Source organism: Elgaria multicarinata, chromosome 16 (genome assembly GCF_023053635.1).
Source record: "Elgaria multicarinata webbii isolate HBS135686 ecotype San Diego chromosome 16, rElgMul1.1.pri, whole genome shotgun sequence".
Lineage (NCBI taxonomy): Eukaryota > Metazoa > Chordata > Lepidosauria > Squamata > Anguidae > Elgaria > Elgaria multicarinata.
Window position 1 is genome coordinate 22,811,779 of NC_086186.1, and position 251,001 is coordinate 23,062,779.

Here is a 251,001-nt window from a genome sequence, read left to right on the forward strand (position 1 = left end):
TTGGCAATGAGATGTTGGAGGGATGGGCATTTTCAGTTTTGCCTAAAGCTCTGGAGATGCTATCGGTGCCCTTGCTGGTTGGCTCAAGAAAACCACCACAACAGCAACTATGGCATCAGTTACGGTTTATTGAGTCTTTTACTTTAGAAAGCAGGATTTTCTACTAACATCAGGGCTGAGTCAGAGGCAGCAGTTAGAGGAGATCCAGGCAATCAGAGGTGAGGGACCAAGCCTAGGAGTCAGGGTCAAGGAACTTAAGGAAAATGGGTGTGGTTAAAGGCAAACAGGCAAGTCCAAAATTGCCAGCATAGTTTGGCTTAGAGCTTTTCCTGCTAGCAATTGGGCCACCGGAGGGGTGTTTCAACCTTTTAGAATGGTGGAAAGAGTGCGCAAAAGCCAAGAAACCCCTTGAAGACCAGTGGCCAGGGGAAAGGGAGCCGAGCTAGGAGAAGGAAGCATGGCCTTGAAGGTTAGACTTGGTACCACAGGTGGGTTGAGGTTCAACATCCCTGATGCAGCGAGTTCATTCTGGAGAGCCTTGATGGATCACAGCCTGCATTGCCTCTCTCTCTCTCTCTCTCTCTCTCTCTCATCATTTCTGCCTAGGGGGAATTGCATGCAGTTGTCAGATGAAATAATTGTCAGCTAAGAAGCCCATTGATGAAGCCCAACAGGAAATTCAAGTTTCTTGTTGTCTTTATTCTAGGGTGACCATATGAAAAGGAGGACAGGGCTCTTGTACCTTTAACCGTTGTATTGAAAAGGGAAATTCAGTAGGTGCCATTTGTATGCATGCAGCCCCCTCTTCATTACAACAGTTCAAGCTGCAGGAGCCCTGCTCTCCTTTGTAAATGGTTCCTCTAGTATAGCTCTTGCAGCTTTACCTGTTGTGACAAAGAGGGAATGTCACCAGGTGCTGCATGCATTCAAATGAATTTCCCTTTTCAATACAACTGTTAAAGATACAAGAGCCCTGTCCTCCTTTTCATATGGTCACCCTACTTCATTCCAGTGTTTCATAGTAGGTGTCTTTCGGAGCCTCCTCCTTGCCCCTAGCTGGAAATCTGTCTCCTTGTCTAAGGAAATCAAGTAGCAACTCTGGAATCTATGGGTGCCTGTCTTCTAAGTTGGCACACAGAATTCCTAGTACAGCATCTTTCCACAGCGTTGAAAGGTTAAGGCATGTTTAACTTCTACCCACTGTAAAAGTTCCATGGGTGTGCATGTCTTTTGCTACCCATCTCCTGTCTGCATCTCTCCTATTGTCTGGACTGGGCTGGTGAGCCAAATGTGAATTCCAGGCTGACCATTTCCCATCCCTGCCTTACTCGAAAGGATATCACTTAGGGATATTTCAGATTGTTAGAATCTGTTGCAAGGCAACTGGCAACCTGACCAGGAGGTGACTTCACATACATTGGAGCTAGTAGAATACTTGGGAGCCCAAGCTTTTTTTCACTTCCTGGTAGGAATTAGGGGGCTGTATGGCCCTGCAGATGTAGTTGGACTGCAATTCCCATCAGCCCTAGCCACGATGGCCAATGGTGAGGCATGATGGGAGTTGTAGCTCAACTTCTGGAAGGCTGGACGTTCGCCATCTCTGCCTTACTGATTCCCTTCTCCTAATTGACCTCTGAATTTGCATTGTCTCTCCTCAAAAGATTTTTTTTTAATCCTTTGTGAATCAGAAACAGTGATGCTGAGGTTAGAGACAGAACAGGAGGGCCAAAGAAATCCAGGATCCAGTTCAGGTGTGGGAAGAGTGTACAAATGCTATTATATGTTTACAGAACAAACACATCCAGGTCATTAAACTTATGTTTCTAGTAAAGAAACCAGTTTTTCAGTAAACATATGTAAAGCTTGTACACATCCTCTAATCTTCTCAGTGTTGAATCAATTTCATTATAATGGTAATATCTCACTTTACTTGAGGCCCATTTTCATCTTCAAAGTAATTGCAAGAGCACATGTTCAAGAAGTTATGAATTCCATGTTGCACCAGGCCTTTCCAGTAGGGTGACCATATGAAAAGGAAGACAGGGCTCCTGTATGTCTAACTGTTGCATAGAAAAGGGAATTTCAGCAGGTGTCATTTGTATATATGGAGAACCTGGTGAAATTCCCTCTTCATCACAACAGTTAAAGATGCAGGAGCTATATTAGAGTGACCAGATTTAAAAGAGGGCAGGGCAGCTGCAGCTTTAACTGTTGTGATGAAGAGGAAATTTCACCAGGTTCCCCATATATACAAATGACACCTGCTGAAATTTCCTTTTCAATACAACTGTTAAAGATGCAGGAGCTCTGTCCTCCTTTTCATATGGTCACCCTACTTTCCAGTGTTGTCAGTTGCAGGATCAAGCAAATGGTGTTTCTATATGAGACTTTTAACCCACACCTTTGCCAAGCCTCCTGCTTCCAGAGTTTTTGCAGGATTAAGATTGACTCCTCTACATGTGTTTCCCCCACCCCCCAAGGGTTTTTCTTTCTCTGCCTTTCCATATGTTCCATTAGATAACCACTAGGTGGTGCTGTGGTGTAGCAGAATTGTGCAAATACACAATGTTTCTATAATGTCAATTCGAAAAATACCAGACTTTCCTCATTAGGAAAACAACAACCCACGGTAGTGATTGTGAAGCACAGGTGAGTCTCTGGAGGATTATGATGTTGTGTAAAGGACCAGCAAACTACCGTGAGTATGGAATCACAAGCAACAATAAAAAGCCTCATGTAAAAAGACTAACAATTTCCAAACACACCATATCCTAACTGCAAGTAGCTTCTCATTCCAAAATTTCTGTGTTCATAGCTATTATCATTTGCCACTGTATATGAAAAAATAAATCACAGAATCTTCTGTTACAGCTTGCACTGTGACAGAAGAAAGGAAGCAAACTTTGGGGTCTAATACTGTAGCAAGCTGGTTTAGCCATAGGGAAGCAGTTGCTGCAGTTCCTGCTTCTGACACCATGACACCTCCAGAAAGAGCTTATGGTGCCTCTAATGAACTTCAACCCTACAAAATAGAGAATCAAATCTTGCCCTGCAGTCCAGTTAATTGAACTAAGATGAAGAATCCATGGATTTATCATCCCATGTCTGTATGTATATATGTATATGTATGTGCTCAAAACCAAAATAAATGTGGTTTTTGGCTGTGTGCACGTTGCAAACTGTGAAGAAAGGAGGGGGGGGGAGAACCCTGCATTTTGCTGATTTTGAAAGAAAAACATGGGCTCCACAGGCATTGCTGCCCAGTTCCTTCAGCTGCAGATGCTCAGCACAGTTGATGATCCACAATCGGAAGTTGTTGGTTTTTTAAAACAACAACAACCCCTCTAGGAACAGAAAACCACTGTGGATGCATGAACCAATGGAAGCCCAGTCTGTATGGAAAAGCCACAGGGGAGTGACCAGCTGTGACTATAAGTTTATCCTAGGATTTTAAGATAGTCTTAGTTTTGGTAACAATTAAGGCACGTCATTTGACACACTCATGCACTGAAAAAGCATGGAAATGGTTGACCATGACGCCCGCCTTAACTTTTGCATGATGCGAACATTCAACATGTTTTACAGTCTCAGATTAAACAAGGTGACGTGGTACATTGTTCTCATAGCACAGGGGTTGTGCTGGATGTGCCCAGGCACACCCTAATGTCTCAAGTAATAAGCGCTGAATTGAGAGGGCCATTGAGCGGGGATCCAAAGGGCTATCCACACGCTGTGGGAACGGCTGCTCTGCCACCACGCCAAAGAACTGAGAGAGCATTTTTGCTCCCAGCAGTAGGTGAGAAAAGGAATCGCTTTTCTGGGAGCCTTTTTGCTGGGAGCTTCACTCCAAAGACGACATTCAAGCAAACAACTCAGAGTAGGGCATCAGTGTCCGCGATGTTTAATAAATAAATGAATAAAATTATGTCCTTTGTGACTGAGTATTTATTAAATGATCAGCTTTAAAAAATAATTATCCCTGGGTGCATCCCCTAATGAAATGTGCTGCACATTAGTTGTAATATCCAAGACTTTGCCTCCACGCGCCCACAGTTTCCTTCGCTCTTTCAACCTCATCATCGTCTTCCTCAATTCAAACTGTGCCTTCTGTTCAATACTGGTGACCGGGACTTTTACTTCGATGGTAACTATATAATACAGGCCTTCACGGTAGAACAAAAGTGGTGATGGGAGGTGGGGAGACGCACCACTCAAAACGGCTGACTTGGATTGCAGAGATGAGATTGGGGTGGGGGTGGGAAAGGGGGATTTGGCCAGAACTCTAGAACACCTGCAAGGTGGTGGTGGTGGATGGAATAAACCTACAACCCTTTTTGCTTTCCACCCTGTCATCTAAGCCAGCCCTACATCTTAAGCAGCAGAGAGGAAGTGAAGACCTCAACCTTAATCCCTTGTCAAAGAATGAGATTCCCAATCAAAGCGCTGGGGAGATCAAAGGCGGCTAATCTCCCTTTTTGCTCACCATGGAGGGCTCCAGTAGGATTCCGAGAGTTGATTTAACTGACAGCCCCCCTTGGCAGGAGGTTGGGGGCTTATTAGAAAGCAAAGCCAAACAAACCAGTCTGAGCTTCAACATACAATTTCTTTCTTTCTTTGCTTCCACCTCCATCCTTCCACACATAAAGTCATAGCAGGCTGTTTTAGGGCCTATGTGTTGTTGATGTTAAGTTGCTCTTGACGTGTGTGTGTGTGTGTGTGTGTGTGTAAGTAAGTGTAAGAAACCTATTTACTCAGATGGAATCGTCCATGTTCTCTTTGAGTTTTCAAACACAAAAGGTAGGGTGACCATATGGAAAGGAGAGCAGGGCTCCTGTATCTCTAACAGTTGCATTGAAAAAGGAATCCCAGCAAGTGTCATTTGTATGCATGCACAGCACCTGCTGAAATTTTCTCTCCATCAAACAGTTAAAGCTGCAGGAGCCCTGCCCTCTTTTGTATCTGGTCACTCTACAAAAGAGGACAGAGCTCCTGCAGCTTTAACTGTTGTGATGAAGAGGGAATTTCACCAGGTGCTGTGCATGCATACAAATGACACCTGCTGAAATTCCCTTTTCTAGACAACTGTTAAAGACACAGGAGCCCTGCCCACCTTTTCATATGGTCACCCTACAAAAGGCATCTCACGGAAGTGGAGGGCTGATCCAAAACTGTTTTAAATAAGGAAGGAAGGAACATAAGAAGAGCCATGCTGGATCAGACCAAGGCTCCATCTAGTCCAGCATTCTGTTTACCTAGGGTGACCATATGAAAAGGAGGACAGGGCTCCTGTATCTTTAACAGTTGCGTAAAAAAAGAAAATTTCAGCAGGTGTCATTTGTATATATGGGGAACCTGGTGAAATTCCCTCTTCATCACAACAGTTAAAGCTGCAGGTGCCCTGCCCTCTTTTAAATCTGGTCACTCTATATAGCTCCTGCACCTTTCCATGTACATTGGTGGTGCTATATAAATAAATAAATAAATAAATAAATAAATAAATAATAATCTGTTGTGATGAAGAGGGAATTTCACCAGATTCTCCATATATACAAAGGACACCTGCTGAAATTCCCTTTTCTATGCAACTGTTAAACATACAGGAGCCCTGACCTCCTTTTCATATGGTCACCCTAGTTTACCCAGAAGCCAATCAGCTGCCTATGGGAAACCCACAAGCCAGACATGAGCTCAACAGCACTCTTCTGTTCCTTAGCCACTGGTGTATGTAGGCTTACTGCCTCTGATGCTCCCTTCTGTTTCCCTTCCTTCCTTCTTGCCAAGTGAGCTGCTGGGGGAAGGACAGACTGCTTGCCGAGGGCTTTTGGACTTCGACTGAGGGCTGCGTGAAATCCGTCCAAGGGCCAGATACAGCCACAGGCTTGAATGCCCACCTTTGATTTAGACATTCTGTCTGTGAATGCTGTGTCATCGCAGAAGCTCAGCCAATCAGTATAAGAGGCTCCATTGCCAAAATAGATTGTGCTTTTAGTATCCGGCTCGACGGAGAATTTTAGCAGCGTTCAGAATATCTAATAAGTACACTTGTTAAATCACCCGTTACTTCTTAGTAACTGTTTGGGTATTGCTGAAAATGACCACCAGGTGGTGGTAGAATTGCACTTCTCTGCATAGGGGAAGCTGAATACCTTGACCACTGCATTTAAGAAAGAAATGCCCTCTTTACTTTGTAGCAAATAGCAAGCAGGGTGGGTGGGGTGACGTGTGGGATGGAATTTGCCATGTTACCCCAAAGACCCTGAAGCGGTGCCTTTTCCTAGGGGACTAATTGCACATAAAATATATTTTGTTGTTTATCGTGCAGTCACTACTGCATCTGGACTTCTCTTTTGGACACACATTTTTTTAAAACAGATGACAAATTATGCAAACCTCAGTGAATATGTGCAATGTTCACATTCGATACGATTTCCCTTGATTTGCACAGCTTATTTTGAAACCAAGAACTTGAGAGTTTGCAAAATTATGATGGGGGGGGGGGCGGGCAGAAGGGTGCTGCTGAGTAATGAGACAGGTGGGATGAGATAGAGGAGGAGAGATATAAGTCAACATAGGCATTTAAACAGCACTGATATGGAAATGGGTAAGTGGAGACTCTGAAGTCTTTCAGACAGTGGAAAATTGTGTTTCCTTACTGTCGCTCTGCTTCCTGCTTCTCTTCCACATTTGAAACATGCTGAATTACACAAGAAGAGAGCAGTGACCACATGGCCTGTAATTTAAAACCTCCCAGCTCATATAGTCCAATGGGACAGTGCCCTCTGGTGGGCGTTTTATAGCGTGACTTTGACTGCACTCAGCAGGAAATCCCGACATGTTTCAGAAGAATCGGGTTTTCTGGGGTTTATTTTTAAATGGATTAACTGGGGAAAGCAGTGGGAGACATGCAGGAGACTCATGATGTCATCAAAATGACCTGCAAACTTCCATGAGTGGCCAGTCACAAGCATGCTATAAATCACTCATTTAAAGATGAACCAGGAGACAGGAACAGACCGATAGCATGGCCAGGCACCAAAACTCGGAATTCACTGGAGAATCTTACTTGTATATCCATAAGGACTAGAAACTAGATTAAATAAAATAAACTGTAACACAGCAGCTCCCAAAATCTGATTAGGTTCCTAAACATTCACGAATGGACTACTCAGATTATAGGATTGATTCTTCTGTTATTATGGACAAATCTGTCACAACTACTTTATAGGTAGGTATTAGCAACACTTAGTATACAGTTAATTAGAGTTTGAGCTAATTTTTTAAAATCGTGTTATATTTTTAATCCTCCCAATAACCAATGTTCTCTTAATTGGGACATTAACAATTTTCTTTAATTCTTGATTCAGAGTTTCTCTTAAAGGCGTGCCTAGTAGTCAAGCTATTGAAATGCGGAAATAATAATAATAATAATAATAATAATAATAATAATAATAACAATAATAATAATTTAAGAAGCAGCAGCAGAGAATATAAAAAATAGGGAAAAAATAGAAAAGTAAAATACAAATTTCCCATTCTCACAGTATCTTCCTGAGCCAATCATTTACACACAAGAAGCTTCCTCTGGAGATATACTCCACCCTCCCTAGAATACTTCAACCCTCACCCCAATTAGCCATGGCACCAATTTCTGGCATTACATTCTAAGTTCTGGCTAAACATTTTCTCCTTGCTGTCAGCAAATCTAATCACAGGCACCTAACCACTGGGGGTGGGCTAGCGGGCGGGGGGGGGTCAGACGGAAAAGGGAATCCATGACTGTAAACACTTCTTTAATCTCACACTTAATAACTGTTCTGCATCCCGGAGCTGAATTATAACTCTGTATAGACAATCAGGAACTCTAAAGCTTTGATCTCAAAAAGACACGAGACACTTCCTTGTTTATATACACACACAAGCAGACGAAAGGTACCTGCCTACTAGGCAGACCATATGCTAGTCTCAGGGCATGAAACATTTCTGAATGGAATTTAAAAACACACACACATTGCATTGGTTTATGTTCATTGCAGGGTGGACACCCCTCTTTTTGTTATCATATGAAAAGGTGATGGGCATTTTCTATCACATGTACATGGTTCAGTGTTTGGATCTAGGGATACCATGCCTGTGTAATCTTGTTAGGTAGTTAGACGTAGTCTCCGCACAAACTCCTGATCAGGTATTCTACACAAAAAGAGTTGAAAGATACATAAATAATCAACTATGGTGTCGTGTTTTAAACAAAGATGAACCAGGTAACATTTGAAGACATCTATGATGCTGAAGTGTTGGTTAATGGGAAGCACTGGGTTGCCCAGTGTGCTTGGGATGATGATGAGCAATTGATTTTATTATAATTATTAATGAAAACCAAAGACGGGCTCCAATTGGTGGCTTCTCTTCCTCCTCCTCTTCCTTCTTCGCCAGGTGCCTGGCTGAAATGACCAGAGCATCCAAAATAGGTGTGTGCTGTGCTCCACCCCATTGCCTCTGTGGAATTTGGTGGGGTGTGGGTGAAAGAGAGCAAGGAAAACACAATCCATGCTGAGGTAGGCCCTGGAGATGTGGAGGCCACTAGTCCCCATCACACACCTGACGATGTCACCAAGTGCACGCTGTCCACCGTTCGTGCAACCTTCTTCCATTTTCCCACTATTTACTACAGGTGGTGGAAGAAGCCCAATTTGTTCTGGGATAATCACAGGGCACAGTCACACAACCACCTGGTCAGTTATCAACTCTTATGCATGCATGGTGTATCTGGGGTGGTTGGGCACATGGTTGGCATGAGGGTAATCATGACCGGCCACCTGTCAAGGGTCTGTCGTGTTTCTCCAAACCTCCTGCCTTCTTGGGAGACAATAACGAGATCTGCTAAGTAATCTACAAAGCTTTATTCAAACAATAAACATCTCTTCCCACCTGAAGGGAGTCTAATCTCTAGGAACTTTCCTCTAGGCAAAACTATGCAAACTAAGTGAGACAATTGTCTTTTCAAGAAAAATTGAAAGTTCTTTCCCAAAATGCATTAACTTCAGAGAGACTGATTGTGAGGCAGCTTCTGATGAGATGCCATCCAGGCTGACTTTCTCTCACCTTCCTTTAGCTCCATCTATTTTAGTCTGTGGCGTACTCTAGGATCAGCTAACCTCTCTGTGCCCTCCCCTTTGGGAGAAAAATGGCTTCCCACTGGCTGTGTATTGTTTACCCTTGAGGAGATAAGCTCTGGAGGAGGTTCATTCCCAGCTGGTGAAGAGCTCGTGAGAGCTGCCTCCTCCACTGGTATAATCTGGCATGTTTCTGGCACCGTCTCCTCTACTTCAGAGTCTGATTCTGATTGAACGCCTTCCCCCAACCCAAGGAGAGCAAAGCTAGATATGACAGGGCCTGTACCGCAGTAGTGACCTACTGACAAGGGACAACTGGATTTGCTGTTCTTCTTCACCATTGCAACCTGTGTGTTCACCGGCCTCTTGCTCTGGTCCAGGCAACAGTGGTGGTCAGAAAGAGGAGCAGGAGATCGCTCCACCAACTTGCACCCTGGCTCGCTGTGTGTCAAGCAAGCAAGTGGGAGCAACGATGAGAGAGACCCGCGGTGGTTAAGCATGTTGAACTAAACGTTATGGCTTAGCATGTCGTGTGAACCATTCCTAACCATGGTGGCTACATAACCACAGTTTAAACACGCTCACTAACCATTTATTGCAAAGGGGTTAGCGGCCCAACCATGGCTTAGTGTGTTGTCTGGACCGGCCCAAAGAGAAGGAGAAAGAGCAGCTGGTGACCATGGTGGTGAGAAAGTAGTTTCACTGTAGGAGGGTATCTTGCTTAATTGCCATTGAGAGCTAAGGCAAATGTAGCTGGTTAGAATGTGGAAGTTGAGGCCCATGAAGTTATAGAGTGTCATCACATGGGGGTAAATCATGTTTCCTTACCATCGCTTCTCCGCCCACGCGTTTGTCCCTCATTAGAATCATAGCATCATAGAATAGCAGAGTTGGAAGGAGCCTACAAGGCCATCTAGTCCAACCCTCTGCTCAATGCAGGAATCCACCCTAAAGCATCCCTGACAGATGGTTGTCCAGCTGCCTCTTGAATGCTTCTAGTGTGGGAGAGCCCACAACCTCCCTAGGTAACTGATTCCATTGTCATACTGCTCTAACAGTCAGGAAGTTTTTCCTGATGTCCAGCTGGAATCTGGCTTCCTTTAACTTGAGCCCGTTATTCCGTGTCCTGCACTCTGAAGAGATCCTGGCCCTCCTCTGTGTGATAACCTTTTAAGTATTTGAAGACTTCTCCAGGCCCAGTTCTTCCAGTCTCTCTTCATAGGGCTTTGTTTCTAGACCCCTGATCATCCTGGTTCCTCATTGTAAGGGAGAGGAAAGTGGAAGTAAACAACATGCACATGGCCCATTTAGTGGTCTGTTTTGATCGCGCCACTTCTCCTGCACACAGCAGGAGACAGCAGCAAGTTCCGTCTCAAAAAATAAATCGGACTTACTGTGGTGTTTTTTTGTTGCTCAAAGAAGGCTGGAAGGGGTGGGAGGCAGATGACGTCATGAGAGGGACCCGTGAAAACCCGTGAGTGCCCAGTAACAAGCGTGCAATGAAACGGTCATCTGATGGAGCTCATAGACTCCCTATATGTCTTTTAAATCCCACTGGGAAACCAAAGCTATACCGCTAACGAATTAGCTGCTCTGCTCAAATCAGTATATGAAATCGAGCACCTCTGCCCTTTTCCACAACCCTCTTTCTACTTCACGTCCTCTTCCCTTGAGTCACTGCTTCTCAGTTCATTGCAGACTTCCTTCAGTCATCATGTCTCTGCCTCCTTGCCTTATCAGATTTTGAGCTCCTGGGAGCCCTTTCTAAGCTATCAGTCCTTACCGCCACCCCTTTGGTCTGTGCAAGATTTTAATCTCAGCCAAACTGACAACTTTCCCTTCCCTCAGAGAAACTGGACAGCAACTCCACTCGTTGGTTTCGGAAGCTTCACTGTCACAAGCACAATACAAATATAGTTATCCTCTTGAGAGAAAGCCAAAGATGCTATCTGGAAGAGGGAAAGGGATGTAGAGGAAAAGTACTTTGATTTGCATCCAAGTTAACCCTTAGTTTCCAGGCCAACAGCCAAAAAGCTTCTCCTTGCAAAATGTCTATAACATATGTCCGGTGTCTCTGAAGGATTATTAACTTTGCAATAACGGTTGCAAAACTTGGCTTCTCTAGTGAGCATTTAAAATGACAAGAGAGAGAGAGAATAAAATGGGACATGGTAAAATGAGACAAGGGTGTGTTTCCTATAAAGTGCCTAGCAGTAATCAAGTGGTCCAAACAAGGTACCCAGATGAGAGTACAAGGCTGGAAGAGAAAGAAATGACTTTGAGGTTGCACCTGGATGTCTATAGTAGCCACTTTAAGCAGGGGTGGACTGGACCGAGAGCAGATGAAATGCCTCTACATCCAGGGAACATGGAGTTTGTTCCCATGCTAACATAAGAACACAAGAAGAGCCATGCTGGGTCAGACCAAGGGTCCATCTATTCCAGCATTCTCGTCACACAGTGGCCATCCAGCTGTGCAACAGCACTCCCCCCCATGTTCCCCAGCAACTGGTATACACAGGCATATTGCCTCTAAGACTGGAAGGAAAGGAAAGGAACCTCTCATGCAAGCACTTGAGTCATTGCTGACTCCTAGAGGGACACCTACTATCGCTGACGTTTTCTTGGCAGACTTAGTAGTGGGGTGGTTTGCCATTGCCTTCCCCAGTCGCAGTTACCTTTCCCCCAGCTAGCTGGGTACTCTTTTTACTGACCTCGGAAGGATGGAAGGCTGAGTCGACCTGAGCTGGCTGCCTTGAGAACCAGCTTCCGCTGGGATCGAACTCAGGCTGTGGGGAGAGTTTCGGCTGCAGTAACTGCCGCTTACCACTCTGCGCCACACGAGGCTTGTGACTGAGACTGGAGGTAGCACACATCCACGACCCATTCCTTCTCTTCCAGGAATTTTTCCACACACCCCTTTTAAAGCCATCCAAATTGGTAGCCATCACTACATCTTGTGGCAGTGAGTTCCATAGTTTGACTATGCACTGGGTGAAGAAATCCTGTTCACATCCTTCACACACCATGCATAATTTTCTACACCTCCGCCATGTCTCCTGTTACCGTATTTCTTCGATTGTAAGATGCCATCGATTGTAAGACGCACACTAATTTCAGTACCACCAACAGAAAAAAAACCCTAAGACACACCTGCGATTCTAAGACGCACCCCATTTTTAGAGATGTATATATGAGGAAAAAAGTGTGTCTTAGATTTGAAGAAATAGGGTACTTGCCTTCCCCCCAAAGCTAAACAATCCCAGCTGTTGTAACCTTTCTTCATAGGGGAGATGCCCCCCTTGCTCATTCTGCCTTTTCTCCAGCCCTACAGCACCTTAGTGAGAAGTCAAGAAAGCCTATTCAGTCAATGAGGATTACTCTCAAGCCTGCCCAAGCCGCAGCTCTACTGGATGGCTTTAGGATTAATCTATTCCCTCCACCCTGGAGCTATGTCAATTGAACGCTACAATCCTATTACGGGGAGGGAGCCCCTGTTTTTAGAAAGCTTTCGAAGGGGGCATACTTTGGCTAAAGTTGGGCAGAATTAAGGGGCTGGTGGATTTCTTTAAAGACCTCCTACTTCCCCCCCCTCCATTAGAATCATAGAATCATAGAATAGTAGAGTTGGAAGGGGCCTAAAAGGCCATCAAGTCCAACCCCCTGCTCAATGCAGGAATCCACCCTACAGCATACCTGACAGATGGTTGTCCAGCTGCCTCTTAAATGCCTCTAGTGTGGGAGAGCCCACAACCTCCCTAGGTAACTGGTTCCATTGTCGTACTGCTCGAACAGTCAGGAAGCTTTTCCTGATGTCCAGCCGGAATCTGGCTTCCTGTAACTTGAGCCCGTTATTCCGTGTCCTGCACTCTGGGAGGATTGAGAAGAGATCCTGGCCCTCCTCTGTGTGACAACCTTTCAAGTATTTGAAGAGTGCTCTCATGTCTCCCCTCAATCTTTTCTTCTCCAGGCTAAACATGCCCAGTTCTTTCAGTCTCTCTTCATAGGGCTTTGTTTCCATTATTTGAGCACTGAATAAATCTTTGTGAACGTAGAAAGCTCTGTCACTTAATAAAGCTGCATAGGATCAGGCTGCAAGCCCACAACCCTGACGCTCATGTCTCCGGAAGTAAATCCCATTTAACCCAAAAAGGCTTACTTCTAACTAAGTGTTGCATAAGATCAGAATGCAATGTAAACTTTGGAACGAAGACTGGGGTGCCCAAATAAGTAACAAATAAATAAATTGTTAATATTTTAAAAATAATCCCACGACCATACACTTACCGTCTTTTAAAAACAGGTTTCAGTCAGACCTAGTCATAACTCTAAAGGAGTGTCATACCTTGGATAGCTCCTTTAGAGTTCTGATTGATTCTAATGGAAACACACAGAGTGGATTCACAGCCCCACTGACATCAGAGCCACCAGCCTTCACTAGCAGCTGTTGTGAGCTTCTTCCTGTCCTAATGCAAAGTATTTTGGGGTGGCTTGGTTTTAAATGGACAATTAAGACCCGGTAGCTCTATGGAAGAAGACCTGCTCGTGATAGAGATGAAAATGTGCTAGAACTGCTTCGTTGATATGAATCATCATGGCTGCCTGCATGTTTGGAGTGTCCTCGGGGGTACCGTCACAGGGACTGTCACTTCAAGATTGACCAGTTCATCGCTGCTCTGCTCTGTGTGACCAACCTGCACAGGGCCGGCCCAGCCATAAGGCAGAGTGAAGCAGTTGCCTCAGGCGGCAGATGCTTGGAGGCGACAGCAAAGTGTTAAAAGAGAGAGCTATATGCCAAGTGTCCTGCCCAGTTGCCCTTAAGCGAGCTATCTTACCTTCAGGTGCAGCAGAGGAACTTTTCCACATGAGGCTTTTGTTGTGCACTCATGATTGCTCACTCACAGTAGTTTGTGGCTCCTTTGCACATTGTTGTCATCCTCCAGGACCTCTCCTGTGGGTTGCAATATTATCGCAGGTGGTTTATTTTTCCTAATGAGGAAAGTCTGCTATTATTTAGAAATGGAGGAATGAGAGTTTTGTGTAATTGCACAATTCCTATCTTTCCTCTCTCATCTCACACTATTGCCCCGCTCGTGCTCTTCACTCCTCTAATGCCATGTTTCTCACCTGCCCAAGGGTCTCTACTTCCCTTGCTCGGCTTCGTCCATTTTCTTACGCTGCCCCTTACGCCTGGAACGCTCTTCCAGAACATTTGCGAACTACAAGTTCAATCGCAGCTTTTAAAGCTCAGCTAAAAACTTTTCTTTTTTCTAAAGCTTTTAAAACTTGATTTTGATCTGACTTTTATACTGTTAGTTTTACTCTACCCTGTGCCTGTTTGGTGCATTCTCTTCCCCTTCTTATTGTTTTATTATGATTTTATTAGAATGTAAGCCTATGTGGCAGGGTTTTGCTATTTTATTATTTTACTCTGTACAGCACCATGTACACTGATGGTGCTATATAAATAAATTAATAATAATGATGATAATAATAATAATTCTGCTATACCACATCACCATCTAGTGGTGGTGTAGTGAAACATATAGAAAGGCAGAGAAAGAAAAAACCCAGGGAAAAAAAGCACATGGAAAGGAGCTGATCTTAATCCCACAAAGATGCAGGATAAAAACCTCATGTAGACATACCTAACGTATTGACGAAACAGTCCAGTTGGCTTTTGTACATGGAATGGGAGAGGGCACCATCTTGTTCTTAGCTTGAGGCAGGAGAATGTCTTGGAGCTGCCTTGAGGCTACAGACTCGCCAGCATCCCTTCTGGTCTACCATTCAAACAAGACCCACAGGGCACCTGTCCTTTGCGGCTGTTGAACCCCCTATAGATATCCCTCACCTCTTAGCAGAGGCGAAAAAGCCAAAATTCAGCCAGTGGATTCCTTGTCAAGGAGAGTGGGGTCGCCAACTTGATTCCACCTCAGACACAGACACACAGGAGGTCAAATCAAAGGCTCATTACGTGATGTGGCAGGTCAGAGTTGATTTCATCATTACGTTTCCAGCTGTCTGTTCTTCTGTCTTGCAAGGAAAACCCATGGTGACTTACATGGTCCTCTTCCTCTCCATCTTATCCTCACAACAACCCTGAGAGGTAGGTTAGGGTGAGAGAGTCAGTGACCGGCCCACCCAGTGAGCTTCCATGGCCAAGTGGGGACTAGAACCCTGATCTCCTGAGTCCTAACCCAACCTTCTAACCACTACACCACACTGACTCTCGATACCCTGCACTGTCCTGGTGCCAATGAAACTTTCTCCTGCAGAACCTCTGCAGGTCAAGCCGGTTCCTGAAAGCAAACCCTGCCTGGGTGGGGGGTGGGGTGGGGGGTAACTCCCCTCCCCTCCCCTCAAGCACACCTGGACCCACCCCGTCCCCCCCACCCCAACCAGCCCGCATCCGTCTCTCTAGCGCCACCTGCTGGCGGCCCTTTCCCTGTCGCCCGCAACCCACGTGTACCGCTTCTCATTTTACAACCTCGCTATTTACCCGAGTGTGTTAATTCCGACGACCAATCAGCGGGCAGGAGGTGTAGCTCCGCGAGGTTCAGCTCCAATCAGCACCTGCGATTGGAGAAGGGAGGAGATGCACTCCTCCCTCACTCCTTCTTCTCTCCTCTCCCCCCCCTTTCCTTTCCTCCCTTTCTGTAAACCACGTTGAGTTTGTCTGTGGCGCTAATTAATTTTTCCAAAGTCTGGGAGGGCTTCGCTGCAAGCCGGGATCCTGTTGCTGCCGCTGCCATCGACGGCTCTTCACCCTCCTCCTTGTTCTCCTCTTCCTCCTCCTCCTCCTCCTCTCCTTCTCCTCTTTGCATTGCACAGCCCGGTTGCTGGGGCCCCCTCGACTGCAATAAAATGTTTGACGGCTCCTTCCTGTCTCTTATATCGCCCGTTCTGTTACTGCTGCTGCTTTGCGAACCGGGCATCAATACAGGTAGGGCGGCTCTCGGTTCCCCCTTCTCTCTCCCCCCCCCTCTCCTCCACGACCCCCACCCCAGCCCCCGATCTCCAGCCTTTTCGCCACATTGGAGTGAATTTGACATTTGGGGGGGTGGGGGGGAACCTGCAGGACTGACCGACTGCAAAAATGCATTGAAAAGCACACCCACCCAACAACCCTGAAAAGAAAATAAAGAAAAGCAGGAGACAAGAAATTTTGGGGAAAGCTTCCCCCTCCCTTCCCCCTGTTAACAAGATGCAAGAGTTTGCAAAGCCAAATTGCATGTTGCTTCCTCCTCCTCTTGCTCCCCCACCTTGGCTTGTATGGCCGGGATCCCAGATTTTTTCTTATCCAGAAAGGATGTATCTGCTTCCAGGCTTGTATACTCCTCATTCCAGGCTGGTCGTGTTGTAAAAGTTGCAGGACAAAAGCTGCTCGCGTTAACTCTGCGGCTCCCTTCCCCCCTCCTTCCCCGCAGACTTTGTATGCCTTTCTTTTTAGGAGGATGATAGTTTGGGTGAAATGTGATTCTGGGTGAAATGTGTGCTCTTCCTGCCTCTCTCTCTCTCTCTCTCTCTGTATATGCCTAATAGGAAATATTTTCTCCAACCGTGCAAGAAGCGCTAGCGTTGCGTTTGCTTTCTTCCCATCTTTGCTGCACCAATTTTGGCTTGCCCAAAACCAGAGGCGAAATGTTGGAGTGGCTGAGAGTTGCAGAGAAGGAGAATCTCTCTTCTCTCCATCTGCAGCCTGCTCAAAACTTCCAGGGCGTCTGATCTCCTTGAGGGGGGGCTAGCTGGAGGGTGTGGGGGTAGGAATCGGAGCAGGTAGCGTGTCCTTTGCCTTTGTCGACACCGGAGCCTCAAAACTTGGGCGTACATGGCTCTCGTAATTATTATTTTTAAAACGGTTCATTTGACGGCGCTCGGGACACAGGCGTGGGGTTTGTGATGGGCTTGTGAAAGACAGGTCTGCCTGCCGATTGGGATAGCGGAGTAGAACCTCCGTGTTCCATGGTAGTTTACCTCTTGAGTGCCAGGATGCTGGAGTGGAAACCACCAGGTAGGGCTGTTCCCTTTGTACCTTGCTTGTCAGTGCCCAGAGGCACCTGGCTGGAAAAAGCGATGCTGGGTGAACTGGCCCTTGGCCTGAACTAGGAAAGCCCCTGAATGTGTGTGATTCTCAGTGATTCCGAGGTCTCCTTCGTGAAGTTGGATTGCTTTTCTAGGCTTGGCAGATCAACCCATTGACAATGAATGAGCATGCTAAATTACAGGCGGATGTGTACGGACCGCTGGCCTTAAGAATATGAGATGCAGCCCTGCTGTTTCAAGCCAAGGTCCGCCTAGTTGAACACCCTGCTTCCAGCAATGTCTAGCCACGTGCCTTTCGGAAGCAAACAGCAACCAGGGCATGGAGAGAGCAGCTGTGCCTTCCTGTTTTCCTGGTATTCGGCTCCTGTTCTGCCTGAGCAGACTTCAGCTGTTCCACATCCGAGGGGTCTTGAGCGATCTGAAATAATTCTGTCCTGATCCGGGGGGGGGGGGGGCAGTGAGATTGCAAACCATACGAAAAACCCAGAGCATCTTCTGAAGTGAACGGTATCAACGTACATAGCAGCGATTGGTACTCAAAGCTTGTCTTTGGATTTATTTATTTATTTATTTATTTATTACATTTTTATACCGCCCAATAGCCGAAGCTCTCTGGGCGGTTCACAAATGGATGAGTGGGTCAGTGGATAAGGATGCGCTCGTTGGAGGATGCTGGGAGTTGTAGTACAATGTGTATGGACAGCCCCAGGTGTGTGTGTGTGTGGGAAAGGCTGACCTAACCTAATGTAACATTAAGGGGGGACGTAGCTCAGGGTTGGAGCACATGTTTTGCATGCAAAAGTTCCAGGTTCAAACACCAGCATCTGCAGCAGCTTAAGGAAAAGTATCACATAACAGAGACCTAGAAACACCGGGAGCTGCCTTGTGTTGATCTCCAGTTCTGCATTGCTTTGTATAGTCAGGCTGTCTATCCCAGATCCACCCAGGTTATGACTCTTTAAACATGAGGCTTTTATTGTGCAGCCATGATTACTTGCTCGTGGTAGTTTGCGGGTCCTTTACATGATGTTGTCATCCTTCAGGGCCTCTCCTGTACTTTGCATACATTGACGCAGGTTTTTTTCCTAGCAAGGAAAGTCTGGTATTATTTAGAAATGGCGGAATGAGAGTCTCGGGTAATTGTTCCATTCCACTATATCACAGCGCCATCTAGTGGTTGTGTAATGAAGCATATAGAAAGGCAGAAAAAGACACACACACCCAAAAAGCATGAGCTGATCTTAATCTCGTGACGAATCAGAAGCCTCGGTAATGGTGTGGGTTAAACGCCTCATGTAGAAAGCTCTATGTCCCCTGGCGCAATCTCTCTTTGTCTTTGACTTTCTGCCTCCCCTCCTCCCTGTCCCAAATCCATTTCTTTTGGTCAGTTTCTCCCTCCGGTCAAGTCAGAGGTTCTAAGGCCCATGGCAGCCTCCCCCAACCTGTTGACTGCTAGATGTTTTGGACTACAACTCCCATTGTTCCTGGCCATTGACCATGCTGGCTGGGACTGATGGGATTTGATGTCCTAAACACTTGGAGGGCCCCAGGTGGGGAAGGCTGCCTCAGGCTACAATCCTATACCCACATACCTGGGAGTACGCCCCAAATAATTCAGTGAGGCTTACATGTGAGTAGGATTGCAATGTTAAGAGTCTCTGCTCACTGGCTGAGGGAATTTTCCTGTCAAAACAGCCTCACTAACTGCATTGAAATCTGCCTTGGAAACATTGCAAGCTTCCTTATAGCCAGGGCTTTTTTACATGAGGTTTTTAACCCACACCTGTATCGAGGCTTCTGCTTCCAGATTCTTTGTGGGATTAAAATTGGCCCCTTTACACATGTTTCCCCCCCTCCAGGTTTTTTTCTTTCTTTCTCTGCCTTTCTATACACAACCACTAGATGGTGTTGTGGTACTGCGGAATCGTGCAAATACGTGAGCATCTCTTCTAAATAATACCGCACTTTCCTCAATCTAAGAAAAGCCAGGGAAATGGTTGCAAAGAGTGGGAGAGGCCCTGGAGGATGACAACACTGTGTGAGGGTGCAATCACAAATGCATAATAAAAGCTTCATGTAGAAAGGCTCCAGTCTGGTCCATGTAGCTCAGTATTGTCGCCACTGACGGGCAGCAAGGGCTCTCCAGGGTTTCAGCAAGGAACCCTTCCTTAGCCCTACCTGGAGATGTGCAGGGATCGAACCTGAGACCTTCTGCGCTTAAAGCAGGTGCTCTTGCCCCAAGCCACAGCATGTTCTAGAGCAGTGGTTCTCAACCTGGGGCGCTCCAGATGTGTTGGACTGCATCTCCCAGAATGCCCCAGCCAGCTGGCTGGGGCATTCTGGGAGTTGTAGTCCAACACATCTGGAGCGCCCCAGGTTGAGAAAGGCTGTTCTAGAGCCTCTGCCACCGTCAGAGTAGACCATTCTAAGATGGATGGAGAAATAGTTGGGCTTGCTATGAAACAGCTTGACGTGTTCCTTCCTGTGGGCCTTTCAGCATGTGCAGAGTGCTTTTCCTGGCTACTGAGAGTGGAGCCATCACTGCCCCCTACACGTTTTGTATTAGGGGAAAGGGTATCAGGTAGGAAGGGTGTGATTTCTAAGCATATTTATTTGAATGCCACACTCCCCTTTTTAGAAATTGCAGTGGCTCAGCCCTTGCAGTGCAAAAGCAGCTTCTATAATTCTGATAAAGTCAGTGAAGGCTGGTGGCTCCAACGCCAGTGGGGCAGCGAATACACTCTGGGTTTTGCACCTGGAACAGCTCCTTTAGAGTTCTGACTGAAATCTGGAGCGGATTCACCGCTCCACTGATGCCAGAGCCACCAGCAAAGCACCTTGGCGAGTTTGTTTAACGTTCTGACTGAAACCCGGAGAACCTATACATAAATCGGATGAAAGCCCCGCCCCTTTTTTAAAGGAGAGGTACTGGACCGGGTTCACACAACACTCATTGGCTGAGTGTGGGTTGTTGTTGAACCGTGGCTTGCGTGTTGACCTGTGGGTTAGCATGTCGTCAGAACCCAGGATATTTTCCGCAGTGTGGTTTGTTAAGCAACCATGGGTTTTCAAGGTGTTCGAGGGGAAAATAAGCCACGTTGCATGGTTAACAAGCCACCCTATGGGAAATGCCCTGGGTTCAGATGACATGCTCACCAACGGTTCGACAAGCAGCCAAAGGTTCAACAAACAACCCACACTAAATCATTGAGTGTGGGTTAGCGTGTTGTGCGAATCCAGTTAGAATAAGGCAGCATCTTACGTTCCTATGTTTTCGTTGTTTGTTTATTCTGGGATATCTGGACGGTGTGCCCAGTATTGCTGATATAACCCTGACTTTTCTCTCTCTGGTTCCCCTTTGCAGCCGGTGCAGAGCTGGCCGTGGTGATCCCGGAACAGGTGCCCCTTGAACGGATCCGTTTCCTGCAGGGCAAAGGGAGGAGCACCGAGGAAGGCCGGAGACGACGCTCTGCGTTTCTGCAGCCAGCAGCAGCGGAGGCATTGATCGTCCGCCTTCCTGCGGGTATTGGCCCTGATCCGGGTTCCGACCTCTACCTGAACCTTCACCGGAACGTGCAGTTTTTGGCCCCGGGTTTCTCCGTGGAGGAGATTGGCGTGGACCAGAGCAGCCGCCGAGTGGACGTAGATCAGCTCTGCTTCTACACGGGCCACGTGCTGAACCGTAGCCACGACTCCTTTGCTTCGCTCAGCGCCTGCGGCGGTCTGGTACTTGTCTGTGCGAATCTGACCTTCTTGGGGTCAGGGTGGCAGGGATGTGGGGAGGTTGTGTTTAGGGCAGATGGCGGCACAGCCTGAGGAAGTGCGTGGGTGGACGGGACACTGTTGGGACAGGGCCTTAAGGGAGCCAAGGGTCAGGACCTGTATTTATTTATTACATTTCTATCCTGCATTTTCCCCCTTCCAAAGAACCCAAACCAGCTCACGTAGTCCTCCATGTTATCCTCACAACAACCCTGTGAGGTAGGGTAGCCTGAGAATCAGTGGCTAGCCAAAGTTGCCCGGTGAGCTTCAGGATTATGTGGGGTCTGTAACCCGAGTCTCCCCTGTCCCCATCTGACATTCTAACCACTGCACCACACTGTCTCTCGATGTGTGAACATGAGGAGAAGGGTGAATACCCTCCCTGGCTGGAGATATTAGAAGATGGAGCAGGGGCAAGGAGAATCGGGATGTGGTGGTCCAAATTTCTGTGCTCTATGAACAGATACAAACCTGTGTGAGTTTGATGCTGGTGCGAATAAGATATGCAACAAAAAGTTGCAGTGCAACACGCTCCTGTTCAGGATGCCAGCCAAGCCCTTTTTCAAGGTTCTCCATTCTATCCCCCACCCCAGTCTCTCACTTTTCTCCCTTCAACAGTCATCCAAGCCTTATGGGGCTGCTTTTTACACATCCACCCCATCCCACCCCTTGGAATTTCTATAAGTGTTAGGATACCTCTACACCACCTGAAACCTTCTTGAGTTGGGAGAAGGGAGCCATTTTGCCTACATAAAGATTTATACTCAGAGAAGGAGTTTGTTACTGAGGATGCTGGATAGTTCTCATGGTTTCTCTTCTCCACACGCCCACCTCAAAGAATCCGGTGGAGTTGCAGACTGTTCCGTAAGTGTGCTGAGAAGACGTTAACTCTTAGCAGAACTCTCATTCCAGAGTTACATTTCCCAGGGCTTCCTGGGATCAAGGAATTACTATTGATAGCAGTCTATAGTGCAAATCTGGGAGATATTAGAAGATGGAGCAGGGACAAGGAGAATCAGGATGTGGTGGTCCAAATTTCTATGCTCTATGAATCTTTATTTATTTATTATTACATTTTTATCCTCCCTTTTCTCCCTTTTGTGAGCTTATCTGGTCCTCCTCCTGCCCTCCATTTTATCCTCACAACAACAACCCTGTGAGGTAGGTTAGGCTGAGAGTCAGCGACTGGCCAAAAGTCACCCAGTGAGCTTCACGGTTGAGTGGGAACTAGAAGCTGGATCTCCTGTGTCCCAGTCCAACACTCTAGCCACTGCACCACCCTGGTTCTCATATAGCTGCATCTGTCGTAGAAACCAGTGCTTATTGCAGGAGGTACAATAAACCAGTGCTTATTGCATGCTTCTAGGGTGTGTTCTCAGTTTGTTCTGCTGTTGGCCAGGTCCGTTGGGTCTCGCCATCCCTCTCATGAAGGGAGTGTGCACCCTAGACGGCCCCTGACCTTCCAATGCTCCTTTCCATTGCAGGCAAAGATGGCAGACAGGTTGCATTTCAGCCAGCTCGTGTGCTATCATGGATCTTATTGCTGAGGAATCCCTGATAAGTTTCTGAGGAACTTAAGAGGCAGCGGACTTCAAATTCTCCAGCCCACAGGACCCCTGGCCTCCTTTGCACCTGCCACTCTACTAGTCCATAATGAGGAACCCTGCTCTGTTTTTCTTCCTTTGGTCTTGTCCCAACGTAGGCCTAATCTGTTTCCTTCCTGCCCTGTTTGTTGTGACTCCATAGGAAAGCTGAGGAAATGGAATTCCCCCTGCTTATCGCAGACTCTTTACCCGCCCCTCCGGATAGGAGCAGAGGGGAATGTAGTTAGGAAAGCTGTAGTGTAAACTGTCCTTAAGGAAAGGGAGGGCATTATATATGCTGTGCCTCAGGTGAGCACCTGCAGCCAGGTAATGGAAACCCGACAGCCTTTGTGATTGATGTCAGAAGCCAAGCCGAATACCACCAAAGGTTTCTTTGCGGCTTAAAAGGGATCGTGCTGTTTCCCCTTCTGAAATGCTGACAGCCGCAAAGCATGTTTTCTTAATCTCATTCATGAATCGCTGAGCTCTTCAAGCTGCCTCTTCTAGGCCAGCTGAAAAGGGGAGTACCCACAGACAGGGAGAAAGGACCCTCAGCTGAAGAAACAAAACAAGACAGGAATTCATTTGCAGAGGCAACATTTATTGCTTGAGACAAGATGATGGTGGAGCGGGGAATTAGTAACACTGCTGGGAGTAGCAGTGGGAAAAGTGAGATGGCTTAAGCTACATTCTAATAATAATAATAATAATAATAATAATAATAATAATAATAATAATAATAGCAATACCCAGTGACAAAACTGTTGTTGAAAAGGAAAGGGAAAAGAGATTAAAAAATATACACTGCTGGCTTATCAAAGTTAAAGAAGGTCACACAATTATTCTGTTAGTCATATCAGTCACAGGCATCACATCAAAAAACTATATGGAAAACCGGCAGAAACTGGGCCTACCAAACTACATCCATAGCAACATCCAGGAAGCAGTCATACTTAAAACATGTTCAATAGTCAGGAAATTCCTGAATCAGTAAAAGACAACATGACAACAAGCGCTTTAAAGCTCTTTATAACATTATTATTATTTATTTATATAGCACCGTCAATGTACATGGTGCTGTACAGATTTTTTGACAACTGTATATGGAGTGTGTCCTGGGCCCCAACGGTTGTCAAAACTGTTATAAAGAGCTTTAAAGCACTTTAAACCAGTAGTGTAGATCCTGCCTTAGCAAAGCCCGTCATATTCATTTAGAAAAACTGTCAGAAGTGAAAAAAGAGATTATGATGATGATTAGAACACAAGAGCCCTGTTGGATCAGACCAAGGGTCCATCTAATTCAGCACTCTGTTCACACAGTGGCTATCCAGCTGCTGAGGAGGAACTCACAAGCAGGACTCGGGTGCAACAGCACCCTCCCGCCCATGTTCCCCAGCAGTTGGTGTAAATACGCTTACGGCCTCTGATACTGGCCATCACATAGCCATCAGGACTAGCAGCCACTGATAGCCTTCTCCTCCAGGATCAGCACATTGGGATGGGTTCAGGCATTCTACTCCCTTTGAGCTTCAGCTATTATTATTATTGCATTTATATCCTGCCTTTTTTCCTGCAAGGAACCCAAGGCGGCATACATAATCCTCCTCCTCTCCACTTTGTCCTCTCAACAACCACCCTGTGAGGTGGGTTCGGCTGAGAGTCTGTGACTGGCCCAAAGTCACCCAGTGGGTTTCCATGGCTGAGTGGGGACTAGAACCCGGATCTCCCGACTCCCAGTCTGACACTTTAGCCACTAACCCTATCCCTTCCCTCCTAGGGATATCGTATAGGAATCTGTTTGGTGGGCTGGACTGGGTCTAGCCCAGACTTCGGCTCACTCCCTCGTGAGCTGGTCCGACGCAACCTTCAGTGAGATGGTCCAGATCATGTATTTTTCAAAGTTTTTAATTTTCATAAATAGAAATAGATGCAAATTTTGGCCATAATTTCATAATTTACACAAATAACAGTGGCAATTCGTGTGCACTACGGAAATGGCGGCTGCAATTTGCTCAAATTTCTACTTAAAGAAATTTAAAAAAACAAGCAAACGAAAAGTGTTCCCAGATTTTTTTGGGGGGAAACGCAGCTCAGCTCACAAATGCAAGGTGAGCTGTGGGTGCTGTGGGAATACAGCGAGCCCCCCAAAAAAGGGCTCAAAAGGGCCAGATTTCCCAGCAACGCACATCTCTTTTTCCTCTCGGCTTTGCTGGAAAATTGCGCTGGTCTACCTTACAGGGTGGATGTAATTATGACTGGGGTCTGGCTTTCATGCAGCTGAATGAGGCAGTAGAGAGGACTCTACCTCTTCAGGATGCAAGTGGAGTGGATACTGTTTTTGAATCTTCTATGTGTAAAAATAAAAAGCCAAACAAAGCCCAGCATATTGTATCAGGGAGGAAGATTTTATCGCATTCGCTTTGCTAATTTTCTTCTTGCAGGGGGTTGGTTTTTAATTTAGGAGAGGATTTAAAAACTGTCACCCTTTCAGCTTGAAGTGGGGTGGTCTATTTTACCATCCCATTCTGCTGCACGGCTATAGACCAGGTTTGAGTTGATGGTATGTGATGTTATTTGACCAGTCAAAAGTGCTGTTGAAATTGATTAGGGGGAGAGGCGGTATTTCCTGGGGCAAATTGAAACCATAGTGCCTCTCTTCCACGCTCCATGAGCAGGAAGTCTGTCGCCATTGGCTTTCCTTCGCACCCATCCTTTCTGGTCCTAGGGCTCTCTTAGGAAGAGTGCCATCAATGCTTCAATTATGGGAAGAAACGTAGAGGGCCCCAAAATGAAATCCGCAAGCCAACCGCCTGACAACCTTGCCAATGTTTATAGCCAGCTGTAGCTTCCCTGTAGCCTTCTGGTGTTTGGGGTATTTTGCCGACACGCCTTTGGCCTGGACTCATTTTGGTCAAAGGCAAAAGGAGTGTCGGCAAAATACCAAAACCACTAGCTCTGTTCACCACTGGAATGCAGTCCCCAAGTGCTTCTCTGAAACTGAATTTGGCCTTCGGAATGAAAGATGTTCAGCATTGCTCCTTCTGAGATATTTTTTTCATCATACAAAACACACAAAGCTGCCTTATATTGATCCCCTTCGCATGTAATTGTGTTACGTCGCTTCCAAGCAGCAACCCATGGGTGATTATTGGGTTAACTCTGGGTTGTTTAAGCCCTGTACAACCCAGAGTTCTTGGGTTCGGATGTTACAATACGTGATTGAAACCAAAAGTGATGAGCGTGTGGAAGGCAGCACGCTATTAATATATTTCTAGTGTCCAATAGCCAAAGCTAGCTTGTTCCCGCTTGGCCATGGCAATGCCTGGGTTAAAGAACCAGGAATTGCCCTTACGCATGAAACCAACTCATTGAGTCAGATGGAGAATGTCAACTCGGACTGCCAGTAGACCTCTGGGGAAGTGGGGGAGGGTTGCTTTAGGTTTGGGGGCTGAACTGGCCCCCTGGACCACGCTGGTGGGCTGGATGACATCTGAAGCCCTGCTGCTACTTGTGACGTAATCTGGCCCAATCTACTTTTTGTTTTTATTTATTTATTTACAGTATTTATATACCGCTCCCCATTGAAAATTTCAGAGCGGTGTACAAGATAAAACAAAAATAAAAACAGAATAAAACACTTAAAACAGATCTTAAAAGAAGCAGATACATGCCTGGCTGGACATTAAGGAAAGGCTTCCTGGAATAATGATGTTTTTAGGAGGTGCCAAAAAGAGTACAAAGTTGGTGCCTGAACTCCAGAGGCAGGGAATTCCACAGGAGGGGAGCCACAACGCTGAAGGCTCTTCCCCTGGTGGACTCCAGTCGGAGGATGGATCTATGTGGGACCACCAGGAGCAGACCCTGGGATGACCTCAGTGACCAGGGAGGTTGGTAGGGGAGAAGGTGCTCTCTCAGGTATCCTGGTCCCAAGTTGTTTAGGGCTTTGTACACAAGTACAAGAACCTTCAACCTGGCCCGGTAGCGAATAGGCGGCCAGTGCAGAGAGAGGCACAGAGCTCCGTGGGCTAAAAGTTGTCATCCCCTGCTCCAGGGTCTACCCTAGCCCTGCTTCCTGCGGTCATGTTAACCGGTGACACCAGGGACATGCAAAGCATACAACCTAGCACTGAACTGTGACCCTGAAGGGCATTTCCCCATGCCTGCAAGGACACTGGCGCTCGCCTGTTCCTTGACTTCGAAATAGCGCCGCTGTGATTGCTTGGCAGTCCTCTATCTCCAAAGAATTGGTGTACGTTTTAATGCAAATCCCATCTGTGGGAGAACAAAAATGCGGGTTGTTTGTGAGCAGCAGTTACATTTATGACATCTGTACGCCATACATAAGTAAAATACCGTGGACTAGGCAATAAACTAACCACAATAGATAGGAACACAGGCCATCTCCCATCACGGGTCTCTTTCCAGCCTTGTTCACTGTTGGCAGAGAACAGATTGTGGGAAGAACGACATATCCTGCAAAAGCACTATCAGACACATGGGATGGAGGAGCAAAGAACAAGATATTCTAACTATGCCCAGCTGCTGGCGCTGGGAAGACCAATCCAGATGTTCGACAGGGAGACTGCCTTAATAATATGGGCAGTAGGGGAACCAGGAAGTATTGAGACACTAGAGTTTGAGGTGCATTCCACTAGCTAGGTTATGAAGTAGGGCTCCTCTGATAGTTTTCCCCTCCTCTGAACTTATTGTTCATTTGTAAAAAAATATGCTAAAAAAAACCCTCATTACTTTTTGTGAACGCACTTGCTGAGGGATGCTTGTCAGGGGAGCAGTTCTAGTCTGGCCTTCCTGAGATGCTAGTTCTCTAAGTCCAAGGAATCATTTTGTATGGAGGAAGCATTCAGGCACAGGAACACCCTGCCTAAAGTATGAAGCAGTATAGTCCTGACCTTGGTTTACAACCACTGGAAGAGCTAGGCCAAAGCCTACATCTATTTACACCATATACATTGATGGTGCTATATAAATAAATAAATAAATAAATAAATAATAATAATAGATATTCAGTGGTTGTAGAGCTACAGGCAGGTGTTCCGTGGAGCATACCTGGGCAACTAAACTCTATATTTGCATGCTGCCCTCATGGGAGCCCTTTAACAAAGAAATTTCTTACAGGTGAGTTAATTATACAATAGCGCCATCTGCTGGCAGTGGAAAGAAACAACCACCCAAAGTACCGCAATGCATTTGGGGGCAGTTGAGTTACCTCTAATTCACTGTGAAGGAGCTCTCAGAGACTGGTCCTCTTCTGATCCTCTAGAGCAGCCCTAAATAATTCGCTGACTCCCCTTTGGTTTTCCATTCCCAACTGGGAAGCAGAAAAAGGAGACCTACCGAGACCAGAGTGGGCTGTATTTTGGCTTGCTGTGTCACAGCTGTTCAGATCTGCCATAGAAGGTACCTCGTCTGATCAAATGCAATCCAAGGTACCTCATTCAGCCAGGTCTCTGTAATATTCGCCATCACACCTCCCTGTGTCACAGACTGCAAGAAAAAAGGATTGCCTAGCAAATGCGAAACAGGCATTCCTCAAGGGCTCCTGTAACAGCCTGCCAGGGCTCACAGGGCCAAGTCATATTCCTTCCGTGGCTGAAGACTCCCAGGCAGAGAGGCAACAAGCATAGAATTAAAAGGGAGCCCTGTTTGAGAACGGCTAGAGCTGATAAGGGCATCCCAGCCCAGCTGTGTGAGAATGAAGCCTGAGCAGCAACAGCTGGGTCTCATTGAGGTGCTGCTACAAAGCTGGGGGGATGAGCAGAAGAAGAGGAAGGAGGCAGGTGTGTGTGTAAGAAAGCCAACAGGCCCTCTCTGCCAAGGTGGGTGCTGGAGCTGCTCCCAAGGCTTCCTTTGCTGGGAAACTGGGAAACTCCCAGCTGGCAACCCCAGGAAGGCCTCAGGCATATTCAAGCCCGGGGGTTAGCATTTTTCTCCGAGGCACTTGAAGAACTCAACCAGCTGCTTGGACAAGCTCCTGTGAAGGAAAACTGGGAACAGTTGGCAACCCAAAGGCCAGTACTTAAAAAGGGGAGACTTGGGACGTTTTTGTAATTTAAAGCCAGAAAGGGAGGGAAGAAAGTGCAATTCCTTGTCCTGATTTGGAAGTCTATATGCTTGCTTTGCCTCGGTGCAATGTTTGTCTCCGTTACAAATAAAAGCTGCCTGCACTTATTGGTGAGGCTATGGATGAAGGCGGTTTCAATGTACCCCTTCCAGAGGACCTGTGCACAGCTCCTTTTAAATGTGTTTAAATTTCTTTGGCCTTCAGGTGAGGGGATGATGATACTGGCTCCCCGCTGCCCATCCTGATGTATATTTGGTCCAAAAGTAAATAAATGGCTGATGCACTTTCAGCTGCTGCATCTATTTGACTTTTTCATACCAGATTTACAGACCTTTTGCTAAATAGTTAAAACTAACTTCTTAAAGGAAAATGAGTGGTGGATGGATCAGGGGTGGAGGAGAGAGGGTTTATTTAATAAAAACAACAAAATCACCAAAGGTGTTCCTGCTAGGTAGAGAAAACAAGCCTGGGCTGTCTCATCCATGCCTACAAAAATGGGCAAATCCCCCAATGGGAGAAATACATTTTGGGCATTTTTATTATGTATTTTTCTATGATTCAATTTGTATAAATTTCTGGAAAGTAAACAAAACAAATCAGGCTGTAAGTTTGCGGAATCCATGTGACTTGGGAAAAGCTGATCCCCTGTCAAATCTCAGGTTAGACCCATAGAAATCCAAATGCATTTGATTCTGTTTCAGATTTCTGCAACATCCTTTGCTATACCTGGCCCTGCTTTGGTGGATCCTGCTAGCCCGCAACACTGACTACCTGATAGGCAGCTAGTGAGCATTTGTCTCCCCTTGACATAGTTATGGTTTATAAACTTTAAGGTTCTCCCATTGCTGCTTGCAGTAGACTTAAAGAACCAAGAGGTTGCCTTAGGCAAACTGCTCCCTCTCTCAGCCTCAGCTCCCCACCTGCAGTAGGATGCTAATACTGACCTACCTTGCAGGGTTGTTGTAAGGATTACAACAATATATTGTATGCAATATATTGCTCAAGGTGTGGCAAGTACTTTATTTATTGTGACAAGCCAGTCTTCCCAATGAGAGTTTTATTCTTCAGCAACTTACAAAATTGAGATTGGGCCTGGATTAGATGGGTGCATTTATTCCTGGAGTACCAAAGCACTTTAGAATGTAAATGACAGGCCAATCAGGTTTACCAAGGGTACTTCCAACAGTTAAATTTAGAAATTCTAATTATTTCCTACCCAAAAAATGTTAATTAAATAGAAATGAGAGAGGGTCTCTTAATTTTAGTTGTGATGGTGGTGAATCCTCTCTGGGTTTTCGTCAGAACTCTAAAAGAGCTATCCAAGATGCAGATTTACCATGCCACTGACATGGGAACCACCAGCCTCCACTGAATTTTAGTCTGTAATCTTCTGTGCAACTAAATTATGTTACCGAAACTGCCTGGGTGTAAACGAAAACAAAGCCTGGCGTGTTGCATGTGGGGGGTCTGTGTAATTTATAACACATATGTAATGTAGATTGTAAATCACTTTAATGCAGTCAGCTGTTTGCCATCCCAGCATTCATATGTATGTGCAGAGAATTTATTTGGGTGGCTGCCTGGCTGGCATAGGACTCAGTTGTTAAAAAAGAAAGAAAAAATAAATATACACCCACCCAAACACTCACACACACCACCCTGTTTTGAAATTTTTGCCTTTGCTCTCAATTTGTAGCCATCTGATGGGTTTGCATACAGTTGTACAGAAAAACGAGAGGAATGAACCCCCTTTGAAACATTGGCATATTTCTTTTATTTATTAATTATTAAATTTATATACCGCCCTATAGCCGAAGCTCTCTGGGCGGTTTACAAAAGTTTAAAACAGTAAACATTAAAAAAAAAGTATACAAAATTTAAAACCATCAAAAATATTTAAAAAAAACAGTATAAAACAGTTTAAACAACAACAGTTCTGGGGTCCATTAAAAAACAAATTTAGCATATGTTGTTAAATGCTGTTAAATGGCTGAGAGAAGAGAAAGGTCTTGACCTGGCGCTGAAAAGATAATGTTGGTGTCAGGCAAGCTTTGTCGGGGAGATCATTCCATAATTGGGGGGCCACCACTGAAAAGGCCCCTTCCTAAACAGGTATTGAAGGTCCACTGAAACATTACTAAAGCTTGTAAGTGTGAGATAGGAGTGGCAGAGCCGGCATCAGGGGCAGGCATGGTTAGGAATCTGACAAGGGTCCACACCTCAGCAGGGGCCAACTGATGGAAGGCCCTGCGGTTGCTCCTCCTCTTCACCACTGCCACCTTCTTGTTCACCTGCCTCTTGCTCCGGCCAGCCAAAGGTGGCATGAGAAGGAAGGAGCAGCAGATGCCCCTGCCTGCTTGCTTCCTGGCTCTCTGCCTGTCCAGCAAGCAAGATGTAGAAATGGGGAGAAAGAACAGCGGGTGACCATGGCGGCGAGAAGATGGACTCACTGAGGGAGGGGTGATTGGGGGTGTCTTACCCAAGAGCCATCAAAAACCTGGAGCCAGCACAAAGAAATAAACAACCTGGTGCCCTTGGGATGTTTTGGGCTACAGCTCCCATAATGCCTGAACATGGGCCATGCTGGTTCAGGCTCATAGGAGTTGTAGTCCAAAACATCTGGAGGGTGCCAGGTTGCCTGTCACGGAGCGAAAGTTTGTTTGTTTTGTTACGTTTATACCTCACCGTTTCTTCCAAGGAGCCCGCGGCGGCGCAAATGAGACTGCTCTCCGTTTCCATCCTCACAACATCCCTGTGAGGTAGGCTAGGCTAAGATTCGGTGACTGGCTCAAAGTCAGTTTCAGGTTTATTAGATTGTAAGCCTATGCGGCAGGGTCTTGCTATTTACTGTTTTACTCTGTACAGCACCATGTACATTGATGGTGCTATATAAATAAATAATAATAATAATAATAATAATAATAATAATAATAATAGGTCCAAAGGGGGATCTGATCCCGGGCCTCCCAAATCCCAGTCGCACTGTCTTAACCACTGCATCCTACTGGCTCTCAACCATCTGTTCTGTTTAGATCAGTCCAGCAAGAGCACAGGCAACATGTTTAATCACGCCTCTAACGGCTGGGATTTTGTTTTTCTGACAGTCGTGAGTGTTGGGATTCTCTTGGTAGATGTAATCCAAAGCGTTTCTTTTGTGCTGGACAGGTGGGCTACATCCAGATTGGATCGGAACAGGTGCAGATCCAGCCGGTGAACGTTTCCGAGACCTCGTTCGATGGGAAGGAGCACATTGTCAGGCGCAAACGGTCTGCCCGATCAGCCCGTCCTGGCAAGGCGGAGGAGAGCCCAACTGAACGCTGCAGGGTGGTAGCAGGTGGGTACATGGGAATTGGGGTGTGGACAAGCAGCCTCCATGGCTCAACAGTGGTCACGGTAATTGGAGTTGGCTTTGGCTGTTAAGGGACTAGAGATGGAGTGTTAACATTGATTGATTACATTTATACCCCCTTTCCCCCTTGCAAGGATCCCAAGGCAGTTAACCACCTCCTCTTCCTCCTCTCCATTTTATCCTCACAACAACAACAACCCTGTGAGGTAGGTTAAGCTGAGAGTCAATGACTGGCCCAAAGTCATCCAGTGAGCTTCCATAACCAAGGCAGAACTAGAACCCAGTTCTCTCAAGTCCCAGTCCAACACCCCAACCACTACGCCATACTCTATTAACATTTATTTATTTATAGTAGTTTTCTAACATGCTCTGGAGCCAAGAAGAAAAACCTCCCAGGGCAGCTTACAAAGATGAAAAATGACATCAGCCCCTGCCCACAGGCTTAAAATCGAAAAGACACGACACAAAAGGAGAAGGGATAGGGAAGGAGGAGGAAAAAGCAAAATCCAGTTCTTAGTGTCAATGTTCTTATAGGAGTACTTTCTGGCAGGGAAGGGTGAAAACACGCTCCCTGTGGCTGTTCCTACTCTGGCCAATGTAAGAAGCTAGGTTAGCCTCCCAGTTGCTGTGATGTTCTTCCTAGAGGCAGGGTCTGCAGCCTCCCCATGGCCCTTGGTTCTCTGGCTGATGGATGAGGCTAGAGTCTGTAGTCCTGGGATTGGCTCTCCAAGATCACCTGATCTCCAGGAGCAAGCGGATTCTGCTCTGTGGTGTTTATATCCTGACACAAACTCCCTGCTCTGATGCAGGAAGAAGGGAAGCGATGCCAGGTTTCTGTGCCTCACACTGTATTCCGAAGCAATGCCATTATTTAGTAACGATGCCGCCTGCTAGAAAGGCAACTGGCAGAGAAAACAGACGAAGAGGCAAAACAGTGTGAGCATTTACTAGTCCCACCTGCACACAGGCTATCTTAGCACAATAAAGGAGACCATGCCTTTCTTCAGTGAAGGAAAGAAAAACAGCTTTACTCACAAATCTTGCATATACAACGCAGGTACAACAAAGTCTTTTCAATCAATTTTTGTGTTCCATTACACAGGATGGAGAGAGAGAGCAAACACAAGTGTGTTTAGCAATGGTGGAAGTCAGAGAGAGGGAGAGAGGTGGGGAGAGAGAGAGAAAGAGAGGAGCAGCAAAAGGGCAAAACCACAGGAAACAGAAATTCTAATACTACCTGTGGGCAAAATTCCCATGAAACCACTAACTGTAACACTGCCCCCTACCAGTAACTTGCAGACAAGGTTGCAATATTCCCAACAGTAAGAAACTGCTTTCTACCATGTGAGGACAGATTATTTGTCCATTTACCCGGTAAGGTCTGTTCTGACTGGTAATGGCTCCCTAGAATCTCAGGCAAATCTCTCTCTCTCAACACTTGCTACCTGACCCTTTTTAAACTGAAGATACGAGGGCTGAACCCAGGACTTCATACCTGCAAAGCGTGTGTACAGCGAGTTTGCTCAGGTCCATGCCTGCAAGTCCTGCCGATTTTGGTGCACTTTGTTGAGCGAGTACATTCGCCTGCAAACACTGCAAAGGTGCAAGACGTAGCCGTGTGCCTGGTGCCCACGCTCACTATACAGGTGTCACTTAATGGGTACCTAGGTCCAGGGTTACTGGAAGACAAGACAAGGGTCTCTCCAAAATGAGACGATGGGCATCAAAATGGCCAATGTGGTTCAAAGTAAGCAACTGTAAAGTGATGCACATTGGAGCAATATATATATATATCTCACAACTTCACATATACGCTCATGGGATTTGAGCTAGCAGTGACGGAACAAAGAAGAGATCTTGAGGTTGTGGTGGGCAGCAGCTGTTGTGAAAAAGGCAAATTCCATGTTAGGCATAATTAGGAAAGGAAAATAAAATTACCAAGTTCATACTTCCCTTATACAAATCTGTGGTGTGACCACACTTGGAATACTACGTATATGGTAGTTCTGATCACCACACCTAAGAAAGATTACTGTAGAGTTTAGAAAGGGGCAACTAAAATCTTCAAGAGACTGGAGCAACTCCCCTGTGATGTAAGGTGACAATGTCTGGGACACTTTAGCTTGGAAAAAAGAGTAAGGGGTGACGTGATCGAGGTGTATAAAATTATGCATAGTATGACGAATGTGGATAGGGAGACATTTTTCTCCTCTCATAATACTGGAACCCAGGGTCAGCCATGAAGCTGATTGGTGGGAGATTCAGGACGGACAAAAGGAAGGACTTCTTCACACAGCGCAGAATTAAACTGTGGAATTTGCTACCATGGGATATAGTGATGGACACCAACTTGGATGGCTTTAAAAAGCAATTGGACAAATTGATGGAGGAGAAGGCTATCAATGGCTACTTGATGGCTATATATTTCCCTCCACAATCGGAAGCAGTAAGCCTATGTAACTCTCTGTACCACACTTCCCAAATGTGGTGCTGTCCAGATGTTTTAGACTTCAAATCCTATCAGCCCTAACTAGCAAGGCCGGAGGTCAGGAATGCTGAGAGAAGCCTGTGCGATACGGCGAGTAAACATTGCCCAGGTATAAGACTAGAATTGCTATCCAGTTTGGCTGAAAGTGGAATTTCAGGGTGAAATTGGGAAGTTCCTCCTTTGGACAAACACCTGAAGTAGTTTTTTTAAAAAATGATGAACAACATTTTGGTGGGGTGAGATGTTCCACACATCCTTATCACAGACTTTGAATTAGTGTGTCAGTTGCTGTGTTCCCTTACTAAGTATGTCCTGGCCAGCTTAGTAAGCCTGAAAATTACTCATGGGTTGCCCTTAGGTCATTTCCTAATGTTATTAAAAGAAAACAATCATGATTGTTTTTCGTTCTCTTTGCTGCAAGAAAGATGCGAAGCCATGGCTTCTGATAGCCGTAAGGTGCAATCCTATGTGTGTTTAGACAGAAAAAAATGTCCCCACATTCCAACAGGCTGGGGAAGGTCAGGAGTTTTAGGACTTTTCTCTCTGTCTAAACACACATAGCATTGCACCCTGTGGCCCCATTCAGAAGACACGTTAAACCATGCCTTTAACCATGGTGGTTAAGCCAGAAAGCCAGGTCGTGTTCAGAAGACACCTTAAACCATGACTTTAACCATGGTGAATAAACTTATTCACCATGGTTAAAGCCATGGTTTAAGGTGTCTTCTGAACACGGCCTGGCTTTCTGGCTTAACCTGCATGGTTAGAGACATGGTTTAAGGTGTCTTCTGAACAGGCCCTTAGTGTGTTAATGACCTGACTCATGTCTTGTTTGGATTGGCATCTTTGTGTGTGTACAGAAGGAGTTTAGAAATAAGAGGGTGGGAAAACCTTAATTGGCTATTGACACACAACAGTGTCTATTCCTTTTGACACGTTATGGGACCAGGAGCATCATCAGATGAGGAGGGGGAAATCACATTTCCCTACCGTCACTTTGGCCTCCTGCTGCTGTCCCACAATAGCGATGACAGGTTCCTCTTTCTTTACCTGGGGAAGAAAGAGGAAGCAGCAACTACCACGTGACCCCTTCGGTGGGCATTTTTATCATGCTGCTTTTTCTTCACACAGCAGGAAATGGTGGCAAGTTTTGCCTCATAAAGAAATCGGATTTACGGGGGGCTTATTTTGTCATGGGAAAAAGACCAGAAAGAGCAGAAGGGGGGGGGAAGGCGCGTGGCGTTGTCAAAAGGACCTGCGAAAAACCGTGAGTGGCCAGTAACAGGCATGCGATAAAACGCTCATCTGATGATGCACCAAATGATCTCATAGCAGCTTTCCATGGATTCTTATGAGAATCAAAGGCCTAATTAGAGTGGCACCCATCAGCGCGAGCAGAAGGAAGGAGTTGCCCAGGGTTTTCTACGACACCTTCACTTCCAGCATTAGGCTGACTAATTTCATCCAGGCATAAGCTAAGCGATCCGGGACAGTAGCTGAAACCATGTGTGAGGACGTGCTTTTCATGCTATCACAGTGAACGGGTGCTTCATTTGTAGAGATGCCACTGAGATTTTGGATTCCGCTTTAGACAAGAATCTCAAGAATTTCGAGGGAAGCCGAAAGCGTTTTGAAAAGACTAGCAAACATTTTTCTGAGCGGCTTTGCCTAGATTTCCTTGTGATGTACGTCTGAAAATATTTGCACGGCAAGTGTGAATCAAGCAGTCTTTAGTGATTATACTGGGATGTTATATTGGGGAAATATGTTTAAAGGCTCTACAAAAAGGAAAATCAAGGAACGACCGAATATGGTGGAAAGCCTCGCCTGGAAATATATTGATTGAGTCGTAGCTTGTAGCGGTGAAACTTTGAGGTACAAACCATAGTTATGTGTGCATGTATATTGTGGGTGGGGGAGTGGAGAGCGGAGATTTATTTATAGATTTGTGGATGACAGAAATTTTTGAAACAGTTGCAATCCTTAATGGACAGAGAAGCTCTTAAATTATTTTATTATAATATTTTTAAAACACCTTTCCCCCCTTGCAAGGAGGCAGCTTACATAATCTTCCTCCTCTCCATTTCATCCTCACGACAACCCTGTGTGGTAGGACAGGTGGGGAGTCAGTGACTGGCCCAAAATCATCCAGTGAGCTTCATGGCCAAGTGGGGACTCAGATGTCCCAAGTCTCAGTCCAGCACCCTAACTACTGCATCAGACTGAGTGCACTCTCTAACCACTGTACCACACTATCTCTTATAACATGCAAAGTGGCCCTGGCCTAACCTGATTTGCTTTTTGAAAAATACACTAGTTATGTGATCAGTGCTTTCCCCATGGTTTATGACACATGTTCTCCATATTAAAGCTAAATATTGGGGTTATTTCATTTTGAGATAACGAAACACAATGTAACCTTAAACTGGTTGAAAATGTGATATTTTTTTCTGTGACATGATGTTCCTTTCTTAATCGGTTTTCCAAAGGTCTCAGGTGATGGTTTAAACTCCTATTACCTATAGAAAGGACCTGATATAAAATACAGCTCCAGACCACAAAACAAGGCAAATCGTATTGAGAAGAAAGATGATAATTTCATGCTTATGACACCAAGCTCATAAATTTCTCAAAATGTGTAACTGTCTTAAATTTGGCTCAAGTGCACCACATTCTTCACTCGAAGCCTGGAGTCATACTCCACAGAGAGATAGGAATGTATTACAATGAAGTTACCTCTTTTTTTCTTTTTTAAAACTGAATTTAACATACCCTCCATATAAACAAATATAAACACTATCAATGTCTGTCCATCCTAGGGAACCTAATGCTTTTTTTAAAGTTTAAAATAGGCTTCTCTTTGGAACAGGCTTCGTTGAAAGTTTATAACTTAAGAGCCATGCTGGATCCAACCAAGGGTCCACCTAGTCCAGCACTCTATTCACACAGTGGCCCATCAGTATGGCCAAGGACCTACAAGTAGGACACGGTACAACAGCACCGTCCCATCCATGTTCTCCAGCAACTGTTGTATATAGGCTTACTGCCTCTGATAGTGGAGGCAGCACATAGCCTTCTGGACTAGTAGCCACTGATAGCCTTCTCCTCCAGGAACTCATACTTTTAAAGCAATCCGAATTGGTGGCCATTACCAGTCCTTCCTTTTATGGGATGACCCCGGGTTTTCCTATTATAGTCCATCAGCACATCAGCAGTGGAGTAAGTAGCAAAGGCAGTAATGGCTTCCATGCCCACAATAGGGAGGTGGCAAAGGCAGACCTCTTTCTCTGTCCACAGACTGCCCTCCATCTCCTATGGACAATAGTATTGTGCCCATATTCAACTGCAGTAACCAAGCAAACAGTTTAACAGTTCTGTAAATAATTCTGTAGTAATTAAACTAGTTGAGAAATAGATTATAAAATGCGCACAGGACTTCTCCGAGGCCATCCGATAGGATGGAGCACTCCAACATTGGAACGCTCCAAAATCCTGTGGTGTGCTGGCAGATATCCAGGGCCAGTTCTACACCTTGTGACAAATCATTAAGAATGTGGAATAAAAAGCCGGATATAACACATTGGCCCCGTTCAGAAGACACCTTAAACCACGGCTTTAACCATGGTGAATAAAGCAAAAAAGCCTTCTTCACTGTGGTTAAAGCCATGGTTTAAGGTGGGCTTTTTCAGAAGACACCTTAAACCATGGCTTTAACCACAGTGGTTAAGCCAGAAAGCCGGGCCGTGTTCAGAAGACACCTTAAACCACAGCTTTAACTATGGTGAATAAGGCCTTTTGCTTTATTCACCATGGTTAAAGCCATGGTTTAAGGTGTCTTCTGAACACAGCCTGGCTTTCTGGCTTAACCACTATGGTTAAAGCCATAGTTTAGGGTGTCTTCTGAATGGGCCCTATGAAAGCAGTATGTGGATTGTGCCCCAACAGTTATCAGTGCGCTTCAATACCACTATAAAGCAGTAGTGTAGATCCAGACCAGCCCTCTTTACTCTCCCTTCTCCTTTCTGATGGCATTCCACTGCACACTCTTCTGAGCACATCTAGGTGCGAGGATCGGCGGATCTTTGGCACTTGCCCGCTGTAATGATAACAGTTTATACTTCAGTGACACTCCTTTAGCTCCTTCAGATGGCTCCTTTAGAGTTCTGACTGAAACCTGGAGTGGATTTACCACCCCACTGACACTGTAGCCACCACCCTTCACTTTTGGTAACTTAAAGGTTTGCCCCAAAGTCCCATCACCTGGGCAATTCCAGAGGCTTGTAGGTTGTTGTACGAGAGTTTCTTAGATGCTCCTTAAAATAAACTTATGTTTTGAGATACTCCTTTTTCCTCTTGCCTGTTTTGGTAGCCAGAAACAATAAATCCTCATTTGCATCCTCACCTGAGGTCAGGTGAGGAAGCTGCCATGGTGCTCTTTGTGTCAGCTGCAAAGGATTGGAATGGGGGAAATCCCCATTTTGGTTCCTGATACTGAGGTTGCAACAGTGTCTACAACCTTGGAGGGGGAACTTAGCAGCACCCTTTTGTCCCTAGGAGACTCTCCCAGGGGGCATAGGACAGCTTTCTTAATATATTGGCCTATCACTCCATTTCTGCTGGATTGTCACGTGTTCTTTAACCAGAAAACTAGGATTTAAAACTCCCATAGTGGTTTTAGTATTTAGCTGTGTTTTTACCTGGGAGCTAAGTACACATGTTCAGGTATCAACTGTGGGCCCCATGAGTTATAAATTCTAACCACATGTTATTCTGGCTCTGGATTTTTCTCCCCTGTACCTTTAATGATCGTCACTCCACCATGTTATTTTTTTTCTCTCCTGAAGGTTTAACTTGGCTTGAAAACCCCATTGTTATGGCCAAAGACTGTGCATGCTAAAAATAGTGAGCAATGCCATGAAAACTCTGTTATCCCATATTAGGAAGTATCTGTTGAAATATTAACAAGTGCATTTTTTATGACAGCTTTTGTTAGATAAATTGCAAACTCAAAAAGTTACAGGCTGTCTACCATCCCGCATGCCCACCTGATGATCCTTTACCCCATACTAATTCATTTAAAATTTAATAACAGGAAGGTAAGCTTTCGAACAACTTCCTTCTCCCCAAATCCCATTTGGTCTTTTATTATGGGACACTTTGGCCCTGTTCAGAAGACACCATAATAATAATAATAATAATAATAATGCGGCAGGGCCTTGCTATTTACTGTTTTACTCTGTACAGCACCATGTACATTGATGGTGCTATATAAATAAATAAATAATAATAATAATAATAATTAATAATTATAATTTTTCTTACCTGCCTCTCCATCCTGATTGAAGCAGGGAACAACAATAAACAGTAAAATACATAAAACTGAATGAAAACATAATATACATTGTTAAAAACATCCTAAAAATGTCTTAAAATTCCACTGGATAGGCCTGCCTGAAGAGATCAATCTTTACAGCTTTCTTGAATGATAGTAGACTGTTAAGTTGACGAGTCTCCTCCAGCAGGCCATTCTACAGTCTGGGAGCAGCAGAAGAGAAGGTCCTCTGGGTAACAGTTGTTAATCTAGTTTTTGTTAGGTGAAGTAGATTTTTCCCAGAGGACCTGAGTGTGCGGGGAGGATTGTATGGGAGAAGGCGATCCCGCAGGTAGCCTGGACCCAAACCATGTAGGGCTTTAAATATGATAACCGACACTTTATACTTTGCTCGGAAACTAATTGGCAGCCAGTGAAGAGATTGTAAGACTGGTGTAATGTGGTCACCCCTAGGTGTACCAGTGACCAGCTTGGCTGCCATATTTTGAACTAGTTGAAGTTTCCAGACTAGGCACAAAGGTAGCCCTATGTAGAGCGCATTGCAGAAGTCGAGCCTCGAAGTTACCAGTGCGTGCACTACCGTCTTTAGGTCTTCCGACTCTAGGAAGGGGAGCAGCTGGCATATCAGACGATGGCTTTAACCACGGTGGTTAAGCCAGAAACCTGGGCTGTGTTCAGAAGACACCATAAACCACAGCTTTAACCATGGTGAATAAAGCCAAAAGCCTTATTCACCATAGTTAAAGTTGTGGTTTAAGGTGTCTTCTGAACACAGCCCAGGTTTCTGGCTTAACCACCATGACTATTAAGAACTTGGGGATGAAGCACAATATTTTGTATTCTTTGCATCATTCTGCAGATAGTGTCCCATGTGCTTAACATGTAATTTGCCACACAATACAACTCCTGTGGGGGCAATTGGAAGAACCCGTGTGGTGTAGTGGGTAGTGTTGGCTCAAATGTCCACTTGCCATGAGGGTCAGCAGATGATCTTAGACAAGTCACCATCTCTCAGCCTAATCTATCCACAAGGTTGTTCTGAAGATAAAATGGAAGGGGAGGGGAGAGCCAAAGCATTAGATGCTTGGCTTAACCATACTTCTGCCAAGAACTTACTAGATAGTCTTCATAGAATCATAGAATAGTAGAGTTGGAAGGGGCCTATAAGGCCATCAAGTCCAACCCCCTGCTCAATGCAGGAATCCACCCTAAAGCATCCCTGACAGATGGTTGTCCAGCTGCCTCTTGAAGGCCTCTAGTGTGGGAGAGACCATAACCTCCCTAGGTAACTGGTTCCATTGTCATACTGCTCTAACAGTCAGGAAGTTTTTCCTGATGTCCAGACGGAATCTGGCTTCCTGTAACTTCAGCCCATTATTCCGTGTCCTGCCATCTGGGATGATCGAGAAGTGATCCTGGGCAAGTCAGTCTCGGTAAGCCTTCCTCCAGCAGGGAGTCTACCTTCTCACTGCCATTCCCACCAGCTGCTCTTGCTCTTCTGCCTCTTTCTCATCATGGCTACCCCTTCCTTGCTTGGCCGGCAGAGAACCAGGGAGCAAGGATGCAGTGACATTTCTTGTCCTCCTTCTCACCACTACTGTTGTCCAGGCCAGAGCAAGAGGCAGGTGAAGATGCAGGAGGCAATACTGAGGAGGAGGAGCAACTCCAGGGGACTCTTGTCATTGGGCTCCTACTGGGACATGGACCCTCAGCAGGTGCCCAACCATCCCTACCTTTGATTCTGGCCTTGGTTCTAGGCAGCCAGTCCAGAGAGATGCAGGTGAACAAGTAGGTTGCAATAGTGAAGAGAAGTAACTCCAGAGGGCTCTTGTCTTTGGGCCCCTACTGGGGCGTGGGCCCTCAGCAGGTGCCCAACCATGCCTATCCATGACGCTGTCCTTGCAACCTCACAATGGACTCCCGACAGGTTCCAGACCTGCACCGATCTCTTCCTACACACATATCTCTTGAGGTGTGTGTGTGTGTGTGTGTGTGTGTGTGTGTGTGTGTGTGTGCGCGCAGGGTGGGTGGGTAGATTTGGCAACTCGGGGCAGTCGTTACTCATCCCTGCTGCAGCCCTTCTGATTGCTAGGTGTTCTTAAGCCATGTGAGAGCATGTCTTGATTTATCCCCAGTAGAGACACCCCTCTGCCTCTCTCCATTTCATGGTAGAAGAATGCTGAACTTGCAGGGCTGGTGGGAGCTTAATACTCTGGCTTGGCTGTGTAAATTGGCAGCTCCTTACTCAGCAAATCTGCTGCCTGGTATTTGCTTATATTACTAGGGATTACACTGGAGACTACTTGTTATACTGCACTGGGGGCAACACGGCGGAGTCTGCCCGTTCATAGAAGCGGCAGATGCTTTCCCTTCAGGCAGTGGAGGTTGGAGGCAGGGTGCTAAATCCGCTCCAGGCTTGAGCCAGAACTCTCAAGGAGCTATTCATGGTGCTGAACCTTCTGCACCTTGGACAGCTCCTTTAGAGTTCTGGCTAGTTCAAACTAAAACCCAGAATGGATTCACAGCTCCACCGAAATTGGAGCCGCCACCTTCAATGCCTTTTCGGGCATCTCCTCTGCATCTCCTTCCACACCCTCTGAGCAGAAGGGCCGTCACCAGCCAGTCATCCCGCAGGTTCCCAAATTCCAAACAGCTCACTTGGTCCTTGGATTAGGAAGGCACTTTTCTCATCACTGAGAGTGCTCTGCTCTACTCAGTGCTGCAAAATCTCCCAATGCAGGTCCACGTTGCAGACTCTCTTGCCTGTGCATTCAATTTCCCCTCCATCTTCAGCACCTGCGCAGTGGACCGGTGCAGCTAGCCAATCACCTTCTCCCTTGCCTTTTGGGCTCCTCCCTTATCATAGCTAATTGGCCGACGGCTCCTATGTTCTCCTCTCCCCGTTCCAACCCACCTTACAGCTGATGAACGACAGGTGTCCTGACTCCCCACCCTTGAAGTCTTCTCCAGTAGCCCAGATCACAGCAGCCTGCCTGCCTGCCTGCCTGCCACTAAAGCAAACTATACAGCTCCTAATGTGAGTGAAGAGCTACTGGCATGAAAGACAGAGGGGGGCAGGGAGTGATTAGGAGCTCTTAAGCCACCAGTGGTCTTTGGTGAAGAACACTGTGCTGATGCTGGTGTGGTGAGCCATGGTTAGGGTGTTGGGGTGAGCTAAGAGCTCACCAGAACCTCTCCTCCACTTCCTGCCCCAGTTTGTAAAGAACTGGACCATCTGTGGTTTGTACAACCATAGTTTCATAGTATTGTATCAGCTAGGGTGACCATATGAAAAGGAGGACAGGGCTCCTGTATCTTTAACAGTTTAGAAAATCTTTGTAAACTGCCCAGAGAGCTTCGGCTATGGGGCAGAATATAAATGTAAATACTAATACTAATACTAATAATAATAAATAATAATAATAAATAATAAAATAATAATAGGGAATTTTAGCAGGTGTCATTTGTAGGCCTGCAGAACCTGGTGAAACTCCCTCTTCATCAGAACAGTTAAAGCTGCAGGAGCCTTGCCCTCTTTTGTAGAGTGACCAGATACAAAAGAGGGCAAGGCTCCTGCAGCTTTAACTATTGTGATGAAGAGGGAGTTTCACCAGGTGCTGCAGGCCTACAAATGACACCTGCTGAAATTCCCTCTTCATCACTACTATTAAAGATACGGGAGCCCCGTCCTCCTTTTCATATGGTCACCCTAGTATGAGCAGGTACAAAGTAACCACTGCTAATTCTGGGCAATTTATGAACTCATATCCTTGCAGACCAGCTGCTTAGCAAATGAAGACACCAGAGTGCTACGGCTTTAGCACCCCCTCCTCAGAGCCCAATGCACGAGGATTATTTATTTATTTATTTATTACATTTTTATACCGCCCAATAGCCAAAGATCTCTGGGCGGTTCACAAAAATTATTTTCTCTCTCCCTCCTTGACCTTCAATTAGCTTCATTTTCCAACAGAAGCAAGGAAACAAAGGTAAAAGCTTGAGTTTTCTGGCTTTCTTCCTTTCTTTTTATTTGACATTTTTCATGCCAAAATAAAGGCGCAGATTATAATTTTTAAAAAAACAAAACAAAGCATTTTTTACTTGTATCCAGCTGCAGCCCTACTTAATTGTGGTTTCTCTGGGTTATGAGGCAGGGAGGACCATCCTTCCTTTTCTTTTTTCTTTTTAATAAAAGGAAAGAGAACGGAAGGTTTTAGCCATGGAGAATAGGCTGGAAGGAGAAGGAGGAAGGAGAAGACAAGTGACTGAAGGAACGTTTTGAAACGTTCCACAGAACTCTCTTCACACTTGCATCATCTGGTGAGGAACAACAAAGCCCTGCCCTCTTGGGCTTCTGGTGACACTAGGCAGGGCTCCTGCAGCTTTAACTGAAGTGATGAAGAGGGAATTTTACCAGGTGCTGCATGCATACATATAGAATCATAGAATAGTAGAGTTGGAAGGGGCCTATAAGGCCATCAAGTCCAACCCCCTGCTCAATGCAGGAATCCACCCGAAAGCATCCCTGACAGATGGTTGTCCAGCTGCCTCTTGAAGGCCTCTAGTGTGGGAGAGCCCACAACCTCCCTAGGTAACTGATTCCACCGTCGCACTGCTCTAACAGTTAGGAAGTTTTTCCTGATGTCCAGCCGGAATCTGGCTTCCTTTAACTTGAGCCCGTTATTCCGTGTCCTGCACTCTGGGAGGATCGAGAAGAGATCCTGGCCCTCCTCTGACATGTGCTGAAATTCCTTTTTCTATACAACTGTTAAAGATATAGGAGCCCTGTCCTCCTATTCATACGGCCACTCTATGAAAAACAAAATATTCATATTAATATAACAAAGCAGATTAACTGAAGTAGCGGGTGATTTTGTCACAGGCTCAAATGTAGCTTCAAACAAGCTAATTTTAACCCTTTTGGCACTCCATAGCCACTACAGATGCCTTTTTTTCTTTCCCCGATTTCGCAGGGTAATGAGGGACCATATGTGGGCTGCAGGCCATGCCTGCTTTAGTCTGTCTTGAGCTGCTGACCTGAGGGATATTTGGTGGGAATCCACATATGTGCCACTACCCAGCTGTATCTAAAGGAAGGAACTGTAGAGAAACGAGCTTAAAACGAACTTGATAGGCCAAAATGAGTTGGAAGATACTCGATGATCCTTATCAAATCTTCCAGGTCAGGTTTGATAGTCAGCCTGAGCAACTAGCGGACGTGCTTTGGCTGACTGGAAATCTGCCTTGCTCCCCCTTAACTTTGGACAAACTGGTTCTGGCAGTGATTTGGATGGGGCAGGTCTTGCTAATGAGTTCTGATGGGACCAGATTGCAGACCGTGTGTAGATAGAATCCTTTCAACTTTCAACTATGAGATAAATGAAATTGTAGGAATGGAGATTGAAGAGACACCTATAGTGGCATTGTTATCATTATATGGAGAATTAAACTGTAATAAAGAGACAAAAGAATTGATAACGAATTTGCTGACGGCAGCAAGGTTAATGATATCTAGGAACTGGAAGGTTCAAGGGGATCACCATATAGAAGATTGGTATAAAGAGATTTGGGATATTGCTATTAATGATAAATGAACATGTAATATAAAAGTGAGACGAGGAATAACTAAAACGAATGATTTTGAGGGAATATGGAAACAGTTCCTAGAATATGTTTTATCTAAGGGGAGTAGGAAACCACCTCCAGAAGAAACAATGGGATTTTGGAACGAGGAATAAGATCCCCTGGTGGCGGGTGCACTTTTATGTTAAGTATGATTATGTTAACAGGTTAAACTAGAAAATATGCTATTAAGGTTATTCAACATTTATGTATTATGTTATTTTTTTCTTATTTTATTGATGTATGATTAAGTATTGGAAAAATAAAAAAACCCATATATATATATATATATATATATATATATATATATATATATTCCTATATTCCTTTCAATTTTATAGAAAATTGCTGATACCCACCCTAAGCCTTTGGGAATGGGGCGGGTGGTATGTATGGCTTAATAGTAATCTGCATCCTGTTTTTGAACACACATGCACAGACTGTGCAGATGGATGGGGGTTTGCCCAGGCAAGCCCAGTGGGATTTTAGCCACCAATGCAAAACTTGCTACTATTCATTATCATCTCAAAATTAAGACTAACTTCTTCTTTTTTCCTGCGCGTAGATGGCTGATCTTTATCTCGATAGGGTATTTCCACCTTGTGTGTAATTGCTCTTTGTTTGAGGGTGGGTTTTTTTTGTGGTTTTGTGTGTGTGTGTGTGTGTGTGTGTGTGTGTGTGTTCTTTTTCAGGAGAAAGGTGAGGGTTGGGGGCTCCCATTTTTCATCTGTTGTTTCAGTTTAGGAAGGGGGTGGGGGGAGAAGAAAGCAATACCGAGTGGTGATAGCTGGTGCCTCAGGCAGAAAAGCAATATAGCAGAACGGCTGCCAGAGAACTTGAGAGAGGAGGGCCTGGACGTGAATGAATGTGCACACACTGGTGAGATAGAATGGAGATATGAACAAGCAAAGGGGCTGGTACCAATTGCAGAAGGTCTGTTTTAATTGCGTTTTAATGCATTGCTTTATTCTTTAATCAAGTTTTATTTATGATGTTAGGTCACTTTGAGTGCCATTTCTGCATTGAGTGCAGAAAGGTGGAGTGCAATGCAAATCAATCAATCAAATTGATACAATCGAATCCATCAATGCAATCAGTACCCCACAAAAAAGGGTACACTTTACTGCTGCCTTGAGATCCAGAGCACCTGAGCCAAGCTGCAACCCCATTACCATGAAAGGGGAGGGGGGAACTGAAGCTAAAATTAGGCTTGAGAATGTTTAAGGAAACTTATTTTCCTGTCTCTATGGGCCTGCTGTCCAGAACGTGTGTGATTTGCTGGAGCCAATCAGAAGCAGGTTAGCTACTTATGATTGGCAGAATGGCTGCTTATGAATGGACTAAAAAGAAGAAGAAGGAAATGCGTCACCCCCCCCCAAAAAAAAGACTAAAAGAGGGCATAGATTTGCATAAAACCTGCATATACAAATTTAGAAATAATTATTATAATTGACAGAGCCTCGTGTGGCGCAGAGTGGTAAGCGGCAGTTACTGCAGCCGAAACTCTCCCCACGGCCTGAGTTCGATCCCAGCGGAAGCTGGTTCTCAGGCAGCCGGCTCAGGTCGACTCAGCCTTCCATCCTTCCGAGGTTGGTAAAATGAGTACCCAGCTAGCTGGGGGAAAGGGAACCATGACTGGGGAAGGCAATGGCAAACCACCCCGCTACGAAGTCTGCCAAGAAAATGTCAGCGAAAGCAGGCGTCCCTCTAGGAGTCAGTAATGACTCAAGTGCTTTGCACTAAAGGTTCCTTTCCTTTCCTATTATAATGGTGGCTACTAGGAGGAGGGCTTTCTCTGCTGTGGCACCCCAGCTGTGGAACGAGCTCCCCAGAGAGGTTCGCTTGGCGCCTACATTGTTTTCCTTTCGTTGCCAGCTGAAGACCTTTTTATTTTCTCAGTATTTTAACACCGAATTTAACTTAAATTTAAACTCTGCTGTTTTAATTTCATATTTTAACCTATATCAATTTTTGCTGTGTGTTTTTATCCTGCTCGTGCTTTTTATATTGTATTTTGTATTTGTGTTTTTAAATTGTTGGTTGTTTTATTATGCTCTTCATGGTTTTAATTTTTGTGAACCGCCCAGAGAGCTTCGGCTATTGGGCGGTATAAAAATGAAATAAATAAATGAAATTGAAATGCAGTGCATCTCACCATATTGTGGAAGACTGTAACCAGTTGACTTTTGTGTACCTGCTTGTTCCACCTGTTGTCCTAAGGGTTGATGGGCAAGAGTTCTTATGGTTCTTTCTCTTTAAACTGGAATTGGACACCATAGTGCTTCAAATGAAGGACAGTCCCCTGGCAGTGCTTTAAATAGAGAGGACTATCTTCTGTAAAAGAGGACACATGGCCACCCTAAATTCTGAAGACTGAATTGCTGACTCAGACTCATCTTTAGAACGGAGAGGTGTGCTTCTGCAGTTAGGACATCATTTCAAAGAAAGATTTCTGCTTTCCTATGTTGCACGCTCTCTCAAGAACTACTAGTCCCAGAGTCCCTTGTGTATAGGCAGTGGGGAGGGGCTGCAGATGGACAAAGCACTATAATAATTAGGTCCAGAGGGGAGCACATGCACTATTGCCACCTTTGAGGCATGATAGAGAAGCCCCAGCATAGGACCTGATTAGGGAGGTACAAAAATTTCGGATTTGCTTGCAAAACATGCAGTCATGCTCCATTCAAACTTAGCCCTGAACATGTGTCTCTCAAAAATATTCTCCAATTATCGAACAGGTACTCACGTTTGTCTCGTTCCCAATTCCAAGTTCGATTTGCGCACATTTCCTCAGTAGACTGAGTCAGCCCCACTTTTGTCTGTGGAAGAAATTTGCGCAAATTAGGGAGAAATTTGTGCATTTTTCAGGAGATTTGTGCAAATCTCCCGTTCAGTCATGCTCGATTGGTGCACGTTTCCCGTTCGTGCAAAGTGAGCAGAAATGGGAATCAGGCATGAGATGAGCAACAAGACAATGTTCAGAGAAATGTAGAGATTTTGAATATTGCTTGTTCGCTCATTCCGAGCCATGATGGGCTTTCAGAAATGTAAAAACCTGATACTTTCAGAAGTAAAATATAATTGTTTCGTAATTTGTGTGATTTTGTATATGGGCGAAGATTGTAGTGTGTGAGAGACGGGGCCCATGTTACAACTTTGTACTGCTCCCCCATCATGCTTTTGGGTCCTGACAAGTTGTTGTTATTTAAGAGATTTATTTAAGAGAAGTAGACAGTTTGTTTTGAGGCAAAGAATGCTTTGCTACTCTGGTTAGGAAGGGGAAATTCAGGCTATCTTATGTAAGAGAACTAGTAAACAGCCTGTGGAAAAACTGGGATCATCACAGTATAAACTCTGCAAATCAAGATCTCCAAGCTGCAGAAGGTTTATTTCCAAAGCTTTCGCTCTGTGGTCTTTTAACTTTTGTGCAGCTAAACAGAAACTGCCCGTTTTGCAAAGTGAAAGACGGTGCCATAGGTGATTGGTTCTCTTGGTCCAGAAAAATTAAATCTTGGGTACTAATGAAATCCTATTGAAGAATCACATTGTAAGCAGAACTACAGAGTCTAAGCCAGGGTTAGCCCCTGAACCTATTTTTAATTACGGGGTTTAGTCTATCAGATGCAATTCAGTGCATTTTATTGGTTGCGTTTTACTAACGAAAGACTTCCAAACACTTTTAAAAGATGGTTTGCTGCTGGGTTTTACGTGGTAGTTTTACACTTTTAATGTTTTGTATTGCATCTTTTCATGTTGTACTTTATGGTTTTTATTGTGAACTGCCCAGAGAGCCTCTGCTATTGGGCAGTATAAAAATGTAATCAATCTATCTAACAAAAATATAATTTATGATGTGATATTCTCTAAATTCACTTGCCCAAATACATACACATGTATGTATGTATTTGATTTATATCCCACCTTTCCATCAAAAAAATGGCCCTCAAGGCCAAGAATAAAGCAAATTAATTAAATCAACCATAAAAACAAATACAATGGAAGCACAATTAAAACTATAACATTAAACGAAACAAACGGCATCCACTAATTAAAACCCTTTCCAGCAATGATCAGATTATATGCCTCCGGCCTGCCTGAATAAAAATGTCTTTGCTTGCCAGCGGACAACAGAGAGGGAGCCAACCTAGCCTCCCTCAGCAGGGAGTTCCAGAGGCTGGGAGCAGCCACCAAGAAGGCCCTTTCTCATGTCCCCAACTAATAGAACTCTGATGGAGGTAGGACCAACAGAAGGGCTTCCTTGGAAGATTTTAAAACCCAGGCAGGCTCATATGAGAGAATACAGTCCCAAACAACCCCAGGAACCAAATCCAGCCCTCTGGGGGGTTGTCCCACCCCCTTATTTTGCAATCACCAATTGTCTGGTTTCCGGATCTTTCATGCAGTTTTCCCCTCCATTCTCAAAGGTAGAAATGCCTCCCCTAAGGTTTAGTTCTTGGCAGTAAGAGCTTTAAGCAATAATAGGCTGGTATATTTTATGCTTTTGCCCCCGCCCATGTTGCTTTCGGCCCCACCCACTGCTGGAGTGTGCCCCCCCAAGAGCTTCTCCAAAATTGAATCCAGCCCTTGGGCGAAAGGAGGTTCTCCACCGCTGAGCTCAAGCATCGAAGGAAAAAATGATGATGTTGCTAGAAGGGGCCTTTGAATATGTTCTTTCCTTTCTAGAAAAGAAGAGGCAAAAGAAGACCAAGCTTACCAATGACTGGAGAGAACGAAGGAATGCTATTCGACTCACAAATGAATACACCGTGGAAACGCTGGTGGTGGCAGACTCAGATATGGTCCAGTACCACGGGGCTGACGCTGCCCAAAGGTTCATTCTCACCGTGATGAACATGGTAGGTGCTCATTTCGTTCCTGAAGTTGTGACTGGATTCAAAACTAGTAGGGTTTTCGTGAATGTCTGACCGGGTCTGGGAGGCCGACACCCACACCCCAGTGTCCAGCCCCCTGGTTCCAGGTGGACGCACCTGGTGCGAGCACTGACCTGTGCCCGACTGCTCATGAGGCCCTCACAAGCTACCCCGCCCTGTCTGCTGACATCGTGCACTCCACACCCCGTGTTAATGGCGGCCACCATTAATACAGCAGGGGGCAGAGCACAATTTACCCTTGCGTTAATGGGGCCTTTATGGCCGCCATTGACACAGTGGGCTGAAGTGCGCGATTTCTGGAAGCTCCGAAAATTATGCACTTTCCCCTGCTGTGTTGATGGAAGCTGCCATTAACACCGGGGTGTACAGAACTTACAATTTCAAAGAAGAATAAAACAAAGAGATGATTTTAAGAAGGATTAGCAAAAATATATAGAATATATGAAGAAAGAAAAGAATTGAACGACTCTGGCAGAAGCCTATAGGACTCTCTGGGACTCCTGAAAAGAAGTAGTGCTATAAAAATATATGAAATAAAATGGAAGAGATAAAGAAAAATGATGTGCCATCTTAGAAAGAGAAATGGGGCAATCTATGTGAGACGGACAGGGAATAGGGTAAGGGGATAAAAGCTGAAACTTGAAAGGAAAGTAATTTCACTATAACTTTTGGTTGTAAAAAGTTTACTGCATAGTGTGTGTGTGTGAGTATATATATATATAGATGAAAACTAATAAGAATATATAATAACTAGCTGTACCCGGTGTAACATCTGCCGTTGTAGCATATCTTAAAGTTTATTAATTAAATATCATCACGGGGGCGCAGGCTGCTTGGAGGCTGCCGATACAGCGCTGTCTTGCAGACCTGGGGGGCAGGGAGGTTGGGGGGAGGGGAGCAGGTGTCCCCCTCTCCCCAGAGTTCCTGTCAGCCTTGGGCCGCCCGCCCAGCTTGCATGAGATTAGGCCGGGGCCTGGGCTCACAGCAGGCAAGCGGCCTCCCACCCCACCACCAAGGGCCCCAGCCGTGCCTCGCTCATGCTCCGGACCATGGTGCTGCCCCCTTTGTGTGTGGGGGGGAAGCGAAGAGGCAGAAAGGGGGGTTGGATTACCTTGGAAAGCCAGGAGGAGTCGGGCGAGGGGCTTAGCAACCTGTATCAGCTGACGTTACACAGTGTTACTGTTGCTTAGCAACCTGTATCAGCTGAAGCCTTTATGGAAACATGCCTAAGCATTTTATATATAGATAGATAATAATTAATAAATAAATACACCGGAGAGGAGAGAGTGCATGGTTTCGACAGCCAGGGTGACCAGGGGGCACATTGCAGCAGTGACGAGTGGGCACAAGCAATTTCTGCCACTCCTAAAAACTAGCCTGGTATCGATGTTCAGCTTTTGTATTGGCCAACCTCTCATCTTCATTTCAACGTGGAATGGTGGAAGGATTTTTATTATTATTATTATTGCATTTATATGCCTCCTTTTTTCCACCAAGGAACCCAAGAGCTTCCAACTTCCTCAGCCAGCACCTTAAACTAGCCTATGTCAGGGAACCATTTCTATCTTGCAGGCAGTAGTTCCGTGTCAGTCCAGTGCTCCAGGGGACCCATTGAGTTCTAATGGACAGAATGGGCTTTTGAAACACAGAGTACTTCCTTGAGTTAACAAACCTTGAGTTAACAATTGCAATTATGAAAATGTTCTCCTATTCTTGTCTAACCAGTGGTGGCCCAAGACAGTTTGCTGCCTGAGGTAAAGCACAAGATGGTGTCCCCTCCCATTGGATGTACAAAAGCCTACTGGGGTGGCAGTTGAATCCTACTTCAACACTGACAATGGAATAGCACCTTCCATTACACCTGAAGGCAGCAGGCCCATTTAGGGGGCACAGGACAGGCTGTATGTCACACAGGTCTCTCCTCCAGGACCTTGCTGCCGTCTCCCAACAACTGCCACCTGAAGCAACTGCTTCACTCTGCCTAATGGTAGGGCTGGCCCTGTGTCTAACCAAAGCCCATCCTGACCAATTCATTTCTGTGCTGTTGGCATGGTACAGTTCTTTACCAAGGAGATTAATCTTAGTTTCCTCTAGCTCAAACTTCCCCAACCTGGTGTCCCTCCGAAGTAACGGACTACAATGCCCAATATTCCCAGCCACTATGGCTGGCTGGGGGGATGCTGGGAGTTGTACTGGGTTGTACTCAACAACAAACCATGGGTTAATTCTAGGTTGTTTAACACTTAAACACCCCAGAGTTTCCAAATTTGAACAACGGGATTCTTGGGTTGTTAATTGAAAGCAGAAGTGACAAGCATGCGGGGAGGCAGTGCACTTGCTCATTCCCTGCTGCTGGGCCCCAACAGCCTATGTCTTAAGCAGCCCATGGGTTGTCATTACGTGCAGACTGGGCCAGTGTCTCTTCTCCTTCAGCTAGCATGGCAGGATGAACAGCTGTCTCTAAAAGAAACCAGAATGTTAATTTTGGCATGTGTGCCAGGATTTAAGCACATTGCCCTTGGTGGGGGGGCAGGGGGATTTATTAATTTGGCTTTTTGCTATAAGGCATTACATTTACTGTCAAACCGCAAAGTAAAATGGCTTATTAGCACACACATTATATTTATAGTTGTTTTAAAGTTGGGATCTGCTTAAAGCAATTTAATATCTGTTTGTCAAGAGAGAAAGCCAGCATGACAAAATATGGTTATATTTTTGCAGCTGCTGAATGAGGATTTGCATTTAAAAAAGAAAAGAAAAGATTCAACCCGAAATAAAATAAAATCCCTTTCAAAAGGCACAGATTGGATGATGGACCCTCGAAGCCAAATCTCTGCTTTGAATGTAGTTTTCAAGCTTTGATCCTGTGCCCTAAACTAGCATTAACTTATGAATATATTATTACAATGCTTAAATTATGCCCCAGAATATCTTTTATGGAGAGCTGTGTATGTACGTGCAAGACGTATGGGTTCCAGGTGTGGTGGTGAGTTTTAGCTATGGAAGAACCAGGGGTTCAGAAGAATATGATCTACATGTTTGGGGAGAATTATATGGTGCCTCCCTCCTAGGGTTGGTACCACTTCAGAATGAAGACCAAGGTTATAATTATTGTAAACACTCCTTGCTTGCAAAACACTAACATGTGCGGAGAAGAGTTTGAATTTAGCTCTCTCCTTGACTTGCTAATTCTCTATGTGAAGGGAGTGTCCTTTTTGCTTTTTAACATAGGCTAGCATTCACGCTGAAATCCTACATGCACTTATCTTAATAGGACTTAAACTTAGTGGGACTTACTTTTGACTAGATATGCATCGCATTGCACTGTGACATAGTAGTTCCCTTGTATTCTGCAGTGGTGCAATCCCAAGAAGACTATACCATGTGACGTTTGGCTGTCTCAAATGCATTACTTGGCTTTGAGTTGCCTGGCCCGCGGGCCTTCATAGAGCTAGGGATGTCTGTTCTGCAACACATGATTTCGTAAGGAGAAAATGTGGTGGGAGGCAGGGGAGACTTCCTATCTCATGTAGTCTAAGGCACTTGAACACGTTCCCCTGCAAAATTTGTAGGCAACGGCTCTTGAAAACCATTGCAGGCCAGGCTAGGACAGAAATATGGGGTGACAATTGCTGACTTCGTAAGAGTAGTGAGGGATCGCTTTACAACAACTACAGGCACTTGAGAGGTAGATATGGGAGAAGACATTCTGAAATGATATTTGATTGATTGATTGATTGATATCCTGCCCTTCCTCAAAAACAGCCCAGGGCAGCAAACAACCTTTATAAAATACATCACACCACATAAAGAACATTCAAATCCTGTGGTTAAAAATCACAAATCTACAATAAAGACTCAATAAAACCATACCATGTAAAACAATACAATACAACCATCCGCACCATCAATGTGGCTTTGTAAATAATTGGTCATAGCTCATCCACTTTCGAGTCTCTCAGCTTGTCTTGTCTCCAAAGCTGGTGTCAAGGGTAGGCATGATTGGGCACCGGGCCAGGGTCCACACTTTATCAGGGGGCTACTGACAAGAGCCCCCTGCAGTAGCTCCTCCTCTTCATCATTGCAACCTACTTGTTCACCTGCCCCTGGTTCAGGCCCAGACAAAGGTGGTGGTGGTTAGAAGGAGCAGTCGAAGCCATGGTCTATTCAGTTCCTGGCTCTCTGCCTGTCAAGCAGGCAAGTGGTAACAAAAATGAGGAAGAAGAGGAAGAGCAAGAACAGCTGATGACAATGATGGCATGCCAATGTAGGTGTCGTGTTTTCCCAAGATCTCCTGCCTTCTTGGGAGACAATGACAAGGCCTGCTAAGTAATTCCCACCTGAAGAGAGTCTAATCACTAGGAACTTCCTCCTACGCAAAACTATGCAAACTAAGTGAGACAATTGTCTTTTCCAGAAGAATGGAAAGCCCTTTCCTTAATTTCAGAGAGACTGGTTGTGATGCAGCTTCTGATGGGATGCCAGCCGGGCCAACTTTCTCTTGACTTCCTTTAGCACCGCTTGTTTTAGTCTGCAGTGCAGCGTACTCTAGGATTGGCTAACCTGTCTGTGCTCTTGGCTTCCCACTGTCTGTGTATTGTTTGTCCTTGAGGAGATAAGCTCTGGAGAGGGTTCACTCCCAACTGGTGAAGAGCCCATGAGGGCTTTTTCCCCCACTGGTATAGCTTGGCATGTTTCTGGCGCTGACTCCTCTACTTCAGAGTCTGATTGATCACTTGAAACACCTTCTTCCAACCCAGGAAGAGCAGGGTTAGACATGATATTAGGCTCACTGAAGTTCTGGGTGTCTTGGCCAAGGCCCTCAAAAACCTGGAGCTGTCACGACTGGTCTCCAATGCTTTTTTTTCCTCCTCACTCCCCCATTTTCATTTAGACTGTCTCCAACCCATCACCGCTGTCATTCACTCCTATTCCGTGCTCCTCATCACCCCATCTAGAAAGAATTCTGCATGACAATTGCAACTCCTTCTCCTTCCCCTCTGAAGCTGGGAGCGGTTCCCGGGACAGTTTTCTCCCCCTTGGCCTGAGGAAAAATGCTACGCTCGCCTTCCTTAGGTTGGAAAGATCACAACAAACTAATCGCCTGGTTGTCCTGGCTTGAAAGGTTTGAGAGAGGCATTAGGGAGAGGCAGCCCATGACGTCTTGCTGCCTGAGGCGGGACAACAAATGCTCCCCAACCAAGTCAAGAATCAAAGTATCCAAGGGTGGGGCAGGGGGCAAGTTATTTTGACACCCGAGGCAGGAAATCCCACAAGCACCTGGGCATAAAAATACAATCGTAAATCAAGGGACTCATAACTTGTATCCCTTTCCTTCTAACCTCTTGGTTTGTTGTTCTCTTCACTGTCTAAATTAGATTTTACAAACCTTGGGGGAAGTTTGTGCCCTTTTTTGCTTGCATTAAACTGTAATGCCCCATATACATTGATGCTCAATAAAATGATGCATATATAAAAAATTAAATGAACACATAAAATAATGGAATAATAATAATAATAATAATCCCACATCATTTTAATTTAGCCATCCAGGAATACAGGTTTACTAGTGGTGAACAAAGTGTTTAGAATCCTTCTCCACATTATTATTATTGTTGTTGTTGTTGTTGTTGTTGTTGTTGTTATTTACATTTATATACCACCCCATAGCCAAAGCTCTCTGGGTGGCTTACAAAGAATAAAAGGCTGAACATTAAAAAAATCAATATACAAAATTTAAAAGCAGCTAACATGTAAAACAATTTTAAAACTCAGCCAGGCCAAAGATAGTTCTGGAGTCAGTTAAAACTCCACATATGCTGTTAAATGCCTGAGATAAAAGAAAAGTCTTGACCTGGCACCAAAAAGATAACAATGTTGGCAGCAGACAGGTGGGCCTCATCGAGGAGATCATTCCATAATTAGGGGGCCACCACAGAAAAGGCTCTCTCCCTGTTAACCTGGATGTTCACCAGATATGTGAGAAAAGGATCTGAATCTCTCTCCAAATGTTGCCCTCGGGAATATGGATGTTGTGGGAGTCTGAAAGGGTGTGTGGAGTCCAGTGGAATCTGGATCCGGTAGCTGGGTCTTGTCAGGCGCTCATGGATCACCTGGGTGGTGTGGCGGTGAGCAGGGTCCGGCAGCCACTGAGGGGCTTGGTGAGAACCCAGCGATCTGGATAGAGGAGAGTCCATTCATCCCCACTCAGGAATCAAAACGCAGTCCCCAAAATGAAGATCAATGTCATTTAGAAGAAAATTGCAATTATTTCTCCATATGATGCTGTCTCTAAGAAGCATCTGCAGGTGGGAAGACCAGGCTTAATGGGGTGTTTTAGAATCCAAAACGAAATGACAAAAGGAAATCTAGGGATGTGCACATCAGCAAAATATTTCATTGTACACATCAGCTGTGGACATCATTGAAATCTACACAATCTTTTCCCACTGATTAAAGTGTATTTATGCATGTTTTTCAAAAGTACGTGTTTTTTAATGAGCATTTTTCAAATGTTCGCAACCTGTCAAACGACTTTTCGGGGGATCCGCTAACCACATTGTAAGCTCAGAAATGCTTGTTCCGAAATGAGCAAACTGAGAGGGCCTTTTCAGTGGTGGCCCCTCAATTATGGAATGATCTCCCCATCAAGGCTCACCTGGCACCAACATTGTTATCTTTTCAGCGCCAGGTCAAGACTTTTCTCTTCTCCAAGGCATTTAACAGCATTTAACAGCATATGCTGAGTTCTTTAACTGACCCCCAGAATAGTTGTTTTTAAATGGATATTGTCTGTTTTTGTTTGTGTTTTATGCTTTTTAAGGTTTTAAATTTTGTATATTTCTTTTTAATGTTCACTGTTTTTAACTTTGTAAACTGCCCAGAGAGCTTCAGCTATGGGGCGGTATATAAATGTTAATAATAATAGTAATAATAATCAGCAAAAATGAACTGAAACTAATTTCTCATACATCCCTAGGGAAAACCAACTTTATTCCAAAGGACTAAAATTTCTTTTTTTAATAACGTTCAAGGGATCACTAATTTCATGTTACTGCTTGCTGCTTCAGGAGGGTTTTAAATTAATCACATGGTTTAGCAACAGCTGCAGCAGAACTAAGAACATACGTTTACAGTTGTCAGCCTGTGGTCTTTCCTGAAATAGAGGCAAGTCCATTTCAAAACCAACAAGAAAGTATTCATCTATTTTAAAAAGTAATTATTTAGGTCAGCCGGACATCAGATTACAGAGGGGTGGTTGTTTTTTTAACATCACTGTTTCATGCTCCTGTTCCTGCAAAGGCATAGGAGTTGGAAAGCCACTTTTAAATTGTAGGTTGGTTCTCCTAATTTGAACATTTAAAGATGATTGAAGTTTCGTATTACTGAGTATACTAATTGCTACTTGGGTTGTCATTTCACAAGTGAAGATTCTTATTCACCGTTTTGTGAAGGGCAGGGTTTTTCTTCTGGGCCAGATCTACACTACTGCTTTAAAGCGCTTTATAACAGGTTTGACAACTTTATATGGAGTGTGTCCTGGGCCCCAACAGTGGTCAAAACTGTTATAAAGTGTTTTAAAGTGCTTTAAAGCAGTAGTGTAGATCCTGGTTGCTCAGACAAGTTACAAAGTACAGAGCAGAAATTACAGAGCCACTACACCACATGGTGAACCAGTGTGGTGTAGTAGCTAACGTGTTGGCCTGGGAGTCAGGAGATCTGGGTTCTAGTTCCAACTCGGCCCTGGAAACCCACTGGTTGACTTTGGGTTAGTCACAGACTCTCAGCCCAACCCACCTCACAGGGTGGTTGTTGTGAGGATAAAATGGAGATGGGGATTATGTATGCTGTCTTGGGTTCCTTGGAGGAAAAAAGGCAGGATATAAATGCAAAAACAAACAAATAAATAAAATTGCAAGACCTGAGTAGTCCTGTGTAGGATTGTCCACTTTTTCAAAAATACGAACTTTCTGAGTAGGGCGAAGGTGTAGAGCCTGGGGTAATCTGGTTACTTGGAGATGGAGCTGAGGTTAAAGAGGCCTTATATTGAGTCAGATCATCTAGCTATGTCATTGAGTCAGGTCATTGTTGGCATTGACTGACAGCAACTCTCCAGGATTTCACCAGGGGGATCTCCAGCTTTACCTGGAGATGCCGGAGATTGAACCTGGGACCTTCTGCAGGCCAAGCATGTGCTCTACCACTAAGCTATGGGTTCTGGGTAATTCTGTAGTCGACTGGCTTTTCTGACTGGTGACCAGGAGGTCTTCCACACACAGCCTTCTTCCGCCGAGCTCTCCAACCCAGGTGGCTCTTTCGCCGGCAGGAGGAGGAGGCCAGCGGGGAGTTGGGCTTGGCGGCAAGGAAGCCGCCGAGCCCTGGGAACTTTTCACCGCCGCCGCTGCCTCTTCCTCCATCTCTTCTGACCAGGTAGCTACACTAGAAGTTTCGGGGTGCCCTGAAGTGCTTTCGGGGCTCCCCGAAGACTGTGTGTGGAAGCCCTCCAGAACACCTTTTTACTGGGCAGACCAGTAAAATCCTGGCTGGTTGGCAAACTTCCACATGATTCTCCTTTTAACTTCATTGTCCCAGGGCATGAAGGCACATGATGCAAGAACTTTGTTGAAGTTCCTTTGAAGGGCTGGGTGTGTTCAGTGCCAGGCCAGCGCAAGACCTCCTACCCAGTGGATGGTGGCAGCTCCAACATCGGTGGGGTGGTGAATCTGCTCTGGGTTTCAGTCAAAACCAGTCAGAACCTGAAAGGAGGTATCCAAATAGCTGATCCCAGTTAACATGTCTCTGAGCCCAGGCTGGCATGTGGTCAGATGTCCTGCTGATACTTTGTGAATACAAGACACCATGGCGAGTTAAGGAGGCACAGGAGAAATGGGTTTGTTTACCTGTGCCAGGTCAAGTTATACACTTTCCCGTGGGGCTTCCTCCTTCCTCAAGCTAGAGGAAATTCCACAAGCAGCTTCTGTATTTGTTTCTTTGTTAGGAGAGATTTATGTCAGAAGGGATATTGGTTAGGGATGTGCTCTGCTTCTCTTCGGTTCAGAGAAGCAGGAGCGAGGCGGCCTAATTCGCCTCCGGAAAAGGCGGAGGCGAAGAGAGTCAGGGGGGCTGCGGATCGAGGGGAAGAGGATCGCCTCAATCCGGAGCTTCGCCTGAAGGTAAGTGGGGGGGGAGGGGGACTAATCTGGCGCTGCCACCATCCCTGTGGCGGCGGCAGCACCAGGTAAGGGAGCAAGGAGGAGGGACGCTTACCTTCCTACATCACGGGCTTCAATTGAGGCCCCGGTTGAAGCTGCCGGGGCCTCAATTGAAGCCTGCGACAGAGGAAGGTAAGGGGGTGGGGTGCCAGCATCCACAGAGACAGTGATAGTCTTGACAACAGTAGCCATCTCCCAAAAGCAAACAGTATGTACTTGGAGTCAGTTCCTCCTACTTTCTAGCCAGCTGCAAAATGTAGACTGTTACCCTCCTTGCTGGCTACATTTCAGCTGCCAAACTGTTTCTTTCCAGTCTCCACACCAGCAGGTGAGGTGGATCCACTAACTGGCAGCCATTACCTAACAGCAGCCATCATTGCTCATGTAGTCTTCTAGTCTTCAATGCCCGTTGAAGAAATATCTTCAGAGATTAGCTGTCTCTGAGATGGCTCAACTTCTGAATCTTGAGGGGCTGCTCTCTTCTCCTAACAGTTGTTCAGGAGTCAAAAAATTATTTTGCTCCCCAAAGCTAGTAGGCATCTGTGCTGTTCTAGCCATAAAAAGCCATTGAGCAACCATTGTGAGCTAGCTCTACAAGCATCACTTTCTACAAGTAATCAATGGAGTTATGGAAAATGTGGGTGTGACTTGATGCCACGCTATAATATTGCCGTTATACTGTTTGTGCTTTGAATTTACATATAATTTGCAAAGAGCCAAATGACTCCAGTAGGGATGGGCGAACTCACCCAGGTCCACCTCAACGGATGCACACCCCATCACTGCTGCCGTCCACCCCCGCTCACTGGGCTGAACTTTTACCTTTCTGTAAATGGGGGCATTATGTCTGCCAATAACACAGCAGAGGGGAGGGAATCGGGGGAGGGAAAGTGCTAAATTTCAGCGCAGGCAACTGCGAAGTGCTCTAAGGGCCTTGTGGGATCCATGCTCATGCCAGAGGACTTGACTGGGTCCGGGAGGTGGGGTGGACCAAGGGGGATCCGCTAGACCCCAGACCCAGTTGTGTGCTCGTAACATCCCTACCCCTGAGTCCTCTTTGTTGTTGGAAAAGAGCGCTGACCCACTGGTACAGAAAATCCCAAAGCTTTAAAAACATTTCTTCCTCACCCACCTGTGAAAAGTTGTTTTGATACCGCCCGGTATGAGTCAGCTGTGCAACCAAAGAATGAGAAAGACCATTCTGGGCTGCATTAAATATCTGCCAGAGCAGTGAACTATCTAGGCTGGAATGTACAATCTGAAGATAACCATATAAACTAGTTTCCTGCAGTGTCTTTGTCCTTCCCAACATAAGACATGTGCCATTCTGTACTTGCTCAGATTTCTGTTCTGTTATACAGCACATGTATAACACAAGGAAATTGCTTTTCTATTCTATTTCCTGAAGCCCAAAATACACCATTATTTTGTTTTGCTCTCTCACAGCAGTGATGTTCCCAATGTCTTCTGACCTGGAAAAGCCACAGTCTTTCAAATTATCTCAATGAGTTTAAAATGATACTTTGACTTCTGTGTTCCCTCTGATTACAGTTCCCAACCATCCATTTCCTCCAGAAGATGGATATTTTCCTTTTGCAGCCTTTTTAATGTCTGGTTTTTAAAAACCATATTTTTTATTTTATTTTAAGTCCTTGGAGACTGTCTTTAAAAATATATATCCTTTTTGCTAAATTTTAAAGTTTATCTGCTCAAGGATATGAGCAAGGCCCAATTCAAAGTGCTGGTATTAACCTACAAGCTGCTAAACAGACCCTAGGATCACCCTCAGAGGCCTTTCTCTGGGTACTTCTGCTGAATGAAGTGAGGCAGGAGGCTAATAAGGAAGAGGGCCTTTTCAATGGTGTCACCTCAGTTGTGAAATGCCCTCCCTAGAGAGGTTCACTTGGCATCTTACACTGTGGTCTTTTTAACACCATATGAATATTACACACACACACATACACACAGACTTGTTAGTATGTAGCAACTGAAAGATACTGGGAAATTGTTGATTCAAATCTCATCTTAGCCAGGCACTCACTAGATGTCCTTAGGCAAGTCACACCTAGGGATGTCCATCACTGGGAAATCATGTTCTTTTTTTCATTTGATGGAATTCCACAGTGTGTAAGAGTCAATTTGCATTTGTGAGCTGAGCTGCAGGCTTTCCGCTGAACTCTGGGAACGTTTTGCACTTTTCTGAGCAGTTTGCGCAAATTCGGCTGTAATCCACACAACATTGCTCAGAAATGTGTGCAAATTGAGGAACCTGTGGGAAAGAAAAAAGTGCAAAATGCCCAGAAAATCTGCAAACTGCCCCAACACTGCTGGCAGTATTGCAGTGGAGATTGGAACAAAGTTGGGGCCGGGTGAACTCATCAAACTCCATCCCAAAATGAATTTCTCTGTGACCCTTAATCACATCTTCTACCCTATTTGTAACAATACCAACCTACTTTATAAGGCGGTTGTAAGGCTTCCTGAAATAATGTGCAACTACTTGAAAAGTATGATATCAATTATTAAGTATTGTTGATAGTGAATCGTACCTTGCATTTGCAACTTAGTGGTCCAGGGTTTTAGTTGAATAATATGTGGGGAGAGAAAGAAGCAACTGCGTCTGTGGCCGTTGCTAGACCAGGGGTTAGCGCGGTGCAAGGCCCAAGCTCGGCCCTGTGCGTCCAGACGATGCACAGGGGATCCCGGCCTCGAGCCGCCCTGGCACCGCGCTAACAGGAACCGCTTGTAGCGTGGTTCTTCCCGCGGTCCCGGCCTCAGGTCATACTGAGGCCGGGACCGCGGGCATGTGGACAGTTCCACCACTTTTCCCGGCTGCACTTACGTGTGAGTAGCCGGGAAAAGCAGTGGACGGGTTGCAGCGCTCCCGTCCCCCTGCCCCCGATTCCCCCCCACGGCCTCCCCTGGCCTCCAATCCCTCCCTGTCCCCACCTGCCCTGTCCCGTTGCTGCCGCCGATGTCCCCAGCTGCCCTGTCCCGCTGCCGATGTCCCCAGCCGCCCTGTCCCGCTGCCGCCACTGTCCCCAGCCAGCTTTTCCTGTTGTCACCATGTCCGGCCTGCAGGACATGGCGATCCCTGCCGGACATGGCAACAACAGGAAAAGCTGGCTAAGGACGGTGGCGGCAGCGGGACAGGGCAGCTGGGGATATTTGCGGCAGCAGCGGGACAGGGTGGCTGGGGACATCGGTGGTGGCAGCAGGACACAGCAGGTGGGAACAGGGAGGGATTGGAGACCAGGAGAGGTCGTGGGGGGGTAATTGGGGGCAGGAGTTCCTATTTTTTTAAAAAAAAAACCACACACACCCTACCTTTTCCGGTGGTACTCTCCTGCGCATGCGGCCCCTTTAAGGAAAAAAAAATGCCGGATGCGACGGGGCTTCCCTCGGCCCCGTCGCGTCTTACGTATGGACGGGGCCTACAGGCTGCGCTACTTCTAGCGCGGCCTGGCCCCTCCTCCCACACGGATTATCAGGTAGGTCTAGCAAGGCCCTGTGTGTTTAATTCCAAGTTTTCCCTTTAGTTAACCATGTTCAGTGGTATGATATTCTGAGCTTATTGTCTTTTGCTCCCTTTGATCAGGTGTACAACATGTTCCAACATCAGAGTCTTGGAGTTAAAGTCAATATTCGAGTGACTAAGCTAGTCCTGCTTCGAAGACGTCCTGTAAGTTGCTGACAAGTCTTGATTCAAGTGCGGTTTTGGTGGATTGATTTTGCTCACAGCAACTGCTTGAAATAGCTACTTAATGCGTGGATTAAATAAAGGAGAAGTGGACGGATTGCAGAGTCCCACAAGCCAGCTGTTTCAATGCTGCGCATACATGGATGTTATCCTTGTTGGAAGAATCAAGATAAATGGTAGTGGCAGTCCACCTAAAATTGAGCTTAGGTCCACAGGTGGACTGCAATTAATATCCTGCCCCAATGTTGGTAGATCACATCCTTATATTGTGACCTCACACCAGTGACTCCGATTTCGGTAGGGCTGTATTAGTCCGAACCAGCCATAACGCTAAAGAGCCATCCAAGATGCTGAACCGTTTTTTGGTGTAGGTTGTAGCACCTTGGGGGGCTCCTTTAGAGTTCTGGCAGGTTCTGAAACCTAGAATGGATTCACAGACCCACTGAAATCAGAGCCACCAGCCTCCATGGCCTCACACCTGAACTAACTTGTGATCCCCATTTTCTAGACTCGCCTTCCTGTCATGCTTTGAATTGACAACTTAAATGCTGACCCGCCCTGGGCCAGAGCCTGGAAGAATCTCATGGGTGAGGGTTTGAATTTGGAGGAATCTATCACAGGACAGAGGCAGAGCCTGGTGGATGAGGATAGCTAGCACACCACCTTCCTTTATACATTATACATACCCTTTAAGATCTTTAAAAGGTGTGTATATTCCTTGGGAGATAATTTATTTATAGCCCAGGGAAAGCCTGCATGAACAAGTATGTTTTCAGGAAGCAGTTAAATGATGTCACATTTTCTGCATCCCGAACTACGCGAGGGAGGGTTTTCCAGAGGGTGGGTGCCACTACAGAGAAGGCCCTACGTTGAGGTTCTGCATGGCAACATTCCATTCATTTTGGAATGACCAGAAAAAGCTCTTCATTGGCTGCCAGTCCAGGTGCGTGCCCGATTCAAAGTGCTGGTATTAACATTTAAAGCCCTAAAAGACTTGGGGCCAGGCTATCTGAAGGAACGCCTCCTCCCATATGTACCTGCCCGGACCCTAAGGTCATCCTCAGGGGTCCTTCTCTGTGAGCCCCTGCCAAAGGAGGTGAGGCAGGTGGCTACCAGGAGGAGGGCCTTCTCTGCTGTGGCACCCCGGGTGTGGAATGAGCTCCCTAAGGAGAGTCGCTTGGCACCTACATTATATGCTTTTAGTCGCCAGGTGAAGACCTTTTTATTCTCCCAGCATTTTAACAGTCTATAAATAAATGTTAACTTTGTGTTTTAAATTTGTAATTTTGCATTGCTGCTGTTTTTATCTGGTTGAGCTTTTATATTGTATTTTATATTATGGTTTTATACTGTTGTTTTATACTTTGAATGTTTTTTAATTTTTGTGAACCGCCCAGAGAGCTCCGGCTATTGGGCGGTATAGAAATGTAATAAATAAATAAATAAATAAATAAATAAATTTGAGTATGTATAACAGAAGGCGGTCTGCTAGGTATCCTGGTCCCAAGTTGTTTAGGGCTTTATATGACAACAGCATAACCTATACGGGGCTTGGTAGCTGATATGCAGCCATTGTAGTTCTATTAACAAAGGTGTTATATGAGCATAGCTCGGTGTCCCAGTGAGTACCTTGTTTTCTGCCCTTGTGCAAAGGGAAACCACATCCCACGTGCTGCTGCAGCAGAATTTCCTTCCCTTGTAACGTCTTCCTCTAGGCAGGCACATTGGTCAAAGCCAGCCCTGATAGAGATAGTTCTTCACTCAGTTCAAGGTGTCAAAGGATTTTGGTTTGTCATTTAAGATCCTTGGTTTCATATTCTACTGATAGCCCGAGGTGTGCTTCATTTCCTGCAGATTTGCCACCTGGCTTGACCCCACCTCTCTCTCTCTTCAATTCCTGTTTGTTTCCTGAAGGCCAAGCTATCCATTGGTCACCATGGAGAGAGGTCCCTGGAGAGCTTTTGCCACTGGCAAAATGAAGAGTTTGGGGGTGCAAAATACCTTGGAAATAACCAGGTTCCGGGAGCGCGAGATGACACCCTTCCAGTGGATGCTGCTGTCTTTGTTACCAGGTAGTGATCTCATTCTGTTTAATTGGCTGTTGGCTCTTTCCCCCTGTTCCTTTCTTTTGGTAACACTGCCATCTCTAGGAGGCTGTCTTCATGGGGGGGGGGGGTTCCTGTGGTTTGGTTGTGTTATGAGGTCCTTTGCAGCACATGGTATTGTGGCCAGCATGCTCCCAACCAGCCACTTCCACCTGGAAAATCTGCAGTATCAGAGAGTCCCTTTACTCCATATTTTTTTTGTTAAGCGACTCCCAGGCGCTTGATCTGCAATGTGCCTATGTGCCTCCACATTAAATTCTGTGATCTGGCTATGACATGAGTGTGTTTCTATTAAGAGACATCTATTAATTCACAGGCACGCTTGGTGGGAACATGGGAGAGGGCCTTCTCGGTGGCTGCTCCGGTGCTCTGGAACTCTCTTCCTGGGGAAGCTAGACTGGCTCCCTCCTTGATGGGCTTTCGGAAGCAGGCTAAAACTTTTTTGTTCAAGCAGGCCTTTGGAGAATAATCCAGCCCTCCAGCTATGTTATTGTCTTATAATTTTGTTGTGTATTTTTTAATTGTTTATGGTTTTGTTTCCCTCCCCCCCCATGTATATTTTAAACTTTGTAAGGCCGCCTTGAGGCCCAGCATTGGGCAAAAGGCGGGATACAAATAAATATAATAATAATAATAATAATAATAATAATAATAATAATAATAATAATAAAAAATTAACTCTGGAACTTCATTAAGTCGTTTCTCTGATTAGTTCTTAGCTCCAGAGCTGTGCAGCTCCAGAGTTGCAAACAGGGGGCTTTGTTAATTCACTTCTCTGTGTTGTTAGCTCCAGAGCTGCGCAACTCCAGAACTGCAAACAGGAACTGTGTTAATTCACTTCTGTGATGTAGTGTTAGCTCCAGAGCTGCACAGCTCCAGAGTTGCAAACAGGGGGCTTTGTTAATTCACTTCTCTGTGTTGTTAGCTCCAGAGCTGCGCAACTCCAGAATTGCAAACAGGAACTGTGTTAATTCACTTCTGTGATGTAGTGTTAGCTCCAGAGCTGCACAGCTCCAGAGTTGCAAACAGGGGGCTTTGTTAATTCACTTCTCTGTGTTGTTAGCTCCAGAGATGCGCAACTCCAGAATTGCAAACAGGAACTGTGTTAATTCACTTCTGTGATGTAGTGTTAGCTCCAGAGCTGCACAGCTCCAGAGTTGCAAACAGGGGGCTTTGTTAATTCACGTCTCTGTGTTGTTAGCTCCAGAGCTGCGCAACTCCAGAATTGCAAACAGGAACTGTGTTAATTCACTTCTGTGATGTAGTGTTAGCTCCAGAGCTGCGCAGCTCTAGAGTTGGGAACTGTGTTAATTGGGTTCTCTGATACTTTTTGAAATGGGGCTTATTTGCGCCAGTGGGGTGCTCTTATGAGGAACCAGTACTGTGGGTTAGTTACTCCCCATTCCCATTCATTACACTGTACTGGCAGGGGGAACCTGGAGAAGGGCAGGTAACAAGCCTCTCTCCTTGATGATGCTGGTTCTGCTCTGCCCCCTCCCACCTGGAAGTATGTCTTTTCTAGCACTGAAAAGCCGGGTTTTAGGGACGCCTGGTTTCGCCATGTAGCAATGATGTAATGGAGCCGATTTCTCATACTGCAGAGGATAAAAACAACACATACTCCTTCTGTGCCCATGAAGTTGAGGCCTAGGTGTCTAAACTCTCCCCCTCTCCTACACCTGTACCCATTGTGGAATTTAAAACAAACCTTTTTTGGGGGGGCGGTAGGGATGCTGCAAAGGCTCTTTTATCCATTCTCCCTCCCCCTCCACCCCCGGGCTGATTTTCCAAAGGAAATGTCACAGGCGATGCTTAAAGCAGTTGGAACCAGTCACTTGGGGGAGGGACTGTAGGGGCACTCACCGAATTAGATGGATTTGGAGAGGTTTATCATAGTAATAATAGACGGGGAGCTCCAGCTGCCACTGGTTTGGATAATGGACTTGAAGATTAGCTGGTTTTGTGAGAGAATTGGGCCTTGTACCAATGCTGGGCTTCAGCAAAACCACATCCACCCTGCAAAATAAGCCAGCACTGTGTTGCCACAGCCCTGCCCTTCCTGTATATCCTATTTTTCCCCTGTCCTGTTTGAACTTTCCTCTGCATAGGAAGGGACAGTGCATCAGTTGGAAGACCTCCTGGCTTGGTTCGTTTGGTTCCTATGGCACCAAACTCAGCGGTTTTGGCTGTGTGTGTTTTTCTATGTAAACACTTTTCAAAGTCCACGTGTGGGTCCCTGAATACTCCCCAGAACGCACAGATGGACTAGTGACAGAAGCAACAGTGTGTCCAGCTCAGAACAACTAAGCCAAGAAAAAGCAAGTCCTGGGTTGTCAACAGCTGCAGCATTTTTTAAAAAAATTTGGTGGGTTTTTTTTTTTTTTTGTAACCTGCTCTTTAGGGACAATCTGTAAAGAAGAACTTTTCTGGATTTCCTCACAGTGGGCTGTGTTTGGGCAAAGGAGGAGGCAAGCACAGTTCACCTGTAGGAAGTTCACGGTTGCTCATTGTTCTCTGCTTACACAGGCTGTTGTAGGGGTTGGAGAATGCCAGTCCAATTAAGAGAGCAATCCTTTACATGTTTAGACAGAACAATGTCCTACAATTCCCAGCATACAAAGTCCTACAGCTCTCAGCATTCCCCAACCAGCATGGCTAGCTAGGGAATGCTGGGAGTTGCAAGACTTTTTTTCTGTCTAAACATATGTAGGACTGTGCCTTAAGATTATTGCCATGGATGCCATTTTCTTTATGATAAGATCCACCATGTTTGTGGAAGGGCCAAGGAAGAGCACTCATATTTTATTGCTTACTTGCATTAAATACTCTGTGAAGTAGGAAATGTACACAGCAGGGAGAAGGCTGGTCTAGAATCTTACTGCCTAATATGTTAGGGTTTTTTTTGTGGGGGGGCATTCAAAAATGGCATTTTTCTATCTAAATTTGCCTAGCTCTGTACTCTCACCAAGGGACGCAAATTTCGACTGTAGTTTGTGGAATCTGCATGAATTGCAGCAGAATTTTGCAAAACTTACACAATTTGCAGCTGCAACATGCAGCCACAAATTTTGGCTGTAGTGTTTGTAATTTGTGCTAATCACAGCTGAAATTTGTGCGACTTACACAGATTGTGGCCGCAACTTGTTTAAATCCCCGATTTTGAGGAAGAACAGTGCCCCCAAAATACAGATCAAGTTGGGTCAGCAAGCCAGAGTTGGGTGGGCTGCTATAAGCTCTGCAAACTTGAACCCTCGGGTGGATTCCTCCGACATCCCTACTTAGAATTAAAGGATTCTGATCCCAGGATTCTGCTTTGATTATCAGAATTCACAGCCCTTCCACACAAATAATCCATTCCTGTTTGTAACCTGCCCACCTTCCAAAAGCTTTCTTCATTTCAGTTATAAAATTTAGGGTGGGAGAGAGTCATTTCAATTGTTGCTATTGTTAAACAATTGCCTATCCCCCCCCCAGCAAATAACCCTGAGATGTTCAAGTAGATACCAGTTTACACGTTGCCTGCCCCCACAGTCATTGACTGCAGCTAGTTTTCTACGTGCAGGGAGATTAGCATGGGTACAGACCATAATTCCATCACCTCAAATCAACCACTACATTCTGTGTCTGTAAAGAGTGGTTTTCAAGCTGCCAGCATTTTCTTCTTATGTTCCCCCCCCACACACACACACACACTGCCATTTTAAGAGCTCCCAGATGGACCCTTGGCGTTGAAGGATGAGATGATTTCGCACTCCTGGCAATCAATCAAAGAGGGCTAATTGCGCTCCACAATTTGACATTGTGCAGCGGCAGCATTGACAGGGGCGGGGGGGCGCTGGGGGGGGCGTTCCAGGGAATTGCTTTGGGTCCACCAGCCCCCTTGTTATCATTGTGGTCCCTCCAGAATGCAAGAGGCAGAAATGCTGTGCTTTTATTTGCTAAGCTCGCGAGCCCCTTAGGGGAAGAGCCTTTTCCAACCGTGGCCTCCAGCCACTTACTCAAAGTTCACAATAAAAGCATCTGTTTGATTTACCAGTTTATATAACATAATAAATCCTTAAATAAACTTCTGTCGAGCTGGCTCTGGGAACTCCTGTGAGGGTGCTCGTGCCAGCTGGGTCAAAAACTGAATGTCATCAGCTGCCTTGTGGAAGGGCTTGTATTTCAAGCATTCAGACGCGATAAAGCCGCCCTGGATTCCTTTGGTTCACTGGTAGGGGCTTAGAGTTTGTCTTGCTTCTGCCTGAATTAAATCCTATTTGATGGCTGTCCTGAAAGAAAAAGCTTGGAGATGATTGATCTTTTGGAGGGGGCGGGGAATGAAAGAAATGAACGGACAGTGTTCACTTAGCAATTTTTAGTAATTCTGCATCGAAGACAGACATAACATTTTTAAAACAGGAGCGGCTGGTTTGGAAATGCATTCACCATGTTTCAATGTACTCTTTTCCTCTCCGTGATTGAGCTCTGAAAAAAATTATGGTGCTTAATGTTTGCAGCACGCTGAAGGATGAATGGATAAAAAAATGCACACGCTGCAGTTATTAAATAAGTAGGAACAAGGGTGGGTAGGCCACCTAGCATGCAGGTGGACAACCTGCAGCCCTCTGAGGCCTGCTACAGATGCCTAAGTGATGGTCTGATAGTGTCAGGGCTCAGAGGGAAGCAGCTGACACTTCTTTATTAACAAAGATGTGGTTGTCATTTGCTACCCACCTCAGAATCCCCCATTCCCTCTGAGCTTAGCTTCAATCCTCATAGTAGCTGTGGGTGGAGGGGGGAATGGATTTTCCCAATAAGTGTATATTTTTGTGAGCTATCGCTCTTTGTTTATTTATTTATTTTATTTATTACATTTCTATACCGCCCAATAGCCGGAGCTCTCTGGGCGGTTCACAAAAATTAAAACCATTCAAAGTAATGCAAAGTATTTTGGAACCTCCTAGTCTTGAGTAGACAATTGAGACCCAATTAAGACAATTATCTTCCCGATCATCCCAGAGTGCAGGACACGGAATAATGGGCTCAAGTTACAGGAAGCCAGGTTCCGACTAGACATCAGGAAAAACTTCCTGACTGTTAGAGCAGTGCGACGGTGGAATCAGCTACCTAGGGAGGTGGTGGGCTCTCCCACACTAGAGGCATGCAAGAGGCAGCTGGACAGCCATCTGTCAGGCATGCTTTAAGGTGGATTCCTGCATTGAGCAGAAGGTTGTACTCAATGGCGTTATAGGCCCCCTTCCAATTCTACTATTCTATGGTTATTCATGTGGTGTTTTTCCTAATTATGATAATTATTTATTACTTTTAGGACAGATTTTTGTGTCCACAAAGATGAGCCCTGTGACACTGTGGGTAAGTAAACCATTCCATTTGCGTCACCTTCGTTGTCGGTAAAGAGCTTTCTCTGACCAAAGTCAGAAACTATTTTAAACTGTCACTAACTCCAGCAAACATAAAACTTTGTGTAATATACCTGAATGTTAGTGCATCTATTCTCATGGTTTTCTACATAGCTGGCTGGACCAGGCAATTAGTTCTTTCCTCCCATCTCTGCATTGGTTTGATTGGTTGTTATTCACCTTATTCGAGTGTTAAGCCTGAACATGTGAAGGCAATAAGTGTGTCCAGGGCTCAGGCCATGAGTGCCAGTGCAACCTCTGACTTCCTTTTGTGTGCTGTTCCTGCCACCTCCATTCCTGACTTTCACACATGCAGCATGAAGGGAGATTCTAATCACCCAGATAAATTTGAACATGCTTAGAAATGTTCCCACCATTGGGAAGCCTGCAGGAAGCTGTATTGTGTCTGGAATGTGGAGGATAATCACAGGAGGTAGGGAAACATAATTATTTATTTTATTATTTTATTATTTATTGCATTTTTATGCTGCCTAATAGCTGAAGCTCCCTGACATAGTTGCAGGAAACATACATTCTCCATGTTTGTTCTTAATCAGAGTTGCACTGAACCTTCATTCTTTTAATGGGGGCTAATGTCTCACAACACCTTTATTGTCGCCAAGTCCAATGGAAAACATATTTCAATGGAGCAAGAATTTTAAGCTGTGTACCTGGGACCAGATGTGGCTACAGAACAGCTCATGGCAGGATGAACGGTGTTACAAACTTGATGGAAGACTCTTCCTACCACTTAGAAAGTGGCCTCTTTGTTCATAACTTTTCTCATCCATTTTATGCTTTTTAAAGCATAACATGATGCGTCTTATGCTGTTGTCATCTATGGGTACAATGTGGCTATGAGATCCTCTTTTCCTGTATAACTGGAAATGTATAACTGTATAACTGGAACATGGAAATCTGACCCAACTTTCAAATTATATAATTCGTTAATGTTGCCTTTGTTAAACACCTATAGTGTGCTGGAAGAGGTATTACAAAGTACATCTGGAGATCAATATGGAAGGCTAGATTCGTTGTATAAACAAGCACCCATTGAGCTGCACTTCAGCAAGCAAGCACCTAATGTGGTGGGGTGGGTGGGTCCGGGCTCAGTGACAGAGCATCCACTTTACATGCAGAAGGTCTCCGCTTCAATGCTCTGCTTCTCCAGTAGGGCTAGGAAAGAATGCTGCTTGGAACTCTGGCAATATGCTGTCAGTCAGCATCAACAATACTGGGCTGGATGGACTAGAGATATTGGAGAAATCCATTTGAGGGGTGGAGTTTGGCAGGCTTTTCCAGGTCCCCCCCCCAACTTGGTTCTGCTTCCTGCTGTGGTGACTGACTTGATCTATAACGAGTCGGGCCAGTTCAGACATTTTCCAGGCTTTTTGCGCATTTTTTTTTTTTGCAGGAACCACAATTTGCGCAAATGTCTGAGCGACATGCACAAATTATGTCCGGATTTGCACAAATGTGTGATAGTTGAGAATCGCCCAGAAACCTTTGGCTATTGGGTGATATAAGAATGAAATAAATAAATGAATTATTTTTTTAAAAATGTCTGTACTTTGCACAAATTGCTCAGAAATTTGTGCAAATTGCAGAATCTGCAAAATAATGTGCAAAGGAAGTTCCTGGAGTTTGGGGAACAGCTCGCAGTTCAGCTCCAAACAAGACACCAAGGGAAAAGTCTTGCAGAACTCCAAGTCAAAAAAGGACCGGTTTCCCCGTGATAGACCAATGGTCTGACTCAGTATAAAGCAGCTCCCTATGTTCTTATAATCCACCCATTTAGTAGAGGTGAATTTGGGTAGACCAAAATGTTGATATCTGTGCTGCTTCTGAATGGTACTTGATACAGAAAAACGTCCTTCGGTCCAGTTTGGTGTGTAAATTGAAAACGGTATGTGTTTTATGTAAGCCTGCTTGAGTTACGTTGTTTATTCCAATAACAAAGAATGTGGGTGTTAACTGAACTTTTAAAGAACTTTTTAAAGCACATGCATTCCTTATTGCCTGTCATTTTATGATTGCTATTAGAAACAGGATTGTTAAGGAGTGTAGCCAAGTACACTCTTGACAACAAGAGAGAGGGTCTTCTCTGTGGTGGCCCCGCAACTGTGGAACAATCTCCCTGATGAGGCCCGCCTGGCGCCGACATTGTCATCTTTTCGGCGCCGGGTCAAGACTTTTCTCTTCTCCCAGGCATTTAGCAATATGTAATGACCCTGGGTCTGTTTTTTGGCTCATTGTTTTTAGTTGTTATAGTGGTTTTAAATATATATGTATTTTGCTTGTTTTTGTGGTTTTTAATCTTTGTATATTGTTTTTAAGTGTTTTTATCTTACGTGAACCACCCAGAGAGCTTTGGCTATGGGGCGGTATACAAATGCTGCTAATAATAATAATAATAATAATAATTTCAGAGAACTGGGAGTTTCCAGATCAGAAGGTACTTTAGCCATGACCTACGTAAGTTAGTCTTGGGTATGGTCTCTCCACCTCAGCCCCCTTCCCCCGTAATATGAGGTCCTGCCATACTAGGCACCGTTGTTGCAAGGAACACTGGGAAAGTGTACGTCAAGTGTTTTGAACACTCTAAAGAGCTATAAGAGGGTTAATCAGTTTACGTTTTAGCAAACCCTGTTTTCCTGATCTTTTAAGGCACACACACACGATAGGTATGAAAGCAAACTCATGGCATATTCAGTGGTGCCTGGTAGCTCTGATTTTGGCGGGGCTGTGAATCTATTTTGGGTTTCAATCAGAACCAGACAGAACTCTAAAAGGGCTATCCAAAGTGCTGAACCTGTTGTTGTTGTTGTTGTTGTTGTTGTTGTTGTTGTTGTTGTTATATTAGTTACATTACATTAAATAAAACAACAGTGCACCTATCACCAGGACCAACTACACCTTCATCGCTTTCCCCAAAATTGTAATATTTCTTGTACAGGTGTACATCCTTTCCCTCTTAACAAAACAAATTCCAAAAACGGTTTCCATATAATCTCAAGTTCATTATAATTGCACCTTCCTTTTTCTATTTTAATATTACATGTTAATTTATCATTGATAGCTGTATCCCACACTTCTTTATACCATTCCTCAATCTGATATTCACTTTGTATCTTCCATTTCCTGGCTATTATTAATCTTGCTGCTGTTAATAAGTTCGTAATCAAATCCTTAATAGGTTGTATGCAGTTCACTCCATCATATATTGACAACTGTGCTACGCTTGGGGATAACTCTAAACTTATTCCAGTGTTGAACCTGTTTTGAGGACAGGCTTTGGCACTTTTCAGAGCTCCTTTAGAGATCTGGCTGGTTCAGACTGAAACCCAGAATGGATCCACCACCCCACTGAAATCGGAGCTTCCAGGTGCCGCTGGACATATTGTGGGTGGGTGGCATGAAAGGGCCACTTCCGTGTATCTGTCAGGTTTAATGTAAGTTGACTGGAGACTGTGCGTAAGGAACTGGCCTTTGAGTACATTCATTCATGAGAAATGGGTTCAAAGCTGAAGAGCAAATTGTGCACGTTCTCTGGTTAATATGCAGAATCTCCGAGACACATTTGAAGAATGCTCAGACATTTACAGCACAACAATGACTATCTGTTATGCATAAGTTCGCAAGCTGTGTCAAAGAATGTGACTTCATCCCAGGGATTTCATACACTGCCCAGTCAATATGTTAAAAATAAATAAATCTAAAAAGCCACAACCCAGTCCCAGAGTCTTGAAAACACTACAGTGGGCAGTGTCCAATGGTCCTCCTACATGGACTAGGCCCATTGAACTGAATGGGCCTTGTTTATATTGGACTATCACTGGATACTGCCCATTGACTGGAGATGCAAACTGAGGGCAGAAGATGACCACTGAACATCACCTCCCATTGAAGAGCTTTCGCAAGGTTTGAGCCAGGCATTTTTTTGACCAGTGTTTGTTTCCAGTCAGTCCGATTTCTGAGTGGCACCAGGGACAGCTTCCAATCCTACTTGCAGTGAATGGAGGCATAAACTTATGGCAGGAGAGGGTAAGACTGACGAACTTCCCCCATTCTCTCTCTCTCTTTCTGAGGCTGTCTTCATGGCACTGGTTTGTCACCTCCTCCCTTTGAAATGCCACCATTTTCCTCTCCCAGGGTGGTATACGGGTTGGCCCTGGAGCGATGTCAGCTGGCAGAAGAGCCATACTGATGTTGCTCCGATTGAAGAAGTCGGGGAAAATCCCCACCTTTTCCAATCCACAGCTTTGCAGGATAGCCCCGCAATGGCTGCAAAGCTGTGGCTGCATTGTATAGCTGACACAGCGCAGATCCGCAGCCACCACAGGGCCTTACACATGTGTAGACAGCCCCCCTGTGTATATATGCACAGTTGAAATAGCCCTATCTGAGTTGTTGTTTTCATAATCCCAGAGCCCAGCATTGCTTTCAGTCTGTCGTTGCTCAGAGCCAGTTTGATTTCAAAGTGGTTCCCTTCTGGAGAAGTGGGTTGTGGTACTGCAGGGATTTCACATAAACCTAAACAATCGCTAGTTTTTTATGCATGTCCTCAGACACCAAATAATCTTATGAACTGGAGATATGCACAATTGACTGCTGAGGTAGTCAATTTAATTCAATGTTTTCAGACGTTGCTTGAATTAATTCGTTTTCTCTGACGCCACAGGGAGAATGTGTATGTACTCCTTGGGCAATGTACAAAATCACCTATGTATGCTACCAGCGTATGGAGACCATCTCCTAGTCTTTCAGAGACTATGCCTATTGCCAGGCAATGTGAAACATCCCCTGCTTTTCTGTCTGTCTTGCACATTCTCCAGTGTGAGACACTATGCATATCGACCGGAGATTATGCAAGATGTGCACAATTCCCTCTTCAGAATGCTGCTATGCACACATTTCTCATGATATCTGGTGAATATGCATAACGAGCAGTGTTTCTGCATATTCTCCTTTCAACTTGTATTAACCCAGACATATCTGTTGATCCAGATTCTGCACAAACCAAAATACTTTCTTGGAAACATTGGTTGCTAGAGAAAAAACGGCTCCAGGCGGCTTGCATTTGTATTTTGGCAGGGCGTCCTTGCTGGAATGGACTGCTTGGGGAATGGAATTCAACTGCCAAGGTAGCTTTGAACGTTACATAATGACTGAACTGAGCTCAAAAATGGGGGGAAATATGTAGGTATGTATTTGTGGGATGGGACTGCGCCGGCCACTGTAAGAAGCAGAACCACCACATTTGTATTGGAAGGAGTCTGCTGGCACTTAATAGACTTGCTCAATTGCTTACCTGGCCCTAAAGGACAGCTGGATTCTTTCTTTCATTGGTTTTTTTTCTACAGGGAGGTTTAAGGAGAAAGACAGGCCTGCATGCAAATCTCTAGGCAGTGCAACTGCAAAGGACCTGCTTTTATCCCGTCCGGCGTTTGCCGTTGACAGAAGCTAGTTAAACAGTCTGCGGGCTGCAGCCGTCAGCCTTCGGCCATATCGCTCGTGTTGTGACTTGAATAAGTTCTCCTGTTTCCTGCTGAAATCTCTGTTCCAGCCACTCTGCCGTTGAGCGAGCCAAACAGGGATAGTTCAGCATCTAGCTCTTCTGTATCCTGTAGAAGAAGATTGCATTTATTTAGTTATTTGCTGCGTTTTTGCCCCGCTTTGGGGCAATCGTCTCCCAAAGTGGCTCACTTCCATAAAAAGAGAGATTGAGAGAGGTTTATAGAGAGAGAGATTGAGAAAGAGATGGAGACTCTGCCGTCAGACTTAAAAACTAAAAAAAAAATAAGGACAGGAGAGTGGAGAGAAAATATAGAGGAGGGAGACAGAAATCCAGAACAAAGTGGTGAACTGTAGGTTGGCACTTACATGCAGTTCAGGCCAGGCTGAACTTCCCTTGACTGGTGGTGATCTTTCACTGAATAGCAGTTGGTGGCTCTTGTTCCTTTGGCCGATGGTTGGTTCCCTTGCTTCTTCAGTGCACCACAGGCAGTTGGAGGAGCTGAGTGCTCCTTCAGATAGACTGGTCCTAAGCTGTTTAGGGCTTCAAAGGTCAGCACCAGCACTTAGTTGGTGGCCCAAGTTAGTCTCTGCTTTCTTGTTATTCCTGGGAAGGAGAGGAGGGGCAGCCTTTCCAGTGATCTTAGGTCTCCTGACTGATAGCAGAAGCCAGAGTGGATGAGGGTTGCCATGGCTTGCTTGCTTGCTTGCTTGCTTGTTTGTTTGTTTATATTTATATTATTTTATTTACTGCATTGCTTTTTTGTTGTTTAGATTTATTTATATGGCTGTATTTACTGCATTTTGGTCTCATCAGACAAGGGAAAGGGAAGCTAACCCCTTTTTGTAGGCCAGTTTGCATGTATAACTTTGTGGGTTTTAGAGCAATCTCTGCATGGCGTCATGTTGAGATTGGGCTTTCATCGCTTCTCTGTTCTCTTCCCCAGCCTCGGTCTCTATTGCTTTGAGGCCATGGAGGAAGAGCTACTTTAATGAATGATACCTTGGGCTTTGATGCAAGTTTCGATGAAAAACCTCCTAATACCTGTCTTGAGAGTTGGTTGGCTCTCCTTCGCTGGAGGTATTTAGGCAGATGCTGGGCAGGGACAGGCATCTATCAGGGATGGTGTAGTTGCATCCTCCATTATAGGTCCTGCATTGAAAAGGGGTTTAGACTAGAATGACCTCTAAGTCCCTTCCAACTCTGACCGTCTTCAGTCGCTAAGCATTTTGAGCTAAACATTATGGCTTGGGTTGTCATGTGAACCATTCCTAACTATGATGGCTACATAACCACAGTTTAAACAGGCTCATTAACCATTTGCTGCAAAAGGTGTTAGTGACCTAACCATAGCTTAGTGTGTTGTCTGAACAGTCCCTCTATGAGGCAGGCATAATGGTCCCAATGTCTAACCATGGTTTGGGATTGTAATGCTCTCCCAGAATGTGAATTCCTTCACCCTTTCCCCATCTTATGAACTGAGTCTATCCCCACCTTTTCCATGGTTACTGCTAACCAACTTCCCTCTTAAACAGGGTTTACAGTCAGCTTAAAGCCTTGGTTACATTAGGAATCCTGGTTATCCATAACACCAGTTTAGCCCCGCATTTAATCTATGTGTGTTTCATATCCTGCCCTGAGGGCTAGTGTGACATTCGAGCCCCAATTAAAGATGTCCCACATTTGCACCTAGCTATTCAAAATTTAATATGTTAAATTTTTCCATGAAAGTATATTTAAACAGTTCATGTAATACCAATTTTCTCCTAGAGAGAGAGATAGTTGAGGAGATTTTAGGTTTCCCCACTCTGGGATATACAGTATGTTCACTTTGGTAGAATCTCTGAAATAAACATTTCTAGCCATTATGTGCCTCTCCAAATGAGTGTTGGCATGCAGAATGTTGACTACAAGGAAAGCAATGTAATTCCAAATCCACGATAATTTAAAGCCAGCCCTATATGTATCTCAGAAAGCAGGCAACCATATATGCAGTTGAACTGGCTGAAGGCACAAACCTAACGGATGTCCAGCTCAGGGCCTTGAGTCAAACAAATGTCAACAAAGGCTTTTTGGAAACCTTCCTTGCTACTGGGTGTGCGAAGCATGAAGTCTGTTTGGAGGCAGATGTGGACAGTACAGCTTAAGCATGTTAGAACTGAAAGCAGGATGTTCCATGGAGAGAATTGCAGCTCCTGGAGTTTATCACTTTGGGATGTTGCCAAAGCTTTAAAAGAGAGGTTCACTGAGAACTGGAGTGTACTGCAGGAAAATCCAACGCAATTAAAAGATTGCTTGGATAACATAAGGTCTGATAAACACTTCTTAGAGACCTTGAGCCCGAAGAGCACTTGCAAGGCCAAGACACAAATAAATCCCATTTGATTGTTAGCATTTTAAAGTTTCAGGCCTAGGAACGTAAAAAGGACTGGGGTGGATCAGAACAAATGTTTCTCCAACAGGCTGTGCCAGCAGTGGCAAACCAGATACCTATGGGAAGCCCACAACCTGGTTTTGAGCACAATAGCAGCCTCCCCACTCGTGCTCCCCAGCAAATAGGTACTTGGAGAGGTACTAGAGGTAATATGTAGTTATCATGATGGCCTTGTCCTCGATGAATTTGTATCATGGTCTTTTAAAGCTATCTAAGTTGTTGGCCATGACTACATCTTGCGGTAGTGAACTCCATAGTTTGACTATGCACTGTGTGAAGAAGTTCTTCCTTTTGTCTGTCCCAAAACTCCCACCATTTACCTCCATGGAACGAACCCAGATTCTAGTATTTTGAGAAAGGGAGGAAAACCTCACCCTATCCTCTTTCTCCGCACCATGTTATGCTCTTCTATCATAGAATCATAGAGTAGTAGAGTTGGAAGGGGCCTAAAAGGCCATCGAGTCCAACCTCCTGCTCAATGCAAGAATCTATACTTCTATACTTCTTAATCTTTTTTTTTTCTAAGCTAACAAGCCTCGTGTGGCGCAGAGTGGTAAAGCAGCAGTTTCTGCAGCCGAAACTCTCCCCACGGCCTGGGTTCGATCCCAGCGGAAGCTGGTTTCAGGCAGCCAGCTCGGGTCGACTCAGCCTTCCATCCTTCCGAGCTTGGTAAAATGAGTACCCAGTTAGCTGGGGAAAAGGTAATCACGGCCGGGGAAGGCAACGGCAAACCACCCCGCTGTAAGGCCTGCCAAGAAAACGTCAGCGAAAGCTGGCGTCCCTCCAAGAGTCAGCAATGACTAAGTGCTTGAACGAGAGGTTCCTTTCCCTTCCTCCAACAAGTCCCAAACCTTTCCCCATAGTGGAGTTGCTCCAACCCCTTCATCATTTTGGTTTCCCTTTTCGGCATCTAGAATGATTCTATGCACATTGACTTGTAAGTGAAGCCCCTGGAGTACAGTGGGACTTACTTCTGAGTGAGCATGCACGCAGTAAGGCTGCACAGCTACAGTCCTCACACCCAGAATCAGTGGGAGTGTCAGGCCATGCCCAGGATGGGAGTCCAGTTCTGGTGTAGGCAGACTAAGATCAAAAGGACCAGATGCAGAAGAAATGGTCCAAGAAAGGCCTCATTGATTCTTCCATCTCTAGGTTGCTGAGGAACCGGAACACTGGTGGCACCAAAGGCAAGGTGTCACACTGGCTGCTGAAGGCACAAGTTTCACATACACACACATACACACACACTTGGTGCAAAGATACATAGTGTTGTACTTTATAGCTTGAATTAGGGCCAGCCCAACGGTTTGGCAGAATGAAGCAGTTGCCTCAGGTGGCAGATGCTTGGAGGTGGCAGCATGGTGTCAGAAGAGAGCCTACCCAGTCCCCCCTAAACTAGCAAGGTTGACTTCAGGTGCAGTGGAGGATGCTGTTCCACTGCTAGTATTGAAGAAACATTCCAACTGGATTCTGTACCTAGAATGGGAGAGGGCGCCATCTTGTTCTTCACCTTAGGCAGCAGAATGTCTTGGGCCAGGCTTGGCTTGAATCCTATGCACAGATCTGGGAACATGCACCATTAAATAGAGTGGGATGTACCTCTAAGTGAACAAGCATAGGATCATGGGTAAATTAACTTATACGCACAATATATATTTTGAAAAACATAATATCAGAAGATGGGATTTCTTAAACGGCATGTAAGCAGAACACTTTTGCTAGTAGTCTGCAGTTTTCAGATGCTGATAAGTAAAACAGAGTACTCCAGTGTTAAACATTAAAAACTCGGCAGCTTTGCTGTTGGGGAAATACAATTTCCAGTTAATCATAACATTGAGATAAATCTGTATTCAGATTTCTCTTTTGAGTATTGGCCTCTTGCCACTTCCTTAGTATATGTCCAGGAGCCTTTCCAGACTTATTCATTTGCCAAATATGGAATATTGGACTTTGATTTGTGCTCAACTTCTCCTGGCCATGTTCTTGGAGTTTTGTTTAGATTTTTGGATTGTTGTCGATGGGTTTTGGGGTTGTTGTTTTTTGCAAAGAAACCATAACACAGTGTGAACCGTTGCTCCAATGGTGGAAATAGGCCTTTCCCCTCCCAGGTCATTCCAGCAACAAGCCTTTTGCATTTGCTTAGTTTGGAATTAGATCGACAGCCTGTACTTTTATTCTGTGGTCAGCAGGTTGAAAGTGTTGGCTTTGTGCAGCTATATTGCTGGCGTCATGGAGCTCTGAGCCATTGCTTTGGTCGGATGTGCCTGCTTCACAGCTTCCTACACCTATAGCAAGAATTTGTTTATACATGTGTGCTTATTTGTACACCACCTTTTAGGGCATGGCCTTTACAAGCCGGCCTCAAATAATAAAATATAATAAAATGCACGACAAGACACCAAAAGCTTAAGCCGTTTCAAAACAATATAAGCAATTAGGGTGACCATATGAAAAGGAGGACAGGGCTCCTGTATCTTTAACAGTTGTATTGAAAAGGGAATTTCAGCAGGTGTCATTTGTAAAAAATGGAGAACCTGGGGAAATTTCCTCTTCGTCACAACAGTTAAAGCTGCAGGTGCCCTGCCCTCTTTTAAATCTGGTCACTCTAGTATAGCTCCTGCAACTTTAACTGTTGTGATGAAGAGAAAATTTCACCAGGTTCCCCATATATACAAATGACACCTGCTGAAATTCCCTTTTCTATGCAACTGTTAAAGATACAGGAGCCCTGTCCTCCTTTTCATAGGGTCACCCTATATAAGCTTAGAACTTTGGAGCTGATGAGGAGCATGTATTAAAGAAGTGTACAGCCTCTGGAAATTGAACATTTCCCCATTTTTCACCAATGGCGCATGCGGTTAGCATGGAAGGGGGAAATTGTCATGGCCTCACTAGAGGAATCCTCCTCAGAGGAAGAAGTAGAGCCTCCAGAAACCAGGGGGAGACCACATCAGTCGCTGGCTTCAAACCCAGAGGAGCCTGGGCCTTCAAGAGAGATGCTTCCAGATCCTTCCCTGTCAGGGGGAGGGGACTCTGACTCTGGAGCAGATGCTGAACAACCCCCTGACGCCCAGGAGCGCTGTCGCCTCAAGCTACAAGCTAGTAGGCCTCCTGTAAGAAGGAGTGCTCACTTGCAAAGATGGTCCTCTTCAGGGAAAAGCAACTCCTCTTGAGTAGGGCTCTGACCAGAGAGCTCTAATGGACAGCAGCTGAGGCTGGGTGGGGCTCAGCAGCCTTTGTGAGGAAAAGCCAGCAGCCAGAGCTTGCTAGCTACTGGAAGCAATGTCTCACCAGCTTCTCCTGCCTTGTCTCCTGTTTCCTGACCCTGCCTTGTTCTTGAACCCCTGTGCTATGACCTTGGACTGCTGCTACTGGATGGTGTATGTATTAGACTGCCTAACTGTGCTTTGAGTCTTTACCAGTTTGATTACCCCCTGCTTTGCCTGACTCATTATGTTGGACTGATTGCCTGTGCCTTGACCTTTTCCCTGTTTGACCACTCCTGTGTTGCCTGCACTTCCTTGAACTGAAACCGGTCTGCTGGAGCATTGGCCTGGGATATTATTTGGCCTTGTGGTCAGCGCTATAACTCAGACTGCTACAGCCAACGCGGGAGGAAAATGCGCAATTGTGGCAATGGCTGCAGGCAGCCGCCAAGCGCTTGCTGAGGCCTCATGAGCCTGGCACGGCCTGGCACGTGGAGGCAGGCAACAGCGGCAGTGGGCAAGCACCTGCAGCAATTTCGCCCCCCCCCCCCCTAAATTCAACAAAATATTAAGTTCCAGTTACTTGTGAGAAAACAGTGCTGGAATTGTTGCATCGAGTTCTGATTGTGGCAACAGAGTGTTGACGGCATTGAAATCTCTTCCAAGATGGTCCATCGGTTGCGGTTTTACTCGGGCTGTAACCTTTAGTCGACTGCTTGGCAGGGGCTGATTTTATTCTGCAAAGGCACATTCTGATCAGAGCTGTGAGTTAAGGGCAAATATTTGAGGCCGTTTTAGTCTCGGTGTGTTACTGTAATAGGGAATGCAGATCTTGCCATGGTTTGGACAGGTGTAAAGCAGTTGCCGACAACTGGAACAATTGGATAAGAGTCATATGCATTCAGCATAATTGCGTGTATGTATGCCTGGGAGCTGTTTATGTTGCTTTTAATCCTGAGGATTTGTTGGGAAATGTTAGGCATTCAAACACATGCCATTCCATCCACAGGTCTCCAGCAGTGGAGACAGTTAAGCAAAACTTTAAAATTGTTGCTCTTTCAACTAGGGCTGTGGCAAATATTCTTTGGTTTTGATATTCAGGTTGGAAGTAGCACACTCTGTGCGGCTGAATAGATTGCTGGTAAGAATATTTGTTTTGCCCAACGTTGCTGCTGCTGCTTTTTGTCTCCTCTCCCTTGTGAATCCTCAGCCTCATTTACTCACCGCTGCTCTTTTAACCTGACTGTGGTGAGCCATGTTATTCTTCAGGTGACACTGTGATGCTGGCATCGAGCCCCCTCTGGAATACCCCAAAGGAGCAGCTTATGTCAGGGGACCTTGATGCAGATCAGGGGAATCCTGGGCTCTCAGGGAGTCAGCTGTTGGCTCTTCCCCTGGAGACTGAGTTACCCCACCACCACCACTTGCACTTAGAGGCAGCCACTGAGCAGCCACCTAGCCCCAGGGTGCACGGGCAACTGAAGGTTCAGGCTTGGCCAGCTGCAGAAGTATCTACCAGAGCGATAAGGACTCGTGCTGATGGGGTTGCACTCTCCCTAAAGGATTGGGTCCGTAGTTTGGGGGTGCTCTTGGATCCAGAACTGTCACTTGAGGCACAGGTGAACTCAGTGGCAAAGAGCACCTTTCATCAGCTCAGGTTGATATACCAACTGCGCCCTTATCTGGACAGAGATAGCCTAGCTACAGTTATCCATGCTCTGATAACCTCTCGTTTGGATTACTGCAATGCGTTATACGTGGGGCTGCCTTTGAAAATGGTCCAGAAACTTCAGCTGGTACAAAATAGGGCAGCCTGCCTACTAACAGGGACTGGCCGACGAGATCATATCATGCCAGTCCTTCTACAACTTCATTGGCTGCCAGTCCAGGTCCGGGCCTGATTCAAAGTGCTGATATTGACATTCAAAGCCCAAAACGGCTTGGGGCCAGGATGTTTGAAGGAACGCCTCCTCCCATATATGCCTGCCCGGACCTTAACATTATCCACAGGGGTCCTTCTCTGTGAGTTCCTGCTGAAGGAAGTGGAGAAGGAGGGCTTTCTCTGCTGTGGCACCCCAGCTGTGGAACGAGCTCCCCAGAGAGGTTCACTTGGCGCCTACATTGTTTTCCTTTCGTTGCCAGCTGAAGACCTTTTTATTTTCTCAGTATTTTAACACCTAATTTAACTTAAATTTAAACTCTGCTGTTTTAATTCCATATTTTAACCTATATCAATTTTTGCTGTGTGTTTTTATCCTGCTCATGCTTTTTATATCGTATTTTGTATTTGTGTTTTTAAATTCTTGGTTGTTTTATTATGCTCTTCAAGGTTTTAATTTTTGTGAACCGCCCAGAGAGCTTCGGCTATTGGGCGGTATAGAAATGAAATGAAATGAAATAAATAAGGACTCTTCATGAATAAAGGTATACTCATGAGCAAGGCTTTGCTCATGTATAGACCCTGCCACAGATGAAACTTATGGCCTGCAGCTATGCTCTGGATATGGTTCTGAAAGCTGAGGTTTAAAAGCCTTCAGTTCTAGGCATGGAGTGCTGGAACAATGTCTTGCATTCCTGGGTTCTTGTCTTGGACTTTTGCTGATACCTTAGCTCCTCCTGCACTCCCTGTTTTTAGGGTGCCTGCTGACGTTTCCTTTGGTACTGCCCTGGATTAGTTTCCTGGCATTCTGTCCTTGCACCACCACAAGCAGGATACCTATGTCTAATTTCAGCCTTAGGTTAGATGGCAAGTATATTCACTGGTCTGTTTTTGATGTAGAAGTTTGAAATAGAGAATTCCAGAGGTTCAAACACCAATGCAAGATGTTGATTTCTAAGGTGGCCAGAGCGGGGGGGGGGGGGGGGGTCGGTCTCTTTTACAGACGATGGTCCTCTATTTGAAGGGCTGCAAGAAGAACATCTATTTAAAGGGCTGCCTTAACGAATTCTGGTTTAAAGCTAAAGAACCATAAGCAGACTGAACTGGCAGGTACACACAGGTAATCTGGCCACAGTCTTCTGCGGTATGGTGAGATGCACTGTATTATTCCTGTTTAAGTTGTAATGATTATTTCTAAATTTGCATCTGTACGTGTAAATTAGCATACGCCAATTTTACGTGTCTTCTTTTTTGGTGATCCATTTTGCCTTTTTTTGGCAATTCATATGGGTAGTATCCATTGTAAGTCCTACATAGAGTAGACCCATTGACAATAATGAGACTGAAGTTGGAACTGACTTAAGTCCCATTCATTTCAATGGGTTTACTCTACATAGGACTAACATTGGATACTGTGAGAGGTTTTTTGGACTGGGTTTCTGCACCTGATCTATGCTTTGGCAATTCCATTGGCTGCACTTCAAAGTTTTTAAGGTCCCCCAGAGAAGGCACTTACTTATGGGGAGTGGGAAATAAGTGCCTCTTTTGTTTTTATTTATGTGCAAGCAATGATGCAACAGGTCTAGGGAAGGAAAAAAACAAAACCAGGCCCCAAACCCAGACAGCTCTTAAATGAAACTCTTAAACTGCTTTTCCCCGACATAGGGCTTTGCTAGACCTGCCGGGATAAGCCGGCAGGGAGGCGGGGCCAAGGCGCACTAACATTAGCGCGTGCTGCCTCAGCTTCCAGACGCCGGACGCGCAGGGACGACGCAAGCCCTGCAGCGTCCGCCATTTATTTATTTTTTAGTTTAAAGGGGCCACGCGGCCCGAAGACTCCAGAGAAGGTAAGGGTTTTTTTAGTTAACCCCCCCATCCGCCCTCCCTCGCCATCTCCTGTTCGTCGCCCCCCGCCCTCCCTCGCCATCTCCTGTTCGTCGCCCCCGCCCTCCCTCGCCATCTCCTGTTCGTCGCCCCCGCCCTCCCTCGCCATCTCCTGTTCGTCGCCCCCGCCCTCCCTCGCCATCTCCTGTTCGTCGCCCCCGCCCTCCCTCGCCATCTCCTGTTGGTCCCCGCCCTCCCTCGCCATCTCCTGTTCGTCGCCTCCCGACATCCCCTCTCCTGCCGGTCCGGCCTTCCCTCCCCCATCTCCCCCCCCCCCCCGGATCACACACCCACCCCCCGGCACGATGGGCACAGCTCTCGTATGAGCGCTATGCCAGGTCCGTGGCTTTTTGCGGCTACTCGCGAGTAGCCGCAAAAAGCCACGGACCTTCCTAGACGTTTCTCAGCCCCGGCATGAGGCCGGGGCTGTGGAAAAAGGCGCGCCATAAGCGACTTTGCTTATGGCGCTTTAGAGGAGGCCTCAGTGCGGCCTGGCGCTGGATTCCCCTGTGCGTCATCTGGACGCACAGCAGGGAAACCGGCCCACAAAGCACGCTAAGGCCTCGTCTAGCAAGGCCCATAGTGTCCTCCAAATGGGTTGGACTGCAACTCTCATAATCCCCAGCCAGCATGGCCCGTGGTCCAAAACATCTGGAAGGCACCAGATTGGGCAAGAGCTAGGAACCTGCGTGAATGAAGAAGAAAAAAGTATTACCTCACAGAATGCTAACATGATAGTGGATTTTCTTTGGCAGTAATTGCATACAGCACCTCAGTGAACGCGACAGAAGCGTCACTTTTGTGTGGGGGTGGTGAGGGGGAGTGTATGTCTGAATTTAGACTAAACGCTTCAGGGCCTGAATATGCTGAGGCTTGCTTGTAGGAAGCTGGGTAGCTCCTGTGTTTTCTAAATATTAGCAGTCCTGTTCCTCCATTTCGCTCCCCCATATCTCTAGCTCCTTTTAGTGTAGGATTTTTATTTTATGAGAGGGTTTTCCCCCCCTCTTTATTAGTATCTTGATTTTATTTGTTTTAAAAGAAATTCCCACCTGCTTCTCTAAAGTATATCCTTTTGCAAGGATGTGTGAACAAAAGGTGGGAACAAAGTCAAAGTTTGTTTATTTCGGTCATAGACCAGCACAACAGAAAACATCACAATAATATTTAAAAAAACCCAATATACAATAAAATACATACATAAAATCCATAAAAACCCCAATATGCAATAAAATACATACATAAAATCCATAAAACGTGGCAGTTCTGTGAATTTTTCACAAAATAAAATCCCACATTCTCATCCGGTAGCTTTTAGAAATTTCCACCTTGAGGGAATCAGTACCGCAAGATGTGGTGTGCTGCTCACTGATTTGGATGGCCTTAAAAGGGGATCAGACACATTCCTTGGAGAATAAGGCCAACAATGGCTACTAATGATGTCTGTATGCTGCCTTCAGTATTAGATGCGGTATGCCCATGGTTGCTGGGGAACATGGGCTAGAGGGTGCTTTTGTTCTAATGTCCTGCTTGTGGTTTTCCCTGTGGGCAGCTGGTTGAACAAATTGCTGGACTAGATGGAACTTGGCCTGATCCAGCAGGGCTCTTCTTATGTTCATAACTTTCCCCGTTGTGATTTATTTATTTATTTGACCAGTTTTCTATCTTGCCTTTCTATGAAAAATGTAAGGCAGCTAACAAATTTTAAAAGGCATAAATCACAACCAAAAATTGAAAACAATCCTAACAAAGCAAAGCAACAAAAACAGAAGTACAAGCAGCATATTAAAATATCATATATATATATATATATATATATATATATATTAAAAAGCCAGTAACATGGAAACCATATCAGCCAACAACAGACTAAAAACCTATATTCGGAGACTCTAAGTAAAGATGGCCACTGGAATGGAATGGTGTTGGGAGCATGTTATAGCTGTGAGCATGGAGGGGCCCAGATGACTCATCCTTGAAGAGAAGTCCAACCATTTAGGCACCACAACTGAAAACGCCCTATCTCTTGTCTCCACCAACTGTACTTCTGTTGGTGAAGAGATGGCCCCCAGAGATGGACCACAGTCCTCAAGCAGGTTCATGCAAGGAAGAGATGCTTTGCAAGAATGTAATGGATTACTCCATGCCTGCTTGGCAGAGGGGGAGCCCTCTCTATTGTAAAGGATTCTGGGGCATAATTTTTGGTGCAGTCACGGACAGAGGTCAGTGGCCAGGCCTCTTGGGCCTAAGTGTTGGCCTGCCTCAACTGAGAATTGGGTCTAGAACACATCCAACACTATTCTATAAGCTATTATTTATTTATTTTATTACATTTTTATACTGCTCAATAGCCGAAGCTCTCTGGGCTGTTCACTAATATTAAAACCATAATAAAACAACCAACAGTCTAAAAACACAAATACAAAATACAGTATAAAAAGCACAGCCAGGATGAAACCACGCAGCAGAAAATGATATAAGATTAAAATACAGAATTAGAAGAATAAAATTTAAATTTAAGTTAAAATTGAGTGAGAATAAAAAGGTCTTCAGCTGGCGACGAAAGGAGTACAGTGTAGGCGCCAGGCGGACCTCTCTGGAGAGCTCATTCCACAGCCGGGGTGCCACAGCGGAGAAAGCCCTCCTCCTAGTAGCCACCTGCCTCACTTCCTTTGGCAGCAGCTCACGGAGAAGGGCCCCTGTGGATCCTCTTAAGGTCCAGGCAGGTGCATATGGGAGAAGGCGTTCCTAGTAGATGAGGGCACCTAGTAAATCTCTAGCTTAACCCCAAATATCCATGAGCAGAGTAAGTATGCCTCTGAATAATAAAAGCTTGGGAAAAACAACAGGGGGAGAACCTTCCCATCATGCTGTGCTGAGGTTGGGAACAAAATGCCAGACTAGGTAGAAACCGTTAAATATCTCCTATTCTGGGCATCCGTCATCAAACCTGTGAAATTATGTCAGTGTAAGCATAACATATTGTGCTGTTCAACAAAACATCTCAAGGAGGGGGGGACTGCCACGACACAGGCTCTGAACACCAGACCTCACGGCTGCCACCACTTATTATAGGGCGACACAGGCTCTGAACACCAGACCCGGCCGAGGCTACTCCCTGCTCAAGCCAAGCACCACCGCTTGATACGCCGGAGGCAAGGGATAAGAACCACCTTCCTCCAAACTATGTGGAGAAAGGGGTTAAATGGAGAAGGATTTTAATATATATAATAATGCGCTGTGAGTTATATCTGCTTAGGTGAATGATTGTCAGAGTGGGTCTTATATGTGTAAACTTAAGATGATAAATGCCAAACAGACACGTGGGGCTTTTGTGGTAGTTTAAAAACAAAACAATCAAAATTTATTTTTAAAAGTTCATAAGCTTTGTTTCAAATATCAACATTTAAAAACCTTTTTGAAACCTTTCATACAATCCGGTCACTCATTCACATTTGTGCTTTCCTTTTTCTCACACAATCACTCTTGAACTTTCTTTATTATCAGTATTGATTAATATACTTCCGCTACGTGCACACCACACTCTAAAGACACCACTCACTACACTGATTCTCAAATTTCCCAGAACTTAAGTACCATAAATACAGAGAGCACTACAGACTCTAAGAGTACCTAACAAGTCTCCCTGAAAAGAACTCCTCAGTCCCCTCCGTCCTTCCCTTATATATCACTCCTCCCCCCTCCCAAGACATTCTAACTCCGCCCACTCAGGCCAACATTCTACAAACCACAAACTTACAAACCGCAGACATACCTTTGGGAATTGACTTTTGGGGTGTAACGCCACAGGGACCCCTTCTGGGGAGAAATGGATCAGACAGGCTTTGCAAATAGAAGACAAGTTGGCTTGCGACACAATGCGACTCATTTGTCTCCAAAGCCTATTAAGATCATTGAATTGCAGTTTCGCAAGATAAGGAAGCGGACATTGTTCTCCGACTTATTCTTACGTGGGCTCGATGCTGGAGCCAAAATGTAATTTAGAGCTTTCGTTTACATCATTGTGTTTTTTTTTCTCCTGCCGTTTCTTTTTAAAAGCTGTCAAATGTATTTTTACTGACTCGTGTTAGGAGCCTTTTTGAAAGGGAGTGTTAGCAAGGGCGAGGCCTCACCCAGCCATCTCTTTCCAGATCAGATAGGGCTGCAGAGATATGTCAGCGCTCAGCGTAAAATCAAATTAAAATCCCTGTGCGTGCAACAATCGCCCTCCTTCCTCACCCAGGACTGACAGTTGAGATTCTTGGCATGCAAGAGTGTCAACTGACCACTTGAGGAGGTGAAACCCGATGAATAGCTGGCCCTGGGAATGAAGCTACAAGGTGTCTAAATTAGGAAACATGGCTAAGCCATGTGCAGCAGCATCAGTTCAGAGGTCAGGCCTTCCGAATCGTTCCACTGAGACAGTCCAACTTGGCCGCAACCCAACTAGTACAGAAACTAGTCTTGTTTTGCCAACGCGGTGTCTCAGTGCATGCAACCTTTCTAAAAATAACGCACCGCCTCCGAGCGGACTGTGGCTCCTTCGTTTTAGTTAAAACTGTAGGATTCTGAAACGACGTGGGAAGTGTCCGTGTAAGTGGAGGCCTTCCTGAACTCCACTGCAGTCTATTCTGGGCATGTCCAAACTACAGGTTTAAACTAGTTTGGTATTTTTTCTTTCTCTTCTTGAAGCACTGAGTACTGCAATTCTGGGAGGAGACAGTAGGAATCTTTAACACAGAGTTCTCACTCAGCACCCCACCAAGATGAAATTCTAAGGATTCTTGATAAGGGGAGCTAGAACAGGAACGAGCATTGCAGCTTGTACAAAATATGGTGGCCAGATAGATAGTGGGGACTAGAAGGTCTGAGCATAGAACTCCATTTCTGGCCCAATTGCACTGCCTGTACATTTCTGAGCCCAATTCAAGGTCCTACTTTTGACCTATAAATTCTTACAGAACTCAGGACGTCAATACCAGGTGGAGTGCCTTTCCCGGTATGAACTAGGGCAGCACCATTTCTGATCATTTTAGGAAGTTTATGTAATAGCATCACTTTACTCACTTACTCACTGGATAGTTAACTGAGCATTATTTGTTCCACATAAATATTGCTATTTTTAGTTATTGGAACTACAATAGTAACAAGCAGCTTTAGAAAAATCTTGTCTTCTGGTCTGCATCGTTTGCTAGAACTCTTCTGCCAAAGCCATTTCATGTCAGCCCAACTTTGTAACTTATAATACTTTGCTATAAAGTCATTATGTTATGCAATCTTCAGCAACCTTGTTGCTGGGATCACATGACCATAGCAGTGCCCATAGAATTGGTAAACTTCTACAGCAACTGGAGTGCCAAGATAGGAAATACAAACTGCCTATGTATTCATTGTTGTGTATTTTAAAGGTTTAATGTTTTAATATTGTAAAAAAAAAATGAAAAAAAAATTACATTTATTTTCCTAGTTTTTAAAATGTATATGTTTTAAGTTTTGTAAGTCCGCCTTGAGGCCCAGGATTGGGCAAAAGGGGGAATAAATAAATATAATCATCATCATCATCTATCCGTACATTATGATCAACATCTGAGGCCCTCTCCCGAGTGCCTTGTCTGAAGGTGTTTTGGAGGATGACCACCAGGGAGTAAACTAAGCTTTGTGCAAAGACATGTTTTATGTGGTCTGCTTTTTCTGCCAGGGCCGGAGCTGCCATAGAGCGGCTTCCGGGTGCGCTGTTCCAAAGCTGCTGCCCGCCAACCCCAGCATCCTGACTTTGAAGCCAGCACCTGGCCGGAAGCTGCTCCTGGCTTCGAAGCCAGGACGCTGGGGTTGGGGGCGGCGGCTTCAGAAATGCGTGCCCGGAAGCCACTTCCGGGCGCGCCGCTTCGAAGCCTCTGCCCCGCCCCCCAACCCCAGCGTCCTGGCTTCGAAGCCAGGAGCAGGCGCGGGGGGGGGGCAGCTTCAGTATGGCGGGCGCGGGGGGTGCCATTCTGAAGCCACCGCCCCACCCCCCCAACCCCCGCATCTTGGTTTCGAAGCCAGGAGCGGGCACGGCGGGCGGCTTCAGTATGGCGCGCCTGCCTAGGGCACAAAATAGTCTGGCGCCATCCCTGCATTCTGCCAATAAACATGCATTGATATAACGGGGAAATTAATTACCACCCTGATCCTATATATGTAAGTGTAGTTAAAGGGTCCTCGTGGGAAAGTAATCTGAATTGTGGCCTTAATTTTCAGTGTAGTCATTAGCTTCCTAGTTGCTCTGGCTGAGCTTTGGCTAAAGATCTGGCTGGTCAAATCCTCAAAATGCAGTTTCAGTCGTAACAAAAATGTTAAGCAGGGAACAGTGTTTTTCATTCCCACTTAAATTCTAACTGGCAGAAACAGCAGCCTTCAGCTCCCATCCTCTCCAGGGGTGTATGAGGGTGAGATTGTTTTGGAATGTGGACATCAGCACTTCAAAGCTGAGTAAACATTAAGATGATGCTCAACTTCCTGTGCTTTGGCTAATCCCATAATTGAAGGGCCACTGTGTCATGCCAGATCCGTGCGTTTATTAGCTTGCTGCTGGGTCTGGAGAGAGAATGGGAGGAATTGTTTTAATGGGATAATGAACGCCCTCTTGTACAAAGAGCAGATGTCAAAATGAATGAGGCGTTTTCTGCTTATCTTTCTTCCCCTCTGCTCTTGTCCTGTAGTATGTCCTTGGGAAGCAGGGTTGCTGAAGTTAAGCCATTCACATGCACGCAGGCTTCCTTTAAAATATAAAGAAAGGGATTTTCTTCCTGTTAATTTGCATCCAACCCTATCTGCATAATCGGTGAACCCCGGGTTCAGCACAGCAGGAGGAAGGGTCAAGCACCTCTTAAATCAGAAATGGCGTGGAACGGAATGATCTTGTGTCCACACTGCTCCCAATATCTTGTATGGGCTGACACAATGATCCCACAGATATGTTGACACAAGAATCAGCCACCAGTATCAAAGGCAGTAAGCTTTTATACACCAGTTGCTGGGGAACATGGGCTGGAAGATGCTATTGCACTCATGACTTCCTTGTGGGTTTCCCAGAGGTCCCTGGTTGGCTACTGTGTGAACAGAGTGCTGTACTAGATGGACCCTTGGCCTGATCCAGCATGGCTTATTCTTAAGGATCCCACTAGTGATGTCATTAGAATCACTAGTTTCTACACCACCTTCTCCCATATAGACCTCTTTGGTCTATCCTTTCTGAGAGGGAGGCCTTGTTCACCACACCACAGTTTAATGATGTTCATTTGGCCATAGTGCAGAGCAGGGCCTTCTCTATTGTGGCCCCCACCATGTGGAATGGTCTCCCCACCGAGATCAGATGGGTGCCTAGTTAACTTAATACAGATTTGTTTGCCCAGGCATTTCCTGCCTGCTGGAATTACCAGCTTCCCCTGGTTATTTTAATGAGTAGTTATTGTTTTATCACTGTTTTATTGATTGATCAATGGTATTTTATCTTGGTTTTTATCTAGTGAACCACTGTGGTATAGAAATTCTCTGGAATAAATACATAGAACAGCTACAACGATAGAGGTAGCAATGGTTACAGTGAACAATAGAAACTTGAGGCTAGTTCACACATGCATGTTTATTAGTGCCACCATCCAGACTTGGACCATCTGTTATTTGAGAAGGGATCTAATGTCACAGAGGGTGGAGGATACAGGGTTTGTTTATTTAATGATTATGTTTCTATACCACCCAATAGCTGAGCTCTCCGGGTGGTTCACAACAATTAAAACCACGAAATTCTGAAATTTATAAGTTTAAAAATGCAGTATAAAAGTAAAACCAGAATAAAACTCAGCAATGCAGAGATTTTAAATGCAATAACAGATTTAAAATAACAGAGCTAAAAGACCTAAATTGCCTGGGAAAATAAAGGTCTTCACCTGTTGCCGGAAAGAGCACAATGTAGGTGCCAAGCAAGCTTCTCTGGGAAGCTCATTCCACCTCTACCTGGTGGCCATCTGCCTTACTTCCTTTGGCTCCCAGGGAAGGGCCACTGAAGATGATCAGGATCTGGGCAGGTACATATGAGAGGAGACCATCCTTCAGGTAAGCTTTAGATTTAGGAACCATCCCAAGAGAAAGTGAGGGAACTGCTCCACCAGAAGAGAAGGTCCAGAGACACTAGGAGACTTTCTAACTCCACCAAAGCAGGCCTGACCTTTTAACCAGAGCCTTCAGTAAGCTCTTCATGGTCCTAACCATTTGTAGCTTGCAGACAAAAAGCATCTAGTGTTACTAACCAAAGCCACTGTACAGCTCTTCTGCCTTTCCCTCCTTAACAGAGATTTCGTAGAAAGAAAAAAGACAGGAGCAGTAGGGTAACAACGGAGGGTTACAAATGGAAGATGACAATGGCGTCTTTCAGTGAATAAGGCAGGGTGATTGCAGGATAAAAGCCTCATGTGGAAGCACCCCACCCACCCTGAACTCATCTCATGCTGAATGTAGGGTGACCATATGGAAAGGAAGACAGGGCTCCTGTATCTTTAACAGTTGTCGAGAAAAGGGAATTTCAGCCGGATGTCATTTGTACGCATGCAGCACCTGCTGAAATTCCCTCTTCATCACAGCAGAAGCTATACTAGAGTGACCAGATACAAAAGTCCTGCAGCTTTAACTGTTGTGATGAAGAGGGAATTTCAGCAGGTGCTGCATGCATATGAATGACACTTGCTGAAATTCCCTTTTCAGTACAACTGTTAAAGATTCTCCTTTTCATATGGTCACCCTAGAAGAACAGGTGTGAGAACCACAGCTTTGGGCATCATCAGCACTGTAGAAACATACAGTGGGTGTAGAATTTTCTACCCAGTTTTCAACCATTTAGTAGAAGCACAGCCATGTACGTAACTGTAGAGTTTCCAATGCTTCTATTTGTTTCCAGTATGGTTTTCATTAACGATAGTGACAAAGTCAATTGTTGCTAAGGACACCAGTTTCCTTGCATGGATGTGAAATCATAATACAAACCAGAGGCTAGAATCTTAGCGTCTAATGAAAGTTAGGCCAAACTGATTGGTGTCAGCAGATGTTATTTGCTCTTGCTGAGGATGTCTTTGGTGAACAGCTTTTCAACATAGGGAGCCAAATGACGCTCTGCTAAAAATCCAGGCTTGTGGAGAAGCATGGAGCCAGTTCGCATGGGTCTACGTGCAAGTTTCTACGTGGCCAGAAGCCTCCGGGTGATTGCTGTGGCTTTCAACTCCAGCATCTGCAAAAGTACCCATGTAGAGCCTCCTCCCAGCACTCTCTCTCGACATTCCGCCCTTTGCTTGCTTGCCTTTCAGCATCACCTGGCTGCTGCTTGCGGTAGCAGGATCAAAGACGTTTCAGTGAAACTGAAGTTGCTGTGACATCCTTGTCCCCAGCTGTTGCTACAAAAAGCCAGATACTGCCAAGGGATGAGTAAATGAGCAAGTACCAGCAGTGAGAGAGAGGGGTGAAATGGAATTTGATTTGTTGTTGATGTTGTTATTATTTTTTCAATTTATACCTTGCCTATGAACAAAATCCCCAGGGCTGTAACTGCTACAATTACCTGGAGCCTCTTTGGTAGAATCCACTGTGAACTGGTCCATGGAATCTCGACAGGATCTTGAATAGGAACCTTGTCTGTGATGGAATTTTCTAAGGTTGCACAAATTAATATATCACAAGTTGGCCCAGTTTATGACTTCTCTACCTGTTTGCGTTTCTTGCTGCTTGCCCACCTCCTCCTCTGATGAATTAGATCCTGGCTTGCCAAATTAAAAGCAGGAGCAGTTAATGCCTCATTAATTAGCTTGCTAACAGAGCTGATTACACATTTCTTACCTGTCAACGAGAACTCCTGCACATGTCGTTAGAGGATTAATTGAGGGGAAACAGCATTAGCATTTACATCCTTCAGCTTTTGATATATCACCTCTGCAATTAGGTAATGTCCTCATGAGCTGGCTGAGCTGCTTTGTGAAATTGTAAATTGCTCCTTCTAGAGACATTGCTAGCAGCGTCCTTATTAGCTGGCAGCAGATCCAGCAGCTGCAAACTGTTTACATGTAACAACTGGGATAAACCCAGTTTTTTAATAGTTGCATGCAGTTTTTCAGTTCAAGTCTAGATAGCATCATACATTCAAACCCAAGCTCAGAAGTTACATATTGCAATTACACAATCCCCCTAAGGGAATAATTTTTAAAGGAACCTTGCCAATACTTGAATACATAGCACTGATGTTACTTTGGCTAGGCATCTGATGCTTCTGTGTTGAGGTTTTTTTTAACATTTAAGTATGCTGGCTTTGGGGATGAATGAATTGTCTCATCCATAAGACGAGAAAAACACGTTTCTCTCTTTAAATAAATTGAAATAGTTGAGGCTTTCACATACAGTCAATACTATACAACAGCAGCCTTATTTGGAACTGATCAAGTACCAAAGGACCAGGAACCCCAGTTTCTCCCATTGATTCACTCCGACAAAGCTGATTAAAAATATGGTCCCAGTTAACTTAATCCTGTAGACATTGGTGGGAGGGGGGAGAGCATTGCTTAGACCAAATGTATGAGTTGATTAATTAGAATAATTTATTCAACTCCATTTAAAACATTTAAAAGGCGGAGAACCTTGCTAAACCACAAAGAACCTGAATCAGATGTTAGATTTACTTGCCAAATGCATGGTTCCATAGATTTTGCAAAGCGCACAGCCCTCCAAATGTCCAAACATGGAAGAGCCAAACTAGACATGGCATTAAAACACGTCACTATCCCTTTTTCATGCCCCCCTTTCTTTTTAAGCAGATCATTGATGAAAGGCTTGAGTAGGGTGACCCTATGAAAAGAAAGACAGGGCGCCTGTATCTTTAACAGTTCATAGAAAAGGGAATTTCAGCAGGTATCATCTGTATGCACCTAGCAAAATTCCCTCATCACAACAGTTAAAGCTGCAGGAGCCCTGCCTAGCATGACCAGAGACCAAAGAGGGCAGGGTTCCTGCAGCTTTAACTGTTGTGTTGAGGGAATTTTGCTAGGTGCTGCATGCATACAGATGACACCTGCTGAAATTCCCTTTTCTACGCTACTGTTAAAGATACAGGCACCCTGTCCTCCTTTCCTTATGGTCACCCTATGCTTGAGCAGTTTTACCTGGGGATGTGTTGATGATAACAAGGAGTGCTCCATTCTTTTCTCTTTTGGCTCTATCCTGTAGTAGACGAATATTCTTGTGGGTGTGGGAGGTTGACTTCATTGGGTGGGTATTGTAGTCTGAGAATCACCTGATTGAAATCCTTGAATTTTGAGACTGTTGGATTAGTCTGAACAGATACAGTTGTGTTTTAGGTCTTGGCTATAGGGAGTGGATTTTGTAGTGTGTTCTGGTGGAAGTTGGGAGCATGTAATTACATCTAGCAGTCATTGGGTTTCTGCACAGGGTGGTGTCTACATGTCCATTGTGTAGTTGCACCATAGTGTCCAGGATGTAAATCTGTTGTATGGATGGATCTAGGTTCAGGTTGATGGTGGGGTGAAAGTTATTGAAGTCCTTGTGGAACCACACCAGGGCAGAAGCTAAGGAATGGCCAAGAAGGGAAGTCAGCGGCTAGGAAAACCCCACATTGGAGCAATAAGAGAGGTGACAATCCTCTCTCATCATTATCCAACCTTGGACTTGGAGCTCTGGTCTGTCTTCTTCAAACACTGTTTTCAATAGTCCAACACTATTTTCAGACAGCTACCTTATGATTGTTCTCCTCACACTCTGAAGGAGCCTCCGGGGATTTTTTCTAGGGACAGGAGGAAAAAAATGGTGGCAAAGCAACAGCTGATATAGTAACAACAGCGGCAAACAAAACAGAACAAGGTGAACATTCTCATAATTAGGTTTTTCCCCCCAGAAAATATTTCAACTCCCCACCCAAGAACAACATTTGAATCAAAATCAAAATGAGAGAACTTTTGGATCAACTGTTGAGGGATCCTTTCCTGTAACGAAGGGATTATTGAATCTACATTTCGATCTACTGTGCCTCTTTTGATTCAGCCACTATATTTTATGGTTTTTTATCAACAAATATATCATCCAGTTGACAGAAGCTGTTCTCTTCCATATGGAAGCTCTGGTGTTTACTTTTATTCCTCCAGATGCTGTCATGGAAAACTTGATAGTGAAATGAATTGACTATACCAAATATACCCATAAAAACTTTCATTCAAGCTTGAATTTCAGACCTCTGTCTACACCAGCACCTTTATCACTGGCAATTCACTCATTTCCTTAACAGGATGAAGGCCAAACCTTTCCCACTATGGATTTGAAACTGCAGAACAGCCTTCCCATCTTAATTAAAGTTGCCACATAGAGGCCTCTGCCCTGGCTTGCTAATTAAGAGTTAGTTGATTACCAAAAACTAGAGGATTTTCTACCCAACTACGTCCTCCAATAAAAGAGTAAAACATCTCCCTCATCCCAACATTTAACTTGCCAATTAAAATGGGCTCAAAAGTTGTTGCTTCATTATGAAGGTATCTGAAAGAATCATGCTAAAACAAAAGGGCACTGTTATGCTGTGTGTTGATTTATTGTATTCTGGTGTGGCATGGCTCTCATCTGACAATAGAGATCTAGCATACACCATGCTAACCTGGTGAGTTAGGCCCACTGGGACCACGCTAGAATTCTCTATGTGTCTTTACCTGGCTGGCAATGATAGAGGTTTCAGTCCAGCACATCTGGAAGGCATCCAGTTGGTGAAGGTTGCACTAGATGAATATGTGGAAGATGAGTTTACCAACTGCCATGGTAAGGTAAATACTACACAAGAAGAGTAAGGATTATCAAGAATGAAAAACAGAATGTCATGTCTGCTTCTGCTATGCATCTAAACATACAGTCACTACATTTTGTATAAACAGTCATGAACATTGGAAGCCATCTCTGGGTAGAGCAAAACAAAAAACAAAAAATTAAACCCAGTTGCTTACCCTCCCACTTCTTCTGCAAATAAAAACTCACATTATGTCAAAACCCATAAAAACGAACACTGGATTCATTCCAAAACTAATCAAACTGATCTCCACCATTTACGTCCTGATAAACAAAGATATTGGCTGCTTTGAAAAACTGGGAATGAGAGGGGCAAACAGAATGGAGCTTCTATTGTGTAGCTGAATCCATCGTCTAATTCCTAAAGGCAACGGCACTCCAGGCTGCCTCTGTGTGGGAGCAATATTTCTTGCAAGTAAATAGATCCCTTGTCCCTTAGTTAGGAAAAATCTAAGCTTGAAATAATTAGAACAGTGTTATTGAGAGACTGTGGGCTTTACTTGTTCCCCTTTAGAATTAAATAAGTTCCTAATTAAAGTAGAAATTTGGCCTTTGGCCATTAGGTTGGTGCATGTTTTGTATCCATGCATGCTTCAATAAATGTTTACCTAGCATTATGAAGGAGGTTGTATTTTCAGCAGAGGGTCCCTTAGGAAACCTTTTGAAGTAGGCACCCAAAGACGAAATGAAAGCAGAGAGCAGAAGGGATACTTCCTTTTCAAAAACTGGAATTGAAGAGACCCATTTCCTCAGGCATTTGATCATCCCTCCCCAACCTGGTGTCTTCCAGATGTGTTGGACTGCAACACCCATCCACCCCACCCAGCATGGTCATTGGCTGATCTAGATGAATGTGTAAAAGATAAGTTTACTGAGTGCTATGATACGGCCAACAGCAAAAGTGTTATTTTCAGAGCTGATGCGCTTCTGACCACCAGGTATGAGGGATAATCAACAGAGGGTATCTAGGGTCCTCTTTCTAGATGTCCATCAGAAATTGGCCACTGTTGGACACCAGAACAGCAGGCTTTTTGTATGGATAGTCTGTGTCTAATGTAGGCCTATTTACAGTTTGATCAGCTATCCATATGCTGAAACAACGTTTTGGATGTTCTGTACAAAATATATAGGCAGCTGAGTACATCAAAATGTTATTGGTGATGCGACTTCTGTACCTTACCTTGCAGCAATTGCAGCCTTTAAGAATGTTTCAGTGGAGCTTTCAGTGATATGAATGTTTCATATCACATCTAGTAATCAATGTTAGACTACATCTGAACACATAGGTTCCATTCTTGCCAGAGATAATAGCTGCAGAGAAACCTACCCTTTGTGAATTTACTTCTTTTTAAAAAGCCACTTAAAAAGCCACAATCATATGCATGTTTAGGATAGAAAAAAGTCCTACCATTCCCGGCATGCTGGGAGTTGTAGGACTTTTTTCTGTCTAAACATGTATAGCATTGCACCCTTAGTCTAGTAACCATCACAATGTCCTGTAGCAACGAATCTTGTAGGTCAAAGAAGGCTCAATGACCTTTTCTTTCTCTTGGATCTGCTGCCAATCAATCTACTTGAATGATTCCCAAGTCCTTGTTGTTTATTCGTTCAGTCACTTCCGACTTTTCGTGACTTCATGGACCAGCCCACGCCAGAGCTTTCTGTCGGCTGTCGCCACCCCTCGCTCCCCCAAGGTCGAGTCCGTCACCTCCAGAATATCATCCATCCATCTTGCCCTTGGTCGGCCCCTCTTCCTTTTGCCCAAGTCCTACTGTTCTTCAAATCATAGCTCTCTGTTTACTCTTTGGATGCTTGTGAATGATTTTATAAACTTCAATTTTGACTGTGCTTGTTCGGCACTGAACTCCGGTGCACAAGATCCTTAGAGCAATCCATAATCAAATGGTTCAGTTTTCTCCCTTAACGACACAACCAGTAGCTTGAGTATGTCTGACAAGCTGCTTCAAAGTGTTTTTTTGAAAGGTATGAGCTGCTTTTGCCCGCACTGATGAAAGACTTTTGTTATCATTTTCAGGAATTGCCTATCTTGGGGGTATCTGCAGTGCGAAGAGGAAGTGTGTTCTTGCAGAAGATAATGGGTTGAACCTGGCCTTTACTATTGCTCATGAACTGGGACACAAGTAAGAGAACTAACCTTTATGTTTTCATTATTGTGGAAGGGTACTGTTAACATGTTGGAACTTGTTCGTAATTGTTACTGATTTTGCCTGTTGCTGCGGTTAGCATTCCTAGAGACTGATAAAGCCAGCAAAATTTCCCAAGGGTGTACAGCACATCCTTAAGTTTGCCTGTCTCTGAATTTCACCAAAGTAAAAAATTGAGGTCATTTTGAAGGTTCATCTTTCGATGAAATCCTTAAGGGATTTTGAGAGTGGCCAAAAATGTTTCTCTACCAACAGCAACATTTCTGAAGGGTATTTTGTGCATCCCTAATGAAGGGTTTGGCAATAAATAATAAAGATCAGTTCGGTATGGAGGGAGTTTGTTTTCACATGAAGACAGTATTATATACCCATAGAAACCTCAATCACTCTTTCCAATATCCAAAATATGTATTTGGGGGGAACTGTGGCTTCCAGAGACAGCAAAGAATAACAATAAATTTCGTTTTAAAAACAATTTAACCCCCCCACCATTAACAGCACTACCTTTTTGAAATGCAGAAATCTAAAAATTGCTATTAGGAATTAGCAATTTGTTTTGCACCTCAGAATTGAATTTTAAGAGGGTTGGTCAGAAAAATCCTTCTGAGGTCAGAAACGATGCTCAGACCTTGGAAGGGGGAGTTGGAGATCCGCCCCCTCACAGCTGGCACAGAAAGAACCATGTTGGGTACCCTCTGAGGTCAGAAAAGCAACCTTGGAGGAGGAGGAGGAGGAGGAGGAGGAGGAAAAGGAAAGGGGGCATTCCACTTGGTAGGAAAGGGAGGAGACTGTAGAGGCCAGGATACAAAATATCCTGAGCCTCTTCCAGCCTCCTTCTCTCCCCCTCCAAAAACCCCTGCTAGAGGGGCTGAAAAGCCTGTTTAGCAAAAACTGCCAAAGACGGAGAACAGGAAGGAGAAGATCACCTCTTCCGTTCTTCTTGCTGTCAAGGCATTGGACTCTTGGAAGCCTCAGAGTTCAGAAGCTTTTATTTTTTAATTTCATTTATTTATTACATTTTTATACCGCCCAATAGCCGAAGCTCTCTGGGCGGTCCACAAAAATTAAAACCATGAAAAGCATAAAAACAACCAACAATTTAAAAACATAAATACAAAATACAATATAAAAAGCACAACCAGGATTAAAACCACACAGCAAAAATTGATATAGGTTAAAATATAGAATTAAAAGAGCAAAGTTTAAATTTAAGTTAAATTAAGTGTTAAAATGCTGAGAAAATAAAAAGGTCTTCACCTGGCATCTGAATGAATATAGGGTAGGTGCCAGGCGAACCTCTCTGGGGGGCTCGTTCCACAGCCAGGATGCCACAGCAGAGAAAGCCGTCCTCCTAGTAGCCACCTGCCTCACTTCCTTTGGCAGGGGCTCACGGAGAAGGGCCCCTGTGGATGATCTTAAGGTCCGGGGAGGCACATATGGGAGGAGGTGTTCCTTCAAATAACCTGGCCCCAAGCCGTTTAGGGCTTTGAATGTTAGTACATTCCGAGGAGCAAGGGAGCAGTCCGTAGGATGGGGGCCTAAAATTATTTAAAATATGCAAGGGAATACTTCTGATTAAATTGTGGTTGCAGTAAGTGGCTTGATATCTTGTTCATGGCTGCCATCGAGACATGGTAATGTGGCAGGCTTGATTTGCCAACTTGAAAGATGGCGATGCATCACCTTTGTGTTTGTGGACATGCTGACCTGGGAGCTATGCAGATGTTTGGCTTCTGGCTCTTTACAGAGCCTTTGGGTTAGCAGGCTCACAAGTGAGCGTGAGGGGAAGGCTGGCAGTCTGACCTCCAGGGGGCCCAACTAGCAGCAATTGTTGGGGAAAGGCAGGCAAAGCATCAGCCTTGCTAGAGCAGGTGGACTTTGGCAAATGCCCCAGTATGCCAGATACTGATGCTGGGCTTAGACAGAAGGATGGCTTACAAAATGACACAGAGAGAGAAACATCAGAAGGGGGCTTCTTAATAAACGATTAGTGAGCAAAGGAAGGTACAACTATGTGTATTCTAGTCCTGGGTATGTTTACTTAGAAGCAAGTCCTGCTGTCTTCAAGGAGCCTTACTCCCAAGTAAGTGTGCGTAGGATCGCATGGTATGGCTAGGAATTAGGACCCCGATATCTAAGCCAATAGCCTCAGAGAAGAAGTGGTTTTGGAAGAGAAAATTTCCCCTTCTTTCCCCCTAGCTAGAATTCCCATGAATCATCTTTGGGAACGCTATGACTGATTTTTGAACCCCGGCTGCCTACACATGTTTAAAGGGGGGGGGCATGAGTGGAAGTTCTGCTTTGAACTTGCAATAAACCATTCCACAAAGGAGAAAAAAATTAAGGGATTTTTAAAAATGCGTCTTGATGGAATCACCTTTCTGTACCTTGCCCCCCCCCCAAGAAATTCTTTGCCACAGATCTGCCACCCCTTTTGCTCTTTGCATGGCCGTTGTGACTCGTTGCCTTTGAATAACAAATATTTGCTTTTTAAAGGGAACCCTATCAATCTGTTACTGTTTTCGAGACTGACCATGCCCCAAAGTGTTCAGTGCAAGAGACATACGTGGCTTTCCTGTTTCTTGACGGAGTGCTTGGGGGTAGGCACAGGAAATATTTCTTCTCCCACCAAAGCCTGACAAGATGAAAATGAATGTCCTGTTCCCCTTTCCCTTGAAACTGAAAAGCAGCCGAGCCAAACTGGGAATGGTTTCAAAAGAAGTGAATGATGGGAAGCCTTGCTTTTATTTGAACCATATGCCAGGCTGTTATATCAATTCTCAGCCTTAACAACAGACTAATCTGTGGGTTGCAGAGTGAGGAAACCGTTGTTCCATGTTGAAAAGATGTTACACTTGCTCAGTAGTTTCCCGCCTCTGAGGCCTGATCTACATTACAAACATAGTTCAGGTTTTATTATACCACTTTAACTGGCATGGCTTACCCTAAATAATTCTGAGAATTAGCGTTTGGTGAATAGGGATGTCGCAAGCATCTGACTGGGTCTGTGCAGAAGCCACCCACCCACCCCTGCCCCTCACAGACCCAGTCGGGTGCCCCGGCAGCAAGCGCGGGCCATTGCCAAGCACTCGTGAGGCCTCGGCAACCGCTTCGCTCTTCCTGCACCCGCTGCCAAAATTGTGCACATCTGCGTTAATAGCAGCTGCCATTGGTGCAAAAAGGGGAGGTGCGCAGTTTTCGGAAATTATGCATTTCCGTCTTCTGCATTAATGGTGGCCACTATTAGCGTGGAAGGGGGAATGCACAGTTTCTGGAGCCTTGGGAAATCACACCTCCCCCCAACCCACACTGTGCCAACAGGGGCCTTAAAGGCCTTATTAATGCAAGGGTAAAGGCTTGTGCGGCCTGGCTTGCAGGGCGAACATTTGGTAATTTCGCCCATCCCTATTGGTAAAAGTGTGTGAATGTACAGATAACCACTTTCGCACAACCCACCCACTGTCCGCACTTTAGAGTCGACGTCAATATGTTGTCGATACCAGACTGGCCCTAGCTACTCGTTACAGGACCAGCAAGTCGGTCTCTAAGACCAGAGGTGAAAGGCAAGAACCTGTGGTACATGCACAATGGTGATGAGGAAGGGTTTCCCAAAATGAAAGTTTCCCAAAATGAGCTTCACGCAGGTGCTGAGCCCACGCAGACACATCACTGAACCACAGGAGAGGGCAGCATTGTGGAGAGCTTTGTGTGAAGGAGTTTTTGTTTTACAGAACAGGCCCAGAGGAGCCAAATCTGTGATTGTGCAGCAGAAAAGGAGGAAATGAACTCACTTAGGGAGAGGCCCATGGAGGGCATGGTACTTTAAGGCCCCACAAAACCTAGGCCCAACAGTAGAGGTGTGTGCAAGAAGAGGTCACATTCTGTGGCCTTGGTGTGGGGATGTATGAGGATTTCATTTTTGTTCACACAACATGCGAGTGTGCCCTGTCTGAAGCTCTGAATATCTGCGCTAGAACATGTCCACCAAAAATCTTTGCAAATGGACAAACAACGTCCTTGCGTTCGTCTCATTCCTGATTCTCAGTTCGATTTGCGCAAATTTCCACAGTAGACAACACTGCTATCTTTTCAGCACAAGGTGAAGACTTTCCCCAGATATCTGGTAGCATGTGATGAGTTTGGGTTGATTCTGGATTTGTTTTATGGTTTGGCTGATTGTTTTTAAAATTTTGCATATTCTTTTTAATGCTTTCATCTTCAGAATCTGCCCAGAGAGCTTTGGCTATGGGGCAGTATAGAAATGTAATAGATGATGATTGATTATAACAAACAACAACAGACTGAATCAGCCCTGTTTTAGACTATGGAGGTCATTTGCGCGAATTAGGAAATTTACAAAATTTGGAGTGATTTGTGCAAATCTCCCATTTGATCACAGAATCATAGAATAGTAGAGTTGGAAGGGGCCTATAAGGCCATCAAGTTAAACCCCCTGTTCAATGCTGGAATCCACCTTAAAGCATCCCTGACATCCCTGCCTCTTGAATGCCTCTAGAGTGGGAGAGCCCGCGACCTCCCTAGGTTCCACTGCTCTTGTTCTCTTTATATGCAAACATGGGACCATCCTGACATCTAGGCATATCTTTCAAACAGAGCCTACCCAGGTGTAGTGAGTTGATTAGTGAGCAAAAAAAAATATGGACTTCATAGAGTTACAAAACCAAATTAGCTACTATAGTCAGCAAATTTATGTAGGCTTCTGTAGTGAGCTTGTCACATACTTTCCAGTGCTTAATTGGTTCCAAGCAAGTGCAGCTATCAACAATTGTACATGGCTAAGTGTTTGCCCAATTATCTCATTTAGTGAAAGAGATATGGGGTTTGCAGAGAGGAAACCAGAGGCTCTTTCTGCAATTAGTTTCCCAGGCTGGGATGTGTCAAGAAGTTTTGGGGTAAGAGAAACTGCCCCTCTGCTGAGAGTGTGTTTGTGTGTGCCTGCCTGTCAGATCATAAGAAGGAGGGAGGCATCTAGCAGGAAAGCTTATAAGGTCCAATCAACAGGCTTTGACCTCTGGTCTCGCTCCGGGGGCGAATAAGCATGCTACTGGCCTGGAGAAACTTGCAGTCTTGAGGGAATGAGTATTGTGGGGGCCCTGATAGATATCCATGAACTGTCATCTTTTTGCACAAGTGGCTTATTTCATGTTGGTATTTCATGCTGATTGATGACTGGGACCTGGCAGTTTCAGGACCCCAGACCAACATACCAGACTGGAGGCAAAGTGCACTGTCTCTGACGTGGTTGGACCCTATGCTAAGAGACAGCCAAAATGGCAGTGTTGGCTGTTGATTGATGGTTCCTAACTTCTAGTGTGGCCCCATGGGAGAGCCATTGCTGCCAGAAGGATGTGGTGATGCCCACCAATTTCAATGGCTCACAAAGGGGGTTAGATAAATTAATGGAGGATAAGACTATCTATGGCTTCTAGTCCTAGTGGATATGTATCTCCAGGATCAAAGGCACCATGCCAATATATGTCAGTTGCTGGGGAACATGAATAAGAGGGTGCTGTTGCATTCCTGTCCTACTTGGGGGAGGGGTTCCATAAGCAGCTGGTTGGCTGCTGTGTGAACAGAATGCTGGACTTGGTGGACCAGCATGGCTCGTCTTATGTTCTTAGGTAATGACTATCGAGCCTGTTTATGTCTGTAGTATGGGTGTGCCCAGAGACTCCAGGGGTATGATGCTGTGCATGTATTAAGTCTGTCAGTGAAGGGGCATCCTCTCTCTGGATTCTTTGGGTTGTATCCAACCTTAGTCCAAGTTAGAATAGACCCATTGCAATGAATGGGGGTTATATTACACGAACTCTAGATAGAACCCATTTAATACAACCCTTTGCCAAATAACACCATCTCCCATCTTTTGAAGAAGTCTCCTGGTATTGCTTCCTGGTGTAGGTTAACATTGCTCTTTGACAAAAGGAAAAACAAATGATGTCTGTTCAGATCAAAGTTCCAATTTCGCCATTCACAAACAACTTTGGCTGTTACGCGGTGGAAAAAGTGAATGAGCTTACTAACTGATGTGTCAGATTCTGAAATCTTCCACTCTTGTTGCTTGGATTTACTGCAAAAACATTGCTACAGACAGCTGCTGTATAAAAAAAAATTCAGGCAGAGTTTATTCTAATGAATGAATCCATTAGAGAGTCCATTACTATATGCATGAAACATCTCCTTGTGTAGTGTAACGAAAGGATCTTTTTCCAGTTGTAATTCTGGTTCTCTTTTTTTTAAAAACCAACAACACCAAGAACCCTATGGCAATTGTATTTTTGCAGGGCTATATGTTGTGCTGTACAATACCTATCTTAATTTATCCAGGTAACAGGAGAGTCACTGACCATCATTTTTGCAATAAACAGTGCTAGGGTAAGAGATGGTCTTGCCAGTGGAAGCTGGTGGCTGTAATGTCAATGGGTCTCCTTTAGAACTATGAAGGAGCTATCCAAGGTGCAAAGGTGTTTCATCCTTGTGTAGGGTTATCGGGGTTTATGGCTCCTTAAGCATCCCACTTTCCCTCTTTTTGCCTCCCCCTTCCCAGAAACACGGGGTTTAGGCTGTAGATGTGGGGTGAGTAACGCTCCAGGCACTTGTGGCTTAACACAACAGTTTACTAGTAAAGTAAAACAAGTAAGTTACAACTAAAGGTATTTAGCCAATTAGAGCCGAGTGATACAAAGGCATTAAAAGAAAACAAAAGTTGCAAAAAAATGCAAGTTCTTTTACCCTAATCTGCTTCTTTCTGCTCCTTCCTTATGGCTTTGTCTTTCTCTGACCCTCTTCTGCTCCTGGCTTTGGTACGTCTCACTCTTTTACACCCTCTTCCCCCAAAAGAGAAAGTGAAGTTCCCAATTTGGGGAAATGAAACTTAACTGGAGAAATGGCATTTCACCAGGGAATGAACCTTAACTGGAGAATTAAAACGACTCCTCTCTGGGATACCCCCTCCCAACAGAAAACTCCAGGCCTCTAGGCCTGAGTTTGTTACTTTACCTCTGCAGGACTCGAACCTTCACAAGGGTGTCTCGTCCTTGGGAAGAGCGGGTGGCTATTTCCCAACACTGACCAGGCTGATGCCTCTGGAAAGGGGTTAAGCAGGACTTGAAGGTGATGGCCATCCGTGTTGTTCCCCCACCCCCAGCACCTGGTATACTGCCTCTGATCACGGAGTCACCATTTCACCGAGTTAGTTCATATTGAATTTAGCATGCTAGGCTTTTCAGATGTTTTGATTCATTTGAATATGGTTTTGTGCAAGCCTTCTTTGTACAGAGACATGGCCAAAAATGTTACAGAAAGTTTTTATTAGTCAAAAAGAGAAAAGGCAAATGCTGGTTTGTCTTCTGGGGACCGTTTTCTTTGCATACAAAGATCTTTATGTAGAGTTTGGACCAGCAACATTATGGTCTAAAGCAGTAGTGGGCAATCTCTCTCTCTCTCTCTCTCTCTCCCCCCTCCCCCGTGTGTGTGTGTGTGTGTGTGTGTGTGTGTGTGTGTGTGTTAAGATCAGCACCACCCCAGACTGTTTCTCTCTCAAGGAGAAAGAGAAACAGTGAAGGATAGTGCTGGTCAGTGACAGGGACAGAAATGTATGGGAAAGAACATAGAATCATAGAATAGTAGAGTTGGAAGTGCCCTGTAAGGCCATCGAATCCAAACCCCTGCTCAATGCAGGAACCCACCCTAAAGCATCCCTGACAGATGGCTGACCAGCTGCCTCTTGAAGGCCTCTAGTGTGGGAGAGCCTACATCCACCCTAGGTCATGGGTTCCATTGTTGTACTGCTCTAACAGTCAGGATTTTTTTCCTGAGGTCCAGTCGGAATCTAGCTTCCGGTAACTTGAGCCCATTATTCCATGTCCTGCACTCTGGGATGATCAAGAAGAGATCCTGGTCCTCCTCTGTGTGACAACCTTTCAAGGACTTGAAGAGTGCTATCATGTCTCCGCTCAGTCCTCTCTTCTCCAGGCTAAATATGCCCAGTTCTTTCAGTCTCTCCTTATAAGGCTTTCTTTCCAGCCCCCTGACCACCTTCATTGCCCTTCTTTGCAAGGACCTAGCCTAAGACACCTACCCAGTGTTCTCCTGGGAGTGCACGGGCCCAGAGTCCTGTTCAGGCACAGAAAGGGGCACCACAGAGATGTACATGGCATCTGCCCTTGCAATTGACCAGCAGTGTAAAGCCTTTGGATTGGCTAGGGTTAGTGTGCAATGCTAGGAGCCTGGCTTTCTGTCCTTGCTTGGTCAAAAGAGCTAGTCACTCTTCAAGCTTCAGTACATGCCCTTGGCTCCAATCAGGGACCTTGAATTGACTTAGGGAATGCACAGTCCTCACTTGCCTCCTCCCGGTAGATCTGGTTTTTGGATACATCAAATCGGACAGAATTGTTTGGCATCCCTTTCCCCCCCTCTTCCTTTCCATCACTGTGTTATCAAGAATGAATGACTTCTTAGCCCTGGGGCTAAGGATAAGCTACAGTTATCCATGCTCTGATAACCTCTCGTTTGGATTACTGCAATGCGTTATACGTGGGGCTGCCTTTGAAAACGGTCCGGAAACTTCAACTGGTGCAAAACAGGGCAGCACGATTACTAACAGGGACTGGCTGGCGAGATCACATTATGCCAGTCCTTTTCCAGCTTCATTGGCTGCCAGTCCAGGCCCGGGCCCGATTCAAAGTGCTGATATTAACATTTAAAGCCCTAAACGGCTTGGGGCCAGGCTATCTGAAGGAACGCCTCCTCTCATATGTACCTGCCCGGACCCTAAGGTCATCCTCAGGGGTGCTTCTCCATGACCCCTGCCAAAGGAAGTGAGGCAGGTGGCTACCAGGAGGAGGGCCTTCTCTGCTGTGGCACCCCGGCTGTGGAATGAGCTCCCTAAGGAGGTTCGCTTGGCACCTACATTATATGCTTTTAGACGCCAGGTGAAGACCTTTTTATTCTCCCAACATTTTAACAATCTATAAATACATTTTAACATGGTGTTTTAAATTTGTAATTTTGCATTGCTGCTGTTTTTATCTGGTTGAGCTTTTATATTGTATTTTATATTATGGTTTTATACTGTTGTTTTATACTTTGAATGGTTTTAATTTTTGTGAACCGCCCAGAGAGCTCCAGCTATTGGGCGGTATAGAAATGTAATAAATAAATAAATAAATGTGGCCTGTCTCTCTCTCTCTCTCACACACACACACACACACCCCACACCTTTTTTCTTTTTAGCTTGCCATTTCTGTCGCAGGCTCTTTACACATTAAGCAGAAGGTTTTTATGAGAGTTGGGTATTTGTGACCAGAAGACTTTCGTCCTCCAGACGTCTACAGGGGAGCAAAGAAAGACGTCAGGACATGACTGCAAGACTGGAGAAGCTTGTCTCTAGCAGTTACAAGGCCTGTACCAAATTACATCCCACGGCACAACCTGTATGTGCATGCTGGAGAGCACAGAACGTGGGCACACGAGCCTCATTTTCTCAATTCCCTGAGCAGGAAGTTTGAAAATAGCAGTTTTCCAGATGTGTGAAGTACGGAGATTGGCCTGTAATACATATTAAAAACTGAAATACTTCACAAGGGACCCCTGTAAGAGCCCAGAATAAAGAGGAGGGAGATTCCGGTATCCTGGCCACAACAAACAAGATACTGGACAGACGCCATTTCTTTCCTTTAGGTCTCATGGTTGCTGGCTTTGTCAGTGCTGTGCAGGCTACGTTGCAGACATGAAGCCAAATAATGGAGCAGGCCAGAGAGAGGATTTCTGGAATGTGAGAATGATGACTTAGGGAGGTTTGTTAAAAAGAAAAAGAAAAAAGGAGTTGTTGTTGTTTTTAAAAAATCCTCATGTTTTCTCCAGAGGTTTGTTATGGCCTTCAGTTTGCACTTGCAGATGGCCATCCTTGTGTTACAAATGAAAGTAGGAATCCCCTCCTTAGAGATGCAACTCTGGTCACTGCACTTAAAAGAAGGACATTGTAGAGTTGTAGATGGTGCAGAAAGTGGCCAAGGGGCTGCGGCAAGTCCCCTATGAGGAAATGTCTGGAACTGTTTAGCTTAGGGGAAAGGTGAATAAAGGGGGACATGATAGAGGTGTGCAAAGTTATAGTGTGGAGGAAGTGGATAGCGGTGCATTTTTCTCCCTCTCTCATAATACTAGAACATGGGGTTATCCCATGAAGAGGGAGGTTCAGGACAGATAAAAGGAAGTACTTCTTCACAGAGTGCCTAGTTAAACCATAGAATGTGTTACCACAAGACTGAGTGATGCCCCCTCCCCATTTGGATGGCTTTAAAAGGGAATTAGACAAATTCATGGAGGATAAGACTGTCAATGACTACTAGTCATGATGGATATATATTACCTCCAGTGTTGGAGGCAGTAAAACTATATATGCCAGTTGCTGGGGAATAGGAGCAGAAGGGTGCTATTGCATTTATGTCCTACTTAATGGCTTCCTGCAGGCAACTGGTCAGCCACTTTGTGAACAGAATGCTGGACGAGATGGATTCTTGGTCTGAGAGACCATGGCTCTTACGTTCTTAATGCCCTTTCTTTATTGTGGTGGCCAGTCAAACGCATGTACTCTCAACAAATTTTTGGTAGTCTCAAAGATGGCCCAGATATTTAAGTTCCTGAGACAGACAGTTCAATTGGCACTCCTTATGGTTGTAATCATCTAATAATTGGCCTTTTGTTGACCTTTAAGAGTACTCCAAAACCTGACCCATGGAAGGGGCATCCCACCCTCCCTAGTGCAAAAGGCCAGTCCTGGCTAGTCTTACCAAAACTCTTTTGGACTACCCTTTTGTCAGGGTTCATTATATGTCCTGGACTCCCTGAGCAACTTCTTAAGGCCTACTCTGGCCTCCCAGAACTCCCCAGATGGCCACACCCCCTTCCCTAATCCCTCCCCCTTTTCCCCAAGCACCAATAGTTTGGTGTTTTCCCAGCTGTTGTGCAATTTTCTCCCCATCCTAAATAGTGGAAGCGCTTCTCCTAGGCTTACTTACCGGCAGTAAGAGCTTTAAGCTAAAAGATGCTGGTGTCTGTTTTTTGTATTTTCAATTCCTCCCCATTTGCCTTCGGCCCACCCACCACTGGAGAGCTTTTCCTAATTTGAATTGCACCCGTGGGCTGAAGGAGGTTACCTGCCCCTTGGAATTAGACCTGTCACATGCATACTCACCAGGCCAGTGTCAGCAAATGGAAAAGGGGGCATTACGTTGGCCATAGAACACACCTACGCTTCAGTTGTGTTCTTAAGCAAGGGTCGTTTCCGGCAATGGTACATTCCCTTAAAATGATGGAGGGGCAGGGAGCTCAATGTCTGTCCACTGCACCTCACTCTCCATCTTTAGGAAGTCTCTTTAGTTCCCTCCTACCACTCCCCTGCTGCACTGATTTTTCTGGCATTTATGTTATATATCTAGGGTGGAATGTTTTTTGTTCTTTTAATTATTCATTATTTTACCCATAGATAATTGAAAACACATTTTCAGAGCTCATTTGTACTCTTTGCTCAGCTTGACCACAGTCAAAATGAAAATATTTGGTTCTTCCCCCCCCCTTTTTTTTTTTTTTTTTACAACAGAGCATCAATCTGCAGAGTGATTTTAGCAAAACCCATAGATAGAATCACTCTGGTAATGGGAGTAGGGCTGGGTTTAATGTAAAGTCGCCGCCTGGAAGCTTTTCACTGTCATTGATCTATTTTCTACATATTTATTTAGACTGTTTTCTAACTTGTTCTCAATGTTAGCCAATGAGTCAGTTCTGAATTCCCATGCAGTGCCTTTCTTTACTTGACGAGATTTTAAATCCAACCTTCCCAGGGGAACTCAGGGTGAATTCAATGAACGTACACATACACAAATGAGAATTTCCCCCCAAAAAACCAAATGTTTAGCTTCATCGTGTTGAAGATTTCCCTGACTGTTCCTCACGTGTTTACTTCAGCAGCTTTGCATGTGTTGGGTTGCACATCCTGTGAATGGATGAATGGGTATCCAGATAATTGACTCAACGTGCAGTGGTCGAACTGGTCTTCTGAATGGATAAACAAGGCATCTAGGCAACACATCCTGGTGAGAGTTGCCACCTTTCCATAAATTTCACGGCAACTGTGGAGGTCCCAGCTTAGGCAAAACATCAAGGAGGTTTTTGAGCAACGCAAATATCGTTGATGTAAGACAAGAGAACTTTCTCATGATTCCATACATCTCTATCTGGGAAATGCAATTGCAACTACCTATGCAATTGCCCTGCGCCTGGAGACCAGAAGGGAGGCTTTCAACCAGGAGACCCACAAAACCCAGGCGCATAAACCACAAAACCAAGGGATGCTAGGAAGCTGCATCCTCTTCTGCCTCCCAGGAAGAACATCATAGCAAGAGGAAGACCAGCCTTGTCCCATCCATCAGTCATGGAATGTAGAGCTGTGCGAGGCTTCCTTCCTCCCTGCCAGCAAGAACACTCCAACTGTCTCTTGCCCTGGGGCGGAAGGGAGGCACCCCCTGGCCTCTCCCACTGTCCAAGAGACTAACGGGGCATTGGTAGGCAGCACCCCCTGCCTCCCAGCAAAAACATCATGGCAGGGGGGAAACCAGTACAGCTGCATCCATCAGTCAGTGAAGGAGCAACTGCTCCAGTCAGGGCCAGCCCTGCCATTAGGCAAAGTGAGGCAGTTGCCTTAGGCAGTAAATGCTGGAAGGCAGCAGCAAAGTGTTGGAGGAGAGAGTGGTGGGCCATGCAGTCTGCCCTAAGGTTGGCCTGCTGCCTTCAGGTGTGATGGAGGATGTTGTCCCATTGTCAGTTGTGGAAGGAAGGTTCAACTGCCAGTCCAGTTGGCTTTTGTTCATAGAATGGATGGGACACCATCTTGTCCTTTTTCTCAGGCAGCGAAGTGTCTTGGGCTGGTCATGGGTCCAATGTTTGGTTCCTCTTTGGTCACCAGTCCCTTTTCCTTTTGTACCATATCATTAGAACCAAGAGAACCTACTAAGCCACTGAGGCTGCAGAAGATCCCAGTGTGAATGCTGCATTAAACAGGACAAATATATCCATGAGATTAGATGCCTTTCTCAAACAAGGATTTTTTCTTTACTGACGGCACAATGCAGGTCTACTACATCTTGCATCTCTAGCGTACCCACTCTGTGAAGGTTGCACAGCAAGCGTTCTTTCCCTCCTTGGGTTTGCGTCATTGGGCGAAGGAGATTACGGCCCACAAAGGCCATGATGGATTGAACCAGAATTGTCCTGGCACAAAACAGCTGCGGCCTTTGCCAGCTCATTATAGGCTGGCTATTTAATGTGTCTTTGGCTTACTCAGCAGAATGAGTCCAAGTGGGGGCAGGCAGCTGAGCCACAATGCTGTTGATTAAGCTAAGATGATTTTGGCTGGGTTTCTCCAAATGTCTCAGCGCTTGTTCGCATTTTCCACGAAGTTCCAGTGTGTCGAAACAAAACTGTGCAAGATGCTTATAAACAATGCCGCTTTTCTGGCACGGGGACAGGGCTATCATTTCACTGGGAATGTTGGACAAAAGCTTAAGGAAACCATTGAGGGGGAAAAGGGGGGGTCAGGGAAACCTGTTCCTCTGGGATCTGGGTGACACCACAGAAGGGGTTCTTTTTCCCACCTGCAGTTGGATAAGATGCAAGGGGCAGCCATTGCTGCAAAGAGCAGGAAAAAAAGCAAGGGGGGAAAAATCTCTATTAGGATGCAATGCAGAATCCTGCCAACTCTCAGCCATTGTGCATTTTCTACCTGCCAACACTAGCAATCCTTTGCCATAGAAGGCAATAATTAAGACCGTGTCCAAATAGTGGACTTGAAGGACAGATGTGCTCCTGAGAGTGATATAATCCTACAGTAAATGACAACCTGCTTTTATTCTGGGATTGCATTGATGCCCAGCCACACATCTGCCCTCCAAATCCACTCTTTGGACGCACCCTTCATAATTGCCTTCGATGGCAAATGGTTGCAAGCGCTGGCTGGGGGACAACGTTTGGGCTCCAAAGAACTGGAAAAGCAGTTCCATGGGCCTCCAGGCTTGTGCTTCTAGAACAGCGACGCGGCTGCTTTTCGCCTAAAGGGTACTTTTAGAAGCATTTTGCGATATGGCACATTGGTTTTCTGTTTAAAGGGAGGCGAAGTCAAAAATTCCACTGGGCATGGCCAAGTTGTTGGGTGTGCCTAAAGTAGCCCTTAGCTTATTCTCCTTTCCCCCGTGCCACCCCCTTTTATTTTATTTTGCTTACAGAGCGCACATCTATGCAGAATTTGTAAACTACAGGAATGAAAAATGCGTGCATTTATTGCAAAACGTATGAGGCAGCCCCCAAAACTGGCCTCACTTAGAAGATATGCAAATCTTCATTCCTTTGCAACTTGATGCCCTCTGAAGATATCTGTTTGAGGAGATAAGGTGACTTCCATCTCTACCCAATCCCTGTCTTAATTTAACTTTTATTTTATTAGACAATAACTTGAATTTACAGGGAAACAGGCACCCCTATGCTTCCCCCCCCCCCCGGCAATTCCACTTTATAATTTGTCTTGTAGTTGCTTTGATGTACCATGTCATCATCCACCATTTTTCACCCTGCTGTCTTCTCCCTGTGGTGAAAGCAGAGGAGACTGTGCACTATATTTCCAAAATGTTGCTTTAAGTTGTTGATGTTTAAAACAAAGTCACCGTGTGCTAAGCGTTGTGTATTACGTTCGTATCATTTTGTATTTTGGGTTTTAGTCTTTGTGAACCACCCGAAGAGTGCTGCTATTGGGCAGTATAGAAATGAAATGAATGAATGGATGCAGAAGTCTGTTATTGGAGTGGGTGAGATTTCAGTCGTGTTCGCTTGGCCATTGACGGTATTTCTTCTTTCTCCTGAAGTGAGAACAACCACAGTACTGTGGACAGCTCCTCTGATTTCCCATCTCTTCATATTGGAGCAGCTGGGAAAGATAATCCCAGAATCATTGGACTTACCTGCTCATATCAGGACAACTGATATAAAAAAAATCCATCATATGCCATCAAATGCTTTGGAGTAGAGGAAAGTTGTAATCTGGAAGCGAAAAGATGACAATGTTGGTGCCTGGCAGACCTCACTGAGGAGAGTGTTCCATAATTGAGGGAGGCACCACTAAAAAGGCCCTCTCCCTTGCTGCCATCCTCCGAACCTCATTCAGAGGAAGGTGGCTTCAAATATCAATTGTAGTGTAACAGTAAGTTCTTGAGTTGGAAGATTTTATTTCCAGTGAATGGGTTCACCTTATGTATGTTTGGATAACATCAGAGCTTGGGAGATGGCTCCTAATTTTGTATATTTGCTTTGAATTTGTTGTTAGCTTCTAGGGATTTTTTTTTTAAAGGTAAGACATAGATTTTTAAAATAAATATAAATCCAGGCATGCTTTCCTCTGACCCCTGATGCTTGGGTAGTTCATTGTTGTGATGTGAGTCACATGCTCTTACCGAGATAGCGATATGTCTCACCCAATGACCTCTAAGCATCCAGTCATTTTTGCTAGCTTTTTCTCAGTTGCAGTTTTGTGTATTTTTCGTGTTTATAGGGATTGAGGATGTCTGAAAGCATAGCTGTTTGTTTCATATTGTGAGAAAGTCATAGCATGAAATGTGAAAATTACAGGATGACACATGATCCGTGGGAAGGAATCATTTGGGGACCTGGCTCCCTAACAGATCTACAGCTGCAACGCTGGGAAATGTACTTATCCCTACAAAACTATCTCAATATGTATGCAGGCTTGGCAATGTGGACCTTGAACCCAGCACCTCTGACTCCCAACCAGGTGCTCAGTGAATCCAGCCCCTTTGGGGGATTCATGCTCAGAGGTGGGACAGCAGGGTGAAAAATGTTCTTAGCCAAATGTAGGTTGGACATTCCAACACAGGATCCCTACTATCAATTTAAGAGCTGTGGTTGGTGTTTGAAGCAGATCAGGCTGGCGATATTGTCCTATTGACCAGGCAAGGACAGAAGGTCAGGCTTTTAAAATATTTGTATATGGACATGGCCAATCTTGAGGCCTCATACTGCCTGTCAATCACAAAGGCCAATGTTGCATATTCCTTTTCTCTTTTGTGCTTGAAGAGGGTTCTGGGGCTAGGCATGATAGAATAGGTCACGAGAGTCCCAGTTCAAACTCCCAAGTTCCCTAAGCCAAGACCCTGTTTTCATTGCCCCAGTTCTCATTCATGGGTGCTTGAAGGTTTATTGTGCTACGCATTTCAGAGCCAAAACACTTTTAACATATTGAATCAGTTCAGCAACTGGCATGCTTCCAGTGATGCAGCTTCGGTATGAAACACAATAAAAATTCCTAACATTCAACTCCACTGAGGACTGAGGAGTGAGTCAAAAAAGCATGATAAGAGTATACATGAGTATACTTTGAAAAGGCGGCTTCTGATCTGCATCTTATATGTCTCCTGCATTGACAGGAGGATATGTCGTAGGTGGAGTTGCATCTCTTTGTCCCTCTTCCTTTAGGAAGCAATGGCTTTATTTTCTTGATAGATTGGCCAACAAGTTAGACGCTTCAACGCAGCTCACCATAAAAGAATTTATTGGGGTGGGAGAATGGCCCTGTGGTATTGGATAGAAATCTGTGATGCCCCTAGGGGAGAAAATACTGTTTTAATAGGACAAAGAAGCATTTGAATTTTCATCAGGAAGAATGTTCTTTTGCACCATAATTACTGGGAAGGCTTCCACTGATTTGTAACAAACCATGAAGGCAGTAGCTAGAGACCTATGTGTGCATTGTACTAACCTTTTCCAAAATTCTGTGCTAAGAAAAGCTGGATTCTGGGATAAATGATGTAAATGAAGCAAAATTTGAGCACATAGTTAGTTTGCATAAAAGAAAAAATGGACTTGTCCTCTATAGCAGGAATGGTAACGAAGATAAATTGGACACTAAAGACCAATCATTTGACCAGTAGATGCCCTGCTGAACCCCATTCTGTACTTTCACCAGAACGTTGTGTGCACATTTTAAATTTTTGCTGCACTGCCATAAAGCCTAGAAGCTGGATTCCCACACCGCTCCCAAGACATGTGTGAATTTCCTTGTTAAAAAATAATAATACAATGAAGTTCCATCTGTGATGCTTGACGTGTGATAGCTCACTTTCATGGACTAATTCAGGGATCTTCAACATGGTGCCATGGGTCACCTCTCTGGGCGTCTGCCAAGGTCAGTGCCCCCTCCTGATTTTAATTCTATTTCTCAAGGTTTTGGTTTTTTTACAGGGTTTTTTTTTAACTGGGTGGTTGGCGTGCTGCAAAGCAAGTGCTGCCCTCTAGCACTATCTATATTTGGGCTCAAAAGCATGATTTTGTGTTTCAGAGCTCAGGCGCCATCTCAGCTTTGTACTTTGGGCAAGAGACATTTCTTTCAGTCTTACCATCTATGTAAGGCATATGCCTTCTGGGAAATGAGTGTCTTGTGCCCACTGTGGTAGCCATTTTGTGAGAGCACTGGTGAGACTCTCTCAAACTCCCAAGTTTGCCCACTGACAAAGGGTTTGGGGATTCCTGGGCCAACTGTACTTTATCAAGTGATGAACATGCATATGTGCTTTACGACACTCCTTTTAATTTGTTGGGTGAACGTTGCACAATCTTGCTTCCCTACCATGGGACCATTGACTGCCATTATTTTCTACTCTAGACCCGCCAAGCCAAATGGAGCCCACCAGTCGGGCCACCAATCAATCTCATAACACTCTTGTGCATGTTGAGACAGGAAAAAAAAGTTCCTACAACTCCCAGCTTGTCTCATCTAGCCATGGGAGTCATGGCTAGTTTTTTCTGTGCAAACGTGCATATGATTGCAGCCTTATTCTATTACTGGGCATAATTATGATCACTTATTTAATACATTTATATACTGCCCAACTGGCAAAAGCCCTTGGAGTAGTTTACAATTTGAATCTAATAAAGACATGAACTAAAAATGTGCATCTGATTTTAATGAAATTTCTCTACGCGGTTTGATTGCACGGTAACAACATTGACATTTGCCTACGGAAAGTGCAAGTTGGGCCTTTCTATGGTGGTAAGAATTAATTTTCCCAGTGTCTCTATTCGAGCAGCCTGGCTATTCCCCAACCCCACCCCACCCCGTTCAGATCAACTACAGCGAGGCTTGGGCAAGAAGAGGGATCATCAGCAAGGGATAGCAAGAATTCGTTGTGATATTCCTGTCCTAAGCATTTGCTTAACAACCCCCTATATATATTCTATTTTAAGAAATCCTCTGTGGGAAAATCTCAGACTAGAAGACATTAAATCTATGCTTAGTTTCTCCAACGGGGGAGTGAGATGGGTGTATATCATACCAAAAGGTTCAGACCTAGGATCTCTGGAAAGCTATTCATGTGTGTTATTTCTGGAATCATTCCAATAAGGGATGAGTGGGAAACTTGTTCTATTTATGGAGAAATCCTTGTTTCAGAGTGGGCTTTTTTTTCTTTTGGGTGGTGGTGGTGGTAAAGGCAGCATGTGCCAGCAACCAGCATCAATTAGCGTTGTTTTAATGAAATGCACAGCCGTGAGAATATTATATGTTTATTGAATGGAGCCATCCCAACCGAAAGCTCAAAGGGAATTGCTAGGAGTCCTTCTTTCTCTCTCTCTTGCTTTAGCCTTTTGGGCATGAAGGAAAGAGAGAGATCTTTGTAAGTGGCTCAGAGGCACCGCTTTCCCAGAATTCCATTTAAAATGCATCTCATTTAAGGAAAAGGTTACATGGCCTCAAGCGCAAGGGCACTGCACACACAACGCTGGTGCATTGTTAGGTGAGGTTCATGGGTCCTTCGTTGCATCAAAGGGAACGGTTCTTTCTCAGCGCGCAACGCCGATTGCGTCATGTTGCTTCCCAGCCATTAAGAAGCAGCTTTGCTTTTCAATTGAAATCAGTGTTGTGCTTTTCCTTACTATGGGACCATTGACTGCCATTGCTTCTACGCCAGACCTGCCAAGCCAAATGCAGCCCATCTACTGGGTCACCTATCGAATTTGTATCACTCTTAGGGCACAGTCTTATGCATGCTTAGATGGAAAAAGAAAAGAAAAAAAGTCCTACGACTCCCAACCTGCTTCAGCCAGACATGGGAGTTATGGGACGTTTCATGTCTAAACATGCATAAGATTGCAGCCTTATTCTATTATTGCACTTAACTGTGATCACTTAATTACTAAATTTATATATCACCCAACTGGCAAGAACCCATGCAGCAGTTAACAATCATAAGAAACCAAAAACATTATAATAAGGCAACTATCAAGATAATAAGTAGAATCATTTAATAGTAGAGTTGGAAGGGGCCTACAAGGCCATCGAGTCCAGCCCCCTGCTCAATGCAGGAATCTACCCTAAAGCATCCCTGACAGATGGTATCAAAAGTATCCAATTAACACAACTTTTAAAATGTTAAAGGGCCAGCAGTAAAGTTAACTCATGAAAGAATGAATACCCATTGGGAGAGGAAAGTCTTAACCTGGCATCTAAACATATATAGTAAATACACCAGGCGGATCTCCCTGGAATAGGAATTCCACAGACGGGGCCACTACAAAAAAGGGTCTTTCCCTGGAAGTCACTTGTCGCACCAGTGTCTGATCTCTGCCCCTTTTCCTAACTCCTTTGTTGGGAAATAATGGCAGTAGTCACAGTGTCAAGCCTGAACTAGAGAGACCTGAGTTCAAATCACTGTTCAGCCTAGAAAGCTGGCTGGCTGGTCTCAAGGCAGCCATTGTCTCACAGACTGACTTCCCCCATAGTCTTATTCTGAGGCTGCTGTGGATCAATGTTATTTATGCTACCTTGAAGTCCTTGAAGGAAGCATTGGGCTGCAAATCATAATAAATAAAATAAAATGATGGTTTGGAACTTCCCTGACTGGATCCGTTGTTAGTTGCTATCACAACACTTTCTTTTCCATCCAGGTAAGTGTGTTTTAATATCAATGTACAATCAATTTTTGGAAGGTGGTTTTACAGCTAATTGTGCATTTCAATCCAGCAGTCCTATAAGCACAGAGGCTGACATTGTGTCCGGGTCATTACACAAAGGCACCATTTGAAGCTGTTGGCTTCTGTGTTCTGCTCCCCCATCATGTCTTGTGATTTCCTCGTATTAGCTGTGTTCCCCGTGTAGAGTTACTTACCTGGCCAAAGCTGAAAGATTCCTTTCCATTAAGCTTGCAACGACAGACAGCAATCATCAGTTCTGTGTCTTGGTTCACTGACTTGGGTGATATTTCTGTGTGCATGGAGCTCTGAAACAGCTAGTTTTCATGGAAAGCATTCCTTACTTTATTCATTTATTAATTACATTTATATCCCATCTTTTTTCCTCCTTAAGGAACCCAAGGCAGTGTACATAATCCTCCTCCTCTCCCTCCATTTTATCCTCACAAAAATAACCCTGTGAGGGAGGTTGGGCTGAGAGGCTGTGACTGGCCTGAAGTCACCCAGTTGGTGTCCATGGCCCAGTGCGGGGACTAGAACCTGGATCTCCTGACTCCCAATCCAGTGCTCTAGCCACTACACCACATTGGCTCTCCTTAACCTCAGGATGCCTTATCCCTCTGTAGCAGTAGGCAGAACCAAAAGCTTCTTCCTTGGGTAGGAGCCACTCTCCCTGTTCTGAATACTGAGCTAAGAGGTCAAGTCAAGTGGCCTTCTCTTCTCTTGATGTTTCCCTGGGATCTGTGCGATAGGAACATGGATGCAGTTTTACACAAAAACTTTGAAGCATAAGCTGCAGCCTTCAGGGTCTCTGCCATCAATTCCTTCTTTTCCAGAGCCATCTTCAGGTGGGCAGAAGACCTAGCTTAGAGAAGGAGATGCCACCCTGGGCAGAAACTCATCTATGCTCTCTCCAAATGGAACATCTTGCAGGAGTGACTAACCTCGCAGTGAATTAGCTCAGGTGTACATCGATCCAGGAGTCAGAGTGGCAGCTCAATCCCCACTTATCTCTTCAATTGAGAGACCACTATTGGATCTGTTTGCCATGCTCAGCTACCTCATTTCTTATCCAGAGTTCCATGCATGGTGGCTGAAGGAACAAGCTCATTAGAATATCCATGGCTGAGTGGGCTCCTGTATGCATTTCTACCTTTTCCACTCTTGCCCATGGTGATCCACAAAATCAGGAGATCATTGGTGGAAGTCATCCTCATTATGTCACACTGGCCAAGGTGCCCCTGATTTCTAGAGCTTGCCATCCTCTTTCAACAGAATCCCTGGAGTATTCAAGCATGGCAGGACCTGCTGGTATCGAGACCAATAGTGCATCCTCATCAGAAAGTCTTCCAGCTGAAAACCTGGAAGTTGAGAGACAATAGTTAGAGCAGTGGGTATATTCACCAGAAGACGTGCAGATGCTTCTCTCCTTGAGACAGACCTCAACAAATGGGGTCTACATCACAACTTGGAAAATATTCTTGAGCTGGTGTCAGACCAATGGCTGAGTGCCTTCTCCTGGTGGGATTACTGAAATACTAGAATTCCTTCAGGCAGATTTAGATAAGGGACTGAAGACCAATACCCTTAAGTGCCAAGTCACAGCCCTCAATAGTGTGCTGAGATGTGAGGGCAAAGGGTCCCTTTCATCACATCAAGCAGTTCCTTAAGGGGGGTGTCTCTGATTAATTCTCCCCCCATAGTGCATCATTTTCCCCATGTGGAATCTTAACTGAGTCGTGACAGCACTCGTGGGGAAGCCCTTTGAACCCATGGCAACTTGTTCCTTAAAGCTTCTCACCCTAAAGACTGTGTTTTTAGTTGCTGTTACCGGAGTCTGCAAAGTTTCTGTACTAGGGGCCTCGTCTGCAGATTAGGCATTTCAGTTATGCATTTTCCATGATGATAAAGTGGTCCTGAGAACTCACCGTTCTTTTCTCCCAAAGATTAATTCCTTATTCCGCCAGTCCCAAGAGATATCCCTTTCATTCTTCTGTCCCTGGCCAGATCACTCGAAGTAAAAGAACCGGCACAGACTGGATGTAAAACGAGCGCTACGTTACATTTTTATTTGGACAGGAGAGCTGACGTTAGACTTTCAGAGTCGCTCATCATGTACTTCCAGCCTAAGATAGTGGAGCCTGGTGGGGCAGCGAATCTGCTTTGGGTTTCAGCCAGAACTCCAAAGGAGCTATCTAAGGTGCTGAACCTCATCCCCAAAACCTTCTGCCCCAAGATAGGAGGCCAATTGAGGTTGGTGGCTCTGCTTTTGGTGGGGCTGTGAAACCATTCTGGATTTAAGTCAGAACCAGCTAGAGCTATCCAAGGTGCTGAGCCTGCTTTGGGGATAAGGTCCAGCACCCTGGATAGCTCTTTTAGAATTCAGGCTGGTTCTGACCGAAACCCGGAATGGATTCACAGTCCTACCAAAAGCAGAGCCACCAACTTCCACTGAGTGGGTCTTAAGTCTTTTAGTGCTTTAAGCCATTGTAGGTTTGACTTCTCTCTCATAGTTTTATCTGCTGTGCTATTTCTAACTTTTTAATATATTTTAATTGCATTGTTTTTACCTGGTCATCAGTCACTCTGAGAGCATTTATTTAATGCTACGGGTTGTGGGATACAAAATCCAGAAATCTAGGCAGACCATATTACTGATTTCTTTCTCTACTCTACACTCATTGAGCATGCAGACTAGTTTATAGCAATTCTGATTCTGTCAATGAGTATCTGATGGAATGAAAGGCACCCAACAATCCGTGAAATGTGGAAGGAGCCGATTTCACAAAATCCATACATCCTTGCATCCATGGAATTTGTTTAATTTTTGTAAACCGCCCAGACAGCTTCAGCTATTGGGCGGTATAAAAATGCAATGAATGAATGAATGAATACCTGTCTGTTTTTCTTCCCTGACAGCATGGGCATGAGCCATGATGATGACCACTTGTCCTGTGCTGGGAGATCTCACATCATGTCCGGAGAATGGGTGAAGGGCAGAAACCCGAGTGACCTCTCGTGGTCTTCCTGTAGTCGTGACGACCTTGAAAAGTTTCTCAAGTAAGAGGGTTGCAGACTGAAAAGCCTTTGAATTACAAGACACCAGCCTCTTGTCTTCTCAGCTGAAATGATGACCAATGTTCAATGGAGGGTGTTGGAAAGTAAAATCTACACCCTGGGCTTTGCAAAAATTACTGGCAGGAGAACACAAACTGTATGATACCCACATTTCAGCACCTTGACAGCTTCTTGAAAGAAATCCCAGTTTTGATGTCCTTTTCAAATCAAACCCTGCCAGTGTTTTGTGACAATGTCTGGATGCTTTTGAATACCTCTTTTAGTTGAAAGGAAGGTTCCAGATCTCTGCCTTTGGACCATCTTCACAAAAATAACAGAGAAACTTGAGCTTCACAAGGGATCTTTCTTCATCTTTGGCCATGAGATATAATATGGGTCTAGTTTTCCCCTTCCCATGCGCCGTGTCTGAACTCAATGTGTGTTGTGTTGTCACAATGTTCTGCATTTCCCCGTCTTCTGCTATTGGATGTGGAGTGGAGGTCCTGAAAAACTTTGTGATGACCTGACATGTAATAAACATTCTATTAGATGTTATGGGGGGCAGGACGGAGTTAAACACATGTTTGTCATTTGGGGGAGTTGCCATGTGTTTACCATCACACCTAGTTTTGCCCTTAGGCTTGCTGCCAATTTCTACCCAACACTCAGGACTGATCTGATGTTCTGCCTCCATGGAACTGGAGCAAGATTTTACCAGAATTTGTGTTTAAGTTGATAAACATTTTTACCCTTCTAGAAACTCCATTGAAGTATCTTTCTGAGACCCTAATCCAACAGAAAGTTCATTTCATTTCTCTCAATTATAGCCAGTGTCTCTGGTAGAGATATCGGAGGGGTCCATCTGGGCAGTGAAACATCCAAGTTTACATCAGCTTGGGTGCATGGATTTTGGCTCGCTTGCCTGTGAGCTGGCCTGACTCAATGTGCATTGTGTTGGGCCAGCTTGCACATTTCCCTTTTTTCCTTTTTGGCAATAGAAAGTTGCACAAAGTGCAAGTGAAATATGAGTATTTGCAGAAACTGTGGCTGTAATTTGCTTAATTTGCACAATGTGAGGCCGTAATTTGTGTAATTGGCAAATTATGGTTGCAAATTACACAAATTGCACCCACAATTTGCACAGGTTTCTATTGATGGAGGGGGGAAACCCTTAAAATCCCCCCCCCAGATTTCTTAGACTTTAAAAATATAGTCAGCTGATGAAATAGTGCCTATGACACATGGGCCCTTACAATGTTCTTCAAAACATGTTTTGTCTCCCCAGGTCCAAAGTGAGCACCTGTTTGCTGGTAACGGACCCACGGAGTCGGTATGCTGTGCGGCTTCCATACAAACTTCCAGGAATGCACTATAGTGCAGATGAACAGTGTCAGATCCTCTTTGGAACCAATGCAACTTTCTGCAAGAATATGGAGGTAAGGATCCCACCAGGACATGAAAGAACAGAGAGAAAAGTGCTGCTGGAACTGTAACATTCTGAAATAAAGTTAAGAAACTAAAGGAACAAAAACAGCAAAAAAAATGTACATAATATTAAATCAAAATCCCTAAAGAAACAAAGGAATTCACTAATTATAAATATGATATGCTGACTGAGCATCTACAGTAAAATGGCTTTAGTAGGAGCTCAGTACTTAATGAAAGTAAAACTACAAGTTATGCAATATATAAAAAGAGTGTGTGTGACTGTTTGTATGTATTAACCTGCAAAAATGTAGGTGACTACTTGGTTGGAATTTTATCAAAAGTTTGAAGAGCTTCAATGTAGGAAATAAATGGAAACCATGGCGCCATAATATTATTTTTTGAGTTAAGATTCCTTGCTCATTGCACTTGCTGAGTAAGTTTCAGACAACACACTAAGCCTCATTGGTTAAGTATTTGGAGTTAAATGTAATAGCTTAGCGCATTGTGTGACCATGACTTAGCATGTCATGTGAACCATTCCTAACCATGGTGGCTACATAACCATGGTTTAAACGTGCTCACTAACCATTTGCTGCAAAAGGGTTAGTGTGACCTAACCATGGCTTAGTGTGTCTTCTGAACAGGCCCAGTCACAGTTTCCCAAATTTTATCAATCCACTGCTCTTTAGCTTGATGTTTTGGAGTCTTCCAATTACATGCTATACATGAGTTTGCAGCTGTATACAAATGTTTAAGAAGGTCTTTATGTAGTCATCCAGGATCCTTAGGTTCACAAAGATGAAGCAGCATTGCTTTAGGAATTAACAGTGGTCTAACGAGATGAAGTTCCTGACAGTAATCAGCAGCCATGTTCCAAAACATTCCCACCAAAGATGAAAGTATAAACCAATGTGACCACACCCCTTCCAACAATGATGCAACATTCTCTAGAGCAGAAATGGTTGACCAGCGCAGGTCAGATTCAAACTTCTAAGCTGGGGTTACCACATTTTAATCAAGGTGTGATAAAGTGTTTGCCTACAATTTTGCTTGAAAGGGAAAAGGGGGAAATGGCTTCAAGTTGTAAGAAGCAGATCTTTCATTCTTGAATGTTACGCCTCTCCTTTTTAATTTTTTTGCATGTATCATGTCAATATACATCTTTCTGTAGCTGAGTTCATTCACTTCTTAACTGCAAAGCCCTTACTGCTAGGTGGTAGCATCTATATCACTGAGCTTCATGACCCCTGAGGGGAGCACTTAGTGCCCCAAAATAGATTCTGGCCCCTGGACCACTGTCTGGTTAATAGGGTGGCCCCTGAGAATATAGAAGTTGACCTTTCCTCCTCTAGAGGGCAGACTTAGAATAAGAAGAGTAGCACTTATGTTCTTTTTGGAGCGAGGCAATTGCTTCAGTAAAAGTCTTCACCCTGCCTTTTCCTTAATAAAAATGTGAGGAACTTAAAATCCGATATAAATCTGAAAATAAGAACCATTTATATTTTTCACTGCTGCGTAAACGAGATGTGCCAAATTAATAAAACCTTTGTGTGCTATGGAAGAGGAAGCGAGCTTCAAGCCTTCACTGCTCTGTTTTATTTGTTTTGGATCTGGAAGGCAGCTAACGTAACATGAAAACAATGAACAATTTAAAAAGAAAAAAAATCTAGTTAAATCTAGTGTTTTCGGGGAACGTGGACCACCAAGGTCGCCAGTATTGAAAGAAGCTCTGAATGTGTTCATCTTTAAAGACCATCCCAGGAAGAGCTGTTAAAATGAAGTACATTCTCAATTCCTTTCCCTTGGAGAGGCTAGTTGGCTTTCCCCAACTGAAGGCCTCGTGTTGTTGTTGTTTTGCCAGTTTGCTTCTAGCATTGATTTTCCAATCTTCTACCTTAAGGGAAACCTTTCCATCTGGAGAAATCTGTTTGGGGGTGGAATTCGATGGGTTTACTAGGCTCAATCCCCTGGACTTCGCTTTAGTTCATGCTGCATTGCCCAGGTCAATCTGCAGCAAGTCAGGCCAGTTTATGGATTTTCCATGAATTTTGTGCATCGTTAAGGCCCTGCAATTTGCACAAATAGCAGCCAAATTTGTGCAGATTGCAGCCGAATTTGCGCAAATGAGGTAAATCATGGCCAAATTTGCGTAATTTACGGAAATTCAACAGTAATTTGTGGAAATTCAGCTGTACTTTGAGCAAATTTGTGCAGATTGCAGCCGAATTTGCGCAAATGAGGTAAATCATGGCCAAATTTGCGTAATTTACAGAAATTCAACAGTAATTTGTGCATCGTTAAGGCCCTGCAATTTGCACAAATAGCAGCCAAATTTGTGCAGATTGCAGCCAAATTTGCGCAAATGAGGTAAATCATGGCCAAATTTGCGTAATTTACGGAAATTCAACAGTAATTTGTGGAAATTCAGCTGTACTTTGAGCAAATTTGTGCAGACTGCAGCCAAATTTGCACAAATGAGGTAAATCATGGCCAAATTTGCGTAATTTACGGAAATTCAACAGTAATTTGTATATCGTTAAGGCCCTGCAATTTGCACAAATAGCAGCCAAATTTGTGCAGATTGCAGCTGAATTTGCGCAAATGAGGTAAATCATGGCCAAATTTGCATAATTTACGGAAATTCAACAGTAATTTGTGGAAATTCAGCTGTACTTTGAGCAAATTGTTCAGAAATTTTGGAACCTCCCAAAATGCACCAAAAAAAACCCCATTCCCAGAGTTTGGGGAAACAGCCCACATCTCAGCTCCCATATGCAAAGCAAGTCGTCCGTACTGAGAAACTCCATCGAGCCAAAAAAGAACTGGATTTCCCAGCAACGGACATCCCTATTACATGGTGCCTTCTCTGCTGTGGAATCCTATAAGTCAGCCACAGAACCCTTGAGCATGACGGAGGATTCTCTGTAGAGCAGTATCATAGAGTGCGCACAGCTTCACTCATACTCTACATCTGGGGTATGAAGCCTTAGGCCCACACCTAGAGCTCCTTTCCTGGACTACTGATCCTTTGATGGTTTCTCAGCTTTTGTGTGCTTGTTTCCCCCTTCTTAAAGGTTAAAATACATCCCTAAGGTGTAGCTACTGGCAGCAAGAGCTTTAAGCTAAAATATGCTGATATTTGGGCATTTTGACCGCACCTCTCTTGGCCACCACTGGAATGTTGACCCCCAAGAGCTTCTCCAAAATTGAATTTGGTCCTTGGTATGAAAGAGGCTCCTCACCCAAGCTTTACAGAAACCCCTTAGAACAGGCACAGGCAGAATTCAAGTATGTGAGCTCACATAGCAACACAGGAAACTGCCTTATACTGAAGAGAGACTGAAAGAACTGGGCATGTTTAGCCTGGAGAAGAGAAGATTGAGGGGAGACATGATAGCACTCTTCAAATACTTAAAAGATGGTCACACAGAGGAGGGCCAGGATCTCTTCTCGATCCTCCCAGAGTGCAGGACACGGAATAACGGGCTCAAGTTAAAGGAAGCCAGATTCCAGCTGGACATCAGGAAAAACTTCCTGACTGTTAGAGCAGTGCGATGGTGGAATCAGTTACCTAGGGAGGTTGTGGGCTCTCCCACACGAGAGGCCTTCAAGAGGCAGCTGGACAACCATCTGTCAGGGATGCTTAAGGGTGGATTCCTGCATTGAGCAGGGGGTTGGACTCGATGGCCTTGTAGGCCCCTTCCAACTCTGCTATTCTATGATTCTATGAGTCTCACGAAGTGTCATGACTAGCTCTAGTCCCCCTGTTTTAGAAGAAGGTGTTTCAAGTAATCAATCAGAATCAGACTCTGAAGTAGAAGAATCAGCAGCAGACAAGGCCAGCCTGTACCAGTAGGGGAGATACCTCTCATGGTTTCTCCTCCAGCTGGTGATGATCTTTCTCCAGAGCTCATCTCCTCAAGAACAAATCCTACACACTCAGTGAGAAACAATCACTCTTCTGGAGGGGAGCGCCCCGATAGGCTAATTGATGCTAAGCTGCGCCGCAAGCTAAAACACGGAGTGAAAAGTGGGCGTGAGAAAGTTGGCTGTGCCAGAAGCAGCCTCTGAATCAGCCTCTCTGAAGTAACAGGTTTTGGGAAAAGGCTTTCTGTTCTCCTTGATAGGACAATTGTGTCGCTTAGTTTGCATAGTTTTGCCTAGGGGGAAATTTCCAAGAGGCTAGACTCTCTTCTGGTGGGAAGAGATGTTTATTGCTTAATAAAAGCATTGTAGATTACTTAGAAGGCCTTGTCATTTGTCTCCCATCAAAAGCAGGAGTAGAAACACGGCACCAAGAGTCAGACCATGGGTCCAGCTAGCCCAGTATTGGCGACACTGACTGGCAGCAGCTCTCCAGGGTTCACGTAGGAGTTTATCTTGCCCTGCTTGGAGATACCAGGGATTAAAGCTGTGGCCATCTGCATGCAAAACAGATGGTCTACCACTGAGCTACAGCCCATCCCTGCTCCTTTATTTTTTAAAACTAATTAATTAATTAATTTAAAATATAGCTTGTGCGCCCTTCAGAGTAGGAGCCCTCCCTTGTATTTGATGTCCTATAACCCCAAGGACCACCAACTGGAGAAGGATACAAAGTAATAGGTTTCATGTAGGGTATATGGAGCCATCTGCAAAATGGCGGCAGAGGGCATGGAACTAATTCTTTGCTGTATCCTGAGCCATGCTTTGGGATGATCTGCATATACAAGTACAAATATATATCCGACCTATTAAAGAATTAAATTTCAACAACCTAACAGAGGACAGAAAGAAAGAGAGAAAAAAGAAGATTCTGGGGTTCAGAATCTCTTCTCAATCTCCTTCATATCATCTAGCATTGTACCAGATCACAGAGGCCAACCAACTGTCGACCAGGGACCAGCAAAGCAGGACATGGTGCAACAGCACCCTCCCACCCACGTTCCCCAGCAACTGGTGCACACAGGCTTACTGTCTCAGATACTGGAGGTAGCACATAACCATCAGGGCTAGTAGAAGTTGATCACCTTCTCCACCAGGAATTTATCCAACCCCCTTTTAAAGCCATCCAAATTGGTGGCCACCACTACATTTTGTGGTAGTGAATTCCATAATTTAACTCTCTGCTGTGTGAAGAAGTACTTCCTTTTGTTGTCCTGAATCTCCCACCAATCATCCTCATGGGATGACCCCATTGAGTTCTAGTCTTTTGAGAGAAGGAGAGAGAGAGAGAGATATGTCTCCCTATCTACATTCTCCACACCATGCATACTTTCAGTTTGGGCGGGGCAAGGGAACCTCAGATCCTGCAGCCCATTCCCAATCTCATAACAGTGTTAAAAGACTTAAAACAGTGGGTTTCCACTGTTGCAACTGGAGTAAACAATTGCTTTATTCTGCTGTTGAGGATTTGTTTGTATTGGTCCATCCAGTGATGGACTTAAGCCCATGGGCCTGTTCAGACAACATGTTAAGCCATGGTTGGGCTGCTAAGCCTTTTGCAGTAAATGGTTACTGAGCATGTTTAAACCATGGTTATGTAGCTACCATGATTGGGAACGGTTCACATGACCTGCTAAGTCCTGCTAAGTCATAATTTTTAGTTCAAGGTGCTTAACTGCCATGGCTTAGCATGTCGTCTGAACAGAGTCCATAACTCCACTTTCAACTTTGAGGTTCTCTGCTTTTTCAAGCTACGTCTAGGAAAGAGAGATGCAAGCAAGAGAGCTCTGTTGTCTTGAATGGAGAAATCTAGGATATTAAATCCTTCTATTCAGGAGGACTGAACAAGAGAGAAAACCAGTCCAACTGAAGGGAATAATGTCATCCCATTTCCACAGGTGGGAATACCAGCACTGGGATTTAGAAGGCCAAACTTTTAAAAAATGGGTATTGTTGGGGAAAATAACATAAACTGGATTTGTGCCCTGTTTCATGCCAAGGCAATTGTTTGAAAGGAAAATAGCAGCTCATAGATCTTATATATGCCCCAAATTACTTGCCTCTGTTCTGCATCCAGTGTAAACTGGATGATTGGAGCAGAATGTTTTATATCTACGCAGATTTAAAATATTTTTTGCGTGTGCAACGTTTCTTTTTCTCTCATGTTCAGATTTCAGCGTAATGGCAAAAAGATGATCCCCTTGATCCCAGCTCCAGCTGTTTTTTTCAAGATTTATAGCTTCTCGTTAAATAGCTGGATGCAATGCACCTTGACCTTGTCATTCTTCCGAACAGTAACTTAAGAGGGGTGCATGTGGGCACATGCTCACTGAGTGGATTGCAGCCAATTCTAGTTTTCAAACTGTAATTCCGGCAAACCTCAGAGTTCCTCTGTGAGAAGATGCATAGAAAAAAGCATCTCTAACGCCACAATCTTACACATGTCTACTTGGAAGTAAACCTTGTTAAGTTCAATGGAACTTACTCCCAGGTAAGCGTGCCTAGGATTGCAGGCTAAATGACTGGCACTTGACACCCATCTACCCAGGTTATCTGAAGCATAATCTCCTCACATATATACCTGGCTCTTCAAAGGGCCTCTTCCAGGTGGCCCTGCCATATGTGTTTTCTTGTAGTATGAATTATAGGAATTGATGTCAACCTTCAAGATGTAGCTCCATCCCCAAGTGTCTGTACAATAAATTTCCAGCTGCACAGTCATTTTACATGCTGGAGAGGCTGGTTTCAATCCTCAGCATCTCCAGGTAGGGCTGGAAAAATGCCTGAAACCCCAGAAAGTTGTTGCTGCCAGTCAGTGTCGACAATACTGAGCTAGATTTATTATTTATTTATTTCATTTCTATACCACCCAATAGCCAAAGCTCTCTTAGATGAACCAAGATGGACCATAAGTAAACGGTGGAGGATCTGTGACCCTCCAGATATTGTTGGGCTACAACTCCCATAATCCTGTGCAACCAGAGGAGCTGTAGTTCAGTTGTTGTAGTACATGCTTTGCATGCAGAAGGTCCCAGGTTCAATCCCTGGTGTTTCCAGCTATGGCAGGAGAATCTGCTGCCTGATACTGTCAACAATACTAGGCTAGATAGACCAATGGTGTTAAATGGATGTTACAAACTACAGTCTGATCAGACACTTTGGGTAAGGGAGGGGCCCATAGCTCAGTTGCAGAAGTTAAGAAAGAATCTGTGGGAACAAGGGCTGGGAAGAACATCTAGTCCAAACACTAGGGAGCTTCTGCTAGTTGGGGAAGATATAACATTTGCATATAATGGTAAGCCGGAATTGCAGAGAATTCTGGTCTGTTGGTCATGATCATGAGTGCTGATGCATGCTGCGTGTTCACTCCCACCTGACGCTACCTGAAAGAAGGAGCAGCTATAGTGACCAGGAAATTAAGAGCAATCGAAAGCTTAGCACTACACCCAAACTCAGGCTCCTGGCTTCTCTATCCTTCAACAAGACTACATTTTGAAGCAAGGGTTTGTAGCTGGCTTCCAGATCTTGGCTTGTATGAGGAGTCTCCAGGAAGCCACAACAGGCAATAAAAATAATGACTATCCCCTGTTGTTTGTCCTCCATCTGGCATTAAGAGATAAACTGACTGGGTTCACACAACACACACATACTCAGTGGTTGAGTGTAGGTTGTTGGCGAACTGTGGGTTATTTGTTAAACAGTGAGTTGGCAAGTTGTCTGAATCCAGGACATTTTCTGCAGGGTGGCTCATTAACCATGCAGTTAACGAGCAAGCCACCTTGAGAACCCAATGGCTTGTTGTTGGATTGCTCAGGGTGGTTCGCAAACCACAATGTATTGAGCGAAAAATGCACCCTTCGAAAAATGTCCTGGGCTTAGACAACATGCTAAACCTTGGGTCAACAACAATCCACGCTTAACCACTGAGTGTGGGTTTGTGTATTGTGTGAACAGCCCCTAAGACCATGGTTAATAGGTATAGATAGTCCTGAACTGGGAAAGAGTTGGGCAGAAGGTCTTAGTTTCAAGAAAGGGTGTAGCTCAATAGTAGAGCCCCCACTTTGTACGCAGAACATCCCAAGTTCAATCCCCGGGCTCTCCCGGTATAGTTGAGAAAACCCTTTCCTGAAATTCTGGAGGGCTGCTGCCAGTCAGGGTTGACAATACTGGGTTGGATGGACCAATGGTCTGGCTCAGTATAAGGCAGCTCCCTGTGTTCCTGTATCCCTGCCCATTCACCTGGCTGACTGGGACTGATGGAATTAGGAATTCAACAACATCTGAAGTGCTACATCTGATTCCCTTCCCCTATCTTAAGTTCATTCAAAGCTGCTTTATAACCGTGTCTTTTTTTAAAAAGGGTTTTTTTATGTCGATATTCTTAGATTCCCACATTGTGTTTTACTGTTATTCCTTCATTCCCTTCTCCCTCTTGCTTTTTAAAGCCATTGCACCACATTGCCTTTTGACAATCGGCCAAACTGAAACTCATGCAGAAGGTTTCTGAGACATTCCAGTAAGTGTAAAATGAGTTGTAATGCACAGAAACACTGCCTTAATCCCTTTTTAAAAAAAGACCACCACACCCCGCTCCCAAGAAACATAAAGAAAAATATTTTCTATCGAAATAGGGGGGAAGTCTTGCAATATACAGAAGTAGTGAAACCAAAAACTTGAGCTACATATAAAACATGCAAAGTGAAAGCAGGCATACATTTTTAATACCCCGGCTTATGAAAACCATAAAACACAAGGACAGCAATTAGGCACATTATGAACCTGAAAATAGTTTTTAAAAACTTTACAGTTTTTGTTTCCTTTTTTGTCGGCAAGCTTTAACAAAAACAGAAATCCTTTACTGGTGCAATATCATGGACACAGGAACGTGGTTGTGCTGATGCTTTGGATCCCTTCCAGAAAAGGATCCCTGTAACTTTCAAAGAAAGGTGATTCAAACTAGGACGGCGCGTAGTTAAACTATGGAATTTGCTACCAGAAGATGTAATGGTGGCTACCAATTTGGAAGGCTTTAAAAGTGGGTTGGATAAATTCCTAGAGGAGAAGTCTATCAATGGCTACTAGTACTGATGGCTATGTATCAGAGACAATAATACAAATCAGTTGCCGGGGAGCATGGGTAGGAGGGTACTGTTGCACCATGTCTTGCTTTTGGGTCCTGGGTCAATAGCTGGTTGGCTACTGTGTGAACAGAGTGCTGGACCAGATGGACCCTTGTTCTGATCCAGCATGGCTTGACTTACATTCTTAATAGCCAGCATAATCGTTGACCGCAGGCCTCCATTTTATTTCTACTGTTGGGGAGTGGGGTGAAAAGAGAGGAGGGGAAATAGGTATAAATGAAGTGTGTCATTCCCCCTCTCCACATCAAGGGTAAGCAGTGATCTCCTGCATGTGCATTTCCAGCTCCGCTGTTTAATGCTGATTTCTTATTCAAAAACATAACTATGTAGAAAAAGAAACCAACCAGATGCAGCTGGATCCACTTGAGGGAGCTTCAACAAAGGTTTGCCCCGAACAATAGCTGAAATTGCCAGAAGCAATGAATGTACTCCTTTCCCTTTATGTTGGCAGCATTTGATGTGTGCTGGTCTCTGGTGCCTTGTGGAAGGAGATGCATCTTGCAAAACCAAATTGGATCCTCCTCTGGATGGCACGGAATGTGGGGCAGACAAGGTAATCCCGAAACACTTGACCAATCAGGCCGTTTCCTAACTTTTGCTCAATAAAAATATAGACTTTCTTAGCAGTTCTCGTGCGTGCTGTTAGTTTCTTATATCACAGCAAAAATGATTAAGCTTGACATATGAACACCTGCGCCGTATTCCTTGCGTTTAGATTTTGCGCCCAGTGCAATCCGACGCACGTTTACTAAGACGTTCAGTCCCACTGATCTCAATGAGACTTCTCACCAGGTGCATTTCTATAGCAGCCTTCCCCAACCAGGTTCCCTATGGATATTTTGGGCACCAGGTTAGGGAAAGCTGGTATACAGGCTTCTAGCCTCAGCCCCTGATCATTTTCATGGAATGCATCTTCACAGTGCAAAAATATAGAACTGTAAGATGACAACTGTTTCATCCAGGATCGGGTTTTGTCACTTGCAGTGAGACCGGCTGGCTCTGATTTCAGTGAGGCTGTGAATCCATTCTGGGTGTTAGCCAGAACTCTAAATGAACTATCCAAGGCACTCAACCTGATACCCAAACTAGGTTCAGCACCTTGGATAGCTCCTTAGACATCTGGCTGGTTCTGGCGAAAACCCAGAATGGATTCACAGCACTACCAAAATTGGAGCCCCCAGCCCCCGCCGGTTTCAGCTATGTTGTAAGACCACTGGTCACTTGTACCCAATCACAAGAGGGTCCCAACTTATTCTTTAACCAAACTCAGTCATGGATTTGAATCCTTACTGACCATTCTTTCCCCTTGCAAAAAGCACTCTCTGTTCTTAGGCTTCAGGAAATCCTGTTATCAGTTTCCAATAAGTATCATAACAGCATTCCTCTCAATCTCTATCTGAACATATATGTGGAGATGGTGGTGCTGAGGGCATTCTGTAGTATTTCTTGCACTGCCCCGTTACTGAGGATGTATAGAGTAGCCTTTGGGAACAACTGCCTTATTGGCTCTAATCTGCAAACCCGAATATTTACTTGCAAACCGTTAAAAAAACAAAAGAAAAAATGTGATTCAAAGTAACCTGTGTTGCCTTGATGTTTGCAAAATGCGATGCAAATTATTCTGGTGTCCCTGTCCTGGATTATTGATGCTTTGGGGGGGTTATTTGCATGCTCTGTAAATTTGTCTATTTTCATTTTTTGCATTTACTTTTGTTGCAATTAAAGTGCATAAAAGCAGGGAATAAATTGAGGGACTGAAAGAGGAGGAGAAAACCAGCCAGCTCAGGCTGAGTAAAGTAACAGTAGGCCTGTGTGTATCTCTGTGTTTTGGTTTTTCCGCACAACACTTTCTGAGCTGACTCCTGACCAATGAGAGCAGAACCCTTGAAGATTTGGATCTATTCTTAACTCACCCCCAATTTTAACATTTTCTGCACGGCTCACTCCAGGCATCCATTTTCCACACCCCTTGCATGGAAAATCTTTTTTAAAAAAATGTTTTTGCTTAGCCCTAACTGGCAAATTGCTTTCTCCATGTTCTGACCTGGCAAGCGATTTTAGTGGCACTCAATGGCATCCTTGTAGCTGTTCCCCCTTTCATTTTTGTCTGCCTTGAGTGCCTGCAGCATCAAGGTCATTGTTCATGCTGCTCTGCTCACTCACGGTTTTTTTCCGTTGGTTTCTGTTCACCACTCTGCTGCTAAGATCATCTTCTTGGCTCGCCGCTCTGACCATGTTACTCCACTTCTGAAATCTCTTCATTGGCTTCCAATTCACTTCAGAATCCAATATAAACTTCTCCTATTGACCTACAAAGCTTTTCACTGTCTAGCTCCTTCCTATCTTTCCTCTCTCATCTCACACTATTGCCCCGCTCGTGCTCTTTGCTCCTCTGATGCCATGTTTCTCACCTGCCCAAGGGTCTCTACTTCCCTTGCTCGGCTTCGTCCATTTTCTTCGGCTGCCCCTTACGCCTGGAACGCTCTTCCAGAACATTTGAGAACTACAAGTTCAATCGCAGCTTTTAAAGCTCAGCTAAAAACTTTTCTTTTTCCTAAAGCTTTTAAAACTTGATTTCGTTCTGACTTTTATACTGCCTGTTTGGTGCATTCCCTTCCCCTCCTTATTGTTTTATTATGATTTTATTTGAATGTAAGCCTATGCGGCAGGGTCTTGCTATTTATTGTTTTACTCTGTACAGCACCATGTACATTGATGGTGCTATATAAATAAATAATAATAATACGTATCATGTATATGTGTTTATTAAGAACTTAAGAGACAAAGTCAGGGATGGCATGTCACACAAATTAGATGAGGATGCAGGTGAAAGTGCCCTTGATGGTGTGACTGGTGTGGTTGGGTCCTGTGACAGTGTTGCCTGAATAGATGTGGGGGCAGAGTTGGCACTTGGGTCTATTGCATGGTCTGGTCCCTCTGTCCTGTGTACTGTTGCTGGTTAGCATCCGCTTCAGGTTGGGAGGTGGTCTGTAGGCCAGGACCGGTCTGCCTCCCAAGTCTCGTGAGAGAGAAGTGTCTGTGCTGATCATGGGTTGGAGTTCACTGGTGATCCGTTGCAGTAGTTTCAATTGGGGGCCGTAGGTGACAACCAGGGGTGTACTTCTCTTGGTCTGTCGTCCTTTCTGGGTATCCGTATGGCCCTGTCAATCAGTCTTTAAGTTGAAGGTGCTGCTAATGTTGGTGATCATCTGTCCAGTCGTGAAAGAGAAATCATGTGTTTGGCTTGGTAGCCTGATAGAGCATTTGTGCAGTGGGAAAATTTGCTTTAAAAAACACTCTGTTCTCATTTCCTTGTGTTCCAGTGGTGTCGGACTGGGGAGTGCGTCAGCAAAACTCCCATTCCCGAGCACATCGATGGAGATTGGAGCATGTGGAGTCAGTGGAGCATGTGCAGCAGGACATGCGGGACGGGTGCCAGATTCCGGCAACGCAAATGTGACAACCCGCCGTAAGTTGACTCCTCCCAGCGAGACCGTAACGCTTGAAGGCGCCTGATGGAAGGTGGGAAGCTGTCTTCTGCCAAGTCAGCCCATTGGTCCGTCTTGCTCAGGATGTTCTGTGCTAATTGGTGGGGGCTCTCCAGGGTTTCAGATAGGGGAGCTGTCCTTCCCAGACCTACCTGGAGATGCCAGGGATTGAAGCTGGGGCCTTTTGCATGCAAAAGAGGTGCTATTGCTACCTCCGAAATACAGGCAGTGGAGGCTGGTGTGTCTGATGTCGGTAGGGTGCTGAATCTGCTCAGAGCGGATTCAGCACCCCACTGACATTGTGCCTACAGCCTCCCTTTACTGATGTAGTAACCCTGCTAAACCTAAGGACATCTGGGTCAGTACACTGTCTAGATAGTAGGGCTGTGCTCCGCTTCTCTTCGGGTCAGAGAAGCAATAGTGAGGCGGCCTGATTCGCCTCCGGAAAAGGCGGAGGAGAAGCAAGTTGGGGAGCTGCGGATCGAGGCGAAGAGGATCACCTCAATCTGGAGCTCCGGACGCAGGTAAGTGGGGGGGAGGGGGGCTCATCTGGTGCTGGCACTGCCGCAGTCCCTGCAGTGACAGCGATGGAGCCAGGTAAGGGGGCAGGGAGGAGGGAGGCTTACCTGTGTCCATTGCAGTCCATCGCGGGCTTCAGTTGAGGCCCTGGCTTCAAGCAGAAGAGGCCGTGGCCTTCTCTTCTGCTTGAAGCCGGGGCCTCAATTGAAGACTGCGACGGATGCAGGTAAGGGGGCAGGGGGTTGGCCTACCTGGCGTCACCAGTGCTGCCGTCCATGCAGTGACGGCGGAGCCAGGTAAGGGGGCAGGGAGGAGGGAGGCTTACCTGCATCCGTCGTGGTCCATTGCGGGCTTCAATTGAGGCTCCGGTCGAAGCCAGAAGTGAAGGACGAGGCCTCTTCCGGCTTCAAGCTGGGGCCTCAATTGAAGCCTGCGATGGACTGCAACGGATGCAGGTAAGGGGGTGGGGGGATTGGCCTACCTGGCGCCACCGGCAGCGACGGAGCCAGGTAAGGGGGCAGGAAGGAGGGAGGCTTACTTGCGTCCATCGTGTGCTTCAATTGAGGCCCCGGTTGAAGCCTCAAGTGAAGGCTGAGGCCTCTTCCGGCTTCAAGTCGGGGCCTCAGTTGAAGCCCGCAACAAAGGACACAGGTAAGGGGGGGTTGGCTTACCTGGCGGCGGTGCCGTCCATGCAGCGATGGCGATGGAGCCAGATCTCGCTCTGTGGAGCAGAGCGGGGGACGGGCAGATCGGCCCAAAGAGGATCGGGCCTGATCCTGAAGTTCCAGATCGGGCCACAAAGCTGATCAGGGGGTCCGTGCACAGCCCTACTAGATAGGAGACCTTCTGGGAACCCTCGTATGCCACAGAGAAAAAAGTACGATATAAATACAATAAATCAAGTAAGATGTGAAGCAGGGCAAAAGATGCATTCTTTGTTGGGGGGGGGGCATCCTTGTGGTTTCCTTGCAGCTCCTTCCTTTGGCTCCAGGTGGTTGTTTGATGTGCCAGCAACATCCTCATCTCACATCCCTCGAGTCCTGGGCTCAAGGCCTGACATTATGGGAAAATCCCAGAAATAATCATGCAGGTGGTTGCTTTTGTCTGCCGTGGCCCAAATAGCACATGATATATTTGTCCACATATGTACATACATGGGGATAGGAACTGCTTGTGTAGACAAGGAACAGAGTGAGTGAATCAGCCCCAACTAATACTACATCTCTCCAGCGCCATTTTCTCGAACTCGACAGATTTTTGCGCTGCCTTTTCACATTCTTCCGCTCACGTACATTCTTGGCTCAGACACGGCATGTGATCCTGTTTCACTCTCTATATGATCACTTTATATTCCTGTCTGCAACCCTTGTTCCTCTGCAGCTGGCTTAGTTGCTGTCCAAAGATATTGGCTAGAGTGTTTTTAAAAAGCTTTTGTTTCTGGGATTATTTACGCCTTTGTATATATTTATTTATTTATTTATTTATTTATTATTTATTACATTTCTATACCGCCCAATAGCCGGAGCTCTCTGGGCGGTCTCAATGCTTTAAAACCCAGTTGCTTTCTTCACTTGAGTTGGCTTTTTTCCACACTGTAATTTGTGTGGCTGTCTGTGTGAATTACCTAAGGCTTGATTGTAAGGTAGGGTGTTGTTAAAATAGTTGGTCTGTTCTTATTTTAGGGCTCTGTTCTCTCAGACTCATAAAATTTGGGCTCATCTTTATAGAGATCGTGGGGGAGGGGAGAGAGAGAGAGGAATGGGATGAAGACAGCAAATGCACTAGCAAGTTTGGAGTCCATCATACTTCTTTATGATTTATTGATTTATTCATTCGTTTCATTTCCATACCACCCAATAGCTGAAACTCTCTGAGCGGTTTACAACAATTCATTTTTAAAAAAAAAAAAAAATAATTATAGAATACTGTGTAAAAATTGAAACGTGCAAAGGTTAAAACAATTAAGACAGCTAAAAAAAAAATTCAATGAAATACTAGAGCAATTTAGATGACTAGTAGAGATGCCCCCACCATAGGACATTAAATGCCTGGGAGTAGAGGGCACAATGGTGGAGCATGGGAGAAAGGAAAAACCAAGCCCTGACTATTATTATCTCCACATTGCAATGGCTGGTGCCATTTAGTGAGCTCATGGCAGAGGTCATATTTGAACTGCGGAGCGGGGGTTGCTTCATAGCTCAGCCTCTTAGCTATTTTCTATTAGCTTTCAAGGGTTTTCTCTTTTCTCTTCCTTGACCATGTATGTGTTTCTGTTTCTATTAGGGTTGTGCTTTGCTTTGGTCCCAAACCCCGAATCTGAGTCGAAGCACGCCAATTCGGCCTGCCTCAACCAAAATCTGGTTTGGGACCGGATTGGGCCACCTCAGCCTGAAGCAGCCAAAGCGCTTTGGGTAGGGTTGCCATATGTCCCGGAAAACTGGGAATGTCCCGGTTTCCAGGAGATTCTGAAATGTCCCGACCGGCTGGGCAAGGATCCCAGATTCCTGGTCCAGCTGGCCAGAGAAATTCTGACCTCCAAAATGGTGCCTTAAGCCTGCTCACTGGAACAGCAGCAGCAGCAGCAAAGAAAAAGATGCATCAGTCTGGCACTTTTTCCAGAGCATCCCCGCTCCTCCACAGGCTCATCTGAGTCACTCACCGTGACTCACCTTATTGCGCCTGCGGCTGCGTAGATTATGTAACAACAGCGAGGAAAGGCGCACGTGCGCTCCTCGGGCTACCCGAGTCCCACGCAATGCAAAGGAGTTCGGTGAGCTGGTCTGGTTGCGGTCAAGCCTTTAGGGTAAGCGTGGGGCAGAGTTGCTGCGTTATTTGTGGGGGAAGAAAGAGAGTTTTGTGGGGGACAGGAGAGAGGGAGAGAGTGGGGGACAAGGGGGTGAAGGAGAGGAAAGGAGAGAGGGGAGAAAGGAAAGGAAAATCACTCCACCCAAAAATCACCCTTCAAAAATCCACCTCGTTGGATTTGGGTTGCAAGCCTTGAATCTGTTACTTGGAAGTAAGTTGCGGTGAATTTAAGATGTCTGATTTTACAGCTGTTGATGTTTGAATTGAAAAATTGAACTTTGCAAAAATTGGGCTTTACCTAGACCTTTATATATTGCTCAGTTTTTTTTTAAAAAAAAAAACCTACCCCCCCCCCAAAAAAAATTGTCCCGATTTTGTGGATTCAGAATATGGCAACCCTAGCTTTGGGCCAGTTTAGCCCAATGGCCAGCTGCTGCCCCCTGTCCATTCGCCCATATGTGGGACTCCTAAAGCCTCCACTCGCACCAGAGAGCCACCTGTCCTTCAGGAGAGCCGCTCTCGCCTGCCGTAGATTCCTGCATTGAGCAGGTGGGTGCTCAGTGGCCTTCCAACTCTACTATTCTGTGATTCTACTGTTGTAAACTACAGCAGCTGGAAAATGAGCATCTGTAAACATGTATATGCCTGGCCGGCTGGGCCCTCACTGTAAAATCTCTTTAAAAATCAGAGCAAAGTCTGCTGTGGTGAGCAGTTTCACCCATCATACCTGGGCTGGCTCAGGTTGGACTACTGCAACCTTCTTCTCTCTGGCCTTCCTTTGTCTCACATCAGTCCGCTGGTCTCTGTCCACCACTCTGCCGCTAAGATCATCTTCTTGGCCCGCCTCTCTGACCATGTCACTCCACTTTTGAAATCTCTTCATTGGCTTCCAATTCACTCCAGAATCCAATACAAACTTCTCCTGTTGACCTTCAAAGCTTTTCACGGCCTAGCTCCTGCCTATCTCTCCTCTCTCATCTCACACTATTGCCCCGCTCGTGCTCTCCGCTCCTCTGATGCCATGCTTCTCGCCTGCCCAAGGACCTCTACTTCCCTTACTCGGCTTCGTCCTTTTTCTTCTGCTGCCCCTTACGCCTGGAACGCTCTTCCAGAACACTTGAGAACTACAAACTCAATCACAGCCTTCAAAACTCAGCTAAAAACCTTTCTGTTCCCTATAGCTTTTAAATATTGAGTTTGTTCAGACTCTATACTGTTTAGCTTCACCCTACCCAGTGCCTGTTTACACTTCCCTGTGCCTGTTTGCATTCTCTTTCCCTCCTTATTGTTTACTACAACTTTATTAGATTGTAAGCCTATGCGGCAGGGTCTTGCTATTTACTGTGTAATCTGTACAGCACCATGTACATTGATGGTGCTATATAAATAAATAAATAATAATAATAATAATAAGGTAGTGATTCTCAGGCCAGTTTGCCACTGCTGCCATCAGTTGGTGCTCTGTGGAAGGTCATTTAGGGAAAGGGGCATAGGTTGTTGCACACTGGTCCTTGGCTCTGAGGTCCAACCCAAGCTGTACCACTATGGTCCCTCCCAAAGTTGATTGAGCCAACACTTTTTTTGTAGCAGGACAGCAACTTCACAAGGGATACTCTGGCACCAGCGTGGAGGGGTGTGTTGAAGGAGATATAGCGATGAGTTGGATGCAGCTGCACGTTGGAATCCAGGATGGAAATCCGTCTGGCTGAGGAGGATGTTAGAGACTGGATGTTGTAGACCTTGCTTAGATAACAAGGATGAGATCCTGGGAGCTTTAGCACCCTCTTCTCTCATATGTAGCATCTGGTATTAAGAGATATACTGACTGAGTTCACACAACACGCAGATCCATATTCAGAGGTTAGGTGTGGGTTGTTGTTGAACCATGGGTCATTTGTTTGAACCATCGGTTAGTGTGTTGTCTGAATCTAGGACAGTTCCTGCAAGTGGCTTGTTCACCATGCAATGAGGCTTGTTTTTCTCAAACAAGCCACCTTGAGAACCCATGGTTTCTCGTTGGGTTGCTCAGGGTGGTTAACAAGCCATGGTGCATAGTTAAGAAGCCACTGTGAGAAAAATGCCCTGGTTTCAGACAGCACACTAACCCAAGGTTCAACAACGACCCACACTCAACCACTGAGTGTGGGTTTGTGTGATGTGTGAAGAGCTCCACTTGCTCTGCGCAGGGACGTTCCGTTCAGTTAGCTGTCACAGCTGCACATTGGAATCCATGATGGAAATTTCTGCCTGGCTGAGGAGGATTTAGAGACTGGATGTTTTAGGCCTTGCTTAAGGAACAAGGATTAGATCCTGGGAGCTTTAGCGTGATCTTCTCTCATATGTAACATCTGAGTCAGGAAGGAGCTGGGTTTGGATTTTATCCAGTTGCTTCTATTAACAAGGCCGCTTCTGTATACTGGAATGAAGTTTCCCACCAATGTCGTGCAGCCGCTTTCTCTGGTGGAACCTGGCAGCTGTTGCCGAAGGGCATCAAAACATCAAGAAAACAGTGTGGGTGCTAAATGGATGTTCCAAATTACAGACTGGTCAGATGTCTGGGGTAAAGGAGGACCCCATAGGTCAGTCCAGAACTAAAGAAAGAATCTTTCTTTAAAGAAAGAATCTCAGGGAACAGGGATCTCCTACTAGTTGGGGAAGATAGTACAGGGCGAGGTAGCCCCTTGGTCTGATGCCACATTTGCACAGAACAGTAAGCCAGAATTGCTGAGGCTTCTTTGTTGGCGCACGCTGCCTGATCTTGACACCAGGAGCAACTACAGTAACTAGGAACTTCAGAGCAGTCAGAAGGAAGGAAAGGAACCTCTCGTGCAAGCACTGAGTCATTGCTGACTCTTGGAGGGACGCCAGCTTTCGCTGATGTTTTCTTGGCAGGCCTTATCGCGGGGTGGTTTGCCGTTGCCTTCCCTGGCCATGATTGCCTTTCCCCCAGCTAGCTGGGTACTCATTTTACCGACCTCGGGAGGATGGAAGGCTGAGTCGACCCGAGCCGGCTGCCTGAAACCAGCTTCCGCTGGGATCGAACTCAGGCCGTGGGGAGAGTTGCAATCAGAAGCTTGGTATTATATCCAAACTCAGAATCCCGGCTTCTCTGTCCTTTTGAAGCTGGGCTTTGTAGCTGGCTTTTGCATCCCTCTTTTTTTAAGGAGCCTCCGGGAATACGCATCTCCTCTTGTTTGTCCTCCAGCTGGTATTAAGATATGCTGATTGAGGCCACACATCATCCTAACCCATACTCAGTAGTTGAGTGTGGGTTGTCGAACCATGGGTTAGCATGTTGTCTGAACCTAACACCTTTTCTACTAGGTGGCTTGTTAACCATGCAGTGTGGCTTATTTTTCTTGGACAAGCTACCTTCAGAACCCATGGCTTGTTGAAGGAGCCTCTGGAGACGCCACAAGAAGGGAATAAAAGTAATGACCATCTCCTGTTGTATGTCTTCCACCTGGTATTAAGAGATATACTTGCTCTGTTCATGGGCATTTAGTTATCATGGCTAATAAGTCTTGATAGACCTCAACTGGGGAAGGATTGGGCATAAGACCTATGTTTCAGGAAGGGCCATAGCTCAGTGGTAGAGCACCTGCTTTGCATGCAGAAGGTCCCAGGTTCGATTCCCACCATCTTCAAGTAGGGCTGAAAAATCTCCTGCCTGAAACCTGGAGAGACACTGTCAATCAATGTCAATAATACTGGGCTAGTTGGACCAAGGATGGCAACCTCTGCCTTTGATAGCTTCCTGGTTGTAGAGCACACTTAATACATTCTACTCATCACTCCTGAGGACCTCCTACAGCAAATATGGAGGGAGGGCTTCTGGACTTGCTTATTGCTATCCCATAGGGCAATACACATCATTACAGCATCACAGTCACATGTCAGGAACTACTGCTCACTGTTACTTGAAGGTGTTCATCTCTCTCATCCTGCCCACATTTTGAGATCAGCAACCGAAGCCTGTCTCACGTGCCCAATAGTGAGAACAACTGGGTTGGTGGGCACAAGAAAGGGGGCTTACTTAGTCATTGTTCCACACCTTTGGGACACATTGCTAACCAGGGTCTGTCAGATGCTGTCATTACAGGCTTGTTTTCTGTGGCTTTTTATAAGAAGGGTTTTATTGGACTGCTATTGGTTTCTACTATACTTAAATATTGTTTTTTAGCATCTTTCTGAGCTGTTGTTGTTATCACTGGTTCTTACTAATGTGTTTTTTTACATTGACTATTATTTGTATCTTGTTGAGGGTTGGCCCATTAACATGACACACATACCCCAGCACTTCCAGTGTGCAGCAGAGGATTTGGATGAGGGATAGGGTACTTCCCTGGGGGTATGACAGTGCAAACCTTATTCAGGGGGCCCTGGATTAGAGAAGACAGCCCTACCATCATTCTCTGGCTCAAAAGATGAGTCCCCAGCAGAAACTCCATCTTCCCAGCCTTGCAGAAGTCTTAGGCTACAAAATTAAGTAAGGGCCTTTTAACAATCCAGTCAGCTTCTCCAGGAGGGACAGAATAGACCACCACACTGCAAGGTTTGTCAGCCTGTATAAGGTTTCAGTTGGCTTTAGCTCCCTGCTGAGACAACATCTTCATGTTGTTGTAGCAGCAGAGAGTTCCACCAGCAGGACCCATTTTGAGCTCTCCATGGTCCTATTTTCTTCCTGCCTTGATCTGTCAGCCATCAGATGCTACCAGCTTTCCTTGTGAGCCTCAGGGAACCACAGAATGGGGCATCTACAAATAGTATAAGTTCAATAAATAACAGTGACCCATGTTTTTCTTCATTAACAGCCCTGGGCCTGGGGGCAAAAACTGTCGAGGAGCAAGTGTTGAACACACAGTTTGTGAAAATTTGCCCTGCCCCAAAGGGATGCCCACGTTCCGGGACCAACAGTGCCAGTCTCATGACAGATACACCAACAAGAAGAAAAGCCTCTGGACTGCTGTTATCATGGATGGTAAGTTTCTGTACACTTGTATATCACTCCCCAACTTCCTTAGTGGGTCGTTGAAAACCGCTATTCTGAATAATGATTTTTATAGGGTAGGGTAGGGTAGGGGGCACTGGGCATGAGTTTGTGGAACCAAGGGGGCGGTGACCTGAAAAAGTTTGGCAACCACTGATCTACACCAAGCAGACATTCCACTATGAAAGTGGTATGAAAGCGGTACATTGATGGTGCTATATAAATAAATAATAATAATAATAATAACAATCAATTGAATATTTATTCAAAATCCAATTACCTTTTTTAGTTCAATTAAACATAATTGATGAACTTGATCCAGTGATATCATATTTTCAAAGTCTGATAGTTATTTAGCAAGTATATTAGATTTAGTAACTAGGGTAGATTTGATTTGACTTGATTTATTGCATATATATACCACCCCATAGCCGAAGCTCTCTGGGTGGTAGAGTACCTCACTATTTTGTAAATTCTTAATGTGATGGATGGGCTTGATGAAGTGATACCAGTTTCCCAATGTCTGGTTTAAAGTCACTTAACATGAGTCTTAAATCACCACGTTTAGTCATCTGTTTTGCAGCCAGCGTGGCAGGGCACACCAAGCAGGCTATGTCTCTTCATTAGCGTTTTGGTGCTTTTGAAACAAGCGGTGTATAAAAGGCAGGAGCCGCACTACTGTTTTATAGTGATATTGAAGTGCTCTGCAGGATCTACACTACTGCTTTATAGTGGTACTGAAGTGCACTGACAACTGTTGGGGCCTGTGACACATCTACACCAAGCAGGATATAACACTATGAAAGTGGTATGAAAGTGGTATATGGTATGTGTCAATGGGCCCCAACACTTGTCAGTGCACTTCAATACCACTATAAAGCAGTAGTGTGGCTCCTGCCTTTTATATACCGCTTTGGGCCAGTCACACACTCTCAGCCCAACCCACCTCACAGGGTTGTTGTTGTGAGGATAAAATGGAGAGGAGGATTAGGTACACCGCCTTCGGTTCCTTGGAGGAAAAAAGGCGGGATATAAATGCAATAATAAATAAATAAAAATCAAATAAATTACTAACCAAGGAAGGGAAAGTAGGTTGAAGTTGGTCTTCATACCGACACAGATCAAGACTTGTAAAAGTACATAGTACGTCCTTAATCATTTGAAAAGCATATGTTTGACACACGGAATTGTCCTGGCAGGTTTTGCGGGCTTTGTTACCCATTAGGGAATAAAAGTCAGTGGTGTTACAATCTTGTTCTTATTTTTCCAGATAAACCCTGTGAACTTTACTGCTCCCCATTCGGGAAAGAGTCGCCCGTATTGGTGTCAGACAGGGTAGTTGATGGGACTCCCTGTGGGCCGTACGAGACGGACCTCTGCGTTCATGGCAAGTGCCAGGTGGAGTAGCTTTTTTGTTACCTTCTCAAAGCCAACTATGTCCTCTTTGTTATGCTGAGCTTTGGCAAAGGCATGTTTGTCACAGGCTAATAGATACGGGGTCACTTGGCTGTGACTGGGAGGGGGAGCAACCATTCCCTCTACCCTTAGGCTGTGAAAACTGATGCATTTCACTGATTGAGGTGGTACATACATACATATTTATTCACTTACTTTTTATTATTATTAGCATGTATATGTCACCTTATTTGCTAAAAAGCCATCAAGGTAGTGTACAACAATGTCAAACAATCAAACCTTAACACAATCAAAAACAGCCACAGCCAAGAATGTTAAAAGCAGTAAAACATCAAAACAGTTACATAATTTAAAAGGCTAAATTCAATGGATGCATTTACACACCCTTTCTAAAATCCAGAAGAGTGGGAGCCAATTGTAGCTTTTGAGGGTTCTCATTCCAGAGTTTGGGTCAACACAGTAGTAAGCCCTTTCACATCTGCCCAACAGATGGACCTCTGTGAGTGTTCTCAAGACGTCCTCTCCTGCCGATCTCAATACCTGGGCAGCTTCATAACAAGACATGCAGTTCCTTCGATGGCCAGGTCCTAAGCTGTTCCTGGTCAACAGCTGGTTGGCCACTGTGTGAACAGAGTGCTGCACTAGATGGACCCTTGGTCTGATCCAGCAGGACTCTACTTATGTTCTTAAACAACAGAGGCCAGGAAGCAATTGGCAACCAGGGCAGGTCTTTTAAGACAGGTGTAATTTTGTCCCAAAACTGTGTAGCAGTTAGTAGCCTGCCACATTTTGCACCATTTGAAAGCTTCTAGATCTCTTCTGGGATAGCCCTGCATAGAGTACATTGCAATAGTCTCAATGTGATGTGACCATATTCTTGCAGGACTGTGCCACCTCCATTTTCTTGTTTGTTTATGTGAAAATCATGGCCCAGGTCATTTTTTTCTGTCACCATGTGAATTCTTAAAAGTTAGAACGTAGATAACTTTCCTAGGTAGATTCATCTTTCTAATTTCAGAATTAGGAAACGTTTTAACACAGGACAAGAGTTCACTTAACCATGTGTTGAATTCTATATTAAGCATGATGACACACACTTGGTATATCCATCTTGAACAGCAGGAGGGGGTTAAATAATGCTCTTCAGGGGTATTTACCCAATAGTGCAAGCTTGGGGGGACCTCTAGTGGGTCCTCAGCCATCTTTGAATTCCTGTGATTTGCTACTGATTGAAGGTCCCTTCACACGTCCAGTGGAACTGAAACAACCCAGCACCTTGGAGGAAAGAGCTTGATGTCTTTTCCCTGGGGATTCCAAAATCAGGTATTTTGGCATGGCAGCTACCATGCTTTCGATTCAGTGCTGTTGAATGAGCAGCTCATGATGGGAGCAATGGACCTGGATGAGGCAGATACCTTTCAAAGTGAACACCCCCATGACATATCCACACCAATTGCTGGAAGTCAGCCGTGAAAGACTCATAACCCATGCTGGTCCCACATGAACCTCTTTGAGGCACATAAAGGCACTGGATGGTATCTAGGCCATGAAACATGGGAAGTTGTCTTATCCGAGATCAGATTTGCCCAGTATTACCTGTGTTGACTGGCACAGTCTTAAGTGGAGGTTTTTCACAGCACCTCCTTGCTACCCAACTCTTCTAACTGGATATGCCAGGTGTTGAATCTGGGATGTCCTGTATGCATGCCATGTGCTTGACCACTGAACTGTGGTCCCTCATAAGAACATAAGAAGTTAAGATGAACCCTGATGCTGGATCAGACCAAGGGCCCATCTAGTCCAGCATTCTGTTCACACGGTGGCCAAACAGCTGCCCACGGAGAAACCCACAAACAGGACTTGAGTGCAACAGCACCCTCCTGTCCAGGACCGGCCCTATCATTAGGCAGAGTGAGACGGTTGCCTCAGACAACAGATGCTGGCAGGTGGCAGGAAGGTATTGGAAGAGAGAAGTGAGTGTCAAGCAGCCTACCCTGTGTGCCGTAAGCTAACTTGCTGCCTTCAGGTTCAGCGGAGAATGCTGTTCCTTTGCCAGAGTTGAAGAAACAGTCCAATTAGTTTTTGTACATGGAATGGAAGAGGGCGCCATCTTGTTCCTTGCCTCAGGCAGCAAAATGTCTTGGGCCGGCCCTGCTCCCTCCCGTGATCTCCAGCAGCTGGTGTTCAGTTAGCATAGAGCCATCAATAGCCTTCTCCCATCGTAAGCCGAATGTCCTATTCACTGCAGGGACTGGATACTCCCTGATTATAGGAATGTACAAAACTGCCTACTACAGAGTAAAACCATAGATCCATTAAGCCCATTATTGTTGACACTGACTGACAGCAGCTCTCTAAGGATTCGGACGGAACCTTTCAACCATTACCTGGAGATGCCAGGAATTGATCCTGAGACTTTCTGCATACAAAGCAGGTGAATTACCACTGAGCCATAGCTCCTCCCTACATATCCAAACTAAGCGTCCAGTATTTAGTATCCAGTACTAAATATCCAGTCCCTTTGATAAAAGCAACATGGAGATACACTTGGCATTAGATGGTCCAGAGATCATTGGCAATATAAAGTAGTTAACTTGCTCCTGTTTATGGGTCTTACCAAAGTGCCACTTGGGAACATATCATTTCTGGGTCCAATTTACGTTGCTGGTTTTAATCCATAAAACCCTTAATGGTCTGACTCCAGACGACTTGGAAAGCTTATATGAATGTATCAAGTCTGAAAGCCTCTCTTCCCCACGCCAGCCCCCTGCATCAGTTCTAAAAGCCACCTACAATTTTCACTAGCTGGGGACCTGACCATCAATTAATAAATAAAATACCATTGCCATGTTCCCCCCTTCTCCTGCCCCCTGCCGCTCCACTTTCTTTTAATAGGTAGAAACACTCCCCCTCCCTTAATTCATCTGTTTCTGCTGCTGACCATTATTCTCAGCTTTATATAATAATTCTCTCTTTGTAACATCCCAGCTGGTTGCTGAATTCAATCATAGTGTCTTTAAAGAATCTCAGCTTGTATGTGAGTGTTGGAAGATATCCAAAGATGAGAGTGATTTGAGAATATGGTTAGAATAGCTGTCTTTATTAAGAATACCTCTAAACCAAAGGGTTCCCCCCCTTTTTTTTCTTCTTTTTTCACATTTTGGGAGACTGTCTCCAGTAGGATTTTCCCCCTCACTCACAAAAATCCTTTGCCAGCAGGATTTTAAAGTTTCTGAAAATAAAAGATTTAACAACAGCTTAGTAACAATCATCAGATGTTTTGCAAAAGGCACCTACCTGTTGTCAGCAAGTCAATGCTCCTGTATAACAAGGCAGCAGCGTCTAAATGACCCTTACATAGGAGCCAAAACACACTTATTCAATTCTCCCACATCCATGATTCATAGAATCATGGAATCATAGAATAGCAGAGTTGGAAGGGGCCTACAAGGCCATTGAGTCCAACCCCCTGCTCAATGCAGGAATCAGAGTTGGAAGGGGCCTACAAGGCCATCGAGTCCAACCCCCTCCTCAATTCTTCCTTGAAGCGGAGAAAAATGTTTTTAGGATCTTTTAGTGATGTTGGAGAAATCCATTTAGGGGTTGGAGTTCAACAGGTTTTCCTAGGCTTGGCCCCCGGTACTTCATTTCAATTCCTTCTGTAGCATCTGACTTGATCTGCACTGAATTGGGTCAGTTCATGGACTTTTTAGGAATTTTGCAAAGTGGGGGGAAGTTATGCAGTTTGCACAAATCTCTGAGCAATTTGTGGAAATTATGGCCAAATTCGTGCAAGTTATGGCCACATTCGTGCAAATTACACAAATCATGGCAAAATTTGCAGAGATTCAAATTTGCATAACCAGCGCAAATTCAGCTGTAAGTTGCCCAAATTGCAGAACCTTTCCCCAAAATGAAATTCCTAGAGTTAGGGGACAGCCTGCAGCTCATCTCGCAGATGCAAATCAAGTGGTGCATGCTGTGGAACTCCACCAACACCCCCCCCCCACACACACACAAAAAAGAACTGGATTTCCCTGCGATGGACATCCCTAGGGTCTTTCCACATATTTTTCACCAACAATGCTAGTTTTACCGCTGTGTCTACACTCAAGATGAAATCAGAGCCAATCTCGGATCTCTAATGAGTGTGCCTGTATTACAATATCTCAGCTCCTTGACAGTTATGGTTTGAGGCCCAGCAAGTTTCTATTCTGCCCCCCTACCCTCTTCAACATTTACATGGAACTACTGGGAGAGATCGTCCAGAGATGGGGTCTGAACTCTCACCAAAATGTGGATGACATCCAACTTTATCTCTGTCTTTCATCAAATTCAGGTGAGGCTGTGGATGTCCTAAACCAATGCCTGGACATGGTAGTGGATAGAATGAGGGCTAACAGACTAAAACTCCATCTAGATAAGATGGATCTTATGGGTGGAAGGCTGGTGAGTGGTTTTTCATCCAGTTGAGTGCTGTTCAACCTGTTCTGGAACAGTTCTGTTCTAGTTCTGTTCTACCTTGTTCACCAAACCCAGCCAGTAGAGCCAATGGTGAGGGATTCCGGGAGTTGTATACCAAACTGTCTGAAGGTCCACCCCTGGCCTGAAGGATCAGGGGGATTCCACACGTCATACTGAGGGCGCTTCCATGCGCCCCCAGTGCGACCCCAAAGCGATCGTGTAGCTTGCCTGGAGAAGAGACGAGGAAGAGGCGTCCTTGCCGCCGCCGCCACCCACCTACTTTCTTGCCAGCCAGGTTGGAGAGGTCGGCGGAAGAAGGCGGGGTGGAGAGCTTCTTCCGCTCTCCACCCCGCCTTCTTCCGCTGAGCTCTCCGAGCCGGCCAGCGAGGAGGTAGGTGGGTGGCGGCGGCAGCAAGGACGCCTCTTCCTCGTCTCTTCTCCAGGCAAGCTACACAATCGCTTTGGGGTCGCACTGGGGTCGCATGGAAGCGCCCTCAGTACGACGTGTAGAATCCCCCCAGGTCTGCAATTTGGGAGTGCTTATTGGTCCAGGTAACAAATTTTGGAACAGACCTGCTTCACTTATTCCTCTGAACAGATCCCTTCACAATTGCTGAGTCAGCAATCCTCTTCTTTGAGAAATATTTCTCATCGGCCATGGACAATAAATCAGCCTGTGTTGATGGTGCATGTTTCCATCTTCCAACGAGCAGTAACCTGCTCTCCCTGCCAAGTGGAATTCTTTATAAGCCCCTAAGCTCAGGATGAACCAGAAGGAGGAGGAGGAGGAGGAGGGCTTTAAAGTACTCACAGCCAGCACTGAATTTTGCCCAAAGTGAGTCCCTGCTTAGGAGAAACAACAGAGTTTTGAGGATGCTATGAGTGTCATCAGAGGAACGTTTTATCACACGCTCATTACTCCCACTCATGAATGTCCGTGGGTCCTTTTGAAGACGTCTGCCTCCCATGCATCTCCCACTCCTTCTTGCCTTCTTTCCATCACAAAATAGACCCCTTTATATCCGGTTGTTGTTTTTTGAAACGGAATGTGCTGCCATTTCCTGCTGTGTGCAGGAAAAGTGGCAAAATAAAAACGGCCACCGAATGGGACGCGTGGTCATTGTTTACTTCCTCTTTCTTCCCCTGTGTGAAGGAAGTGGAAGTATCGTGGGACGGAAGTGTGTGTGGGGGAAACAACGGTAAGGAAATGGGATTTTTCCCCGTCTGATGATGAGCTACATCCTCAAGTTGAATTATAATTTGCAAATTAATTGTGATGCATAGCAGAGGGTTTTGGGGGGGTCGGATTCCTTGCATTCCACAAACAGGGAGCTGCCATAGGCAAAAGGGGGAAACACTGTTGTTGTACACCTTGTGTTTGTGTGAATTGGGCCTTCCATGACTACCGGATAGGATGAACAAACGTTGGCATTACAGAGGAATATGCTATACTGACATAACCTTATGATTAATTTTCAGAATGATACTTAACGACGTCAATATTTACATTCAATCTGCTATGGCCGTTTGTTCGGCTCAGCATATGGGAAGCATTACACAGCCCCATGAATGCGCATTGTCATTTCTGACGGGTGAGGCAGTCATCATAATCGTGCTGGCGAAGCAACACCCAAACACATGTGCAGGCTGCGTCAACGGGTATTTTGCAGAGATATTCAAAAGCCACATGAAAAAAACAAAACCCTCCTTTAAAAAGACCCAATTGGTATAGAATTCAGATGGCGTGCCAAAAAGAAGTGGCATGGCTTAAAAAAAAAAACAGAAGAAAGGAAGGGAGAGTCAAATCCCACACCCAATGACTATTTTCAGATTCAAAGCTTATTAAAAGGAGCGAGGGGTGTGTGTTTTTTAGCTGGGGTGATACCCATGCCATTTAACACACCAAGGCTGCTTGCAAAATCAGAAGACTCATTAAAAAGATGGCTTTGATTGGCACTGTGCTGAAAATTTCTTCCACATTTCCCCCCCCCCCCAACATTCGCACGCAGTTCATCAGAGAAGAAATGGCTTTCGCAAAGAAATTCGATGGTGAACAAAATTTCGGGGAAATTCTCATAAGTTAGGTTCAGGATTCTTGTGCTTTTCTTACTTATCTGGTAGCCAAGGAATGTGTGAAAGTGTCTTGTTTCGCGTTGTACAGTAGTCTCGCTAGCAGCCTATGGCCTGCTTGGCTTCCAACACTTCATAGAATAGTAGAGTTTTGATGGCCTATAAGGCCATCAAATCCAAACCCCTGCTCAGTGCAGGAATCCACCTTAAAGCATCCCTGACAGATGGCTGTCCAGCTGCCTCTTGAATGCCTCTAGTGTGGGAGAGCCCACAACCTCCCTAGGTAACGGGTTCCATTGTCGTACTGCTCTAACAGTCAGGAAGTTTTTCCTGATGTCCAGCCGGAATCGGGCTTCCTTTCACTTGAGCCCATTATTTCCTGTCCTGCACTCTGGGATGATTGAGAAGAGATCCTGGCCCTCCTCTGTGTGACAACCTTTAACTGCAGTTAAAGTTCAGGAGAAAATATCATGATGTAATTCCTCCTATAGGGCTTTTTCAGATCGAGAAGTGTAGGCAGTCTGGGAGGCTGCAGAACCATAGAGAGATGATTAATGGTAAGGAAACACACACCCAGAGCACCCTTGACCCCTTCACAGTGATTAAGCTCAAAAACACCGCAGATATACATTAAAAAAAACACCCTGTGAATGAGGTACAATGATGGAAGCCTCTTTCATGGGGGAAGAAAGCTTTCAGGAACTTAGAGGACAGATTTTGGTGGAACACTAGCTCCACCTCTTCCCTAGAGCCAGATACAACACTGCCACCCTACCCCATTGCCGAATTGTGGTGGATGCAAAATGGGGGCAGCCTGTTAACACTGTTGATGCTGTTGCCAGTTGTAATGGCTGCACATAAACTCCAAAAACCTTAGGCAGGGAGAGAAAGCTGTGCTTCAATCCCTGCCAATGGTAAGCCCTACTTGTGAGAAACTGTTGAGAATTTCTCCTCCCTCTGGAGAAACTCGGTGGAACTGTCCCCCCCCCCCTCTGTGTGTGCACATTTATCTGCCCACAAATAGGGTGGAGAATGTCAAAAGGCCCTTTGCTCACAGCTCTTGTGTCCATATACAAGGCCCACCAAGAGGAATATTCTAATGCAGACCTCGTAACCCACCCAGTGGAACAAGGCCGGCTCTATCCTTGGTGAGGCTCGTCAGTGGGCTTCTCTGGGTAATGTTGCCATCCTTCCCCATTAAGGACATAAAGGCCCTGCTGGATCAGACCAAGGGTCCATTTAGTCCGGCATTCTGTTCACACAGTGGCCCACAGGGAACCCATAAGCAGGTCATGAGGACATTCACACAAACATGTGACTTGCACGTAGATGCGTGTAGCATCCAATGCCAGACTAAAGGGGGCTTTGGTCCGGAGTCTGCAACTGGAGGTGTAAAACTGGAGCAGTTCTATGGAAGTTGTTCATCTAGTAAAGGGTTGGGGAAGGGCTGAGAGTTTATATGCTGGCTGGTTCAGCAACTGTAGCTGAATCTTCTTTGTTAGTAGTCCCAACCGGGTGTTCACAAGTAGATTCTTGCTCCTGGGTGAAAAGGTCTTCTGACAACCAGGTGGGCACTCCAAAGGCTCTGAGTGTCCCATCTGGTTCAGTGCAGGTGATCCTTGAGCAGTGGGAAGAGAGTCAAGAATTGTTGCTGGACTTGGAACACAGGAACTCAGGAAGCTTCCGTATACTGAGTCAGATACAGGGTCCATCTAGCCCAGTATTGTCGACACTTACTGGCAGCAGCTCTTCAGAATTTCAGCAGGGTTTTTTCCATCCCTACCTGGAGATGCTGTGGATTGAACCTGGGACCATCTGCATGCAAAGCAGGTACTCTACCATACTGAGCCATGGCCTTTAAGAACCTAAGAAGAGCCATGCGGGTTCAAACCAAGAGTCCATCTGATCCAATACACTGTCTACACAGTGGCCAACCAGCTGTTGACCAAGAACCCACAAGCAGGACATGGTGCAATAGCACCCTCCCACCCATGTCCCCCAGCCACTGATGTATATATGCTTGCTGCTTCTGAAACTAGAGGTAGCACATAGCCATCAGGATGAGTAGCCATTGATAGCCATCTCCTATTCTAAGCCATGATCCTCCCCAAGCCACAGGACAAGGTTGAAAGGAGGAGTTGGAGCCCCTCAGATTGCCCCATGTCTACTGTATGACAGAGTTGTGCTGGGGGATTGGGTTTCTCCTCCAAAGAGGTCTCCTCTCCTTGTGAGCCTCAGCGTGAACCTGATCGTGCCAGTCTTTGATGCTGGCTCTGATTCCTAGATATCCAAGATGAAGCTATGCATCACTTAAAATTCTAAGCATATCTCAACATTTTGAAGCTGGAACCTCAATGTGCTTTGGCTTAGTTGGAAATTATGGTGATTCTTAAAAGGACTGATGCAAAACTATTCAGGGTTTTTTGTTTCTTTCGCAGATATTTTTGGCAACACCTCCCCTTTTCGAAAATATTTCGCACTGCTTTCAAAAACGTCCTGGTCTTGATTTATGTAGCTCATTCGCTCACTCTCGCATGACTTCATTTGCTCTGAGCAATGTCACCGTGTAGCCAATTCTGTGGCTGCATAGTACTGTCATCCCCATCCATTCCATGATCTCCAATTGCCTGAGATCACCCATGTCACTAATCCAGGAAGCGGAAAAATGCAGTAACCAAGAGGAAAATGGTACAGAAGTGGTGGCAGCTTGCAGAAACAGTGGCATGAAACGGGACTGGAAAAGTGAACTGCCTCTTCCCCATCAACCAGAACTGATATTTTCTGTCCCAAAATCAAAACTGAATAATATTCAGCACAGCTAAGTAACTCTTATCACACTCCATCTCCCTACCCAGTGTATTTCTTGATTGGAGTATTTAGTAATGATGTCTCTTGTTAGAAAGGCAATTAGCAGAGAAAAAACAAAAGGCAAAGCAAAATGAGCCTTTACCAGTCCCACATGCACACAAGGCTATCTTAGCACAATCAAGGAGACCACACTCTTTCTTTGGTGAAGAAAAGGTAAAATGGTTTTACTCACCAATGTCCTTGCATTTAATATGCAGGTACAGTGCAGAGTTTGTTCAACCCGTTTTGTGTTCTATTACACAGGCAGGAGCAAGCGAGCAAACACACATGCTCCCAGCAATGGAGGAGGTCAGAGAGAGAGCGCTGGGAGGAAAGGGAGGAGGAAAAGGAAGAAATCACAGGAAAAAAACACTGTAGGCTATAAAGATCCCAAGTCTAGCTCTGGTCTAAATTCCCATGAACTAACTAAATGCAACACTGCCCCCTTGCAGTAACTTGCAGATGAGGTTACAATATTCTCAACACTTTATTCCTTTGGGATATGTCAATAAAAACAGTAATTACAAGTAAACCCAGAAGCCCAAGAATACAATTCAAGAAAAAGCCAACCAGAATAAATGGATCTTCAGAACTTTCCTGCCTGCCAATGAAGACGAAGGCTGTTGAATCCCCAATGGAACCTCATTCCAGAGGTTCAGGGCCACTGCTGCAAAGGTCCTCTTTCCTGGGTTCACCAACTCCGCCACCCTTGGTGAAGGACAGGCGAGAAGGGCCTCTGCTGATACCTTGGGATAGTGGAGAAATCCACAATGGAACCAAATGAGTTCAGACTTTTATGAATTTGACCCACAGATTCCACAGTGGAACAGCTTTTCCCCTGTTGGGCAGATTCTGCGGACTTGTAGACCATTTTTCTAACCTTTGAGGATTTTGCACAAATTTCATCATAGAAAAATACGCAAAAATAAAAAAACTGGCCAAAAAATGTGCATTCCCCCCCCCCATATACTAAAGTGTGAAAATGTGCATTATTGGGGACTTTACACATTTTTTCATGTTCAAATTTGCGCAAATTTACATTCTCGCAAATGCAAATTCGTGCAAATTTGGAAAGGGGAAAAAAAGTGCCTGGCAATCCACTACACAGAGACAGAATGGCTTTTGAAGAATCCATACATCCTTACTGATAACCTCAAAGTGCGAACAGGCTGCTTCAATTGAAGGTGGTCCTTCACATAACTTGGACCCAAACTGTTTAGGGCTTTAATGGTTAAAACCAGCACTTTAAATTGGGGGTTTGGCAGATAGATACTGCCCCTGTAACAACGAGGTGGAATCTATCTCCCACGTATTATTCAACTGCGCTTCTATCAGGAGGCAAGAAAAGCCCTTATCCATCCTTTCACGCAACGATTACCTGGACGATCGTCCGTGACCCTTATGTCGGTCCTTTTACAGGCTCAAGCTAAGCACACCACCGAACAAGTTGCTAAATTTCTTAATCAGGCAATCCTTACCAGATCAGTAATGGTGGCAGGACTTCCTTTTGCTTCTAGTACAGAACTTTAAGGAGGCTTCACGCAATCATACTCTGTTTTAATTCCATGTATTTTAAATATTTATTATGTGTTTTCATATGTTTTATTGGTTTGTTGACTGTAATAAAAAAGAATTGAAATTGGGGTTTGGAAAGCCGCTACTAGTGCAGCTGGGTAATATCTGTGTCACATGAGCTAGCTGTCACCCTTCACTGATATCTGAGCGGCTGCATTCTGTGCCAATTGAAGTTTCTGAGCCATCTTCAAAGTCAATTTCTGAGCCATCTTCAAAGGCAGAGGATGGATCACTCTGCGGTTTCCCTTTCTGATTACAGCTATTTTAACATAATATTTTGGGGGCTGTCCTACCCAACACCTCTTCTGACTTCCAGGGGTCTCTTCACGTTGTGATGGCCGATGAAACGAGAATTCCCGGCCCATCCTCCTTTAGGAAACGTTTCCCTCGAAATAACAAAGACTCTCTTGTTGCCAATAGAAAATCGGCTGTGACGGGATCCTTGGCTCGGCTGCCAAAGAGGATCGTTGTGGCATCTGTAGTGGAGATGGCAAAACCTGCAAAGTGGTGAAAGGGGACTTCAACCATACCAAAGGGATGGGTGAGTAGCCACTGGGTTGTGTTAGCTGCCTGGTGCTTGAGAACTGAACTGCAGAGGAGCCTGTGTTTGCAGGGGGCAAGGCATGCACTGCGTTTCGAATGCAACGTTAAGACATTCAACTTGTTAACAAGGGCGTGATGCTCAATTTGGTGTGGTGTCAAGCTGCTCAGAATCTCAGACTTGAGGCACATTTTGCAGTTTCAGAACACTCATGTGCCCCAAGGATTTTCCTTACCTTTTCTCAATTTCTGTACCGTATTTCTTTGATTGTAAGATGCCATCGATTGTAAGACGCACACTAATTTCAGTACCACCAACAGGGAAAAAAAAAACCCTAAGACACACCTGCGATTCTAAGATGCACTGCATTTTTAGAGATGTTTATATGGGGGGGAAAGTGCGTCTTAGAATCGAAGAAATAGGGTAGCGATATCAAGGACTTAGGCATCTTAACTGGGGGTAACCTTGAAGCTGCTGGTCATGGTTGTTCCTTGTGTTCTACTGTCCCGTTTCACAGTATGCAAGCGCATAGTCCAAAGTGTATGCTTATCAAGATGAGTGATGGGCAAGTCATTTTATGGGCTACCATTTGGGGGGGGGGATATGTGTGGGCCTACCTTCCCACTGTCGTACAAACCCTGTAGTATTTGTTCAGATTTTCAGCCCTCCGTTTCTCATGGGCTCAGTCAAGCAACAGTCCTTTTACTCGGTGGTGCACATGAAACAATCTTGGTTAGGAGCTAAATCCGGCATTGTGCTAGAGGACGTTCTGCTAGCACGATGGGACTTCCTCGCTAGCACGATGGGACTTCCTCCCTCCTGCACTCCGCTCAGCACCAAAATCTGTTCTGCAGGGTTTCTCTATCCTCCAAAGTAGATTCTGAGGGTGTGTTCAGGACTAAGAGAGGGAGAGAGGGAATTTCCCCATACCAGTTCTGCTGATGGAACTGCTTCTGTCAGCGGAACAACGCAGGTGGAGTCAACCCCAGGGGTTTCAAGATTTCCAAGATCCATGCCCTTGCTCAATCTTCACTGATTTTAAAAGAGCTCATCAAGTTATGATATTTGCTCATCCTGTGTTAAGTTGCTCCTAGCAACTCCCAATATCTCCAGGCTGAGCCATGGAGGGTGTATGAAGAAGCATAAAGCTCAATCCTATGCATGTTTAGATGGGGGGAAATGTCTAAATGTCAGAAATAATTCGTGGGAGGAGGCTGAACCTATTTACTAGTTTGCCTGGGGACAGAAATGCTTACCCTAGTGGCAGATGGCAGTACAACACCTCTATCTTTTTATTATTATTATTATTATTATTTACTTTTTTAAAAAAAATCTTCTTAATGCCACTACCTAAGAGGGCAGGGACCAGGGAAGGAATGTCTCTCTTCCTATCTCTGCCCCCATCTGCATTCTGCCAAGTGCTTTAGTTAAGGTAGCAATGTCTGGAACCCTTTAATCTTTTCTCTCCTGTTTTTAATAATTATGTATTATATTGTATTTAGTGTTGTTCCTTGCCTCGATCCAGAGGGAGAGGCAGGTAATAAATAAAATTATTATTATTATTATTATTATTAATAATAATAATAATAATAATAATAATAATAATAATTGCTGCTTACCCTTCTCGGTCCCTTGCAGTTTTTTTTAGCTTTGTATTTGTCATTTGGTAAGTTTCTTGGTTTATTTTATCATTACAAACCATCCTTGGACTTCTAATTGGACTTGAAAAATGTGATATTTATATTTTACAAATACATATGTTATTTTTTAAAAAAATCAACAGGTTAAGAGTTCTGCCACACGGCCAGTTCCACTGAAATCTGGTGATGTGTGTGTTTCAAGTCCCCTTGCAGGCTCTGTGTCAAGATCGCAGCTCCAGAAAAGAATGACTTTGCATTCAGAAACTGATTGGAACTGGATTGTGTAATATCTCCGCTGAATTCAGAACCTGACCTCATTGTTTGTGATCGCTGACTTGTGAAAACAAACCCTATTGCTGCAACTAAACCCATGCCAATTCCTTTCTTTTTCTCAGTATCCCATAATCAATGTAAGAAGGTTTCCACATGTGTGATGGCAAAGGCAAAGGCGGTTCCCAAGTGTTTCTCGTGTAAGATGCTTGGTTGCTCTGTGTGGTGGTCTGGGGTAGACGCTACTTGGTGTTGGGTCTCTCTCCGTCTCCTCTTGTTGGATCGAAACACGAAAACAGCATCAGGCTCGAAAAGAAAAAGCCGTTCATAGATTTGAAAGCCCTTTGCCTAGATATGCTGCAACTTGCTGAGGTTACAAATACAGTACGCAAGTTGTTTCCTTTTGAGGATCTGTTAGCTCTCCTCTGAGAAAATCATATCTTGGGAAACTAATTATTTATTTTATTTATTTTTATTTATTTATTACATTTTTATACCGCCCAACAGCCGAAGCTCTCTGAGATTATCCGAAATCTCTGCTTCGGTCCTCCTGATGCAACTCTAACTTTTAGAGTTGGCTGGTTTTAGTCAAAGTGGCTACCCACCCTAAGAATAGACAGCTTATGGCTTTCACCTGTGAAACCTAAGCTGCTATATAGTCCTCACTGAAAAGGTAAATGCACCTGGTGCTGGCTCCAACTTTTTTCAAGACTCCTGGACAAGACACCCTCAATGGAGGCCCTCCCCCAGTAAGCCTACCTTCTCATCATCATTGCCACCAGTTGCTCTTGCTTCTCCTCCTCTTTCTCATCATGGCTATCGCTTGCTTGCTTGCCTGGTGAAGAGAGCCAGTGAGCAAGTAGGCAGGGGCATCTACTGCTCCTCCTTCTCACAACCACCACCATTGTCTGGACCCGATCCAGAGGCAGGTGAACGAGCAAGTTGCGAGGGCAAAGAGGAGGGGCAACTCCAGGGAGCTGTTGTCAGTGGGCTGCTGCTGGGATATAGGTCATCAGCAGGTGCCTGAGCCTGCCTACCCTTGACACCACTCCTGAGTGCATCCACTCAGGTCAATTGGTGTATCGCACCCATGGCATGTGTTTCTCAAATTTGGGCATGGGGAAGCTACATTGTTGAGAGGAACAGCCCTGTAATATGGAGAGCTTCACTTGCAGATGGCTTCATTAAGTGAAATCTCGCTGAAACCAGTAGACGGTGAACACCATTCAGCTTCTGGTGGCTCCGTTTGCTGTTGTAGGTTTTTGTTTTTAATTTTCAACTACTTTTCATTTTTATAGTCCTGGTTACAAAGGTCAAGTAATACAACATATACATTCAGACTCGTACAAATATAAATACATGTTCCTGTTTGGGTTTGAGGTTGTTTAACGTTAATTTAATTTAATTTAATTTAATTTAGGCCCCCTTAGAAATTAGTCTCTTTACTCATCCATAACTCCATTTTGTTGTTTATTCATTCAGTCGTTTCCGACTCTTCGTGACTTCATAGACCAGCCCACGCCAGAGCTTTCTGTCAGCCGTTGCCACCCCTAGCTCCCCCAAGGTCAAGTCTGTCACCTCCAGAATATCATCCATCCATCTCGCCCTTGGTTGGCCCCTCTTCCTTTTGCCTTCTACTTTCCCTAGCATCAGCCTCTTCTCCAGGGTATCCTGTCTTCTCATTATGTGGGCCAAAGTACTTCAGTTTTGCCTTTAATACCATTCCCTCAAGTGAGCAGTCTGGCTTTATTTCCTGGAGTATGGACTGGTTTGATCTTCTTGCAGTCCGAGGGCGGTGTTCTCCCATCTCCTTCTTTGTTTACATAATCAATAAATTTCCTCCATACCCTCTCAAATGTATCTTCACTTAGTTGTCCTCGTGCTTTCCTCAGTTTTTTGTGTCAACTTTTCTAGTAGAGCAATCTGTGGTGGCTCCTTTTGTTACGTCTTGGTCCTGGTCTAAACAGCTACATTTTCAGAGTGGATCAGCACCACAGTTGCTGATTGGGGATCTCCAGCAGAAACAGGAAAAACTGGACATGCCATGGAGAAGACAAAATACCTTTAGCCCAAGGCATTCCAAGGGCTGGGGACATTATGGTATTAGAAGTTGAATTTTAGGTGAATCGACATTTTCACTTCAAAACAAAAAAGGATGTGTGTCTTATGCAGCAGAGGCTGGTGGCTCTGATATCAGTGGGGCAGTGAATCTGCTCCAGGTTTCAGTCAGAACCAGCCAGAACTCTAAAGGAGCTGTCCAAGGTGTGAAGCCTCCACTGCTCTTATGTATATAGTCACAAGATAGCATGGACAGTGCCTCATGAAGCCAGAGGGTTGGCCCCTTAAGGCTTCTAGTCATGTGGAGGTGGAGTGCCCTACACATCTCTTAGTCCGTAACTCATGTATTAGACAAGCTTAATTTATTCTATCCAGCCTGCCCACCTGAGTGTCCTTCTTTGAGTTTTGCATTCACTACCACAACAACTCATAGCCTTATCTTCTATGAATTTGACTGATCCCCTTTTAAGGCCATCCAAATTGGTAGTCCTCATTACATGTTCTGGTAGCTAATTCCTTAGTATAACTATGCACTGAGTCAAGAAGCTCTTCCTTTTATCTGTCCTGAATCTCCTACCAATCAGCTACATGGGATGACCCAAGTTACAGCAGCTTAGGCCTACAACTCATTTATTTATTTATTTATTTATTTATTGCATTTCTATACTGCCCAATAGCCGAAGCTCTCTGGGCAGATGCTGCCTCCATGTCGCTTGCCCACCCCCAGCCATTTAGGACAGGACTGTCAGGCACCCCTCCCCCCATGTGCAAAGTCACTGTGGATTGGTTGCTCTAAAAGAAGTTTTGCTCTCTGTTGCACTGGGACCTTCAACTTCCACGTCAATACAATAACGCTTACTTCTCCATGGTTTTCAGTTTGGAAGTTGATGTTTCCACCCAACTTGCAGTGGAGGAAAATGTAAGGTTCTGTGCAGATTTACTAGGACTGATAGCCAGTAAATGTGCACTCAAGAGGTCATCTTCCAGAACGATCCATACTAGCTATTTGGTAGTCCAGCCACAATACTGAAAATGATGCTAACATCTGTTTTCACTGTCTCGGGAAAACAAGTTTTCCTAATAATAGGAACCCCTCCTCAACTCTTTTTTTTTTTCTCCTGCTGCTGGTTTTTTCCAGCCTTCTCAGTGAAGATGCATCAGAAGTTATTCTCCACATATTAATCTTTGTAGTGACAAATGTGCTTGTATTCTATCTCTCCCTCTCGCCCTCCCTCCCTTTCTGTTCAGGTGTCTCCTCTAATTCAAGTTCTACCACATAATTTGTATGCAGGATTCTCTTCAATCACATATATGCATTCTTGAAGCATTGAAGTAACCCAGAAAGGTTGTTGCATGCTAAAGAGAGAGGGTCATTCCCAAACTGGAGCACACTTGTGTACAGTGTTACGAATGACCAAATAATGAAGTATGCCTACAAGTCATCCTTAGAACAAAAAAAGTTACGTTGAGTTGATTGATGAAAGAATGGAAGGTTGTCCTATTCTGGCACAAGTGCCTTAGAGTGAATGTCGCCCAAATTTTTTTGTTGTAGCCTAAAAGAACAGGTGGGATACAATTGGAAAACTGGCAGGTCACATCATGATTCCAGCAGTGATCATAGTATCTGAGACTTGCTGATCTTTCCAGTGGGGGAAACTGCAGTTACAAGCTGTTAAAAGAACCGTGGCTTGTGCATAACGGAGAAGTTATCAGTGCAACATTTCTCCAAACGTTGGAAAGCTTATTTCCATTAATGTATTAGTCCCTTGAGAAGCGATGTAGTAAGTGAATTCGAACACCCAGGAGGGTGATGAGGGAAATGTCATTCCAACATTTGTCGTGAGTCTGCATGTGTGTGCAGTGCATTTATTGAATTTGCAACAGGTTTAGGTTTCTGTTAACCTGCTGTTGCTGAAATGCTGGCCTAAAAACACCAGCTGCTTTTTCCTCCAAAGGCACATGCCCATGAGAACCTTACAAAAAGCCATTTATGCAATGTGGGGAAATGCGTAATTTCCAGAGCTAGGACTGAGCACTCATTGGGCCTTGCCCAGCCTCAAAAGAAGGGAATGGGTGGCGGGTGAGTTCACCCATCCCTAGAGACCTATATTTGGGAAATATTTCAGTTGTGATTTATTTCCTGATTTCTTCTGAACGTTGATAATGTTTGGGTATGTCTGGCAGGATGAATCATTCCATGCCATAAACTTAGAACCTTAAAAGGGTTCTAACCAGGAAGCCATAAAAGACCCAGCAAAAACATTGCATGCGTTAATTCTGTAGGGGGTTATTTTTGGGGGGGGGGGTGTTTTTTCCCTTTTTTAATCGAGATAATACACTGAAGGTTTGGTGCATTTTCCGACGTGTCATCCTAACATTGGTGACAGGGTGCGATTGTGGGGTGCCTTGTTATTAATCACTTGTCTCCGCTGTGTTCGTGTCTGGTGGTCATTCTCGGTGGTTGGGTCTTGACGTCAACGCATGAGTTTTCGCCAAGTGGGTTTTGTTTTTGGTTTTTGCTGTTTCAGGGCCTGGTGATTGCAAAGCCATTTTAGTACCTTGAGTCAGACCACAACAAAATCCCCAACGCCAAGCTGTTTATCAGCCCTGTGTCTGCTCTAACTAATATGGATGACATAACTGTGGTTAAAAAAAACCCCAGACAAACCAAGACACCGCCGTGTAGAACAATTATCATTGCAACATGCTTTGTAATCACTGGATGCTGAATCCATCAAACTCACTTCTATTGGGCTCTGTATTCAGACTCCTGCTGCCACTGTGTTTTCAGCTTTCGCTCAGGGGGAGTCTGTTTCTCTTGGTAACCTGAGGAGAGGAGAAGAAAACGAAAAAGGCTCTACGCAGTCAGGTGGGAAGATCTAGTAACATGGAAATGTTAATGGGGTTAGGAGCGTAAGGAGCGAACCAAAAGGGGAAAGTAAGCAGGCTCATTGAAATCGGTGCCCTTGGGTCATATCGATTTCCTACATGTTGCCTCTGGCAGAAGCCATAGGAACAGGAGTTCTACAAGGGCTGGCAGGGGGGAGGATTTGCAAGGCATCGTGCAGTGAGGTTGACCTTCCCCCCACAGGAGATACTGCAGTTTTAAGCCTGTGGTCTGTAACAACAGCTCTGGGCCCTGTGCAAGCTAAAGCCACAGATCAGAATCAGAGGTTGCTGGTACAGGGTTGTGCTTCGAAATCAGCAACTCCTTATTTACAAGGCCTGGAGCAACTGGACCATCTCTCTCATTGCGTGCCCAGCTCACAAACTTTTACATTTCTTTAAGACTTTACCATGACTGCTGTTTAGAGTGACCCTGTGGAAAGGGGGACAGGGCTCCTGTATTTTTAACAGTTGTCTAGAAAAGGGGGATTTATTTATTTTATTTATTTATTTATTTATTGCACTTCTATACCGGCCAATAGCTGGAGCTCTCTGGGCAGTTCACAAAAATTAAAACCATTCAAAGTATAAAACAACAGTATAAAACCATAATATAAAATACAATATAAAAGCTCAACCAGATAAAAACAGCAGCAACGCAGAATTACAAATTTAAAACACCAAGTTAACATTTATTTATAGACTGTTAAAATGCTGGGAGAATGAAAAGGTCTTCACCTGGCATCTAAACTGGGCATGTTTAGCCTGGAGAAGAGAAGATTGAGGGGAGACATGAGAGCACTCTTCAAATACTTAAAAGGTTGTCACACAGAGGAGGGCCAGGATCTCTTCTCAATCATCCCAGAGTGCAGGACAGGAAATAATGGGCTCAAGTGAAAGGAAGCCCGATTCCGGCTGGACATCAGGAAAAACTTCCTGACTGTTAGAGCAGTACGACAATGGAATCAGTTACCTAGGGAGGTGGTGGGCGCTCCCACACTAGAGGCCTTCAAGTGGCAGCTGGACAAGCATCTGTCAGGGATACTTTAGGGTGGATTCCTGCATTGAGCAGGGGGTTGGACTCGATGGCCTTGTAGGCCCCTTCCAGCTCTGCTATTCTATGATTCTAAAGGCATATAATGTAGGTGCCAAGCGAACCTCCTTAGGGAGCTCATTCCACAGCCGGGGTGCCACAGCAGAGAAGGCCCTGCTCCTGGTAGCCACCTGCCTCACTTCCTTTGGCAGGCACTTCCTTTCAGCAGGTGTCACTTGTATGCATGCAGCACCTGGTGAAATTCCCTCTTCATCACAACAGTTAAAGCTGCAGGAGCCCTGCCCTCTTTTTGTATCTGGTCTAATATAGAGTGGAATAATAATAATAATAATTACCATATTTCTTCAATTGTAAGACGCACACTAATTTCAGTACCACCAACAGGAAAAAAAACACCTAAGACACACCCGCGATTCTAAGACGCACCCCATTTTTAGAGAAGTTTATATGGGGAAAAAGTGTGTCTTAGAATCGAAGAAATCGGGTGTAATGAGAAGCAGGCATCCTTTGCATTCATGAAGTCCCAAGTCCAATCCTTTGAGTCTCCAGTGAAAAGGATCGTGGGTAGTGAGGCTGGGGAAGACCTCTGCCTGGAACCTTAAATAGGTCCTGCCAGTCAAAAGCATTGGCACAGAACTAGATGGGCTGTTGGTATAACTCTGTATAAGGCAGCCCCTTTTATCACATGTGTGAAGAGATACATGCAGCAGAGTTTCCTGCAAAAAAATTAAAAATGAGTAAGGACGTGTAGTAACTGAAACACCCAGGGGTTCTTTGGCTGTGTCAATCTGTGTTGCTGATTCGGTATAAAACAGCCCATGTGTATACTGAAGCAACCTTGCATGATTCTGATCACATAAGCAAACAAAGTACATAAGCAAGCTGGAATTGGATCCGTCCTCATTTCAGGCGTGTAGAAGCCTATTTAAAATGTGCGCGCTCAGGTTTCCTTCCTCCTCTTCAGGTCATAGTTTATGGCACTGTAACTTGCATGCCACCACATGTTATAAAATTTCAAAATGTCAATTGGAGTTTTAAACATGATTCTCAACTCAGTATGCTAAATTCTGTGGATCCATTGGCTGTTTTCCTATTGATTTGCTTTTTGAGATACCATGATCCATATGTTCCTTTTATTTGCCCTAGGTTATATCGAAGCAGCAGTGATCCCAGCTGGGGCGCGACGGATCCGTGTGATGGAGGATAAACCTGCCCACAGTTTTCTGGGTGAGAGAGAGAGAGAGAGGCTGGTGACTTGATTTTACTCTTAAACCCTTGCTCTCATTTTGCCATTCTTTAAGACAGGGATGGGGAAACGTGTTTGCAGTTGTAAGTGAAGCCTAGAATCATAGAACTATAGAATAGTAGAGTTGGAAGGGGCCTACAAGGCCATCGAGTCCAACCCCCTGCTCAGTGCAGGAATCCACCTTAAAGCATCCCTGACAGATGGGTGTCCAGCTGCCTCTTGAAGGCCTCTGGAGTGGGAGAGCCCACAACCTCCCTAGGTCATTGGTTCCATTGTTGTACTGCTCTAACAGTCAGGAAGTTTTTCCTGATGTCCAGCCAGAATCTGGAATCTGAGAGATGTACTCGGTGCCTAGAAAAAGCCAGTAGCAAGGAAAACCTGAACTCTGGAACCTGTATAAATTATGCAAGTTGAGCCCATAGGCATATATGTTTGTTTACTCCATGGAAGAGGCAAGGAGCCAATGGCTACTGGAGATGGTCAGCTACCACTCGTGACTTTTGTGATTTCACTAGGCATTGCCTTTTAGGTTGATTATCACACCATTAAGGGCTGGAAACGAGCTTTAAAAACAAAGAAAGAAAGCAGAAATTCTCAAAAAAGCTGCATCCTATGCCTAATACCACATTTTACAGGATTTCCTCCTCCAAAAGGCTGAGTAACATCCAAGATTACAATGTGCCATTCTTTCATCTCTTGCCTGCTGCTGCCTTCAGTTCTGCTTACATGGCAGACAAGTCCCCCCCCTTTTTTTGGACTAAAATTACGCCTACTCGGGAGGCTTTGACATAGCTTTGGAGAACAATGAGTGCCAGTGTTCTAGAGCATTGCTTTTGGAAGCCAGCATTTTTATTTGACTTGGTTGGGTTCATTTGGGTGCTTACCATCAGCAAAGTTTTGTCAGTGAAGATGGACATACTATAAAAGGAGCCCTCGCATCACATCCGCAGGGCAAACTTTGCCTCCTCCAGGTTCAGCAGCTGAAAAGATAAATGGGCAATACCAGTGAATCAAATCCCGGTTCAGCTGGCAGCCTTCTGTCCACACACACACACCCCACCTTCCAGGAATGCTTCAGGTTGGCTCTTTACCTTAAAAAATAAAATGCTGCATTAAGATCCATGCATCCATTCACTTGTCTCATTATGGACGGATCTACACTACTGCTTTAAAGCACTTTTTAACAGTTTTGACAACTGTATGTGGATAACACTGTATAACAGTGTCAAAATTGTTATAAAGCGCTTTAAAGCAGTAGTGTAGTTCCTTTTGTTGTTGTTTATTCGTTCAGTCGCTTCCGACTCTTTGTGACTTCATGGATCAGCCCACGCCAGAGCTTTCTGTTGGCTGTCGCCACCCCTAGCTCCCCCAAGGTCAAGTCTGTCACCTCCAGAATATCATCCATAGCGTAGTTCCTGCCTACCTTAAAAACAAATCTTCTTCTTCACTCCAGGGATGGGAGAGAGATTGGGGGGAGGGTGACATCACAGCAGGCTAGCCAATCACCACTATGCACAGCCAGTATCTGCTTCGGACTTGCGTTGTATTCTCCCCACCCTCCTACCCCGTCTCCACCCCCCTGAGTGTTTTCCCTTGGAAAGGTGCAGGTTTGTTTGAAGTCAACGCATTGAGCTTGCCCCAAAACCATCTTGTCACATCAACAGTGCCCCACCTGTCTTGACCCTTAGTGTCAAAAATCTCACAGTGGTTTTGCATGCTACTGATATCAATCATTTCAGTGGGGCTGTGTGTTAAAGGTGTGCCCACTGAAAGCCTGAATCTCTCTGTACATGTGTGCATTGATATAATTTCTATAATGTTCTGGGGTTACTTTTAAAAAGCCACCATAGCAAAATCTCTTAAAATACACCCCCTGCTTCCCCACCCACCCAATTTACTCACAGATATATCCCAAAAACAGACTTTGGAATCTTGCCCAAACCACCCTGTCCAATCTCTTCTTCCCCACTCCTCCAAATTGTAGACCTGTTGTAGAAGCCTCTGCTGGTTCAAATGGAAATCATTGGGGATCGTGCCACGTATTTTGCCTGGCAAACCACACAGTGTTTTTCTCTGCCTCCCCATCTTTTTGTTGGGATGGAGGAGGACACAGAACAGCTGAGCCTGAGAGTGTTTGGGGAGGGGCCCCAGCACATGGGCAAGCAGCCGATAGCTGCAGCTCGACCCAGCTGGCCTCACCCATTCATAGATCTCGGCATAAAAGCCGAGAACCCAGTTCAGGTGCTGGAAGCAATTGTTGTTCCTGCTTATCCATAGCAGTAGCGTTTCTCTTGGACCCAGCTTGGACTATTCTTGAACCCAGAACGACTTTGACTACTCTTCAGCATGTCCCTAGGTCTGGTTTTGTTTTCCTTGGCTTCAGATGGATATCTTTGGCTTATTGACCTTGGACTGTTTAATAACCCACTCTAGTTGCAGCTTATCTCTCAGCTCCTGTGATTTATGACACTTTCTCCCAACTAGACATTGCCTATCTGTGGCTACTACAGTAGTGGTAGTAATGTTGGGCAGCCGTGGTTCAGCCCAGGCTCAGGAGGGTCTGAGAGGAAAAGGGAGACACTTAACAAAATACTCTAAGCATTTTGCTTCACTACATTGCACAGGCAACGGTTCATAGATTAGAGTTTCTGCTACGCCTTCTAAAGCTTACTGAAGCCTCCGAGTGTAAAGATCTCATAACTTTTTGTTATCAAAGCCTTGTAGCAAAACATGGGCAAGGACCCAACAGGGTAAGCAGGATAATTGGGAAATCAAAGTAGTACAATTTCCTGCTGGTGTAACTTTAATAAGCCCTGAGGTCTGTGAAAACAGAGCTGTGTTTAACCTTGGAGTGATGGCTGGAGCTAATTACCCGTTCAACTTTTAGGCCAAGTAGGTCTCATTTCCACCATGAACTGGGTGGGGCGCTTTGGAAGTGAACCCAGCTTCATGTTGAGTTGACGTACCATTTTCTGGGAGCAGTTCCTTTCCACCGACGTTCATCCCACGGCGCTCGCCTTGATTGCCTTTCGCAAACCACCTCAAAACAGGAAATGCCTTGCAATTCGTTGTATCCAGAAGCTGGGAAGTGAATTGGATGGAGTTGGAGTGGACAGAAAGGCCAGAGTTGGTGCAAAGCTTAGCGAGAACAGACTGACTGGGGTGGGGTGTGTGTGTTTCCCATCCAAGAGGAAAGGAGATCTTATGAAGCATTTGGTATGAAGAAGAAGTTAGGTGCAAAGAAAGACAGTGTTGGCTTTAGGGATTATTATTATTATTATTATTATTATTATTATTATTTATTTATTTATTTATATAGCACCATCAATGTACATGGTGCTGTACAGATTACACAGTAAATAGCAAGACCCTGCCGCATAGGCTTACAATCTAATAAAGTTGTAGTAAACAATAAGGAGGGAAAGAGAATGCAAACAGGCACAGGGAAGTGTAAACAGGCACCGGGTAGGGTGAGGCTAACAGTATAGAGTCAGAACAAACTCCATATTTAAAAGCTATAGGGAAAAGAAAAGTTTTTAGCTGAGTTTTGAAAGCTGTGATTGAGTTTGTAGTTCTCAAGTGTTCTGGAAGAGCGTTCCAGGCGTAAGGGGCAGCAGAAGAAAAAGGACGAAGCCGAGTAAGGGAAGTAGAGGTCCTTGGGCAGGCGAGAAGCATGGAATCAGAGGAGCGGAGAGCACGAGCGGGGCAATAGTGTGAGATGAGAGAGGAGAGATAGGAAGGAGCTAGGCCGTGAAAAGCTTTGAAAGTCAACAGGAGAAGTTTGTATTGGATTCTGGAGTGAATTGGAAGCCAATGAAGAGATTTCAAAAGTGGAGTGACATGGTCAGAGCGGAGGGCCAAGAAGATGATCTTAGCGGCAGAGTGGTGGACAGAGACCAGCGGACTGATGTGAGACGAAGGAAGGCCAGAGAGAAGAAGGTTGCAGTAGTCCAACCGAGAGATAACCAGTGTGTGAACGAGAGTCTTGGCAGAAGAGACAGACAAAATGGGATGTGAACTTCTCATGGGTTGGGGGGATGTGGCCTTTTGGGGAACCCAGCGAGCTCAGGTAGGCCGTATAACCCTGACATAGAGTTAAGCTATGTATATTCCAAAGAACAGTGAAAATCAGAAAAGCATCCCATGAGAAAGGCCATCTTTCAGTAACTGCAAAACTTATGAAGTAGCCTCTGCAGCCTAGAGTACTCTTCTCTGAAAGGAAATAGATGAAATTCCAGATACCTTTCCTCCTTAATAATAGTTTTCAATGGTTCGGTGCTTTCTTGCTTTTAAAGCCATCGTTTAATTGCTCGAATAGGCTCTCCTTACCAGCAGCAGTTCCTGTATGATTGCTTCAGACAACCTTGGCATGGATTTCAGTGCAATAAACCACTCTTCGGGCTTACCATAATTTCATAATGAACATCGGACCCTAAGGAAAAAAAACATTTCCTCTGACCTTTATTGCTGATTCATGCATTACGACGAACACCAAGGATCCAACTACAACAGTGTTGTCCCAAATGCCCCCCCCCCCCAAAAAAGCTTTTGGCCTATGATTCTTGTTGCTCATAGCCAATGGTGCAGGACAATGGGAGTTTGGGGCCAAAATATCTTGAAGGCCAGGTAGTCCCCAGCCTTGAAGTGCAAGTTTAATAAAATGAGAGTGTGGTGGTAGAATTCTAGACTTCATCATGCATTCTCCCCCATGTTTAAAAAACAGTGCCCTTCCCTGACTGTAGTCAACCAGCACATCAAATAGAAAGGTCTATGTATTGAAATGAATGGGACAGTTGACATCTCACTAGCTGAGTATGGGCGATAATGGGTTACCGTGGGTTACAGCATGAAGACCTTGTACGATGGGACGTCCATTACGGAAAAAGGACATCTGCCAACTTTGATGAAACTGGACCATGGTGTTCTGTCTTTCCAATGATCGATTTGCTACTCATTTCATTCCATGTTGTTTGATTCTTTCCAGCTTTGAAAGATTCCAGTAAGAAATCCATTAATAGCGACTGGAAAATTGAACTTCCAGGCGAGTTTCAGATTGCAGGAACGACTGTCCGGTATGTCCGAAGAGGTCTGTGGGAGAAAATCTCCGCCAAGGGGCCGACTAAAATACCACTCCACTTGATGGTAATTTGATATCTTTTCATTGTCTTTCGACAGAATTTACACATTTACTTCAAAAATGAACATCGTTTTTGTTGTTCTGCATTCACATTCTTCCTTCCTCGGTTACAGGTATGATTGGCATGTCAGTTCCAAAGACAAATAGAACCCACACCCACCCAAAACCAGTGTGGTTTAGAGGTAGATTATTGGTCACGGACCAAGGATACCAGGGTACAAATCTGCTGGTTGGCCATGAACCTCACTGGATAACCTTAGGCTAACTTACGTGTCCAGCTTGTTGAGAGGTTAAAAATTGGATAAATCCATGTACACCACCCTGAGCTCTTTGGAAGTAGGGTGGGATACAAATATGATAGCTAGGACCAGACCCCAATCTGAATTATGTGCTTTTACGGTTTGAAATTTTATTACTGTATTTCTTCGATTCTAAGACGCCATCAATTGTAAGACGCACACTAATTTCAGTACCACCAACAGAAAAAAAAAAGCTTTGATTCTAAGAAATAATAAATGCACCTGCGATTCTAAGACTCACCACGTTTTTAGAGATGTTTATATGGGGGGGAAAGTGTGTCTTAGAATTGAAGAAATACGGTATAATGTGGATCTAATGGTTTGCAACTTTGAGAACTTTGGTGAATTTTTTTTTTTAAAAAAATCCAATCATACTCATAATAAAAAGGGAAATAATCCACATTGTCTAAACACCAACTTTCAAACTTTCTGCCTTCAGGAAAACTTTCCACATTGATCTGAGTGCTGAGGAGCCTCCTGAATAGAATATCTGCCACAGAACCCCAGTGTGCTGCACATTATTCAGGAGCATATTCTGGGATGCACATGTGGTTAAGCCAGGATGCTGACCATGCCTGGCCTCTGTCTCAGAAGGAAGAAAGATGGCCCTTTAGAAAAAAATTAGGCAGAAGGTAGATCTGGATGTACTGGTAGATCTCTGGGCGATTTGCAGGCCATCAGTGAGGATTTCTGTCTCCCAATTGTTTAACAATAGCAGCATTATTGTTATCCCCATAGCGTAAAGTTGTTGTTTTTGTTAGCTGAATCACACCTGAGATGGCGGCGCTCCTAAGTTTGCATACCAGGAAAAGGGTTTAAAGGGGGAATGTAAGAAATCAATGGATGACCCAATCCGATTCAAATTTGGTTTGCTGAAAGCCCTCCTTAATATCTATTACTGTGCCAATTTTGATGTCTTTATCTTTAAAACTTACACAGATGTAAGCATTTGTTTAATTTGAAGTTTAAAAATATCAAACCATCCTCCTGCGCCCCCACTGGCCGCTTGGAGAACAACAAAAGATTCACTCTTAAAGGGGTACTAAAATACGACGCTTCTTTTGGCTAAGAAGCACAATTAAAGCAGGATGCATGGGAGTACTTCCCAGTCAAAGCAGATTATAAGCTGGAATACTTCAGAGTCCTTTGCATGCAATTCGCAGTGATTGCACAGTATAACGCTGGTGTGATCAAGCTATAAGAAAGATTGGGGCAACCAGGAGTGGATTTTTGTATGGAAGAACTGGGAGCCCCACTCAGTTCTGGTACTCAAAACATATTCCTGAACTCAGATGCTTTTGTTCTATGGACACATGATTTGCACCTGGATCCTGTTTGTGGATCTTGAGGCTTTTCTAAAAAAGAACAACAGGTAGATGTGGTAAACACAAAGTCTACCAGGATGAGCGTCAAAGAGTATAGGGACGGTGTGGCTCGTGCTGAGCACCCACAGCCCTGAAGGGGCCAATTGGAAAGAGCACCTTTGAGTTGCTCCTCTTCACCATTGCATCCTGCATGTTCACCTGCCTCTTGCTCTGGCCCAGACAACGGTGATGGTGAGAAGGAGGAGCAGTACATGCCATGGCCTCCTTGCTCACTGGTTCTCTGCCTGTCAAGCAAGCAAGTAGTAGCAAAGAGGAGAAAGCACCATATCCTGCTTTGTGGGTCCCTGGTCGATGGCTGGTTGGCCACTGTGTGAACAGAGTGCTGGACTTGATGGACCCTTGGTCTGATCCAGCAGGGCTCTTCTTATGTTCTTAAGAGGAGGAGGAGGGAGGCAATTGGTGACAATGGTGGTGGGAAGGTAAACTCACTGAGGGAGGGGGGCACTGAGGGTTTGTTGCCCAAGGACCCTCCAAAACCTAGACCTATCACTACCCCCCTACCCTAAAACATGCCCAGCACTTCCCTGAAGCTATCTATTGAAGGGAAAGATAGTACAGGTGGGCAGGTTGACGTTCAGAGAAGCTCATCTACCATTACTGATTTTTTTTTCCATTGAGAAATCCTTTGTAAGCTTTCCAGAAATCCCAGGGTTCCCAGAATGCAGTTTGGAAATGAATTTCTAAACAATATCAAAATGCAGTTGACTTCGAGTGACCATATGAAAAAGGAGGACAGGGCTCCTGTGTCTTCAACAGTTGTACAGAAAAGGGAATTTCAGCAGGTGTCATTTGTGTGCATGCAGCACCTGGTGAAATTCGCTCTTCATCGTAACAGTTAAAGCTGCAGGAGCCCTGCCCTCTTTAGCTAGAGTGACCAGATACAAATGAAGGCAGGGCTCCTGCAGCTGCGATGAAGAGGGAATTTCACCAGGTGCTGCATGCTTACAAACGACACCTGCTGAAATTCCTTTTTCTATACAATTGTTAAAGATACAAGAGCCCTGTCCTCCTTTCCATATGGTCACCTTAAGTTGACTACCAAAGTACAAAGCACCTGAGTGGAGACATCATGGCCTCTATTTGAAACCAATTTCTCTCTCTCTCTCTCTCACTCACTCACACACACATAATATATGGCTGCACAATTGCCTGAAATTGATTTCATATGAGCCCTTAAGATTCTTCAGCCTTGTTCCCAGATTGAGATAATAAGGATCTCTCTCTCTCTCTCTCTCTCTCTTTAAGGAGTTTGCGTTTTCTTTCCTTTCCTTCTTTTTTTCCTCTTTCAAAAGTCTCAAGGCATTTCTCCAAATACGTTACTGTAAGTATGTTTCTTGGATAAATGAGTGTTTGTGTAGCTAGGTCTGATTCAGACCTCCACTTGGCCAGTGAAGGGCATCCCAGCCCCCGAGATGCAGCTTCCAAATAGGACGGCTTCCTTCAAGCTGTACAGCAGAGTCGTTAGCATCTCGCTTGCTTAAGTAAAGGCAGGGTGGGGCTTCACGTCTTGTGCTGGCGAGGGCCGAGCGTTTTGGATCCTGCAAAAAGCTTTAAAACTATAGCTGATTGTCTGGTTTGTCTTAGCTTTGGCTTCCAGCTCAGACTAATAAAGCTCCCTCTGTAGCTACAGATGTGTCTTTTATTTTCCCCCCATCTTGCAAAAGATATTTGTCTGTTTTCGTACAGATCAGCAAAAACTTTTTTTTAAAAAAAAATAAAAATGGTAAAGAGTGCCTGCTTTCATAGAATTAAAGGCCTGGAAGGGCCGCAAGGGTTATCTGGTCCATGTCTTCACGGAGGCAGGATCTACCCAACCAAACAGTCCACATCACATGTTTGGTAAAGCAATCTCCACTTTCCCCACCTTCACTTTAAGCTCCCGAACCATTAAGCAGTGGTCGATTTCCATACTATTTTGGGACCAGCCCTGGGCAGCTACACCTGAATCCAGATTTTGAGTGTGCATTTGACAACTCATAGCCCCCATGACCTCATTTGCTGTAACTCCGGGCTGGAGGCTGGCATGCAGCAAAACAGAAGGCAAGGGCAAAAAGCCAGGCTCCGTAGTTAATCTCTACCGGATGACTCCACCACCACCACCTCCTCGGAGCTACAGCTTTCAGAGACACTTGATGTCATTGAACCCTCTATATTGGGAGAGTTGGGGAGCCTGGGCCCTCAGGGAAGAGGACCATGGTTCCATCTCCACAGGAAGAGGGGAACTCTGTTTCAGCAACAGAGGCTAAATGACCCCTCCCAAGTCCTGGAGAGCTTCAATTCCTTAAGAGGCAAAATCAGCAAGTGCCCGACTGCAAGGAAGGACTGCTCAGGAGGAAGAAACTCCTCATGAATAGGGCTCTAAGCGGAGAGCAATAATGTACTGCAGCTGAGCCCTGGGTGAGGCTCAGCAGGCTTTGGTCTTAAAAGCTTTCAGCGTCTGCCTAGCCAGATTAGAAACAATGCTGTTCTTCCAGCTCCTGGGCCTTCAATGTTGCCTCCTGCCTTATGATTGATGCTCTGTGCTACTGACCCTTGGTCTTCATCTTGACTATACTTCTGGACAGTGTAACATATCTGACTGCCTAAGGGTGCAATCCTGTGAATGTTTACACAGGAAGAAAAGCATGGCTGGCTGGGGCATGCTGGGATTTGTAGGCGTTTTTTCTGTCTAAACGTGCATAGGGTTGTGCCTTAACTGCGTTTTGACCTTTGCCTGCTATTTTGAACACTCCCGCCATAGCCTGACCCCACATATTTGACATTTGAGCTTTGACATTTGCTTATTTCAATATCTTGCTTCTTTCTTAGACCCTTCACTCAGACTCTGGTGCAGCCAATACAGGACAATACCAGGCCAGGCAAAACCAGAGGCTGGGTGGGGTCAACTAAGCAGAAGGGTTGAATCCATATCTTTGTTCCCTTCTCTGCCTGAAGAGGGCTCTGTGCATGGTCCCCCACATTTTATCCTCCCCACAACCCTGTGAGGTAGGTTAGGCTGCAAGGACATGACTGGCCCAAGGTCACCCAGCAAGCTTCATAGCTGGATAGAGGTTTCAGCCTTGGTCTCTTTCATGTTAGTCCAACACTAGGTATCAATTCAAGGCCGGAGTCTCTGATATGGAGCTGGTTTCTAGCTGTGGCAGATGGTCTTTCGAATGGCATATGTTGGGCTCCTTTACTGCTCCATGACTTGGAAACTTCAGAAATCTGGCTTGCCAGGCATGTGGTGAGAGGCACCATTTGGTCTGCTAACGTGTTGGCAGTAAGTGAAAATTGTTAGTTTTATTATTTATATGATTTATATCCTGCCTTTCCAGCAAGAAAATGATGTTCAAGGCCACCAACAATTATAAAAACTTTTTTAAGGAAAAAAAAACCCTAGTTAAAAACATTGATAAAACAAATGCATTAAAAATACAGATAAAAACACAAAATAATTACAGAATATGAATAGTACACGGTCCAACAGATTATTTTACAAGCCCAAGGCCTGCTTGAGCGGAAACGTCTTTGCCTGCCAGCAGAAAGGGAGCTATGGCAGGGAATTCCGTAGCTTGGGAGCAGCCACCAAGAAGGCCCTCTCTTGCTTCACCACCAAACTTGCCAGCACCAAAAGAAGGGCCTCGTTCTTTATTTTGATGTACTTGGTAGGGAAGTACACAGGACTGGCCCAATGCATTTTGGGTACTTCCAGATTAGGGTTTTTATAGCATCATAGCCCTGTCTCATTCATAGAATTTTTCTTTGTGTGGGAGGTCCGAATAAGAACATCTTCCACTCCCGTGTTTTCCCATGGCTTCTCCTCTCTTTTTTTCTTACAGCAGAAAATCCGTTAAGGAAAAAAAAAGAGGGGTAGAGATAGGATTACAGCACAATACCTTCTGATTTTTAGGGGTAGGAGCCCTGCATTTGGGTGCCCCCTCCTACTATGCAAAACGGATGCACTGTGTGTTCCTAAGTGTGCACTCCCAGGATCCCTTGAAAGTCACAAAGGATGCCCTATCAGTGCCACTTTCAGATGGTGCAAAATCCAAGGATTGCACCCCAGTCTCTTTACTGTAAATTGCTGAACCTCTACTCGTGTTCGATTTGCGCAATTTTTTTAAATTCACGCAGATTTCCTGAATGTATGTGAATTTCATAATTTGCGCAAATTTCCCTCATAGACTGAGTCAGCCCCACTTTAGGAAATTTGTGCAAATTGAACAGGGGAAAGATGTGTCAGCTTCACATTCTATCACTGCTCGATAAACGCAATTTTCCAATGGCGCAGATCATGATTGCGAACATGATCCCGAATGTGAATGGAAATCCTGCACGAGATAAGCAGCAAGCCAAAGTTCAGATCAGTGCAGGCTGGTAGCTCCGATGCCAGTGGAGCGGTGAATCCACTCCAGGTTTTGGTCAGAACTCTAAAGGAGCTATCCAAGGTGAGCACCTTGGATAGTCCCTTGAAAGTTCTGACTGGTTCTGACTGAAACCTGGAGCGGATTTTATCGCTCCACTGACATCGGAGCCACCAGTATCCATTGGTTCATATAGGCCTGGCCCTCTCAAACATTGCTCATTTGACCCATCCCTATGTACCCCTCTGTGTGCTTATAGGCTTCTTCATGTACTCCTATGTTTCATTTCACCAATTCTGTCTCGTTCCATGAAATCTAAGCAGTTTCAGATGCCTCAAGCTATCAGAGGATGAGATCAGTTCTACTTGGCCCTGTTCCCTACCACACATTAGTCAATGCATTACTGTGTTTGTTTATGGTTCGATTTGTTCAATGGGCTTCTCGCCATCTCCGGCTGTTTCAATAAGACCACGTCCCATTTCACTGCAGTGAGATACAGTGTCACCTGCCCGCCCACCCCTGCCCCTGGCATTCCCATCTTCGTTCCAACCTGCTCCCATCACTAGCACACCTGAACCACCACCCCCAACACATTTAAACGTGTGCAATCAATGGCATCTAAATTCAACACAATCATTAACTTGACTGAGTTTGCTTTCAGAGTAAGCTTGGTTGATTTCATGTTTCCTGCAGTCGTAATTACTTCTGGTTGCATAGCCAGAGGTGAACCGCTTGGGCAAGGGGGAGTGAAGCCCATACTGTGGGCACTTCCTTGTTTGTTTGTTTGTTGATAGGCATTTATAAACTGCATTTTCTGCCAGGTTGGCACTGGAAGCGGCGTATAATGAGGACAATGAAACAGCATGAAACAGCAATCCACCAAACATTCAGCCCTCAAAACTCTTAAAAAACAGCCAGAAGAGCCTGTTAACTACGATGGCTGTTGGCCATCATAGTTAACTGGCAACTCCGGGTTCAAAAGCAGTGTGTGCTGCTGAATAGAACACCAGTTGCTGTGGGGGACAAGAACAGCAAAGAGCTGTTAGCTCAGAGTGCTTTGCAACATGGCAAGAGATTCTGGCATGCTTCTCTTTCATTGCATGCGGCACTCTCTTCCCTTCGCCGTTTCAGAATGTAGGGTGAGTGCCTGCGCTCCTAGGGCAGTATCCAACAGCGGCGTTCCGCAAGCTCAAATGGCGTTAGTCGAGCGCCGATGAAACTATCCGTTCGGCAAGCGGTTGCGGATTGCGCTTGCGCGGCCCATTGTGAAACCCGTTACACAACCGGTTGCACACACGTAATGTGCAACCATGTCCACAATGGATTGTGCAAGCATTAGGCACAACCGGTTGCACAACAGCTTGTGCAAGCATAACATGCAACCGTTTACACAACAGCTTGTGCAACCACGCTTGCCCAAATGTAACTTTCCTTGGATTCTCCTCTTGTGCAAAATTTGGAGCCTAGTTTCCACTACAGCAATGTTATTTGAGCTAGCAGAATGACACAGTTGAATCCTGCCCTAATCTCCCATCCCACCCACCCCTCAAAAAAATCTCCAAGCAACTTGAGATGTTTTTGCAATTGAGCTGGCCAATGGCTTGCCTCAAAGATGTGAAGATTGGCTTTAACTATGTCTAGTTCTACACTACTGCTTTATAGCAGTATTGAAGTGCACTGATAACTGTAGAGGCACAATCCACATTCCACATGCCGCTTTCATAGTGTTATATCCTGCTTTTTATTCCACATTTGAATATCTACACAAAAGGTGTAGATCTAACCTTGTGTGCACACACTCAAAATCTGACTTAATTTATGTATTTCTGTGGATAATTTGATCCATTCAGAAGGATCAGCTCTGTGTAATCTGTGTTTAATCAAGTCCATGGCTGGAATTTTCCAATAATGCTCTTTTAGTGCCTCAGCCCCACCTGCCACTGGCTGACCAGTTGTAGCTTGATTAAATATTAGCAGTATTTAGTAAGCCTTCTGGAAAATTTCAGCAGTTTTTGTATCACCATGCTGCCTTTCATATGGTGAAATTGTAGGCTGAAGTCTCAAGGGGAGATCTATATTTGGCTGGCTCTCCATCACCTGCCTATGTGACTGACCTGCCTGGTACCTATCTTGGAGAACTAGAACCATGTTTTGATTTCTGGCTGTTTGGAGTCTCTGGACTTGTTTGGGAACTCGACCCAAACTTGAGCTCTGTGCTTGGGTCTCGTTTTGGCTCATGGCCCCAGAGCTGAGCCCTGATAGTGAAGAGCCACATTCCAGTGGTGAGTAGAACCAAAGGCAGAAGGGTGGAGCTAAAATACCAGCATATTGAAGCTTAAAGCTCTTGCCACCAGTAATTAAGCCTATGGGGAGGCCATTCAATCTTTTAGGATGCAGAAAAACCTGCACAAGATCTGGGAAAGCACCCAACAATCAGTGGTGGGTGAAAGGGAATGGGGACAGTTCTGGCCACCAGGCTTCAAGAAAGATGCAGATAAGCTGGAGCATGTCCAGAGGAGGGCAGTGAGGATGATCAGGGGTCTGGAAACAAAGCTCTATGAAGAGAGACTGAAAGAACTGGGCATGTTTAGCCTGGAGAAGAGAAGATTGAGGGGAGACATGATAGCACTCTTCAAAGACTTGAAAGGTTGTCACACAGAGGAGGGCCAGGATCTCTTCTTGATCATCCCAGAGTGCAGGACACGGAATAGTGAGATCAAGTTATAGGAAGCCCAATTCTGGTTGGACATCAGGAAAAACTTCCTGACTGTTAGAGCAGTACGACAGTGGGACCCATGACCTAGGGAGGTCATGGGCTCTCCCACACTAAAGGCCTTCAAGAGGCAAGTGGACAGGCATCTGTCAGGGATGCTTTAAGGCGGATTCCTGTATTGTGCAGGGGGTTAGACTCAATGGCCTTATAGACCCTTCCAACTCTACTATTCTATGATTCTAAGGGGCAGAACCATCTAGGTACCCCAGGAGGGCCAGATTTGGACAGTGGGCCTGAGATTCCCCACGCCTGGGACAGTGCATCCCAGTATTTGGCAGAAGAACCAATATGTCATACCAGATCTACAGGTTTATGTGGATCAATTGTCTTTTGTAGGTAACACAAGCGTTCTGAGCTTCCAATTATTTCCTCTGAATGGATGGATTTGTGACTTACAGAGCGCCATCGTAGATCTTTCACTCAAAATGTGTGATCTAAAATGTTATAAATTTCTTGTTTGTTTCTTTATTTTGGTGTGTTTTCCCTCCGTGCCAATCCCAGTAATTATCTTTCTCCTGCCTCCTCCCCCAGGTGCTGTTGTTCCATGACCAGAACTATGGGATCCACTATGAATACACCATCCCTGTAAACTACTCAGCCGAAAACAGAAGCGAGCCAGAACATCAGCAAGACTCCTTCTACATCTGGACACACAGTGGATGGGAAGGATGCAGTGTCCAATGTGGAGGAGGTAAAGCTTATTTGTTTATCTGGAGTATTTGTACCCTACCTACTCACTGAAGTTGCCGTGTAGACACAACCATGCGTCCGCCTCCTCCAACAACCATTTCAAGACTGACGGTTATTTTTTGAGATCTGCTGTGATCCAGAGATTCAGCAACAAAGTGGCAGACAGGAGGGAAACTTGTATACATCTTTCCCCCTTGTAGGCCTACAGATGGATGGAAGGATGGTTGGTTACTATTCTATACCACCCAATAGCCGAAGCTCTCTGGTTGGTTCACAACAATTATTCACAGCAAGATATTGATCCCTTGCATGGCAGGGCTTCCATGCTTTGGCTGCTGTCGATGTTGATTCTCATAGTTTCTGGCTCATGGTGGAAGACACAAGAGGTCCTGGGGGAGCAAAGAAGTTAACAAGCATCCACTCAGACGTTCTAACTGGTGGTGCAACTGAGTGGAACAGAGTTTGCAAAGTTAGCCAATAACAAGGGATGAACAGCCATGGCTGTAGCAAATCATGATGTTTCTGCCTAGGTGTCTGGGCTATAAGAAGGACAGATGGACGGACACCCACACAGACCTTACAACCCACCCACCCCGCAAAACTACGAAAGACAACAGCAGCTATGAATGCGGAAACATATAGAAAAATTGAACACATGATGTTGTCTTATACCAAGTCAGAACATGGAAACATCAGAAGCTGCCTTATACTGAGTCAGACCCTTCTCCATCAGACCCTTCTCCAGTATTGTTGACTGGCAGCCGTAGCTCTCCAGAGTTTCAAGCAGTTTTTCCTGCCCTACGTGGAGATTCCGGGGATTGAACCTGGGTCCTTCTGCCTACAAAGCAGGTGCTCTACCACTGAGCTGTGGCCCCTCCCCATTGAGCCCTTTCCCCAATATTGCCTACACTGACCAGAAGCCCAGGAGCAGTAGGCAGCATCTTCAAGCAGCAACCAGGGGCCCAGCATCATGGCATCTGGACTGGACCACTTTGTTTCCAACAAGGATCCAGAAATTCATAGAATCACAGGGCATAGCTCAGGAGGCAAGGTACACTGCAAAAGCAGGATGCACCAAGTTGTTCATAGAATCATAGAATCATAGAATAGCAGAGCTGGAAGGGGCCTACAAGGCCATCGAGTCCAACCCCCTGCTCAATGCAGGAATCCACCCTAAAACATCCCTGACAGATGGTTGTCCAGCTGCCTCTTGAAGGCCTCTAGTGTGGGAGAGCCCACAACCTCCCTAGGTCACTGATTCCATTGTCATACTGCTCTAACAGTCAGGAGGTTTTTCCTGATGTCCAGCTGGAATCTGGCTTCCTTTAACTTGAGCCCGTTATTCTGTGTCCTGCACTCTGGGAGGATCGAGAAGAGATCCTGGCCCTCCTCTGTGTGACAACCTTTTAAGTATTTGAAGAGTGCTATCAATTGAGGCACTCTGGGCTGGGGAAAGGGGAGGGGAGGTGGCCACCTTCACCAAAACATGGTGTCTTGCACTGGTGGCTGGCATGTTTTTTTGTGGTGGCAGAGATTTTTTTCCACACAGTGCCCCAGATTGACTCACCTTCTGGGGCATTGTGGGAAACAAAGATGGAAGCCAGAAGCCATTCACCGCCAAGGTAAACCCTCCCACCCAGGGGGGGCCATGAGCACTGGGCTACCATTCTGCTGAGGTGGATCTTGTAATGCCATTTGGCTCAGAGCCTCAAATCCATGGGATGCTACTATGAAAAGGAGCCGTGCTGGAAAACAGCGGGGACTTGCTCACAGCCAAGGGGAATTCAACCAACATGGAATTTCTCTTGCTGATATTTTTGAAATCAGGTGTTCTTTTAAAACAGCAGGATAGAAATATTTTCATAAAGAGACGTCCCCTCCCCCGTGTGCCCTGGGAATGACTCCTCACAGTTCTTTGCTTTACTTTCAGGAGAACGTAAAACCATTGTGTCCTGCACACGGATTGTTAACAAGACCATGATGTTGGTGAACAACAGCGCTTGTCAGCGAGTGACCCGCCCAGAACCCCAGGTCAGAAGGTGTAATGTACACCCTTGCCAGTCAAGGTAAGGAGCTCACTACAGCCAAATTAAACTTGTCCATCTGAGAGGATATTTCGTATGCAAAGTTTTAAATCTCTGTGGTTTGAACCTCTTGTGTACTACTTATGGAAGGGGTAGACAACATGTGTCCCAGAGAATCATAGACTAGTAGAGTTGGGAGGGGCCAATAAGGCCATCGAGTCCAACCCCCTGCTCAGTGCAAGAATCCACCTTACAGCATACCTGACAGGTGGTTGTCCAGCTGCCTCTTGAAGGCCTCTAGTGTGGCCTTCAAGAGGCCACACATGTACCCCCTCCAGCCTTTAGAATGGGTTCACTGCCCCCCCCCCCATCAAAATTCACTGGCATAGTGATGGTGGCAAAACAGTTGGTGCCGAATTTTGGAAGTGCAACAGACCAGAGGCTGAAAGAGTCCATATTCAGCTCATAACAAGTTTGGCCCTTTTCAGCCTCCATCATGATGTCCTGTCAACATTTTGCAGCAAACCACTGATTGGTTTATTTTTGCCATGTCACAGGATTCCAACAGCTCATCAGCAGCTGATGGTCTGATCCAGGAGCTGGAAAGTGGCCCCCAGGCCCCCTAAAGTTACCCACCCTTGATTTCTGTGCACATCTGATTAATGTGGAAGAGAAAGTGAGGCATTTGAAGTGCAAATGTGCGCTCTGGCCAATCCAAGTTTTCATTGATTTTAATTCCTTGTGGTGTGTGTGTGTGTGTGGGTGTGTGTGTGTGGGTGGGTGGGTGTTTGGGACGGGGAGGTTTTTTTTTTCACCTGTCCCCTTCTCAACCGTTCATGGTTTGTCACAAGGATGTGGTTTTTTAGGCAAGAGTTAGTGGGAAATACTAAGGAATCCCTTAGTAGAGTAAGAAGAGACATGATAGAGGAGAATAAAATCATGCACAGTATAGGGAAAGTGCTTTCTCCTTCTCACATGAGACTAGAACTCAGAGTCATGGGTTATCAATGGCTACTGGTCACCGTGGCCATATATTACCACCAATATTGGAGACAGTAGGCCTATGTATGCCAGTTGCTGGGAGATATGAGGCGGGAGAGTGCTGTTGCACTGATGTTCCACTTGTAGGCTTCCCATGGGCGTCTGGTTGGTCACTGGGCAAATAGAATGCTAGACTAGATAGACCTTTGATCTGATCCAGCATGGCTCTTCTCGTGTTCTGTTCATATAAATCAAATGAAGAAAGAACATTTGGTCTCTCTGGAAAGAGTTGCAAAAGGGAAAATACCCTTCAAAAAGAACTGTAAAGCTTGAACCATGTCAAGGCGTTTTCTAAAAATAAAACCATCATCTACAGCATCTTTTTGGTCTCTTGCCACAGAGTGGTGCAGCTCTCTGGTTTGCGTGAATTCCAACACCATCTGTAAACATTATACCTTTTGAAACTGCCTGTCTGTGCAGTTTTTGACCCCTGACACCCCATGCTGTTAAATTTTTTGGTGGATCACAAGCAATAACTCCAGGGTTGAGCTGAGGCTGGTCCCACTGCCAACCCAACCTGATTTCCATCGAGAAAGGGAACTCTAAATTGCTTTGCCCCGTGGATTGAATCCTTTCCCTTCATATTGTTCCAAAATTATTGCTCTTTGGTGTGGAATTTCCAAGCAAATGTATAGTCACAACAAAGGCCCATTCTCCTCAGTCGCACAACCCAAAGGTGTGCTCTCATTGGTTGGTTTTGTCTCGAGCGCCATGGCAACAAACAGCGACACAGTGCTTCTCATCCAAGAAGGCTCCGCCTCCCTCTCTCCTAACATTCTCTTGTTCCCTCCAGGTCGACCACACATTCACACTTCACATGCTGCCAAATGGAAACGTTTTTGAAGCACATTCTCTGCGTCTCTGTAGAATTTAAATTTCCATTTGTGTTTGCCCACCCAGATATTAGAAATGCATGCTTGGCATATTCTCTGACCGAAAACATCTTAAAGAGACCGTTCTCTTTCACCATGACTATAGTTTATTTTTATTTTATTTTTAAGGAGCTCTGAGTTTGCTTTCAGAGTTCAAGTGGAATTATTATAGAGTTGTTGCAATAACTTCTCCTGTTTTCCTCGCCAAGCTCTGCGCTCCTGTCCGTGGTTTGTAAGAAACTAGAACAAGGATTACCCTTTTGGTTTCTCCGGAGTTTAGCCTGCTGTTTGACACAATAGTAATTCTTGGTTGCTGAATTCAATGGGAACATGACATCCATCAATAGGAAAGTTGGGTCAGTGATTAAGTCCAGTGGGCCAAGGTTTAAGAAGTTCTGGGCTCAATTCCCTGATCTTCTGTTTTTCTGAATTTCTCTATGATTTATTTTCAATTGTATCTATTTAAAATACCTTTTTAGTCTGCCTTTAAGAGTAAAACCTCTTCTTCCCTTCTTTGTATAATCATCTGAATCAAGTTATGATAATTGCCCTATCTTGCACTATTGAGGATTGAGCAGGGAGAAACGCACATAGGAAAATACGGAGTTCACGTCCTGTATGAAATGGGTAACGTTGCCACCTGTCTTATGGACAGCAGGTGTGCACTTTTACATCAGTGGCCCTGTTGTGACAACACGCTAAACCATTATTATTAGTATTAGTATTAGTATCCCGCCTTTTGCCCAATGCTGGGCCTCAAGGCAGCCTTACAAAGTTTAAAACACACATTGGGGGTGGGGGACATAAACATTTAAAATACACAACAAAATTATAAGTCCTTAACATAGATGGAGGGCCAGATTATTCTCCAAAGGCCTGCTGGAACAAAAAAGTTTTAGCCTGCTTCCGAAAGCCCATCAAGGAGGGAGCCAGTCTAGCCTCCCCGGGAAGAGCGTTCCAAAGCACTGGAGCAGCCACCGAGAAGACCCTCTCCCATGTTCCCACCAAGCGCGCCTGTGAAGATGGTGGGACTGAAAGAAGGGCTTCTCCAGAAGATCTTAAAACACGGGCAGGCTCATAAGGGAGAATATGTTCTTTCAAATAACCTGGACCCAAGCCATATAGGGTCCATATACCGTGCCAAGTGACTGCAGAGCAAGAACAAGCATGAGTTTGGGCTCACTTAATTGTTTGGGAGAATCCGAGCAGCAACATTGCTGCAGCTAAGGAGGTATGGACTTGATTTGTCCCTTGGAGGGTAGTTATCACTAAGACGTCCATGGAAAATTTGGGACAAATAGAACAGAGTATGAATAACTTAGGGTAATGAGTCAGATATGATATTACTAAATACTAATAAAATTGATCTGACCTCAACTATTAAAAATTTTAACTTTCTTAATATATCGCTATATTTCTTTGACAGACTTTTGGTTACCCAACAATTGGATCTGTCTTGTATCTTTCCTCCTCTGTTATTAAGCTGAGATGTGTTTCCCTTTGAATACCACCATACCATGATGGTTAAGCGTCGTGAACTAAACTTTATGGCTTAGCGTGTTGTGTGAATCATCACTTAGTGTGTCATGTGAACCATTCCTAACCATGGTGGCTACATAGCCATGGTATAAACACGCTCACTAATCATTTACTGCAAAAGGCTTAGCGGCCTAACCATGGCTTAATGTGCTGTCTGAACAGTCCCAGCGTTTCCCAACTTTGGGAGCCTGCCTATTTTATAAACTCAAATCGGAGGCATGCACGCACCTGGAAAAGGTTTACTTTTAGAATATGTATGAGTAAGAATTGCCTGCTGTCAAAACAGCCCTCTCCCCTTGCACCTTTTTGCACGAATCTCCAAAAAAAAGGGGCGTCTCCTCCCAGGCAGTAGCAGTTGCTGGGTCTGTAGTGATGGTGGATGCATGCATGCAACATTTGTCCTGTGTTGTTCGTGTATGTAGCATGCACCGCTTCAGCGCACCTGTGAATTTTCCTTGTTCCTCGGGCATGCTTCTGAACACACTGGTATTAACTAGAAATCATCACAGCCTCTCCCACCCCTTTCAGGGCTCATATTTCCAAAATGCCTAGCTACAATAGCATTACCTGGGGCTTTGCCAGCAAGTAAATGCTCTGAATGTATAGGAATTGCATTTTCCTCACTACACTATAGCCAAGCCAGGTCTTCCCTCCTCATTTCAGATATCATATCAGCCCATTACTAATTGAAATTATTAACTATCACTTTACTAGTAGACAAACATAACTAAGACGTGCTAGTAGAGACTTTTGTAGTAGAATGTGTAGAATAATACACTGTTTACCATTCTTTAAGGCTGCAATCTTATGCACATTTAGACAGAAGGAAGTCCTACAATGTCCAGCATTCCCCAGCCAGCAGTGTTTACTGGAAGCATACCAGTGATGATAAAATAAGGGAAACAAATTGCCTTTTTGGTATCACGTTGGCTTAGGTATGGCCTTTTGTGACTCTGTTGAATATCAGCTTACACAATAGAGCCATGTGCTGTCCTTCACTTTCTCTCTCAAAATCTTATTTTAAGGCTTCAGCAGATGCCTTTGGGGAGACTCTGGCAGGATCTACACTACTGCTTTAAAACAGTTTATAATGGTATTGACAACTGTTGGGGCCCATGACATACTCCATATACAGTTTTCAAAGCGTCATATCCTGCTTGGTGTAGAGGTGGCCAGAGTAGATCTTTACTATAGTCTCACCCCTGTTTGCAACCACTCAGATTAGGTCTGCCTTCTCCAACCTGATGCCCTCCAGATGTGTTGGAGTACGACTGGGAATTATGAGAGTTGCTGACTAGGGTCTTTTCTACACCTGCCTTTTTTCCTGAGATCGTCCCGGGATCATCCCTGTGCATGCAAATGACACACAGGGAATCCCGGTTGCAGGCAGGGACGATCCCTCCATTTTCCTGGGTGTAGAAAGGGCCTAGGAGTTGCAGTCCAGCACATCTGGAGAGCAGGCTGGCAAAGGCTGGATTACATGAAATTGGATGAGGAACTCAAAATTGTATAACAGATACCAAGGAGTCAAAGGTGATGAAAAAGGGGGCGGGGTATATCTGCCCTGCACACCTTGACTTCCCCAGACCTGCTCTATATCTTCCCACCATCCAGCCAGTGGTGATGGGAGGCAAAGCATCTTCATTTTCTTTTTGTGAGTACATACACCAAAAAAGTGGAGTTTTATGAATTGGCCGAAAGATTTCAATGTTTTAAGCTCATCACTTATTCTTACCCATTTTGAGTGAAAGGTATTTTTTTTAAAAAGCATGAGCAGTTTCAAAGGGCTTGTGTTCTCTCTCACTCTCTCCTTGTCTCTGCTTTCTTCTACCTTTTTAAAATCAGTTTTATAAAGACATTTTAACTGCTAGCTAAAAATGCACTAAAAATAATAATCTGTTCTTGAAAAAAAATCTCCATTAAACTCAGGTTCTAGTGGGGGCGGGGGGCGTTCAGCACTCATCACATTTTTTGGCATGTGCCTGCTTCTTCCAGACACAGGGTTCCTAACACTTCTCATTAAGAGACATTGTGCAGCTATTCTGTTTTTCTTTCTTACTGGATAGTTTGGGGAAATAATAATAATAATAATAATAAAAAAGACAGAAGAGGCGGTGGGCAAACGCGGAAGGGTTACAGAATGAAGACAGTGCTGTCTGGACCCCATGTATAATTTCATGAATGGAGCACGATGATTGCCTGATTAAAAAGCCTCTTTGGGAAGTACCCCGTGTTCATGAAAGGACATGGAGTGTCCTAGATAAGACGAGGGGGAATCTGGGCTGTCCATTTTCCCATCCGTCATTGTACAGAATTCCTGGCTTTTCCCATGTCCATCTTCCGGTTTCCTTACAGACCACTGAACTGGAAAAGAAAGTGTGAGGCTGTTTCTTTCCCTCTGCCTCCCGTTCCTTTTCCCTTTCGCCAAGGTCGCAACCTGCTTTTTCTCCGGAGGGTTCGGCGGTGCAGCTGAACGGTTGATTCTGAAGGCAAACAACCCGGGTGGCTTCCACCGAGATTTTCACTCCTTTCATCTCTGCTGTTCTCTCCTTTGCTCTCAACCCCTTTCTGTCCTTTCTTTGCCAGTAGCTATAGATCACCATGACATGACAATACTGCTGCTAGACTTCATTCAGCAGGGCTGGACAGCAGCCACGCCTGCCTGCCTCTGTGGCTGACAGTAAATTAGTAACGCCTACAGCTTCCTCTCACCAATCTGATCTGAACTTTCAGCCTATCCCATCTGTAACTATATATCTTTAATTTTTGCCCCAGTCTTCAAACAGGGTGGCTTTTTTTTTTTTAAAGGAAAACAACAACAACACAAAACAACCATCTTTTAGAATGGCCTGCTTGAAAGGCCCCTTCTGTGTCTAACTTCAGACTTTTCTCTCTTTCTTAGTTCCTGCCCTCCTCGGTTCCTTAGCATCAGGTTGCAAGGCAAAGATTAGTTTGGTTTGGAAGGCTAATCAAGTTGACAGGCCTAAAATGACAGGTTAGAATTCCAACTTCCTGAAATGCCTTCTCCTCCTCCTCCTCCTCCTTCTGTGCTTTTCATGCTCACACAGCGCTATTGTTCTAACTCTTGACTCGGAATTCCTGTAATTAGAGAGAGGATCTTCCTTCGTGACAGGTCATAGGAAGCACTTAACTGAGATTCCGTATAGGCGTTCCATAAATACGTTCCTCTTTACCTGATTCTTCCCATGACCTCCAACCCAACCAAGGTTGCTCTCAAGAACTTCGGCTTCTGCCACCCAGATCTTACCAAAATAGCAATTAGTTACTTGGGGTGACTGGAAGTGCAGATCAGTAAAAAAACTAAAAAACTACAGAGTCCAAAATCCAAAGCTGTCCAGAAACAATCAGTTATATTTAATAGCATCTGAGAAGGTTAAACTATTAGAGTTTTCTTTGCAAGCTGGCAATTTTACAACCCTTATTTGCAATGTGACATATATGTTGCTTTGTGGTATTTATTGGTTTTACAAAACAAGCCACATCATGGGCTTTTGGTATTGTCTAAGTTCTCCTGATGGTCCTGCTCCTCTTCATCATTCTTGACCTCTTCATTCCTCCTTTTTACCTTTCTCCTGGCCATGCCTCTGTTGGTTGCACTGGTTGATTTGTCTTTGGAGGCTGTGGGGACCTGGCGCCTGTGGCTGTTGCTGGGTTAGCTGCACTGATGTCACAGAAAGGCTGGGGTTAAGCCATTGAGCATCAAAAGGACCTAGAAGAGCTTTTGAACTGGTTGTTCCATGGGCAACTTTTTCCAACAGGCATTCCCAGGGAGCCTTGTTCGCTCTGTGAAGGCATTGTACATCGCTTAGAAATGTCTTTAATGTAAGTGATTCATTCATATTGTTTGATAAATGAATAAATTTGCCTGCATTTATGATGCCCATTCCTGTGTTTTAAAAAATGCAGTTTTAAAAAATTTGTAATATTTGGATATAAATTTGCAGGACATGATATCACAGTTGTTGTTGTTGTTGTTGTTATTGTTATTATTATTATTATTGTTATTATTATTATTATTTCCCACCTTTTCCCCAAAACTGGGACTCAAGGCAGCTTTACAAATTAAAACATGTACAATTAAAACAAATACAGATATACAAAAATTACAACAATAATTAAACAAGCTACAATATTAAAACAAAACATTTTAAAACATTTAAAATATGAATATATATATTTAAAATCCAATCTATAAACAGTGCATTAACAGAGGTCCAGACTACTCCCCAAAGGACAGCCAGAACAAAAAAGTTTTTACCTGCCTCCGGAAACACACCAGGGAGGGAGCCAGTGTAGGTTCCCTTGGAAGGGGTTCCAGAGCACCGGAGCAGCCACTGAGAAGGCCCTCTCCCACGTTCCCACCTGGCGTGCCTGTGATGGTGGTGAGACTGAGAGAAGGGTTTCTCTGGAAGGTCTTAAAACACTGGCAGGCCCATAAGGGAGACTACAGTCGTTCAGGTAACCTGGACCCAAGCCGTATAGCGCTTTCTAGGTCATAACCAGCACTTTGAATTGTGCCCAGAAACAAACTGGAACAGACTGTTTTAACAGGGGAGTTGTATGCTCCCTTTAACCAGTCCCAGTCAACACTGTGGGTAAGCCTAAGGGCCAGTGATTATTATTATTTATTTATTTATTTATTTATTTATTTTTATAGCACCATCAATGTACATGGTGCTGTACAGAGTAAAACAGTAAATAGCAAGACCCTGCCGCATAGGCTTACATTCTAATAAAATCGTAATAAAACAATAAGGAGGGGAAGAGAATGCACCAAACAGGCACAGGGTAGGGTAAAACTAGCAGTATAAAGTCAGAACAAAATCAAGTTTTAAAAGCTTTAGGAAAAAGAAAAGTTTTTAGCTGAGCTTTAAAAGCTGCAATTGAACTTGTAGTTCTCAAATGTTCTGGAAGAGCGTTCCAGGCGTAAGGGGCAGCCGAAGAAAATGGACGAAGCCGAGCAAGGGAAGTAGAGACCCTTGGGCAGGCGAGAAACATGGCATCAGAGGAGCGAAGAGCACGAGCGGGGCAATAGTGTGATTCGTGGCTGGTTACGTGTGAATACCTTGTTATCCCCTATTGTTCATATTGAACCCCTTTCCTCTGTTTTCTTAACAGGTGGGTGGCAGGGCAGTGGAGCCTTTGTTCTGCAACGTGCGCCAAAGGCATCCAGCATCGAGAAGTGGCATGCGTCTATCAGCTTCAGAACGGCACCTATGTCAACACCAGGGATCTATACTGCCTCGGGCCAAAGCCAACGCCAGTTCAAAGCTGTGAAGGCCGAGATTGCCTTTCTATCTGGGAAGCATCGGAATGGTCTAAGGTAAGGCAGTCTTGGTGGTAGGAAGAGGCCAGTTGGCATAGCAGGGGTTAACCAAGAAAAAAGCCCCACCTGTAGGCAACTACAGATGGGCAAATCCTTACCCATTGGATCCATTATTTAACCTCTTAAACAAAAAAACAAAGGAGACATCCTCTGGAATCATAAAAGTATTCGCTTTTCCACACACAGAGCTTCTCTATATGCGTGATTTATTGCACCCTCGTGATTGGTCACCCACGGATGTTTGCTGGTCCTTTACATGATGTTGTCAACCTGCAGGATGTCTCCCCCTTTATCCTGCTTTCAAAAATATTGGAGACAAGCTGTAATAAAAGTTAATGGTACAATATCAGCAGTGTGTAATGTCAGTCTAGTGCTATAATACAGCCACTGGAAGGTGGTGTTTCATTTAACATATAGAGCATTACCAAGAAGGGAAGTTTTACATTCCAAATTGAGCACAAGGTAAACTCGGAAAGACTCCAGAAGAAAACCACCTAGTAAAGAGTGAGGGATTTTTGCTTAATGTAGAGAAGTTCTAATTGAGAATCACTGTGCTTTTTAGATGGATTTGGAGGCCCAAAAGATGTCCTCAAAAAGAGGTCCCCAAAATCCAATTCCAGATCCAAGGGATGGGGCAAATCCTAGAACCAGCCCAATTTATTTTTCTGATCTAGATATATACATACCATATGATCCCAAGACGTATGTCCTACAATTTTCTTCAGGCCACCCAGTGGCACATAGCCAGCACTGTCCACTTAATTTTTAAAATTCACACCATTGTTTTCCCACCACATTGCGACTTTCTGCATGTTGGAAAAACAACCAGGGATGTACGTGAGACTAATTCTTGTAAAGTGACTCCAGTTCATCCCCCGTTCATACCACACATTTACCAAACCTTGCTTTTTAGCTTCTCAAGGTAGTTGGCAGTGGAATCTGTGTTCCCTTTCTTGAAAATAGATTTGAAGCAAAGCTTTGCCAACAGGTAGTATCCTCAAAAGTCACCTCATGGTGAAATTGACAACTGGATCTTGGTGAAACATTTATTTTCTCAGTTGAATTTTTTCGTTAATTGACCTAATCTTACATTATGGCTGAGAAAGGAAATAGTTTATTTTGCCACTTAAAATATATTTTACACCATGAAATTTACCTGATTGAAAATTAATTAAAAAAAATTTTTTTTCAATAGTGTCCGTAGAAATACCCCAATAGTGACATTTTCCCATGAATATTTTTTTTCTGGCAGCCAAAGGAAAGAAGTTGAATAATGTATAAAATGTAATCTGGTTCCCAGTCAAAATACTGCATTCTTAAAGCTTAAATCAAAGACTAAGTTTTAGTGTAGAGAAAAATAAAAAGTTGTTATTTTAATGGGAAACAGTAAGATTTATTTTTTAAAAAATGATGGACAAGAAGGAGAATGGTCTGACTCATTAAGGCAGCTAGGCAGGGCTGGCCCTACCATAAGGCAGACTGAAGAAATCACTTAAGGTGACAGATGCTGGGAGGCGGCAGCCAGGTGTCAGGAGGAGAGATTCATGGGCCATGCATCATTCTCTGCACCCCTTAAGCTAGCCTGCTGCCTTCAGGTATCCAGTCCAGGTGGCTTTTGTGCAAGGAAAGGGGAAGGGGGCACAAGCTTTGCCTCAAGCAGAAAAATGTCTTGGGCCAGCCCTGTAGCTAGATGTGTTAATGAACCAAGTATATTGGCCCAGCTGGTGCAATCTGGGCAAATCCAATGGATATCCGGCTGGACATCAGGAAAAACTTCTGACTGTTTGAGCAGTACGACAATGGAACCAGTTACCTAGGGAGGTTGTGGGCTCTCCCACACTAGAGGCCTTCAAGAGGCAGCTGGACAAGCATCTGTCAGGGATGCTTTAGGGTGGATTCCTGCATTGAGCAGGGGGTTGGACTCGATGGCCTTATAGGCCCCTTCCAACTCTACTGTTCTGTGATTCTATGAAATACTGGGAATTCGGTTACTTCTACTCCATAATTTTTTCAAAAGTTGACTGGGTTTCCTCCAGGGCTGAGCTGCATGCTGGGGGTCAACTCTCATCTTGCACATTGCTGCCCGATCCTCAAGATCCCTTGCCACATCTCAGAAGATGCCAGAGTCACTTCCAGAGTGTGACATATTTGGGCATTTGCCCAGACCCTGAGGCCCAGCCAAGGACCTGCCGCCCTAACAGTACTACCATTCTTACTTTGCACAGAATACTCAAGAAGACCAAATGCAGTGCAAGAAATTCTCAGTTTTCACATCTCTTCTGAATTAAGGGAGTGCACTGTGGGTGCCATGCACCAGTTGCTGGAGAACATGGGTGGGAGGGTGGTGTTGCACCATGTCCTGCTTTGTTGTTCCCCGGCCGACGGCTGGTTGGCCGCTGTGTGAACAGAGCGTTGGACTTGATGGACCCTTGGTCTGATCCAGCATCAGGGCACTTCTTATATTCTTATGTCCCCCAAATCCTGCAGCTAACATTGCAAGTCACAAGCTTCAGGTCACACACAACCTGAGCCCCAACATTGTCTACTGCATTGCAAGGCATTCTGGGGTACATCTCTTTGGACACTTAAAAAAAGTTTAAGTGTTGCGCCCAGCAGTTACTTCAATTATTTGTGCAGTCCGGTTGGCTCTGAGGAGGTTGAAGCAGCCAGCGAGCCCTGGGAATCCTTTCCAGCCTCGCATTTTTCTGCTGCTGAGCAGCACGAAGGTTTGAAGATGGATGCAGCCAGACACTGATTGCAAGAAGCAGCTGTCAAGTTTCGGGGTCCCTACAACTAAAAGCATCCCTCCTAGTAGCCAGCAGAATTCCATTCTTGTTTTCGCACTATAAAGATGTGACTTTTTCCATAAGGGGGTCATGCAATGAGCAGCAGTAAATTGCATGGAAGGCTTCCAGGGGTGTGTGTGTGTGTGTGGTGTGTGTGTGTTTGAAGAAGCCACTTTGCAGTTGCTGTGAAGTATTTCAAAGCACGTCTGTTTGCTTGCCAGCTCATAAACACTTGTCATTCATGTCCTTAAGAGGGTCGGTAGGTCATGACTGCCTGGATAGTGTTGTGTGTTTTTTAAAGACGCTTAAGCAAGCATGCCGAGATCTGCCCATTCGTTGCAACGTACATCGAGCTGAGACTTGTTTCCATCCTGGACCCCCTAAATGGAGAAGCTCCTTGGAGCACGTTCAAAAGATCTCACAGACTATCTCATATCTCCAACTATTCATTCAGTGTCAAGTCTCATCTGCACGGATCCCTCGAGGGGCCGCTCCAGAAGATGTTAGTGTCGATCCGGCCGGGGGCAGGGTGAGGTGGGGCAGCAATTCCATAAACATTTCCCCGAGTGTCAAACATCATGACGAGCCCTTGCCATTTTTCAGGGGCTGATATGATAAGAAAAGGGATGAAAGTGGTCACTTATTGCCATGCCCCTACTGGAGGAGTCCTTCTCAGTGGAAGAGCTAGAGGCCCAGAGCACCCCAGACCAGGGACCGCTGCCAGACTCAGGGAAGACTTCAGCCTTGGAGGAGGTAGTTGCAGGGCCATTCCTGTCAGGAGGAAGGGAAACTGCCTCCGAGGCAGAGGCTGAGCAAGTCACTGACCCCCGGCTGCATCATCAACTCAAGTGGCAGGCTAGCAAGTCTCCTGGGTGAAGGAGTGCTTGCCTCCAGAAAAGGTCTCTTCAGGAAAAAAAAAAGGACTCCTCGGGAGTAGGGCTCTGTAAAGGGAGCTCTGATGGCTGCAGCTGAGCTCTGGGTGGGGTGCAGCGGGCTTTGGGCTTAAAAGCCTTCACTAGAAACCTGATCCTCCCAGAGTGCAGGACACAGAATAACAGGCTCAAGTTAAAGGAAGCCAGATTCCAGTTGGTCATCAGGAAAAACTTCCTGACTGTTAGAGCAGTACGACAATGGAATCAGTTACCTAGGGAGGTTGTGGGCTCTCCCACACTGGAGGCATTCAAGAGGAAGCTGGACAACCATCTGTCATGGATGCTTTAGGGTGGGTTCGTGCATTGAGCAGGGGGTTGGACTCGATGGCCTTGTAGGCCCCTTCCAACTTTGCGATTCTATGATTCTATGATTCTATGAACAACTTGGTGCATCCTGCTTTTGCAGTGTACCTTGCCTCCTGAGCTATGCCCTGTGATGGATCCTCAACGTCCTGACCTTTTGGACTGCCTAACAACCCTGCTTCTGGGAAATGTAGTACTGTGGGAGATAACAGTCTATGGCTAAAGCCTCCAACCCACATCCAAAAGGAACGGGTTGATAACAATGATATTATACTCCTTGACTGTTAAGCCTCGCTTATTTTGAATTTTGCAGTACTGCACAGAACGAAAAGTCCATCCTATATTATATCACCCACCAATATGTGCTCTCATTTTCCAGTCAAAAACCTTGCAAGGTTCTTTTTAAAAAATAGTAAAAGGTTGGAAAAAGCTTGTTGGCAGCACGAGATTTTCGTTCCGTTTTCGTCCAAGTCACAGTCAGCCACTGATTATCCCACCCATTGCTTTGCAGTGCTCGTCTGACTGCGGACGAGGAAAACAGAAGCGAACAGTCACGTGCACCAACTCACAAGGGAGGTGTGATGCAGGCACCAGGCCACGGGATGAGGAAGAGTGTGAGGATCACACAGGCTGTTTCGAGTGGAAGACGGGGGACTGGTCCAAGGTAAGGCCATAGTTTCAACACTGTTATCTCCCACAGTACTACATTTCCCAGAATTCCTTGCAGAGAAGAAACCCTGTGGAAGTTAGTAGTTGCCGTGATTTGAAGCCCTCCCACTGAGATGGGAGACACTAAAGAGGTCTGCTGTGCAGTCCACAAAACTTTTTTCAGGAAATAGATACCTCTTCACACTTGGAGGGAGTACGAGTGCTAGGAGCTATGCTTTAAGCTTAATTAGCCTAATAAAGCAAGGCAGTTTATCAGCTAAATAGACAGTTTCCCACTATATCCAACAGGCTTTTACTGGGCTCCTCCTTCAGGAAGGGTCTTCAAGCTGCAATCTCTGCCATGTGGCTGGTTCGGCAGACCACCTATCACCTCCTCTCAGCTCCATCCATTTGACTCTGTGAAGGACTCTGGGATCTGTCAATTCTGATGCTCCCTCCCCTCCGACAAAGACGGAGTTCCCAGTGGGGGAGGGGGAAATGATCTCTGAGCCTGGGTGTCCTGTTCAATCAGCTCCTGGGAAGCTTCCTCCCTGACTCCTGGTGAGTCTTGGACAATTTGCTTCCCGTCTCAGCTGGCCTTCTCTTCCTTCAGCCTCTGAGTCTGATTCTTAATCTACACCAGGGAGACCAGCCTCATCCTGACAGTAATGTAGATGGATTTGTGTTTTGATTGTGTCTTGGTGCTTTTGAAATGTGTTTACATTGTTAGCTCCCATATTTGTGGGAGGAAGAGATGTTTCCAAAGAACATTACATTCAAAATCGGTTCATATCATATCTTTGCAAGCCTAATGGCCTTTAAACACAGAAACTGTCTTCTCTTTGAAAACAAAATACACATATAATGTAATAAAAGCCACTGGGGTCCAGTAGCGTCACTTTGCTTTCCAAGAACTAGAGTTGTGTTGTGTTGTTACTGATCAAAATCTAGGAAAAACTGAAGGTCCAACCAGGGTCAAATTCCTGATTTTGATCAGTGGATGGCAAAACTGTTTTGCTTTTAGGTAGCCAACATAAATGATCTTGAGTCAAAAAGAAAGGCCTTCCCTTCACTCTTTTGCTCTCTTCTAAGCCTATATTTAGGTCACGCCAAGAATTTCTATCACCAAATGTTTGGAGTATTGAACATTATATTATTCATAAACTGGAACATAGAACCAAGAGGGCCAGCCAATGTAAACAGCCTCTGTGTATTAACAGGTGAAATAACATTTTTGAGACTTGCAAAAAATCACTCCCCTTCAGAGTATGAATTGACCATAGAGTCAATGTTTCAGAGTGGAGCATATGAAATAATTGCAACACTCCCCAGTTTAATCCCTGCAAATCATCATAAAGCAGGGATTCAGAAAAGGGACATGAATGACAGCTACAGAACTAGAGCAAAGAATGCCGCTGCAGGTGCTTCCATCTCTAGGCATTGCCGGAATTTGTATGGCATCAATTCACTGATTCGTGGAGGGCAGGACTCACAGCCCTGCCCCCCACCGATACTTGTCTAAGAGCTATTGATCTCTCTCCTGATGCTCAGATAAGGACATAAACAGATCAATGGTGATCAGACCAAGGGCCCATCTAGTCCAGCACTCTGTTCACACAGTGGCCAATCAGCTGCCCTTGGGAAAGCTACCCTCCTGCCCATGTTCCCCAGCAACTGGTGCAAATACAAACAGGGCTGCAGTTGATCAACTACGATAACGAACGATGCCAAAGGCACACAACTGCATACAATGAATTACTGTTGAGAGACATGAGATGCCTATATGAACTCTTACACAATTATACAGATAAACGGCCAGAGGTTTATAAACACAAGCCAAGTTAATTTTTAGGACAAATAACCACTTGTATCCCCAGTCAAAATTGTATCTCATGAATGTTACATAGATGACAAAATACAAAACTATGCGACAATAACAACTTCATACGTAACAAACAAGGTTATGTTCTCATAATTTAGATAACAAGATGTAATAATTAACAACTGCATAACAGGAATCCGGTATTAGGCCCATTTCATCATATGAGACTTCCTCAGATAAGCAGTCTTAATATCACCGCATACAAGCACTAGCCGTGGGGGTGTGAATTCAAGATAGTAGTTCCTTCCTTACTTATTTTTAGGTAGCATATAGCCATCAAGACTAGTAGCCATTGATAGCCTTCTCCTCCAGGAAGCCTTCTGCTCCAGGATCTCCTTTCTCTGTATTATTATTATTATTATTATTATTATTATTATTATTATTATTATTATTTATTTATTTATATAGCACCATCAGTGTACATGGTGCTGTACAGAGTAAAATAGTAAATGGCAAGACCCTGCCGCATAGGCTTACAATCTAATAAAATCATAGTAAAACAATAAGGAGGGGAAGAGAATGCAAACAGGTACAGGGTAGGGTAAGCAGGCACAGGGTAGGGTAAAACTAACAGTAGAAAGTAACAGTAGAAGTCTGCACAACATCAAGTTTTAAAAGCTTTAGGAAAAAGAAAAGTTTTTAGTTTGAGCCCTGGAGGAAACCCAGTCAACTTTTAGTTTAGTATGAGCCTATTACAAGGCCATCTTCAGAGGGTGCCTTTTGAGTACCCCAAAAGAAGATGAGCCCTGCTGGATCAGACCAAGGGTCCATTTTAGTCTAACATTCTGTTTGCACTATGCTCAACCACTTCCCATGGGAAACTCACACGCAAGACATGAGTGCAACATTGTTCAAAGTGATTCATACTTAACAGCCCCCTGATAAAGTTAGTCAGTGGCTGGGTTCACACAACATGCTAACCCACCCAATGTGGGTTGTTGTTGAACCTTGGTTTATTGTGTTATCTTAATGCAGCGTATTTTCTGCAGGATGGGTTATTGTGTTTTCTGAATGCAGTGTGTTTTCTGCAGGGTTGCTCGTGAACTATGCAATGTGTGGATTGTTAACCACTCTGAACAAACCAACAACAAGCCATGGGCTCTCAAAGTGGCTTGTTTTATTCTGAGGAAAACACACGGTGTTCAGACAACATGATAACCTACAATGGGCTAGCATGTTGTGTGAATCTGGCCAGTATCACTCCCATTTTTTTAAAAAAAAAAGAAAAGTGGTATCGTATGGAAAACTTCCAAAATAAATAATATTGCAGAGGTGTGCTACAGATGAGAGATAGGGGCTTGCCTAAGGCACACCTAATGAGTTCAAGGGAAAGGCGAGATTTGAACTTGGGACTTGCAGGTTGACTGCTCTGTCTCAGAGTAGCCAATCAGCAACACCAGTGGCAAGATGCTACTTCGGGAAGACTTTCTAGAAATCTGGAGAGTGAGGCAGAAACCGGCTTGGAAAAACAGCATCAAGATGTGGATGTACTTATTTAAGCAGGAGATGCACTAATTTCTTGTTTTAAGGCTGGCCTATATGGTAAGCGAGCTGCCCCCTTCCTCTTTCCCCTCCCTGGGTGGCAGGCATGGGAATCTGGCAGGATGCCCACGTCCCGTGCCCCTCCAGGATTGATTCTTACTTTCCACGTCATGCACCTGCCTGGCAGTGCCTTTCAGTGTAGCACCCAGGGGACCCATCTCCGACTGGAACACATTTTGAAGCGTCAGCAAGAACTTGGCAAACAGGAGAGCATTCAGCAGGCTCTTGCAGCTGCCAAGCCGTGTCATGTGTGATAAAGTACGTTTGAAAAATCGCCTCTAGCCACCTGCCCTCCCCTGACAGGAGGAGCTGCCAATTTGCTTCTGCCTCCTTGTCTTAGTCCCTGAAATCCTGGCAGCAGGTACTCATCCCAGCAGGACGTGTGAAACCTGGGGAAAGTCTCGTTTCTGTTAGAATAACCCTGCTTTTGTGCCGCCCCTTGAGATGTCTTGTATTTGGGATCAGCAGCCATCCATCATTGCTGGAGTAACGAGAGCCTCCTAATTGCAATTGAATTATTTTGGCAAGATCAGCACAAGCCACATTCTGTAAAATGAGGGACAGGAAAGAGAAGGACACAAAGAAAAGCCAAGTTATTCACGGTGAGCTGTGTTAGAAACCACATTCCTATTAGTACATAATCTCCAGTTCAGCTGATCGTCCTATTTCTACAAATCTGAGAACTTGCATAGCAATGGTGACCGTGAGATAGGAAGGTCCCATTGAAATTTCACTTGTGCCCCCAAACTCGCTATAGTCTTCAACAAAGTCACTATCACTCGGTTTCAGCATCCCACATCTCCAATTTGGGAATTGCAATACTGTTTAGGGGAAGAGCAGATGACCAAGGCAAAGGGAGGGTTAGGAAGACCCAGAAAGGGTATGCGCAGAAAAGAGAAAGGTGCATGGATCCCGGAACCACAGGGCTGGTGAGCTTCATGCTGATTTGAAAAAAGCTGCTGAATCTTCAGGTGAGGCCTGCAGGATTTCAGTACGACTGGGAAGTGTCAAGGAGGCACCTTTGGGGACATCTAAGAATTCTTGTTCAAGACAAGCCATTTTATTTTATTTTATTTTATTTTATTTTATTTTATTTTATTTTATTTTATTTTATTTTATTTTATTGCAAAAGACTTCTTCGAGCACCTTGTCAACAGAATACAGGCAATTCTGTGGTGTGGAATCCTTCCCATCTCCTTCTTACATGTTGGTTTGGTTTTGGACAAACCCTAAAGAATCTACAAAAAGATTTTTGGGGAGGTTTTCAATACTAGAGGCAGCCAGCCAGGCGGACGCTTCGAACATGCGATTTCTCCCCACCGGTGCCAGAGAGATTCTGCAGATTGAATCCTCCCAGACGCACAGGTTCTCTTCAGACTTCTCCACACACAGATGTTGCACGTCCAGATGTCACCTGCAGAAGCATCTTGTGACGCAACACTTGGGTTTGCATTCCTTCCTTCAGCTCTATTCAGGATTTATGTTCGCCCGAAGGAAGGAAGGTGATAAGTTTGCCAGAGCACCTTGAAGAAGTGGTGAGCATCAATCCTTCCTCACACGTTTACCAATGATTGGCTTGTACAGGAATTTCACAGCATCACTTTAGTAGGGCAAGGTTGCTTTGTGCAGAGTGGTTCTATGGGTCCATGACAGAAATCAAAGTTAGCGACTTCTGGGTCATTACAACTGTCTATAAAGACCGCCTTGTACATTGTAAAAAATGTGAGTCCCCATATATCCACTTCTAGTCAGTTGCAGCATTTCTGTAACTTTTGAAGGGTGCTGGTCTGCCAGAAGTATTTAAAAGCATGACTGGGTCATGACCTATAGCTTTTCAAAGACAGTGTGATGTAGTGGTTAGACTGGGACTCAGGAGACCTGGATTCTTGTCCCCACTTGGCCATGAACTTCACTGGGTGACTTTGGGCCAGTCACTGACTCTCAGACTAACTTACCTCAAAGGGTTGTTGTGAGAATAAAATTGAGAGGAGGAGGAGGATTATGTATGTCACCTTGGGTTCCTTGTAAGAGAAAAAAGGGTGGGATATCAATGATGATGATGTTCCACTGATTTCAACAGGGAAATTAAGTTAACCCATTGTGATCTCGAGTTGATTGGGTTCTCAAGGTTTTGTCTTTGTGGTCTCTGTGCCTCACACATATGGGTTTCACGTCTGCACAGCACACCATGCAGCAGAACCCATATGTGTGAATGCACAGGTGATTGCTTGAAGAACCCCAGTTACAAGTGAGCAACCTGTTCATTGTTAACACTGGCTTGAAAGCACACATATTAAATGCATCCCAAAAGGCTGCTAGGTAGCTTTCCATCATTACAGTCAAGGCCCATTAAATCCACAGGGCCTCTCTACAAATTTGCAAATGGCAAATGTTTTCTAAAAACTAATGTTTTCAGTTCACTTATCCTTTAACTTTGCAACAACTGTGTATTTAACACACATTCAAAATTTGCAAAACTATTATTGTAATTATTAATTACAGGAAACATTTATAGCAGTAGTAGTAAGTAGTAGTGTGTTATTGTTAAATTTGTTGTTTCGATGTTCGATTTGCTAGCCAACTTATTTTACGATGAAGTGGGGGGGGTGCAAATAAATAAACAGCAAACATTTTGTATCTCTTTTGTCCACAGAATTCTAGTCCTTCCTCCCCCTTCCCTCTCTTCCTATTTTGGTTATACTTCCAGGAAGCTCATGAATTTTATGTACATGCAATCTTGAACTCTGCACTCCTTGAAAATGGCGAAGTCATGTTTAATTGCATGCAGAGATGCATTTGAAATGCTGGCCCCCATCTTGTTCCCAATATCATTTGGACTTCGGGTACAGCTTGAAGGTAGTTGGGGAAGCTTGCTAGATGCCCCTTTGCAAGCAAAAATACTCGTTATATCAGCCCCCCCCCAAAAAAAAATCACTGTACTTTTCTTTCTTTTCTTAATGTTGAGCCAGGCTCCTTGAATTGAGAAGGCTCTTTTTTTCCCTTCCTGATTAGAATTAAACAAATCATCTGCTTGACATAAAAACTCCACATGAAAGATGGTTTTTAACAAGACTAGATATGTTCTCATTATAGCTTTGGTGTTTGTTTTTAATTCTTGGTTCTTTACTTTTTCTTCTTTTTTTTAACTGTGGCCAAAAAAAGTGAAATAGCTTAAAATGTGCTGTGGGCTCATTAGATGTTATCAGTTGAAGGCAAAGCTCTTGTTCCAGTAGTTCTAAATTAATGATGCTAAAAGTGGCAGTTTGACCTGAAGTTTATGAAAATGTGTATCGTGTACTGCTTAATGCCAGAAACTTTCGCCCTTGTTAATTGCCTGGGAATGCAGGGAATGGATTTTGCAATCACGCAATCAAATAAGTCCTAAATTTCAGGTGATACAAAATGACATCCTGTCCTGTTAGAGAGTGCTTTATTTGAAAAGTATCGAGTATTACTTCACTTTTCTTTCAGTTTGTACATAAAGTGGAAATCAGGGCTAAAATGCCGTCCGCCATCTTTTATAAGCGTTTAATATAAGAACAGTAGTTTTTATACTGACTGATTAGAATAAGCTAAATGCTTTTACAGATTAATGCTCAGTATAACCAGTGGTGATTATCAGAAGGTGGGGCAGAACAGCTGGGTGATGGGATAGTCAGGTAAGAAGAGAGAGAGGAACAGCAGCTGCACACCTACGTGCCAGCAAACCAGCTTTCTATGTGCAGGGAGTTTCTGAAGGGGAGCATTCAAGCATGTACTCCCACTTGTAGGCTCAAGGTACATCCCGAGATCAGATTTAGCACATGATGAGCTGTATGCCTAGACTATACGGCACCACCTTCACTGCTGATCCCACCCAAAACCCTGCAGCATCACAGTGCCACATGGCAGGATTGAATGTGGATGATCCTGCCTGGAAAATTCACAGCACTGTTGTCACACGGCGGTAACATGTAGCAAAGATCGAGTTTTTTTAAAAAAAATAAATAAATGGAAAACTCTGCGCAACTTCGTACTGTTAAAAGCCTGTATCCTGGCACCTATGCAGCTACAATTTATTGGGTTTGGGCATTATACACATTTACTTCCTTGCTGTCATCCCACAATTCTAGTGTTCTGTTGCCATAGTGAGCATTTGTAAACATGCACCTGAGTCCTGCCCCCTACCCTGCAGTCTTGCGCTGCTTTGCACATGCACAGAGGTGTGTCCAGGTGAGGCATCCTAAACCGCACTCAAGCTTCCTCTGAGACATGCACAACCAACTGTGGCAACAGCAGAGCAAAGTAAAAATACATAGTAAAACAAGACCTTGAAAATGTGCAGCTTCTCAATGGAAACCACAACGTGGATGCAAATTGGCAGCTGTGTCATGTAAACAAAGGTGCACCACTTCACACCCACGACAGCGTATATACAGCATATAGGCATGACCTAGGACATCGACATTATCTTCCACTGAAATCAGCAAGACTCCCTTCCCAGTGAATTTGTTTAAGATTGAACATTTCTGGCACAAAATGCAGCATGATCTACAATTCAAATTTCCCTGATTCTCTTAGCACCCTTGTTGCTCTGAAGTACAGTGCCATATGTGCAATAATACCCTATTTGTACACTTTTCTGTATCTATTCCTATTTCCTGAAGAGCTGATTTTTTCCCCCTCTTCCCTCCCTAAAATAAGCCAGATGTCCCTCTAACTGCCAAGTCCAGGCAGTTCAAGATAGATGTTAAAATCTGTCTTCTTGGCATTGAAAAGACTAATTGCATAGCCTAGGTGATGATCTCGGTTTCCCAGGAGAAGCAATCAAACTAAGCTCAAGGCAAGGAAAGGGAAAAAATCACTTGGTGGTTCTTTGTGTGTTAAGAAGCTGAGCTGGCAAAAGCTGTGGAAAAAAACCCAATGCTTTTGTCCTCTTTGCGGGTTAACAGATGCAGAAACAGAACTGTACAGGCACATAGAAAGGCAGGTAAGCACTGACAATTCAGAGGCCCAAAATTCTTATTTATTTGATTTATATTCCACCCTTCCTCACAAGGAACTCAGTTATCCGAGCGAGCAAACATCCATTTTGTTTTAAACACTTCTTCCTAAGTGTGGCAAAGTTTTGCTATCTGGGAAAGAGAAGTATTGAGCCAAGAAACAAGAAAGTTCATGTCCCGCATTTTTCTGGGGTCGGGCATCAATGTGTGAGGTTATTTCACTGACTGCAAACTGGGTTGCTGTTTTTTAATTTTAATTTTTGCATACTTCACGGGGAGGATTGCGTGAATGTGTGTTAATGATTGTCAAGCCCTTTTGAAACTGGAAATGGTTACGAGAGGGTTGGGCATTGTTAAACACGGAGTTTCTCTGCTTGTGTTGAAAGGACCACCCAGAAAGAGTTATATGCGTCTTGCCCCGAGTGTGAGGATATGGTTATATTTAGCAATGTTAGGCTTCCAACCTGCAGATCAGGAAATGGCGTATACAGAATACAGAGAGATCAAAACACCAAGGATGTGGTGCATACACAGATGATGCATTTGGAACAAAACAGGGCAGGAGAAATCCCATAACTGTGGATATGTAAAGTGACAAGTAAATGTAGCAAAGTATAGAGAGAGTTAATAGTCCGATCCTATGTAACTGGATTTCACCTCTGGAACGTAAAGCAACAAGTGGGCCGAAGCCAGCATGATAGCAGTGTTGTAAGAGGCCTTGCAGTAGAGTCGCGTTTCCAGTTTGGTAGGGTGCGGTAAACATAATGGTTGGATCTAGGTTTAAGAGTAAAAAACTAGCTTTATCAGTTGCTGGGAAACGTGGGTGGGAGGGTGCTGTTGCACCATATGTCCTGGTCGACAGCTGGTTGGCCACTGTGTGAACAGAATGCTGGACTGGATGGACCCTTGGTCTGCTCCAGCAAGGATGTTCTTATGGAAGTGAACATTCCTGCCCCGTCCTTCCCACAACAGCTCCTCCAGCCCCCTAAGTCAGGAGACCCAGTTTTATGCAGTAGACCTATGTACACCAGTTGCTGGGGGACATGGGCTGCGTGTGGTTTCCTGGTCAACTGCTGGTGGGCCACCGTGTGAACAGAGGGCTAGACCAAATGGTCCCTTGCTTTCATCCAGCACGGCTCTTCTTATATTCTTATGACCCTGCTGAATGGAGTGAACCATGGGAGGGATCCTCCAAAATCAGGTGGATGGATCTTCCTTGGGTGGAGCCCTTTGTCTTGTGGAAGGTAGATCCTGGATCCAACCCAATATGGGTAGGAGACAAGAAAGAGAACATTTGCCATGTTTCACAACACTAGACCTTGAGGTCACTCCACATTGATTTGCAGCAGGTTCTTTGTAGACACAAATACATTTTCCCCAACATGCTCAGAAAGGACGGGATGCACCAGCTCTGGCCAAAGGTCTTCCCAGCCCATTTCCTCCACTGCCAAAGCTAGATTGGGATCTCTGTCTATAGTCAGTGAAATGTCACGATGACTTCTCCCCTTGCCTCAAGGTGCTCCATCTTTTAACTCCTGTGTTGTGGGCCCTGGCTTTGCTATTGTTGGAATTGGAAGGCTCCCTGAAGGTCAGTGTTAACCTGCACAGCCCTTTTCCAAGGGAAACTCTGAAAATGTTACGGTTTACTTCCTCCTCTCCATTTTATCCTCACAACAACCACCCTGTGAGGTAGGTTGGGCTGAGAGGCTGTGACTGGCCCAAAGTCACCCAGTGAGCTTCCATTGCCGAGTGGGGACTAGAACCCGGATCTGACTCCCAGTCCGACACTCTATCCACTACACCACATTTGTTACATCTAGCCCTAGCATTGTAGTCACTGACTGGCAGCAGTGGTTCTCCCGGGTTCCAGGCAGAAGTTTTTCCACCCTTACCTGGAGATGCTTCCCAGGGATTGGACCTGGGACCTTTGGCATGAAATGCATTTGCTCCACCACTTAGCTATGGTCAGCCCCTTATTCTGCCAGGAATTTTCCAAGAAGAAATAGGGATCTAAATTTATCCAGTATCCTCCCCAAAGGTCTCTCCAGTACCTTCATTTTTAAAAGGAAAAGGAAAAGAAAAAACCTTCTGTTTTGTGTGTGGCATGAGCTAAAGTTGGAATCTTGCCAAGTTCTCACAAATCCATAATCTCTTTATTTGGAGATACAAGCGTCTTCTTTTTTTTTAGTAACTCCAGCTGGGATTCTGCACTCCACTGGTTGCACTTGCCTTATTAAAGATGAGAAGCCTGCAAGCTGGAAAAAGTTGCATAGCCTTACAAGGCAGGAAACCATCCAATTTGTTTTTGTGACCACAAGGGAAATACATAAGAAGGTCTAGTTTCTTTGAAAGTGAAAGCAAAACCCAAAACAACTATTCCCAAGACATTCTGAGGTGTCTTCAGAAATAGTTTGTACTCAGAACCATGAATATTCTGTTCTTTGTAAAAGAAAAAAGAAAGAAAAAGATCAAAATTCTGCATCAAGAATTTCTGGCTTTGGGGATGCGAAGACATTACATGCAAATTAAACTAATTTGCAAATGGCTGCTTGTTTTGCATGTATTTATTCTGTTCCTGCTACTCAAACGGAAGAGCAAGGGTACTTATGATCTACAACACTCTATCTCGTAGAAATTCTAATAAGCTGAGCTGGGCTGGGCCCTCTCCGCCTCCCTCACAGGGGCCAGTCATGAGGAAGAGAAGGGATGCAAGAATATTTCTTGGAGGGCCACCTAAACTGGTGTCATGTAACACAGAATCTAGGCCAGCGTTGTTGTTTTTTCCTCCTCCCTCTCCAACCCTTTTCCTCTCGTGTCACGTCATTTAGATGGCGATAGTGTGACCATATGAAAAGGAGGACAGAGCTCCTGTATCTTTAACGGTTGTATTGAAAGGCAAATTTCCCTGTGCATCACAACAGTTAAAGCTTCAGGAGCCCTGCCCTCTTTTGTATCTGGTCACTCTAGCATAGTTCCTGCAGCTTTAACTGTTGTGATGAAGAGGGAATTACACCAGGTGCTGCATGCATACAAATGACATCTTCTGAAATCCCCGTTTCAATACAACTGTTAAAGATACAGGAGCCCTGTCCTCCTTTTCATATGGTCACCCTAGATGGCGAGTCTGAGGGCTGATCTTAATGCTAATATTTCTAAGCTGCTCTTCCGGGAAGGAAAGCTCGGGCAGAGCAAAGCTCGGTCTCCTTTGCTCCCCTCATGGATCAGCAAAGGGCTTGGCTTCACCCGCCTGCCCCCAGGGCGGTCAAAAGCACCTCAGCTAGTTTAGCTTCCAGACACACAGGCCTTCCCTGAGCAGGAAAGCCATGTGCAGCGAAGCCTGATTGGGGCTGAAGTGACATTGGCGGTACGGCCACACCCACTGGTATAATCCAGCCTGTGGAGAGCTTGGTGGCCACCACAATGAAGTTCTACATCTCTAGTTTATGCACAGTGGCAGCTCCAGGTATTTGAGGGCCCTTGTTTGAGACAGCTTTACTGCCGCCTGTGGCGTTACACCCCACAAGTCAGTTCCCAAATGTATGTCTGCGGTTTGTAAGTCTGTGGTGAGTTTAGAATGTTGGCCTGAGTGGGCGGAGTTAGAATGTCTGGGGATGGGGAAGAGTGATATATAAGGGAAGGACTGAGGGGATGGGGGGGACTTTTTAGGTACTCTTAGAGTCTTTAGTGCTCTCTGTGTTTAGAGTACTTAAGTTCTGGGAAATTGGAGGTTCAGGGTAGAGAGTGGTGTCTTTGGAGTGTGGTGTGCACATAGTTGGTGTATATTAATCAATACTGATAATAAAGCTCAAGAGTGATTGTGTGAGGGAAAGGAAAGCATGTATGTGAATGAGTGAAAGGATTGGATGAAAGGTTTCAAAAAGCTTTTAAAATGTTTCATTTGAAACAAAGCTTGTGAACTTTTAAAAATTTTAATTATTTTGTTTTTAACTACCACAAAAATCCCACGTGTCTGTTTGGCATTTATCATCTGAGGTTTACACATTTAGCACCCACTCTGACAATCATTCACTTTAGCACATATAACTCACAGTGTTTTATTTTATATATTGAAATCCTTCTCCATTTAACCCCTTTCTCCACATAGCTTGGAGGAAGGCGGGTTTTATCCCTTGCCTCAGGCGTATCGAGCGGTGGTGCTTGGCTTGAGCAGAGAGTAGCCGCGGCCAGGCTTGGTGTTCAGAGCCTGTGTCATGGCAGGGGGGTTAAGGGGCCAAGCTGATGGGCGGGAAGGGGCCAGGATACACAATATCCCATGACCTTTCAAGTACCCTCACTGCCCGCCAATTTTATCCCTTGCCTCAGGCGTATCAAGCGGTGGTGCTTGGCTTGAGCAGAGAGTAGCCGCGGCCAGGCTTGGTGTTCAGAGCCTGTGTCATGGCAGGGGGGTTAAGGGGCCAAGCTGATGGGTGGGAAGGGGCCAGGATACACAATATCCCATGACCTTTCAAGTACCCTCACTGCCCGCCAATTTTATCCCTTGCCTCAGGCGTATCAAGCGGTGGTGCTTGGCTTGAGCAGAGAGTAGCCGCGGCCAGGCTTGGTGTTCAGAGCCGGTGTCGTGGCATCCACCTCTCCCTCAACAAGTCTCCCTTCTACCTACCACGGACGCCATTGCGACCATTTGTTTGCTTGACAGGCAGAAATCCAGGGAGCATGTAGGCCAGGTGTCTCCTCCTCCTCCTCCTCAACACCACCACCACTGTTTTCTGGTCCAGAGCAAGATGCAAGTGACCAAGCAGGTTGCAATGGTGCAGAATGGGAGCAACTCCAGGGGGTTCTTTTCAGTGGGGCCCTGCAAAGGTGTGGGTCCTCAGCAGGTGCTCAACTCTGCCTACCCTTGACGCAACGCCTTCTCATGTAGAACATGGCGCCCCATATATTTCTCTTCTATATTGGGAAACAGCAACCGCAGGTTGCGTTAGCTGATATGTATGTGAAAGAGAGAGAGAGAGAGAGAGAGAGAGAATCCTCATAATTATATTTTTGTTTGGATCGCCCTTGCAAGGCACAAGCATCTTATGAAGAAAAGTATTCATGGCAGAAGGTAAAATGCCCGTCTGCATGAGCTCTCTTTCCTGCGTCGTTTGTTGGTGATACATTTTATCCACTCATCCACCCACTTGCATCGGCACCTGCTGGATGTGACTCACCAAGGTCTCGTCTTCATTCCAGTGCTCCTCGACGTGCGGTAAAGGCCTTCAGTCCCGTGTGGTACAGTGCATGCACAAGGTCACCGGTCGTCACGGCAATGAGTGTCCTGTCCTCTCCAAGCCTGCAGCCTACCGACAGTGTCACCAGGAGGCCTGCAACGAGAAGATAAACGTCAACACAATTACCTCTCCAAGGCTCGGCAAGTATGGTCTTGCTGGCCTTTGAACTTTGAGGACTTCTTATTTGTCAGCTAAGTGACCATACCCCGGTGGCTTTAGCGCAGGGCTGGGCAACCTTTTTCTCTGTTGAGAGCTGCATTCCCTCACGGGTAACCTGTCAGGGGCTAGACGTTGGCAATGAGAAGGGCCAAAGCCAGCAGTGGCCAGGGCCTAAAGTCAGTGAATCATAGCATAGTAGAACTGGAAGTGCCCTACAAGGCCATCGAGTCCAACCCCCTGCTCAATGCAGGAATCTGCCCTAAAGCATCCCTGACAGAGGGTTGTCCAGCTGCCTCTTGAAGGCTTCTAGTGTGGGAGAGCCCACAACCTCCCTAGGTAACTGGTTCCATTGTCATACTGCTCTAACAGTGAACCGCCCAGAGAGCTTCGGCTATTGGGTGGTATAAAAATGTAATAAATAAATAAATAAATAAATAAATAGTCAGGAAGTTTTTCCTGATGTCCAGCCAGAATCTGGCTTCCTGTAACTTGAGCCCATTATTCCATGTCCTGCACTCCCTTTTCTCTTTCTGCCACCCCCTTGTCAGGATCCCAAGGCCTCCCACCGAAATGTGAGGCGACAGAGATTCGCTGTGCAATGCACAAAGCCTTTATTCAGTTTTTTAAAAAACACCTCTTCACACATGTAGCAGATGTGAAGGCTTGGAGCTATCCTCTAAGTCTTGCTAGTCAAACAAAGCAAGGCAGTTGCCCATCAACTAAATGGATGGTATCCCACCATGCCCAACGGGCTTTTACTGTGCTCTTCATTCAGGGAGGGTTCCCTTGAGCCAATTTCTCATGTGCAGCTAATCTGGCAGACCGCATCCCAGCTCCACCCATTTGATCCTATAGTGGACTCTGGGATCTGTCAATTCCATGCTCCCTCCCTCCTCATCCAACAAAGACTGAGTTCCCAAGAGGGTGGAGGGGAAAACAATGTCTGAACCTGGGCCTCCTGTTTGATAAGCCCCTGGGAAACCTCCTCCTTGATTCCTGGAAAGTCCTGGGGAATTTCCTCCCCCACTCCCTGTCTTTGTTGGGCTTCTTCTAGTTGAGCCTCTGAGCCTGACTTAGCATCAGAAACCAAACCAGGGATTCCAGGCTCCATGTTGACACTCCTTTCCTCTCTCTCCCTCTTTCTTGCCAGAGAGCAGGCTGCCATGGAAGGCGCAGGTCACTCTTGCTAGAGGTCTGAATTGATCACGTGGCTTTTGAAATAGGACTGAGGGCCGCATGAAATTATATTCTGAGGGCCACAGGTTGCCCACCCCTGCTTTACTGTATACCACTGAGGGTCAAAACAGATGTGACATAGCAGACATGTGTATTTTCCCAACCCAAGGAGGGCTAATACTAGTTTTGGGGTAGTGGTAATTTTGATTGGGGAGATTGCATGATGAAAGGGGTTAAACACCCCCTTACTCCAATGCCCCCCACTGCTTTGATAAAAGATTGGGGGCCCATCCACCACCACTGCTTTAAATTAAAATAGCAGGCAATGTTGGGCGATCCGGATTCTAGTCCCCACTCAGCTATAGAAGCCCGCTGGGTGACTTTGGGCCAGTCACAGACTCTTAGCCCAACCTACCTCACAGGGTGGTTGTTGTGAGGATAAAATGGAGAGGAAAGTCTGAAGAGATGCTAAGAGTCAAGAGTAGCGGTGTGACTCTGTATAAACCATCATAATCAACAACAACAACATTTATATACCGGTCAATTACCTAACACAAATTCTAGAGTAGTAAACATAGATATACAAAGTAAAAGAAAGAAGATTAAAAAAATCAAATTGAAATTGTTCAATTTAAAAATAAAGGAGCCAGAAAAAAACAGTGGCTGGTCAGTTGGGGAAGGCTTCTCAAAACAGAGATGTTTTCAGGAGGCGCCAGAAGCAGCCTAGGGATAGCGCCTGCCTGGCCTCCAGGGGCAGAGAGTTCCATGGAGAAGGGGCCACTACACATAAGGCTCTTCTCCGCTTGGATTCCATTCGGTCCACAGGTTAACGTGGGACCACCAGGAGCATGCCCTCCGACAACCTCAGTGATCGGGCAGATTGGTAAGGGAGAAGGCGCTCTCTTAGGTATCCTGGTCCCAAGCTGTTCAGGGTTTTGTACACTAGTACCAAAACCTTAAACCTGGCCTGGCAGCAAATAGGCAGCTAGTACAATTCCCTCAGCAAAGGAGTTATATGCTGAAAAGAGGCAGCTCCTGACAACAGCCGAGCTGCTGCGTTCTGCACTAGCTCCAGCTTCCGGAGCAGCCTTAAGGGCAGCCCCACATAGAGCACATTGCAGTCATCCACTCTTGAGGTTACTAATGCTTTACGCATTCACAACTGCAAGGCAATGGAGGCTGGTGGCTCTGATATCAATGGGACGGCGAATCCGCTCTGGGTTTCAGTCAGAATCAGTCAGGACTCTAAAGGAGTTAGCCAGGGTGCTGCAAAGTATTATGCACAGTTTTCCTTGCCATCACACTGATCCCAAGCCCTTGTTTAAAAAGTTTTTTCTAACTTCTCTTTCCAATATGCTTTCTTCCTCCTCCTCCTCCATTTTAATTTGCCCTTAAAGCTGCTCTGACCTACAAGTGTACTGGAGACCAGTGGACAGTATACTGCCGGGTGATTCGGGAAAAAAACCTCTGTCAGGACATGAGGTGGTACCAGCGCTGTTGTCAGACCTGCAGAGACTTCTACGCAAGCAAGATGCAACAGAAGAGTTAATGAAACCTGCCGCGGCTCCCTAGGGTATCACAGCTCATATGTACTTCTCCATACCATGTATCGTTAACTTATGGAACTCGCTGCCACGAGATGTGGCAATAGCCACTTAGCTTAGACTAGACAAGTCCTTGGAGGATAGGTGCTATCGGCGGCTAACAGCCATGACAGCAAACTAGAACCTCCATAGTCAGAGACAGTATACTTCTGAATGGCAGATGCTGGTGACGTAACGATGGCGTGGCAGTGACCCCTGCACACCAGTGGCACCTGGCCCGCCGCTATTAGAAACACAATGCTTGACTAGATGGACCTTGGCCTGACCCAGCAAAGCAAATTACCGTTGGTAAGCTTCAGACGCGAGAGCTCAAGTTTTGCTTGAACTTGGTGGATTCCAACGCTTACCTAATAAGACTTGAAACTCCTTTTGCAGACTGGATGAACCAAAGCAATCCACCAGAGGAAAAGAAAAGAAGAATTCATCTCAAAGCCAATCATGTAGAATTTTATGGTGCTTTGACATTGCTACATCTTTTTATTATTATTATTATTAATTTTTTTTGCAGTAATATATAGATTATTTCCTGCCACTGGATGGCTACCACTGATATATATATATATATATATATATATATATATATATATATATTCTTTTTTAAGGAAAAGATTTGAAAAGCGATTTAATTGACGTGTACCTCAACAGGGTGAGCCTCTGGCAAATAACTCAGTGTAAATAGAGACATTACTTAATGCTCCAGCCTTGGCTTCAAGGTTCTGCTCCCAGCCCTAAAGTGCGGGCGGAGGACGGGCAGCTTGAAAGGGAGAGACATTAACGAAATGCTTAATTTAAAAAAGAGGCTTTGCTAGAAAAGCTCCTGAAAGCCAAGCCACAGTGTATGAACACTTCTGAAATCTCCGTAGAAAATCCGCTGCGGCGGCAGCCAACATTCCACTGAGTATAATTTTAAAGGAACGAAAAGACGAAAAACCTAATTAAGAACTAACTTTCCTCTTCCTTTATAGCAATATGTATTCTCTTTTGCCTTTTTTTTTTTTTAAGAAAGGTGCCTTATTTATCCAATGTTCCAATAAATAGGGGACTTGTTCAATGATCTCAGAGCCTCGTGTGGCGCAGAGCGGTAAAGCAGCAGTTTCTGCAGCTGAAACTCTCCCCACGGCCTGAGTTCGATCCCAGCAGAAGCTGGTTTCAGGCAGCCGGCTCGGGTCGACTCAGCCTTCCATCCTCCCGAGGTCGGTAAAATGAGTACCCAGCTAGCTGGGGGAAAGGTAATAACGGCTGGGGAAGGCAATGGCAAACCACCCCGCTATAAAGCCTGCCAAGAAAACGTCAGCGAAAGCTGGCATCCCTCCAAGAGTCAGAAATGACTCAGTGCTTGTAAGAGAGGTTCCTTTCCTTTCCTTTCAATGATCTCATAAGCCCAAATTGAACTATAAATGCTTATTATACAGTGGGGCTAATTAGAATACAGGCCGAATTCACACGTTATGTTTTCTGCCCATCCAGATTTGGCAGCCCTGGTGGATTGCAACAAACCGTTCTCAGCCCAACTTTTACAACATGCACCAGGCTGGCCCCATAAAAAAATCCTGCTCTTGTGGCACAAGAATTTTGATGGGAGGGCAGCTCTGAGCACAGAGAACGACGCTTATGTGATTTTGCCTCTGATTTTGAGATTAATGATCAGCGTATCTGTGCCCATCACAGAGCTGTTGCAACTCACTGGAATTAATATTTTGCGGCTTATTGCAATGAATATGTTGACTTATTGGGAGTTTCTCCCCACCCACCCCCAGAAATAGGGTTACATCTAGGGATGTACAAGAATTTCATTCCTGTTCGCAAATCATGCAAGCATGCAAGAAGGAGTGCAATTCTTGGGGATTTTTCACAATTTCTCGAACTTGAATTGGAAAGTGCACAGTTCTGGAAATGCACACTTGGGCCTGTGTATATCCCGCCCCTCCATCCGCAGGTTCATGCTTTAACCTATAGGGGGAAAGGGCACATTTTAGGTGCCCAATCGAAAATCCACATTTTCCCTATGCAGAGGGGACATGCTCACATTCAGAACCGCCAACGAGGTGAAACAAGCTTTGAGGAAGAATTTGGGAAACCTCAATGAGCTCAAACATCGCTTGTTCCCCCATCCCTAATTACATCTGCCTTCTTAGCCCTAGTATGTTTGAACAGAGGTGGACCCAGTAATGAAAACTCCTGAATTCTATGTCAATGTCACTTCTTCTTTTTTATTTTTCCTTCGCCACCCCATGCTACGATTTGGGCATCATTTCTAGCTTCTTGTTTGGTGAATGTCTTGAAACAAAGAGGAGAGGAGAAAAGAAAATGGACCAGTGAAACAAATGCACATTTCTGAGAGCTGCTGTGAAATCCAGTTCAAACACTGCTTTCTGCAGCTCAGGGCCTATGGAAAACGGTGCTCTGAGCAAACGGAGGCATTTCCTTTCTCCAGGCGCACCCTCATCAAAACATGTGTTATTAAACCATCCCAGCAAAATGGTTGCATCAACATCTTCTCCCATCACTGACAAGGCATTAATTAAACTGTGAATCACCGCATGACGCTCCTCACCTACAGTGACAAATACATGCCAACAGCGTCTACTCCAAGGTGCTACTCTATCTGCCACAATTCAACTGCCCTGGAAGACAAAGTTCATATCGGGACATTCTGAAATTCATAATAACATAGCAACCAGGCAGCCATGTGCCTGGGTGGACCTGATTATACTTAGAACTTGCAAAGATGCATGAATACGCAATCAGATGTGCATATCATCACAAAAGATCACCTGTATGGTGGTATATTGGAATTTATCCATTCTACAAATTGGGTTTTTTGAAATACGCTTCCAGAGGGATATATGTCATACAATGAATGAGGCTTTCCAGGGTCAGGTTCTGGGAATATTATCCATTGTTCCAAGATGGAGAAAAACTAATGGTGCTTAGAATTTAGGGCAAGCGTCTGGCCCTTCTGAAGGTAATGGGAACGTTTGCAATGAATATTAACTGGAGCAAGAAGAGTTGGTTCACTCTCTGAGTTCCATTGGTGCTAACTTCCTGCTCCTTAACCGTCAGGTTGTCAGAGACAAAATGGTATTCTGTGTTCCTGTCATAACCTAATAGACATTCTGCCTGGTCAGGCAGGGCTGTAGCAGTGACTTTGCAGCCATATTCAAACACGATGTGATCCCGATGACAAGTCCCATGTTAAATTACACATTTTGCTTCTTGCTAGCATATTGTAACAGACACGATCCAGAGGGAGCTTGTGTGAGCCAAACCAGATCAAAACTGACGGGATTTGGATGCTTAATGGTATGCATGACCCTCTTAATTTCAGTCCAACACCTGATGAGCCATGGTGGTGTCATAGCTCAGGGCAGCAGCCATATACATGTATATTTAGAAGTAAGCATCACTGAACTCATCAGGACTTACTTCTGAACGAGCATGCCTACGACTGCACAGCAAATGCCAGACTCTACTAAGCCTTGCGATCAAATCCCCCTTCAGCCATGAAACTCATTTGGCCAAGTTGCTATCTCTCAACCTGATCTACCTCCCAAGTTTGTTGTGAGGTTAAAATAAAATAACGACCCTGTTCAGATGACACGCTAAGCCACGGTGATAAGCAATTTGAGCTAAACATTATGACTTAGCATGTCATGTGAACCATTCCTAACCATAGGGGCTACATAACCATGGTTTAAACACACTAACCATTTGCTGCAAAAGGGTTAGTAACCTAACCACGGCTTAGCATGCCCTCTGAACAGGGTCAACACCTTTCACCTACTCTGTGAGCTCCTGGCATGAAGGATAGGTTATCAATGTAATAATATTACAAAAACCCACCGAACCTGTCTTGATTGTGGCCAATTTCTGGACAGTATAGTGCCTGTTTAGCCAACCAGTCCATGTTGTTGAAAACACTTGGTGTTTATAGTACCGCCTTCTGCCCCATGGTAAGTTTTCACAGTGTTCCTTAATTTGTCTTCCCAAAAGCCATCAGGGAAAAGCAGGCAAATGTGTCAGAATTTGTTTCTTGCCTATTTTCTGCAACCACACTTTGGTGACTGGACCAAACCAATCCACTGAGCCAATCCCTGGATTGATACCCCTAGTAAAATTATTGTAGCATCTGCATTCCTGCTCCTGTGAGTTGCTGCCCTGATAAATCAGCAGTGTCCCATGGCTTGTACCTTTTTGCTAACGTTCCTTTAAAGACCCTGCCCAGCTATTCTTCTGTACCATGAAAAGAATGTGTTTGGGATGGGATAGCAGACAGACCAGAAAGAGGACCTCACAGTTGATCCAGAGAACTGACAGGTCTCCCCTCCTTTCTATTGCTTCAGCATTGAGCCCAACAGTCAAACTCACACGATCATGGCTTAAGCTGCAACCCAAAGAACTGTGGAACTGTGTGCCAAAGGTGACTTTAGTGTTGCATTGCTCAGACACCAGCACCTCTTCTCTTACAGAAATGGATTTGTGTTATGAGCGCCCACTTAGATGGCTTCTTAAAAGGAATCGGACAGATTTATGGAGCGTATAGTCGACCTTCTATCAGGCACAATGACTAACTGGAGCTTCCAGAAACAGGGGCAGTGTACCTCTGAATAGTAGTTTCTAGGGGTAAAGAGCAGGGGTGGCTTGGGAGCTTTCCAGAGGAAGCATTGGAAATGGATTGCTAGGCTATAAGACCTTGGCCTGACCTGGCAGGCTCTTCTTACCTCCATGCAGGAGGGGTGCTACCAAAGCAATATGAGATGGCACAAGAGCCTGCTGTTCAAAGAAAAGTTGGCTTTTTTAAAAAAAAAAAATCTTAGGGTACTCCAAGCTTGTTGACACATAACTCTTTGGATACAGGCTTAAGCTAGAAACCCCTCTTGGGTTGGTTGAAAGTGAATGGAGAAGTAAGCCAACTTACTTTCAGGAACGTTTCCCCACCTTTGTCTCCTAAACCAGTCCCATTCCACAAGTTTCCCCAGAACACCCACAGATCATTTAAAGAGAATTTAATGTTTTGCATCACATTAAATATAATGCACTGCAATAAACTTTACTATAATCCAGGGGTTTTCAAACTTCAGGCAACTTTTTTTTTTTTTTTTGCAGCAACTTGTCTGGCACCTTGGCCGTATAGCCCCACCTTGCAAAGTATCATGGGGCATCTTTTACGGCGCACTCTCTGTTCACGTGCAGCACTAGCAGCCAGGTCTGCAGGGCATTTCAGTTCCCCCGCCTCCATGCAGCCGTAGAACATCTGGATGGTTAGATAAGAATCTCACTAGCAAGTGTGCCGTTTTTCAGAGATGTTGGTCCATCACCATCAATTTTCTCTTTGGGGAATTCCTGATAAGTTCTGAAGGAGACCTTTAGTTTCTGGAACACAAATTATAGCGATGATTTTCCATTGGTGCTTATTTCATATCAATGGCGGGAACGCACGCCTATTGGTTTCAGTGTAGCGACAGCAATCTCTATATATAAAATGCTTAGTTATGTTTCCATACGGGCTTCAGCTGATAGGCTTCAGCTGATACAGGTTGCTAAGCAACAGTAACAATGTGTAACGTCAGCTGATACAGGTTGCTAAGTCCCTCGCCCGACTCCTCCGGGCTTTCCAAGGTAATCCTACCCCTTTTCTGCCTCTTCACTCCCCCCCCACACAAAGGGGGAAGCGCCATGGTCCGGAGCATGAGCAAGGCAGGGCCGGGGCCCTTGGTGACCGGGTGGGAGGCCGCTCACCTGCTTGGAGCCGAGGCCCCGGCCTAATCTCATGCGAGCTGGGCAGGCAGCCCAAGGCTGAAAGGAATCCTGGGGAGAGGGGGACACCTGCTTCCCCTCCCCCAACCTCCCTGCCCCCCAGGTCTGCCAGACGGCACTGTATCAGCGGCCTCCAAGCAGCCCGCGCCCCTGCGATGATATTTAATTAATAAACTTTAAGATATGCTACAACGGCGTACGTTACTCTGGGTACAGCTAGTATCTCTGATTTGCTCACTGAGCTCAACACTCTTGGACTACCATCGTAGTATTTCCATTGTGTAAAACCATATTCTACGTACTGTTCTTAAAAGTACTGTACATTTGAAATTGCACAATTTCTCACAGAGTGTAAATCCTCACTATTTTATGGTGCTCTTTTCCTGTTGTCTGTGGTTTGAAAGCAGATCCCTTTGCAGCTGAATGTTGATATTTTATTCTAATGCGAGGCAATAATGTAATTTTATGTATTTCAATACAGAGTGCAAAAAGTGTATTTTTTTTTCAATATTAACTTACATATGAACTGTAGCTGTGGTAATACGTCTTTTTCTCTCTCCTGGTGCTGGTTAAAATATGCCAAAAGAAATCCAGTCAAGCATAACGGAATCAACTGTAAATTAAAAGAGTTCATTCCATTTTGAAAATTAAAGAAGGTTCAATATGTTTAAAATAATAGTTCTAATAATAATAAATGTATTTTTTCCATAATGATTTCAACTAGACTTGCCTTTACCTGTAACGTGTAGCTTGAGTTGTCTCAGGGTGATTCGTTCTGTTGACACCGTTACACCACGCACCCAATGGCCCTCTGCTTGAAGCGAGTCAGTTGATCTATTTATTTATTATTTATTGCATTTCTATACCGCCCAATAGCCAAAGCTCTCTGGGCGGTTTACAAAATTTGGGCGGTTTACATCTACAATGGAGGGACTGCAAGGACAGCTCTGTTGATAGTCCTGTCTTAACAGATAGTGTTGGTAGGGATGTTGGACAAATCTACAATGGATTTAGATGAGATTTCTAAGAATCTAACTTGTAGATTCTCTGCAGCATTCTAGCTTTTCCCAAGTCACATGGATTCTGCGGACTTACGGACATGTTTTTCACTCTTTTTGGTGTGTGTGCGCATAAATTCACATTAATGTTAATCCACGTTAGCACAGTAGTGCAAATGCATGAATCCACATTTGTTAATGTGCATTAACGTTAGTGGAAGAGGGTTTTTTTAAACCAGAATTTAATTCTGTTGATGAGCAGATGAGAGAATGAAAGATGGATTTAATGGATTTAACAAAATGGAACAGATTTAACAAAATCCATAAATCCCTAAGTGGTGTTTATCGGAGGCCCAGCACAGAGACAAAGCTGGTTCCCTGCGAACTAAAGACAAACTAGGTTCCTTCATAACTACGGCATGCAAACAAACCATGGTTATGGCCTCTGTTTTAGGAAGGAATCGTGGTTTGCATCAATGACCATTTCACACGAAGCCATGGTGAGACCAAGAAGAAAACAGGAAGTAGGAGTCACTCTGGAGAAGAAAGTTGGGCACGGGAGAGAGCTCATATCTGCAATGTTGGCTTCTAATTTGCAAGCAATCATTTACCTGGGAGCCAGTTACAGCTATATCAGGCCAATGTTATCTTTAGCCATGAAGCCATAAGTGTGGCCATAGAAGCTGTATCCCACAGGTGTCAATGGAGCAGGGTGATTAGATTTAGCTGAGACTTCAACCTGTATTCCGCCTTTACACAAAGGAAATTGAGTTCTTCAATCTGTATTCCGCCTTTACACAAAGTGTTCAAAGTGGCTCATGCTACATGAGGTAACAATACATTAAAAATAAGCATTTCAATAACAATATCAACTTCTTTCCAAAGAAATCAACACTTCAACAATGTGTCAAAAACAAATAATTAAGAACATCCAAAAACAGCATGAAACTAAGAGGATTAAATGGGAGAGCTCCTTCAGTTCATAGCTTAGTTTGGCCAGGTAGCTGTCATCTGCCCCACAGTCTCAAGACAGTGTGTTGCTTTAAAAAGTGCAGAAAAGGACCACTAGAATGATCAAAGAGCATCTCCCCTAAGAGAGAAGGTTACAACAGCTGGATTGTTTAGCTCGGGTAAAAGGAGGCTAAGGGGAGACATGATAGAGGTGTACAAAATTATGGTGTGGAGAAAGTGGATACGTTTTTTTCTTCTTCCTTTCTCATAATACTAGAACTTGGGGTCATTCCATGAAGCTGATTGATGGGAGATTCAGAACAGATAAAAGGAAGGACTTCTTCACTCAGTGCATAATTAAACTATGGCACTCAGTACCACAAGATGTAGTAATGGCCACCAATTTGGATGGCTTTAAAACGGGGTTGGATAAATTCCTGGAGGAGAAGGCTTTCAATGGCTACTAGTCCTGATGGCTATGTGCTATCTCCAGTAGCAGAGGAAAATGGGCAGGAGATTGCTGTTACACCTGTGAACTGCTTGTGGGTCCCTGGTTGACAGCTGGTGGTCACTGTAAAAACAGAGTGCTGGACTAGATAGATCCTTGGTCTGATCCAGCAGGGCTCTTCTTATGTTGCAAAGGTACTAGCAATGTAACCGGGTGTTTTCATGGAGGCAGTGAGAAGCCATTAAAGCACCATGGTGCTGGTAGTGCTGTCTCAGCCTTGCAGGATGGGCCGCCACCCAACTCCCTCCTCGCCGGCCGGCTTGGAGAGCTCGGCAGAAGAAGGCGGGGTGGAGAGCGGAAGAAGCTCTCCACTCCGCCTTCTTCCCCCGAGCTCTCCGTCCCAGCCAGCGAGGAGGTCTGTGGGCGCCGGCGCCGGCAAGGACGCTTCTTCCTCGTCTCTTTTACAGGCAAGTTACACGATCGTTTTCGGGGTGCACTGGGGGCGGATGGAAGCGCCCTGAGAACGACGTGCGGATTCCCCCAAGGATTAGAGTGGCGACTCTATGAATACACTTCATGCCAAGAGAGACCGGGGTGGTGACTCTCCTTGCACCAACTCAGTGTTGCAACCAAATGGTACTTAAATCAACTCAGATTACCAAGTGAGAGCCCAGCGCCAAGGCCATCAGCCAAAAGAGGCCACTGGAGGCCAATAGGAAATTGGAGGCTAGGGCTGAATCAAAACTCTCAGAGGCAGCCTGAAAACAGGCTATAAACTCCAACGCTATTCTTGCGGTCCGTCGACAGCTTGCTCGCTCCATATGATGCTGCCTCCACCCCCACATGAGGCTTCCTGTTCTCGGAGGTAGATGAGCTAGTAACCAAGGCAGCCTCCCGGCGAGGCTATAAAACAGCAGCAAACTACAACGGACCTCATCCAAAGGTCACTCTCTATTAACACATCTTCAGCCTTGGAAGAGTCTGTTGCCGACCCGAGCCAGCTGAGATTGTAATTGTTGAGCTCCCTAAACAATAGAAAGCCCTGCTGAGGGTTCCCTAGGAAGCCAAGAGGCGTCGCATTAAGTTGGAGGATGAGAATTAATGCTGTAATATGTTTGGCTGGATGTCTCCGAGGCTTCTGCCAATAAATTCCCTCCTATAGGTTCCCCCCCTTTCCCCCCCCTTTTTTTTCCTTTTTTATTCAAGCTGCATCTGCAGCAGTTCTGGCAAGATGGATGCTGCAAAACAAGGACCCAGAGAATTCCAAGGGATGGAAGCCCTTTGCGCTCTCACAGTGGCCTCCATTTCCCCCAGGAACAAGCCCACTGGAGAGTGCTTTGAAAAATAAGGTCTGGGCCTGTTCAGACGTCATGCTAAGCCACCATGGAGAGCTCAAAAACGGGATACGTGGTGGCTTAGTGTGTTGTGTGGCAGGTGTTTTCCCACACACACACAATGGTTGAACTACACACACCCACTACCTATAGTGCAGGTAGTTGCTGCAGTGGGGTTAGAAGCTATCATGGTGGTTCCCTGTGTCATCCGATGGGAACTCCGTGGGTATTTTCCACCGTTCCATAGAAACAACCCCCAAAATTACCATAGAGTCCGCCGGTAAGAGTGGCCACCACTTCCAGTGCCACTCTTGCTGCTGCAGACTTCCTCTATGGTCATGGGGCCATTTTTTTTTCCTGCAATGGGGCGGCTGTTGGGAGCCTGTTCACGCTGTGGAGGATGGTGAGATGCGTAGTTAAACCTCACTGAGATATGTGCGTTAACTATGGAAGGTGGTTGCGTAGCAGTGCCACCACGCAGTGCCACATGGTTCCCGGTCTTGTGGCAGGCCTGCTTGCAGTGGTTCCACTGACCCTCTCTGTATTTACTCTCACCATCACCCCTCCTTGCGCATGTGAATGGGGCCTCTGAGTAATTCAGAATCCTTCATCAGCTGTTTTTAGAATGCAGCAGTCCCTCCCAACCCTTGGAGTTCACCTGCTTCCTCCCCCGACTCTCGAGTCTTCAGAAGAGCTGACAGCTTTACAGGTCTCTCGAGAGGTTACCAGCAAGCTGACCTGGCTGTTGTTACATGAAGAGATTTCTTTGGATGGGAATTCCTCTCCAGCAAGCCAGATAATGGAACACCTTCTCTGCATTTCACTCCCCAGGGATCCAGTTGAGCATTACCAGCCTTTTCTTTAAAAAAAAAAAAATCTCCCAAGCAAGTTTAGAGCTAGAAGCTTTAGAAGTTTTAATCAAAGGGGCTGCGGTCTTCGCTAGTTCAATCCATCAAGGTTTTCCTTGCAGACCAAAATTGACTTTACGCACACAGTTCATCGGTGGAGCTCGACTCACGCAAAGAAAAGGCTTCCATTTGGAATGCACCGAGGTGGCATTCAAATCACCAAGTTCCCCTTGTAGCCAAAATGTCAAAGGACCAACTTATAACAAGCAAGCTGCTGCGTGGATGACAGGACACGGAAAAATGAATCAGGGCAGCTGGGTGCGGGGAGAGAGAGACCAGCCACAAGCAGGTCCTAAGTGCCTTCTAAATACCTATGTCGACATCCGCACAATCCAGAGTTACAGTTTCCTCTCTGGCAGGACCGGTCCTTGCCTTTCCACAGATCAGTATTTGTGGACGGATGCCCTGATGAACACCATACAAATGCCAGCAAATCAAATCACCACAGGAAATGCATCACATCACTAAGGCCCCTGCTGTTATTCATCAGTGGGAGACTCAGGACAGATAAAAGGAAGGACTTCTTCACACAGCGCAGAGTTCAATTATGGAATTCACTACCACAAGATGTAATGATGGCCACCAATCTGGATGGCTTTAAAAGGGGGTTGGATAAATCCCTGGAGCAGAAGGCTATCAATGGCTACCAGCCTTGATGGTTGTGTGCTACCTCCAGTATTCGAGGCAGTAAGCCTGTGCGCACCAGTTGCTGGGGAACATGGGTGGGAGGGTGCTGTTGCACCATGTCATGCTTTGTGGGTCCCTGGTCAACAGCTGGTTGGCCATTGTGTGAACAGAGTGCTGGACTAGATGGACCTAGGTCTGGCATTTCTTATGTTCTTATGACACATGTAACAGTTGTAGCAAGTACTACAATAGTACCACAATAATGGAATGTTGGGATGGAGGAGCATAGACAGGTGACCAGTTAAGACGCAGTTAGAAGAGAGGGAGGTATTAACCTGGAACTGGGAAGAGGGTGCTACGTTGGTCAGTGGGACAGGGAAAGAACTGGATTTAGAAAGGATGTGAAAGGAGAAAGAACTGGATTTGGAGAGAATGACATGGGACAGGATGGCCGTGAGGGGCAGGTGGATTGGGAGTCCTGCAGCTAAAGAACGAGACAAAGAGAAAAACAGATCACCTGGTGGTGATCTTAAATGACAGATCTCCAATGACCAAGAAAGATCTGCAGTGACCAGGAAAGCCAGAAAGTGAATTGCTACAATAGTTAAAAGGGTTATTAGAGATTACAGGCATATTAGAGTGATTATAGTTTTGTGGTAACATTCATAAAAATTGTAATTCTCTTAACATTTATAAATATTGTTAACGTTTACCAGGGCCTGCTAGAATTTGTCCAATACCTATCTCAGATTGTCCTGTAAAAACCCATCACACAGTCACATTGGTATAAAGGCCCAGGTGGCATGACAGGCCATGATGTCCTAGAACACGCACCAAAAGGCATCCAACATGGTTACTCTGACCTCCCACCAGACATGCTGCCTTCCTCGCATCCCTGCCTTATTTGGGGATGTGAAAGAAGCAGTTACGTGCAAGAGTAACCCTGGTGCCTTTGCTTTCTTTTGAAATAATAATAATAATAATAATAATAATAATAATAATAATTGTTACCCGCTTCTCCCTCTGGATCGAGGTGGGGTACAACACTAATAAAAACACCATAAAATACATACAACTAATTCAAACGTTTAAAACCAGTGCATTATTAAAAGCAGCACACCATTAAAAAAGGGCATCTTAAAATTCAACTGGGTAGGCCTCTGGGAGAGATCAGTCTTTATGGCTTTCTTAAATTCTGGAAGACTGTTAAGTTGATGAATCTCTACCGGCAAGCCATTCCACACACTGGGAGTGGCAGAAGAAAAGATCCTCTGGGTAATAGTTGTCAGCCTTGTTTTTGTTGGCTGGAGTAAATTCTTCCCAGAGGACCTGAATGTGCGGGGCGGATTGTACAGGAGAAGGCGATCCCGCAGGGAGACTGGACCCAAACCATGTAGGGCTTTAAAGGTGATAACCAACACTTTATACTTCGCCCGGAAACTAATTGGCAGCCAGTGAAGGGATTTTAAGACTGGTGTAATGTGGTCCCCCCTAGGTGTACTGGTGACCAGCCTGGCTGCCATATTTTGAACTAGTCGAAGTTTCCGGACTAGGCCCAAAGGTAGCCCTATGTAGAGCGCATTGCAGAAGTCGAGCTTCGGAGTTGCAGTGCGTGCATTACCGTCTTTAGGTCTTCCAACTCTAGGAAGGGGTGCAGAGAGAGGTGGCTAACAGGCCTGGCTAGTGGCCCATGTGCTCTAACTGTAAGCCTCTAGCTACTAGATTCCTTGTTTTTAACTCAACCATCTAGAATATGGGGAACAGATTCTCTCGCCGTTATTCTCCTGACGTCACTCTTTTTCTACTGGGAGGGAACCCTTCTCTGAACATTTCCCTCCCAATTCCTCCACGTCTCCTTGTGTGCTGCAGACAGTTCCAGGAGGTATTTTGTCTGTTACCCATATTCTAGACGGTTGAGTTAGAAACAAGAAATCTAGTAGCTAGAGGCAGCTTATATTAATATCGGGTCCGGTCCTTTGCCAGCAAAACTTCTTGGAAGAGACTTTCCAGTTTTCTTTAGAAAGCATTTGTTATGCAGGCAGTAAGCGTGGACAGGCACACGAGCTGTCACTTGGCCGGCTCTGCCTGCGTCTTCTTGAGCCATGCACGTGTGTATATCATGGGACTCCAGGAATTTCTTCCAACTCTAGGGTGGATAGTGCAAGCTGTTGGCGGGACAGAATCCCTCTGTCCAACAGACGTGCGCCATGACCTAAGAAAATGTACAGGTGGTGAACGAAACCCCAGCCATCTCTCTCTCTCTCTCTTGAAGACAGAGCAAAAGAGTGAGCGTGTGAGAGAGACGCAGTGAGTCTGGGTGTAGAAGACAGTGTTTGTGTGTATGTTTTAGAGCCTGCATATTCATTTACTTCCCCACATGTTTCTCCTTTCCAAATGCACATATGGTGCCTCCAAGTTTACCTTAATTTTTCCTCAGTTATTCCAGCAGGGAGTCCTTTTATTTAAGACTGTTACATACAATACTGCTTTATTCTAAGGCTGCCTCGTTCACAGACTATTACAGCCATCACCTTCCAGTCCCATGTTTCGCACGGCTTCTTCCCTCTTTTTCCTTACCACAGAAAAACCATGGTGGAGGAATAGAGAGGTCCACTCTCAACTCGGGAAAACTGTTCTGCTGCAGAATCCATGTATCAGATTCATAGAAATCTGAACTCGCTTGAATCCGTTGAAGATTTGCCCAACACTTTCTGATCCCAGCTATCATGGCCAGGGAATCTGGGAGTTTTCGTCTAAAACAACTGAAGGGCACCAGCTTAGAGAAGTCTGTTCTATAACATAATCTACAAAATGCTGTTGTTTTTGCTGACATTGTTAAAACAGTATTATTATTATTATTATTATTATTATTATTATTATTATTATTATTATTAAAATACATAAAATACTGATTAAAGACATAGTATACATTGTTAAAACTTCCTAAAAAAATCCTTTAAAAAATCCTAAAATTCCACTGGAATTTTAATGAGGCATAAGTTTTTGTAGGGCAGAGTCCTCCTCATCCAAAGCCTCACAAATACATAAATTATTATCAATATGATTAGTACTAGCAATGTCTACAAAACATATGTCCATAGCATCTGTCACTATAAGCATCTATCACTATAACCTCCCTCACAAGACAATGCTGCTTATTACTTTTAAGGCCTTACATGGTCTAAGCCAGTGGTTTTCAACTGGCAGGTCAAGACCTAAAAGTGGGTCGTGAGATCTGTCCACATGGGCCATGGAAAAGCTTGTTGCCGCCATGTTGGGCATGGGGGAAATTGTGAAAGTGGCTCCCGTGTTGCAGATGGGGAGGCCGAGGTGTGTCCCAGGTCTGGACCAGTCGAAGACCATGGTCTAGATCATAGAATCATAGAATAGCAGAGTTGGAAGGGGCCTACAAGGCCATCGAGTCCAACCCCCTGCTCAATGCAGGAATCCACCCTAAAGCTAAAGGACTTGTCTTTCAGTTCAGCCTAGGTTCTGATGGATCCCAGGTCCTGACAGATCCAACTTTCAGCAACATCTGGAGGTTGCAAGTTTGTTAATGGTATTCCTTTTTGTTTTGTTTTTGGAAGACCACATTTCTAAATCCAATGCTGTCTTAGAATCATAGAATCATAGAATAGAAGAGTTGGAAGGGGCCTACAAGGCCAACGAGTCCAACCCCCTGCTCATTGCAGGAATCGACCTTAAAGCATCCCTGACAGGTGGTTGTCCAGCTGCCTTTTGAATGCCTCTAGTATGGGAGAGCCCACAGCCTCCCTAGGTCATTGGTTCCATTGTCGTACTGCTCTAAGAGTCAGGAAGTTTTTCCTGATGTCCAGCCGGAATCTGGCTTCCTTTAACTTGAGCCCGTTATTCCGTGTCCTGCACTCTGGGAGGATCAAGAAGAGATCCTGGCCCTCCTCTGTGTGACAACCTTTTAAGTATTTGAAGAGTATTCAAATACTCTTTTATACTATTTTAGGTACCTCAGGGAGAGCCTCCTCTCCTATGTCCCAGTCTGCTCCTATGTCCCAGTCCGCCACTTAAGGTCTTCTGAGGGTTATCTCTTGCAACTGCCTAATGTGAGATTGGGGGCCACATGTAAAAAGGCTTTTCCCTTTGCCACCCATCAGCTGTGGGATGACCTGCCAGTTGAAAAGCACCTGCTGAACTCTTTGAATATTTTAAAGTGGGAATTAAAGATTCCATTATTCTGGCAGGCCTTCCGTTTTTAAAATCCCCATTTCTCTTTCCTGATTGTTATATGCTGCTTCTAAGCTGTACTGTTTTTATTGTAGGGTTTATTTTTGTGTTGTTGTTTTTCAAACTGTTTTGTATGCTGCCTAGAATACTTTGTATATAATAATAATCTAGTGAATAACGGGTGCCATTGCCTTGCTCTATTAAGAGAAATTTAGGGTGGGGGGAGGTGTCCAAACGTTATCATCATCAGTTCATAGACCTTCCCCATTCTCCCACCAGAACAAAAAAATGTTAAGGAAGAAAATGTGGAAAGGGCCTGTTCAGGCAATACGCTAAGCCATGATTAGGCTGCTACCTCTTTTGCAGCAGATGGTTACTGAGTGTGTTTAAACCCTGGTTATGTAGCCACCATGGATTAGGAACAGTTCACACAACACACTAAGTCATGGTTCACATGATATGCTAAGTCATAATGTTTAGCTCAAAATGCTTATCCACCATGGCTTAGTGGGTCATCTGAATAGGGACAAGGTCTTGTGACGGTTAACAATATGAGCCCTCCATTTGGAAGCACCCAAAGTCTTCTTAATAAATACCCAAACTTTTTGTAAAGTTTGAATTGACATTATAGTGTATGGTAACAGCAGCACCTGCTGTCGAACTGTTAATATTGCTCCTCCGTTGATTTCTTTCTGAGAGACGTTTCAGGCTTTGTAACTTGAAAGGGAGCCCTTCCTTTAATTATTATTATTATTATTATTATTATTATTATTTATTTATTTATATAGCACCATCAATGTACATGGTGCTGTACAGAGTAAAACAGTAAATAGCGAGACCCTGCCGCATAGGCTTACATTCTAATAAAACCATGATAAAACAATAAGGAGGGGAAGAGAAAGCAAACAGGCACAGGGTAGGGTAAACAGGCACTGGGTAGGGTAAAACTAACAGTATAAAGTCAGAACAAAATCAAGTTTTAAAAGCTTTAGGAAAAAGAAAAGTTTTTAGCTGAGCTTTAAAAGCTGCGGTTGAACTTGTAGTTCTCAAATGTTCTGGGAGAGTGTTCCAGGCATAAGGGGCAGCAGAAGAAAATCCACGAAGCTGAGCAAGGGAAGTAGAGACCCTTGGGCAGGCGAGAAACATGGCATCAGAGGAGCGAAGAGCACGAGCGGGGCAATAGTGTGAGATGAGAGAGGAGAGATAGGAAGGAGCTAGACCGTGAAAAGCTTTGTAGGTCAACAGGAGAAGTTTATATTGGATTCTGAAGTGAATTGGAAGCCAATGAAGAGATTTCAGAAGTGGAGTAACATGGTCAGAGCGGCGAGCCAAGAAGATGATCTTAGCAGCAGAGTGGTGAACAGAAACCAACGGACTGATGTGAGAAGAAGGAAGGCCAGTGAGAAGAAGGTTGCAGTAGTCCAACCGAGAAATAAACAATGCATGAACAAGAGTCTTGGCAGAAGAGACAGACAAAAATGATCGAATCCTGGCAATATTATACAGGAAGGTAGAGGATACTCGTTGACTTACACACAGAGAGAGACACCCCACAGATATGGCAACCAAGAAGAATCACAACCCATACTTTGAAAACAAAAAGAATCTGTGGCACCTTAAAGACTAACCATGTTTTATTACTAAGGCATGAGCTTTTGTGGGCTCAAGCCATTTTGTTAGATGCAGGAATGGATAGAAACAAGATATTGACTCTTTGCCATTCTCTTCATTAAGATGGAGTCCCACTGGGCCAAACAAGATGAAAAAGAAGACCGGTGATCTCAACCTGGCTCAGCATTTTATTAATCCCAAATTAGGGATTACGTCAAAAGTAATAACTGCTGAAACGATTTATGGGTTGCAATATCTAATTGTACAAGTACTGGACAATCCTTTCAAGCTGCATGCCAAATTGAACAGCTGCAAGCTTAGGTTTTGGCTCAAAACAGAGAGGGAGCAGATATATAGATATGCATTTAGATATATGAAAGAAAGGGAAATTCAGTACTAAATCTATGAAGAATTACTATTATGACATTCGCGGCCCACCCTTCGCGCAGCTCCATGCACCTTTGACCCTCACAACTTCCCTGCAAGGTAGAGTCACAGTGCAGTCCTATACATGTCTTCTTAGAGGTAAGTCCCATTGAGTTCAATGGAGCTTACTCTCTGGTAAAAGGGCAAAGGAATGCAATCCAAGTTGAGAAATTGACTGGTTTCAGCTGGATCAAAACACAGGCGCTAGGTTTTGGGTCAAAGACCATAGCTCAGTGGGAGAACCAATGTGGAAGGACCCAGGATCCATCTGTGGCATCTCCAGGTTTTGTTTTTAAAAAGGATTAAGTGTCAAGTGCCTAAGATCTTGGAAAGTACTGCTAAACGTATACCTAGGATGGACAACTTGTGCTCCCTTCGATGTTTTGGCCTACAGCTCCCATGATCCTTCACCACTGGTTATACTCGCGAAGGCTGATGGGAATTGTAAGCAAAAACATCTGGAGGGCCAGAAGTTACCGCCCCTGGAAAAGACAATACTGGCCTAGATGAACAACCGTGGTAAGAGGGTGTTTCCTATATTAACAGCACGTTGCCAGTGTGATTCTATTGCGTCCAGTTCTGGGCACCAGACTTCAAGAAGGATGCAGACAAGCTGGAGCGTGTTCAGAGGAGGGCAACAAGGATGATCAGGGGTCTGGAAACAAAGCCTTAGGAGGAGAGACTGAAAGAACTGGGCATGTTTGGCCTGGAGAAGAGAAGATTGAGGGGAGACATGATAGCACTCTTCAAGGACTTGAAAGGTTGTCACGCAGAGGAGGACTAGGATCTCTTCTTGATCATCCCAGAGTGCAGGGCACGGAATAATGGGCTCAAGTTGCAGGGAGCCAGATTCTGGCCAGACATCAGGAAAAACTTCCTGACTGTTAGAGCAGGACGACAATGGAACCACTGACCTAGGGAGGTTGTGGCCTTTCTCACCCTAGAGGCATTCCATTTGCAGCTGGACAGCTATCTGTCAGAGAAGATTCCTGCATTCGGCAGGGGGTTGGACTCGATGGCCTTATAGGCCCCTTCCAACTCTACTATTCTATGATTTGACCTATGCTCAGGAATTGGACTGGCTTCCATTTAATTTCAAGGCAGAATTCAGAGTGCTAGTTCCTGCCTTGAGGGCGCAATCCTATGCATGTTTGAGGTGTAGTGGTTAGAGTGTTGGACTGAGAGTCAGGAGATCTGGGTTCTAGTCCCCACTCGGCCATGGAAGCCCATTAGGTGGCTGGGTTGGGCCAGTCACAGACTCTCAACCCAACCTACCTCACAGGGTTGTTGTTGTGAGAACAAAATGGAGAGGAGGATTATGCACATCGCCTTAGGTTCCTTAAGGAGGAAAAAAGGCAGGATGTAAATGCAACAAATAAATAAATGTTTAGACAGAAAAAAAAAGGCTAGCTTCCATGGCCGAGTGGGGACTAAGACTGGGTGTCTTTTAATTGGAACCGTTAGACACCGTCCCACTCTGGAAGCATGCTGGATCATTTAGGCTGCAATGTTTTGTGCACTTCCAAGGGAGTAACTCTCACTGAAATCTAGGGGACATACTTCCAAGTAAACAGTCCTACAATTAAACTGCATGTAAAGCCCATTTCTATGCATGTTAGACAAAAGTCCTACAACACCCAGCATGCCATCTTGCACTAGTCCTCTTGAAATTAAAAGAACACGACAAGTTGCACGTCGAAAATGCTAGAGATAATTATGCCCAGCAAGCCATCACCAGTCACCACTTGTCGCATCCTCTTCCTTGTTGTTGCTCCAAAAGGCTCGCAATGCGGCTAGTCCTCAGGAAGGCGCAACGAGTCATTGGGAGTAACAATGCAGCCGGCTCTGAAAAGCGGACCCAGCAATACAACTCCCCCAGGTACTGATGGTGGTGATGGCTTCCTGGGGGAGGGGGGACGGAGGGGGCGGAGAGAGAGAAATAGGCCTCCTGGCCCTTTAAATCGAGCGCCTTCCCTCCGCCTCCCGCGACACGTCCCAGCGCTGACCGCTCTGCCAAACCCGGCTCTGACGCCCTGCTCTGCTCCCTTGCAGGCGATTGGTTGGAATGTTGCTCTGGTCCGCCTTTCCTGGGGCTATCCAGCCAATCCTGGGAGGAAAGGAACAAAGAGCAAGAGCGGGTGAGGCCAAGCAGAGGTGGCTGGAACGGCTGGAATCCAGGTCAGTAAAGACGTGGGGGGAGAAGAGGGGAAAAAAGGGGGGGGGAGAGAGACCCCAATAGAGGGGGAGGGACAGCCCACCCAGAGGGGGAGGGTTCTCACCCCTCCGCTTTGTCTGGAGTGTGAGAAAGAGGTATGTGAGCGTGTATCTGTTTGTTTATGTATGTGTGTGTGAGAGAGGGGGGGAATGTGTGTATGCGTGCGTGTGAGAGAGAATGTATTTGTGTGTGTGTAAGAGTGAGTGTGTAAGAGAGTGAGTGCGTCTGTGTGTGGGTAAGAGAGTATGTATTTGTGTGGGTAAGAGAATGAGATTGTGTGTGTGTGTGTGTAAGAGAGTGAGTGAGTGTGTCTGTGTGTGTGTAAGAGAGTCTATTTGTGTGGGTAAGAGAATGAAAGTGTGTGTGTGTGTGTAAGAGTATATTTGTGTGTGTGTAAGCGTGAGTATGTATTTGTGTGTGTGTGTGTAAGAGAGTGAGTGAGTGAGTGTGTCTGTGTGTGTAAGAGAGTCTCTATTTGTGTGGGTAAGAGAATGAGAGTGTATGTATGTGCGTGTGTGTGTGTGTAAGAGTGTATTTGTGTGTGTGTGTGTAAGAGAGAGTATGTATTTATTTGTGTGTGTAAGAGAGTGAGTGAGTGTGTCTGTAAGAGTCTCTATTTATGTGGGTAAGAGAATGAGAGTGTGTCTATATGTTTGTGTGTGTGTGTGTGTGTAAGAGAGTACATTTGTGTGTGTGTGTGTGTGTAAGAGAGAGTATGTATTTGTGTGTGTAAGAGTGTGTGTGTGTGTGTATGAGTCTATATTTGTGTATAAGAGAGTATGTATTTGTGTGTGTGTGTGTAAGAGAGAGCGAAAGAGAGGGAGGGGGGGGGTGTGAAGGAGAGAGGGGGTGAGAGAGATTGTGTGTGGGGGGGGGATGTGTGTTTTTGAGGTGTGGAAAGGGGAGAGAATTGGCCGGGCACCCTATTTCTCCCTCCCCCCACCCTCCATTGGGATAAAGGCTGTGTTGGAATCTTTGCTCCAGGGGCTTAAAGGGGGGAGCATGGAAGCACAGGGGGGGGGAGGGATCTTGCTGCTGCCACTTCTTCCATAGAAGTGAGGGTATTGACAAGAAATCTGATATTGACAGAAGGGCAGTTGCATTCCTGTTGCTTGTGAGCTTCCCAGAAGTATCTGGCTGGCCACTGTTAGAAACAAGATACTGGGCCAGGCATGTCTGGCTCTGTTCTAGAAGACCAGTTCTTATCTGCTGTAATAAATGAGACCTTTACCTCTAGGAAAAACAAACGGCACCACCCAGGCCCAACACCCACAATCTCATTTTCAAAGCTCAAGTCAAAGCTCAATGCAGACGATAACCTGAATAGTCACTTGAGTTTTCCACCTTTTAAAAATATATACACTCACATATAATTTGTCAAACTATGTGATACGTGACGGTGAAGCAGAGTGCAGGCTATAATGGCACAGAGTTCCAGCTCAAAAATGGGATTTTTCTTGTAATGGCCATCGTTAGTTCTGACTCTGCACTAGGCCAATCCCTCTTAGTGGTGCCTCCAATATGATGCTCACGGACACCTCTTTTTGAGCCCACAAGGCCCCCTGCCCCATCCTGGTTTTAATTTTATTTCTTAAGCTTTTAATATCAATTTTGTTTTTAACTGGCAGGGTGGCATGCATGCTGCAAAGCAAAAGGCTGTCCTGCAGCACCATCTTGGAAAACTACAAAAGAGTAGTTTTAGTATTTTGGAGCTCAGACCCCCACCTCTGCCTTGTATTTCGGTTCTTGGACAAGTTACTTTTTGCTTAGATTTTCCCCAAGGACTATAAGGATTCACAGAATAGTCTTCACATGATCCTTGGTGGAATTCTTTGAGTTTTCTGTCAGTAGAAAAACACCCCCTACCATTAAAGCTGTTTAATTCTGTACCATATGAACACTTTTGTAGTAAAACTTTAAACTGGACAAGCAGGGTTGGATCCAAGATCTGCCTTTTGCAAGAGGAAATGTTCCGCTTGCGGAAAGTCCCACTGTCCAATTTTGGGAGATTCCCCCTTCCTCACACACCACAGCTCACCCCATTTAGCAGGGTAGCACATCGCCATCAGGTCTAGTAGCCATTGACAGCCTTCTCCTCCAGAAATTTATCCAACCCCCTTTTAAATCCATCCAAATTGGTAGCCATCGCTACAGCTTGTGGTAGTGAATTCCTTAGTTTAACTATGTGCTGTGTGAAAAAAAAAGTACTTCCTTTTATTTGTCCTACCTCCAGTGTCTGAGGCAGTAAGTCTGTATGCACCAGTTGCTGTGGAACATGGGTGGGAGGGTGTTGTTGCATCATGTCTTGCTTTGTTGGCCCGTGGTCCACAGCTGGTTGGCCACTGTGTGAACAGAATGCTGGAGTAGATAGTCTGATCCAGCAGGGCTCTTCTGATGTTCTTATGTCCTGAATCTCCCACCAGTCAGCTTCATGGGATGATCCCGGGTTCTAGTATTATGGGAGAAGGAGAAAAATGTCTCCCTGAGTGGTATTTTCAAGGGGCTGGAGGGTCTGCTGTTCTGGAGGAGGGGGCAGGGAACTCCACTTCTACCAGTGCAGTTGATCTAGCATAGGTCTGGATCCAACCCATAATTCCCCTTGCAATAGCAACACATCTTAAGAATGAACCCAGTTGCTAACTAGGTGCATGATCTCTAACTAGGAGTTCCTTAACGCACTGGACTTCAAGATGCCGTGCTCCTGGGAGGATTATTCCTGCACTTGTAGCCCTGCTGAAGTCAGGGTGGCAAATGAACGTGAGGATTTAGTGGCCAGGAAGGTTGGCGAAAAATGGTATTAGTTTTTTTAAGTCTTGCAAGTGGCTGAACAACCAAAATATGTTTTGAGGACAGAGTAAGGAGAGGGCCTAGTTAAAATGCAACCTGTTGGTAAATGTGTATCTAATTCCTGAGAACCTTGTATATAATTCATTTATTCATTCATTTATTTATTTATTTATTACATTTCTATACCGCCCAATAGACGGAGCTCTCTGGGCGGTTCACAAAAATTAAAACCATTCAAAGTATAAAACAACAGTATAAAACCATAATATAAAATACAATATAAAAGCTCAACCAGAATAAAAACGGCAGCAATGCAAAATTACAAATTTAAAACACCATGTTAAAATGTATTTATAGACTGTTAAAATGTTGGGAGAATAAAAAGGTCTTCACCTGGCGTCTAAAAGCATATAATGTAGGTGCCAAGCGACTCTCCTTAGGGAGCTCATTCCACAGCTGGGGTGCCACAGCAGAGAAGGCCCTCCTCCTGGTAGCCACCTGCCTCACTTCCTTTGGCAAGGGCTCACGGAGAAGGACCCCTGAGGACCTTATAATGCATATAAGTCAAAGAAACAGCTAATAAGAAAAATGCTTTGAGGATGATAAAAAGTTGTCGCAGCATGAGTAGCAGCAAACTCTCAAAGAGCAGGATGGGCACAGCTTGTGGCCCTTGTCCTACATCTTAGTTAGCACCATGTAATCCAGCCCCTCCTGCCAGGGTGCTGAGCCAAGCCTTGTCTGTATTGACCCAGACTCCAACGGTCACTGAACTATACTGCTCATTTTATGACCGATAAAAAACAACAATCCAAACCCTTTGTTTCGTCTTGCAGAGGCTGCTGCAAACCATGAGGCTAAACGAAGGGCTGATCAAGTCCTTCCAAGCTCCTGCCACCGTCCGAAAATTCCCAAGCAGCCACGTTTACTTGTTCAGAAGCGGACAGTCGGATTCCGATGACACATCAGAAGAGGAACTCGAGGTCATGGAATTACGCGCAAGGAGGAACGAGCAACAGCGAAGCGACGTTGACCGGGCGAGAGTTGGGGACGTGGTGCTACTAGAACGAGAAGTCAGAGGAGACGACAACCTCAACAAATTGGCTCTGCAGTATGGATGCAAAGTAGGAAGCAACTTCGTTTGAGTTTCCACCTACACCATTTCCATACACGGGTTTTGTTTTCAATCGCACACTTAATAGAATTCATCTCTGGTTCAGGATGTTGCATGTCTAGGAAAGGCACTCTGGTTTGTCCAGTCTATAGGCAGGCATCGGAAGGCATCTGTTCCCAAGGATGTCCTTTAACAAAATAAGCCAAAACGGGATTTTCCACTCCTTCGCGTCATCATCTAAATCGTTATTCCATTCAGATGAGAGAGGAGTTGTTATTTATCTGACTCACCACCCGAGTTAGCAAAACAACTGGGTGAAAACTCTTTGATGTTAGGGGAGGAGCAGTATGAGAACATTGATGCGAGGAACGTAGCTTAGTGTAGTAGAGCACATGCTTTGCAATTCTGTGAAAAGAAGCAGGGATGAGAAGGGCTTTGTTTTTTGAGCATGGGAATCGGCAGCAGCGCAACAGTGTACTCAGCAGTGATGGAGGAACATAAATATAAGAACAGAAGAGCCCTGATGCTGGATCAGACCAAGGGTCCATCTAGTCCAGCACTCTGTTCACACAGTGGCCCACCAGCTGTTGACCAGGAACCAACAAAGCAGGTCATGGTGCAACATGTCAAAGGCCCCAGCTTGGGTTTGGAGGTGTGTCACCGTAAAAGTGAGTGTGAAGTGATTGAGCATCATCTCAGTCCCTCTGCACTCATGGGCCAGGTCACAGGGAGAAGGAAGCAGGTGTGCTACTTATTCAGCGATTGCATGCACATTTTCCCTTGCTCAGTTTTATAAAATAGTTCTATCCTGCATTTTAACAGTGATTTCCAATGTGAATTAACATTAAAACCATTTTTCCCCTAAAAACCCAATTAATTTCAAAAGCTGAAACCGATACATTAATCTGAACCTTACAGCCCCACTGAAAGCCCAGGAAAACAGTAGGGCCGGCCTCCTCAACCTGATGGCCTCTGGGGCTGTTAGAACTAGATGCTATCATCTCTCGCCAACCTGCTCACTGGAGAGGCTGAGGATGATGAAGAGTTGTAGCGCAGACAAATCAGCCGTTCCCCAGGTTGGGAACAGCTGTTGCAGGGTCTTTCTGTTGACATCTAAAGACTGCCAGAGAAATGGGCAGAGAGAGGTCCTTCAAAAGAGAAGGTGCCACAGCAAAGAAGGCCCTATCGCTAGTGATGAGCTCTCCCACAGAGGCTCATGGGGCACACTGATTAAGACATCCGGTGAGGAACTTGATAGAACTTAATATAAAATATAAAGCCTTGAACAGCTCAGGACCACAATACCTGATGGAACCCCTCTCCTGACTGGAACATACCCAGACATTACAGTCAACATCTGGAGGCCCTCTTCAAGTGCCCCCCCCCCCCCGGTTGACTATGAGCTCCCTAATTCAGGCCGTTCTGGCACCAACACTGTCACCTTTCCCACACCAGGTTAAGACTGCCCTCTACTCCCAAACATTGAAGAGCCTATGATGGGGCATTTATGGGTCTAGTATTTTATTGAAACCGATTTTAGCCATCTAAATTGTTTAAAGTTTTGTATATGTAATTTTTTGTGCTGTATTTTTATATATTGTTTTGTATGAATTGTTGTAAACCGCCCTGAGAGCTTTGGCTATTGGGCGGTATAGAAATGAAATAAATAATAATTGTACCAAAAAAAAGGAGGGGGGCTAGAACATTTTATAGAGTGGTGAAGGACGGACGGGTCCCAGATTACCACTGCAGGCTCTCCAAGGCTGGGGCCCCTCTGTGTCATAGCCCAGGGGTTGGGCGCATGCTTGGTGTGTATTATTATTATTATTATTATTTCTTACCCGCCTCTCCCTTTGGATCGGTCCCAGGTTTAATCCCTGGGATCCCCAGTCAGGGCTGGGAAAACTGCCAGAAATCCTGGAGAACTGCTGCTAGTCAGTGTTAACAGTCCTGGGCTAAAAGGACCCATGCTCTGACTCCGTATAAAGCAGCTTCCTGTGTTTTGTTATATCACATTGAAGCTACAAACAGCTACTTCTGCATGATGAAAAATGGTATTTATAACGTAAAAATGGTATTATAAAAATGCCATGTTCCTCGCCTGCCCAAGGGTCTCTACTTCCCTTGCTCGGCTTCGTCCATTTTCTTCTGCTGCCCCTTATGCCTGGAACGCTCTTCCAGAACATTTGAGAACTAGAAGTTCAACCGCAGCTTTTAAAGCTCAGCTAAAAACTTTTCTTTTTCCTAAAGCTTTTAAAACTTGATTTTGTTCTGACTTTACACTGTTAGTTTTACCCTACCCAGTGCCTGTTTACATTCTCTTCCCCTCCTTACTGCTTTACTATGATTTTATTAGATTGTAAGCCTATGCGGCAGGGTCTTGCTATTTACTGTTTTACTCTGTACAGCACCATGTACATTGATGGTGCTATATAAATAAATAATAATACTGATTTTTTTGTATTGTTTTCTGGATTCTCCAGGTTGCAGATATCAAACGGGTCAATAACTTTATCCGAGAGCAAGACTTATATGCTCTGAAATCCATCAAGATTCCAGTCAAAGTCAATGGCCTATTAACAGAGACCAGTGAAAATGTGCTGCCTCCACAGTGTGCTGGTCCGTTACCCGCAGAACTGTCTGAATCCAGTGATAGAGAGAACAGCTGGTCAGACCACAAGCAAATCGATCAGTATTTCAGAGGGATCGACCGGAACATTGAACAGGCAGCTCAGGTGGAGGCCTCTCCAAGCACAGACTATTGCATCGAAACGCCAAACGGGTCAACTCCGCAGCAGAAGGAAACCAGGAGCGGAGTGGATTGCGGGATCCAGTGGTGGAATGCAGTCTTCGTTATGCTCCTTGTAGGAATCGTTTTGCCAGTGTTTTATATCGTCTATTTTAAGACTCAGGAATTGGAAGTAGCGACCGATACGTCCAATGTGACCGTTGCTGCGAATAGCTCGTTGCACGGATTACTGAGAGGAACACCAGTCCACCTTGGGCAGAGCGAACCCCCATCCGCTGCCCCTTCCCCAAAACCAGTAGCTTTCATCACATCAGGGGGATGAACCAACCCATTCACACACACACACACACACACAAAAGGGGACAGGAGACTTTTCAGCTTTGAACATAAGTGTTCTGGATGAACAGACGACAGCTTTGTTGCGTGTAAATTGTTGGCACTGAAAATGGGAAAGAGACCACGGAAAACCAGGGCAAAGTGTGATGGCAAGCCAGCCACAAACCTGCCTCGATCATGTCGGAAGATGGCGCTGGGGTGGCCCAGTTTTAACAGCAAAAGGGGCGTGCTTTACCCCATCCCACGGCTTACCTCCTTGTAGAAAATGCTCACAGGCATTTCTCTCTTCAGCTGACCTCCGGTATCAAGTCTCCTCAGCCAGGAAAACAGACATGAAGAAGAGATTTCTGCTCTCTGCACCCCTTTTGCTGTTCAGCCAGGAAAACACACTGGATGAGGCCCTTTTGAGGAAATGGACCAAGCCAAACACCCAAAGAACTGAGTTTTTTTTTAAAAAAAATATATTGCCAATTCATTAAAACTAATCTTGTCAGTATCCACACATCACGGAATCCTTTTCATGCACACGTTTTTCTTTCTTTAAACACAGGACCTAGTTGTCTCCTCAAGTTCTGTTCATACATTCCCTTGGCGTGTGGCTGTGTAACGGCTGTCTTGGCCTTCATCCAAAGAGCTCAGGCACATGTCTGGAAACACACACACACACACACACACCCACTTTTCTGCTCACAACCACCCTGTGAGGTAGGGTACACTTGAGTGGTTTTGGTCCAAGATCAACCCAGTGCTTTTCCTAGTTGAGCAGGGATGTGTACCCGTGTCTTCTCCTCAGTCCCAGTGCAATAAATGTAGGCTAATTCAGAGAGTGGGCTCGCAAAACAAAAACAGCTGAAGTGATGGGGGGGGGGGGGGAATCGTCAGACTGTTTAAAATTCTGAGGAACGGAGGTGGCTTCCTTAAGGGCAGGCGGAACTTACGGCGTCAGGGAGGCAGCTTACGACACCTCACAGCAAAACGGGCTCCCTCAACAGCTAGATGTACCTTCTCCGACTAGGCGTAGGCAGCTAGTGCTGAAGCAAGTAAGGGCTACTACTTTAAAGCCGAACAGTGACCCAGTAAGAGTAAGCCTGGGTTAGCTGTAGCTGCACCCACTCTATTTTTCCCACTGCGAGGGCTAAGGCCGAGACCATAAACAGGCACCTCAGAACTTCTCCCGGCCCTTCTAAGAACGCTGGCAGAAGGGAATCTCTTCCCTTGCAAATGTTAGAAAGGGAGGGAACATTTAAGCAGGCTTAAGCGACAGAATTTATCTTAAACAGCAAAGTCTTGTGACACCTTTGATAATCTCTGCTTGCCGTCACCCACAATGGTGTGAAGGGTGGCTGCCAGGGAAAGAACCTTCTCTGTGGAATGGACTTCCCAGGGAGAGCCACCTGGCATTTTTACTTTTTACAATTGCATCTTTTAATCTGTTGTTCCGATTTATTTACTACTGGCTCTTTAATATTTTGAATATATTTTTAAGGTTTTGATTTCTTTCATCCTATATTGCTTTGGGGTTGTTGTTTTATTGTAAACCACTTGAAGGGCATTTGCTACTTGGGCAGTATATACATTTAATTACTAAGCAAATTAAAATAGAAGCTAAGAAATTTATTCTGGCATAAACATTTGTGGACTAGAGCCCATTTAATCAGATGCATGGCAAGTTGTTGAGATGTTCAAGTGTATATATACTACATGTGTATGATATACACACACACACACACCCCTACCTGAAAGTATAAATAAATATATGTATGTATATTTATTGACTTAGGGTGTGATCCTGAGATCCGCCCTTGATGCTTGTAAACCTCCAAAATTGGGAAGCTTACAAGCATCCGGGGCAGAGCAGATGGCATAGTGGAGGTGATTATCACCTCTGCTATGCTTCCTGCTCTGAATTTTTGCTATACAAGCTTTTTCACCCATCTAGCTAGACCACTGTGGAGGGGGAGGGAAGGAGGCTGGAGTGGGGTGAGGCTACTGCATAATCCGGCCTGTCCAGTCCCCTCCCTGCTCTTTACCTCCTCTCCAAGGTCACCTTTGCAAGCTCGGAGAGGCAGTTGGCATAGTTCTCACCATGTGGACTGTCAGGGGAGAGGAATATGGATTCCTGGGTCCGAGGTCAGAGTACCATCTCTGACCTTGGATCCAGAATTTCAAAATGTCCTATGGTTCTCCAGATGCTGTCTAGGGCTGTAAGATTGCTCCCTTGAAGAGTGTTTGTATATAGATACTGTAAGTATCTATAAACACGCACACACACCATATACCTGAAACTCTTGATAATCCTTCATGCATCTGATGAAGTGGGCTATATAGTCTACGAAGGTTTATGCTAGAATAGACTGCTTAGTTTTCAAGATGCCACAAAGATCTCTGCTGGTTTTGTGACAAGAGATTAGCATAGCTACCCTTCTGAAAATCATTTATCTTGGGCATCAAACGACACTCGTGAATCACATCCCATGTGCACAGCCCTATGAATGGTTTCTTGCCTGTCCATATGGTTGATGTGAGCCATTGCAGACCAGGGTAAACTCTGAACAGCTAAGCTTCCCTCAATACTCTCCATAAAGCACCAATTGCTAGATTGGGACACACACACACACACTTTACCACCTCTCCCCAAGTCCAACTCCATGCCTGTGGAAAGTGGTAAAAGTTGGTTGCAATGGAAAACAGCTAAATCTGTTTCAGCTGCAAATCTTTTAAAGACCAAAATAAGACACTCCCTTTAGGTTCATGCCAAACTCCCAAGCATTAATTTCCATTTCACCCCTCCCATAACTAAGTGACAATGCAGTTACAATGAAAAGAAATTTGGCTGGGAGCACTATTGCAGAGTGAGGAAGGAAAGAAAATCATATTATTTCGAAAGCCCAAGCAAGACAATAACCAAGCATGCATTTTACTGTGATTATGAAGCAGTATCTTAAGAAAAACAAAACAGGCTGACTTGGGCTGAGAGGGAATTGAAAGCAGAATATTTAAATTTTTCAAGGAGGTTCTCTCCAATTTGACTAGACATACGTCCACACTTGCCCAACTAGGAGGCAAGACTCATCAAGCGTCTCTTCTCAAGCTTGTGATGAGACCTTTTCAAGAGGACTTAATGTAATACATCAATTCCATGTAGAAAAAGGAGGGTACTGGCTGCAGAAGCCAGCTTCTGGAGAATAGCAGCTTTCATTCAAAGAGCTTTCTAACCCTTACATTGCGAAGTTTATGATTCAAGGCACGCGCAGGAAAGGCCAATGGAAGTCACTGAAACTAAGTAAGCGAACAACATTTATCATGGTCTGCTCTTTATCCAGGTTATGGGATTCAGTTTTGCTTGGTGTAGAATTACTAGCACAAAATTTGGAGGTTTAGGGGCAGAATACACATAGACAAACCTTAGAAAATCATGGAAGTGAAGGAATCCTCATCAAAGCTGGTGCCTTCCAGATATTTTGGTCTACATCTTCCATTATCCCGAACCATTACTGTTATTCAGTGGAGCAGAACTTTGCTAATCTAAGACATTCCGAGTTAACCAATTTTAACACTAAACCTGGACACTAAATTCTGCAGCCAGTATGTCTGATGTCTCCAGACCAGAATTCCATCTGCTCATACACTGTTGCAGCATAGAAGGGGAACGTCAAATTTTGGAATATAGCTTGCTACAGTGAAGCTCTCGTTTTGCATTTCTAAAATAAGCTCTTTTGTTTTAGCACCAATGGTTGCAGGGAAAATATTTGAAGTGCAAGCAAGGATGGCCTCTTGAAGAATGTTCCAAAGTTAGGAGTAAGCATGTCATTCTCTATTCTACTTGCCATGTGGACTCCCTTCTCCCAGTCTCTACTACTGCAACCCATGCAAAAAAAAAGTCTTTCCAATTCATTCAACACAAAGACCTGATTCACACAACATGACAGCCCTCCATGGGTCAATTTACCAACAGGGTCTGTCACATCATGTTGGGCAAACATGGGCACCATTTTTCTATGGCACCTGTGGGTGCTCAGCTCGCCATGGGTTATTGTGTTGTGCAAACCCAGGCAATGTACTGAGGGTTCAACAACCCTCAAATAACCCAAGGCTTATTAAGTGGGGGATACTTGAGCATAGAAATTTAAAGCCTACTGGTTCCACTTTTTCATCTCTTTCCATGCAAAAGACCATGTATCTTCTAAAGTACGCAACTGCTTTGCTACAACTTTGCTAGGGTTCCTAGAACTCTCTCAGCGAACATAAATTCACACAAAAATCAGGTTTAGGAGGCAAAAATACACTGATATATAGTTATTTGTGGGAGCTAAGAAAACAACGAGTTGATTTTAAGCACCTGTGTAACTAAATACTGCTTATTTTTAGCACAGGAAACTCAATATTTCAAAACCCACTAATATATCCAGCCCAATGCTGTTGCCAGGAAATGAAGCTAAACAAATAGGTGAAGGCAACAGTGAGGACCACCTTTTCTAAGGATATAGTTCAGTGCAAAGAGCCAAGAAGTTTTCTGTTGTGAAGAACTGAGTTTAAACCAGGCCTGGAAAAGCATTTTTCATCATCTAGGAGAACCCATGGTATATAGATACAGGAAGTGTGTGTGTCTAACATCAACAGCAATTGTAGTTTGTTAATTTGTTCACCAGTTTGTTACACCTAGAAGCTGCCACACATGCTATGGTTGAAAACAAACAAGCAGAAGTTCTCCATTATATCTCCTCTTGGGTTACTTAGATCATTCAACTGGTGGGTCACAAGCATGTCACACCATGTTCTCAGAACATTAAGATTTTTTTCTTTTAAAGTTAACATAAGCGACATCACATGCCAACAAAGACAGATCTCTTCTAACTTTTAAATAGCTGTATAAAAGAACATTTGCACTCCCTGCGGATACACCTGCCAAAGTGGCTGCAGTGGTTACTCTAGGCAACTTAAAAATACAGGGCATATATTTTTCCCTCCTGGTCATCTAGGATAAGAGGGAGTGGGGGAAATGAATGCATGTTCATGTTGCATACCTCCATACTGCAGGTTGGGCTATAAAGTGATTCAAAACATCTGGAAAAGCTGAAGGTTATTGCTTTAGATCAGACTTCCCCAACCTGGCATCCTCTAGATGTACTGGGACTACAATTCCCATCATCCCCAGCTAGCATAGCCAATAGACAGGGATTCTGGGAGTTGTAGTCCCAACAAATCTGGAGGACGCCAAGCTCCGGGAAGGCTTCTTTACATGGTCACAATTCAGTTAGCAAAAATGTGTACTGATGGAACAGGATCCAAATTCAAATACCAAGTATTTCCTCTGTTCCACTAAGCATTGATCTTTAGAGGCAAGCAGACTGGACAACCAAAATTCAACCCAGTTTAGGCACTGATGGATTCAGGAAAGAGAAGGGGTGCAGGGAAGGAAATCAAACAAATTTCATTCTAAGTATGAGAGAGTCTGATATACACAGTAAAAGCCATTATTTTTACTTTAGTGAATGCAAGATACAAATATTTTACAACAACTTCTAGCATTTTCTTAACCATTTGATAAAAAGTTCACTAGAATATTTATTGTATAATGAAGAGAAAAAAAACACCACATTCAGGGAAAAAGATTAACTTAAATCATTTTTTTTTCTCTTAAAGATTCATCTCAAAGATGGCAACAAAGTCCAGCTTGTGCCGCCAGGCGGCTTTAACCGCAAACAGCTTCGTCTGTGAACTGTTGACTACAAACATTTACCAAGTACATATATATTTTTTATTTAAAAAAAAAGCTTTTCTTTTTTTAAATATAGCAAAGCAGTGTTTCTTGCACAGCAAAGTGAGGAAAATTTCTAATATTTTTTTCAGTCTTTCACATTCTACATTTCAAACTTCTTCCCATGGTTGATCTGCCAGGAGTCATTTATGTTCCTTATTTACTATATATTTCTTGTGCGCACAATAACTTGTCAATGCATTAGTGTCCTTTATCGTTAAAGGCTCAAAGCATTTCCTACATGCCTTACACTTTAAAAAGAATATCTGCTATTACCATGCCAAGTTAAGTCAACATTTGACTCCGTTCTAGTAACTTGGATTTGTGCAAGATGTAATCTAGCTGCAGTTTTGCCTTAAATGCCATTGATTCTATTTACACCATTAACTCCATTGATTTTGTTTTGAAAATAACTTTCATCATGCTCTTTAGCTTTAAAAAGGTGCGTGGGGAGGAACTTTGAACAACCTCATTGTGCAAGTTGTTAAATTAGCAAAAAATCAGGTGCAACCTTCTTGACAAGCCAATAGTAGCTCAGAACCTGTCAGGGAGGGTGGGATTGTCACTTCTTCAAAAGCGCTCTCTTGTCCATAGCTCCCTGCACACATAAAGTTAACATGCCTGATGTGCTAGTTTTCCACAAGCAGGAACGTGGAGAGATGTTTTTTCTCCTCGTCCAATACTAGAACCCGATATCATCCAACAAAGCTAAATGGTGGGAGATTCAGGACAGATAAAAGGAAGTATTTCTTCAAAGACCACATTGTTACACTATGGAATTTGCTAGCACAAGATGTAGTGATGGCCACCAACTTGGATGGCTTAAAAGGAAAGGGGGTGTTAGACAAATCCATGGAGGAGAAAGCTATCAATGGCTATTAGTCACGGTAGTTATATATTATCTCCAGCATCGGAGGCAGTATACCTATGTACACTAGTTGCTGGGGAACACGAGCGATAAAGCCCCTTCCCCAATGCAGAATTGGCCAAGAAACTGCACCATGTGCCTTCCTGCATTATTTGGATTGGTTTCAAGAGTATCACTAAAAACCTGGTTTTTAGAAAGCTACTTAAAAAACGACGAAAGAGCGACTTTTGTGTATAACCAGAATGATTTTTCAGCATCTTTAAACAGCAGCGCCTTCTCCACCCTAACTCTCCCATGACATGGCACAAACTCCCACGCATACAGCAGCAGGAGATCTTCCTTGAGGAATGAACCCAGAGCCTCATCAGGAGCCAACTGGAGAGTTCTTTGGAGTCTGGCCTAAGTGGACCCCCAAGAATCACTGCCATCAGATTTGTTACACAATTCTTGTCGGAATAGCAGAGAACTGGACTCAGAGGGTGCAGTACTGGGAGCTGGGGTTGAGTGATGACTCACCTGCCTAACACCCTACAGGCATTTTGGACCATCACAGAGCCAGCTACTTCAGTGCAAAATATTTGGTATGAAGGAATAGCAAATGACAGCATAGAAACACTGACTCACTCACATGCCAAAGGACGGGACGCAGCTGCATCCAGGTTAGCGCAAGCAATCCTGTGCACAGTTGCAATGACCCTTCTCCATAGCATCAAGGTGTTAAGACTTCCAAAATGTCTAGAGTTACATTATTAGTGTTAATTATAAAAAGGCAGCATTTATTTTATTTTTGTGATGTGAAGTTCTTCCACAGGAGACAATGGATGCAGCCAGATCCTGGAACAAGAAGATGGGCCAAGAATTAACAGTCTGATTCTGAGAACTTATTTTTTAAAAACATTTGGTTGGCTTGATTCAAGTACAAAGCCCAAGCCTTTCTTTCGTTCTTTCTTTTTTAAAAAGAAAAAAGTATGGTGATGTAACTCCTTACAAACCTGCATAGGAATAAAGACTATTGAGATACAGTCAGCAAAGCCATCTCATTAAGGCACACAAGAAATCAGACAGTAAATGTGAAATGAAGAACTCCCATTCAAATGTACAGCAAAGTTCATACAGGTGCATAAATAGCGACTGAGAAACATACCGTTTCGAAACATCAGAAGGATCTGTGAAGTGGTGGTTTTGGGTCCCATGCGAGTCTGAAGGGTGGACATGAGGGAGAGAATACTGGGGTGTTGTTGTATTTTGCTCTACACTATCAAGATAGAAGTAGCTGTAAGAAATGTCTATTTGTTCCTCAAAAGGCTGCAGAATTATAATGGGGGTGGGGGAGATACCCTAGCCACTTAAAACATTTCCAGAAGTCTTTAAAAAATTGAAAACAGAGTCAACTGTAAAGGACACAATCCACCACCAGTACATAATTTGTACATGAAGTGGGGGTGGGGAATAGGTGAATGCGTTATACAGGAACAGCTTTCATTCTTGCTTATTTAATACAATTTCCCCCATGAAACCACGGCCGAAGCATGTTCGCATTTTAGAGGTTACAGAGAATTTAGATTCTCTTAAACTTGATTTCTAGGCAGCAAAGAATTAAATTGCACATACCCTGCAATATCACAGAGATGAGAAAGTTTCCACTCCAAGGAAAATCTAAATCCTTTACTAACCCCTTTCAAGCCATCCTGATCTTGCAAGTCACACTGGATGTGTCTACAGCGCATACGTGAAGACATGGGATCTTACAAATGAGACCTCTGCATATGCACTGTGAAGCTAAAAGCCCCACGCAGCTCACATAGAGATCCCGAGTGTGAACTGACCCAGAGACAGGTTCTACTCAGGCTACTTAACAAAATTTTAATAGCACTGCAATAATACTGGCGGATTGAGAGGACTGCCTGACGAACTGAAATTAAGGGCACCCGTTGCTAAATTGGATTTTATTTTCCCCTGAACGGTAAAGTTAGGAGGTTATGATTAATTGAACATGTACCTGTGTTGTACACAGGCGAAACTAGACAAGATGTTAAATACATCTTTAAATGGAAAGTGCTGCTAATGCAAATAGCCGCTTTGGAGTGGTTTTTGTCAGGACCGCAACGCCAATTCATCCACCCACCCTCAGCAACTGCTATTTGCATTTAACATGCACATTATTCAAAGTATGAAGACGCATTTAACATCACATCTAATTTGGACCCCAAGATGCAACATGAAAGAGGTGCTGCAAAATGTACGCTGAATATGCGGCTATGCCACAGGGGTCCCGATTGGCTGCACCTCCTTGCTGTATATTTGTATCAAAAGACTTCTGCAAATAGCACGTGAAGCTGAAAAATGAAGGATAAGAAAGCTAACCCCACCCCACCTCACCCCACCCAAAAGCACTTAATAACAAGCTGCCCCACTTGGGAAGATGCTCATCCTAAACGACACTAAGAGATAATGAGTTGTTCTAGGTTGTTTGAACGACGCCCAGGTTCTCACAACATGATAAGCTGTGCTATGCCCCCAGTGTAGCTTGCATATTCAAAATGGTGGCTGGTGCACGTCTTGGGAGCCCTGCGGGTTCATTACCCCATGGTGGCTTACCGTGCAACCCGGTCCATTTAAAAAAAAATGCTTCTAAAATGTATGTTTGCCCCAAATCCACACACCACTTCAAAATCCCTTTTTGCTTCTCTGTGTATGTTTCCATGACTTCAACAATGTGAGCAGTAAGATCATTTCGCCCCCACCCCCACCTGGCCCCCACAAGAGGCAGTTCTAAAATAATGCCTTAAAAACATGTTACAACATCTTCTTTTTTTTCTATTTATGCAGGATGAACTGAACACCAGATTTTTGTGAAGGGGATTGGGGAGGGGGTTATCACTTTGCTATCTATATACATATATTTATATATGTATATATACACATATATGTATATATATTTATAAAATGTATAATGAAGCTTTACCATACAGCACAAAAAAAAAGAGAGTACAATTTTAACAACACACATTCACCACCAGTGAGAGGGGGCGGCCCCTTTTTAAAACACCCTCTGAAAAAATCTGGATAATATTAATTAAAATCCAAAAGGAAGTACAGTATATTGAACAAAATAGTAAATATTAAACAGTGAATACTCTACT

General features: G+C 44.9%; 2 protein-coding genes across 2 annotated transcripts; both read left to right on the forward strand.

Moving 5' to 3' along the window:
* Window positions 1-15,774: 15,774 nt before the first annotated feature.
* On the forward strand, window positions 15,775-214,857 carry ADAMTS17 (ADAM metallopeptidase with thrombospondin type 1 motif 17). Its single transcript, XM_063142170.1, has 24 exons — window positions 15,775-16,056; window positions 20,521-20,882; window positions 31,749-31,917; window positions 50,058-50,230; window positions 63,077-63,160; window positions 65,093-65,250; window positions 70,595-70,638; window positions 100,485-100,590; window positions 123,577-123,717; window positions 125,000-125,150; window positions 134,659-134,760; window positions 137,531-137,676; window positions 145,834-146,000; window positions 147,280-147,407; window positions 158,802-158,922; window positions 160,958-161,032; window positions 167,977-168,057; window positions 173,061-173,218; window positions 182,548-182,707; window positions 184,637-184,772; window positions 193,322-193,526; window positions 198,062-198,214; window positions 211,798-211,975; window positions 214,568-214,857. Exons 1-24 carry the CDS (start codon window positions 15,978-15,980, stop codon window positions 214,717-214,719), a joined length of 3,429 nt encoding a protein of 1,142 aa, XP_062998240.1. The 5' UTR covers window positions 15,775-15,977; the 3' UTR covers window positions 214,720-214,857.
* Window positions 214,858-234,169: 19,312 nt separating this feature from the next.
* Window positions 234,170-241,728, forward strand: LYSMD4 (LysM domain containing 4). The gene is made up of 3 exons (XM_063142200.1): window positions 234,170-234,212; window positions 237,870-238,157; window positions 240,631-241,728. The coding sequence occupies exons 2-3, from the start codon at window positions 237,885-237,887 to the stop codon at window positions 241,216-241,218; spliced, it is 861 nt and encodes a 286-aa protein (XP_062998270.1). The 5' UTR covers window positions 234,170-234,212; window positions 237,870-237,884; the 3' UTR covers window positions 241,219-241,728.
* Window positions 241,729-251,001: the final 9,273 nt, after the last annotated feature.

What these genes read in the sequence shown, in the direction of transcription:
- ADAMTS17 (XM_063142170.1), top strand. Translation starts at nt 15,978, where the DNA reads ATGTTTGACGGCTCCTTCCTGTCTCTTATATCGCCCGTTCTGTTACTG. An exon ending in TCCTGCTTCGAAGACGTCCT is followed by an intron (nt 63,161 to 65,092) that starts GTAAGTTGCTGA and finishes TGTTTCCTGAAG; the next exon opens with GCCAAGCTATCCATTGGTCA. An exon ending in CGCAAATGTGACAACCCGCC is followed by an intron (nt 137,677 to 145,833) that starts GTAAGTTGACTC and finishes CTTCATTAACAG; the next exon opens with CCCTGGGCCTGGGGGCAAAA.
- LYSMD4 (XM_063142200.1), top strand. Translation starts at nt 237,885, where the DNA reads ATGAGGCTAAACGAAGGGCTGATCAAGTCCTTCCAAGCTCCTGCCACC. An exon ending in CTCTGCAGTATGGATGCAAA is followed by an intron (nt 238,158 to 240,630) that starts GTAGGAAGCAAC and finishes TGGATTCTCCAG; the next exon opens with GTTGCAGATATCAAACGGGT.